The 260,932-nt window shown below is 40.4% G+C and overlaps 1 protein-coding gene and 1 non-coding gene across 3 annotated transcripts; both read right to left on the reverse strand.

Moving 5' to 3' along the window:
* Positions 1–871: 871 nt before the first annotated feature.
* Positions 872–133,633, reverse strand: Cpvl (carboxypeptidase vitellogenic like). 2 transcript variants are annotated; one of them, XM_046426046.2, is made up of 14 exons: positions 133,512–133,633; positions 132,775–132,894; positions 117,159–117,345; positions 109,070–109,188; positions 92,696–92,810; positions 91,705–91,763; positions 89,692–89,771; positions 84,743–84,809; positions 71,656–71,778; positions 71,018–71,149; positions 67,468–67,566; positions 65,778–65,954; positions 35,809–35,991; positions 872–1,106 (listed from the first exon to the last, which is right to left on the reverse strand). In XM_046426046.2, the coding sequence occupies exons 2-14, from the start codon at positions 132,802–132,804 to the stop codon at positions 999–1,001; spliced, it is 1,479 nt and encodes a 492-aa protein (XP_046282002.1). In that variant the 5' UTR covers positions 132,805–132,894; positions 133,512–133,633; the 3' UTR covers positions 872–998. The 2 variants fall into 2 exon arrangements, with proteins under 2 accessions (XP_046282002.1, XP_046282003.1); XM_046426047.2 differs by having other exon boundaries at positions 133,488–133,633.
* Positions 23,481–23,552, reverse strand: Trnaa-agc (transfer RNA alanine (anticodon AGC)). The gene has a single exon. It is a non-coding gene; the product is annotated as a tRNA-Ala (tRNA).
* Positions 133,634–260,932: the final 127,299 nt, after the last annotated feature.

Genomic DNA, 260,932 nt, shown 5'->3' on the forward strand with positions numbered 1-260,932 from the left:
AGGAGGATTGCAAGTTCAAGGCCAGCAATTTAGCGAGGGCTTAACTAACTCAACAAGATCCTCTCTCTAAATAAAATACAAAATAGGGCCAGGGATGTGAGTTAGTGGTTAAGTGCTCCTGGATTCAATCCCTGGGGCGGGGGAGAGAGAGAGAGAGAGAGAGAGAGAGAGAGAGAAAGAGAAAGAAAAGAAAATTTAAGTTGCTCTTTGATAAAAGAATTAAGAGAATTTATAAATCAAATTAAAAATGAATCATCTTATGTGGCCTATAGGCTGCCTGGTAAATGTGTAGTATCCCCTCAAACAAACCACCAAGAAAGAAGGAAGGAAGGGAGGGAGGGAAGAAGAAAGGCTAATTAAGCTGATTAAGTATGTTCTCTGTATAAGATTTCCTGCATATCATGATATCATGAACTTGTCTATCATTCCTTTTCCATCATTCTTTTTATACATAAGGTTTCTATTTCAAATAAATCAAAGCTGACTTTCCTCAAAGACTAGATATTCAAAAATCTCATCACAATTGTTATAACTTCATCCTTTCTTATGGGGTGATAATCAGCTCTTCTTATCCAATAATATTTACCAAACACCTTCAGATGCATCATATGAAAAACTTCTGTTACTTAAAAAACAAGGCGTTACAACTTGATTTCTTTATTGCACTTTTCACTTACTCTTAAAGGGAGTAGAAATTCCTACTTGTGATCCCGGAAGCTCATCATCCCCTGCTGTCAGGATCAATGTCAGAATCCTTTCCCTCCATCCTCTAAGTTAAGTCATGTGATCCTTCCTCTTGCTCACTTCCTTCGTAATAAACCATCTCCCCGCAATTCAGAAACTTGCTTGTTTCAAGGACCATTAATTTTTATTGATGAGAAACATTTTGCAGATATAAAAATATAATTTTATTATTTATAAGACATTTTCAGTTTTTAAGAATTTTCTTTTCACAGATTAAAGCTCCTGACATTCTCGTTTAGGAAAATAGTTGTCTGTCAATCATAAGGATTCCACCCTCTTCCAAAGATGAATCGATTGATCATGTCAAAAGATCTCAGAGGCTGATCCAAGGGTAAAATGTGTCCTCCACCTCGAACAATTACCTTCAAGAAGAAAGACAAGAAAACTTGAAATTTAAAGAAGCAGATATTCTAAGTAAATGAAAAGTTTTAATTTGGATCAGAGTGTTTAAAGTCTCTATAAAATCCAGAAGAGGGCTGGGATGTGGCTTAGTGGTACAGCACTTGCCTTGTACGGGCAAGACCCTGGGTTCAATCCCCAGCACCCCAAAAAGAAATACAAATGTGAGAACATATTCCACCAATCTGAGCCTTTGGATATGCTGATCATCTTATTTCTGATAGTTTTAATAATAATAGGTAACATAAAGGTAGGAAATTTTTTAAATTGTGTAATTATTTGATTTGTATGAAATTGTGTTCATCTTTCATCTGTATAAGATTTGAGGATTACCTCTCTTTTTCCTCTTGGGAGTGATATGCCTGCCCCCAGGTCCCCTCATTTGGAGGTACTTTGCTGTAAATCTCACCTGGTGGGGCCTTGGAGGTGGGGAGTTCCACCCCAGGCCAGCCAGCCTGCAACGGGGTACAATGCCTGCCCAATGCCACCCTCCAGATAGCCAGCCCCACTGGCCCTCACACTGAGTGGCACCTTTCTTTCTAGCTTCTTATCAATCATAAAGGGTGTATTTGGATTCTCTTTAAAAAGTAACAAGAAATCCTTGACACCTGAAAAAAAGTCATTTTTTTTCTTTTTTAGCAGCAGTTAGAACATTATTTTTCCACAATATCATACTAGGAAATTTTAAAATATACAGCAAATTTGAAAATAAAATTTCATATACCCACTACTTAGATTCCCTCATTACTATTAATGTGTTTGTTTTTGTTTGATACCAGGGATTGAACCCAGGGGCACTTAACCACTGAGCCATATCCCTAGCCATTTTTACATTTTTTTTTTTTGAGACAGGATCTCACTGAGTTACTTAGAGCCTCACTAAGTTGCTGAGGGGGGCTTTGAACTTGGGATCCTCCTGCCTCAGCCTCCCAAGCCACTGAGATTACAGGTGTGCACACCCAGCATTACTATTCATTTTATTTCACATGTGGATGCCTCTATCCATCCCACTATGCACCCATTTATCCACCTAATCTTTGGACACATTTCAAAGTAACTCCCCGAAGATTTCAGCATCACATCCTTAACTGGAGCTCAGTGTGTTTAGACGTTTTCTTCTTTTGCATAAAGTCAAGGCATGATGAATGCGCTGTCCTAAGTGTAGGACATTCTTGTTTAGGAAAATAGTTGTCTATTTTCTACAATAGACTCATCAGTTGGACCAGTGTGTGCACCTGTGTCTCCCAAGCCCTCATCAGGCTGTATGAAGCATTCTGCTAGCATTTCTAGTTCAGGTGAGTTCAAGTGGTGCCACCCCTTGAACTGGGCTCTATGTAGACAGAAAGAGTCTTGTTGGTCTCTGCACTAATTGGGCATCCAGTGTGGGTAAATATCTCAAGCAGAGGGCAACAGGAAGCCTCCATGAAGACTGACACTGAGTGTTTGGAGGCCACTTCTGGGAGAGATCAGTATGGCCTGAGTGCTCTGTCACACGTGGGCAATGGAGAGGAGTTCCTAGTGGGTCAAGGGAATATACCTAGGCAATAAGGGGTCATTGCAGAAACTTCTAGTTGTCAAATTATAATCAGCATGTAAAGACCACCTTCACAAGGCCCTTCCCAAGAGTCTGGGTTCTTTTACATGCATCAATATAAGGGATCCGAGGCAGAAAAAAATAGTATATTTATTATATGAAAATATCTCCACCTCTCAACACTTATCTTCTCACAATCTTGCTAAGAGGTAAGTTGGGATCAACGTTATAAGAAAAAAATCTTACCCTGCTGCTCACAGTTATCCATACACAATTGCAGGCAGCACAATTTACAGAAGCGTGGAGGCGGTGTGGCTGTTTGGGGCTTCCGAGATGGTTTGTCAGAGTCACGCACTTGTAATATAACTAGCTACAACCCTGACATCTGATACAAATACCATTGCTTTAAGTCGGATCCCAGTGCCTGCACAATGATTCTTCATGTTCTAACTGAACCCTGCAGCTTAGTCACAGAAGTTCAGTGCCCACTTCCCAACGCCCTCTAATGGAGGCAGATGCCATTTTCAGGTGTGGGATGGGCTGGTCCCTGCTTCTACAAAGGGACAACTTCTGCCATATGCTCCCTAGCCCTGTGGTCATTGATGCCCTACTGCAAGGATCATGGATCCATCCACCATTTGTGTCCATGTTTGCATCTGGAGAACCAATATGTGCCATGTTTCGTCACAGACCAAAAGTAAACATACTTGTGACAAGAAACCCTCAGGTAACTCTAGAGTGAAACCTTTACTTCCCCACAACCCCAGGCTAGAATTTTCTTTCTGCAGATTCTCATCCAAACTTTCAGCCAGGGGAGGAACTGATGAGGGATTTCTGTGTAGTTTCAGCTTCGATGAGGACACTTAATGAGTCATTTGTGTGACAAAATACAGCTGCTTCAACTAGAAATGAGTTTGGCAGCAATGGTCTGGAACAGCAATAAACCAAGGACTCAAGAGCTAAAGGTCATCCTGCCTCAAAAATCAGAGCTATGGCTAATGAGGGATAACACGGTGCTTTATAGCCAGGGCTCAGGAGTCAAGAGTGCAGGAGAGCGACAAGAGGGTACAGCAAGCTGTGTGACCTTGGGCAAGTAACTTAACCTGTCGGAGCCTCCATTTCTTTGTACAATTGGGAAAAGACATATTAATTCTCAGGGTCATTGTGAGTTGTGTAAGCATATAATGGAATAATGTCCATGGAACACTTAGTATAGTGCCTGGCCTTGGTATTAAGCACCTACTAGTTACTGGTATTAGGCTTCCAACAATAATTCATGCTAAAAATCCAGGATCAAAATATCCACATTGATATTCAGTGTTCCATATATTCATCTCAGTAAACTTAACTTAAAGCTGTTATTTTAAATAACAGACTCACACTTAAACCTATATAAAAATACATAGGCTCTCCAATTCCAAAGTTCAGAGAGGGGGCTGAGAACTGCATTCCAACAATTCTGAAGCAATGCTGATGCGGCTGGCCTTAAGACTAGCTGAAGAGAAACCCCAGAGAACTGTTCCTGTTCTGTGGTGAGAGGGGACTCGCTGATCACACCAAGGGAGGAGATAAGCTGAACGTTATCAAGCCTCCTCATGAGGTCCCCTTAGTTCATTCATTCTGCCTGGGTGTCCACTCCTGTCTCGATTCACACCTCCCTGGACGTGTCTGTGATAATCAGGTGGAGAAGGCTGGCTGAAGGAGGGTGGGGTCATCGTGTTTTCCCAGTGGCTTGCCTGCACTAGCTCTGACTGCCATCTGCCATCTGCAAGGACCCAGTGACACTGGAAATGGCCTCATCAGGTCAGAAAGGGGAGCTCTTTTAGGAAGAAAGGCTGTTCACCGCCCCCAATTCCCAAGCACGCATGTTCCCAAGCTGAGACCCGAACAGCATTTTATCAACATTAGCCTCGAAAAAATAAATTTCTGAGTGAGGAACAATAACCCACTCGGTTGTCTATTTCCAAGCCTCACCACTCCCAAACCTTTCGGAGGTGTGTGACAAACGTGGCAGGGTCGCGATTGCGAAATTTAATTGTGACAAGACTCATCTCAAGGCTTTCTGGATGGAAATCCTCTCGTCACCAGAAACTATGCAATGTGGGTGCTGCTAAACTCATGAGTTCCAGATGTTTCTGGGGGTCACAAATGTGTCATGAATCAAAAAAAAAAAAAGGTTATGCAAACACATAAACCTTCAAGCTGTTTCATTTTTTAGAAAACGATAGCTAATTCCCCCAGGATCTAGAGGTGCAGGCCTGGTGTAAAGGCTTCCCAGATGTGCCTTTTAAGATGGAGGATTCGAAGTTCACATTGTCCTTGCTGATGCAGACTTGTCAGGGGGCACTGGCAGGGAGTCTTGGAAGAGAAGGTCCTTGGATGGGTGGGGTAGGGATGGAAGGATGCCCCGCAGAGATGAGGAACCCAGTGCAAACACAGAGGGCGGGATACTGCATGTACAGGCAGCAGGCTGTGAGCATCTGTGTTCTTGAAGGAGTGGAGGGAAAACAGAAGGAGTTGAACCCGCAGACACAGGGGGACCACAGTCACCTCTGTGACAATCAGGGTGGGGGGAGAGCTGATCCCTACAGGCTGTGTGTGTGTGTGTGTATGATAAAAATACACTTAGCATAACATTTTTAACTATATTAAAGTGCACAATCCGGTAGCATTTAGTACATTCACAATGTTGTGCAACATCGCCCCTACCCAGTTACAGAATATTTTCATCAACCCAAAGAAACCTTCCCTGTTAGCAATATCCTCTCTCCCAACTCCCACAACCACTGATCTGCTTTCTGTCTGGATGGATTTTTCTCTTCTGGATCCGAGAGGGTTTTGAGTAGTGCTAACCTCAGATTTGCATTACAGAAGTTACTTACTATGTAATGAGGAGGCTGATTTAGAAGGGAGTGATACTGGGGCAAGACCGAGACCACCAGAACAGGGAGACTCCACCACGTCAATGTTGACAGCAGCTCAATTCATAATAGCTAAGCTATGGAACCAACCTAGGTGCCCTTCAACAGATGAATGGATAAAGAAAATGTGGTACATATACACAATGGAGTATCAGCCATAAAGAAGAATGAAATTATGGTATTTGCCAGTAAATGGATAGATCTGGAGACTATCATGCTAAGTGAAATAAGCCAATCCCCAAAAACCAAAGGCCAAATGTTCTCTCTTATATGTGGATGCTAACACACCATAAGGGCACGCCAACAGGGGGTGGTGGGGTTGGTGGAAGAATAGAAGTTCATTGGATTAGACAAAGGGAATGAAAAGAAGGGAAGGGGTTTAGGAATTGGAAAATCAGACATGACTTTCCTGTGTTCATATATGAATACATGACCAGTGTTACTACACATCACATACAACCACAAGAATGGGAAGCTATACTCCAGGTATATATGTCAAAATACACTCTAGTAACATGTATATCTAAAAAGAACCACAACAATAAAAAAGAACAGAGAGAGGTGATGTAGGCTCCTGACAGAGAGGGAAAGCAGCTGTGGTGGAACTAATAAAATTAGAGATCAATCAGAAATATAGATTTAATGAAAACCCTCTGCTACCTTTCCATCTCAGGCTTCTGACATGAGTAGATTTGCAAAGAGTGTGGTATTAAGCAGAGCAGAAGAAAGACAGCCATGGGAGATACAAGTTCGGGAGGTACAATATATAGATTTATGGTTCCTGATTTCCACTACGGAATGATGTGTAAGCTCAAGAGAATCTTGGTACTTGCACTTTCTGATTTATCCCAAAACTCTTTTTCTGTTTTCATTCCATGCTGCATTTATTTAAACTTGCCTTTTAGCTTTCAGCTTTTAATATGACTAATTGATAGTAGAAATAAATGAATATGCATTGAAATAAAATATATTTTAAAAGAAAGGGTAATTGGAAATGAGAATCAAAAACTAGCCAAAGCTTGTTAGCAGACATCTGTTAAAAAAGAACGAGGCAAAAACAAATCGGAGACCAAGGCAGAATTGCTCCAGCAATGCACAGGGACAACTATCCTGGGGCTTTCCCACCGTGCACTTGTAGCCTAGCTGGTGATTATCAAATAGCAGGCAGAAAGAGGCTTCTAGGTGCTTCAGGAGGCCCAAGTGCTGCCATCCCTGTGGTACGCATTCCTGGTGTAGCCCAGAGAGACTTTCGGTGCTTCTTGATTCAGTCCAAAAGGGCTTCCTGTATGTACCATCTTATTACCAGTTGCAACAGTATTATAATTCAGGATTTCTACTTCTTTATAGTAGCCTGTACCAAACTAACCTCACATTACTGAAAAACAACAGAAGCTGAATTAAAAAGAAAAGAATGCTTTTTAGAGAGCAACCAAGATTTGAGAGGCCAAAATCATGGAGAGAATTGCAGAGAAGTGAACCTTACATCTAGTGCTGCCTTCCCTTTGAGAAATTCACTGATTTCTTTTTTTTTTTTTTTTTTAATTTTTTATTGTTGGCTGTTCAAAACATTACATAGTTCTTGATGTATCATATTTCACAATTTGATTCAAGTGGGTTATGAGCTCCCATTTTTACCCCATATACAGATTGCAGAATCACATCAGTTACACATCCATTGATTTACATATTGCCATACTAGTGTCTGTTGTATTCTGCTGCCTTTCCTATCCTCTACTATCCCCCCTCCCCTCCCCTCCCCTCTTCTCTCTCTGCCCCCTCTACTGACATTCGTTTGTCCCCCTTATATTATTTTTCCCCTTCCCCTCACTTCCTCTTGTATGTACTTTTGTATAACTCTGAGGGTCTCCTTCCATTTCCATGCATTTTCCCTTCTCTCTCCCTTTCCCTCCCACCTCTCATCCCTGTTTAATGTTAATCTTCTTCTCATGCTCTTCGACCCTACTCTGTTCTTAGTTACTCTCCTTATATCAAAGAAGACATTTGGCATTTGTTTTTTAGGGATTGGCTAGCTTCACTTAGCATAATCTGCTCTAATGCCATCCATTTCCCTGTAAATTCTATGATTTTGTCATTTTTTAATGCAGAGTAATACTCCATTGTGTATAAATGCCACATTTTTTTTATCCATTCATCCATTGAAGGGCATCTAGGTTGGTTCCACAGTCTAGCTATTGTGAATTGTGCTGCTATGAACATGGATGTAGCAGTGTCCCTGTAGCATGCTCTTTTTAGGTCTTTAGGGAATAGACCAAGAAGGGGAATAGCTGGGTCAAATGGTGGCTCCATTCCCAGCTTTCCAAGAAATCTCCATACTGCTTTCCAAATTGGCTGCACCAATTTGCAGTCCCACCAGCAATGTACAAGTGTACCCTTTTCCCCACATCCTCGCCAGCACTTGTTGTTGTTTGACTTCATAATGGCTGCCAATCTAACTGGAGTGAGATGGTATCTTAGGGTGGTTTTGATTTGCATTTCTCTGACTGCTAGAGATGGTGAGCATTTTTTCATGTACTTGTTGATTGATTGTATGTCCTCCTCTGAGAAGTGTCTGTTCAGGTCCTTGGCCCATTTGTTGATTGGGTTGTTTGTTCTCATATTGTCTAATTTTTTGAGTTCTTTGTATACTCTGGATATTAGGGCTCTATCTGAAGTGTGAGGAGTAAAGATTTGTTCCCAGGATGTAGGCTCTCTATTTACCTCTCTTATTGTATCTTTTGCTGAGAAAAAACTTTTTAGTTTGAGTAAGTCCCATTTGTTGATTCTAGTTATTAACTTTTGTGCTATGGGTGTCCTATTGAGGAATTTGGAGCCCGACCCCACAGTATGTAGATCGTAGCCAACTTTTTCTTCTATCAGACGGCGTGTCTCTGATTTGATATCAAGCTCCTTGATCCATTTTGAATTAACTTTTGTGCATGGTGAGAGAAAGGGATTCAGTTTCATTTTGTTGCATATGGATTTCCAGTTTTCCCAGCACCATTTGTTGAAGATGCTATCCTTCCTCCATTGCATGCTTTTAGCCCCTTTATCAAATATAAGGTAGTTGTAGTTTTGTGGATTGGTTTCTGTGTCCTCTATTCTGTACCATTGGTCCACCCGCCTGTTTTGGTACCAGTACCATGCTGTTTTTGTTACTATTGCTCTGTAGTATAGTTTGAAGTCTGGTATCGCTATACCGCCTGATTCACACTTCTTGCTTAGCATTGTTTTTGCTATTCTGGGTCTTTTATTTTTCCATATGAATTTCATGATTGCTTTCTCTATTTCTACAAGAAATGCCGTTGGGATTTTGATTGGCATTGCATTAAACCTATGGAGAACTTTTGGTAATATCGCCATTTTGATGATGTTAGTTCTGCCTATCCATGAACAAGGTATATTTTTCCATCTTCTAAGATCTTCTTCTATTTCTCTCTTTAGGGTTCTGTAGTTTTCATTGTATAAGTCTTTCACCTCTTTTGTTAGGTTGATTCCCAAGTATTTTATTTTTTTTGAAGATATTGTGAATGGAGTGGTTGTCCTCATTTCCATTTCAGAGGATTTGTCGCTGATATACAGGAATGCCTTTGATTTATGTGTGTTGATTTTATATCCTGCCACTTTGCTGAATTCATTTATTAGCTCTAATAGTTTCTTTGTAGACCCTTTTGGGTCTGCTAGGTATAGAATCATGTCATCTGCAAATAGTGATAATTTAAGTTCTTCTTTTCCTATTTTGATGCCTTTAATTTCTTTCATCTGTCTAATTGCTCTTGCCAGTGTTTCGAGAACTATGTTGAACAGAAGTGGTGAGAGAGGGCATCCCTGTCTTGTTCCAGATTTTAGAGGGAATGCCTTCAATTTTTCTCCATTCAGAATGATGCTAGCCTGAGGCTTAGCATAGATTGCTTTTATAATATTGAGGTATGTTCCTGTTATCCCTAGTTTTTCTAGAGTTTTGAACATAAAGGGATGCTGTACTTTGTCGAATGCTTTTTCCGCATCTATCGAGATGATCATATGGTTCTTATTTTTAAGTCTATTGATGTGGTGAATAACATTTATTGATTTCCGTATATTGAACCAGCCTTGCATCCCAGGGATGAATCCTACTTGATCATGGTGCACAATTTTTTTGATATGTTTTTGTATCCGAGTGGCCAGAATTTTATTGAGGATTTTTGCATCTAGGTTCATTAGAGATATTGGTCTGTAGTTTTCTTTCTTTGAAGTGTCTGTCTGCTTTAGGTATCAGGGTGATGTTGGCCTCGTAGAATGAATTTGGAAGTTCTCCCTCTTTTTCTATTTCCCGAAGTAGCTTGAAAAGTATTGGTATTAGTTCCTCTTTAAAGGTTTTGTAAAACTCTGCTGTATACCCATCCGGTCCTGGGCTTTTCTTAGTTGGTAGTCTTTTGATGGTTTCTTCTATTTCCTCAATTGATATTGGTCTGTTTATGTTGTCTATATCCTCCTGACTCAATCTGGGCAGATCATATGACTTAAGAAATTTATCTATGCCTTCACTATCTTCTAATTTATTGGAGTATAAGGATTCAAAATAATTTTTGATTATCTTCTGTATTTCTGAAGTGTCTGTTGTGATATTGCCTCTTTCATCCCGTATGTTAGTAATTTGAGTTCTCTCTCTTCTTCTCTTCGCTAGCATGGCTAAGGGTCTGTCGATTTTGTTTATTTTTTCAAAGAACCAACTTTTAGTTTTGTCAATTTTTTCAATTGTTTCTTTTGTTTCGATTTCATTAATTTCAGCTCTGATTTTAATTATTTCTTGCCTTCTACTTCTTTTGCTGTTGTTTTGCTCTTCTTTTTCAAGGATTTTGAGATGAAGTATGAGATCATTTATTTGTTGGTTTTTTCTTTTTTTAAGGAATGAACTCCAAGCAATGAATTTTCCTCTTAGAACTGCTTTCAATGTGTCCCATAGATTCCGATATGTTGTGTCTGTGTTTTCATTAATCTCTAAGAATTTTTTAATTTCCTCCTTGATGTCTTCTATAACCCATTGATCATTCAGTAACCTATTGTTCATTCTCCAAGTGATGTATTCTTTTTCCTTCCTTCTTTTATCGTTGATTTTCAGTTCCATTCCATTATGATCAGATAGGATGCATGGTATTATCTCTACTCCTTTGTATTGTCAAAGAGTTTCCCTGTGACATAATATATGATCTATTTTTGAGAAGGATCCATGTGCTGCTGAGAAAAAAGTGTAACTGCTTGATGTTGGGTGGTATATTCTATATATGTCAATTAAGTCTAGGTTATTAATTGTGTTATTGAGTTCTATAGTTTCCTTATTCAACTTTTGTTTGGAAGATCTGTCCAGTGGTGATAGAGGTGTGTTGAAGTCTCCATTGATTATTGTATGGTGGTCTATTAGACTCTTGAACTTGAGAAGAGTTTGTTTGATGAACATAGCTGCACCATTGTTTGGGGCATATATATTTATGATTGTTATGTCTTGTTGGTGTATGGTTCCCTTGAGCAGTATGTAGTGTCCCTCTTTATCCCTTTTGATTAACTTGGGCTTGAAATCTATTTTATTTGATATGAGTATGGATACTCCTGCTTGTTTCCGAAGTCCATATGAGTGATATGATTTTTCCCAACCTTTCACCTTCAGCCTATGTATGTCTTTTCCTATCAAATGCATCTCCTGTAGGCAGCATATTGTTGGGTCTTGTTTTGTGATCCATTCTACTAGCCTGTGTCTCTTGATTGGTGAGTTTAAGCCATTAACATTTAGGGTTATTATTGAGATATGGGTTGTTCTTCCAGCCATATTTGTTTATTTATGTTACTAAACATGGTTTGTTTTCCTCTTTGATTATTTTCCCCCCTTTAGTGTCCTACCTCCCACTGTTGGTTTTCATTGTTATTTTCCATTTCCTCTTCCTGTAATGTTTTGCCAAGGATGTTTTGAAGAGATGGTTTTCTAGCTGCAAATTCTTTTAACTTGTGTTTATCGTGGAAGGTTTTAATTTCATCTTCCATCCTGAAGCTTAATTTCGCTGGAAACACAATTCTTGGTTGGAACCCATTTTCTTTCAGTGTTTGAAATATGTTATTCCAGGATCTTCTAGCTTTCAGAGTCTGTGTTGAAAGATCAGCTGTTATCCTGATTGGCTTACCCCTAAATGTGATCTGCTTCCTTTCTCTTGTAGCTTTTAAAATTCTCTCCTTATTCTGTATGTTGGGCATCTTCATTATAATGTGTCTAGGTGTGGGTCTCTTATGATTTTGCACATTCGGCGTCCTGTAGGCTTCTAGGATTTGGGGTTCTGTCTCATTCTTCAAGTCTGGGAAGTTTTCTCGTATTATTTCATTGAATAGATTGCTCATTCCTTTGGTTTGAAACTCTGTCCCTTCCTGTATCCCAATGACTCTTAAATTTGGTCTCTTGATGTTATCCCATATTTCTTGGATGTTCTGCTCATGGTTTCTTAACAGTCTTGCTGAGCTGTCTATGTTCTTTTCAAGTTGAAATACTTTATCTTCATTGTCTGATGTTCTGTCTTCTAAGTGTTCTACTCTGCTGGTAGTATTCTCAATTGAGTTTTTAAGTTGGCTTATTGCTTCCTGCATTTCTAGGATTTCTGTTTGTTTGTTTTTTATAACCTCTATTTCCCTGTATAGTTGATCTTTTGCTTCTTGGATTTGTTTATGTAATTCATTGTTGAAGTGATCTTTCATTGTCTGATTTTGCTGTCTGATGTCTTCCTTGAGACTCCAGATCATCTGAAGCATGTATATCCTGAATTCTTTATCTGACATTCCATCTGCTGCAGCTATTACCTCTTCTAACGTTGACTTGACCTGCAATGCTTGTGGTCTTTTCTTTCCTTGTCTCTTCATACTGTTCGCGTTCCTTTCTACTTGGTGAAACTGTTGTGCTATTGAATTTTCCCCCTATATATTTATATTGGTCTTGTATAGTTGCAAAGTCTCCCTCGCAGGCGCGGGCGGCAGCTCTGCCCCTCCTCCAATTGGGGCAATGTGCCTACCACGCCGGCAGGCCGCTGGGCCTGCTCTGCCAGTCGGTAGCAGGTCCGCCGACCTTGCAGGCGCGGGCGGCGGCTCTGTCCCTCTGTGGGCCGCTAGGCTTGTTCTGTCGGTGGTCGCAGTTCTGTCTACTTTGCAGGCGCAGGCAGCGGCACTGCCCCTCTGCAGGCCTCTGGGGCTGTACTGCCAGTGGGTCGCAGCTCCGCCTACCTTGCAGGTGCGGGGGGGGGCGGCTCTACCCTTCCTCAGGCCACTGGGCCTGTTCTGTCTCTCGGTTGCAGGTCTGGCCTGTTCTGATGGTGGTCACAGTTCTGTCTACCTTGCAGGCGCAGGGGGGAGGGGGCGGCTCTGCCTCTCAGCAGGCCGCTGCTCCTCTTCTGCTGGTGGGTCGCAGGCCCGCCTACCTTGCAGGAGTGATTGGAAGCTCTGCCCCTCCGCGGGCCACTGGGCCTTTTCTGTCAGTGGTCACAGTTCCACCTACCTGTCAGGCGCGGTGGGTGGGGGGCGGCTCTGCCCCTCAGCAGGCCGCTGGGCCTGTTCTGTGGGTGGTCACAGTTCCCTCTACCTTGCTGGCGCAGGGGGAGGGGGCGGCTCTGCCTCTCAGCAGGCTGCTGCTCCTCTTCTGCCGGTGGGTCGCAGGCCCGCCTACCTTGCAGGAGTGATTGGAAGCTCTGTCCCACCGCGGGCCACTGGGCCTTTTCTGTCGGTGGTCACAGTTCCACCTACCTGGCAGGCGCGGGGGGTGGGGGGCGGCTCTGCCCCTCAGCAGGCCGCTGGACCTGGGTCACAGTTCCCTCTACCTTGCCGGTGCAGGGGGAGGGGGCGGCTCTGCCTCTCAGCAGGCCGCTGCTCCTCTTCTGCCGGTGGGTCGCAGGCCCGCCTACCTTGCAGGAGTGATTGGAAGCTCTGTCCCGCCGCGGGCCACTGGGCCTTTTCTGTCGGTGGTCACAGTTCCCCTACCTGGCAGGCGTGGGGGGTGGGGGGCGGCTCTCGAGAAATTCACTGATTTCTAAGATTCCTGACCAAGAAGCCAAGCAACAACTGACAGATTAAAGAATAAAATGCTAAGGAGAACTTTCAGCAGCATTATGGTACTTGGGGGACCAAAAAACTAAAACAAAGAAAACCCCCCCAAAAAAGAAAATTTGGACCTGCAGACCTGGGAAGGCCAGCTGACACGGGAAGACACCACAAGCTTTTGTTCAGGTCCATGAGAGCCAACACTTATTTTCCTCCTATTTTTTTTTCCTATTTTGTGGGTTTAAAATTCTTGTCTTCCTACATTTTTTTATCTTTCTACATCTTGTTTATCTTTTTTTCTTTTTAACTTTCTATACTTCTGTCTTTAAAGTTTTTCACTTTTTGATCTTCTTTATCTAAGTATCTTTTATCCTATTATCTTCCCATTTTTTTTTAAGTAATGCCTTTAAGATTAACTAGGCTTCGAATGATGCAATAAAGCAATCTTTTTTCCGCCATGAAGGTATCTCGACCACCTTCAATTTAACCTTTTAATTATCATCTATACTGTACTTTTAAATGTACTTTTTCACCACCTACAACTTCACTCTTTTAAACGAGGCTTAGATTCTGTTTAAATCGCTTCAATGTTAGTTTACATGGCTGCCCTTCAACCAAAGGCTTTTTTTTTTTTAACTCCATTGAGAAACTTTGTCTCAATCTGCCATGTACAAATACTTTTTTTTTTCTTTCTTCCTTTCTCAAGCTTTTAAAGTAAGTCTAGTTTCCTCAAAATATTTTTAAACGGCATTTTACAACTTTTTACTTTACCACACAGAGATTATCTCATCTAGATAACATTTCTTTTTCCTTTAACCTTTTATATTAAAATATATTTCCACATCTTGAATCTTTTTCTCTCTTTTTTAACCGTTAACCCTTTTTATAAATTCACATTTTGAAACAACTCTTATAAAATTTCTGATTTAGACAAATTACTCCACTTTAATAAGATGAAAGACTTTCATGTTTTTTATGATACTATAATACTATAATTGAAACCCAACTGAAAATTTTTTTACTCTTTGTATATAAATTACACATGATAGAATCTTAACACTTAGTAACCTTGTTTCAGCAAAGACACAGACACAAAGCAATATTAAACATTTTTCCATTTACCAATTTATGAAAACACACATAATGTTTAAATATATTACCTTATGGGACTTAATAAGTAAAGAGTACTTGATTTCACATTTAGTGGTTGATATTTTAACACTTCAGCTTTGTAAATTCATTAGATGTCTGTAAAAACAAAGATCTTAGACAAATGTAGTAAACAGAATTAGCCATCTCTTTCTTGTTGAAGAAAAATCCTTCTATAGGATACCATGATGGTCCCATTGATATACTTAATAACTCGTCTTTAAAAAGCCATGTGCTACATTTTTGTATTGTATCAACATATGTCCTAACTGTTCTTGGTCTTACTGGGGTGCCTCTTTCCTCTAACAATTTCTCTTCCTCGGGGGTGAACAACTTCAAACTTTGAGCCAACCATTTTCCCCAGTTTGCCTGAGAAAGTTCTAGGAACAGGCAACTTGAAATAAAAACAAAATAAATCAAAACAATAACACATTGTTTTTTGAATTGGTGACCCATTCTTTCTCTCTTCCTCAAGGGTGAGAAATTTCACTTACCTCTAAGCTTCAGAAGTTCCCCGCACGGGCCGCCAAATGCCACAGTCTGGCTGGGCACAAATGCCGCAGTCTGGCTGGGCACACAATCACGAGCCACCACACAGCTTGTAGATTCAAACAGCAACTCTTTATTCCCGAACTCACACCAGCCATCTACAATCACATTCTGGGGAAATCCACGTTCTCTGCCCAAATCCACGTTCTCTGCCCAAATCCACGTTCTCTGCCCAAATCCACCTCCACTGGGCTTCTATCTCCAAAATATACTGTCTGAATCCCGTGAGAACTCAAGGGGAACTCAGGCAGCAGGATACGCCCTATTCCCAGCAGGAATAATCTTAAACCTTAAACCTGGAACCTAAACTGGGAACGCCCTAAACAAGATTATCTTAAAACCGGGAACACCCTAATCTGCCTTGGTCCTTGAGCAAGGTTAAGTACATTCAATGTCACTGCAACATGGGGTACGCTGGCAAGGAAATTGTCATACTTACTTGGCTAATGGCTCCCAGCAACCAGTGATGGAGAACCAGAAGCAGGTGAGCCTCACAGACTTTAAAACCCAGCACTCAAGATCCTCTCAGGCCCTGCCTGAATGAAGGTGATTTGTCCCTATTCTCACTGCCTTCCAGAAGAAATCAAATTCTCTTCAGGAAGAGATAAGGCCTTTCTTCAGACACTTTGTCCAGCATTCAATAAAATCTAGTATATGTGCCAAAAGACATAATCAAATCAAAGGGTTTTTCCCTTCAGCTACTAGAGTTACCAGGTATAGATTTTTAAATAACTGTGAACAAAACATTCAAGAAGTTAAGGGGGAAAATAGAGAATTCACCAGAGAATTAGAAAATATAAAAAAGAACCAAATGGAAATTCTAGAACCAAAAGGTCATTCATTGCTAACTGAAGTGAAGAACTACATAGAGAGTTTTGCAGTAGATCAGATACAGTAGAAGAAAAAATACGTGAACTGGAAGTTCATATTTTCTAAATCTGACAAAAATATCCAGAAAGAAGCATGGAGAATACAAGAATGAAAAATTCAGAAAAGAGAAGGTAAAACTTGAAACTGCAAAACATCTCACTTACATTGACCTGAAGTCCTAGAATAAAATAAAGTAGCAATGGGGCAAAAGTAGTAGCAACATTTACAAATGCTGACAGAGCAATTTCCAAAATTGTGCAAAGTCATTCGGGAAACTCTGTGAATCCTAAACAGGATAAACAAAAGGAAAACTTACTGCATTTAAACACATAATGGTACATTGCTGAAAGCAAAGACAGCATTTTATAAGCTGTCATGGGAAAAGAAGTTGACTACTCCACAGAAACAAAGAAAATTTGAAGACAGTGAAATGATATTACTGTGTGGGAGGAAGAAATTTGGGCTGGTGCTCCAGAGCATTGATTCAGGATGAAGCAGATTTGGTTTGATTCCATCTCTGGGACTTTGCCATAGTGACATCACTGCTTCTATTTTTCTCATTTGTAAAATGGAGATAAGATTTAAGGTGGCCAGTCGTCTCAATTTGCCCTGGACAAAGGGGTTTCTAGAAATACAAAATTTTTAGTAAAAAAAGAGTTAAAAAAGAACTGCATAATCTGGATTGGTTGGTGACTCTAACAACCAAGGATTCTTCCAGGATTCAAAGAGACAATGCGTATGAAGCATTACATGGTGCTTAGTCCCCAAATATGTACTAACTTTGTGTCATAAGTTAATAGAGGCAAATAGTAAGCATTAAACCTAATCGTCCCTGCACTATTATCTGAGTTTTTATGGTCAAAAGAACGTTTTTTCCTTTAATTAGTGGAGTAAGAGCAGACATTAAAATGGTAATAAATATGACATTCATTACTGTATTTTTTTTCAGGAAAAAACGATTATAATGCATTCTTCAGGAAGGGCAACATTTATCTCCCAGGTTTCTTTGATTTCCATATTGTGAGTCTTTCCTTCCCATGGGAAAGGTCCCAATTAAAGTAGGAAAGCAGCTTGAATGAGATCGAATCTCCATCCATATTCTCAACGTAATTGTACCTACAGAGTTTTACCTTGAGACTTGCCAACAACCATGATCCAGCCCATTCTCTTCCTCACCCTTCTCCCCCTGTCACTACACACAGTGCCAAACGCCCTCTGCTCCCTCACAGAAATGTCAGGCAGGCAAGACCTCACTTGTCTCGCCTCAAGAGCAGAAAGCTGTCCTTTCTTTCTCCCCTTTTAGGAACCCACTTTATAACACAGGATTTGATGCAATTAAAAAGTAATCGAGACTTCCCTTCCTCATTTGGTCATCCTGAGTCCAGGTTTTATACTTGATACCCACAGGAGGATTAAAAAGCACAATTCAGTTCATTATTTACCCTTCCCCCGGTATCTCGCTTTGCAATCTACGCTTGTAGTTTCTTTTGGAGGAGAGAATGAGAGCGGGGGAGGAGAGGGCAGAGGTTACAGCAATCAATTCTCTCTGCCCGGGGTGCTGCAAGGACTTGGCTCCTGGCTCTGAGCCTTTGGGTATCATGGAACAAGAGCCAGCCAACCTGCTGAAGTTGTACTTCCTGCAAACAGCCATGCAGGAAAGTTCTGGCAGGGGTGTGCTGGAGTTCCCTCTCGCAGGATCATAAAGGACGATCGCACACATTGCTGCTTGACTCCACAAAAACTAGTGTCGAAGTGTTAGCTTGAAAATGGTCAAGGTGAGAGTATTTACACCTGAAGCTGACAAACAGTTCAAATCCGTGTCTCTGACAAACAGTACAAATCCTTCAGGCCACTGGTTCTGAAATTTTGTCTCTCCAAAGACAGTCTAAATGTTCTGGCGCTGTTCCTCCTTTTCAAGATAAACCCCAGGGTTATAGTTCGGATATGAAACCTCCCCCAAAGACCCAGGTATTGAAAGCTTGGTAGCCAGCCTGTAGTTCTATTGGGAGTAGTGAAACTTTGGGAAGGTTGGATCTAGTCAAGGAAGACATGCCCTACAAGGAGATAATGGGACCCTAGACCCTTCCTGTCTCTTTCCTTCTGCTTCCCAGCTACCATGAGGTGAGCAGCTTTGCTTCACCATGTACTTCCTGCCATGATGTGCTGCCTCAGCACAGACCCCAAAGCAATAGGCTGACTATGAACAGAAAGCCTGGAAAGTTGGGCCACAGTGAACCTTTCCTCTTGTTAAGTTGATTATCTCAGGTATTTTGTCATAGTGTTGGAAAGCTGCCATTCCACCAAGAAATATCGGTAGAAATGGATAGACTATTGTGGTAGAGCAAAATGGGAACTTAACAATATAAGAGCTGACAGGCTGTGGTTTTGCACACTGACACACAGAAGCTCTGCTTACTGACATTTAACTATAGAGACCTGCAGTGGTTAAAAGGCACCTATAATAGATAACCATGGTAGCAGAAGTAGGAAACAATTTGACAGAGACAGAACAATCCCCCTTTAGGTTTAATGAAGTAAAAGTCCCTAAGCCAAATGAGCTAAGAGTCCCTAGGCTGTTGATAAGTTGTACCCATATAAAGAATGTAAGATGCACACTCTAATAGAATTGCACCAACTCTCTTGCCTTGATGTATCCCAAACTTACTTATGTATAATAGTAAAAGCCCTGTTGTGCTCAGGGCTCAGACTTTGGGAATTATCCCTCTTGGACATGGCACCACTAATAAATTGTTGCTTCCAGATCTCGATGTCCTGACCCTCATTTTCTGCTACACTATAAGGTCCCTAAATTATCTGAAACTGTGGCTCAGGGAATCAGGCCAGATTTCAAATAATGGCTGAAAGGTGAGGAAGGCCTGTCACCTGCTTCCATTCCTGCCTACACCCCATCCCCACCCTGAGTTCTGGTATAATTGGCGATGACAATGTTTCAAGACCATGCCATCTCCTGCAGGAGATCCTTCTATTTGTATCAGAGCATGCTTAGGTGCTCCACAGCTGGTCTGTTCAGGTAAACTCCAGGGGAGACAGGGTATTTGGATTCAACTGTATTACTGACCCATTGCTTAAAGGGCCTCCAAAAACCGCTAAATGTCCCCAGGTCCAGGTATTTAGAATACAGACCAGGCCTAATGGCAAGACATCTTCATGAAGCCAGTTGATGGAATAAAACAGGACACACACTCTTTACTGCCAAACCAAAATCGGTGCCAGCTAACAAAAGGGCGATGTTTGAACACGAGTTTACAACTTTACATTGCTCCTTCCCACCTCCCAGGTCTCTGTTCCACTCCACTCTCTACCTTATTTATTTACTTTTTGGCTCTGTTTAACATTCCCACAAGTGATTTTGTGAGTCTTTGGTTACACTTTCAGACTAAAACAACAAAAAGTTACTGTTTAAAAAGCAAACCCCTGTTCTCTTTGTTCCAAAAATACCATTAATTTTTAAAACCTATTCTCCATGGGTGGATAATTCTTTAAATTTTAGACTTCTTAGCATTTACTCACTTTCCATTTAATGAAATGGTTCTCTTTTAAATTTCAATAGATTATTAAAAACCACTCAACAGCTAAGAGAAAATTATGCATTGTTTCCTAGCTGTTATACTTCAATAAATAGATCTGCTAGCCAATTTATATTTTAAATAATACAATAAATTAGCTCACAGAGTATTAACTAAGTGCATATTTGGGTAGCTTAATTTAGAAGCATTCTTCTTATGCTAATTGGTCTTCTCTAATGAAATAGAACCACATGAACTAAGAAAGACTCCTGGCAAATAATCAGAGTAAAATTTGGAATTGCTATTGTTTATTATTTCCTTTGTTTTCAGGAAGCAAGCTGGGTAAATTTTTTTTTTAAGCAAAGGAAACAAAACAAAACCCAAGAATCCAATTTTTTTTTTTTTAAAGGAGAGGATGCTCCTCAGTTCTGGTAACTTCTACAATCACTTCCATGAATTTGTGTTCCAGAATTGTTCTCGTTTTTTCCCTCCTTTGGAACACAGAAAGGAAATACTCTTTGGTGGATGTAAAAATGCAACCTCTATTTAGAGGGAGGTGTTCTAGCTGCATGTCTATTTTCTCAGCATGTCTATTTCCTAGAACACAGTCTGGTGTGTGCACATGGTGAGTAGCCATGACACAGTTAGATGTAGTACTAACACACACATGTAAGCATGCACACACACACACACACACATACACAGCTTGCATACACGCACTCAGAAGCATAGGATAGTGGCTTCTACTGCAGAAGCCCCTTGGATTTTAATTCCCTGAGCACTGACTTGGAGCCAGGAGCCCTGGAAATAGATGTGTGGCAGAGAAAAATGATACATTGTTCTTGTCCTCAACCAGCTCAGTATCAAATAGCAAGGAATACAGTTAAAGAATTAAATTATGAGCCTGGCATAGCTCAGGAGGCTAAGGCAGGAGGATCGTGGGTTCAAAGCCATCTTCAGCAAAAGCGAGGTGCTAAGCATCTCAGTGAGATCCTGTCTCTAAATAGACTACAAAAAAATAGGGCTGGGAATGAGGCTGAGTGGTCGAGTGCCCCTGAGTTCAATCCCGGGACCCACCCCCTCCAAAGAATTAAATTATGCAGCCCCAGTCATGCAATTGAACCTAGTTAGAGCTGCAGAGAAGATAATCTTGGGGGCAGGAGCATAGTGGGCTTCCCAGAAGGGGTGCTGGGGCTTAGTTTTGAAAGGCAAATGGGTGTCTTCTGAGCAGAAAAAAAAAGACCTTCAGAGGCAAGGGAGGGGAATGGGAGTGAATTGTTGTTTTGGGTAAAAACTTTGTGTGATGGGTAAAAACTGGGGGGGGGGGGGGTTGCCTTTTTCCTTAGGATTCTAATTGGAAAGGAGGGAGAGTAAGAGTTCAGATGGGGAAATGGAGCAGAAGCCAGATCAAATAAATATCTCACTAACCCATGTTCAATTCAAACTTCATGCTGCAGCTGTCAAACCTTTGGAAGAGGCTTTAAACAAGGAAAGACACATGACCAGACTTGCCTTTTGGAAAAAAAAAAAAAACAGAAAGGAGGGTGAATTGAGGAGGAGGGAGGCTAGTGAAGACCCCCTGAAGAGGCTACTGGAAAAGGGAACAAACTAAACAGCAGCGACTTAACATACATATTCAGAATGTTCTTGAACAGCATCTTTCAAAACACCACGAAGCATAAACGATTTCATTTTGGAATTTACAGCATGGGTCAGCCCTCATGTTTTTTTAATGTCCCCAAAATGCTGCACTATGTTTATTGGTTTGTATAAATGCAGTGTTTTTCTTTTTAAGTAGTTCTTTGTGGTTTCTATGAGGAGCATTAGGAAATGAATGAAATCAGGCTGAGGAGAAGGATACTATAAAGCAGATGTGACAAATTCCAGCTGAGGAGCTGGGTGGGAAGTGTTTACCAATGACTATTCTTAATTTTTTAGTGAAACTCATGGCAAAGGAACTGGCGTCACTTTTCTTCCCTGTTTCCATAGATGAGTGATGGAAGTGAGAGATATTCTGCTAGAGAAAGATTCAGATTGTTTTCCCTCTGGTCTGGGGCTTGTCTGCAAATCCAAGGCATACACTGAAATCTGTTGATTGTATTAGTTGCTTCTTATTACTGAGCCAATATTAGCAGAGTTGAATTGCAAAGATGCTACAGGAATACATTTCTGACATTTTATAAAGCTAGATGATTTGGTAGCCAACTTTGGCACCGGACATCCAGAAAGAAAAAAAAAATGCACCTGTACCCACATAGCACCACCAAGATATGGGCATGACATGTCCACACCACCATCACTGTGTGTGGATGCTGGAGCCCTTTGATTTGATGGTATCAGAAAAGAAGACAGGAGAAGTGAGAGAAAGAGAAAGCACACCATGAATGTAAAGATATGGGAAAGGACATTAAGCCTCCTTTCGATTTAACAAGCTCAGGTGCAAGATAACAAGAGACAAGTCAAGTGTTTGCTGAGATCTAGGGATAACCAGAACTCTTAGGCATTCCTGCAAAGATAAAATCAATTTGAAAAACAGACATTATCTAGTGACACTATACCAAGCACAAGGAGATGAGTGCAAGAATGTTTGCAGCCCCACTATTTGCAGTAGCAAGAAGTTAGAGACAACCTACATGTCCATCAGCAGTAGAATGGGTGAATAATATAATCACATCATGAATTACCATGCAGCAATGAGAAAGAACAAAGCCCAATTGAGCTTATCAGTATGGGTGAATCTCACAAAACAGTGTTGAATAGCGTAAGTATGTTATTGCAAAATACATACAAAATAATTCATTTTATATAAAATTAACACAAAAAGTAAAATGCTGCAATATATATGTCATATAACTATTAATATTAGAAAGGGATGGGGAGGAAAAGATGAACTACTGTTAGGTTTTATTTCTTAAACTGGCTGATAATTACAAAGACCTTCATTTATCATTGTTTGACCTTATAACTATTCTTTGTTATGTATTCAATATTTAGTTTAAAAAAAAGAAAAGGAAAGGAAAACTGCCTGTTGGTGCTGCCAAACTCACAAAAATGAGTCTTTAAGAGCTTTAACATGTTCTCTGTCGAGCTTTTTTTTCTTTTCTCCAACATAGATGATGAGACAGGGCCTATGGTTCCAACCAGCAGGTAGGCAGGATGGAGATGCCACTGAACTGAAACAAAGGCAAAGTAGGAAGTCCCCCTGGGCCAGCAGCTCCAGCACAACAGACCTGGTGCCAGAAGCCAGACCCTGGGACCCTGGTTGCTGTGTAAAAAAAAACAAATATCAGGAACAAAAATAAATACTGCATCTCCAAGCCTGACAGCAGAAGAGTGGTAAGTGGCCAGATATTGAGGTCTTTTATTTTGACAGTTTGTTTTTAACGCTCTAAATCTAATCTCTTGTGTTTCTCTTCTTCTCTGTTTCCCTATGTTAGAAGCTCAGTACACACACACACACACACACACACACCACACCAAAAAAAAAAAAACCCACAAAACTTAGAGGCTAGATGCACTTTGTTTACTGGCAACAGGGAAATTTGGGATGACTGTTAAACTAGAAGGGACTCACCGTCATGCAGCAAAATGTGGAACACCTCCCCAGCCCTCCCTATGCCCTCTACTTCTCAGCAAGACTGTTTCCCTGTTGTGGTGAAGTTAAAACTAGGCACAATTACAGTTGCTCCATGCCTACTTGATAAAATGCTACAGGCCTCATTATCCTATTTGAATTTTTAAAAATTTTGGCAGTGCTGGGGATTGAACCCAGGGCCTCTCACATGCTAGGCAAATGCTCTACCACTGAGCCATATCCCCAGCTCTTCATTATTTGAACTTTTAGTAAAAAATGTCTCTTGAGGACTCTGTGAACATAGAGAGACTTTCTTACCCTGTGAAGATAAAACAATGCTAGGAGAGGTCCTCAAAAGCAAGAGGAACAAATATTTATGACACACTATAAGTGCCAGGTAGAGAGGCAAGTGGTTTATAAGCACCATCCCAACTCGTCCTTATAATTGCTCCTCCTGTGAGAGCTGTGAGTGTGGAAGGTACTATTTCCCCATCTACAGGTGACAATGTTCTTGGAGAGTTTAAGTAAGTTGTTGTTATGGTTTGGATGTGAGGTGTCCCCCAATAGCTGATGTGTGAGACAATTCAAGAAGGTTCAGAGGAGAAATGATTGGGTTCTAAGAGCCTTAACCCTATCAGTGAATTAATCCCCAGATGGGATTAACTGAGTGGTAACTGAAGGCAGGTAGGATAAGTATGGCTGGAGGAGGTGGGCACTGGGATCGTGGCTATGGAGTATGTATTTCGTATCTGGCAAGTGGAGTCTCTCTCTATGCTTCCTGATCATCATGGGAGCTGCTTCTATTTACCACACTCTTCCACAGTGATGTTCTGCCTCACCTTTAGCCCCAGGAATGGAGCCAGCTGTCTATGGACTGAGATCTCTGAAACCATGAGCCTCCAAATAAACCTTCCCTCCTCTAAAGTTTTGTCAGATCTTTTAGTCACAGCAGTGAAAAAGCTGACTGAAACAGTTGCTCAAAGTCACACAGTTCATAGGTGGTGGAGCAGGGACCCAAGTGCGGCACAACACAATAGCTATTCTCTCAACCCTACAGTACAATGTCAATAGAATATAGTGATAGTATCACCAGGGTAATAAACTAAGGACAAAATTCAAGTCTACCTGATAGTTTAGCTCATAACTTCTATAGGGGATCACCCAAGATGGTCTGTAGTTTGGGTTGGAGAGAGTCTATAAATTTTTTCAATAATTCAGAGTAGTTTAATGCACTGATTCTGTGTGTGTGTGTGTGCGCGCACACACACGCTATGTTTGTCTGGTGCAGTCTATGGACACTTTCTCATAATAACATTTGAAATCATACAACACACACACACATACACACACACACAGTTGTCTCTCCATCCTTCAGCATTTGCAGGGGATTGGCTAGAGAACCCACCCATGGGTACCAAAATCCAGGGATGCTCAAATCCCTTATATAAAATGGCATGGTATTTGCATATAACTTAAGAACATCCTCCTGTATACTTCAAAACATCTGTAGATTATTTATATGCTTAATACAATATAAATGCTATGTAAATAATCATTAGAGTGTATTGTCTACGGACTAAAAACAAGGGAAAAAAAGTTTGTACATGTTCAATACAGACCATCATGGGTCTCGTACATTTTCAATCTGCAGTAGGTTGAACCCACAGATAGAGAACCTGTGGATAGAAAGGGCTGAATACACGTATATATTAGATTATAAATGAAGCTGTTATTTTGAAACAACCAACACAGTAAAATATAAATCTGTAACACAGCTTGTGTGTGTGTGTGTGTGTGTGTATATACTTCTATAAGAGCAATCAGTAGGTTGATCATCACTATGGTGATGATCATAAAAATTTATTTCAAGATATCTATGACAGCATATGTGACACTGTATTTGATGTAAAAATATCTCTACTTTCTATTGGCAACAAACTCAAAGGTCCAGATGCCACTGTGATTTGTTGCCTACGTTCAACATGGAAGGAAAGGCTATATTTCATAATTCAAAATGGAAGGAAATGCTATTTTGGTAAAAGGTTAGCAAAAATGAAGATGTGAATTTTTCCCCTTGTAAGTTTACTAACCCTTTGAATTCTAACCAGAGAATGCTTACCCCAGATTAAGAACGCTTATTAAATAAGGGACTAAAAACAAGGAAAAAAAGTTTGTACATGTTCAATACAGACCATCATGGGTCTAGTACTTTTTCAATTTTCAGTAGGTTGAAGAATTCAGCTGGGATCTTGGCTGGAGCTAAAGAATTACCAATGGGAATGAAATTTGTTCATGATAAGACTTTACACTGAACTTTTGTTTTTAATTTGACATCAATCCATTTTAGTAGTTGATCAGTAATTGATATCCAGGAATGAGTTTACTGAGGCTGTTGGATGGCACCTTTGCTGAGAACCACCACTCTGGTGGTACTGAAAGCTGACACAACAGAATTGCTCTGTTGGAGGGTGACAGACACACTGATACCTGGTAAGAGCAAATTTTAGTACAGCATGAAACTGCTGAGAAAACAAAGCTAATGCTTTGAATAGACCAAAGAGTTTTTCTACAAGGCTAAGTTACCAGTGGTCTACCAGGGATTTGAGAAAACGAAGACCACTGATAAACTGACCATGGATGGCAGGGACTGAGGTCCACCATTTAGCTTAAGATTTGGGCTGAGGATTTCAGGGATCTGGAGCTGTGGACATCACTTTCTAAATGTGATGCTTCAAGATCAGTGGCTACTCTATTAAGAGCAGAACTATGTTCTCCGTTTCCTGTTGGCTCTGTAAGTAAGTAAAATCAATCAAGATTTTGTGTGGTCTTTAGGAATTTGAATAGAAGTTTATCCACACCACACATAAGCCACATGGGTTTCCTAGAAGATGGAGGCCATGTCAGTGTCAACAGAAGTTCAAAAGACAGCATAGTACAGAGTGTTCAATCTAGCTGCATATTAGAACCCTAAAGAACCTTAAATACCAATGCTCTAGTTGCAGGACAGGAGGCCTGGGAATCCACATCTGCAAGGGTTGAGACACAATGGTTTAGGGAAAAGTAGTGGATTAATGAGGGTTCCAAATTCTTTGCCATTCTTGCCCCCAAGAGGAGTCTGGCCTTACTCTGTGATTTGCTTCGATCAAGACACTGCAATGAAAATAACATTCTGGAGCTTTTGAGTGCAGGCTTAAAAGGGACTGGCATCTTCTGCTTCTCAGTTTGGGAGACCAGCCATCATGCTGTAAAGAAGTCCAGGTCCTCTCATGACATAAGAGACTACAGGGAGAGAGCACTGGAGAAGAGAGGACCAGCACGGATGCCCAGCTCCAGCCAACCTCCAAGCTGAATGCAGTCACCCTTTACGAATCGGAACTACCCAGCTGAGCCCATTCAAGCCACAGAATTGTGAGAAATAATAAACTGTTAATTTCAGGCCACTAAGTTTTTCAGTGGTTTGTTATTCCACAATCAATAAATGGGAAAGGAACATATTTACAGACAATTCTTGGTTCTTTTTCCTGAAAGATAGGAAATTTCTACCTTGTTAAAAATCAAGGCCTTGATCCATCTTTTTAATGCAGTAAGACAGAATCACACTGAATTGCTTGATCTTGTGTCATGTGAAGGAGGATAGATTTCTCACCCGACCTTAGGCATATCACTAGCTCCTGTCTCCCTGCCATCCCTGAGTATATGGATTACATCATCTGTGTGGCCTTCCTGGTAAAAAGACCAGCTCCTGAGATGCAGTGAACAGATAGCCCCCAGCTATCAGCCCCATGCAGGGTAGTCTCAGCTGCAGAGAATGGCCCCTGACATCATTCTGGGACAGCCTTTATTTGGTGACCAAGTGGGTGCATGTGTAAGGCCTGGCTGTGGTGGCCCAAAGTGGGACATTCTATTGGAAGATACTCTTCCCAGAATTCTCCCTGCATCATGATTCTCTCTTTCTCCCCTAGTCCAATCCTAGTTCCCCATTCCTTCCACTGGTGACAATCCCTGATAATCAACCTGCATCCCAAACCTTGCCTCAATGCCTGCTTTTGGAGAACCCTACCGTGAAGCTCTAGTTGGGAGGTGGGGCATGGTTGGATTGTTATGTTCCAGTTCCCTGTTCACTGATTCCCGTCAATGGACAGAAGGAATTTCTCTAGGTCTGGGAGACGGAGATGTGGACAGGGTAAATTAGGATACCTCTCTTCACAGAAAGTGACAGAGCTCGGAGGAGGGAAATGAAGACTGTTTAACAATAGCTGTAACAAAGCCAAACCACTTTTCCAGGGAACTAACTGTATTTGGTGATCATTGTCTCAAATTTCTGTAATAGACACTTTCCTCCATCAGATATTATTTTTATGACTTCTCATCCCTGTGGACCAGGCAAACGCCAGGGTTGCATTTCTTGCTCTTTGCTTCCTCCCATCATGTCAGCACGTTCAAGGGCTTCTGAAGACTTTCCTGGAGCCATTATTTCATGAAGTTTAAAATTTAAAAAAAAAATGAGTTGTTAAAAAGAAATCCAAGACAAGCAGGTGGCTCACTGTCTGTGATGCCCTTCGTGGATTGTCTGTGAGAAAGTTCAAGTCCTGGCCTGACAGTCCCTTCCTCTCAAAGGGCTGTGCTCATTCTTCCCTATGTTTTTGCATTGTGTGTAGTGTAGGGAACACACTGGAGCAAATGTCATTTTAGAAAGCTGTGTCTACCGTCACTCTGTCTGCATATTGTGCTTCTCCCAACTTCTTCCTGTAAGCAGAGCTATTCTTGCCTCTAGAGAACAAAGCAGCCTGTGTGGGCACTGCACCACACACCCCTTCTGCTGGCCACCACTGCCAGGTACTCACCCCAAGGGCAGGTATGTGGCCTAGGCATAGCCAACTGGAGCGTTCTGGCTCCTCCCTCCTTCGCTGCTCTCATAGGTACTTAGAGATACTGTGGTGCAATGGAAGGATCGAGATTTAGATTATCCAGTTATAGATACTATTCCTATTTGACGCCTTAGGCAACTTTCTTAGGTGAACCTTCTTTTTCCTCATTTATAAATTAGTTAATACCATGCCATAAATTACATGGTAGCTATTAGGGTTTCATGAGCTCAACACACACATAGAAGCATGTGGCAGACCACAGCCCAAGGCTTCACAAAGGATGAATAATTGGTAGCTGTCCTTAGCATCTCCTCTGAATCCCTGCCAAGTAACTGTCCTCATTCAGAGTTGACAGAACCAGTAACCAACCCACAGCCAGTAGATGGCAAAATTGAACTCACACTGGGCTCTTTAACCAACTGCCTCCATGACTATTCCCCAGAACAGATAAGCTCCAAGCACACTGTGCTCCTTAGGTTTTTCTAAAAGTAGGTTCTAGCTGAGGGTCGGATTCCTGCAGGAAAACAGCGTCTGGGGAGAAGCCCCTTGGGAAAGGGTGGCAGACCCTAGGTCTGGGGGCCCTATGTGGCAAACTTGGGTCAGGGTCAGGGTCAGGCTGGGGTCAGTGTGTAAGACTTGGTGTAGCACTTGTGCTTTAGGGCCTGGAGGTTCTCACTATGGCTGAGGAGAGGATCAGGGATACCAGCATATGGTTCTCTCCTGGAGGATCCCCAGCTTTTAAGGTGGTACGGATACAGTAAGCACCATCTCTCCAACAGGGAATCCATACTCACAGCTTTGACACTCCAAAGCTACGATCATGTTAGGGTCTGAGAATGCAGCGGATGGACAATCTTCTCCCAGTGAAATTCCTAACCTAACATCCTGTTTCCAGGGTCTCTGGTTCTAAATTTATTCTATTGCTTCCATTGTAAACTTCCCAAACAACAGTTGTGAAAATGTGCTTAAAAAACCTTCTGTAGCTCCCCAGTAGTGACAATGGAACATGCACCCCTGAGGCCACCATCCCTCTGATCCCCACGATCCCTTTCTGGGGTGCTTTTCCAGCTCCCCTAAGCTCCCTGCTGTGAACCAGAGGATGTGCCCTGTCCTGCCCTGTGCTCTCATCCATGACTCCGCCCACCCTCTTCTCTGCTCATTTTGCAATTCCAGCATGCATTCTTTCATTATAGCACAGGTTCTTAGATAAAGCCATAACTCTCTCAGCACCAGATGAGCCTGGCCATACCACCAACTACGCTCTAGCATCTTTTTAAAAAAATCTGATATTCTGTGTCTGTAGTGGGTGGTCACCCAGGATGGGACTCAGAGCTGACCCTGGATATGAAATTTATTACTTCTCATGTCTGATTTAATTGGAGCTGACACATACACAGGCTCCGATTCCACCTGTCCCAGGGTACTGCTGTGATTCTGCCATTCCAGTGGCAGGTATACTTAGGAAGCAGAGAAAGAGGGATAGAGGAATCTCATCTCAGCAGGGACCTGAAATAGGAAGGAGACTTTGAGAAAGTCACTTAACCTCTGGGCCTCAGAGTCCTCACCTGGGAAATGAGATCAGAGATTTGTTCTAACTGTCAAATTCTACCTCACTGAGATAATCCATCCCGTAACTACTGAATAAACCTGAATCAATACTGCCACTGAAAACCTAAAACACAAGTCCCCATGGCTCATCAGGGAAATTGGATTTGTGTTGTTCTTGTGGGGTTTTTTTTTTTTGTTGTTGTTGTTATTTGTTTTGTTTGTTTATTTGTTTTGGCAACTATGCGGACATCCTGGTATGGTTAACAATACAGAGCTGGCATGAGCCAAGAACACAATGCCAACCAGCTGTTGGCTTCTGTTTTCCAGGCCGTGTAAGGCTGGACTAGATAACTAGGAGGCTACTACAGTGGGGGTGGAGGGTTGTAGATTTGTTGTCAATTTATGCAAAACTCCTGATGGCAGAAGCAAGAAGAAGGAAAACTGATCAGTGACTCCAACCCTTATTTCAATAAAAATATTTTCAGTAAAATAAAGACAAAATTGGAAATGACCCTGTTGCTTTCTTTGGGACATTTAGCTTAATAAGGGTTAAGCCAGAAACATGCTTTTAAAGAAATTCATCCAATGTGGCCATAGTACTGATTAAAATGTCTTATTCCTAACTGTGGAGTCAAAATATCTTTGGGGCTGATACAAGGATTCAATGACCTAGGTACAAAAATGGTCTGATTTCTAAAGCAGTGTGAGAACATCGACGCAGACTGGGACATTGAAATTTGGAGAAGGGCACAGGAAAGATTCCAAAAGGAGCAGGTGGGTGGCCTTGACAGTGATGGTCATGGGCTGTGAACAAGGAGAAAGGATCAGATCTCTGGGACCCAGTGATAACATCAGAAAGAGCTCAGAGTCATTGCCAGTGTGGAGGCCACCCATGATCTTGGCTCCGTTAGCCTGAGAGTTGCCTTTCAGATATATCCTCTCTGTGGATAGGAATATAAATAGATACATGTACACATATACGTAAGTGTAGAGGGAATTATGACCTTGCTGAAGACCATTCTACTCTTCCACGTTTCTTGTTAACTGAGCACCTCTGAGCATTCATGAAATAAAAGTTATTAATAAAATAAAAGTTATTAATAAAAGTTTCATTAGAAGTTATTTTAGAGATAATTCAGTCTGAATCCTGCATTTTACAAACAGGCTCAAAGAGTCTTTAGCTCCAGATTACACTACAGGGCAGGCTCTGATTCTTAGAATGGTACCCATTCCAAAGACTCACTACCTTCCAGGCTAGAACCCACAGGTGAAACTAGATTCTTCGGATCTCTGAAGCCTGATTGGAGCTGCACTTGGCCTCCTGGGGCATCGTTCAACTCGAAGAGGTAGGGAAATGGCTCCTGCTCTGGGCCCAGGTTCAACAGCACTCCTTGAAGCGGATGTCTGAGGTAACCATCCAGAGACAAGACTCCTTTCGATTAGATTTTTTAAATTAAGAGCTGTGGTGTTTGGCAGAGCATTCAGTTTATTTCTTGGCAGACACATCCACGTGCTTCTGTTTTGTGTGCTTGATGTTGAAAAGCAAGTCCATGGCTGAGGTCCGTTTTTTTCATTATCAGATGCTTGACATTTGGACAGTGTTCCGGGATCCGAGCCTTACAGAGAATGCCTTTGTTCACACGGGAGCTGTCTCTCCTCCTTCCGTCCTCCCATCACCACGCACCCACCCTGTAGTCCACCACCGCTGAGGCACTACGGGGGAGGGTCTCTGCCAACATTTTAAAATCACCTATATAAAATGCAGAGCCCTTGCTGCGTGGTAAAACACTCCCTATCACAAACATATGTGGGCCCTGCTTCTTTTGTTACCCATTTTTTTGGCAGTCAGAGAAGTGCCATTTCATCTCTAAATGTGTTTTGCATTCACAGAAGAGTCGCCAGGTTTAGTGTGATATTTGCCACTGGTTTCTGACTGGCGGCCAATTCCTTTTCCCACCTCCATGGCTCATGCTGCCCTGAAGCAGCAATCTGGCCTCCCAAACTGGACGTTCTGTGCAAAGAGCCAAGCACGACACGTGTGCAATGCTAGGCACTGGAGTGTGGCGTGAGGCTGATCCGGGACCTAAAATAACAGGTGTCGGTCGCAACCCTCACAGAAGCTTGAGGGGAGCCTGTGTGTTCCAGGGAGCTCCTCATCAGGACCGGGAGGTGACATGTCCATTGGTCCTGGCAGCTCAACATTCATATTTACCCTGAATGGCCTCAATATTAACATTACAACTTGCCCTGATGGTTTGGTTTTAAATAAAATATTTTCCCAGATCATTCATATATATATATATCACTTGTAAGTGATCTAGGGTAAGAAAATAGCAAATTTATTATGTCAGGTAATGTTCTAAACTTATTAACTTAGCTGAATCCTCTCCACAGTTCTGTGCAAATACCATAGACCAGGTGGCCTCAACAAAAGGAACTTATTTTTAATGATTCTGGAGACTGGGAAATCCAAGATCAAGGTGTTAGGCAATGTAGTTCCAGGTGAGGGATCTCTTCCTGGTTCATTGCCTTCTTACTGTGTCCTCATACGGCAGAGAGACTATAAACCAGTAAGCTCTCGGGTATCTTTTCTTGAAAGGACACCAAGGACATTAAGTCAGAACCTCATCCCTGCGACCCCATTTAACCTTAGTTATCACCTGTAAATTTTTAAGTCTATTCATTAGGGGTGAGTCATATTAGGGGTGAGGACATTAGAATGGGGAAAGAGTTATGTACAGAATCCAGTCCACAGCAGGTAGGTTAAATGCATTTTTTAAAATGAATAAATGGGTTAAACCATACCGTAGACATAGCAGTAAGAGAAGAACAGAGATCTAAATGAAAGTTCAATAGAAAGTCTCCAAATTGAAGCATAAAAAGCTATAAGGGATAAAATGAAAAGGTCTAGCATTTGTGTAAACACAGTCTTCAAGAGAAAAGAGTACAGCACAAGAAATATTTGAAGAAATGTATCTGAAGATTTTTCAGACACTAACAGAAGATACCGTTTCAAGAAGTTCAAGAAACGCAAGCAGGATACATATTTATATTCACTCTTTATAAGAACAAACAGGAAAATCTCTGGAAAATGAAAATCTTAATAAATAATCAGGTGGGGAAAAAATCCCCAAACAAAAATAAAACAAAACATGGATCACCATCCAAGGAGCAGCAATAAAATGGATTGCTCACTTCTCATTAGAAACGATGCAAGTCTGAGGATAACAGAGGAATATCTTTCAAGTGTTTCACGAAAGGTGTTGCCAAGCTAAGATACTACTACACGGGAAATGTCCTCCACAATTAAAGGCAACAGAAAGACTTTTTAAGATAAAAAAAAAAAACAGAAAAAAAATGTCAACATAACATTTCTAAAATAAATGCCAATGAGATTTCTATAGGTAATAAATGCAAGAAAAACTGAAGTGCAAATAAAAGGGTAGATTTATGGGTAACTCCCAGGGGCTCCCAGTATCAAGGGCTGCAAACAGCATCTTAGCATATGTAAACTAGATATGGACTTTTCAAAGAATAATACAGAAAGCAGGAGCATTGTAGGGAAGAATCAGTGTTCTGAGATTCCTGAATTTGTCTGGAAAAGTGACAAAATTCTAATTTATATTAGGATGAAACAAGACTAGAATTTACATTGTACTGTCTAGGGTCATCACTAACCAAGATGAAAAGAAACCACAGCTAACAAGCTTATGGATGAGAAAAATGAAATGATGGAAACACTTGAGTTATAAAAGAGAATGTAATAAAGGAAAAGGAAAATACAGAGCAAACAGGACAAACAAAATAATAATAAAACAACAGAATTAGGAACAACTGGTAATTACACTGAATGTGAATGGAATAGTAGAATTAAGAAATAGTGTTAGGATCCATAAAAAAAAAAAAACACCACACCACTCTATGCTGCTTAAAAGAGACTCCCCTAAACAAAAGGTTATAGAAAGATTGAAAGGAAAAAGTTCAAAAAAAGATGTCATGTACATGGTTTCAAAAGAAAGCTCATGTAGTTGTGCTATTATCAACAAATTAGACTTTAAAGACAAGAAGCATCATTATAGATAAAAATTTTTTTTCAAAAGAATAAAGATTTAATACTAATAAAATGTAACACGTCTATAGTTGTATATAATTAATTAACAATATAAAATTAGGGGCTGGGGTTGTGGCTCAGCAGTAGATCAGTTCGATTATCGGTGCCAGGCTCTGGGTTCGATCCTCAGAACCACATAAAAATAAATAAATAAAGGTATTGTGTCCAATTACAACTAAAAATAAATAAATATTTTTAAAAAAACACAACACAAAATAAAGTAAAAATAGATATAAAAGGAGAATAGATATATCTTCAATTATAGTGAGATAGTGAGAATTGTCTTTTGTGTGTGTGTGTGTGTGTGTGTGTGTGGTGCTGGGGATTGACCCCAGGGCCTTGGGCACGAAGCAAGCACTCTACCAACTGAGCTATATCCCCGGCCCCTATAGTGAGAGATTTTTAACAGGACTCTTTGTTAACTAATAGAACAAGGAGAAGAAAAAGGAAAATAAAATCCAAGGTGGGCAGGGTTAAGAATATTAAGAATTGAACAAAAAATTGTTAGAAACTGTCCTAATAGACACATAAAGCAGTATAACCAACAACCACAAAATATACCTTTTTCATAAGTATACAAGGAGCATTTACCAAAAACAACCATCTTAGAGGGCACAAAGTAAATTTAAAATAAACAAAATTATAAGGAATATATTTTCTATATGAATTAAACAGTAATTAAACTATTTAAAAAGAAAAAAAGAATATGTTTTCTGAACAGCGTATGTTTCCTTATGCTTGAAATGAATGCAAAAACAAACAAAATGTTGGGACACTAAGCAATACACTTTAATTAAGCAAGACACCTAGGCCAAAGGAGATAAAACACCACGGAAATTATGACTTTTTAAATACTAATTAATTAGCTAATATTAATGAATGTTAAAATTAATTAACATTTTAATTAAATCATAATAAAACTATGACAAACTTCAGGTGTACTTAAGGCTAGACCTAACAAATTCATCCCATTGAGTGTATACTAGAAATGAAGAAAGGCTTTAAATTCATAAACTAAGTAACTGAAAAAGTTAAAAAAAATAGTAAATCATATATGAGGAAAATTATAGTAAGACGACAACGGGATAAAAGCACAAATTAATAAAACAGAAAGTAAAAATACAATAGAAAAAATCAACAAAGACAAAAATGGTTCCTTGAAAAAATAGTAAATTTGTTTTACCTCAGGCAAGAAAATGGAAAATGTCGCCATACATCTTAAGAGACATGAAGTGATGACATCACAAAAGCAATTTGATGTTAATGAATTTGAAATTTCAGATCAAATACAAAAATTCCTGAAAATATTACAGCCTATGGAAACTGATACAAGAAGAAATAGGAAAACTGATTGCTCCAATATCTATAGAAATTGAATCACTTCCCCTCAAAGAAACCCTCAAGCCCTGATGAATTTTAAGAATTCACCAATGAATTTTCCTGACACTGAAAGATTATGTGAGACACCTGAAAGAGAAGACACTTCCTAATTCATTTGATGATACCAGCAGATCCCTGACTCCAAAATTTAAAGAGGACATTATGAGAAAGGAAAATCACCAGAGTAACATCTGACCCATGACGTGGAGGTCACACAGGGGTACAGCGAGAGAGACTGCCTTAGGGCTCCATATGGAAATATAAAAGTGTGGTCGCATATCTTCCAGGGGAAATTATATTGACCCTTCCTCAAGTGATTTGTCAAGCTCCTCTTTGTTCCCAAATGAACTGTAATTCTTTGGTTAATGATCTGTCACTTTGGGCTAACTATTCTTTTTCACTGCTCCTTTATCTCTTGAGCAGTGCCTAAAGTCTGTCTGCTTCCATGTCAAGTCCTATGTCCTTTGACATGAACTCAGACCCCCCTCCTCTGTGGAAAGCAAGGCCACACCCAGGCCTTATTAGGATTCAGACTTTGTTTTCAGTCCTACTCTCCCATTTCTACAACCTGTATGCTGCCACGCGGTTCCATACCTGATGGAAGTTTTCCACTTGCCGGACGTAACCAGCCACTTCATTATCAGATTTAAAGATCTTCCAGACTACTCTTCTTGACTTCTTGTATTTACGGAATCCTTTCCAGTTCATGGTCATCAAGGAGCGCTCTGTCAGGGAAGCCGCCACAATAATATCCAGTTGGCCATTGTAGAGAAGAACCTGAAATGAGACAGAGCTGTCAGCAAAGGGAATTCAGAAGGTAAGGCTGACAAACTTAGCTAGGTAGACAGAAAGAGCCAGTGAGAGGGAAAAGGCCACTTGAACTTCTTTGATATCGTGCTCCAAGAGTCCAGCCCCACAGATCAGAGGTTATGTCCTTCCAGGTAGGCACACTCCAACCACCTGTAATAAATTCAAGCCCTGTTTCAACCATTGCATCCTTCCAAAAGTTTGATTCTTTATAGAAATCTGCAAAAAGGCCTCACCTGGTTGTAAAAAACATTTGAGCTGTATTAATTACCCAGAAATATATGTTTATTATATGCACACATATTTATACAGATATATATGAATATATATGCACAGAGAGAGACCACGAGTACCTGTGTCTGTATGTGTGTGTATCTGGGCTTCACATGGATGTCCGGTTCAACGACAACGACTGTGATTATGTTTAGTGGAACTAAGGAATACTGCACCCTGGGATTTCACGCGGCCTGTGTTTCATTAATCGCTTTCAGGCACTGCTGGAGCTGCAAACTGGGCTTTTTCTCGGGTGCTGCTGATCAGTGTTGCTCTGTCTTCCTACCTCAATTGAGTCCCTTAGCAACTGTGATTCTTGGAAGCAGACAGAGGTAGGTGCCTCAGCTCTTGTTACTTGCTGGAGGCAGTGATGCCCGCCATGTGGTTTCTCAGACTTCCTCTTGTTAAATAAGATGCCATTTGCCCACAGTGGGGACTGTCCTTTCTTCCTAGAAGGCAATTTCCCCCTGAGCTGATGGACAATATAGGAAAAACAATGCTGAGGCACTGCTACTCTTTTCTTCCCAATTTTTAACTTGTGTGTGAAACTGACTTACAAGTACTGAGACTCTCTGGCCCAGCAATCTCAGTTGTGGAGTGTACTCTATGCAAATAAGCTCAAAGGAATGAATGGAATTTCTATATTCACTGAGTCTTATTATAATCGAGAACTCAAAACACAATCTGAAAGTCCTGTAATTGGTGAAGAGTTAAATACATAGGAGTTCTATGGGATGCTGTAAAGCCATTTAAAACATTTAATGGAGTCACGCCATGATGCAGGAGATGGCTTGTCATATAATGTTAAGTATGAACCCTGAAATTCAAATACAAGGCCTATCACGATTATAAACGTAAAACAGGTGGACACATTCACATACATGGAATGGAAAGTTTGATAATGTTAATACAGTTGGTTAATTTAGATGGTAAAAATCGGAGTCCTTTCCCCCCTTTGTTTCTTATTCTTCTTACGCCATTGACACTCTACTCAACAAAGAGGTTTCCCTCAACTCCATTCAACCTTTGAAGTATCTGGAGGCTTTGGCAGAATCCTCAAATTGGATATCAAATGTTTCACTGCATATGTTTCCATCTCTGCCTTCATGGCACAGGCTTCTTAAAAGGCTTAAGCATAATTAAAAAGCCCAGGACTTTACACACCCCAAATCCTCAAGCAGCGGCGAGACAGGATTCAGGCTAAGATGAAAGAGTCCTGGGCCTCTCCTCCAGGAACTTGGGGCCTTTCATGTTCCTCAGTCACATCACCACCCCCACCCTCCTCCACAGAAACCCAAGGGAAAAAAATCCTGATAGATTTAAATCCTCTTTTAAAAAAATTCAAGTCAACTACAACAATAAAATATTTGCATTGTTTATACAAAGAAAAAGTGGGCCTCAAAGACCTTGAGTCTTTATTTCTGGCCTATGCAAAACCTCTACAGCTGCGTTGGCCAAAAGTATGGAAACAATTACATATGATGGGTACCAGCGAACAAGGCTTAAATACTTCAACATTCTAGGAAGGCCTGTTTATAGCTGATTAACAAAGATAATCCTGTATAAACTAACTCCTCTTCTAGAAATCAATGAAAAGATGCTGATTAACTAGCAAATACACAAGTGCAACTATTTATTTTTGCTCTCCATGGCCCCATATGCAGCTTGCATCTGCTCCCAGAAGTGTTTCTTGCAGCTACCTTTACTATCATCACTTTCTTTCACTCTTTTGGCACAATAGTGAAATCCACAGATTATGGTAAAAATGGGCTTCAATGTACGGTTTATAGCATATGTTTCCTGAACTGGAAACCCAACCTTGAGCAGTTTCCCTTCTTATTCAATACTCCTCATAAATAAGAGCGCAAGTCTGTAGAACAAGGCAGTGAAGAACTGAACTTGTAATCTGGCTTGTGCAATGTGCATAGGGAGGTAAATGGAACTACTGTGGGAGGTAAATGGAACTCCTTCCTTTGCAAAGCAAAGAAAACATTTTTTAACTTCTAAGGAGCACATAAGCCCAATGCAACAGGAAGGAAATCAGATTAATGATTATGATGGCTAATCTTGGTTGCCAACTTGATTGGATGAAAAGATGCCTAGAAAGCTGGTAAAGCACACTTCTGGATGTGTCTGCAAAGGTCCTTCCAGAGGCAGTTGGCGTGTGGGTCAGTGGACTGCGTGGGGAGACCTGTCCTGGAGATGAGGTGCACCATCCAATCGGCTGGGGTCCCAGATGAAACAAAGGAGCAGGAGAGGAAGTGTGCAGGCTCCGCCCTTCTTTGGCAGGTACATTTTGTGGCTGCATCTTCCATGGGCAGCAGACTACATCAGACTCCAGATTCTTCAGCCTTAGAATGGGGAAATTGTGCCACCAGCTCTCCAGGGGGCTTCCAGCCTTCAGCCTCCAGCTGATGCTGCATCACTCATCCCTCTTATTCTGAGGCTTCCAGCCTCTGAGACTCAGCAGCTACTAGTTTCCTAGCTCTTCAATCTACAGCTAGCCATGGTGGGACTATTCAGCCTCTGATCATGTAGGCCAACCTGATAAAGTCCCTTCTATAATCATATATATGCTCTTGGCTCTGTTACCCTGAAGAACCCTGACAAACATAATGATCAAGCAAAATGATTTTAGACCTGGTATTACAAGTGGCCAGCTTTCAATGTAAGATTCCCAGAGCTTTTATTTTATCTTTAAATTCATTTATTTTTTTAGTACTAACCCAGGGCCTGTTTACCATTGAGCCACATCTCCAACTCTTTTTATTTTGAGACAGGGTCTCATAAGTTGCTGAGGGCTTCTCTCACTTGCCTCAGCCTCCCAAGCTGCTGGGAATACAGGCGTGCACCACTGCACCTGGCCCCAGAGCTTTTAATTTTATCTAAGTGTCATATTTACTCCTATATGCCCCCACAGAAATATTCAATTGTGTGCCTCTGGGGTGGAAGAATGGGTGAGATATCCCAGGATCCAGTGCCTCTGAGCTGAAGTGGCATGGCATTGTAGATGTGGTCCTGAAGCCAAGGACCCATGCTGGCAATTCACACCCTGAGTCAGAGAAGGTCCAGGTCAGCACCTAAGCCCAACATGTTGGCCAACCACTAAAGATGGGCACCTCACTCGCACCAACTCTCACAGTTCACCTGGACTGAGGAGTTTCTCAGGATGCAGGACTTTCAGTAGTAAAACTAGAACAATCTGGGGAAAATCTACCCTTGAGGCTTGTTGGAATTTTTAAAAAAATATTTAGGTATAGATGGACACAACACAATGCCTTTATTTTTATGTGGTGCTAAGGATTGAACCCAGGTCCTGCCCGTGCTAGGCGAGCGCTCTACCACTGAGCCACAATCCCACCCCCTTGGCATTTTTAATGACAAGGTCTACAGGCAGAGATGAATACAGCTTTTAGCTACACTTGCCTTACCAGTGGTATCTGAACAACAACAAGAAGCAAGCAAATGAAGGGCTAGTTGGAGGTGTTCCCAGTGACCTACCAGACAGAGTCCTGAATACCCTCTTTCCTCGCTTTCCTTCCTGGTCAGCTCTGGGGATCCAGCCAAGGAGCCAAGGCATTCCTTTGTAAGAACTTTCTTTGTGAGAGGGCTGGGTGCTTAGCCCATTGAAACTGATGGTTATGCAAAAATGCTTATTTTATTAAAAAAACAATGGAAACCTGTGATTCTACTTGTTTGAACTCTATAACTACCACATTTTAAAAAACATTCTTCAAACTTGGGGCGAAATACATCAAAATACTAGCAGTTATGGTATTTAAAGAGTAGTTGATTTGTTTTAGTTTCACTATTGTCTGGGAGTTTTTTTGTTTTGTTTTGTCAATGTGGTTAGGATGCTTTAATAAGGAAAAAAATTGCAAAACCAACAATAACACTAAGAGGTTGGGTGCCTCAGTTTGACAAAATATGAGTCTTAGGGGGGGAATAACATGGAAAAATTCAAAAACTACCAGCTCTCAATTTTTAATAACAATTAGGTAAAAAGCTTGACTTTTATTTATAGACCATCTTAAAAAACTCATCCCAGATCCAAGTATTTATGAGAGATGGCATTAGGTGATTTGGATCACAAGCATCTTTTTTTTCCTTTTATAAAAGGCAGAGATAAGGAAAGAATTTTTATTTTTATTTTTTAACTCTTCAAAGTGCTTTCCTGAACACGTCTTTATTCTCACACTCCTCCACGAGGCAGGGATGAAAGGGACCACAATTGCTACTAAGGAAACTTTGATGCTCTGAGTCCTGGACCCTGGACTTCCAAACTTCCACCTAGAGCTCCTTCAGAAAGAGGCTCCATTCTTTCAAACCAACATGTACTTACTGATTTTCACAACTAAATGTTTATTGCTACCAAAAGCCTCTGGAAACTGAGTTGGCTGAGTATGAGACATGGTTCCTATCTCCAGTTCTGGACTAACCTTGTCTGTTTGTCCAACTCTGCTGACATCTCTCATTTTTCACTTAGGTTCTATGGACAAAGATTATATAAAGGTATTATTCACTCTCTGACTTCACTGGGCCTGTATTTCCACCCAGCAAAATGGGCAGATATTGTACACTAGCTGTCCCCCTTGGACATGGCCCCAGTCTTCCCTAGTGTCCTCACACACCACAGAGTATGCTGCGGTTACCATTTATTCAACATCTGTGCTATTGTTTTTCTTAGAAGAGAAAAATATTTTTTTGTACCCACATCTCTGTCATGGGTAAAAAAAAAAAAAGGAAGATCAATAGGTCTCGATCCAACTCTGTTCATTTATTTTATTTCCTTCCTGGACCTGAAGGCCGTGAGTGTCACTTCCATCTGAAATGCAAGGGAAGCCGCCTTTCATCTGAGTCGGCCAAGAATGCATGCTTGCTTAGGTATGCAGTGTGCTTGTTTATTTGTTTGCTTGTTTAATCAACTCATGGGAAATAAAACAAATATTTATGGATAACCTAGGGACAAAGCCACCAGAGAAGAGATATGAGAAGAAGTGACCTTTGTCTTTCTCAGGCTGCAGATTTTTAAAAAAGAAAAAAAAAACTTTTCTAAACAGTAGAGACTCAGAAGAAAAAAGGAAACTTTGCTTGTTCATTCTTGAAATGTTTCTTAGAAAAAGGACCAAGAAAAGTCACTTTCTATTAAACACTTAGAAAAACCTAGTCATTTTCACAACTCAAACTATAAACATTTCAGGTTCTAGATAGACATAAAACAGCAGTTTATTCATGGATTTAACTCTCTCACCAAGAAAACCTCTCCCTGGAATAGATCTAAGGAGAAGGAGCAGATGAGGATGAGTCAGGGTGTACGCCTCTGAAGGGTCACTGTTTCCAAGGCAGGTAGAGAGCACCCAATAGTGTTGACACAGAGGAGGATCCTGCACACCCACCTAGAGAGACTCTATGCCCACTAAACTTGGATTTTCACTTCAAACAAGTTAAGGAGTGCCACCAGATACTCAAAGGTTAAAAAAAAAAAGGACATGCATGATTTTTAACAAGAGCCTATACAGCCTGGATAAAGGGGTTTGGGACAGGATTGCACATAAATGCATTTTGATATATTTTCATTGTTACCAGTATTAAAACATAAGATTGAAGATAAACCATGTCAGGTCTGCTTACAGATCTAAACTTTACCTATCTTTTTTTGTTGTTGTTAAATGAAACAAAATACAACATGCATTACTGACAGAGAACACAAACTTTTTCTCCTTATGCTCCGAGAATACTCCTCCACTTATTAGGAAAATTACAGAAAGTGCTTCAGGAGGTAGCCTCTGTCTCTCTGTATACACAGGAAAGCAAATTGTGCTTTTGTGAGAAGCCTGAATTTTTGTTGTTGAGTTTTCAGTCGAAAGATTTATGCTTATATTTTGGCCCATTTACAATACATCATAATGCTTTGCAGACAACGTTATGCTCTTTCCCCCATGATCTAGTGACCTTAATCTCTAACATTTTGTGGTTTCCTGTTTGGGGAAATGATTGAACAGCAGCCTAAGCTATTTCAGGCTGCATGGCATTCCCAGTTGGCCTCTATCTGTCTTACTTTTGAATGTTCTCCTGTTCCCTAATCAAAAAAAGAATTTTTTTTAAAAAAGAAACTTTCCCTGCAGATGCTAAATCAATGAAACTCCTACAACACAGTCCTCCACACTTCCTCTGCTGACTGCTTTACTTATCATTCTTCTATTACAAACTCCAATGGAGCCAGGAGATTTTTCTGCTTGAAGCAATTAGCATGACCCACCGGTGCCTTTCCTCTGAACAGAAGAGAATTGATTTCACTAATATTCCACTTCACAAATGATAATTCTCCAGGGTTTCCCAAAAGCTCACTGGCAAAAGAACTTTAAATCAGCTGAATAGAACATTTTAGCAACGTTCCTGACTGAAGGCAGAATTTTGACCCTTCCTTGGACAAGGTCTTCCTTGCCCAAGACTCAAACCTTTGACCTTCCTTCTTCTGGTGATTTGGCAGGGATTTGCAGATGTAGTACTCAGGAAGCCTGAGTCCCCAGGGCTGTTTGGAGAAGACTGGAGTAGAAAAAATTATGCAATGACTACATAAAACAGTAGTTACTTCTGCAACCAAGGTGTTCTTAAAGTGAGATATTTTGCTTCCAAGTTTAAGCAAAAGGGAAGATAAGGCAAGAGGGAAAATGACAGAGAATAAATAACCTCAATGTACCTGCCACATCTCTACCAGGTGGTTGTGCCAACCTGTATGAAGAAAAATGGAAGTACATTAATAAGTTTGAGTGGGCGTCCAGGGATGATACAAATAATGCCTTTTAGCCAAAAGAATTATGGCTACTTTCTTTCTTTTTTTTTTTTTTTGGTACCAGGGATTGAACTCAGGGGTGCTTATCCACCGAGCCACATCCCAGCCATTTTTATACTTTTTATTTTGAGACAGGGTCTCTTTTTGCCTAGGGCCTCTCCCAGTTGCTGAGGCTGGCTTTGAACTTGTGATCTTTCTGCCTCAGCCTCCCAAGATGCTGGGGTTAGAGGCATGTATAACCACACAAGGCTTATTGCTGCTTTCTTGGAACTTTATGCTAAAACAATTTTAGCTGCTTTTAGAGAGAACAAGAAGCCAATTTGAAAAGGATCCAGAAAGCAAGCACTCTAATCTAGGGATCTTTGAAAGAAAAGTTCAACTACCTGGAACAGCACACTTAAAATGACTTTTAATAATGACCGAGGGTAATATTTTCTCTTTAGTTTGAATATAATAGTCTTGGAGGCCCCACTCCAGGGAGTCTTTAACTCTTCTTCATGTTTCAAGGTCTATTCTCATAGCTTCTGTCCCTCTGATCCCCTCAGTTCTTAAGCATCTACTCTGACCATCATCAATAACTGGATTATAATGAATTGACAGTACCCCCTCCCCCCACACACACCAGGCAAACCTATTCAAGACAGTATTGTTCTCCTGGTCAATCAGAGGTCAGCTTCAAGGTCACACTCAAGGATCATCTCCAAAGACTATAGTGTACTTGCCACAATGTTATCACCCCACTAAAAGGCTGGGAGGAACCAATTTATGTCTCTTTTCACATCATTAAGTGTTCTTAATTAACAAGCATACATTTGCACACAACCCAACCACCTCGAACAGCCTTATAGAGCAAGGAACAAAAATGGTCTACCATATACAATCTAGAGTTCCAATTTATACTGTTTGATACAGTGGCTAGTGAGTACTTAAAATGTGTCCAGTCTGAATTAAGATGTGTTATAAATCTAAGATAAACTGATTTGAAGAACTAGTACAAAGTAAGGAATATCAAATACTCCAATAATTTCTTTGTATTGCTTGCAAATTGATGTAATAATATTTTATGTATATAGAATTTAAGGACAATATTAAAAATATTAAATCTTAAAAATATTAAGTATTAAAATTGGTTCTACCTGCTGCTTTTATATTTTTAATAAGCCTCATAGAAATTTCAAAGTCAGGCATGGTAGTGCATGCCTGTAATTCCAGTGGCTCAGGAGGCTGAGGCACAAGGTTTGTGAGTTCAAAGCCAGCCTCGGCAATTTAGTGAGGCCCTAGGCAACTCAGAGAGATCCTGTCTCTAAACAAAATATTAAAAAGGGCTGGGGATATGTCTCAATGTTAAAGCACTCCTAGGTTCAATCCCTGGTACCAAAAAAACCATGAAAATTATATATGTGGCTTGCAATATATTTTTGTTGGACAGCCCTGGTACACCTTGGTATATCCTAGAAAGAATCAGTCTCTTTGTCAACAGTGCCCAAAAGAGAGAGGTAACTTTCAAGGACAGTCACTCTTAGCAGAGCAGTCTGCAGGTCTTGCAGCTGGATTAATGCAACTAGAAAACATGTCACTGTAGAGGAGCAGGAGATGCACCTGTAGCATCTGTCTTACAGGGAAGTAGCCAGGAGCTTTGGGAAATGCCCCTCCCCTTCGCCCTCGCCCTCACCAGCAACTCCCCTTGCCAGCTGTTTGCTCTTATATCACTATCACCATCCCTCAATTTCAAAATATAATAGCAATGCTAGAAATTGAGTGGATTCCCCAAAGATTATTGGAGGGGAGGACAGGAATAATGGCCTGGATGCCTCTTCCCAACTAGAGTTACCCTCAGCACTAGCAAAGAGTAGGGGGCCTTGCTGCAGGAGAACTGCTAAACAACTTGCAAAAGTACATGTAGAAGCTCTCAAAAGGAACAGGGACAGTGGCAGGCAAGGCCCAGAGTGTTCAGTGAGCAGCACATTGGGCAAGGTGCATTCAGTCCACTGTATATCTGGCCCGTGGCATTCCCTTCTCCCATAATGTATTTTCTTTCCAGCTTGAGAAAATACTAGCTGTTTGTGCATGAAGATTACTTTATCTTCCTCTTACAAGAGCACCTGAGAGTGACAGCATGGAGGCACTCATCCAAAGAGCTAGATAAAGCTACACCCAAGAGCCTAATTCCCATCTGTTGTTATCAATCCCAAGACCCCCAGGCAGGTGGGTAGCAGAATTAATGAAAGGTTTCCAATCAGGTCGATTTCATAAAAGAAGGCAGGTGTCTTGTTGCAAAGCTTACTTTTCCTCACCAAATTGAAAAGAGAGAGAAGACTAACTGCTGCTGTGCTCTTTATGTTTTTATCTACACAGGAAAACCTGGTATCAGGTCAGGTGTGATTCTCTGCCTCATTCTCTCAATGACTCCATTCATCAAAGCTTCCCCATTAACTTGCAATTAGGTTTTTTGGTTGTTTGGTTTTTTTCCTTCCCAAAACACAACAACTCCCCCCTGTTTGGAGAATAAAGCATCCTTTTCCCATTTTTTTCCAGTGAATGTCAAATAGGCACAAATGGATGACACAAATCACTGTAACAATTATGGGGACTCTCAGGAGTCTGCAGAAACAGACTGAATACACACAGTGACAAGTGTGCTGGGGGCGGGGCAGGGAAATCAAGACAGAGAGGTGAGGGATACCTACCTAGAGAGCTTTCTGAATGCTTCATTGAAGCTTCCAGCTTTTGTTCAGTTATGTGTCACTCAGCAATCCTATGCAGTTGTGTTGACTGCTCCCCAACAAGACTTGGGAACAATAATCATAACAACAACAGCAACAATAATTATAATAATAAGCAAATAGATGGCACAATCACCTCGTGGAAGGGGTGTGGTGGGACAATTTCTACATTATAGGCCAGTCATATCCAAAGATGAGATACTAGGAAGAGCCTAGAAGTCCTAATCGTAGCTCCCTTAGGCAATTAACTATAGAATGCTGTTTTCTCTTTTTGACCAAGAGATCAGGGCCCATTGCCACGGAATAAGTCATTCATTCTCAGATAGAAGAAGAGGAAACTATCATGAAAAGAACACTGGACTTGGAGTCAGACTAAGAGGCAAATGTTTTAAATGATGATGGTGATGACAATGACTAGGGGCAGGGAGAAGCCTGGCTTTGCATTCTGACTGTCCTGTCTGACTTGTGACCCTCTAACATAAATAGACTAAATCAGCATCCCAGGCCCAATACATACATTAAACATGAGTAAAGTTTGAGTAAAATTTATTATTTCCTTTTTTCAAGAATTATAAGCTAGAATTTTACTTTATCCTTCCATACCCCCAAGATGGTGGTGGGCCCACACTGCTTTGAGACCACTGATTCCCAGTGGTCTAGACCTTTAGAACATTCCTGTGTTCTTTTTGCATCTGATCCAGTTAAACTATGACACAATGAAAAAAGGCCCAGTACAGACTACACTGTGGTGACATTTATTGCATAATAAATTCTACTAAATGTATCCAGGGAGGAACGGTCCCTCCAACCTTTCCCAATTTTTATATTTTCAATGTAAAGTCAACTGATGGAACTGCCTGTGTTTCAAGGCAGTTGGATTTCATAGCAAGTGGATTTAAATATGTATTTCTTAGCTTACTGATTTTTAGTTCTCTGGAATCTCAAAAACAAATGGTATTGTCATTTATTATCTCTCTCTCTCTCCAAACCATCCTTACTCACCCTGCCATACTTGTATGACTCCAGATTAAATTCTACTTTTCCTGCTGTCATAAATCACAGCATACTTTTTAATGTTTTGAGCAGGAGTACTTCAAACAACAAAATAAAGCCCTTGAAATTATAATGGTGTTTACCAAGCAAAACAATGTGAAACAAAATAAGTCGTGGGGTAGAACATCTTATCGAATGGCTTAATGAAAGAAGAGAAGATAAAAATATGCACTGGCTTTCATTTTCAATGTTCCTCGGTATAAATCTGAAAAACAAACAGGAAATCAAACTCCTTCGAAATTTATGGATCTTCTCTTTTTCCTTTATTCATTAAAAGGCTTAAATTTTTTTAAATTTAAAGCCTAGAAGAAGTACGCTTCATAAAAAATAATTAACACTACTGTTGTACTTGAGTTATAACAAAAATAAATAGGAACTCAACAAGGACCTCTACAGTATAAACTGGTTTTCAAATGTACACTATTTTTATTTGCCTGTGAAGCAGCAGCTACTTATCAACAGGCTAAAATGACATAAAACAAATGTCCCAGGTTGAGCTTCCCTGTTCTCAACCATGCTTCATTGGGCACAACTTTCTCCTCCCAGAAGTTTCCCATGGAACAGTACTGGCATTGCCCCCAAGGTCTTCACAGGGCTTGGGGAAAAAGTGTAAGCAAAAGTTCAGGGTCAGTAAAGTCAGACTCTTCCTTTGTGGCTGGGGAGAAGCACGGGTCCAACTAACAGTTGAAGAATTAGTCTCATTTAAGTGTTGAATTATTCTTAGAATGCTAGGCATTTATCAAATTTGGCTTTCTGGCCACTGGTACATTAACATTTTACCATGAGAAGATGTTCATAAGGAAAATGCCACAAGCAATTAGAATGACTGCTAAAATGAGTTGAAATTACTAGAAATATCTGCCTTTCAAACTTCTAAGGCATAGCCATTAATCAAGAAGTTCCCATTCCTAAATGAAGATCTTTTGATAGCCTCGGCTGAGTAAATAAAACTCTAATGACCTGGGTGTTAAGATTTCAGTCTAGTAGTGAAGCTGAGGAACGTTAAGATCCTGAATTCTGAAGATGCAATTAGGTGGAATTTAATGAGCTGTAGAATGATAAGTGACAGGGAAATGTAACTTTATATTTACAATTTCCTGACTACATGAACTTTTAAACACAGCATACTGAGTCCTTTCCCGGGGCCACTGAACCTTTGAAAGCATAAGCATGTGTCAGTAAGAATTAGCATTTGGTGATGGTAGCCTCGAAAACTGCAGTAGCATTCCAGACAACTCTGTAATAGGAGTGACATCAAATCCAAGAGCACTGCATGGCTTTGAATCCAAATGGCTTTTTGGTATATAGCTATGGCTCTTATTTGTTGAAATAATGGTTTCAAACAGGAAATACACACACACACACACACACACAGAATCATGAACACATAGTCTTTGAAAATAAATTCCATATACTTTTTAGGAGACCAAGAACCATGACCAGAAAAAATGGAAGTTGAAAACACGTTCTGCATCTTAAAAAAAAGAAGAAGAAGAAGAACAATAAAACTCTTTTATCACAAAGGACTAAGGGACCAGGGGACCTTACAAAGAGAAATTTCAAAGCCAATAGCTCTTAAGAGTATGGACTGTGTTTTCAAGATTATTAAGATGCTCTTTCCATCCACCACCAAATTTTACTACTTTAAAAATCAAGATATATTATTATGAAGAACAGAAGAGCGTACTTATACTTGATTTTTTAAAATACTGATAAAAAGAAGAAGGAGCATAATATAGAAATAAAAGCAATAGTGATTAAGGAGGTGAATTATGTGCACTTATTATGATTGAATATATTTACTGCAAAGACAGCTTATTGTAGAAATAGACAGGCATTTTATTTATTTCTGTTAGCTCTGTCTTTTCTTTCCCTCTTTTCCTCCCTTCTTTTTCTTTTCTTCCAATTTCACTGTACAGTGCAATATGCTACTTGCTATCCTAGGCAACTCAATCAGCACCTTTGGTGGAAAGGGCCCTAATTAGCTGTCTTTAAAACTCCCTAGGTGCTTCTACTGCAAAAGGAGCCAGAAGAACCACAACTGTGGTGAATTACATTTTCAGTATGACAAGAAAAAGAAGCAAAAGGAAGGAAATCGTATTAAGCAATGTCAATTCTCTGTCAAGGCTTTTATCATTTTATTACAATGCCAAGTCTTCCATTTATTAAAGATTATTGAGTGTCTTCAATGTACCAGATTCTGTGCTAGTCCATTGATACAGAGTGGTGAACAAGACAGGTAAGATAGATGCCCTTGAAATGTTTATGCTTAAGATACATAGAATTTGGGGGATTAGAAAATAAAAGGGAGACTGGGGTTGTGGCTCAGTGGTAGAGCACTCGCTTAGCACATGTGAGGCCTTCGGTTCAATCCTCTGCACCACATAAAAATAAATAAAATAAAAGTATTGTGTCCAACTACAACTAAAATAAATAAATATTTTTTGAAAAGGGAAACTTCAAGTTCCAAATAGATTGATTTCTGATACTGAATGCACTTCAACCCAGCCACCAAGGAGATGTAAAAATATATCATGGGCCAGGTCCATCATGTGGGCATGCCCACCACTAAGCATGAAGAGCCAGACTCAAAAGATTATTTAAGCCCAGTATGGTGGCACATGCCTGTAATCCCAGCGGCTCAGGATGCTGAGACAGGAAGATCTCGAGATCAAAGCCGGCCTCAGCGTCATAGAGGTGCTAAGCAACTCAGGAAGATCCTGTCTCTAAATAAAATACAAAATAGGGATAGGGATGTGGCTCAGTAGTTAAATGCCCCTAAGTTCAATCCCTGATACCAATAATAATAATAATAAAGTTATTTGAGCCATCTGCTATTTTGGATGATGTCATTGTTTTCTATCAGTGAGGAAAAGTGGCAGGATCTGTGAGAGCAGCTCAGTTTCTTTGTCCCCGTCCCCATGCTCACAATTCTTTGTAGGATACTGACAGATGCTCAGGGCATTGCTATATATTAGCAGTCCAAATGCTCACAACAGACCTATGAAATCTCTGTAGATAACCACAACTTGCCTCCTTTAAATTTTTATTATGTATATTTGATGCAGGGAAAAATATATTGTAGCCTATCTGTAAGTTTGGAAGCATAATAATGAATACAGCTGCAAATGTACCACCACCTTAAAAATGGCCTGCTACTAACAGCACTGAACCCACCCAGTGTACTTCTACCCTGTCCCCATGCCAATTGCCACACAGAGGTGACCACTGCCTTAGGTTTAGAATTCCCTTCCTTGTGAAAAAACTTTTTAACATAAATATATGCACCTCATAATGGTATATTACGCATGTGCTAGTTTCCATGCATACTTGTGCTTTGTTCACTCCAGACTATATTTCTAAGAATCTTTGTGTTGTTGCATCTAGTTATAGTTTATTAATTTTCACTGATGAAAACTGAGAGCTAAAACTGTCAAACTCCCAGGAGTAAACACAGAACTAAATCCTTGTTAGCTTGGGTTCAGCACTGGTTTCTTAGGTATGACACCAAAATCATAAGCAATGAATGAAAACACAGACAGATAGGACTTTATCAAAATTAAAAACTTATGGTTCTTGCAGGACACCATCTGAAAATGAAAAGACAATCCGGAGAAAGAGGAAAAATATCTGCAAATTACAGGTAAGGGACTTGAATTTGAAACATGTAAACACAACTCAAGAGTTAAAAGATAAATAACCCAATTAATAAAGGGGCAAAAGATATAAAGATGAACAGTGGAAAGATGCATGACATCATTAGCCATCAGGGGAGTGCAAGTCAAAACTCAGCAGGAGGGCACTTTCCCACTCCAAAGATGGATATAATTAAGATGTCAGACAAAACCAAGAGCTCACAAGGACATGGAGAAATGCAAACTCATCCACTGGTGGAGCTGTAAAATGGTACAGCCAATTTGGAAAACAGTTTGGCAGTTCTTCAAAATGTTAACTATAAAGTTAACATATGACCCCCTAATTCTACCTCAAAGTATCTGAAAACAAATGTTTTGACAAAATCTTGTCCATAAATGTTCATAACAACATTATTCATAACAGCCAGATAGTGGAACCAAACTAAGTGTACTTGAACAGATGAATGCATGAACAGAATGTAGTATGGCCATTGAGAGCCACAGCCAAAGGGGCCCCAGCAAACTTCCAGCTGATTGGCTCACCATGGTCCCAGCAAACTTCCAGCTGCCAGCTGATTGGCTCCTCTGCGGTGAGGAGGAGGAGCCAATCTACAGCTTCTGCAATAGCTATCACTGAACTGCTTGCAGAACTTGCCTGGACTATGTATCACTTGTATGCATTGTGAACTATCTGTTGGTGCAGCGACTTGTGGTAGTGTTGGGGTATTTTTGCTGATGGTGTCATTGGTGGTCCAATTTTTCCAAAAGAAGCCGTCAATTGGCTTGGTGTATCCTCCTCCTTTCTGCTTGTGATGGTCATTCAGCTAAAATTTGGGGGCCAACAGAGGTGAGGCAAAGAACCTCACCCCCCCATGGTACAAAGGCCTATCCACAGGTGTGGCTGTATTCTGGACCAGTAGTCAATGATGGGTAAGATCCAATTGCAATGGTACCAACCTAAGACAGGAGCTGACGCCTTGAGGTCAGCTCCTCCGCTGACGGGTAAGGTATGTAGTATTGGACAACCTAAGGCAGGCACGGTCCCTAAGCCACATGCTTGTTGTTTAAACAGAGAGGGGGAGATGTTGAGAGCCACAGCTGAAGGGGCCCCAGCAAACTTCCAGCTGCCAGCTGATTGGCTCCTCTGCAGTGATGCTCATTGGGCTGTTTCCCCGCCCTTTCAGACCACGGAGCTGCTCATTGGGGGACTCTTTTGGCTCCGCCCACATGACCCAGCCAATCGGCCTCAAGAGCAGGAGGAGTGCGTGGGTTGAGAGGCTCATGGGAAGCCAGTGGTGGCAGTTGGGCTCTGAGGGAATTCCTGAAAAGCTCCTGTGGTGCAGTGTGTGTTCTAAAAATAAAGTTCGTTTCTGCTTGATAAGTGGCTGGTGAATTGTGCCCAGCCAGACTGCGGCACATACTAAGAAATATTATTTGGCAAATATTATTTGTTATCCTGTTTAGTACAAGAGCAGAAAGCTTCTTCTAAGTTTTTGGTAGATTTTTATCAGATCAAGGAAGTCCCATATTGAGGTAGGCTGAATGTGCTTGCCCCCACCAAAGACTTCCCTTCCAAAACCCTAGAACATGTGAATGTTGCCTTATATGGCAAAATAGAATAAAATGAAAGACTTTGAAGATGTGATTGCATTAATGATTTGGAGGTGATGTATTATCCTGGATTATCTAGGAGGGCCCTAAACTACAATCACATGTATCCTTATAAAAGGGAGGTAGAACCTAAAAAAAGAGAAGATAATGTGACCCAAAGGGCAGAGTGGAATGATATGACCGTAAGCTAAGGAATGCCAACAGCCACTGGATACTGCAAATATGAAGAAATGGAACCCCAGGAGGAGACTGGTCCTATCAACACCTTGATTTCAGCTCAAGCAAAATTGATTCTGGATTTCTTATCTCCACAATTTTAAGTTAAAAAAAAATTCTGCTGTTTATCCCAACTTGGTAGTAATTAGTTTTAGTAACTATAGGACATTAATACAGATATTTCTAATTTGTTAAATGCTTATCCAAAAGGGGAACAAATTTTATCAAACACATGTTTTTGTGTCTTTTGAGATAAATGTTTTCTATCTTTTAATAATTTATTGTGGTGAATTACATGATAGACTTTCTCATGGGAAAATATTTTTGCACTTATGGGTTCAACTCAACTTGATCTTTTTTAATCACTAGTAGATTAGGGTTATTAAATAATATGTTTAGGATTTTTACATACATATTCATAAAGAAGATTATTCTAAAGTTTTCTTTTCCGTAACTTTTTTTATCTGTTTTTAATAATAATGTGACATACTCCTCCTGAACAGTTTGAGGCATTCCCCTCCCCACCTCCACCTTATTCTCTGTATAAGATTGGAATAATACATTTTTGGAAAGTTTGGTGGAATTTAATATACAACCATTTTGGTATGATGCTTTCTTTGTAGTAGAATTTTTGGCTATTGATTCAATGGTTAACGACCATTAGAGCTTTTGATTGCTTTTTTTTTTGATTGCTTGAATCACGAATTATAAATTATGTATCAGAGAATTTTGTCCATTTTAGCTATTTGTTGGCATAGTGTCCCTGCATTATCTTTTAGAATTACTGCTGTATATGTAGCAATCTTCCCTTTTTATCATGTTTTGTTTTTGATCTATGAGTTAAACAGAACTACATTTTTATTTGTACTTCTAATGCTTTTATGTTTCTTATTGATTTCTAAGTTAATTGTTTATGATCAGGAAATATGGCATGTATGATGCAAATTCTTTGAAATATTTGAGATTTGCTAATTATGGTACTCAGAGGTACATAAACATTCAATAAATCAAACTAATTATATTGCTCAAATATTTCCTATCTCTACTCATTTTATATGCTTGATTTATTAATAATTAAATGCTGATGTGACATTTATTAAGACCTACTCATTTGTTTTTCTCTATATATTCTGAAGCTATTAAAGTGTACATCAGTTTAGAATTTTTCTATTGCTTAATGAGATGAATGCTTTATTTTTATCATAAAGCTTGTTTTGATATTAATAGAGCTATTCAGTTTTTAACTTTAAAAAAATTGGGGGGCTGGGTGCAGTGGCGCACACTTGTAATCCCAGCAGCCTGGGAGTCTAAAGCAGGAGGATTGCAAGTTCAAAGCCAATCTCAGCAATTTAGCAAGGGCCTAGGACTTAGTGAGACCCTGTCTAAAATTTTAAAAAATGTTAAATAGAGCTGGGAATGTGGTTCAGTGGTTAAGTACCCTTAGGTTTAATTTCTGGTATAAAAAATTATTGTTATTATTATTTTGCCTAACCCTTTACTTTCAATATATTTATATTTCATGCATAGGTCTTTATGTAGTTTTAAATATCTTATCTCTAAAATTTAGTCCATTTATATTTACTGTATAAAGTCTCCACCATCTTACCTTGTACTACTGGTGGCATGATTTTATGGTTTTCATTTTTTACTCCATGTCTTCCATCAAGCTCAGAGCTGCACAATCTATTTCAATTCTTCTAGAGCATAACCATCACATTTAGGTTTTAATACCTAATAATATTCCAATCTGAAGTTAATAAGCATGTTAATCTCTTCATAAACCCTCAATAAACTTTCTGTACTTCAGTTTAAATTCCTGGGCTCTAAACTTACATGCTATTTTTGTTCTCTCTTCTTAAATGGCACATGTTAAGCTTTTGAAAAATGGCTGGCATTCTTTAATGCTAGTTTAAGATTTTGTGTTTTAAAAATCATCAGTTTTTCATGTTAATATTTCTTCTCTGTCTCAGCCCCTCAGGTCTGTGATTATTCCTTTTTCCTGAGATATATTTTCAGAAGTGAAAACTATTGATTCTAAATACACTTAAAATAACTGTTTTTGTTCAATCCAAAATTACTTTTATTCTACCTTATTACTTAAAATGTAGCCTTGACTAATCATAATTCTAGATTATTGCTGTTTTAACTCATGGATGATATTACTTAACTGTTCTGTCTGCCACTATTGACAGGGAATTGTCTTTATCAGTCTAATAGACCTCCTTTTAAAGATGGCCCTTAATTTGTTCAATTTTATTAAACCCAACTTAAGTACTAATATTTTTTTCTCTCCTCTCTCCTGCTGCTTCATGTGCTTGTGCTTCTTGTGCCTGTGGATGAATGATTGTTATCAAGATATGGAAAATTACCAGCAGTTGTTTCTTAAAAATTGCTTTTCTTCTTTCTATTCTTACCTTCAGTGATTCTGCTTACAGAGATATTAAATATCATCTCCTCAATGTCTATTAATCTCCCCCTTTAAATTTAATATCTCTTTTCTTCCTGTGTTCCAATTTGGTTAATTTCTTCATAACAACTTCCTGATTCAATAAATTTATCTTCAGCAATGCCTAATCTGTTTACATACATTGAGTTTTAAATTCAACAACCATTTAATTTTTAACTGCCAATTGATTCACTTCCAAATTGGCCTCGTCATATTTGATAGTTTCTTGTTTAATGCTTATTTTATAATTCAATTTTTTGTCTTAAAGTATTTTGCATATAGTTATTTATATTCTAGACCTCATATTTTCTACATTTTAAGTAACCATGGTCAGGCACATCTGTTTTTAAGTGTTTTTGTTTATTCTCAGTTATGGTAACTTGTTATTTAGGTGTCAGGGAATTTTTTATTACTAACTTACATTTTTGTTGTGAAAAATCTGAGAGACGAAAACACCTCTGGGTTTTTCATATTTGCTTCTGCTGATTGTAAGAGAGCACAGGACCAGGTTAGTCATTCCACTGGTCCCAGGCCTGGTGCTCAGCTCTCAAATCAGCGGCCTTACTTTGCGTGGGTCCACAGCACCATCACCAACTGCAGAGCTGGGGACCTGGTTCTCAGGGCCACCCAGCCTTATTGCTTCTGCTCCACAGGATTTACTTCACTGCCTTTTGTTTTTCTGGTGGCTTTTTGGATTTCCCTTTCTTTTGTTAGAGGCATTACAATTGCATTTGTACTTATTTATCCTGGATTTGGTTGTACTTTGGGGGTCCTGCAGAGTGTCTACCATTCTCCTAGAAGAAGAAATTGAGTTCATCTTTTATCAAACTTACTGACATCTACCTCTTTCACTGGGAAGACAATCAAGTCTTGTTTTACTCAATACATTTTAGTTAAAGCAGTTTTAGATTAAGAGCAAAAGTAATTAGAAGATACAAATTCTCATACACTTTTTTTTTTTTGGTACCACGGATTGGACTCAGAGGCACTCAACCGCTGAGCCACATCCCCAGCCCCATTTTGTATTTTATTTAGAGACAGGGTCTCACTGAGTTGCTTAGTGCCTTGCTTTTGCTGAGGCTGGCTTTGAACTCACACTCCTTCTGCCTAAGCCTCCTGAGCCACTGGGATTACAGGTGTGCACCACTATGCTCCGCATATTCATGTACACTTTGTATCTCATTCTTCCTGAATATTTTCCTTGGCACATTTATTGCAATTGATATGCCAGCATTGAAACATCATCAAATCACCCCAAATCCATATCTTACATTAGAGCTCACTCTTGTTGTAGTCTGTGGGTTTTGATATATGTATAATGACATGTATCTATCACTGTAATATCCTACAGAATATCCTCACTACCTTAAAAATTCTCTGTATTCTCCCCATTCATTCCTTCCCCACATAACCGCTGACATCCATTACTATCTCTGTAGTTTTGCTTTAGCAAAAATGTCCTATATATGGAATTGTGCAGTAGGTCACCTTTTCATATTGGCTTCTTATACTTGACAATATATATTTATGTTTCCTTCAAGTCTTTTTATGCTTTGGTTGCTCATTAATTTCTAGCACTGAATAAAATTCCATTGTCTATCTCATAGTTTATTTTCCCATTCACTCACTGGAGGATATCTTGGTTACTTCCAAAATTTAGCAATTGTGAACAAAGCTTTTATAAACATCAGTGGTTTTGTGTGGACCTAAGTTTACAATACATTCAGGTAAATCCCAAGATGCATGACTGCTGGAATGTATGTAATACATGTTTAGTTTTGAAAGAAACTGCCAAACAGTCTTCTAAAGTGGTTGTACCATTTTGTATTCCCACTAGAACATGAGTTCCTGTAACTATGCACATCCTTGTCAGCATTTGGTGTTGTCAATGTTTGGGGTTTTGACCTTTCAAATAGGATGATAATGGTATCTCATTGTTCTTTTAACTTTCATTACTATAATGACCTATGCTATTAAACATCTTTTCATGTACTTACTTATTATCAGTATATATTCTTTGATGAGTTACCTAGGTCTTTTGCCAATTTTTTTCATTTTTACAGGGTTGAGCTATAAAAGTTATTTGTAAATTCTGGATAATAATATATTATCAGATGTGGGTTTTATTTTCTCCCAATCTGTGGTTTATCTTCTCATTCTCTTAACATTGTCTCTTGTAGAGAGAGTGACTAATTTTAATAAAGTCCACCTTATTAGTTATTTATTTCATGAATTGTACCTTTGGCTCTGTATCAAAAAAGCCACTACAACTGGGCATAGTGGGACATGCCTGTAGTCTCATCTATTCTGGAGGCTGAGGCAGAATGATCACTTCATCCCAGGAGTTCAAGTCAACATAGCAAGACCCTGTCTCAGAAAAAAAAAAAAAAAGAAAAAGAAAAGAAAAAGAAAAAAAAGTCACTGCTAAACCCAACGTCATCTAGGTTTTCTCTTGTTATCTTCTGTTTTACATTTAGATCTATGATCCATTGGAGACCATTTTTTGTGAAGGGTGTGGACATCTTATTCTAAACTCTTTTTTCTTTTCTTTCTTTTATTTTTTTTTCATGTCACTGTCTAGTTGTCCCAGCACCATGCATTGAAAAGATACCATTTGCTCCATTTTATTGCTTTCACTAATTTGTCAAATACCTGCTGCATATAGTCATATGGGTCTATTTTGGGACTTTTGATTCTGTTCCATTAACCAATCTGTTTATTCTTTTGGCAATGTCACAATGTGATAGGTAGCTTTATAGAAAGTCTTGAAGTTAGATGCTGTCAGTCCTCCAACTTCATGCCTCTTCACTATTACATTGGTTATTCTGAGTCTTTGCCTTTCCATGTAAATTGTGGAATTGCTTTGAGCATATCTACAAAATAACTTGCTGAGAGATTTTGATTGGGGCTTGCTGCACTGAACCTATGGATCAAGTGGGGAAGAACTGACATCTTGGCAGTTCTCCTCCTATCCAGGAACATCTGTTCAGTTCTTTGTGATTCTTTGTAATAGTTTTGCAGTTATCTTCATACAGACCTTGTATGTATTTTATTGGATTTGGGGTGCCAATGTAAACAGTACTGTGTTTTAATTTCAAACTCCACTTGTTTATACAGGAACAAGTTATATACCCATATGCTGATATAGAGGAAAGTGATCAACTCTTGTACATTAACCTTACATCCGGAAATCTTATAATTAATTGCTTATTAGTTCCAGAAGGTTTTTTTTTTTCTTGGCCAATTCTTTTGTAATTTCTACATAGATAATCATGTCTTCTTCACTTCCCTTCTTTATGCAGATCCAAAATTTCTGATTTATATTGTTTTCTGTCTCTCTAAAGAACTTATTTTAACATTTTTTGCAAGACAAGTCACAGGTAACAAATTCCTTCAATATTTGTCTTTCTGAGAAAGGCTGGAAGATGATATGCCTGGTTAGTTTTTTGGGAGTTTGTTTGTTTTGACATTTATGCTTCGTTTTCTCTAAGCTTCCTGGGCCTGTGGGTTTGGTGTCTTGACATTAAATTGGGGAAAGTCTCAATCATTATTGCTTCAAATACTGCTTCTATGTCTTTCTTTTCATCCTCCTTTTGGTAGTCACATTATGAATAGGTTACATCTTATTTAGTTGTCCCAGAAACTTAGGTATTCTCTCTCTCTCTCTTTCTCTCTCTTGCTCACCACCCCCTCCCATCCCTCTTATCTGGGGTGGGTGTTCCTTTTGCCTCTCAGTTTTAGAAGTCCTTATTGTCATATCTCAAGCTCAGTGCTTCATTCCTGAGCTATGTCTAATCTATAATAACCCATCAATCAAAGGTGTCTTCATTTTTGTTACAGTGACTTTTTTGAGGGATAGGGTACTCGGGACTGAATTCAGGGGAACTCAACCACTGAGCCATATCCCCAGCCCTATTTTGCCTTTTACTTAGAGACAGAGTCTCACTGAGTTGCTTAGTGGCTCACTTTTGCTAAGGCTGGCTTTGAACTCGCCATCCTCCGGCCTCAGCCTCACAAACTGCTGGGATTATAGGCATGTGCCACCATGCCCAACTTCAGGTTACATATAAACTCTTTCAGACTTTTTTTAGACTTCTGCTAATATTTTTTGAATATTCTTTTTTAAATTAATCAATTCATTTATTTGTTATACATGACAACAGAATGCATTTCAATTCATAGTATACATATGGAACCCAATTTTTCATTTCTTTGGTTATACATAAAGTAGAGTCACATCATTCATGTCTTCATGCATGTACCTAGGGTAATGATGTAATCTTTAATTAATCTGTAATCTCATTCTATCATCTTTTCTAGCCCCATACCACTTCCCTTCCCCTCTCTCCCCTTTGCCCTATCCACAGTTCTTCCATTCCTCCCATGATCCCCTCTCCCCCACTATGGATTCTCAAAGAAAACATTCTGCCTTTTGTTTTGGGGGGATTGGCTAACTTCACTTAGCATGATATTCTCCAACTCCATCCATTTACCTGCAAATGCCATGATTTTATTCTCTTTTAATGCTGAGTAATATTCCATTGTTTTATTATTATTACTAGTTGTTCAAAACATTACAATGCTCTTGACATATCATATTTCATACATTTGATTCAAGTGGGTTATGAACTCCCATTTTTACCATGTATACAGATTGCAGAATCACATCGGTTATACATCCATGTTTATACATACTGCCATACTAGTGTCTGTTGTATTTTGCTGCCTTTCCTATCCCCTACTATCCCCCTTCCCCTCCCCTCCCATCTTCTCTCCTACCCCATCTACTGTAATTCATTTCTCTTTTTCCCCCTTTCCCCTCACCTCCTCTTATATGTAATTTTGTATAACAATGAGGGTCTCCTTCCATTTCCACGCAATTTCCCTTCTCTCTCCCTTTCCCTCCCACCTCTTTTCCCTATTTAATGTTAATCTTCTTCTCTGCTCTTCCTCCCTGCTCTGTTTTGAGGTGCCCTCCTTATATCAAAGAAGACATTCGGCATTTGTTTTTTAGGGATTGGCTAGCTTCACTTAGCATAATCTGCTCTAATGCCATCCATTTCCCTGCAAATGCCATGATTTTGTATTTTTTAGTGCTGAGTAATACTCCATTGTATATAAATGCCACATTTTTTTTATCCATTCATCTATTGAAGGGCATCTAGGTTGGTTCCACAGTCTAGCTATTGTGAATTGTGCTACTATGAATATCGATGTAGCTGTATCCCTATAGTACGCTTTTTTTAGGTCTTTGGGGAATAGTCCAAGAAGGAGAATAGCTGGGTCAAATGGTGGTTCCATTCCCAGCTTTCCAAGGAATCTCCATAATGCTTTCCAAATTGGCTGCACCAATTTGCAGTCCCACCAGCAATGTACAAGTGTACCCTTTTCCCCACATCCTCACCAGCACTTGTTGTTGTTTGACTTCATAATGGCTACCATTCTTACTGGAGTGAGATGGTATCTTAGGGTGGTTTTAATTTGCATTCCTCTGACTGCTAGAGATGGTGTGCATTTTTCCGTTAATTGTATATCCTCCTCTGAGAAGTGTCTGTTCAGGTCCTTGGCCCATTTGTTGATTGGGTTATTTATTTTCTTATTGTTCAATTTTTTGAGTTCTTTGTATACTCTGAATATTAGGGCTCTATCTGAAGTGTGAGGAGTAAAAATTTGTTCCCAGGATGTAGGCTCCCTATTTACCTCTCTTATTGTTTCTCTTGCTGAGAAAAAACTTTTTAGTTTGAGTATGTCCCATTTGTTGATTCTTGTTTTCAACTCTTGTGCTATAGATGTCCTATTAAGGAATTTGGAGCCCGACCCCATGAAATGTAGATTAGAACCAACTTTTTCTTCTATCAGACACAGAGTCTCTGGTTTGATATCAAGCTCCTTGATCCATTTTGAGTTAACTTTTGTGCATGGCAAGAGAAAGGGATTCACTTTCATTTTGTTGCATATGGATTTCCAGTTTTCCCAGCACCATTTGTTGAAGATGCTATCCTTTCTCCATTGCATGCTTTTAGCACCTTTGTCAAATATAAGGTAGTTGTAATTTTGTGGATTGGTCTCTGTGTCCTCCATTCTGTACCATTGGGCCACCCGCCTGTTTTGGTACCAGTACCATGCTGTTTTTGTTAGTATTGCTCTGTAGTATAGTTTGAAGTCTGGTATCGCTATACCACCTGTTTCATTCTTCCTGCTTAGAATTGCTTTTGCTATTCTGGGTCTTTTATTTTTTCAGATGAATTTCATGATTGCTTTATCTATTTCTACAAGAAATGCCATTGGGATTTTGATTGGCATTGCATTAAACCTATAGAGAACTTTTGGTAATATCACCATTTTGATGATGTTAGTTCTGCCTATCCATGAACAGGGTATATTTTTCCATCTTCTAAGATCTTCTTCTATTTCTCTCTTTAGGGTTCTGTAGTTTTCATTGTATAAATCTTTCACCTCTTTTGTTAGGTTGATTCCCAAGTATTTTATATTTTTTGAGGATATTGTGAATGGGGTGGTTGTCCTCATTTCCATTTCAGAAGATTTGTTGCTGATATACAGGAATGCCTTTGATTTATGTGTGTTGATTTTATATCCTGCCACTTTGCTGAATTCATTTACTAGCTCTAGTAGTTTCTTTGTAGAACATTTTGGGTCTGCTAGGTATAGAATCATGTCAACCGCAAATAGTGCCAATTTAAGTTCTTCTTTTCCTATCTTTATGCCTTTAATTTCTTTCGTCTGTCTAATTGCTCTGGCCAGTGTTTCGAGAACTATGTTGAATAGAAGTGGTGAGAGAGGGCATCCCTGTCTTGTTCCAGATTTTAGAGGGAATGGCTTCAATTTTTCTCCATTTAGAATGATGCTAGCCTGAGGCTTAGCATAGATAGCTTTTACAATGTTGAGGTAAGTTCCTGTTATATACATACCACAGTTTATTTACCCATTCATCTATTAAAGAACATCTAGGTTAGTTCCACAATTTAGCTATTGTGAATTATGATGCTATAAACATTAATGTGGCTGCTTCACTGTAGTATCCTGTTTTAAGTCCTTTGGGTATAGACTGAGGAGTGGGATAGCTGGGTCAAATGGTGGTTCCATTCCAACTTTTCTGAGGGATCTCCATACTGTTTTCCAGATTGATTGCACCAATTTGCAGTCCCACCAGCAATTTATAAGTGTACCTTTCCCCCCATATCCTTGCCAATACTTATTGTTGCTTGTATTCTTAATAGCAGCCATTCTAACTGGAGTGAGATGAAATCTTGGAGTAGTTTTGATTGGCATTTCTTTAATTGCTAGAGATGTTGAACAATTTTTTATACATTTGTTGATCAATTGTATATCTTCTTCTGAGAAGTGACTGTTCAGTTCCTTAGTCCATTTATTGATTGGGTTATTTGTGGTTTTAGTGTTAAATTTTTTGAGTTTTTTAATATATCCTGGAGATTAATGCTCTATCTGATGTGTGTGTGTGGTAAAAATTTGCTCCCATTCTTTAGGCTCTCTATTCACCTTACTGATTGTTTATTTTGCTGAGAAGAAGCTTTACAGTTTGAATCCATCCCATTTATTGATTCTTGATTTTATTTCCTGTGCTATAGGAGTCTTGTTAAGGAAACTGGGGCCTAATCTGACATGATGAGGATTTGGGCCTACTTTTTCTTCTATTAGATGCAGGGTCTCTTGTCTAATAGATGTTACTGATAAATACTTCCTAAGCACCAGGCACTTTTTAAAAGTATTTTACAGGAATAATCTCAATGATGTCACAAACACTCATGCATAAATATTATTTCTATTCTCATTTTTAGCTAAATCACAAAGAATCAAGCATCTTCCCCCAAAGGAACACAGTAGCTGAGTGGTAGAACCAGCCCTCAAACTCAAAATGTATGACTCGAGAGCTTGCTGTCAACCACTATGCTCTTGTACAGATCAGCTCTTAAAAGTCCTGATAATATTTTGACCTGATGTAATAAAAAAAAAATTCAGATAGTCAGGGCTGGGGTTGTAGCTCAGTAGTGAAGCATGTGCCTAGCACATGTGAGGCACAGGGTTCAATTCTCAGTACCACATAAAAATAAAGAAATAAAATAAAGGTATTGTGTCCATCTACAACTAAAAAAATTTTTTTACAAAAAGAATTGGGGTAGTCTAACACATTGTTTCTCATTTTAGGTATTTTGGAAACTTGCCGATACAATATTTCCATTTGCCACCTAAACATCTGAAATTACCAAAAAGAAAATGATTTGGACTGTGAACCTCTTGTGTATCATTAGCAGAAGAGAATTTTGTTTTTATGCAGTTTACACAGAAACTACACAAAAATGCACCAGATGCACAGGAGGACATTCCTGGTCTTGTCAGAGATACTATATATTGGCTAAAATGATTCTAGTGCTGGAAAGACTTCTATGTTCCTGAGAACAGAAACAGGCGCACTGCTCTGGATGACAAATTAGAACTGAGTCTTACATAAATAGAACTTTAAGGGTACTAATGTCTTAAGCCAACTTAAGTTGTTCTGGTTCCATTATACACACTTTGAGGTTCACCATCAATAGCAGACAAGCCAAAGATAATTTCTGCCCGCAGGGCTGTGCCAGCTGCCCCAGTGAACACGCTGCCTGTTCTGTAGCAGCCACTTGGGGTCTACATGCAGATCGACTGCATAGTTTGTCTCTTCCTTTATGGAAGTGTGGTTTATCTGCATCACTAAACTTTTCTCTTTTTCTGGAAATGAATTCAGAATTGAAAAGGGTAGAAAATACCCTGGTTTCAGTGGAATTCCTGATGGTAGGTGTTATGGTCTGAATGTGTTCACCCAAAATGATGCGGAGACTTTGGGGTAATTAAATCTGGGGGTGGAACCCTCAGGAATGGAATTAATAGTCTTATAAAACAAACCAGAATGAAGCCTGTCTGCCCTTATAAAAGCTGGTAAAGATGCAGCAAGATGGCACCTTCTATGAAGCAGAGCACAGCCCTTACCAGATGCTACATCTGTGGGCACCTGTCTTGCAATTCCCAGTTTCTTGAACTGTGAATGATAGATTCTTATTGTTTATAAGTGACCAAGTCTAGGGTATTTTTGTTAGAGCAGCCTGAATAGACTAGGATAGTGGGTTTGGGTTACATGGGCAACAAGGACAGAGGTGTAGGATCATCTCTAATCAGTATGTTCTATTTTATCAAATGGCGAACAGTCTGTAGCAATTAGTCAACATTAAGAGAATTTCTGACATCAGCTGAGCTCTATACCACACTTATCCTCACATGGCTGAGAGGGAATCATATTCTAGTTAAATTTATACAGTGAGCCAAGGGCACAAATAATGTACATGGGAAAATTTTTCACTCAACAAAACCACATGGCATTTCTCAATGTTATATTAGATATTTTTTGTCTTAAAACACAAGTGCTAAGCTCTTTTTGGTTAAATAAATTTGTGAACCATAAATACCTCATGGATTATGGACACTCTGTTAGATATATTCTATGTAGCACTAACTTTTCTTTCACTCATTCCCTGGTCATGGACATTGGCTCCTAGCTGGTGCCAGGATGGATGTCAGGCTGAGAGCCCATAATGGCAGGACCGTGTGCCAAGCATAACCATGGAGGAGACCTCAGAGAAGAAGAGAGGCAGCAGTGCTTTGGGGAGTTGTTCAGAGAAGGCTGGAAGCAGGTAAGCACAAAGGGCCGCTGCATTTCCCCAGCAGAACCAAACCCAAGAATGGATGCAATGCTGGCTTGATCCAGTTAGATACTTACTTTCTTTCCTAGAAAGTATTCCATCAAGTTCTGTGGGATTATAATGGGTGTGCAGTCTCTGTGTGCCATTGACCATAGATTATTTTAAACAAGGGTTCCATGTCAAACTCTATATGGAGGCAGGATCAGAAAAGTGGACTTTCCAGGGTTGCCATGATCTGAAACACACTGTACTAAGGATGCATTTGAAGTGATGCCCTGAACAGTAGCACAGCTTGTGCACTGAACCATCCTGAGGCATACTGTTCCTTACAGGCATCATAGAAATGTATATTCCTCATGCAGGCAAATGGTAAAAAAGAGTCAGGTAGTTGGAAATAAAGTGTCTTGAGGATGAATTTTCTTTTCCTGATTCAGAGGTATCTTACAAGCTACTGGCTGCTCTGGTTTTTGTTTATCCCAAGTTCATTAGCCTTGTCTCTGCCATATTAAAAAAGGAAGCCCCGCTGGTTGTCTGTTCTATCATTAGTACACTGGCCCCATAGACCATCCCCATGACAAACAACAGCTGTCCTGGGGGATCAGAGCAGAAGGGGAGACAGGGGATGGGGACAAGATAACTTCTCCTCCTCCCTGGGAGGACACCAAGGGCCCATGCCCCCTCTGCCTGAACCCGCAGGGCCGCTTCCTGTGAGTTCATCTCTTCTCCTGTCTCTAGCAGCTGAGCAGGCAGATCGTCTCCAGGTGGAAACACAGAGCCGGACTCATCAGGCCTCAGAAAAGGACCTTTCTCTTCCGCTATTTCTGCCTGACAGCCGGGCAGAGCATCTGGTTAAAGCAGACACTGAAACAGCTACTACTGAGCAAAGTGAATGCACACGATTATTAGGAAAAATGCATTTTTGGAATAACTAGTTACTGTCCCGTATCCCTGACTTCACTGAGATTCATATGATACGGCAAACACGGAAGGAATTGGCTCAGGTACACAAAGCCAGTCATTTTTTTCTGCTCTGAGAGTCTCTTCCCAAGAAAGAGTGAGAGCTGGCAAGTGCCATAGGGAATTTCATTTTAAGGAATGATTGGAGGCGTGGGTTAATTAAAAGGAAAGAAATCTTTTAATATAAAGAAATCCAACAAACCAGAGATTATTTATGTTTGCAAACAGTATAAATTGTTGTTGTTGTTTAAAGACAGAGGCAAGTTACAAATAATAGAGTCAGCTCTGCTCTGGGAAACCTGAAAAGTTCTTAAGAGACAGTAACTGCAGTCACCTTCTTACCTTGTAGTTGTTATTCATGATCTCCGTGAGCCAGGTCTTGACCGACTTCATCGTGTCCTGTCGCAAGTACTTTTCAACATCAGCTCCATCACTGAAGGTCTGGTTTCCCACGTGGATGGCTCGTCTCACTTCTGAGAGTGACAGAAACTTCCCATAGTAAGTTTGGTCCCCAGGTTCCTGGCAGAGGGTGCATCAGAAAGATATTAGGAAACAGCATGCCGGGAAAAGCTGTGGGCTTCTCATAGCACAGAACACAATAAGTAAGAGAGGACAGGACTTTTAATGTGGCCCCACTCTGGAAATTTTTAAAAAGAAGTTTGTGAGGTGGTTTAAATGAAATCCTCTTACTAAGGACAAATCAGGATGATCTGACACTCTAGGAGCCAATATCCAATTTGCAAGTGTGAGATTTTCCTTTTCAGAAACTAATCTTTTGCAACCTGTGACTCCACTTAGAGGAAGAGATAGGGAGGGCAAAGGGAAGTGGTGAGATGGTCCATATCAACTGCTCCTTGTTGGTGGCTCCATGGAAAGAAGGTGAAGTAGCTCTTGTAGGCCAGAGGGGTGGTAGATTAAAAGCTAAGGATTTCTTTTCTATGGTCTGCTGTTTATTAAAGCCACACAAACAATACCAGCTGAGTACATGGGGAAATACATCAGGTGTAAAAACAGATATTTTATGAGGAAGATGAAAGAAAGTAGTTCATGAGTCTTATTTTTTAAAAATTCCAACACAACACTGCATAAAAGCCTCTGTAATAATAATTATACTGAAAAGAAAAAAAAAAGAATAAGGGCTTTAAAAATACTTCAAGTTACAAAAGGATAAAAATTTGGGGGTTTGAGTGTGCCAATTTTCTGCTTTGTTAGCAATTTTTGTTAACAGTGAATATATTATGTTGTAGAGAAAAATGAAAATCACAAATATTGTTTCTCTCTTCCCCGCCATATGTTTTATTCGTGGTACAATCTAAACCCAAAACCATTGGATAGACAAATTCCACTGAAATTGACTTTATAATTAATAGTTCACAAAATGTGATCATTTTAAAAATAGAACACATTGTCAGACAAAGATTATACAAATCCCAACCCCCATTTGGCTCCCTTTCTCTTAGTTGGCTAATTCTACACAAAAGACATGACTCTGGCCTACTTTTAGGAAAGAAACTACTTCGGTACTTTAAGAAATATTCTACAGGACTTGAAGTAGGGCTGAACTGAATGCACTAAACACCTCAAGTTAAAATGAAGACAAAGCAAATATTTTCATACAGGCTTTGGTAGCTTTGATTATCCAAGCCATCTTAAGTACAGAACAAAGAATGTGGGCATTTTCAAGAGGTTCATAAACAGGCTTGAAACTCTGAGACCTCATACCCAGAGCTGCAATCCCAGCTTCCACCCTTTCCACAAGCTCTTCTGCAAAACAAGCTCTGGAGGGGAAACTGCCCCATCAGGAATTGTTCTGTGTGATATGGGATATCACACATTGTGGATGGTCAGATTATAACACATACAACATTGGTGGGAAACAGACTGCAATCAGTTTAGGAGACCAACTCAGGCACTCCACTTTGGATATCTTTGTCTAGTAGAAAGCCAGCTACCCTATTTTCCAAATCAGAGGAGGTTTGGTTTTGTCAAAAGTTTTAAGCAGACGTGACTACGGTTTGAAAAATGTTATTACCGTGCACTGTAAAATGTTGTAGTAGTTAGAACATCCCGTCACATTCTCGAAGTAAGAAATATCACTTGTCAAGTCGCCATCCAGTAGTCTATCCAGTATCTGGGTTGAGAGGGAGGGAAGAGAGAAGGAAACGTTTGGGTGGGTGAACACACACAGGTATTTGTCATTCAGCTTCTCATTTCCTTTACTGTTTTGTTCCTTGAGCATTTACTACACATCTTCTCTGTGCAAAACGCTGTCCTAGGCACTGGAAAAACTTCAGTGAACAAGACAGACCAAGCTGATATTCAAGGGGAAAACAAAATCTCCAGCATTGTTAGGTGAAATATGCAGTATGTTAGAGTATGCAAACTCTATATGTTAGGGAATGACAAGGAGAGGTGTCATGGGTTTGTGCACACATCCGTAGGGGACCCTAAAGAGAGGGCATCTCTTAGAAGATGGCACTTGATTTAAGATCTATTGGAAGGAAGAAAGCCATACAATTTGGGGAAAAAACATTCTAGACAGAGAAAGGAGCAAGTTCAGAGGCCTCAACTGTAGGAATGAACCTTGTGGGAAGGGATGCCTTAAGATGGATCGTGGACCACTCACCACAGTACTAGGAGAGAGGACAGAGGATGTGGGCATACATGCAGGTGCCTGGAACTGGTAGAAGTTACCTTTGGATGGCTGACATTAAAAACTTGGACGTCAGAGGAGGGCAAGAGCAGTCAGCACAGCTGGGTGCTTTTCTCCAGCCAGGTGCAGCTGCCTGGAACAGGTGTGGGGTGCAGGGAGGTGGATTCAGTCAAGGCTGTGGTTTAGCCAGAGGAGCAGGAGAAAGTGCTAAAGGGGTTCAGGAGTCTGGAAGGTCTAGACCTTGGTATTAAGTTTGGTAATTAGAGAAATGAGGACCAGAGAGGGTTAGTTAGATCATGAAGAGCTAGTTGGGTCAGTGGGTTTAGAGACCATGGGGCTGCAGGACTCCTAGCACTGGCATGTCAGCACAAGTGAGCTGGAAGGGTGGGAGGTCGCAGTTGGAGAAAGCTGTTTAAATTTGAGATTGTAAGAACTCAAAAAACTTAACAACAAAAACAACAACAACAAAAAAAAAACAACCCAATCAGCAAATGGGCAAAGGAACTGAACAGGCAGGCACTTCACAGAAGATGAAATACGAATGGTCAACAAATACATGAAATATGTTCAACCTCTCTAACTATTAGGGAAATGCAAATTAAAATATACTAAGATTTCATCTCACTCCAGTCAAAATGGCAATTATCGAAGATCCAAGTAACAATAAATGTTGGTAAGGACGAGGGGGAAAAAGGCACATTCATATGTTGCTGGTGGGACTGCAAATTGGTGCAACCACTCTGGAAAGCAGTACGGAGATTTCTCAGGAAACTTGGAATGGAACCACCATTTGACCCAGCTATCCCACTCCTCAGCATATACCCAAAGGACTTCAAATCAGCATACTATAGTGACACAGCCATATCAATGTTTATAGCAGCTCAATTTACAATAGCAAAGCTAGTAAACCAACATAGGTGCCCTTCAACAGATGAATGGATAAAGAAAATGTGATTATATATACACAATGGAATATTATTCAACCTTAAAGAAGAATGAAATTATGGCATTTGCTGGTAAATGGATGGAGCTGGAGAATATAATGCTAAGTGAAATAAGACAATCCCAAAAAATCCAAAGGCTAAATGTTCTCTCTGATATGCAGATGCTAAAACACAATAAGGGGAGGGGGGAGAGAATAGAAGTTCATTGTATTAGACAAAAGGGAATGAAGAGAATGGAGGGGATGGTGTGAATAGGAAAGACAGTAGAATAAATCTTAGGTAACTTTCCTATACTCATGTATGAATACACGACCAGTGAAACTCCACATCATGTTCAACCACAAGAATGGGAAGTTATATTCCATGTATGTATAATATTCAAAATACACTCTACTATCATATACATCTAAAGAGAGCAAATAAAAAATTTTTAATTGAGATTGTAGAATGCCTGATGGCTTTTGGTAACAAGGAATGAGCAGCTGAGTAGAATGTGATTGTTGCAAAAGAGGAGGCCAAGGGACTGAGGGATAGAGTATTGAAAGGATCATCTATACAAACACCATGGTCACCAGGAGTCCTGATGAGAGAGTTGCATGATCCTTGTCTCTGAATACAGAGCATACCTGAACTTCCCCCAGGTTCTCTAGCCCTCTGGGTGTCTGAGGCTGTTGGGCCTCAGTCATCTCCCTGCTTTCTTCACACCTTTGGGCCTCTCAAATGTTCTTGCTCTTGACACTGCTGTGTGCTTTCAAATCACACTAAATGTCTCACAGGAAAATTGGTCTTATGCCACATAAAATTAGTATTAATTCTAAATTCTAAAGGTTCCTTTTTGTCCTGTTCAACTACCAACAGTGGAGGGCCTAAAACCAATCTTGAAAATATTGTCACGGTGGGTCGGGGCGTGATCCTACACATCTCCGAGAGAATCCCTCTTCCTTCGCAGTCCTTCCTAAGATACAAAAAATTCTGAATCCACACTTTGCAGCCACATCTGGTCACAGAAGAGGGAGTCCTCAAGCATGGCACTGGATGGCTAGGACTTCTCTATCTCAATCTGTTTGCACAGGTTGCCGCCATCAGAATTCATAACAAGAGTGGTCACTGCCTTGGGTGACTTCAGGTAGTGTCCTAAAGTTTGAATGTCTCCCATTTTGATCTGAACAAGCTGATCTGGAGTATCCAGTAGATTGTTAATATCAGGCTTCTGCCTTAATAACCATAATGAATCCTAAAGTCCTCAAAAATTCAGTCCTTGCCTCATCAAACCAATATGTCAATCAGGATGACTCTATAGGAAACATGACCAAAAGCCCCAGGAGAATTGTTTACACACAGCCTTTGTCTGCAATTGCCCCAAACACCCAACTTCCCATATTGTAATTTAGTGTACTCTTATGTTTTAAATACCAAGAAAAGGCTGAAGAATATAAGCATATTATCAGATTCTCAAGTTTACTTTTAGAGGAGCAACATCATCATAACTACAAATACCAATGGCTCTTTGCAACAGTCTTAGATCCCTACACTTCACAATCTCTTGTTCCCGACACATGGGAACATGTGCTATTTGTCAAGCACTGTGGTCACTTCTCCAGCTGAAACCCTGTCTGTAGACATAAGCCTTCTAAATGGTTTTGCGCACATGTTGAAGTTTATGCATTTACTTCCGAGGTTGCCTTTCTTCTGATTTCCATATGATAGGAGAGGCCTTTAAGACTCACACAGCATTTAAAGAAATCAGAACAGTTAATGAACACACAGCTAGACAAACACTCCAAGATGACCTCAGGCTTAATACAGCCAAAGTAAATTCAAAGAAACACAGACAGTTCGTTTCTGCACGGCGTGCTCACTCATCTCTCCAAGCAGATATTCCTTCTCTCATAAAAAAATGTCTGAGCACCATGGGGCTTCACTGACCCCTCCTCTCCTCAGATGGTTTTAATTGCTTGAGGGCAGCACAGGGCCCCAGAACTCACTTCAAAGGCCCGTAGCCAGTTCTCCTCCTTGATGTATTTTATACACTTATTGCACTGCTTCTGGAAGTACTTTCTCTGCCTCTCATCCAACAAGCCAATTTCGTAGAGGAATGGCGCGTAGCCCTTTATAATCTGAGGACAAAAGAGACACACATAAGTGCCAGACACTGAGAAGGAGAGAAGGCAGGAAGCCCATTTGCTTTGTGAAGTCACACTTCATAATTTTCAGTCTGGTGCTAGAAATAGCCAGATAGGACAACTGTACACACACACACACACACACCTACAAAATACACACGTGCACACATGCAACCCACCCAACACAAACACACAACATACACAACACATACTCCACAAATACACAAAACCCACCCAACACAAACACACAAAATACACAACACACATAACAAACACACAGCACAACACACATAGTACAACACAGCTGGTGTAGGCTGGCAGAGCAAATTGACTGAAACATGGTAAAAAAAAAGGAAGAGTTCAGTCAAAAGGTCCATTGGTATTGCCCTTTATCAAGTTAAGCCTTTAAGGTAAAAGGAGCTCATGCACCTGGGCCTCTGATTAAGAAGAGATCTGATCTCATTAAGTTACAAAAGGGAAACAAACATCATCACACTTACCGATTCAGGGTCAGAATATGCATTTCCAAGAGCAATTCCTTTCAGGTGGATCTTGACCTGCTCCTTGGGGTTGAGGGTGTGGATGTAGTGCGCAAGCGCGGGTACGTACTTCCCTGCGTAAGACTGAGGAGGACAGATATTGAAGGGAACAGTCACAAATCAGGGCTAGTACAGGTACACATGCTTATGCTTATGAAGTAACAATGAAGCTTCGATTAATTCCGTATAAGGTTTACCATGGATTTCTTAACCTCACATTGAAACCCCCAATAGAAAGGAGTGTATTTGCATGCACATATTTTCTTTCTTTCACTCCTTCCTTCCTTCCTTCTTTGCTTCTCTCTCTCTCTCTCTCTCTCTCTCTCTCTCTCTCTCTCTCTCTCTCTCCCCCCCCTCCCTCCTCACCTCTCTTTCTCTCTCTCTCTCTCTCCCCTCCCTCCCTCACTTTTTTGGTCATTACCAAATAGCACCCAAGTGACATGCCAGTCAGGGACAGGTGCATACATACAAAAATTAACAACAAACATGTAATAAGGGAACATTCTAATTTCCTTACGAAATAAAATAATGTGGACCAGTGAACATGATTCTGCCATCAGTCAGGCTTTTCTTACCAGAAAGTTCTATTCAAAGCCTTAATTAAAAGGGAAAAAAAAGTCTCCCATTGAAACTTAAGACTTAAAAGTCTGTATAATGATACAGATTTTGAAATCAACGTGCATTAAAGGAATAGAAGAAGGGGGAAAGGAAAATAATGCTTATTGGCCACTAAAATTTTCACTTAAATATATCTTTATTTCCAACCTTTTCCAGCACAGGGTCTTTTTCCAAAGTCAAAATATCTTGTAGACATCCTTTCACCTAACAAACATAATAGTTCTTCTTTTAGAGTGTGCTGGAAAAGTGCTATGTTGACTCAGTAATATTTTAAAAATAGTTCCTGTGTATTTTCCATTGGGAGTTACATTCCTTAGGGGGGGGCGCAGTACCAGGGATTGAACCTAGGGGTGCTTAACCACTGAACCACATCCCCAGCCCTTTTTTATTCTTATTTTGAGACAGGATCTCACTAAGTTGCTTAGGGCCTCACTAAGTCGCTCAGGCTGGTTTTGAACTCATGATCCTCCTGCCTCAGCCTCCTGAGCCTGATTACAGGTTTGTGCCACTGTGCACAGCCAAAGTGGCCTTCTTAACATCTCCACTTGTTATTAAACTTGCTATGTTCAAAATGAAGCCCAAGTCCCCAAACCTTCCCTTTCTTCCAAGTGCTCAGACCAAAAGTCTTCAGGCATTCTTCATATCTTTTCTTGGTGTACACCCCACCAGAAATCCATCAGCCAAGCTTGTCAACCTTACCTATTCTATCAAAATGTGTCTGGAGTCCATGTCTCCTCACACCCCCACTCCTCACCTTGCTCCTGGTCACCATCATATCATCTCCTGCCTGGATTACTGCACCAACCTCCTCAATGGTCCCCTTCGATCTATTTTTAGACAGTGGACCTGTAAGATCTAAACCAGATCACACCAGTCCTTGGCTCAGATCCTTCAATGACTTCCTCCAACCCAGAGTAAAAGCAACGGGCCTTTTTCTGGGGCATAAAGGCTGGCATGATCTGCTCCCTTCCCCAACCTTCCCCCTATCTTCTTTCTCATTGTTCCCCAGTCCTTCTGGGTTCCACAGTGTTCCTTGTACATGCCGCCCACATGCCAGCCGGGGCCTTCACGTCAGCTGTCCCCTCCACCTGGAAGGCTGTTCCCCCAGGCTCCATCCCTAAGAGAGGCCTTCTGAGCTGCCCTCCCTGGCCACCCTACCTAAAAGTTAGCATCCCTTCTTTTCCATTTATATCCCCCCTCTCTCCTTCCTCTTCATCCTTATCACCATCCAACTTTAATTTTTTATCTTGTATATTGTTGTTTTTCCACCCATACTACAGGATAAGATCCCCAATCTCAGGGGTATAGTCTGTTTGGTTTATTTGTGTCCACTGTGCATTCGTATTGTGAAATGCTGTCCCTTTGTCAGGGTTCAATAAACAGTTGTTGAATGAATGAATTTACATGTATTTGAAAAAGAGTGATGCATGCATGTTCAAAATAGACCAGAAACCTTATGTGGGTACCTGTGTGTCAACAGGTCCTTTACAATATCTCCAAGGCTCTCCAGAGGCAGGGAGCTCCTGAGGGCTTTCCTTTAATCCATAACATAATCACAGGGAGACAACTATTCCCTTTTCAAGATAGGACACCAGGCAGGATTGAGACATTAAATAGTACAGCCAGAATTATACCTGGTCCAACCAGGTATTATAAATTATAAAAACCTCAACTCCTTCCAAGTTATGATAAAAGAACATAATTCAAGTAATCTATGCACTGCCTTCTTACTGATGCAGGCTTCTTCGGCAATAATAATTATTTAGGCAAAAGTATTGAATCATAGTAATTTATTCATAGTAATTCAGTCATGAGTACATTTAGCTGCCTTGTGGTAATATAGAGATGTGTTTTCATGTCAGAAATTCAGTTTATTTTATAACTGTGCTATATTATCATTAGTGGCAATAAGTGAACATTTATCAAATAAAATTTCTGTAAAATGACCAAAAAAAGCACATTTTCTTGAGCGATCATTTTACTGGTAAAGATGTACCAAATACTCTTTATTCAACAGCGGCATGTTGAGCAACTCTGCTGTCAAAGTCATTATATAGATACTTGAACAGACACAAAAATGAGCAGGCACAAGACTTGTCCTTGTAAAATTCACAATTTCTTTTGAAAATACATTCTGAAAACTTTGCCTCCAATGTTCAGAAGGTTTGCCATTTCATGAATTATTATTCTCATAATATATGTATATTGACCGGCATAAAGGAGATACATAAACACATACTTGATAAATGAACAACCTATCTGGCACGACTTCTAAATATTTTTTCCCTCTGGAAACTGGTACAAACGCTTAAAAATATATGTTCTAGTGATATTGTTATTGAAGTTGTCTTATCGTGAGCCTGGTAATAAAACTCCTCTTTTCACCTCTGAGATGGAAGGGCACAGACTTTAAGTTGTTCTATAATGATGACAAATTAAGTCTAAAGCATCCACATTTTTGTGGCACCTTCCCCATGTGACCATCTAGGATATCAGCAGGCAGGAAATTAAGAAGGAACCCGCATTTGACTTTTGAGCATCTACTTATACACCAGGCTATTTCACCTATTGTAATCTGAGTCCATTTACCGTCAACATTATTTTCCTATATTTTACAATGATGAAAATAAGGGTTTGGGTGTCTCAGTCACATGTCTAACTGGAATTCCACCCAGGCATGGCCCCTCCCCCGCTCTCATTCCTATCAAATCCCATTTCAGTCAGTGGCCCTGGAATGCCTGGGTCTCTGGCCCCCATGCTGGGACCCAATCTTGTTTTCATCCTTTCCATGCTTGCTCTGCTGACCATTTGTGAAAAACCTGACAGCAGGATGGGCAGTACTATAATCATTTCCAAAACCAGATTCTTCAATATTCAGTCCACATCTGCTAACCTCACGGGTGATGATGTTTATCTCATTTTTTCTGCTTCTAATGACTATCACACACTTCCTTGCTTTGTGACAGTGTGACAAATCCTTCATTGCCTTTTTCATTAATCATTCCACTGGTTGAGCGACTCAGGCTGTCACACAGTAGACAATTATAGGATTATTCTATGGAAAACAGACACCAAAACATTATAATGAAATTTCAATTATTTTCACCCTCCTTGTTGAGATGTATTTCTTTTTTGTTTGCAAAAGCAGACTTCTTATCCTTGAAACATTTATTTCTCAATTGAACAATTTTCTGACCACCACCAGCACTTCAAAAGACAACCAGACAATAAATCAATTATGTTCTGTTTTACCTAGGTTTTTACTTCCTGTATATATTTTAAAATAGAATAGAAACTCATGTTTAGGGGGAAGCTTTAGATGTGACTGCCTAATGGGCTGTGATCCTGATTCTAAGAACTCTTGCTCCTTTTCTTCTGAGTTCTGCCCATACTTATGACAACAGTAACTGCAACCAGAACTCTTGTCCTGTGGTTTCTCTGACCTGCCCACGGTGCTCAGCAATGTGGGCAGCAGCCAGTCAAGGAAGGCCCCGAAGTCTGCAAATTAACATTAACCTTCTAGCATCAGATCAGAACCTGGCCTCATAAAAGCTCAAAGCAACATCAAAGCAATTATAAGAGGAAAGAGAAAAAAGCACAGCCAGAAACTGTCTGATACGTATTATTTCAGAGTTTGGCAGTGACCTTCAAGTGAGGAACTCAGCCAGATAAACATATATACCTTACACAACAAATAGGACCAGTTTTGCAATTGACACATCTCCCCTTATTATTCCTTTATATATTCCTTTATAGTCTCCCCTTATTATTCCTTTCTGATATTTAAAGGAGCTTTAAGCTGCCAACTCTAGCACTGCTCTTGTTTGGTTAATTTCTCCCAGGGTGACCCTATTTGAACACACCTCCAACAAGAGAACAGAGACACTAGGGTGTGTTTGTACATACTTCTATTTGCTGGAGCTTAGCGAAGCAATAAACTTCCAATTCTCCTACGACATCAGAAGGATCTCAGAATTCAGTTCTCAATTTTTTATTTCTCCCATGAGAATAAGACCTCCACATCATAGCTGAACTGTAGTTTTGACTCTTGGTCTGCAATCATTCTGAGCACTTAAATGATGTTTGGAACAGCCTAATGCAAATCACATGAGGAGCATATTGTACTTGTAAAAATAGTCTAGAGAGAATGTAATGTTTGGTTAATTATCCAGATATTTAAAAGTACAATGAAATTAGACTTAAAGAAACTTGTAATCGTGTGTTCTCAATCTCTCCCTTCGTACATGTTTCAACATTATCCACTGCTGACTTACTGCAACCCTGCAGCCCAGTTACTTGTAAAGGAAGGGAAAAAAAGAGTACATATTTAAAATCCAGTTTCAATCAACTCCTCCAGAAGGAGGGAAAAAAAAAAGAAAAACAGTGTCAGAGAATAATATTATAATGGAAACAATGTTCTCTTACAGAAATTTCACATATGTTCACAGTTACTATTCTTTAAGCTATTCTCAGCCAGCCATATATTTCTTACTGAGGTTTAGTAGAAAAAAAAAAAAGATACAGTTAGACTCCTTCTCTGCCTTGATTCTCCATATACATTTCATGGGAAAACATTCAGAACTTTATAGGTGATAATAAGCAATGGCTTTGGGAAGTGAGGCACACCTCAACCCGGACACAAAGATCCCCCATTCACAGCTCCTAACCTCTGCCTGGCAGAAATAGGCAGGGGGGTGTTGTCAATGTCAGCAATGATGTGTTGAGGATGCTGAGGGACATTCTGAGCCCCTCTGCTCTGTCCCCACTTCCTCAGATGCCTCTCTGAAGAATTCTTAGCTGGATGGTGAGAACTCCTGTCACCTTAAGGAAATGAAGTAGGCTGTCTTCAGGAAGGAGTTGTATACATGCCCTGCCATCCCACCCTTCCCAGCACAGACTATGGAATAGCCACTCCCAATGATGGTGGTAGACCAGAGGGAAGAGGAGAATTGCAATTCCCTGAAGAGAACTGAAGAGAATTTCATACACCCAGAAAAACACACAGAAAGCCACAAAAACTGGTAAGAGCCCTAAGAGCGATAGTGGTAACACCAGGTAGCAGCCAAGGATTAGGCTAGGGCAGCGTTGACTTCATCTAGCCTGAGGGTAGCTAGACTCTCACATCACTCAATACCCTTATTTCCTCTGAGGAGAGAATTGTGTCCTTCGAATGGCCAGTTCAGAAATTTAATGAATGAGGAAAGCTGGAACTTCAGTGTTGTGGTAATCTCTACAACTTCCTAGACATTTCTAGACCATGCGTCATCTAATTTCGAGACCACATTGCTGCAATTAAAAAAAAGCCTTCTAAGAAGAATATGATTTTATCAAAGCAGCTATTTCTCTTGAAAATGAGCTTAAAAAGACTCTTGCAAAATCTACAGGCACAGACACATAGCAAGAAGATTTTGATCTGTAGCCAACTTTTAGTCACATAAACTGAAGCAAAGGTACGTGCTGCCTTCTGAATGATATATTCTCTTTTAGTATTGAGAGGATGCTTCTCTTAAATAAATATTCACCAGGGTCAGATATAGGTGAACAAGATGCACCCTCCCCCCAACTTACTCTGACTTTTTTTTTTTTGGTGCCAATATGGAGAAACCTAGCTTGAAGCCAGGTGATTCAAGGAGATGAATAAACTCTTCTGTTTAAAATGGAGAAGACAGTTAATTTGGCCTTTAAATAAAGAGAAGGAACATTCTGGGCCACAGACAACAAATGGAGACCTTTGTTTGCTCCCTGTAGAGAATTCAGAAGGCTAAAGCTGAATAATAGATGTAACTTAACATTTCCTGTCCCCAACCTGGACATCTCATCCACTCAGGTATTACTGATGTCTCTACACTGCTCAGTCTGTGTAGTAGTTCACTGCAGACAAAGCTTTTCATGATTTCTGATTCCCTTCTCCATGCAACTAAATCAATATGGTAAATACGTATTGATTTGATTTGGATTTGCTCTCCCAAAGCCAGCGGCCCAACTTGCAAACATTTCCATATGTCTTTGTTCAGTTCTTTGGGTTGCAGCTAAACCTTAATTTTTATAATATTAAACTCATTAAATAGTCACAAATCCGTTTTCAATTCTAAAAGAAAATATTGGCAAGTGCAGATGGACATAATTGAAAATAGACATTTGTCATGGGCTCAAGAGTTAAAACAGCTTGAATGCTATCTAATAAAATTCAGCAAGTTCCAAGCCTTGAGAAATAATTGCATTCCAAGGACTTCAGGTCTTTATATCACTTGAAACTTCCACTTAACTCTATAAAACTTTATGATCAAAGCCAAGTCTTTATGATTAAAAGTAAGTCTTGGCCAGAAAGACAGAGACATTCAAAGAGCTAAGGAGCTTCTTTTCTGTTTGTATAAGGTTATAACCCTAGAGATCTGCAGGAAATATGAAAGTGGATGTCTGACTCCCTTCCATGGAAAGAGGATCTGCTCTGCAGGGAGAGGCAGGTCCTGGAGACCAATGTGGTTTTAAGGAGGGGGCCCCAGCTCCATGGAGCATCTCCCCAGGCAGGGCTCAGCCAATTCCTGCAATGCAATTCTCAGGCTCTGGAGTCCAACCTTGCAGGCTTCAATTCTGGCTCCTCCACTTTCTAGCTGGGTTACCTTGGTAAAGCATACCTAACCTCTCTAAGCCTCAGTCACCTCACCTGTAAAATAGGGGAAATAATAATATCATTGATATCATAAGGTGACTGTGGGACTTTAATGAAGTAATACATGAAACCATACTCAGCAAAATGCCCACAATATGATCCATTCTGAATAAATATCTTTTATTTTAATATGAGATTTGCAAATAAAACCTGTGGTTAAGATGTTCTTAAAGCTCTCTTTTATCCACCTAATTCAAGGAACCCAAGCCCAGACTAACAGGATAATGATATAGGCCTTCAGAGCATGATTACTGGCCTATTGCAAGTAGAGATCTCCACTCCACCCCTCTGCTTGCACTCAGTGCTATGAAGTCCCTATTACAAATACCTTTCCATGGGCAGATGCTGTCTTCCATTCAAATGCAGACATGTTGATAGTATACCACATTGGCTTCATTTAACAGATCTTGCTAATGGACAGTGAGCTGATAAGTCAAAGTGGGGACAGATCAAAGAATAATCATAACAAGGATGGAGAAAGCTGGAGAATTAAACCTGAATATAATACAGTCAAGGCAAGCAGGGCTGGGGTAGGAGGCTGGGCATAAAATAGGCCTGGAAAATAAGAGTAGGAAGGAGAGTTCTGAGGGACCAGGACATAGGAGGGCAGGGGGGTATGGTCAATGAGAGGGAGATGAAAAGATGTGGGAGAGAAATAGCATTGATATTTTAATTTTACCTAATGACAACCTTTCATGAAGCCACTCTATATCATTCATTAGTATTGCATGATGCACATTTTTAAAACATGGTTCCCACATACAAGGAGCCAGCTGCCTCAAAGCAACAGACCATTGTGATTTCAATGAAGGTCATCCAACATCATGCTCCCCACAGACCTTCACCCGTGTGGGTGAAGATAAAGCATCCAATTAAGTTCACTAACTACTATATAAATAGCTTTAAAATTCTGCCTGTATTGGCCTCAAATTAAACATGCTTGAAAAACTGCTTGTAGAGAGACTCTGCCCTTCTCTGATGCTGGAGAAGCAATGCCCAGGTTGACCCATCTGCCCTGCCATTTTGGATGGGTTCCCATCCATCCATCCATAACCACTCAGGAGCACAGCCTCTTCCCTGGGAGTGGCTCAAGGAAGCCACATGCTCAGGGATAATGGGCCATCCCTCCGTCTTGCCACCTTTCTCCTCCATGAGGTTGTTCTGCTTTACCATCTAGCTGGGCTTCCAGTGACTGGAGAGGACTCTACAGTGTGCCTATGCTTCAAGAACAAGGGCAGGCTCACTAACAGTTACTGGCTTGGGAAGGATAACACTTAAAGAAAGTTAATTATGGGAATTAAATGGAGCTTGTTTCTTTTTGAAGTACATTTTTTTCATGCCTTGAGGAGGGTGATTTACAGACACATTTGTCTCTCTTTAGAGAAAATTAATTCCAGTTGGTGTTCTGGGCAGGAATAAAGAGAAGGAAAGGGGACAAAGAGGCTTCTTCCATCTCCCTCACACCCACAGCAGGCTCCCTCTGGGGTGCCACGCCTGGTGTATACTACAGGGGCAAGGAGCCTGGGGTGGATCCTGGCACATCTGCTGCTATCCATATGAAAAACAAATAAACCCAACCCTAATATCAACTTCTAAGCTCCGTCTTCATCTTTTAGATGAAGCAAGTTATTTCTTCTAAAAATGATTTCAGCTAGGAATGTAGCTCAGTGGTAGATCATCTGCTCAGAATGTACAATGTCCTGGGTTCAAATTCTAGTGCCACACACACACACCAAAAAATAAATAAATAAATAAATAAATAAATAAATAAAAACATAGAAAAGACATTGCCACGTCCCAACAATAAGAGGCAGAGCGTAACACTCAGCCCCTGTCTACATGCTTTGGGCCATATGCTCTGGAGCCATAATAGATTAATCCAGCTTTTCAACATGGATGGTAATAATAGGCATCAATGTTGGGTGTTTGCCACAGCTGGTCACTAGGCTAAATATCTTAGGAGGATTACCTAATTAAATGCTCAAAACAGTGCTATGAAGTAGGTACTATTATTATTTCCAGACTCCCTTCCACCAAAGTCAGGGCTCTGAACAGCTGCTCCAGACTCTCTGAGCATGACTTCCCCCATTCACACACTCACTGTGCCCCCCCCACCACACACACACACACAGCACACAAGATGAAGGGTTTGGGGTCTGGGGCGTGTGCACAGAAGGCAAAAGACCACTTCTGAATTTATGCATTCATCTTTCAAGGATGATTCTACAAATTGATCAACATTATTTGTTCAGTCCCTCTAAGAGTGTGGGAAAATTAAGAGCTCAGAAAAGAAAGGGTTTTTTTTTTTTTTCTTGAAAAATATGTAATGATTTGTTTTGGCAGGGGGGAGCTGAGAGTGGTGAGAGGAAGGATGGGTAGGCACTATGTTAAAACTGCAATTATATATAGATGCTAGAAGAGTTAAGTGTAGATAACCACAGTTCCACTTTCAATGAAGCAAAATATCCCTAGAAGTGATCTAATTTAAAAACCAACCCCTCTGATTGTAAGATTAAAAGCAGAAGCCCAGAGAAGTTAAAAAGCTTTCCCAGAATCATCCGGTGAGGTCCCAAGTCTCCTAATTATTGATCCAGAATTCCTTCCACATCTTTATTCTGTTTCATGGCCTTAAAACAGATGACAGACCAGATGAAACCAACTGGACTAGAGAAACAGAGCATTATAATAATGATAGACCATCATGGTGTTATCATCTGGTGCTCTTCCTTCTGGACAGAGATGAACCCTCAGGCAGAACAGACCCCACGCCATTCATTGCTACCTGGCAACCTGGAATCTCTACCTCAGGCCTAGCCTGCCCGCTTACATCTTCCTTCATTGACTAGAAGGTACAGGTTCCCTCAAGTGTATTCATCCTGGCAGCAAAGAATGTAAAAAGAAAACTGTCCTTTCCCATACACATTTGGAAATTACATGCATAAAACCACCAGGCAGAAATAAAATAGACAAGTCAAATTTTTCATCCGGGATTTGGCAGCTTTGCTGAGCATTCAACATCATGGTTAAAAACATTGCCATATTACTTGCAAGACAAGGAATTACACATTAAACATCATTAAACATATCGCTCTTCTGTTGCAGAGGGAGAGAGGGCATTTTCCAGGGCTGCTGCCAGATGACAGGAGTGTCACAGCCTGCCCCATCCCCAACCTGCCTCTGAGACTGGTTAAAAAGCAAGAATGAGAGGGAATTATTGGTAGAGGACTAAGTAATCTCAACTGGAGAACTAGCTATAGAAACCCTGAAGCACGGTGTAAAGCAGTCCATATATTCTTTCCAAATGACTTAGAAAGAGAGGAAAGCAGGCTTTAAAAGAAAATGTAGCTAATTATAACTTACCATTCCCTTGGAAAATGGACATTATATTTCTCTCTTTTACTCCCTTAGTGTGCACATTTGCAGATGCTCTTGCTCAGCATCCTTGCTCAGCATCCTCTGGAGCTCAGTCATCCCCTGACTCAAGCTGTAAGCTTCAGAAGGTGAGGACCCCAGCATGATCCTTCCCCTCTCAGGCATTTGGGATCAGCCTTGGGCTCCATGCTAGCCAATCTGCGTATTCCATTCCTCCAACCTAGTTACTGGTTTTCAGATGGACATGGGACCCAAATGCATCACATGTAATTCAGGAATATGGATGGAATTAGTAGGAAACAAAAGTTGAGCTTGCAGGCTATGTGAAGAGAAAAGACGGGGACTTCAAGTGAAAAGAAATTACCTGAGAATGAAATCAGGGAAGTGCAAAGCCAAGTGAAAAGATCAGGAGAGAATGAGAGGCAACGTCCTGATGAAAGAGACTTACAGGTTTCTTGTTGGCCATACTGATATAGGAATTCTGAAGCTATGTTGGGTGTATTGTAGGACTGCAAAAAATGAAGCAAACACGCAATGCTATTGGGAACCATGGTCCGTGGTGTGGGAGAAGGCATACACAAATAAGTAATGGGGAAAAGGAGAAGAGAACTCTGTGGTGGGAAATTAGAATTATGGGTCTTGGTGTGAATTTTACTTTTTACTTTTCTAACTCTGCCCATAGACAAGATACCCCAGTGGCGATGAGCCAGTAGCAATGAGCACAATAAGTGCTCAGGACTTGGCTTTAATAATATCTCTCTGCCACACACACTAAAAGGAACCAGGTTTGAGTAAATGACTGATTCCAGGAGTGTTAGTCAACTTTCTGTCATGTGGAAAAATACTGTATTAGCTCTCTGTCATTGTGACAACAATACCTGACATAAGTAACTTATGAAGAGGAAGTTTTTATTTGGCTCACAGTTTCAGAGGTTTAAGTCCTTGGTCACTTGGCCCTGTGGTAGCACAGTATATCATGCTGGGAGTGCACGGTGGAGGATGCCTATTCACCACATCATGGCCAGAAAGCAAAAAGAGAAGAGGAGGGGTTAGGCCCCAATGTCTCCCTCAAAGGCATCCCCCAGTCATCTAACTTCCTTCCGTTAGGCCCCACCTCCTAAAGGTTCCATGGGCCAGGGACCAAGCCTTCAATACATGAGCCTTTAGAGGACAGGCCATATTCAAACTATAACACAGGGAGAGAGTAAGGAAAGTAGGAGATGCTTCTGGAACACTTATTTGAGCCAAAAACCAAGGAAGTGTTCAAAGACAAAAGAACACTGGAGCCATCTTGTTGGGGCTCTCAGTGAACAAAATTAAAACAATTTAAGCATCAAAACCTACAATGATCACAAAAATTTTTGACAGATCAAATAAAAATAATGATACCTTTAAGTATATAATAGAAAGAGGTTAGGGTAAAGATTGCTACAGAAGGATACCAGAAAAGCAAAATGGTTCCTGATTTCAAATACGAAATCTATTGCCAAAGAGTTAGTTTTGAAAAGTCATTATATTCATGAATAAAATCACCATTTTATAACCCCTAGGTGAAATAACAGATTAAGATAGAGATCATCAATGGATGTTAAAAGTATTGGGAGACAGATTCAGGAGAACAGATGTTCACATGGTCTTGGATTATTTATTAATTACAAACAGAAATAAGTGTATTTACAATGGTGAGATCCAGCAGAGACCACCTTGGCCAAGTGATCAAGTTTAGTATTTCCATAAGGGGACAAATTGACATCCTCTGCCTCCTGATGGCATACCACAGAAAATACCACATCATCTCTGCACTGTTCTTGCTGGTTCTAAGCACAAAGGGCAGAATCCAACAAGTTCAGAATATGGAGTACTCTGCAAGGCACTTGGTCTGAATTCTTCAAAATCACCCTTAATAGCCAGGCACGATAACATAATCCCAGAAGCTTGGGAGGCTGAGACAGAAGGATCGTGAGTTCAGCAACAGTGAGGCGCTAAGCAACTCATTGAGACCCTGTCTCTAAATAAAGTGAAAAATAGGGCTGGGGATGTGGCTGAGAGGTTGAGTACCCCTGAGTTCAATCCCCGGTACACCCCACTCCCTTAATGACAACAACCAAAAGGGCAGATGACTAAGAAATAACAAACCAACACTAAACCTAACACATGAATCTTTATTAAGCCCTGGATTTCAAAATACGTTATGGAGGATCTTTGGAAGATAGTTGGAAAATTTTGAGTATGGGCTTACTCAATCTTTAAATGTACACACACACACATATGGACGTATTTATACATATATGCATTTTTTAGATGAACATACCATCTACCAAAACAGTCATAGTAAATTTCAATCTTGATGATGTTTAAAGCACACAAGAAAACATGACTTTGACTCACCTCCCCAGTGGCATAAAAGTCATTATTTTCATACTCAGGAAACAACTGGAAAAACTGAACTAGTGCACTGCAAAAAGAGGAACAACAAATACACAATTGAAAATGGAATCAGAATCATTTCAGGTGATGCCACCAAAACTAACTCTTTGGCAATAGGTTTCACATTTGAAATCAGGCACCAGTCTGCTTTTCAAAGACTCATGGACATAATAACACTGCATTCTATGTGGATGGTTAGAAAATAAATACGTATGGGCTTACATTGCAATACTAAGAAGTTTGGACAGTGGACATCAAAACTTTGGGCACGTTTCCAAATCTCTGGGTTACCACTTTGGATCACCTGGCTTGAGGGGACCTTGATCCAAGGACATTAGGCTTTCATCTATTACTTAACATTCTTATGCAAACCTTAGGATTCCATTAACTCAGGTTTGAGGAGAGGTATGGGAATCTTAGTTCCTTACAAGCCCCCACTGTGAGAGGCCCTAAATATTTCTAATAGAGCTCCCAGAATTTTCTAGTTTTAATAACCAAAAAATCAGAAAAGCTGTAAAAGGACCATAATTTAAAGGGAAACCAGCAAATGACCACAAGTATCGAAATAAATGAACAGTGGCCTCTGAGCTCAAAAAAAAAGAAAAATCATATTTCCTAAAGAGTGCCAGCAGCCACAGAAATGAACAACATGAAACAGAGTTAAGTCGACTCAAGGAATTATTTCAAAAGAAGCAAGAAAAGGGGAGATGTTTGAATGATTTCCTACTTGACTAAAATCTTCCCCAAAAGGAGGGGAAAACTCGTGACACTCAGATATTTTATGAATGTTCTGACCCAAATTGCAATGCCTGAGATGCTGGGGACAGCTTCTGTCCCAGCTTCCTGAGAGACTGAAAGCCATGAGCCATACAGGGAAAATGAAAGGCAAGGAGACTCTAGGGAGGGAGGAAAGGGAGAGAGTTCGAGGGTTACCGAGGCAAAATTGGGTCATTACAACCACTATGATCTTGGCTATACTTAATTTTCAAAGGCTCCATAAAAATTCAGCATGAGCCACTAGTGCAGAGTTTTGGTGTTATTTCTCTATTTATAATTTATAGTGGCCTCTGTAGCAACTCAATCTGGGAAGCTGCAATTTTATGGCCTCCATGTTAGTACTGACAATAAACTGGCTTTAGAGCAGGGATAAAAATAGGAGTTCATCCTCCACCCTTCCCTCTCCAACCTTCAGGCTAAAAACTGCTTTCCATGCTCTCTTCCTGATTCTTGGAATGGCAACAGACAATGGAACAGAGTAAATCTCAAATAAGCCTTTTGCTTGAGTTGAGAGCTTGCTTCCTTGTGGTGCTGGCTAGAGAGTTGTTAGGATTGCCAGATTTAGCAAGTAAAAAATATAATATGTCCAATTCAATTTGAAGTTCAGATAAATAAAAAAAACAATGTTTCAGTATAATTGTGTTCAAATATTGCCTGGATTATACTTACATGAAAAATTATTCACCACTTACCTGAAATTCAAATTTAACTGGGCATTCTAGGTCTCATCTGGAAATCTCAAGTGAAGGAGCTAATCTCTGAGAGTTTTAATTTCGCCATTAGAAGTTTTTTAATTAACTGCTTTTTTTTTAAGTGAGCCCTTGATAAAGTGAGCCCTTCACTCTTAAGTGGGAGTGAAGAATGGAAAAGGTAGATTTAGTAAAAAGCTATATGCAATTGCTTATTTAACTGTATTTTTACTCAGGGATATTCTTATTACATGGTGAGGGTCTGCTTAAAAATAGATTCTAGAAAATGTCTGTATAAACATACAGATTTGAGAGACAGAAATGCTAAAATATACATAACACACACGTGTGTGTGCATGCACACATGTGCTCCATGCATTTATTCAGGTGGAATTATGTGGCACAGAAAACATGCATCTGCTATGGGATTCCATTTTGCAACCTTACTTGTCTAATAAATAGAATCTTAGCTAAAGGCTATCTGCTGGCAGAAAGATATATTAAAGGACAATAAAGAGAAACAGAGATTGCAAGGAAAGATGACCAGGAGAAAATTACTCCTTTGATAAGTTTTTTGAAAAGGGAAGTTGGTGTATGCAGAGTAGAGAAAGTGAAACGATCAAGCACTATAGACCTAAAGAGAGCGCAGGAATCTGGTCAGTTCTGGTGGAGCCACAGCATAATACATACAAATGACATTCAGAAAGATTGAGGTTCTGATCATCTAAGTGGGAACATCATCCTCACTAAAGCCAAGCAGGAGTTGTGACAGCCACTGACAGTGGACAGAAATCAACTCAGCAAGGAGAATTGTGGCTGTGTAGTGGTGCTGGAGAACACAAGAGCAGCCTCTTCTCATTTATTTTACACCCAGGGTGACCTTGCTGGGATCCTCTCCCTCCTGCATGGATCACAGTGTCTTCTTTCATATATGAAACCTGCTTCATGGCGGCATTGCTGGGAATTTTCGTGTGGCCAATCAGAGCATTTCCCATCAGAAAGCAACATGGTGGGCAGAACAGCAGCAGCACATCCACTTGGCTGCCAAGGTGACTTCAGGCACCCTACTAGACTGCACAACAGGAGGGCAAGGGCTGCTGCTGCATCGCCTGCACCCAGAACAGTGTCCTGCAGACAGTGTGTGCTGCAGACAGTGTGTGTTCCCGGATGGAGAGCAGCATAACACTGGCCACTATATCCAAGTGCAAGTGAGCAAATGTATTACGTTTTGATGATTTTATTTTTTTCTAAGCCAGAGAAGCACTAAGGCTCTCTAGCACATTCCAAATAGTGAAAACAGAGAGAGAGAGAGAGAGAGAGAGAGAGAGAGAGAGAGAGAGAGAGAGAATCCTAACACTTTGTTACTGAAAAAGTTTTATTTGCAAACAAACACACACAAAAGATGCGCAACATCAAAGTGAATAGTAAATACCTCTTTGGGAGGCTACTCCTTCCAGGCACACACTGTTAATAGGAAAAAGGAAAGGGACTTTCAGAAGAAGGAAAGATAGTCTTCAAAGGGAGAGGAAGAAAGGTCTACTCTAAACCCTCAGTAGCCCATTTACAGGTTTCAAAGCGACCTTCTTATTCCCAGTACCCATCTGGAGAGCTGGACAGAAGAATGTAGGCACAAAAGGAAACAAATAGTGTAAACTATAAAGGAAACAGCTGAAATCAGTTTTCTGCACTACTCTTGATTAGCTATTTTCCAGTTCTAAGAGCCTGAAGCAAAAACGAACTAAAACAGCTATAAACAATGGATGCTTTGAAATAGGTTCTCTTTACATGTCATGCAAGTGGAGATGTACCACATGTCAGCAGTAAAGATCCACACGGAGGGTACTGGAAGCTGGGAGCTTCTTCTGGGAAGGGGAGGGAGGGGGATTTTGCAATGCTGTGTCTTCCAAGGGACTGACACATTTCTTTAATACAGAACCTCAGCCCTCAGGGTGTTTGCTAGTTAAACAATTGAGCTTGTTTGGATTTAAGCCAGAAGGGGTTGGAGTGGGGTGGGGGGTGAAGAGTAGGTTCCTATCAGAAGAATGAAAGCTCCAGAGCAGGGCGCTGGAGGAGACTTCTGAGGGCAGGAGGAGAGAGTGTCTGTGGAGGGAGGAGAGAGTTTTCGAACTGGGGTGAGGGAAGGGGGCCATTTGCAAGGACCAGTCACTATGTTCCCAGGATCTACTATACCTGGGAGCAGAGGTGTGGGGACCTAAGAACTCCCGTGGAAATGAGGAAGGGTTAAAATCATAAGATGTGGAAAAGGAAAGTGAAGAAGATGTATTCTTTTCAGGGTCAGCAGAGGAAAAGAAAATTGCCTTTGGGGAAAAGGCCAGGAAGTTTCTTTCTTCCCTCCACTAGCCATCTGCCTTGGGGAGAAAGAAGAGTAAAATGGAAAGGTTTTATCAGAGATCAGAAAACTCTGACTTCTATTAGAGACACTTTCTCTTTGGGAACTGGTGGATTTTGCTCACCAAGTAATTAGCAGCTGGATGGTGGAGGTGGGGTGGGGAAGCACCTAGTGAACTCCCCAGGCCACTAGGGCTCTTTTAATAGATTACCATGATGCAGCAAGTGCTCCCCTAGTGACCTGAAAGGACTCAGAACTTGATCTCAAGGAACAATTTATAGACTGGAAAAATCTGACCAAATAAGAAAGGTCGCTTACAATTTTTTTTAATGTGCTAAAAATAGCTATAATAGATGTGAGTAAGAAAAAGGAAGAAACTCTATGTGCACTGTTTAATCAAGCTAACAACTTTATATTTCCCCTCTCCTCTTTTTAAAGCAAAATAAACATTTTGTAAAAGGAAGGGGAAAAGGAAGAACGAGCTAATAAGCTGTTCAGCCTGAAAAAATCATGAGGGAGAAGCAAGAGAGTAAAAACAAATGTGTATAAAGGAGAGATCCTGGGAAATAAGACCCACCCCCGCAAAAAAAAAAAAAAAAAAAAACAATTCTCGAAGAAGATGCTATTTCCTAGTAAATGCAAAGTTAAAATATAATTTTTGGAAAAAAAACTTTAAGGCATTGGTTGAAAGGTTTAAAAAAAATCTTTGGTTGAAAAATTCTGACTCTTAAAGGATTTTTTTTTAAAGATTGGTATTTATTTTATTCATTTACTTTTATGCAGCGCTGAGAATCAAACACAGTGCCTCATATATGCCAGGCAAGTGCATCATTTCTGAGCTCTTTATGTTCTCTGCTGGCCAATTATGCAATTATCAGTGATGAGGTAAGAACAGAAAAAAAAAGAAAAGACTACAAGTGTGCACATGTGTGTGTGTGTGAGTGTGTGCGGCCCTGGGTAGAAATTCTCCCAATCTTTCAGAAATTGGACAATAAGGACCCATCAATAATAATTCCAGCACTGGAAGGGGTTTTCCTGTTGAGATAGAAAAATGCTTGGTCTGAAGAGGTCCAGAGAAAGCCTACACATCTTACCTGTACAAATTGTGGGCCACATCATCCTCGTTGACAGCATATCCCTGGGAATTATTGGTAAAACTGAAGCCAGTGCCCACCTGAAGAGGGAACAGATCAGCAGGTGAGCAGGCAGACACACACTCCCTTCGGATCTTCAGGTGGAACCTGCGCTGGGGGCAACCTTACTTACTCCACAGGCCAAGCCTCTGACTTCAGGTTTTTGCCATCACCTAAGTATGTTGGCTGTTCTCACAAGGGCACACTGGTTTCACTCATCTCCCACCCCAAACACAACAGCAGCAGGAGCCTTGCCCTGGGGTCCACCCTTGGGGGATGGGCTGTCCCAATTCCTCAGAGGGGACCTGCCCTTCATCTTTCTTTGTCCAGCCACAGTATCAGAAGATCCAAAGCAGTCTCCTTTCCCTGAAGGGTGTGCAGCTCTGTCCTGCCGAGAAGGAGCTCTCTGGCTGGAGAAAGAAGAGAACTGGATGTGTTTTCTTCTTCTTTTCTTAATTTGTGATAAATACGGCCATCACTCCATCTCATTTTCAGTAGGTGAGTTTTAAAATAATTAAGACTAAATCTAAACCAATATTGTCTCTGCCTAAGATTTCATAGACAACTGAGCTATCAATCAAAAGAAGAAGCTACAAGTGAATTTGTGTCAATAATTTGTGTAGGAACACACTCCCCACTAGCTGCAAAGATGTTTTTATTTATCCCGCTGCCCCCAAACACCCAACACATTTAAATCACCTCCTGTTTAAATATGTAATTATAGACTAAGGAAAAGGATGGCTGACAAAGGATCAAGGACAAGTGTGTTGACTTTTATTTTTCTTCCTAATTGTTTTCTCCTTGGACCCTCTGAAAAGAGAGAAATGTTTTGAGATTTTAGTAAGGGGGTAAAGACACTCTGAACCAGAACCAGACCCTGAGCCACTGTCCTATTTTATAGTTTATTGAAACCAATTTCAGAAAACTTCTAAAGAAGAATACCCATTTTTGTCCCCAAATGAGGCATACTGCTTCTCCTGATAAGGGAAGGAGACTAGTTTGGGCTTTATTTATCTAGAACTCTATAGGACAGATTAGGAATTCTGATACTAAACAATAACCTATACAGGAGCATCCTATACCATCCAAAAAAAGACACTAACCCCTGATCCTCAACAGTAAAAACCAGTGAACAAGATGTTTCCTGGGATTCAAAACTAGAAAAGAGAGCAAGAAAAATTCCCCAACTCTGATTATGACAAAACATGCTATAAATCTCAAAATAAATTTCATTTTTATAGATTAAATTCTATTTTATTTATTTATTTATCTTAGTTACAGATGGACACAATATCTTTTATTTTATCTATTTGTTTATCTGGTGCTGAGAATCAAACCCAGTGCCTCACACGTGCTAGGCAAGCACTCAAACACTGAACCACACAACCCCAGCCCTAAATTCTACTTTAAAAAGAAAAAATATCTCTAATGTTTAAAATGACAGTCATGCATTGCTTAATGATGGGGGTACATCCTGAGAAATAATGTATCCTTAGGTGAATTCATTGTTGTGGGAACACCCCAGAGTATACTTACACAAATCTAGAAGTTGTAGCTTACTACACACATGGGCTAAAGGTTGTGTGTATGTGTGTGCACTATACACACGTACATATGTATGTATAAAAACACAAGTGTATATAGTATATATTTATACCACATCCCTTGCTCCTAAACTACAAACCTATATAACATGTTACTGTACTGAATGTGACGGGCAATTATAACATAATGGTCAGAATCTGTGTGTCTAAAAATACCTAAACATGAAAAAGGTAAAAATACTATAGTGGTAGTAATTTTTCAGCTCCGTTAAAATCTGAGGGGACCACTGTCACATATGTGGCCCATTGTTGACTGAAGCACTATTATGCACATGACTAAATTTAATAAAAAGTAAAAAAGACAAGAGAGGCCAGCACAGAGACACTTCATAGACACAGACATTTCATTCACAAGTGGCATTGTACTCACCGGATTATCCATATAAAGCATGGACAAGGTGGTGGTCCAAGGGAAGTTTCTGGGCAGGACTGTTAAAACAGAGGAGGGGTCTGAGTCTGAGTTGCTAACAGAATATACCATGTAAGGCCCTGCTGTGGCCAGGAGTCCAGCACCCCCCTCCCCCAGGAACACTGGGTGTGCCTCTGACACTGTATCACACTCTCACAGTGGGGACCTGGCCCCAGTGCCCTGACCTCCTCTCCTCTCTTTTCTTTTTCTACCTAGAAGGATTCTACATCTAAGACGAAGCTTGAATACAGAACCCGGTACAACTGGGCCATGAGGAAATACCCAGGGACCACCCATGTGATAATTCCCATCTGTCCAGTCCTATAAATCATCCTTAACAGTCCAATCCTCTTGAATTCTCTTCTGCCCACCCAAGACCAGGGAGAACGACAATTTCAACAAGCACAGAAGCTTTTTATGAGTCACAAGTGGGTTCATACTCTGAATTCTGACCCAGGGAAAGTAAACCATCTCTCCAAAATAAGACAATGACCTGGAGATGAGCCTGGGTGACAGATGTTGCTTGTTCTCCATCCTTCCTCCACCACAGCATCCTGCTTCCAAGGTAACAGGTCGTTTAAGTGACTGGAACCATAAGGTGTTCAGTTTGTGTGAATAATCCCCCCATTAGGCCCATGCAAAAGAGCTCTCCCAAACGATAATAAATACCAACTGTTTCTGCAAGCCGAGAATGCTTGAGTCAGCCAGCAGAGCTCTGAGAAAAGAGCTTAGAACCTTTCACCCAAATTTCAAGGGAGAAAGAAGGCCAGTCAGGACACTCACCCCAGTGGCTCCTCCTTGGACAGGCATTGCCAGAGAGCTGTGTTTTTATAATCTGGAGCTGTTAAAACTATTCCAAGTGACTCAGTGTCTACCCTAAGTTAGTTCTGGATTAGATATAAGGCCCTGATGAAGGATTCTCCATGGGAGACACAGTTCAAGCCACACTTACCAGTCATATTACGTGTGATGACATAAGGTCCATGTTCCACAAAGAGTCCAAACATGGATGAGCCTCCCGGCCCGCCCTGCAGCCACAGAACTACTGGAGCAGTCGCTGGTTGTACCTAGAAGGAACGGAGAAGCTGGTGACCACACAGAACACTCACCAAGGCTGCAGAAAGCCTGTGTGTCTTCCACGTCTTGACTACATCCCATTAAATCTTTCCAGACCCCAATGAACACATTTCAGCCATGAACGAGGAACTGGTCATCTCTTGTTTTGCATTAGTACTTGCCACGTATGATGGTATCCTCTTCTCTTGCAAAGAGATAGAAACCACCCTGAATGTGGAGGTCTTGCTGCTAAACACTTAGCACTCTGCCTGGAATCTGGATTTATTTTTGCAGCTGTTTGAGTTGGGGCTAGGCGGGCATTCCATTGGACCTGCATATTCCCAACACAGGCACAGCAAAGAATCCAATCTCGAGGATGGTCTCCCCCATAACTGAAAGCCCAAACTGCCAGGGATTAGAGCAACTTCATCTCAACATGGGAGAAACTGAGGAGCTGTGGACAGGCCAGGAGTCACTCAACCAATGGAAAGAGCAATAACAAACCCCAAGCAAGGAATGGGTTTATTTAGGACGTAAGAGACATGAATTAGAAAGGGCCATGGGCAGAACCTGGATGTTGACCATCAGGAACTGGTAGTGGTGTCGATGCCATCAGCTTCAATGGCAGAGGGATTTTCTATTCTTTGACTCAACATATATTTACTGAGCACCTAATACGGGACAGGGTATAGGAGCTAGGAACCTGATCAAGCAGTGAGTGACAACAGAAGATTCTGCATTCTTTTGGCGCTTACAGTTTTGTGGGGAATGAAGACAGAAAATAAAAAAGGAAAAAAAAATAAATCCCATGATTAAGGATTGTGAAAAGAATATCAGGGTGATATAAAGAGGATCCCTGAGGGCTGGGAAGGACCTGGGCTCAGGGAAGACCTGAGTCCTGGATGGAGACCTGGAGGCGGAGGAGGATCCAACCACAACAGAGCTGGGAGCAGAGCTGCAGCTGGAGAGAGAAGAGGTTGGGGGTGGGGGAGGCTCCCAGTGGAAAAGAACTGGATGCAGAGGGTCACGTGGCCCTAACGTGAGTCCTCCACAGCCTGGGCTCTACAGGGCTCAAGCAGCACCCAAAAGTGGGTCTTTATTTGATGTCCTGGTTCTCTAGATGTTTGGTCCCCAAGGCATGCCAAACAAGGACCCGACTGGAATGAGATAAATCCTGCATCCTCCTATGTAGCCCAGCCCAAACCGACCAAGGCCAGTTCCACTGAATTGGAGCAGGGAGCTCCCTCTGTCTGGAGGATGTGAGGAGGCTTGACTAACTCAGGAGGAGACTGGGATGCCATCCAAGAACCCGGAGGAAGAGCTGATGGGACTGAGTTCTAACTGCAGTGATTGAGGGCACACAGGCACTTCTCCAATCACCAAAAGTGTGATGATGTAGGCTCCTGCAGCGCTCTAGAAAGGGGTCCTGAGGGTCTTGCTGGGACAGAGTGCTGGTTGGCACAGCCATGAGCTGGAGAAGAGCCCCTGGGGCCCACTCCCAAGCACGATGGATTAAGTGACATCATCAAAGCCCTTGGACAATGCCTTAATGTACAGTGAAAGCACAATAAGTGAAAATGATTGTTATAATTAAAGAAACAGGCAGACATAGTAGAAGCTGGAGTCAGCCTGGGACCTCTGACCAGCATAGCTGTAACTACAGGAACCAACTCTATATAACAGATAAATGTGTGCGCTCCTGCCGCAAAATGATTAGATGTCAACCTGGGCTTCACTATCAGCAAGCTGGGTGATTTGGGGTGAGTTGCCTAAGCTCTCTGGATCTCAGTTTCCTCACCTGAAACATGGGGAGTCAATCATAATACTTACAACAAATGCCTGGCTATTGGGAGAATTGAATGAATTCCTTTTCATAAAGCCCTGCAAGTGGCACCAGGCATGTGTTCTATAAATGCTAGCTACTGCTGTGATGGAAAAATACTAGGGATTCAGGAACAGTTTGAACACAAACCATCTATAAATGGAAGAATAGGAAAGTGTGTTGTTTGGTTGGTTTTCCTTGGTCCACATCTTTCCTGGTCAGCAGGAAAAATAACATGAAATACAGCTCTTCATTTTTTTTTTTTAACAGGGAAGCAAAGCGAGCCATGGAATTTGGAGCCAGGCAGATTGTGGCTCTACTTGGCCACACAAGAGCTAAGATATCCTGGCCCTCCGCTTCTTCAGGCCTCAGTTTCCTTATCTGTCAAATGGGCATAGCGCCTACCTCACAGGCTTGCCCAGATGCTCTGATGAGAAGAGGTACGAGCAATGATACCATAAACTCTAATGTGATAAATAAGTAGAATGAGCTCTGCCCCAACGTACCTGAACACCTGCTATGGGTTTTGTTTGAACATGTGGTATCTTTTTCCTCTCAGACCCTCTGTCTTCCTATTTAATAGCTATTTAATATTTAAACTCAGTCCCATCAGCTCTTCCTCCAATACACTCACTGAGACCGACTTCTACTTGTATTCACTCAGTAGGAGTACATTATCTATTTCAAAAGTTAGGTAAAGCATAGGACCTGGAAGGAAGCCGTCCCTGATCTTCCCCAGCCTCCCAGCTATGTTCGATGCTTCAGGTCCACTGATTCCAGGGCATGTCCAGCCTCCACCTTCTTCCTTATGTCCCAGGGAAATCCCAAAGGCCCCAGTAAGCTGGGCCTCACATGAAAATAACTGGGAGAGCTTTTAAGAAATACTTCTGCCTAGACTCAAACCCCAGAGTTTGCAATTCCCTTGGCCAGGAGTGGGGCAGGCACCCTCAGTCTTTCTCAGAAGCCCCCGCAATGGCTCTCAGGGCAGGGCTGAGCATCTGTGAGCTGGATGTGTGCCAGAAACTTCTGGTCTCCACTGGTCCTCTCCTATCCTCCACCCTGTTCTTCCCTGGCTTCCCGTGACCCTTCCTGTGACCTGGCACAATGAAAGGAACCTCTGGACTTTCAGAAAAAATAACCTGACCCTGAGAGGCCACACTACAAAGTCAAGTCAAACACCTCAGTGCCAAACAACTTTCTTATGCAACTGTGAAGCCCAGGACACTGCATTCTTGAAATGCTTAAATAATAAGAGATCTGCACACACCTCCAACCTCAGCTGACCTGGCTCCTCAGTGTACTTTCCTGAAGGAGGTGACTGAGGCTCAACAACCCTTGAAGAAACTGTTTTTAAAGAAAACCTCACACATACATCTTTGAACCAACCAGCCTGTGAATGAATATTGCCCTGACCTGGGATGGAACACAAAAGTCAGATGCCTGAAAATAAAGGTGTACACATTTAATGCCAAATACCCAAGAGTGAGTGGATTCATGCAGACTTTTATAATATAATGTGGCATCATAACATCATGATACATAATATTATGTCCACAGTGATGGCATGGAATTAACATGTGGTAGTCTTTAAAATAAATAAATCCGGTTCTCAATTGTAAGAATGCAGCCCATCTCCCATGCCCTAACCCTTATTCAGGCAAACATAAAAGTAAATGAAGAACAAAACCATATTGCAAAAGTCTGGGATCAAATGAAACAAGAAGTAACTACTTTAATTTGTATCACAGTGATACAAATTCAGAACTTTAAAAATATTCATTATACTGAAGCTATGATTCAGGGTCCATGAAATAAAAGAATGGGTTCATTTATTGTTTTCAAAAGCTTTAAAAGTTTTCCTTAAAAATTTCCATCTTGCAAAAAGAGACCACTTATTTTTTTCTTTTGGTACCAGGGATTGAACCAAGGGGTGCTTTACCACTGAGCCACATCCCAGTCCTATTTAAATTATTTTTCAGGTTTTTTGAACAGGGTCTTGCTAAGTTACTGAGGCTGGCTTTGAACTTGCAATCTTCCTGCCTCGGCCTCCCAAGTGGCTGGGATTACCAGCAGGTGCCACGGTGCCTGGCAAGAGTACTTATTCTTAACTAAAGCTTTTTTTTTTTTTTTCAATTAGGGGTATTTAATCCCCCTCCCCCACCAATCTTACCCACTAAGGATGATCCTGGAGAGGTTTACTCTCCTGGGTATTTCCCTGTGCTCCCCATGCCATTGTATATGTATCTTGTAGCTCTTATATATGCAACATACATAATTTTTTATTGTTTTCAAAAGCTTTAAAAGTTTTCCTTAAAATCTGTCCCTTGCTTCTCGGGGTGGATATGTCTCCCTTGGTTAGGAGGCCTCGTCTTATCCAACATCAGATCCTCTTTCAAAAAAAGGATCAGGCTCTACCTAAACTGGTATATTTCCTGTGTTCACTTAACAACATGCTATGGACATCTCTTCACAGAAGCACACATATTATCAGTTGGCTGACCAGCATCACACTTGATCAATTTACCACAATGTACTAATTCATTTAACATGTAACACCAACAACTCATAGGACATGGTCTAGGGCTGTGAGTGCAGACCAATTCCTACTCACAGTCAGTTAGAATATTTAATGGTTAAGAACATAGATTCTGGAGCCAGACTTCCAGGATTGAAATTCTAACTAAGTTATTTCACAGTTGTGTGTGTGCTTGGGCAAGTTACTTAGCTTCTCTGTGTCTCAGTGTCCTCTGCTTGCAAATATGGATAATAATAATGTCTCTCTCATAAGATGACTATGCATATTTAAACAGTAGTTGTATGCATAGCACTGAGAACAATACTGAGTGCATCTTTTATATGTTATATCTGATTATTTTTTCTGGTGGGGTGGCAGTAACTAACTAGATGGATAGGTGATACGAAAGAGTAATGAGTACTCAAAGAGGGTCTTTGAGAATGAGGTTACATTTGAGCTAAGACTTGAAGGATGCGTGAACCCCCAAAAGTGAACAGTTATATATCATTTAAGAAGAAAATCATCTCTCTATTAATGACTATAGGTTAGAGTACTGTGGCAAGAACTTATGATCAAAAAGAAGGAACAAAGAAATTCTGAGTCTTAAAGAAGGGATAAAGAGACCCTAGGTCTTTAGGTGGAACAACTCTCTAGCAACCTAAGAGGGTGGGCCAGCCAGCAGGGCAAAACTGGACCCTTCCTAGGGAACAAGAAACAGCAGTGGTTTTGCCACCAAAGCCCTTTCAAGTCTCCTGGCGACCCCTGGTGGTCAATTCATGAACCTGGCCACACCTGCCTCAGGGTTTGCTCCAGAATTAACAGCCCTGAAGGAGGCAAATGATTGGGTCTATTAGAACCTCCTGCAGAAGAGAATTTCCCTGCCTCCACGTTAGCAAGTTCTGAAGGACGATAAGAAAATCCACCCTCTGTCTTCATGAACTGTCATTCCAAGGAAGTGATATTCAAAGCAACTGAAGTAGCACCTGTCTATCCCTGGCCTCTCTGGGTAGATATGTCCTCCTTGGCTAGGAGGCCTCATCTTATCCAACATCAGACAGACCCCAGGTCCCACTTTTCCAAGAGAGAAATGGGGAGGCAAAGACAGTGACAGAGAGTAGAGAAAACCTTCTACCCAAAGTGCACACTGTCACTGAAACAGTGAGTTAAGGTATTGCGGTGGGGGCTAAGCACTTGACAACCTCTGTACTTTGAAGTAACACAATTTACACAATAATATGTCACACAGAGGGCCTGATGGGGTGACTTTAGGGAATTGTAGATGCCTCGCCACATGCTAGAGCAATGATTTGGACCAGGAAGTCACTCAAAGCAGATGGGCATTTGTCAGTTCCCAGGGCTGGATGTGCCTGTAAGGACCGACACCTGGTGAGAAGCAACAGCAACTAAACCACTGAGAGACCCAAGTTGAAGTTGCCGCTTAAGATGCACAAGGGCAATTAGTAAATTAATGAGGGCCTTCTTCACACTTCTATATGCAGAGGCTGAACATTTGCTTGGTTTAAGTAACGTGTTCTGTCTTAATTGAAGTCATTAGTACCTCAAGTAAATGTCTTTAAATTCCCCCAAGTATGTTGAAATGGACTCCCACTTTGCCATTCAGATCCCAGTTCTGCTGATACTACGGCTGCCACACACTGATGGTGTTAATCAAGGCAGAGCGTTTATTTAAAGCAATTAGTTTTGTGACTAGAATTGTTAAATAGGTATGTAATGCCATTTTGATTCTACACACATACTCCCAACATATACGAACAACCTGCTTGCTGACGACATCTGTGTTTTTCAAAGGAAACTTACTCGTAGTGTTTGGTGTTGACACTAAGTCTTCCTTCTCTGTGATCATTGCCATTGTCTTATCATATGAAAAATTAACTTTCTCATTTTTTTTTCAGCTGGCTCCTTATGTCATTCCCAAACTCCTGGATTTTCATCAAGCTTTGACCCGTCTCTTCAATTTGAACCAGGTTCCAGCCTGCTGGAATCCTCCCTTCCAACCTCCTCCTGGTTCTCCTACCTGAATCAATCCTTCATGAGGCAGTTACAGGTTCTCTGTGCCTCTCACCAGAAAGATGTGCCTTAGAGGGAATGGTATGGGGTGGGTGGAGAAGAGGTTTTATCTTTGCTTTCTGATGCACAAGAAGAAAATGGCTAAAGAAGTTAGTTACTTTCTTTCTTGTGCTTAATTTTCATTCCCCAAAAGGAATCTGACACACAATGGTTTTTGCAGAGTTCAAATGTACCTATGAATGGAGTGACCTATAACACCATTTGTAGTTATTGTGTTTTGTTTCATATATACTCTGTTCCTCCAGATCCCTGATGCTATAAGAATACAGCAAAGAGAAGATAAATAGGGAAAGCTCTCTAATGGTTTGTTTCATTGCCAAAGGATTTGCAGCCACCTGAGATAGACAAATTTTAAGAAATCTGTCCGAGCCACATTCCATCTTCTAAGAACTGACTCTCCATCAGGGAGAAGGTCCATTAGCCATGTTTATATCACATGACATGGCACCTTAGCTGATAAGTTCAAACTGGGCCCATAACACTGTGCCTCTAGGAGAAGGGCTAGTGAATCCCTGTGGGTTGATTCAAGAACAGGTAAACTGGAAACTGTAGTTTGGCCCATTCAGCCAAATGCCTGGAGAAGCAGAGAAGTTGACCAGCCAAGAGAAGACTGGAGCTCAGATGGGTGATCCTGTGGCTATGGATAAACAGGGCAGAGCCAGAAGTACTGGATGCTCTGGTTCTTGAGGCCTTTCTATTTCCTGGCTCCTTGGGCCGGCCCACTCTGCCCTGGGTGCCACTGAGCAGAAAAGAAAAAATGAGTGGCTAACTCACTTAGGGTCCAATCAGAAGATGGAAACCACATGTAATTTTCACTTTATAATTAAGCATTCATTTTTTTCAGCTGGAAACATCAGCCTTTAATTCTGCTAAGAGTTCCAGTGTTTGCTCTGGTCTCGGTCAGCAGGAGTGTCAGATACCCTGGGGCAAGAGGAGGAGGATCCACCAGCAGTCTTGCTCCTCCTTGAGCCACATCTCAGTGACAGCCAAAGACCAGCATGGAACAGTTCACCATGGAACAGAGGAATTTGACTCTAAAGAAGTATAACTACAGTAGGAAATTAACCATGGGAATGTAAAGAGACCTCTAAAGAATACCCTGGGCTAAGGGGAGAGTGCTCATGGATGGCCATCCCATAAGGAGGGGAGCAGGTTCTTCCCAAGGCTGAGGTCCAGACCTCATTGGAGGAGGCAAGATGCAGCCTAATAAGTAGCTCAGTTCACAGGTCACCTGGCCCAGGGTTGTTCAGGCCTGGTGAGGGGGATGCAGAGAGAGCAGGGCTGTTAGGAGCCTGCTGGCAGGCAGGGCCTGGAGTGCATGTGTCCATGTTGGAAGGGCTACAGCTGGTCAATCACCTAACCAGAACTAGGGCTATCCCCTTGCTGAGGATCTCGGTGGTCTGGGTGCACAGATATAGCAGAGTGTCGCTGGATGTTCCCACACACATACTGCTGCAGACTGGGCAGCCCGGCCAAGAAAAACCAAAACACAGGACTGGGAGGAGGAAGAGAAGCCAACTTCCTCCTGCAGTGTCCCTCCAGCGCCCTCTACTGACAAAGCTTAATATTATATTCAGTGTATAGGGAAAATGGGGAAAATGCTTACAGCTCGGATCTCCTGGAGCAGGTAAGAGGGAGACTTGGAGCCAAGAGGCAAAACAACAACAACACAAACAAGAATGGCCTAGAGTCACCACTCCCAAGGTTCCCATCCCATAGGGGTAGGGAAAAGAGGCTGGCTGCCACAAGATACACCCACAGTCCCAAAGTTCCAGACAAGGGCCTCTATTAGTTATCCAATGCTGCATAATGTCTCTCTAAACCTCAATGTCTTAAGACAAAAATGATGATGTATTATCCCTTATGCTTTCTGTGGCTAAGGTTCTTAGGGATGTCCGGCTGTATGGTTCTGGTTCAGGGTCTCTCATGTGGGCGCAATCAATATATCAGCTTAGGCTGAGGTCATCTGAAAGCTTGACTGGGGCTGGGTGTATCTTTCCCAGTGTTGGGTCTCACTGGGTCTCATTTCTCCTCCATGTAGACTCTTCCAGGTGGCTTCTTTGGTGCCCTCCCATTGTGGTGCTTTGCTTCCCATGGAATGGGATGTAAGAGACCAAGGTACAAACAACACTGCCCTTTATAATATAGCCTGGAAGTCACACACCACCATTTTTGCTGTGCTATAGGAGTCACAAAGTCTAGCCTTGGTTCAATATGGGAGGAGACCACACAAAGGCACATGTACAAAGTATCATTGGGGATGATCTTAGAGGCTGGCAACCACAGAGGCCACAAATCTGAGGCTCGTTCCCTGAAGCCACACTCTGGTTTGGAGTTTTCAGATGTCTTTATGCCTTAGATAGCACACTTAAGTATGTCTCTTAGGCAAGCTCATTTGAACTACGGAGCCATAGAATGTAAGAGATGGGATAGGACCTTAGACTTCAACCAGGTGGAACATCTTAAATGCCCATCCCAAGTTATCCAGCCAGGAATTGCAGACCTGGAATTAGATCTCCGGATCCTAACGTCCCGTTCTCTTTTCCCAGATTCAAGCCCACTGACTAGGTACACTGGACTCACTGTGGGGTGTGTTGGATACACTGATCCCTGGGCCTTCTCTGATCTGCAGCACCAGAATCCCCGATGACAGCAGCTCGGTGAGGGAGTGCTGGCCACTGAGCAGGGACCTATCATGTTTTTCAATCTCCCTATTGTATTTTTCAAGCTCTCAAGGTAGTGTGAATGAGGAGCATTAAATTGGGAATCCCTGTCCTCTACCACGTTGACTGAAGAAGTTCAGACTTCAGAGCAGAGACCACATGACACCACATGGAGGCCCAGCAGGTCCTGAATCCACACCTACCCTCCTGGGACAGGGTGTCCTGCTGGCTCCTGGTGATGGTTTGGAATGTACTCTGCTATCACCAGGAGCATCAGAGCAGTTCCTATGCTCTTCACTGAATTCTTGATTCAAGGTGCTGTGTTGACTTTATCCTGGGCCACCTTGATCTTCCTGGGGTCTGATGAAGCAGGGCTTACCTCCTGATCGGTGGCCCCAGGTGGCTAGCAGCCTCACCAGTCACAGCCCTTTGCAGGCACCAAGCATACCAGGACTGCAGGAACCCTGGCCATTCCTGGGCCAGAGGAGCAAGATGGAGCTTTCAGTAAAGGGGCCTAGGCCTAACTTGGAATGCCTTGAGTTTGGGCTCTGTAACACCTGAGGCAACTAATCTGCCTATCTTGCTTAAATGAGTCCAGATTATCTGTTCCTGTAAGACAAAGTCAAATACTCTCAGGATATCTCTTTCGAAGGAGAAGGATGATAATTTCAATACTAATCTATATGTTTCCTATCTTCTTCTTAGATTTGACAAGTCCCGATTTCACTTAGTAATTTCCTTATCCAGGAGCAATTAATCTACATTTTTGGCTGGTGATCAGGTCCCTCTGATTCAGCATTTCCCTCCATTTCTGTCTTCTTTAACCTCCGAAATTGTTACTGGGTTTAGTTCTACACAGTATTTGTGATAATAACATCCAAATTAATCATAATCATGTTGAAATAACAATAGCAACTCCACTTACCCGTGTATCAGGCACTAGTCCAATGACTTTGCTACATTGAGTCTTCTGTCTGAAAACCACTGCCAAGTAGCTATTTTAATCACCATTTGTGTGTGTGTGTGTGTGTGTGTGTGTGTTAGGTCCTGAACCCAGCACCTCAGGCAGGCGAGGCAAGTGCGCTACCAGCTGAGGTACAGCCCTGTCCTTGATCCTCCATTTTAAATGAAGGAAACCAATGCTGAGCAGCATTAGGAAATGTGTCCAAGGTCCCAGGTGGCATAAGTAAGTGGTGGACCGCAATTTCTACCCAAGCCCGACTAACTCAAGTAGCTTCTGACCACTGTACTCTGGAGCCTCCCATGACTACTTTTATCAGGATCTATGATACATGATGGGCCAGAGCAAAGATTTCTAGGTCAGAGACCAAAGCTTTAAATTCCAGTTCTTCCAGTTTCTGGTTGAGTAACTTGGGGCAAATTATTTGCTCTTTGTCATACTCTTCATTTATAAAATGAGGAAAACAATTCCTTTCTCTTGGGGTTCTTGTGAGAATAAGGAAAAGCAGGGTGCTTAGCGCATCGCTGGTGTTCACTTCACAACAGCCATTCTAGCTGAGGCCTTTTCATTGGCTTCATTATACTTTTAGCCCGTGCAGAAGGCCCAACTGATTTCTCCTGCAGTATTCCCTCTGCACACCAATTTTGAGTTCTGGGATTCATTAGGCCCTGATTTGTATACAATAACAGGAGAATCTCAGCAAAATAACAGGAAAGCAAACCTAATTTGAGAAACAGCATCCGAGAAAATGACTCAGAGGACATGACAAGTGTGGCATCCTTCCTGGATCTCTATTTTCTCTACCTTCAGGTTTTTTTTTAAGGGGTCATTTCTTTCCTGATGAAAATGTCAGCTGCTTCCCCTGCAACAGGCAAGGAACTCATATTTCTGCCAAATGAAAGGTAGTCTCCCCTGTCATGGTGACCAGTGCTTCTCCTTCTCCTCTTATGCTTTATCTGGTCCTGTTCCATAGTTCCAGCTGCAAGTCTCAGGTATCTGACTCCACATGTAGGCTTCCTGGCAGGGAGATCTTGGAACAGTCTAATGCAGTGCCAGGCGGTGACAGCTGTCTGTGTACTGTCCTTTCATCTCTGCACCCTGTCCCTGAAGCCATGTCTATCATTTCTAATAGAAAACTGTGCTTAAAGTCCTCTTTCCTAACTTTCCTAAATAGGAAAGAAGTCATGTCTTCCAGAAACATCTTTCTGGATAGAGAACTGGACCCAAAAGAACATAATTGGGTTAGAGGATACACAGTAAGGTTTTCATTTAGTTAAGGGCGGGGGGACTTATAACCAACTGCTCCACCATTGTTTAATGCAAGGAGTTTCCAGCCTCAGTCTTGCAATTGGCAAAGTATGCAGAACCTGAGCAGCTTCATGGTCCCAGTTCTTTCCCCATATTCTAGACAAAGCCATGCTAGACAAAGCCTGATCAGAGGCAATGGAAGAGAGAGAGAGAGAGAGAGAGAGAGAGAGAGAGAGAGAGAGAGAGAGAGAGAGAAAGGGTTTTTGTTTTGTTTCTGTCTGATCTATTCCTTCACCACAAATTGCTGTTTTTACAAATCTGAATTATTACCAAAGAAGACTTCTCATTCAGAAATCAATAAGTAACTTACTGGTATAAAAACAGGTAGCAAAGCAAAAATGAAAGGAAGGAATCAGGTTTCTTCAGCTGGGGGCAGAGGGGAGGCTGAGACCCAGCCACTCTGGGTGAAATACCAAGCAGGATTAGGAAAGCTGACCCCTAAAGGTTGCACTTGACTCTCCAGATCCCCATTCTAACCTGCACTCCACCTGAGGAGGCAAGGCCCAGCACACCCCTCCATCTGCTCTAGACATTTCCTTCTGGTAGAATGTGGGCCACTTTGGGGCCAGGAGCTACGGGCACAGGGCAGTGGCCAGTGGGCTGGAGCACTGGTTTCACAATGCGTGGTCCACCTGGTAACTCTGAAACTTGCAGGTCTCTCTCAATTTACAAGACAGAATTTCTGGGGGAAGTTAGAAATAACTCTTTTTTTTTTTTTTTAGTTGTAGATACACATGATACCTTTATTTTATTTATTTATTTATTTTTGTGGTGCTGAGGATCAAACACAGTGCCTCACACGTGCTAGGCAAGCACTCTACCACTGAGCCACAATCCCAGCCCCAAAGTAGTTCTTATATAAAATAAAATGTAAGAATCACCAAGAATGAACGTAAGAAGCAGCAATCTAACAAATATGTCAAGTATTCATTATGCACAAAATAACGGCTCCCTGAAGATGTCCATGTCCTGATCACCCGAATCTGTGACTATATAGAAGAAAAGGGAATAAAGGTTGCCAATCAACTGGACTTAAAATGAGATTAGACTGGATCATTTAGGTGTAAACACTAGAGTCTTTAAAAGTAGCAAGAGGCAGAAGACAAATCAGAGAAGTTCAAATGACGAGAGAAAACCCCACAGTGATGCAATGGGAGAGGGATTCAACCTGCCATTACATGCTTGGAGGATGGAGGAAAGACTGCCAGCCAAGGGATGTGAATGGCCTTTAGAAATTGCCAGAAGCAAGGCCCATACCCTTGTCAATACCTTGATCTTATTTCACTGAGACCTGCACCAGACCCATGACCTACCAAACTGAGATCATAAAGTCTGCGTTGTTTTAAGACTATTTGTGGCAATGTTTTATAGCAGCAGTATAAAACCAGTACAAAGAAGTTAATAGTAAACAATTACATTCAAATACATTGATAGATGTGATATAAAAAATGAGCATGTACAGAATTATTTCTGAAATGCATAAGGTTTAAGAGACTTCAAAGAGCACAGGCCCAGGCTGATTCCAAATCTTGGCTAATCTGAGGAGTTGTTATAGTTTGGATCTTGAACGTCCCCGGAGGCCCACTGTGTTGAAGACTTGTTCTCCAGCCCATGGCACTATTGGGAGGTAGTGGAACCATTAGGAGGTGGGGTCTAGCAGAAGGAAGTCAGAGCATTGGGTACATGCTCTTGAAGGGAATATTGGGAAGTCAGTCTATTCTCCCTTCTCTCTTGCCCTCTCTTTTCACTTCTTGGCAGATTTGGGAAAATATTCATCAATGGTTCTAAGTCACAGTTAAGAGAAGTAAGTTCATACATTTCAGTACCTGTAACTTCCTCCACCTCCACAATCAGACACTCTCTCCATGATATCCTGTGCTGCCACAGGCCCAAGACTACAGGGCCAAGCAACTATGGACTGAAACCTTTGAAACTGTGAGCCAAAATAAACCTTTCTTTCTAATAAGTTCATAATCACAGGTATTTTGTTATGATGACATAAAGCTAATCTGAGAGTGCTGCAATAAATATGTAAATGCAGTTATTCTTCAATATACTGATTTCCTTTCCTTTGGATACATACATACCCATTAGTGGGATTGCTAGGTTGTTATAGTTCTATTTTTAACTTTTTGAGAAGCCTCCACACTGTTTCCACAATGGCTATACTAATTTACATTCCCACAAACAGAAGTGGAATCAACCTAAGTGAATATCAACTGATGAATGAATAAAGAAAATGTATATATTAAATACATATATGAATATTATTTGGCCATAAAAAGGGATGAAATCCTATTATCTATGACAACATGGGTGGAACTGGAGTACATTATATAATTACATTGTTATATTTTTGCATAATTGCTATATGCAAATAATATGCAAATACGAACACCACCCTTTATGAGGATAAATTTTTCTTTGATTTCTCTGGCTTCTAAAGCAAATCCCATTTGGAAAATAAAAATAGAAAATTACTCTGTGTTGGGTTAAATTTTGTTCATACATTTCAGTACCTGTAACAATGCTCCCAATGGCACCCCTAAGCTTAAAGTGCCTTGTTCATGCAGAAGAATATTGTGAACTTGAATGAAGTTAGATAGATAGTACTAGTGACATATAAATAAACCAGGCACAGAAAGACAAATAGTGTATGATCCTACTTATTTGTGAAATATAAAAAAATTAACTTATAGAAGTTGATAGCAGAACAGTTGCCAGAAGATGAGAAGAGTAAAGGGTGAGTAGGCAGATTTGGGAAAATATTCATCAATGGTTCTAAGTCACATTTAGGAGAAGTTAAGTTCTGATCAGTTATTGCACACTAGTGTGCCTATTACATAGCAACAATGTACTGTATATGTCAAAAAAGCAAGAAAAAAGATTTTGAATGTTTTTAACCACAAAGAAATGATAAATGTTTGAGGAGATAAAATACATTTACATTATACAATGTATGCACATATTGGAATGTCACATGGTACCCATAAGTATGTCCATTATTTATGTGTCAATTAAAGTAATTTTAAATAAAAGAAAAGAGTAAATATATCTTTTTATTTCCCCAGATAAGTGTGACTTGGGGATTTGTTATATAAATAAAGAGATGAATTAACAATGTGTAAAAAGAAGAGATACTTATAAATGCTGAAGGCAGAAAAAAAGGTGATTCTGAGAATAAAAATTTGCTAGAAATTGGATCTGAGTATAAACATGAGGTCTGAAATAAAACCAAAATTGAAAAAAAAAAATTCCCACCTGTTAGAATGAGATCATATTTCTAGGTCCTGATTTCTATCAAGCCTCCTTATGACAGCTGCACTGATTATTTCCATGTTAGCTTCTGAAGGTCCACTTCCCACCCATCTCCCTGAGGCTCTGTACCTGGTATAGGTTTGTGGATGGCACCACCAACTCCCCTACCTTCATGGAGGCAGCGGAGGCAGCTGGGTTCCACCAGAGGGCAGCACCTGCAGGAGACTGGAAGGCACTCCTGCTAGGGGCTGACCTTGCTCTGGTTCCACCCTGAAAGGGTATCCTTAAATTTTATGCACTAGGCACCTTCCTTGCCTCACTCTACAGTAACACCAAGGAAGAAATAAACTCTATCTAGGATCCAGGAAAATCTTCCAGAGAAAGTGGCAATTTGATGACTACTCTGAGCCCAAAGAGTATCTAAAATTCTCACGTTTTCCACATAACCTATTCCCACCCCACCCCACAATAGACTAGTTTGGATGAATTACATCAAAGTTCACATAGTTAGGAAAGCAAAAATGAAGTCATGAAAATATAACCTGACAGTACTGCTGAAAACAATTTAACTTCAAATGACCCTGGATTAAGCAATTTACATTATTATTATGTATATGCAACATTGTTATTTGCAAATTATATGCAAATATGAATACCACCCTCCATAGGGATAGCTTTTTATTTGATTTCTCTGGCTTCTAAAGCAAATCCAATTTGGAAAATAAAAATAGAAAATTACTCTGTGTTGGGCTAAAATTTGTTTATGCATTTAAATGCCTATAACAATACTTCCAATGGCACCCCTAAGTTAAAAGTGCCTTGTTCATGAAGAAGAATATTATGAACTAAAATTGCACTAAATGGTACTGGTGAACGACAAAGATATTTCCATCTGTGTCTATAGGGACTTGAGCAGGTGAGTAACCCAACCAGCCCATAGGCAAGGGTGGTTATGATAGATTAAATTTATATATGCTTAGACATGAGTTTCCTGTTAATTTTGGTAATTTCTCATGCCTTACCCTCCTTGGGATCTTGAATGCCCTTCTCAACCTCAAATATTTTTATGAAAAATATAATAACAAAAGCATATGAAGAAAACTGTGGCAGAAGAAGGTGGTAACATTAATGTTCCAAATAAGGCTACAAGAAATTCAGAAGTGGAACTTCCTCCACCTCCCCCAGCATTTGTTTCCTGCCCATAAACAGGAATGCCACACAGTGTTGCTTCCACTTATTTTTAGAAAAAAAAAATGTAAAAAGATTTTTAAAAAATAAACCCCATGGATCTGCAAGCTAATGTTTCCACTCTCCAGTGAGCAGCACAGCCAGCTTTGCTTGTTTGTTTTGATTTGTTTTTGTAATGGTACTGGAGATTAAACTCAGGGGTGCTTTTCCACTGAGGTACATCCCCAGCCCTTGTAATTTCTTTTCTTTTCTTTTTCTTTCTTTCTTTCTTTCTTTCTTTTTCTTTTTCTTTTTCTTTTTCTTTTTCTTTTTTTTTTTTTTTTTTTTTTTGAGACAGGCCCTCCCTAAATTACTGAGGCTGGCCTCTAACCTGCAAACCTCCTCTTTCAGCCTCCTGAGTTGCCCATGGTGCCCAGCTAGCTCCTGAGCATCAGTGTTCCTTCTGGTGGCTACCTTCACAGGCCTACCTGAGCCGGGAAGAACCAGAAGAAGAGGTTGCTGTTGTAGGTCTTATTCACAGTGAGGTAGCCAGAGTAACTGTGTATGTTCAGTCCTAGAAAAGCAGTGACCGAACTCAGTTTTCTTCCTAGTGGGGAAAAAGAAAATTTACCCGAAGATTAGAGAAAAATATACAAGGTGAGCTATCTCAGTCTTGGCGAGACTTCACCCAGGTACCAGATTGGGGATGAAGTGAGCAGAGAATTCACAAAGGATTTAGCAGACAGGTACTTAACTCAGCCAATGCCAGCTTCCGCCACCCATCCCATATATTCCACATACACAGTTTAGCAAGTGAAAATTTTGAACCTTTGCAGAGGGAATATTTTGAGTTGTATAAGAAGGAAGAGAAAAGAAACAGCTATTATCACATCATGAGTAAATCAAGGTGTTCACACTGGGCCACATGGAGAGGAGCAGGATAAAGCTACCTGACCCCAAAGAGTCAGATGCAAGAAAAACAATGTGGTCACAAAGGTCTCAGTCCTGGGAGCCCTACGTTCTCCACACTCTGGTTCTCATGAAGGCAAAGATCTGCCATGTCCATTCAAGGGAGCAGATAGAGGCCTACAGGACCAGGGGTGGTTGGAGCTGGAGGGAAGAGGCAGTCAGGGATCCTGGTGGTGACTTATGGCTACTCAGGGAAAGCCAAATAGGACAATGGGGCAGTTGTAGAAGGCAGAGTTCCGGGCTTTAGTACCAAGCAAACAGACAAGGACTGGAACGGGGAAAGAGGGAAGGAAGCTCAGACAGCTGAGGACACCCAGGAGTAAATATTTGGAGGAGTTAAACACTTCTAAGGCAGTGGTACCAACAGCCTTACGTTATGTAGGAGTTTTTTACTAATGAGAAAGACGAAGCACAGAGAGGTTAAATAACTTGCCTGAAGTAACACAGTCAGTGTAGGAGAGCTGGGATTTAGACTTAACTGCAGAGTTTGTTCCTTCCCACGCCCTACTACAGGGCTGCTCAATCAGTTAGTGAGTAGGTGTAAGCAGCAGGGAACAGAGGGGAAGCAGTGATTAGGAAGGGTGTGGAGAAGGAACAGAAAGTGGGTATCAGGGTGTGGAAGGAGGAAGCAGAAAGGGATGTCTGAGTGGAAGATGAGAGTCCTTCAGTGGCGATGTGCAATAAAGATTAACTACTCCAGAAAGGCTACTTAAGTCTGAGACAAGACAAAGAATATGTCCAATAAAAGTCAATGAAAGGCTATTTATATCTGACACATACAAAGTTAGAGGCTGGTTAGGAAGTAAGGAAGCTTTACATGTCACCAACTAAAGGTGGCTTTGGTGGAGGACTAGAGCCCACAGGCTCTGGAATGCTGAGTGCTCGATCCCCACATTCAGCCACATCACTGCCCTGGTGAGAATATTTACACCCAATGGAATGGGTGCTACAAATCAGAACCCTGAGCCCCAGGGCGGCTGTTGACCTTTCACCAGCACAAGTGGCTCTGAGACCGCAAGCTCCTCTTTTACAATGATCACGGCTCCCAAAGAGGAAACTCATCTTGCACACACAGTTCTTTTTCCCTAGTACTTTGCTGTTCCTAGCACTACTATTGGGCCAGTTTTGTGACCCCCTAGAGCAGCCATTTAACCTTCCTGTGCTTCATCTCCTCCTTTATGAAAGATGGGCTCCAGATGGTATAGGAATACAAGATTCCCCATGTGCAAAACCTGTGGGGAGGAGCTGGCATGCAGTGGGCACAGCCAGCATCTGCAAAATACATCTGCTGATGAACAGGAGAACCTGGGAGCAGAGGTCATGGTGGGGACAAGGGAAGTGTCCAGGGGCAGTTGCCCGAGGGTCCTGCTGGGCTGGCACAGAAGAGGAGGATGGGTTTCCAAGTTGGCCACACCTGGGTTTGTGTCCTCACTAGGCCCCTCAGCAAGCTGCTTCATCTTGGAAACTCTTTTCTTTGGTGCAAAATGTGGATAAGCATTCCATGGCCACAAGCTTTCTGTGAGCCTCTGATGGAAAATTTGCATTTACAGGGGCTGGGGTTGTGGCTCAGCGGTAGAGCGCTCGCCTTGCACGTGTGAGACCCTGGGTTGGATCCTCAGCATCACATAAAAATAAATAAGTGAAATAAAGGCATTGTGTTCAATTACAACTAAAAAATAAATATTAAAGAAAAGAAAAATGTACTTACAAATGTGCCCAGCAGGGAGCTGGACACAAAGAAAGTTCTGTTCAATGGGAGGCTGGCTGTCCCTAGCCCATGGACCATCCCAAAATGGCATCTAGAAGTCTGGAAGACCTGCCTTTTCCCAGATCAGCCCAGTTCTCCCAAACTCTATGTTTCACAACATTCTCTTCTCGGTGAGACCTACCCCTCCTGCTGTGGTCTGAATGTTCCCACCAAAACTCATGTGGAAATTTCATCCCTTATTATGAGGTATCAAGAGGGTGGGAATTTTATCTATGTATTTGAAGGTTGTGACTTAGTAGGTGATTATAGGTAAATGAGGCCATAAAGGTGAGGCCCCAATCCAGTGGGACTTTGACTTTAGAAGAACAGAATGAGAGACCTGAGCTAGGACTTTATGTCTCGCCACATGATCCCTGGTACCATTCTGGGACTCTGCAAAAATCTTCACTAGCAAAAATGATCTCACCAGATCCAGCTCCGCACCTTAAGCTTCTCAGCCTTCAGAACTCTGAGCTGAATAAACCTTTATGCTTTGTAAATTACTTAGTCTGCGGTATTTAGTTACAGCAGCAGAAAACAGACTAAGAACAGAAAAAAAATAAAAGAAAAGAAAAAGCCGTGTTGGGGGTAGAGAAGGGCTGTAGGAGAAAGAGATTTCTGGGAACCAGGTATTTGCTGGCCCTCCCTCGACCCCTCTAATCTTCCCCCTAGCTGCCATTACCTTCTCTCCACTGCTTCTACTCTCAATTAATCCAAAGAAAGCTCACCCTCCAGGGTTGGACAGCCTTTAAAATGCTTTTGAAATATTTTTAGCAAAACTATTAATCTCAAAGTCAAACAGAGACACCTCTCCCCCAACCCAAAAAGAAAGTGAGGAAGAGAACAAAGACATAAAAATTGAACATTTGGAAATGGGTGAGATGTGGACCAGAGAGAGCCAAATAGTCAGGAGGGTATTTGAGAAAGAAGACAGAGAAAAATGAGAAGGGTCAAAGTATAATGAGAAAAATAGAAAATATATAATAGAAAAGAGCTGGAGGGAATGGAATATGGGCGAGAGATGATTGAATCAATCTGTCTTGAGGCCAGCACAGCACAGGGTCCACTGGCCTGCTTGGGGAAGGTTCAGAGACTCACCCCTCCCTCCCCTCCTGGGAACACCAAAGTTACTCTCTTGCTACTTTGTCCTTAGGTCCATTTCATGGTTTCCCTCCTCCATTCCAAACTGCCAGAAAGCAGGAAATTCTTCCTATTTCTCTTCATATCCCCTGGGATTTAGCATCCTGATTCACAATCTAAGACACTGAATAAATAAGTCTTAATGAATGCACATTAATGTAGGTGGCTGAATGAGAAAATAAATGCATGAACTATACCAGGCCGCGTGACACCATACTAGGGTTAGTTTACTTCCACCCCTGTAATCCCAGTAGCTCAGGAGGCTTAGGCAGGAGGATCGTGAGTTCAAAGCCAGCCTCAGCAACTCAGCGAGGCCCTAAGCAACTCAGTGAGACTCTTGTCACTAAATAAAATTTTTTAAAAGGCTGGGGATGCAGTTCAGTGGTTAAGTGCCCCTGGGTTCAATTCCTGGTTAAAAAAAAAAAAAATCTAATGAAAGACAACTTCATTAGTATTTGAAGACACTTAGAAGCCTTCCCTGTAGTCTATAAAGATGTGTTTGGCCCCTTTCACATCTTAAATTCCTGTTCACCAAATCACAGTAAAACAATTAAAATTTCTTTCAACCAACGGGAATTTTTGTATTTTCAAAGGTCCCATTCATCCTTCCAGAGTCTATTAATGGAATGTGGAAAACAACCCACCAAGATGGAGGAGTTTTTATCTTTCTGGCACCGTGACTCACCATACAAATGTTTAAAAACAGTTTTTCAAAAAGGAAGAGGTTTTCTTTGAAGTGATTTCACTTCCTCGTTGGTATTTACTGCTGTCACTGTGTTTGTGATATTAACACTTAAGGAAGATCGGAGTGTGGCCAAGGCAGGCTGGATCCAGCTAATCAGGAAGCATGTCCTGTTCACCAACACTCATCACCTCCTAGACGAGATGCGACGAGCCCATAAGGAGTAAGAGGACCCAAGAGCAAAATACCCTTTAGAGTTTGGGAGACGCCCTGTTTGTAAACATGCTAAAATCTGTCTTCTGCATTCATCTTGTTTCAGAGAACAAGGATTTATTCTAGCTTCAGAGAAAGTAAACATGCAATTACAATTACATAAAACTAAGCCAGCTAATTGGGGATTAAAAAAATAAAAATTTTCCTTGTCTTTTTGTGAACTACTGTTTATCTCAAAAATGCTCAGTTGTGATACCAAGACTCATGTTCCTAGGATTCTGACAAACTCGATAAACAAAAGGGATTTAGGGGAGTGATCTGACCATCTGTCCAGAGCTTCCTGAACTTTCAGCAAAGCGGATGAATAAAATTATCCTTAATTATGTTGTCAGGGCTGCATCTGAATACCCAGATGTACCAGCTTTTGGATCAGCCACTTAAAATTCCATGCAAAGATTTTGACTGCATAACATAACTTTAGAAAGTGACATTCCATACAGATTCAGTGTCTTAAACGTTGTCACTCATAGGGTGAAGATCTACCAGGGTTGGTGCAGAAGGACAGAAGACCAAACTATACCCCCTGGATTCTTTCTCCTCTACTGCTTGTACCCAGAACTGTGGAGGGCTCATAGGCAAGAAAATCAGGAACAGGTGAGATGTGGACAACTCGATATTGTTTTCACTTGGTTCTACCAGATTTATGACACAGACACACCAAGGTAATTTTCATTGAATGCCTTTGTTTAAGCTATCTTCCTCATTCAGGGGGCACAGACCTTTCACTATTTACTCAAATTTTCATCCATACCCTCAAGTCTGGAGCTGATCATGCAGCACAGGGTTTCACAGCATGGGGTTCTGGGGTTGGCAGGCACAGGCTCTAATTCCGGTTCTGCCACTAATGAGCTTTATAGCTCTGGACAGGATACTTCATTTCTCTGAGACTCATTTTTCTCATCTACAAAATGGTAACAATAATTATGCATTCTTTTTATTTTTTTGGACCCAGGATTGAACTCAGGGGCACTCAACCACTGAGCCACATCCCCAGCCCTATTTTGTATTATATTTAGAGACAGGGACTCACTGAGTTGCTTAGCTCCTCACTTTTGCTGAGGCTGGCTTTGAACTCGTGATCCTCCTGCCTCAGGCTCCCAAGCTGCTGGGATTATAGGCATGCTCCACCGCACCCAGCTCACATTCTTCATTAAGATTGCTCCAAGGACTAAATAAGCTAATGGATGTAGAAAACAATGCCTGACATGTGGCTGGGACTCAAATTTAAATTTGTGGCCAGGCACGGTGGCACTCACCTATAATCCCAGCCTCTTGGGAGGATGAGGCAGGAGGATGGTGAGTTCAAAGCCAGCCTCAGCAAAAGTGAGGCGTTCAGCAACTCAGTGAGACCCTGTCTCTAAATATAATACAAAATAGGGCTGGGGATGTGGCTCAGTGGCTGAATGCCCCTGAGTTCAATCCCCAGGACAAAAAAAAAAATGTTTTTCAATTTGCAAATATGTACTAAGTGCTTATGACATACAGGTACTATGCTAGGTATTGGGGCTATAATGACTAAATGTTAATTATTTATTATTTTTACTAATATAACTACCATTATCATTTTCTCCCTAGATTATGTCCACCAACAGCTTCCTTCTTCAATTTTCCAGCACACCTAATTCAGATGTGATGCTTCAGTGTGCAGTGCCTTAATTATGTCATGTGTGCACATCTGATCACTTCAGAAAACCCCAAGCTTTTAAACAAAGGAAAATAACTACAGCAGGCAAAACACAGCAGAAGTCAGAAGATTTGGGCACTACATCATCTCTTCTAGCCCGTCTCTATTACCTGTATCCCCTTGGGTAAATCATGTCAGGTATTTGAGTCTCAATTTCCCCATATGTGGATTGGAAGAAATCCTACTAAATTGATTATCATGGTTATTCAAATCCTTTTTTATATATATTTAGTGTAGATGGACACAATAGCTTTATTTTATTTATATTTTTTATGTGGTGCTGAGAATCAAACCCAGTGCCTCACACATGCTGGGCAAGCTCTTTACTGCTGAGCTACAACTCTAGCCCCCAATTCCTCTTAACTTAAGCAGTTTGCTTTGATTTATCATTAGTGAATGTAGCCTAAGTCATCAGTGTCCAGTAATGAAAGGAGCTGAAGTATAGGTATGTGATCCAATTTTGGGCTTGGGTGAGTGATTTGATGCCTGCTCACACACTTCCTAAGGAATCAGCCTCAGGCAACAATCTTGTAGCTTTTCTACATCAGGTGAAAATGAGTCCTTTTTAGAAATATACTGAATACATTGTCAAAGTTTTTCTACCTTTCCTTAGGAAAGAGATGGTGAAACCTGGAGCCAATGTGCATTTCAGAAAGGGACACAGAAGCAGAACTTCAACCCTTAAAATATGAGAACATCTGGATTTTAAAACAAAAAATGATGACATCCTATTGGCTGAAAACATTTCAAGTGAAAAGAAAACTGTTTCCTTTTAAACTTCCTTAGAGAATACTCTGATTTATTTTCAACCTTTAACAGTTTTCCTAAACTTTCCAGCACCATCCGTTCCCATTCCGTCTACCAGCACAGGCACAGACTCAGCCTTAGCCCCTGAGACTAGGGATGAGCATGCTCCACCAAGGTCTCTGCTACTTAACCACAGTCTCCACCAAGGGATTCCTCGTCCCCCTCCCCCAGCTCCTGCTCTCCTCATTTGTGCATATTATCCCTGCCCTCTTCAAGGAGCTTCCTTGACCCCATTGCTTCCACTGACCAACACCCCATCTCTCTGCTTCTCTTTACAAGCAACTCCTCAAAATAGCTGCTTGTAAGCTACTTCAGAGTTCAGGAATCTACTGAGATTAAATCACTCATCTACACCTTGATTTACCTGAGTACAAAGAAAACATAAGGGGAGATGCGGGTCATCAATTTTAGTCTCTGATAACATCAAATGACATCTTTCTTTTTATTAACAATAATACTAGAAAAAGCCACAATCTATAAAATAAATCCATTCGAAAATATTAGTGTTTAGAGGGCAATTTATAAGATCAAAGAGTTTTCAGGTGCTTTTTCTCATTGAATTCTCATAACATCCCTGCAAGTTGGAAGAGTTATTAAATCTCCATCTTATTAATGAGGAAAGGTCTAGGCTGGGTGGGTCACTTGCCAGGTGACAGGGCACAGTCAAGTGGAGGGAATGGAGGTGACACCTCGGTTACCCAGTGTCTATGTGAACTCTGGTAAGTCATTGGAGCTCCTTCTTCTTTAGTTCTCATGTGTACAAAGTAGGAACACCTCCCTGGGTTGCTGAGTTCATGCAGAATGCTTGACGGACAGGTAGTAAGTTGGGTTTTTTTTTTTTAATATTTATTTTTCAGGTGTAGATGGACACAACACAATGCCTTTTTTTTTTTTTTATGTGGTGCTGAGGATCGAACCCGGGTACCTCCCGTGCTAGGCGAGCGCTCCACCACTGAGCCACAATCCCAGCCCCCAGGTAGTAAGTTTTAATGTTAACAGCAGCCTTGTCAAGGGCCCATTGCGGGTCAGGCACCCACTAGTTTTAGAAATGCAAATGCTGCCACTCCACCACATAAATAATCCAGTTCTAACTCTCATTTTAGCTAAAAATTCAGACAATATACAGCATCAAGTCACTAATATTTGACATAAAACAAGTAAAGATATTGGAATGTGTTTTATGTTCTGTGGGATAATTGTTTTAAAAGAAAGGGGGAAAAAAAAACCCTCCCAAACTGTTCAAAGTATACCAGTGGTTTGCTGATTTAAACTCACCTTCCTTGATCTTTCCAGATTCAATATAAGGGGTAAGAAATAATGGCTGTCCTGTATCTCCCCTAGGAGGCTGGAAAACCCGGGCACGTTGGTACAAGGAGCGAAACAGCCCATCACAAGGGCTGAATGTAAGCAGGGCCAACAAAACAATCACTTTCCACATGGTGCAACCTGGTCCTTCTGGGGTCTAGGATGAATGAAAACAGTTACATTCCACAAATGAATCCAGAGAGTAAATATTTACCTAGCTTTTTAACATGCAAGAAAATTCATTTATTCACGTAAAAAGAAAATGCCATTGTGTAGAAAGACCGTAGGCTGAGCAACTTAGACATCACCAATGAATAAGACAGGCCCAGTCCCTGCCCATCCTGCCCTGGCCATTTAGAGGGGAATCCTTCAAGGGATTTACGGTGTAACTGGAGGACAATTTATATTTTTTAAAAAGTTCAAGGGAAAATCAGCTAAAGCATAAAGACAAAGGCTTCATAACTGTCACCAAATAGGGGTAGAGAACGTTATGCCACCACAGAAGGGAAAAGGATTGCAGGCACAGGTGACGTCTTATCAAAATTGACATGAACAAAAGGTGGGTGGAACTCAGAGAGGTGGGACAAATACGGAATTTCACTAGTGCGTGGGACAGCTGAGCAAAGCCCAAACCTTGGCTGTTCAGATGAGCTTTGCAGGAAAACTAAAATAAGCAATGGATTTCTGGTTGTCTCCTCCATCTCAATGAATCCTTGAGTTTTGTATCCAAGAACACAAAAAGTAAGAGAGGGAGGGCCCTGCCATTACATCCAAGTGTCTTCCCTTTTGTTACTTGATATACAAACTCAAGAAGTCAGGCTCCCAAATGTATTAGTCACACAGCTTGCCAAGGATCTTCAAATCTGATATTAGCTTAGAGTACTCACCTGGGCTAGCTATCATAGTATATATACTTAAACTCATACATAAACATGTAAATCATGTTTATAATGGGCTTTCCCTTGTAGTTTTAGCTGATTGAATCTCCTAATAACTCCACCAGGAAATCCAGGATTATTTATTTATTTATTTGGTACTAGAGATTGAACCCAGGGATTCTTAACAACTAAGCCACATTCCCAGAAACACCCCCCTCCTTTTTTTTTTTTCCTTCTCTTGAGACAGGGTCTCACTAATTTGCTGAGTTGCTAAAGCTGGCCTTAAATTTGTGATCCTCCTGGCTCAGACTCTTGAACCACTGGGATTAAAGGCATGTACCACCATGCCCAGCAGAAATCCAGAATTATTATTGCCAATTTTAGATATGGAAAATTGACTCAATTAAGTATCTCATGCAGAGACATGAAAGTACAGAAACCAGGACTTGACCTAGGACAGGGCCAGGATGGGGGGAGAAGGAAGTGAGGTATAGAAGCAGGGTCAGAAAACATCTTTATCTAGAATTTTGGCTTATTTTTTTTTTCTGTCATGGATTTTTTTGGCCTTATATGGATTGTTTTCAAATATTTCAGTAATATTTATATATTTAAATATTTATATTTATATATTTAAATATTTATATTTTAACTATTTATCTTGATTACTGAGCTTTTCTGATACTCTTCATCTTTCCACCAGAGTCAGATTACCCTCTTGTCCCATCCTAATCCCAACCCTGCTGAGTGTATTGTGATAGCTACTCCAGCACCATCACATTACCCTGCTGCTATTTAAGTATGATCCAAATCCTTAGCTCTAAATTCTAAGTAAAGTATTTTAAATGAATAAATACTCCATTCACTCAGCTTTCTGGATGCAAAATAAAATATACAATTATGCAAATACAATGGCTGCTTTTGATTGTTCAGTGCTTTAAAATGCCAAGCCATTTAGAACATCTCAAAAATACAAAATGTGTAAAAAATCTATTAACACATGCTTAACACAATCCAATTTGGCATAATATGAAAATACTAGTTGTTGCAAATTTAAAATGCTTTTCAGCCACATTTTCCCATCAACACAAAAGTTTATAATCATAACTTGATTGAATATACGACCCTTGTCATGTCTCTCAGGGTTAACCTAATAGAATTCCCCACGCTTAATGTAAATAAGTCCAACCCAATATGGTATGGAGTGAAAAAAAATGTTTTTGCATCTTATTGACCATAATAAGGAACAAAATGAATTTAGAAATTGAAATTAAGTTTGCAAGGAGCTCAAGGGTAATGACCACTATGGCACGGTTAAGACATTTTTTAAAAATATGTGAACTTGTTACACTGATATTTTAATAGGATAGCTACTAAATGCCTGAAATCCACTATCCTATTCTGATGGTGGCGGGGGTATGATGCTAAAAAATAATAGAAAACATCTCTTCCAGTAAGAGGTATTTTTCCTGGGGGCAGAAACAAGAAACCAATCCTGCCATCTATTCTCAGTCTTCTAGCTGTAAACCTCCAGTCCCCTGTAATGGAAATTATTAATAATTAAATAACCACAGTAGTCACGGTAAAGCTTCCCTTGCAAGCAGAGGTTGACTCAAAGATGCCAAAATATGATAGAGGTCTTGTTTTAATTGACGTATATCGAAGACATAAAAGTAAGAGTTAGATCAATTTAGCAGGTCTCATTAACATTTAATCAAATAGCTATTTGAGTCATAATTTCCCATGTAGGTGAATTAAAGCAACAACAGACTTCATTTCATGGTTCTCATATAACAGTCACAATTCCTCAATGGTACGTACCTGTTGTCTCTCCTAATGAAAATGAATGCTATTATGAATAGTAGAGTGGGTTTTAAAAAAAAAAAAAAACAAAAACATACCCTTCTCTAATGCTTTTGCTTACCCTAATTAGCCTGAATATTTTTCTTTATTAAACATTTCTTGAGCACTTTATAATTAACAAACCCTGTACATAATAGGCTATCTCCCACAAAAAGTGATAGAAAAAATGTATTAACCATACACATCATCATCTCTGCTTGAAATAATGGGAAAACATTGTGGCTACTCCAAGTTCAAGTTCATCATCTTGAAGGATTCAGTCCAAATGGTCCTCTTAAAAAATATTTAGAAACAGAGTAAAATCTAGATGAACTCCAGCGATACCAGCAGAATCCAATAAAGTTTGAAAGTATCTGACTTGCTAAAATTGTCTTATTAAATCTTAAATGTTAGTTGGAAACCATGTGTCCAATATGCAATTTTAAAATATTTAACCAAGCTATTTATCCCAAAGCTCTTCAGAAAAATACAAACTATCAACAATTTAAACTTTCAGCAATAAGACATGAGACAAGTAAGTTACTATACACCAAAAGGATGGAATTATATACAGCAATTAAAATGACTCTACTGGGAATGCTTTAGAAAATATAATCAACTATTAGGTAAAGAAAATAAGAACACTAGGTTAGATTTGTGGTACTTTCTCCTTATTTAATAGTTTCAAGTATTAAATAAGTTTTCTATAATAATTACTCTTATAACTAGAAAAAAGTTTTTTTCTGATTTTTTGCTTTATCTTAAAGTGAAGCAACTGATAGACATGGCAAAAATGTGCTTGTTCCCTATTCCTATTTTTTTACTACCTGGTTATGACCTCTCGGGTTTCCTAGGAATAAGGTTCTGTTTGCACTTCTAGAACAGGTTGCTCTTTCTCCAACATTCTGTTAAGATGTGTCCTAATCTCCTAAACCCACAGAACCTCAAAGACTCAAGATCATGTTTCTTCTTTGGGAAATTAGAAGGCTCCTGATAAAGGTGAGATGCTGTTACATTAATAATTAATAGTATATTTGTATTTAATTCTGCCTAGAGTTCATAACAAATATGCACGTAAGTGGCACTAAATAAATATTTGTTGAATTCATGGGTCTAAGTAATGAACCACACTATTTTAGGCCTCGATGAGACAATAATGTTCATGTGGTCCAATTCCTTCAAATGATGGACTAGAAAAGTAAAGCCAGAGGAATAGTTGACTTAATCAAGTTGACATCACTGGTGAGTGGCAGGGCCACCCCTCAAAGCCAGGATTTATTTATGGCACTCAATCTAATCTTATTTCCATTGTCCCATCTTTGGTTATTCAAATATTCTGACTCTTACTGACTTATTAAAGAACAGCAGCCTGTAATAATCCCTTTGGTAGACATTGCCAATAAAATAAATAAACAAACAATAAAGAGAAACATAGGTAGACTTTTTCAGAGAAGTTTGATTTTTAGAAACAACTCTATAATAATCCAGGTTCAGTACTTTAACATATTAGTGCACCCTGGCAAAACAGCAACTTGTCTGATCATACTCAGTGTGCTAGAGCCAGCCCAAGAAGAGGGGCCTGCAAAAGTTTCAGGAACTTTGCAAACCAATTAGTCAATACAACCATTGTTAAATATTAAAACATAAAGACTTATCCTGGAATGAGTTGTATTTTTAAATGTGGGTTTAATAAAAGTACTTGAAAAACTCATCACTTTCTGGTAATCTTTGTACATTTTTGCATGACCTATGATCTGGAGTCGTGGTGTTTGCATCTGATTGGCATACAGTTACAAAGAGTTTGCTTATATTACAGTTTGCTTCTGCACATCCTCATTCAACACTGCATCCAGAAGCAATGTTGGTAGATCAACATCTATGATGATGGCAGTATTTACATCACAGAAATCAGCAAACACCATGTGTCAGGGCTTTCCCCCCAGAGATCCAGCTGTTAAACACCTGCCTGCATATATTGGCCTCATGTGCATTATTTGTAAAATGAGCTGCATTCTACTTTCCGTTAGCTCACACTCGGATCCCAACTGGGATGGCCAGAAGGGACATAGGAAAAATCCTGCCCAGTTATCCTCTATGCATGAAGCAAAGGTAAAATACCAGATATGAAGGCCTCAAAAAGAAGCCCGAGTAAGTCACTGGAAAGTGTGCATTCTATCAGTGAAAAAATAATAAGAAACTACAGGACAAGGACAAAGAAACCAAGGGCAAACATTTTAACCAGCTTCTGTTCTCCCCCTTTATCTTCATCTCCAATTTAGACTATAGACTACTCTAATCAAGAGAGTAATGATGTTTCATGCAATAAACATTATAGCTACAATTAAAATAGTTATTTGATTTTCCTTACATTTTTAACTGCTTTAGATCCCACATGATAAAATATTTTAAAAAATAAGCCAACTAGTAATAGACACTTCCATGCATTCTGTAATAAAAAGGCACACAAAAGTAGTTCTTCTATTTTAAAAAAGATGCAGTTCCCCTCTCAAGATTATTCAAGCGCATCCAAATCATTTGAATTCGGCAATAAAGGGCTATTGTGTAACCCTGAATTAAATGCCAGCCCAAATCCCAACTCCAGCTATTTTGTGAAAAGAATTTCCATACAAACAAATGGTAAAAGAATACTTTTATTCTGAAGGATCCACTATTCATCTTCCTGAAGACATCATTTTAATTTCTAAAATTGATATTTGAAGCACTCTTCCCAGAGAGGACATGTCCGTGACACACAAGGTGGAATGCGCTGACACTTACAGGCCTATCTGCTTCTCACAGGCCACACCTCTGGCATGAGACCGTGGTGCCTAATCTCTCTAATGAATTAGTGTCACTGTCTCTGCAGCGGTATTCTTGGGCTTGTGGGCACAGGAGACAAACCAGAGTTATCTGGCAGGCAGAGAATGAGAAGAACCAGGAAGACAAGAAAATCATGTGACCTGGCACTACTGTAAGGAGCTTGGCCTCGACATCTCACACCATCCAGAGGAAATGAATGAGAGTGATGGCAAGTGAAAGCAGACATAGTTCAATATGTTAGTGACAGTTTTGAGCTTAAAAGATCATTCTCATGCCAGGTACAGTGGCTTACACCTGTAAGTCCAGTGGCTTGGGAGGCTGAGGCAGGAGGATCATGAGTTCAAAGTCAGCCTCAGTAACTTAATGAGGCCCTAAGCAACTCAGTGAGACTCTGTTTCTAAATAAAATACCAAATAGGGCTGGGGATGTGGTTCAGTGGTTGAATGCCCCTGAGTTCAATCCTCAGTACTGGAAAAAAAATAAAGATCATGATCAAAGATATCATCACAATAATAACACCAGTAATAACTACCAATTACTGAACACTTTCCATGGACAAAGAACTGTGCTAATTGCTTTCCCTGTTTAATTTCTAACCCTTACCAGGTAGGCACCGTAATCATCCCATTCTGTAGATTTTAGGAAACTGATCCTAGGAGAATGTACATTAATTATCCAAGTTCATATAAGTAGTAAGTGGTAGACCAAAGAATTGAGGCTCAGGGCTCAGAAGGTGACCCCTTAAACTATGGCACCTGGGCACACTGACTACTCTAAGCCAACAGAATTGGTGCAGGAAGGTCTCTGACCTTCTCCCACCCTTCACTCCTGAAAGCTGATCAGAAAAGAATTTCCTGACTCACCTTGCCTGAAAATAGGTCACAAAGACCTTCTTTCCAGACTGGTTCCAGAAGAATGCCACATGGAGAAGCCCAAGGGATCTGGACAGGACTTGCCGACTCCCCCAGCCCCCCAACTCATTGCCATCAGATCCTACCCTTCTGCCCTCCAGTCATACCTCTGCATGACCATCCATAAAAATAAACAGCTTTCCCCAGGTCTCTGGGTCATCATTTTCTGAAGGTTCCTGTGTCACTTAAAACTTTGTTAAATAAATTTTCTGTGCTCTTCTCTTGCTCATCTATTGTTGTTTATATTATAGGGGGTCTCAGCCTTGAACCTTGTGCTGGGCAAGGAAAAGATATGACTTTTTCCTCCCTACAATAGCCAATCCTAATCAGCCTCCAAAGACCTAATGATAGCCCCCAGACCAGGATTTCCCAAAATGTGCTACTGGGGTCAGGTAACTTTGTAATTACTACATATATATCCCCACAGAGTTAAACTACTGTTTTTGGGAAGTCCTACTTAAAGCCCAGTATTTCACAAATCAACAACATTTGACCAGGAAAGTCTTTCCCTATGCATTTTTTTTTTTTTTTTTTTTTTTTTTTTTTGGTACCAGGGATTGAACTCAGGTACCCTCAACCACTGAGTCACATCTCCAGCCATTTTTTTTTAATCTTTTATTTAGAGACAGGTTCTCGCTGAGTTGCTTAGGGCCTCACTTTTGCTGGCTTTGAACTCACCATCCTCCTGCCTCAGCCTCCCGAGCTTCTGGGATTATAGGTATGTGCCACCAAGCCTGGCTCTTGTGCAATCTTAATAACAATTCTGTATCATATACTCTGTGACTTTTATTCCTGCAACACACATGTTGGAGAAACATCTAAATCCTGCACCCTACTCTGTATACTCTCAGAAGAGCATCTGGACTAACAAAGGTCAGGAAATGCGTTTTCTAGTAGATGGCCTGGGAATGGGAAGAACCAGCCTTGAAGAAAGTGTGAAATCCTTCAGGTGCAAACAAGCTTGCTTGATGGCTATTGGGAGCACAGCAAATGGAAGAGGGGGTGCTCATGATAAGGTGGGAGAGAGGGACAGGGCTCAAACTTGTAGGCTTCTCTGTCTGCATAAGGATTAACAATGGGATACGACTGGAGAGTTATAGCAAAAGAGTAATATTGTCTGATGCACTTCATAAAGTGATCAAAGTGGCTGCTATCCGGCAGGGAGATGTTAGAAGAATAAGAATGGAAGTAGGGCACTGACTAGGAGTCCAATGAAATGATTCAGGAGCGATGCAAGAGGGTGGGGCTGCTCCAGGGAGTAGCAATGGAGCTGGTGAGAAATGGTCAGCTGCATTTTCAAGGCACACCCAGCAATATTGGTTAGTAGGTAAGATATAATGACTGAGAGGAAAAACAGAGATAACATCTTTGTCTAACAAAACACCTGATACTGGATTATTTATAATGAAGAGGAATTAATTGGTGACCCTGGAGGCTAGGAGGTCCAAGGGCATGGCAACAGCATCTGGTGGACATCTAGGAAGGGCCCTCTTGCTGCATCACAACTCGGCATGGGACATAGCATGGTCAGACAGAGTGAGCAGGTTGGCTTGGGTCTCCCCTACTCTTCTTTTTTTTAATACCTTTATTTTATTTATTTTTATGTGGTGCTGAGGATCGAACCCAGGGCCTTGCATGTGCTAGGCGAGTGCTCTACCACTGAGCCCCAGCCACAGCCCCTTTCCTACTCTTCTTCTATAAAGCCTTAATGACATCACAGGAGCCCCATGCTCATGACTTCATCTAACCCAACTACCTTCCAAAGCCCCCACCTCCAAAAATCATTCACATGAATTTAGGGATTAAGTCTATGAATTTTTTGAGAGACATTCAAATCATAACACACACAAAAAAAATCTAGTTTCCCCCCGCCCCGCAAAGGGACTGCATCGTTTATGAGTTAAACTGTGTTGTTAGGATGAGGTAATACTGGAGTGGGGTGGAACTTCAATTCAACATGATTCACGTCCTTATAAGAAGCAGCAAGAAATACAGAGAACACCAACAAAAATGGAGTAGCACAGAAGAAGACAACAGCCACATAACAACACAGGCAGAGTCTGGAGAGGTGCATCCACAAGCCAAGGAATGCCAGGGATCACTGCTAAACACCAAAAGGTAAAAGAAGCAGGAAGAGTTTTCCCCTAAGGGTTTCAGAGTGGGTGTACTTGCTGACACATCATGTATGGACTTCTCCATAGTCCAGTATTATGAGGAAAGAAATTTCTATTGTTTCAAGTTGCCTGAATTGTAGTCTTTGGTTAAACCAGCTCTAGGAAACTAATACATGGATGGTAAAGCCACTAATGGAATTTGGGGACACTGTGGATAGAGTTGGAATGGAGGGGGAAGATACAAAGCCCCAAGAGTTCTACTTTAAGCTTCCTGTTAGGCATTTAAGTGAAATTTTTGAGTGGTTAGCAAGAAAATGGAAAAGGGAAGAGAGACTGATTGCTTAAGTAAGATATGTCTGGCCTTGTTGTAAGCCAGGATTTCCCACAAGGTTCTTTATAGAAATCTAGTACAACAAGATAAATGAAAAATGTTTGGGAAATTCTGAATTAAGTAAAATTAAATGGGTTTCAGCAATACAGAGCATCTTAGAACTTTTCATCATATACACAAATGTATCGACTTCAACTACTATATGCAGAATCTTAAGTCTCATATGGGAATGATGAGGAATAGTTGGGCATGGGAAAGGAACTCTAAAGCCAAACCAACCAAAATGTCTACATGTGCATAATCAAAGGGCATACACTTATTGAATCTCCTCACTGAGGATTTTAAAATCTAACATGCAGCTATCCAAGATGGAGACAAGAGAACAAGCCCACAGACTGGTTTGTCTGGTTCTTGAGTCACTGAAATAATTTCTGGTATTGCTCTGTCAGCAGTACCTGAAGAAAATATATATACTTTCACTGTTTCTTGCTGCCTTCTAACAACTGTCCATAATATCTTGCTACAATTTAATGATTGATCATTAATATGATACCCATATTTCCAAATTCAAAACAAACATTTCAGCCTATAATTGATTTTTCTGACATGTTCCCATTGCCCCTTTTATAACTCTATCATTGTCTTGTCTTCTGTAATCTGTGCTTTCATGGGTCTTCTAGAATTTTCTCTTTCATAGTTTCCCCTTTGTCTACCTTGCCTTTAATTATGGAGTCAGGTTTCCATCCCTGTCCACAGCTTATCTCACCCCCACACACTCTCCAGGGTGGTCATCCACTAGGACTGTCTGCTGTTACCACTCAGATCAGCTCTTCTTTAAAACTTCAGGTCCATCAATCTAATCGCCAGCATGACACTTCCACCTGATGTCCTGAGGGTTTATTAAATTCAACACCTTGAAACAGAACCCAATCCTTCTGCTAAAACAGTGAAATAAATGCTCTTATTTATTTCTCTTCCCACATGAAACCTCCCTAAAAATGAGAGTAAAGACATGTTTTAAAAGGTATAAAGCGGGGCAGGGGTGGTGGCTCAATGGTAGAGCGCTTGCCTCACATGCATGGAGCATGGCATTCGATCCTCAGCACCACGTAAATAAATAAAATAAAGGTATCGTGTCCATCTACGACTAAAAATTTAAAAAAAATAATAATAAAAAAGGCACAAAGTCCATGACCCAAGAAAACAGGAGAGACAAGAGTAAATGAGGCAGATGAAACTTTTGTTGTTGTTAGATGGAAAGTGAACAAATGGTTTGCAGAGAACGCAAGCAGAATGTAAATGAAACACAAGCCAGTTCACATTGCAGAACAGTGGAAAGGCTCCAAATGGAAAGTGCTGGACACTGCAGAGTGCTAAGTGAAGCCTGAAGCCAGAAGCAGAGGTGAATGATGTCCCTCAACACTGACAAGTCCTCAGGGCTTCTCCTCCTGCTAACAGAACAGGGGAACAACTTATTCTATAGAAAACTTATTCTTCAGAAAATTGAAACAGAAACAGTCTGGACCTGGGACTGTGAGAAATGGTGAAGAAGAGGCAACCCTCCTGAAAACTAAATCTATACACCAACACCCCCAGCCTTGGAACACAGAGTGCTGACTTGGCAACCACGACCATACACCTCCTCCTCACCCTATGCAGGATTCCTCCCTACAAGAGCTGGATCCTAGAAATGCAGACATGGGGTCCTCTGACGAAATGCGTTGGACTCCAACAACTAACTGCTGACAGGTCCCTTCAACACAATGGAGCTTCCAACCAGCAATTTAGTTTCTCACACTTACATAAACAGATTGCAAGGAACCACAGGAAAACTGCCAACTTGGAAGAAAATGCAAAAGGAACTACATGGGGGAAAAAAAAAAACTCAGAAGTAACAGCAATGCACCAAACAGAATAACTTGGGGGAGAATTACATACATTCTTAAGGAGGTAAGAGAAGTCATTGCATTTAGTAAACAGCAGAATGTCATTTTTAAAAAGCATTTGGAAAAATCCAAAAATAGGCAGTTGTAAAGGGGGTATATTAAAATGTACAAGAAAGGGATTGCAATTATAGTAAGCTACTTGGCTCAGCCATGAACAATATTTGCATAATAAGGTGAGCATTAGATATTGACTTAGCAAAAAAAAGGAAAAAAGAAAAGAAAAATGAAAAGAAAGAAAGAAAGAAAACTCTATAATCTGGGTAAGTTGGAAGATATAGTACATAAAAGTGCTAAGTTCTCACCTTGTTGAATAGGAGGTGAATAGAAAACACTTCAAAGTAACAAAAAGTACAATTTTCTAACAAGAAAACAGGACTAGGCAGGTTACTTAGAAATTGGAGATAAGCTGCATGCATGACTTCGACTAGGGTGGGTAGATGGTGGTACCACCAAGATCTCCAAGTACTAGATTGTGTCATGACTTCAACTAAAAGGATTGTGTTCTGTTTCCTTTTTGCTGTTCTGTAATGTGAATTGGTTTGTGTTTCATTTATGTTCTGCTTGCATTCTCTGCAAACCATTTGCTCACTTTCCATCTAACAACAATGAAAGTGGCTCAGGAGGCTGAGGCAGGAGGATCTTGTGATTCAAAGTCAGCCTCAGCAACTTAGCAAGACCCTAAGCAACTTGGTAAGACTCTGTCTATAAATAAAATACAAAAAAGGGATGGGAATGTGGCCCAGTGGTTATGTGCCCCTGGGTTCAATCCCTAGTACCAAAAAAACAAAAACAGAATTTGAAGATATATATAATGACAGGTAAAAGCACTATAATAGGTGAAAATATAGGAGGAAGTCTCAGAGATAAATGAAGGATGGGTTTATTATGAGAACTATTACTCAGATTTTCACCTATATATATATGTATTGTATTGACAAAGATTAAAAATAATTAAGAACTCAAAAACCAAATGTATTATCTTTTTCCCTGAACTTATCCTTCCTTCTCTGTTTTCTGTCTTGGTTGGAAATAGCTGTATGCTGTCAAATCCTAAAGCTAGGAACTTAGGATTTATTCCTGACTTGTCTATTTACCCTTTGCTGCTTCTTGCAGCAATCACCCACTGAATTTCCTATATGGTTTTCAAACCCCCACCGGCTTCTCTCTATCACTACATCTTCAGACTAATCTAGTCCTTGTCAACTCTTGCTTGGACTTCTGTAAATCTCCAGGCAAGTTTCCAACCTTGGTCTCAACTCCTAGCTAAGTGAATCTCGCCATTCCCCTCATTTGGTGTTATTGCTCTGAATTGCAGAGGTGGGGGAATGGATTTATGCCTTTTAAAAAGGTGTTAGGCAGCAACAGGTAACCAATCAAGAGGCAGGACATAGCACATGGAGGAAATGGAGAAGGAACAGAATAGAACCTAGAGGAGTCAATGGAGGACTGGTCATGCAGAGTCTTGTAAGATGTGCTAAGAAATTTACCTTTTTCCTTAGTGACTAGGAACGGTTGAAGGGCTTGACATTTTGAAAAGAATATCATGGCCATAGAACAAGGACAGGCCTGGACTGGAAAGTTAGCAGGCTTCACCGTGATCCAGAACAAAGATGATGGGAGCTTGAATGAAGGTGGGGAAATGGCAATACCACAGGATGGTCAGGGCTGGTTGGAAAATACCAAGAAGGGAGAACAGGTAGAGCCCCGTGAGTGATGAAAAGGGACAGCTGAAATAGAACAAAGAATCTGCCTGACTTCCATCTGACTTAGACTAGGGTGGGCGAATGATGATACCACCAAGATCTCCAAGTACTAGATTGTGCCATGAGTTTAACTAGCATCTATGGGATCTGGGTGAGTCTGTGTGTGTGTGAGACAGTGAACGAGAGAGACAGATAGACAGACAGAAACAAAGAGAGAGAATAAGATCCCCAAGAAAGTACAAATTGGACTTGCTCCTGATCAGACTGAGATGCTCCTAGCAGAAAACTGCAGTATTTCTACACAATCAAGGTCACACTTATAAAATGACTGGCAATCCTTTCTTCTGAGTTACTGCTGTTTTCTTACCAATGATATTGGTTTGATGGTCCCTCCCACCTCCTGAACGGAGACTGCTGAGAAAGTTAGTTGCCCAACTTCCCAGGCAACTTGTCATCAGCCAATTCCCCCCAATGAATTCCTCCCTCGACTCCCATAGCGCAAGGCCATACCTGGAGGAAGCCTCCTCCTAGCTCCCCAAACCTCAGGGTCTAGGAGCTCCTTTGTTGCAAGGGAACTAAGAAAACCAACTTTATGCCATTACAAGTGTATTCCTAGTGGTCTTTGATCAGTGAACTTTAACATCCCACTTGAAAAGTATACTGAAAAAACCCGAAATATTAAGGGAGGACCATAAAATATACAGAGAAGAGAAAATAAAGTCAGACCATGCAGGGGAACTAAGGCCCTCCATATTGTTCTGAGACACACAAGAAAGCCCTCTGCCACAATTCCTGCCCACACACCAGTTCAATTCCCAGCTGTGACTGTGTCAACAGGTGTATCCTTGGGTCTGTCAATTTGTTCCTCCCTCTGGACTGCAGTTCCTGAATTTGTAAAGAGGTTAGATGGGCAGTATAATTCTCAACATCCTCTCCCAGCTTGGAATTTCTATGATTTAAAACAGCAGCCAAGAAGATCAGATAAAACTGCTGTAGGGTGTGAGTCATAGTGCTGATTTGTGCAGGCCACCCGGATGAGAGAGTGAGCTCCAAAGCTCACTCTGAGGTCTTGAACCCATACACTTGGGTCAGTGTATGTAAAGCCAGGTCCCTAGGAAAGGCTATTTTGGGGTCTGTGCCACAAAACTGGTTCAATTACATATATTTTGAGCACAGATTTTTTTAAAAATCAATCCCTATCAGCAAATTCTCAATCAGTGGCTTCCAGCCAGTTTCCTTTGAAACAAAGTCTAGATTCTTCAGACCCTGACACTTAGGTAAGTGTTTATGGTGAACTGAGGAAGAACTCCTGATGTCACGGCAAGCACTGCCTTCTGCCAGTTCAGGAAGCCCCTGGGTCACAGTGGCACAAGAAGGTCACTGTCTTCCAAGCCAAATAAATTCCACAAATACTCCAACACTGAGAAGGGGAGAAACAAAATAACATGATACAAATTATTTCCAGTTGATTAGCTGCTTGAGAATAATATTCTTCACCAAGAAACTCGGTCAGGAATAGTCTTCACTTTCAGAACTGATTGTGGCTGCCATTTTTCCCTTGTGTCAAATTCAAAACTCATAGAGTCCAGATGTGCCTTTGACTTTCTTCATTTCATGCTGCCTGACTTAGGAGCTAATGGGCTTTTGCCCAGCCAGGTCTTTCCCTGCAACCTTCCTATCTTCCCTCAGCGCTGAACAAAACCATCTCTTGGTCCGTTCAAATAACCAGGCACTTCCATTTTTCGCCATGAAAGTAACTTTGTCTTCTCCAACAGCACTCAGTTCATTAGAGATTCTCTGGACATATCCTACAGGGTGAGGTAATTTGCCAGAATTATGAGAATGAAAAAGAGAGAGCACCTACTTTCAAGGAGCCCTCATTCTAGAAAAGAAGGCAGACATATGCACAAAACCCAGTAACTCCAGGAAGATTGGGTAAGTGCTATAATAGGTCTCCAAGGCTTCTCTCTATAACCCACTACCCATAAACCCTGCTCTCGTTAACTCCTCATTGGATCATGATCCCACTCAAAGTGCAAACCCCATTGCCCACGACACAACTGGCAACCTGTAACTTAGCAAACAAGAATTAAAGAAACAGGTCAATTCTTATGTCTAACAAAGTCTATTGAAGTGACCTTGCTATGGGCCCACATTCTGTCCACTCTCCTTCCAAAATCCTCACATAGAAGGGAAAATAAATAAAAGACGCAACCTTAGATATGTACACACAGAGGATGCCGGGGGGAAAGACATGAGTTTGGCAATAAAAAACAAATGACAGAAATTAATTTTTCTCCATTTCACCCTTCAAACAATGAGGATTGAAGGTATGAGCTTAAGGAAATTAATGAAGTACCTATTATGCTGAGAGAAGGAGGAAGGTTTCATGAACGTATCACTTTTAGGGGGTTGGCATTTCTGAGAGAGGTTAGTCCTTTGGGCAGAGTTTAAGAAATTGGGTGAAAATAATACAGGACAAGAGGACAGACATCCCATAATAAGTAATTATGCAATTTTGCTTTGGGCTTCCTTGTTGAACCATCTCCCAAACCAGGGTAGCCCCAGCAAGGAAACCACACATGCAAACGCCCAACACAGTGCCTGGCACAGAGTTGGGAAGCATTTGGAAAGACAATGCAGGCCTGGCATTTCTGAGAGAGGTTAGTCCTTTGGGCAGTATGAAGGATTGAGAGTGTGCACACACTACTTCAAATGTGTTTTCTGCCACTTAAACCCCTGTATGTTTAGGTAAAGTACTTGCATTCTGAATGGAAGCAAACTGCCTTTCATTGTGATGGTGAGGGATACATGAGATGATACATATATTTTTTTTCTACTACATAGTAACAAAAGATAGTCCCTGCCCTCACCATATACTTGAGATCTTGGAACAATCCTTGGCAACACAACAGATTCTAAATAAATCTAATCTCACTTGTCTTGCAAGTGGTAATTATAATGAGTTTACAGAGCTGAATATTTTTTTTCAACCACACTGCTTGGATTAAAGTGGAAGGGAAGGAGGAATTTAGGTTACTTACTATTTGGACAAAGTCTTGGTGATTGTGCATCTGGAATAAGGGTCACATCTGAGGTTTTCATTTGGAAAATATGGATGCCATCAGTTAGGCTGCTATGATTCCAGATAGAGTGGTCTTTGTCTTGTGAAAAGATAAGACGAATTCATTAAATTACCTGAATTCCTATTTGGAAGTGGTTTTCATGAATAAAGCACTACATACTCTAAAAGTCCTATATTAAAAAAATTAACTTTCTTCCTTCCCCCTCCCTCAGCTTTTTTTCTGCACCTCTTATAAAGGAAAGACTTATTCCCCACCCTATTAGCAGGGAGGTTTTTTTTTTTTTTTTTTTTTGTTAGTGTCTGTTGTAAGTTATTAAGAAGAATTGAACACTGCTGACAGAAGAGTCATTAAAATACTGACAACTGAACACCTGTACTTTTTCTGTTCCAAAAACACCATATAATCAGTTCTTGTCCTTCTTTCCCTCTTTCTAAACATTCTCATACCTGAGCACTAATTGCTAGTCCTTTTGTTTGTTCAGTCTTGACGCTGATGTCCAGCATTTCAGGACAATATTCTTACTCTCAGCTGAAACTTGCACCAAGTTTCAATCCCTGGAATCCCACAGTGTCTATAACTTCCTCCTCTTCTGACTTCTTTATATAGGGACCACACCATAGAGACCCCACTATTACCACAAATGTCCAAGTTCTGACACCAATGGTCCACACCTGAAGTCAGTCCTGAAGTCCCACCTGTGTTCTTTATCTTCTCTCTGCAACCCATTCTGTTCACAACATAACCGCTGCATTTGCAAAGCCTCCTAACATCTCTCAGACTTCAGATCCTCCTAATGCTGACATTCGAATGAGCTTTCTAAAACACATGACATCCTCTTTCTCGAATGCCTTCAATGGCTCCTAACTACAACCGGAAGAACATATAAACTTCCTGTCATGAAATTCAGTGTCCTCCATAGTGAGACTCCAACATAACTTTCCAGAACAAAGTCACATGACCCCTTCACAAATTATGCTTCGGTCCAAATCAAAACCTTCCTCCTCCCCTGACCTCACTCTGCCTTTTACAGCTTTATTAAGCATAATTTTAGACCAGTAGGAGAAACTAATCAGTAGCAGTTGAACGATAATGCAATCTAGGTGGGGTGGAGAGAGTAGATATATACTGTAAAATTCTTTCAACTTTTCTGAATGTTTGAACATTTTCATTATCAAACACTGGGAGAAATATTGGTTAAATGAATAAATGGGTAAGAGAACGAATCTCTCGAGATCAAAGCTACCTCCTCCCCAAAGAACCATACAGTTACAAAATTATGCCAAAAAGTCTTTTTGAAAGATGAGTAATGGAATATGAAGTCTCCAAAAGAAAAGAAAAAGGGATAGCCCCAGAATGCCTAAAAAATTATTTTGACAGTAATCAAACCTTGCCAAGTTAAAGACAACCGCTATCTAGAATTAGTCTACTGTGAAAAGGTTAAGAGATAAGCCCCACCTGTGTTAGAAAGATAAGATGCCAAGAATTTGCTTCTTCATAATATTTATTCTAAGAACATAGTCACTGCCCTCTCCATCATTACTACCCTGTCTTGTCTCCAGGCTTTGAGCTAAAGCAATAAAAGCAAAGCATGTGATTTCACAATCAAGTCTATACCTGCCAATAATTCCCAGGGAAGAGAAATCTCAGTACCCTGGTTTCACTTTTGTTATGTGTAGGAGCCTAAGTTTTATGAAGAAAGGGCCTGATAGCTGTTTAGTGAACTCAGTCAATTATTACTTAAAACTTCAAACTTGCAAATATAGCATAAAACTTCAAAAGCTCAAAAAGGTTCCTGGTTTTGACACTAAGGTACAGCTCTGACTTTCTGCCCAGCTTAACCACTCTCCCAAGTCAACACAGATTTTTGTTTGTTTGTTTTTTGCATTGCTGGAGTATCCAATTCAGAGCCTCACAAATGCTAGGCAAGCTTCAGATAGATAGATAGATATTAATGACTTGTTATTCTAGAGGCACCTTTCTGAGAAACTTCCCCAGGTAAGTTCTTTTCAATGTTCTTAGTTTAGCCCATAAATCCCACATTATAAAACCATTGGGAATAATAATCATGTTTGCATTTTTAAATGAACCATACCTCCTATTAAGAATGAGTCATTAGTGATTTATTTACCTTGGATATTTGCATGCTAATAAAAGGGTACCTGATGCTATCTGAGGCAATACCTAAGCTCTTCCTCTCTAACTTTGTTCTGTGTATATTGGGGTAGCAGATTTTTCTCTAACAAATCATATGCATCTCCAAACAATGACAAATTCATTAACAAAATCCAGTCATACTGGATGAACTCTCCTAAGTCATTCAAACTGTCATTCCAATCCAATCCCACCTACTTTTAGACTATTTAAGCCTAGCTAGACAATTCACAGTAGTCAAGCTATGGAACCAACCTAGGTGCCCTTCAACAGATGAGTGGATAAAGCGAATGTGGTATGTATACTCAGTGGAGTTATTATTCAACCATAAAGAAGAATGAAATTATGGCATTTGCTGGTAAATGGATGGAACTGAAGAATATCATGCTAAGTGAAATAAGCCAGTTCCCCAAAACCAAAGGTCTAATATTTTCTCTGATATGCTGAAGCTAGTCCAAAATAAAAGAGAGAGAGAGAGGAAGGGAAAAAAGGGCAGTGTTGGGGGAATTCCATCAAAATACAAGAAAGACTAGTAGACTAGTTAAAGGGAACTGAGGAGGTGGGAGGAGAGGGACAGGAAAAGGACAGACAGTGTAATGAATCCAGCCTAACTTTCCTATGTACATATGTGAATATACCACAGTGAATCTCACAATCATGTATCTCTGCAAGACACTAAGAACACAAAACAAAACAAAACTGTAAATAAATACCAGAAAGACCAGGGATAGGGTTGTGGCTCAGTGGTAGACTGCTCACTAAGCACAGGGGAGGCACAGGTTCAATCCTCAGCTGTGGGCAGCCAGACTGAATGATTTCGCATTCTTCCCTGAGCAGAGAGGCTCTATCTAGAGGCTACATCTCGTAGTGACCTGGACATTGCCCTGGTCTAGGAAATCTTCAGACAGAGGTGTGTCACAACCATGGGTCGAGCTACGCTCACCTGTTCCTTTGTGATATTACCCCTTTGCCCGGTTTGGAATAGAATGTTCCATGGAAATGCCCTTTGTGTGTCCCCTTCTCTTGCTCTGCCTTTGGGTGTGGCCTTCCTGGATGTCAGTCAACCTGCTGACAGCAGACATCACTAAGCTAGACTCAATCCCCTGAAACCTGACCCCTTGCCTCATTTGAATGGCTTCTCCTCAATAAAAAAGATTCAGCATGTGCTCTCTCGCTCTCTTTTTGCGGATCCTTAAGGTCAGAGGAACCATCATAAGACCCCCAAAGAAAAAGTTATCTCTGTCTCTTGTGTGGTTATTTCATGCAGCCCAGTTTCCCTGGAGTGATCCTGAGTGTTTTTGTTGCAAGGAACGCAACACTCAGAACCACATAAAAATAAATAAAGAATAATAATAGCAGATGGAGTAAAACAATTTTTTTTTAAATAGAAAGATCAGTAGAATAGAGAGAAGGACAGAGGGGAGGGAAGAAGAGAGGGAAAGAGAATTATTGGGCACGGAATTAGAGCAAAATATTTTCCATAGTTTTAAAATTATGTCAAAATGGGGCGGGGTTGTGGCTTAGCGGTAGAGCGCTTGCCTCGCACGCATAAGGCACTGGGTTCGATCCTCAGCACCACCAAAAAATAAATAAACAAAAAAATTATGTCAAAATGAAGTCTGATAGTATGTATAACTAAAAGGAACCACCGCCCCCCTCCACCCCCAAAAAAAGAAAAGAAAACAACTGGGGGAAAAAGGAGCCTAGCTAGAATCCTACTGTAGGGCTGGGGATGCAGCTCAATGGTAGAGACTTTGCCTTGCATGCACCAGGCCCTGGTTTAGATCCCCAGCACTGAAAAAAAAAAAAAAAGTTTTTTGTTTTTTTTTTAAGCAGGATTCACATATATTATAGAGCCAATTATAGCCCTCCCAAACAGTCAACGCCTATTTTTAAAAATGAGTAAAAACAGCTTTTTGCTAAGAACAAACATTGCAGTGTGAATTTCCATTGTACTTCCACTAGCCTGGGTACACAGTACAGTTCAGCAAATCCAGTCAGCTGAAAGATCTTGACAACTGTAGAGACTTTCATATGCTAACAAAAGCCAGTATAGTGCACTTTTCCAAAAGTGTTCCAATTCTCATTTTGAACAACTTTCTTATAAGCTACTTATCATGTTAGTAAAAATACAGTCTCATTGGATTTTTAAAAATATATCTCCTTTTATCTCTATGCTTACTCATTCCACAGGAAAAAAAAAAAGTTAAAACTTGGTCAAATGTTGAAGGGGAAGAGGAAAAGCAAGGAAGAGTACCTCCTTCCTCATTTACTGATGAGAAAATTGAGCCTAGGGAAGAAGTAATGTCCCAATGTCACCCAAGCGATGGGTACTAAAATCAGCATTCCAGCATAGCCTTGACTAGCTCCAAGACCCAAGCACCCTACTGGGACCCACTGAAACTGGAAGGAAAGTAGAGGATGGAGAGGTGACTGCCTGAGAATCATGGGCAACCACAGTCTTTATGTGTCCTGAGTTTGGAAGATTTGTCGTCATTAATTATAAAGCATAAAGAAGACTACCTTTCACTGAAAAGCCAAGCACTGTGCTAAGTAGGCACTTTCTATATGTTATTTCTAATATAACAATTCTGTATGTAAAAAGAAGTGACCATGGTCTCTGCTTTCCAAAGAGACTGAGGCTTGGTAAGCTAAGTTAAATGCCCAAGATCACCAATTAGCGAGGTCTAGAGCTGGGTTCAAATCCACACTTATGCCCAAGCCTGATTTTTTTCCCTCTATGATACCAAGCTGAACTGCAAGGTCCCAAGGACCAAATCCACTTGGCAGGAGCTGCTACTTCTTGTCTCTCCAGGTTTTCTCCTAATCACACATTTCCAGCATAATAGCCTTCCTGATATGTTCTCTTTTCTTTCCTTAAGCTACATCTCCTTGTTTGGGGTACACTGAAATCCAAGGTGCTTTCCACTTCCCCTCTTCCTTAGCATCCAAGAAATCAAACTGCCCACAGAGACACCTTGAGGAAGAGAGGAATGTGTCCCATCCCCTCTGGCCCCCGCATTGGAGGATGGGGGCCTCCGCAGCTTGGCACTCTGTATAAGGGCTCCCAGACTCGAAGTTGCATTCTGGCATGGAAGAATCTTGGCTGCAACTGCCTGGGATTGTGCGTGGAGCCTTCTGGAATGTTCTCCGGCTGGAGGCACAGAGAGCCCTTAAGTCTTCCCCAACTGAAAAATCGGACCTGACCAAGACCTCCCCATTTTTTCTCCCCTCTTGTCGCTGAGGGCTCCTGAGACCTCTGGCCTTGCGCTCCCTGGGTCTGGTGCACCAGAGCTAGGCCCGCAAGGCAAGGGGGGCACCTCTCCCGCCAGCAGGTGGGGGTTGTTCCAAGGTAAGGGGGACACCTCTCTCCCGCAGGCAGGTGGGGGTTGTTCCCTGTGCAGTGGGCACAGACTCCAACTGGCGGGTCTGGGGAGGGCCCTAGGGCGTGAGCATCCCTCTGGTCACCTGTATCCTGTGCAAAGCCCACTCTTAGGAGGAGTGCTCCTCTAGGCTCCTGTGACCTAGACCTATAAGCCAAAGGTGTGTCCCCACCTTCAGGTCCCTAGCCGGGCTGAGTCAGCACTTTCCATACCAAGCACTTTCCGTAACAAGAACCAAGCAGTCCCAGGCTGAAATCTTAAAAATAGTAGAGAAAGCATGGCTGTGGTACAGTGCAGTTTGGTTTGTTCCTTTCTTTGTTTTTGTTTTGTTTAATTTTATCTTCCGCTTTTGGAAAGCTGCTGAGAATTTCACCCCTGTTTTTTAAAAGTATTTCCCAGTCCTTGTAAGGGGTGTGTTTGTCTAGGAACCAAGCATAGTTTGTTCCTGTTTTAGTTAGCTTTTTCACTGCTGTAACTAAAGCACCCCATGAGAACAACTGTAGAGGAGAAATGTTTATTTGTGGGCTTATGGTTCCAGAGATCTCAATCCATAGACAGCTGGCTCCATTCCTCAGGGATCCAGATGAGGCAGGACTTCATGGTGGAACACTATGGTGCAGGAAAGCAGCTCACATGATGATCAGAAGCAGAGAGAGAGGCTCCACCATTCTCCAGATACAAAATATATACCCTAAAGCCGCATCCCCAGTGCCCCAGCTGCCTTCAATCACCCCTCAATTAATCCCATCAGGTGATTAATTCACTGATTGGGTTAAGGCTCTCACAACCCAATAATTTTCTCTCTGAACCCTCTTGCATTGTCTCACATGTGAGCTTTTTGGAGACATCTCACTTCCAAACCATAACGGTTCCCATTATTTTAAAAAATCTGCATGCTTTCATTGATCACGTTAATAGTGAGCAGTGATGACATTACTGCAAGGACTCCTCCTGCTTGACTGCATAGGAACCTTAGAATAACCTGATGTGTTCTGTACCACACTCATATTGAGACTTCTGTTAAGTAATCCATTTAGGGTCACATTGCTTGGGAGTGACCTGAGTAAGTATCATTAACCACCACTAGGAACTGGGTACTAAGCCTGACCACAGGGGAATTTAGAACCTAAAAAGGCAGGAGGTGCAATGGTAAGTAGATAAAAGTAAGTCCAGGAAGGTCTCAGTCCCAGCACCAGCAACACCAACTGGGAGACAAAATAGACCACTGAGGACCTTCTACCTTAGCCCATTCTCCGGCTAAGTGTGGTTGCATGAATGAACCCAGAGGAAACCAGCAATAGAGCAGCCCAGTCGACCCACCAAATAGGAAAAAAAAAATTGTTTCAACCCATTCTCAATGTAGGGTAGTTTGTTATATAACTAAGGCTAACTGAAACACAAGCTTTGTGGCCTGAAACAGATTGCTTAATATCACTGAATCTGAGTTTTCTCCTAAGTACTTATGCTACGGAGTTGTTGTGAGGACTAAAGGAAAAACTCCATGTAAACAATGTAGTCAATGACCACAGCCATCATTTGCCGTCATTCACCATCATAAATAATGCATGAAAGTACTTTTACCCACCAATCCTTTTATAGAAAAAAAAATTATTGGTGGGAAAAGAATTTTCCTTTAAGACCAAGATCTATCCACCTTAAATATTTTCAGGGTCCCGAGCAATAGTACAAAAATAAAGGTTCATAAACCAGTTGCCTAAATATTTAAGTTCCCAACTAAGTTAAAAAACTATTAGGCACCACAGTTTCCATCTTCCAACCTTTGCAGATAATATCTTCCTAATGATGTGAAAGGCCAGGTTCAAACTCCTGGATGCTCTATACTTAAATGTGGGGACAAAGGGAGAGCTGGTTTCCAAATCTGGTCTGTAGCCACCTCCTCCCTTCCCACAGGACTCCAGCCAGTAGGTGAGAGCTCAGTCCAGCTCCCCCCAAAGTATCTCCCTGCCCCCTGCCATTTTCTTGGGCCTTGAAGTACGAAGGCCAGAATAAGTATTGTCCACTCATGCTAGTGTAGTCATTGAGAGGCAACACTCCTGCTGGTACCATTTGGGGAGGGAATATGGGGATCCTGGATACTCAGAACAATATTGGGGGATTATGGACTTTGAGATGAGGGAAGACAATTAATGAATTCCCTTGGACTCCTCACCCTATTGGGAGGAGTACAGCCAGTCAAGACACAGAGAGAAGAGACTTCTAATGGATGAATTCTGGACAAGGGCCCCTTGGGCCTAAGTACCAGGACAGCTACTAGCCCACAAATGCCTGTCCCCAAAATGAAGCCAATTAAATGAAAACCAAACTGGATGTTATAATAAATACAGAACAAACCATTCTTTGGCATTGTTATTTAAAAACAGAAGGATAAACACTGTGGCTTACAAAAACATCAATTGAAAGTTTAGATTGATTTCATGATCACTTGGTTCTGTGACTGTTCAGTAATATCTGGTTTCATTTTAATTTTTATTTTGCTTCCCCTGGATGAAAAAATGACACACATTCACTAAAACAAACAAAAAATACAATTACATTTATTAAGATACAGCCATGTAGTGCATAACAGTGTCAACAATGGACCACATATATAATGGTGGTACTATAAAATTATAATGGAGCTGAAAAATGCCTATCACTAGTGACATCATAAGGTCATAGAAAAGCACATTACTTATGTTGTTTGTGGCAATGCTGTAAATAAACCCACTGTGCTGCCACTGGTATAAAAGTATAACGCAAATAATTATGTACAGTACATCATACTTGATAGTGATGATAAATGACTACTATGGGTTTATGTTAATGGTTTACTAATATTACATTTTTATTATTTAGAGTGTGCTACTTCTATTTTAAAAAGCACATTTTGCCATGTTACACTGGCAGCAGCTTTGTGAACCTTGTCATGCATCTCCTGATTGCATCATTTTCCCTTGCACTTGATTTAGTCTCATATTGTGTTGTTCATCATGGCTCCTAAGCATACGGAATCTGTTACTAATGCCGTCAGGAAGAAGCAATGTCCTGATTGCCATAGAAACAAAATTAAAAGTTATTCCTATAAAGCTGCAAATTCAGTGATGGTCATTGCTCTCCAGTCAGGCATATCCCATTCTGTTATAGCTAAGATTTTGAAGAACAAAGTGACAGAAGATGGTGAAAGATCTGCATCATTGAAATAACAAACTAATAAAACTCAAGAAGGACCTGTATCAAATAACTTCTAATAATCTTGATTGAAGACCAGATGCAGAAGCAAGTCCCTTATAGCACCACAACAATCATAGCCAAGGCCAAAATCATGTTTGTAGTTTGGGAAAAAAAAAAAAAGACTGGACCCAATTGTGAGGTTGAAGCTACTGCTAGCTCTGGTTGACTTAAAGAATTAAAGAATCATTATTCAGACCTGGTTGTGCTGGTACACACTTGAAATCCCAGTGACCAGGAAGGCAGATGCAGAAGGATTGCAAGTTTGGGGTCAGCCTCAACAATTTAGTGAGGCCCTCAGCAACTTATCATGACCTTGTCTTAAAAATTTAAAAAAAAATTAAGAAGAGCTGAGGATATGGCTCAGAGGTTAAAGCAGCCCTGTGTTCAATTCCTGGCACAAAACTAAACAAAACAAAGAAACAAGAATCATTATTCATTACATAATGTGAAAGTGAGTGGTGAGTCTACAGGTGCTGATATGAAGGCAGCTCAAGAATTTTGGGAAACTCAAAATAAGCTGACTGTGGAAGAAAATGACTTGCCAGAACAAATCTTCCATATGGATAAACTTCCCTATTCTGGAAATGGATGCTTGGAAGAATTTTCATCCATAAGGAGACCAAGTCAGTGCCAGGTTTCAGGGCTTTTAAGGACGGAATAACAGTCTTGTGCTGGGGCAGTGTTACGGGCCCTTTGTGATCTGGCACAGCGAGGACCCCCAGTATGAAGTCATGTGTGATCAGCTTCTCTTCCAGTTCTTCCTGAACTGCTGTGCTGGCCACGTAGAGAAGTTCTGTTGGAGAACAGCACACCTTTCCAGAGCGTGTTTATGGTCGACGACTGTCTGCACAGCCTCCTTATATTGGATCTTTATCCCAATATCAACATGGTGTTTTTCCCTCAATGAATCACTTCTTTGATTCAGCCAGTGGATGAAGGCATGACAGCAGCTGTAAAGACCTGCCCCCCCCCCCAGGACCTCTGCTCAGGTTGCTGCTGCAACTGAGGAGGAGACTGTGAAGACATCCTTCCGTTCTGGAAGGATTACACGTCTGTGACTGCATCAAGAGCCTTGCTTGGGCTTGGGGTGATGTCACCGAGGAGTGTCTGAATAGTATCTGGAAGAAGACACTTTGGACATTTGTTCATGGGAATGGACAAAACTCAACAGGCTGAGATTGAGATGAGAAACACCTTTGCCCTGCACGTGGGTGAGGGTATCCTTGAGGAGATCCTGGAGGTGGATCCTGAGGAACTGATTAGTGAGGAACAGGGACAGGGACATGTAGCTGAAGAATAGGCAAGAGAAAGGGAAATTTCAGGAGAAGAAATAGTCAATCCCCCCAAAAAATTCATAGTGAAGGGCAGAACAAAAGCTTTGCAGGCCACAGTAAACTCTAAAGTGTGAAAACATGAACCCCAACTCTGAAAGATTTTCAAATATAGAGAGGAATGATCCTCCCACATTATCTGCTTACAAGCAAATCTATGATAAAAAAAAAGCAAACCCCCATGGACATATTTCTGAAAAGAATAACACCTCAGGCAGGTCCCTCAGGAGGGATCCCAGAAGAAAGTGTTGAGGCCATAAGAAATGACAGCTGTAGGCCTCAGTGGGACAAGATGTGGAGGTGGAAGATGGTGATGTTGATGATCCTGACCCTGTGCAGACCTGGGCCAATGTGTGTTCATGTCTGCATTTTTGACAAAAAAAAAAAACTTTAAAATTGAAAGAATACAATATATTTTTAAATAGGGGAAATACAGAGAAAAGATATAAAGAAAGGAAATAATTTTATGTATCGCACAATGTGGGCTTTAAGCAAGGTGCTGCTACAAGAGTCAAAAAGTTTTTAAAACTTATAAGTTTACAAAGTAAAAACATTATAGTAAGCTGAGATTACTTTATTAATGAAGAATTTACCTAAATAGATTTAGCATAGTCTAAGTGTGCAGTGTTTATAAAGTCTTACAGTAGTTTACAGTGAAGAGCAAGGACTCCCTGTTCATTCTCCACTCACCCACTGGCCCAAAGCATCTTCCAGTTCTGCACGCTCCACTTAAGGTAAACGTCTGAGATAGGCGTACCCCTTTTTATCTTTTATACTCTGTTTACTGTACCCTTTTTCAATATTTGGATATGTTTAGATTTACAAATACTTCACTGTGAAGTTAGATTTGCCTACTGTACCCAGTACAGTAACATGCGCTATGTGGGTAGCCTAGGGGCCATGTACTGTGTGCCAGAGTGTAAGTGTAGAGGGCGATATACCATCTGGATTTGTGAAGTACACTCTAGGATGCTTGCACAATGGCAAAAACAGCCTAAAGACAATTGCTCAGAATGTGTCCCTATCATTAAGTAACCCAAGACTTAGAGTCAAAAGAAGTAAACCTCAATGCAGTTATGTACGTTTGTAGCATTTATATTTCTGAAGTTAATAAAGCTTAAAATTTCACTTGCATGTTTGGGACACACTGTATCTGTGTCTATTGTATGTTAGGTCTGTGCTAGACACATACACACACACACACAAAAAAAAAAAAAAAAAACCAAAAATAGACAAACAGTCTTCTTTAAGAAATTTGCAGTTCAGCAAAGGGAGGAACTTATATTGATCCCACCATATAATATGATAAGTGCTGTATTTGGGGCCCATAAAGGGTGCCTTGGGATCATAGAACAGGGAATGAGTGCCTGCCTGAAGGGCCAGGGGCATGTCACCAAAGGAGGTGACATGAAGCTGGACATTGAAAACTGAAATACCATTGAGGGGAAAGGTAGCAGTTCAAGCCAAGGAGCTGTGTCCTCCAGCTGATGCTGTGTTCTGGGAAGGGTGGACATTTCATGCTAGACATGTCCCAGTGGAGCACGCCATGGCTCTACTACCACTGAACTTAGGAGCTCAGACTGATGTGAGCTTGGAAAGGCCTTTACTGCTGAGCTATGGAGGCTCATTCAAAGCTGATCATTCACAACTAATAGATTGGGAAATGTGTTTTCTTAATGAAATAGAACAGAACAGAGTAATAAAATAAGTGTTAGTTTCCCAGGCGTACTATAATAAAGTACTGAAAACTGGGTGGCTCTAAACAATAGAAATTTATTGTCTTGCAGTTCTGAGGATAGAAGTCTGAAATTAAGATGACAGCAGGGCCATCTTCTCTCTGAAACAGGAGAAGGATGCTTCCCTGCCTCTTTCCACATCTAGTAGCCCCAAGTGTCCTTTGGCTTTTGACAGCATCACTTTCTCTCATTTTTACAAGGTTTCTCCGTACATCTCTCCAGAGCGTCTTTCCTCTGTGTTCCTGTCTCTGTGTCTCAGTTTTCCCTTTTTATAAAGACATTAATCATATAATGACCTCATCTTAACTTGCACCTTCTGAGATATTGGAGACTAGGACTTCAACATGTGTTTTTGTGGGACATAGTTCAACCATGGTAATACAAAAGAAAGTACCAGAGTAAATCGTATTTTGCAAAACTTTGTTTCATTGTGTGTGTGTGTGTTTATGTGTGTGCTGGTCATTGTATACAATATATTTAGTAGCTTAAAACAACACTGGGTCAGAAATCAAAAATCAAGGTGTTGGCCAGACTGTGTTGTTCTGGAGGCTTCCAGGGAGGATCTGATTCCTAGCCTTTTTCTTTTTCTAGAAGCTGCCTATGTTTTTTGGTTCTTGGCCCCTTCCTGCAACACTCCAGTATCTCACCTTCATCCTCACATCTCTTCCCACTCATTGTGATATTCCTGTATCCTTCATAGGAGGGAAACTGGAGTTTCTCTGCTTCTGCTGGCAGATGGGGTCTGTGTAGGCTGCAGGTTCTGCAGCCAAGAAACAGTGTTTCAGCTCTTAATGGAGGACTGTGCCCTCTGGTATTGCCACAGACCCCAGCAGCTCACCACACATTTCTTCTTTCTGGGTTTTTGTCTCTGAATCTGAAGAATGAAACCCACAGACAACAGAAGGCAACAGCGAAAGGAATAGGTTTTATTCAAGGAAACAGAAACAGAATTCTCCCAGAGTGAGAATGAGAGGTGGGCCCAGCAAGAGGGGTCCCAATAGGGGTTGAGTGTGCTGCTCTAGGGATTTATACAGACGTGGGTCAATGGCTATTGGTCCAAACTTCTGCTAATAAGGGTTTGAAAAAAGTATCAGTACTAATTAGAGTTTGGAAAAGTATTTCCACTGGTTAGCTCCTAAGTCCAAACTTCCATTCAGGTCATTTCCATTTTGTGGCTGCTATTTTGTAATCCCAGCTTCCTGGGAGGTTGCTATCAGCAGATCATGCATGCCCAGGGGTCTGGAGCTGTAGTGCTTCATGGACTGGGTGTCAGGGCCTGGTCAGCCAGGGCGGGTTGACAGGTGGCTTGTTGTGCACTGGCTTGCCTCAGCCCTCACCAGTAGTGGGATCTGCTAGCTGCAACCTGTGTGGATGCACAGCACCCAGGACTCCTGCTCTTTTCTCTTTTTTTACCAGGGATTGAACCCAGAGGTGCTTTCCAACTGAGCCACATCCCTAGTCCCTTTTTAATTTTAATTTTTAGACAGGATCTTGCTGAGTTGATTGGACCTCATTAAGTTGCTGAGACTGGCTTTGAACTTGAGATCCTCCTGCCTCAGCCTCCTGAGCCAATGGGATTATAGGTGTGCACCTCTGCACCCAGCAAGACACCCACCCTTGCTTTGAATAAGGGCAGTAGCAGGTAGTCCAGATGCAGCTGGCCCCCGGTGTACTCTAGCCCTCCCAGGCTGTCATTCTGCCTGCTTCTCCACTCTGCTACTCCACTGCTCTGATGCTGCTTCTCAGCAGAGACCAGTGGACAGGCTGCATGGTGGTTGAGGAGGTGTGTCATGAGGACCCTTGTGAGTGCCTGGATAATTTTGTATTATCTCCCCATCTCAAGATCCTTGACTCAATCCATCTGCAAAGTTCCATTTGGTGTGAATCTATTCATAGATTCCAGGGGGGAGGACCTGTACAACTTTTTGAGGGGGGCATTCTTCATACTTTTACAGTCATAATGTAAACTATATTTCTTATCATGAGATATGGTCAAAAATAAATTTAAATAGCTTTAAAGTCTGTACTGGAGCACTTCTGAATTTGTTGACTAAGCTATATTGCTTGTTTTTCTTATTACAAACATAATATATAAGTATTATAGAAATGTGAGGATGTGTCAAAACATCAGATAAAAATTTTATTGCCACTCCTCAGAGATAACTAGAATTATATATTTCTGTCTAATCTTTTATCTATACAAACATTTATTCAAAATTGAAATTGTGAAGTTGTTTATGCTGCTTAAAAGCAGCAACATTTTATTTTCATAAGTTGTTAATTCAAAAACATAATTTTAATGGCTATATAATGTTCAATTCTACAAATACATGATAATTTATTCAACTGTTTCCAATAGTTGGTCATTTGGATTGCTTCCAATGTTTCCTTCTTAGTAATTCACTGAGAAATATTCTCATGTAAAAATTTTATGTGTATCTGATTATTCCCGAAAAAAAAAAATCTAGAAATCAGAATTGCTGAGTCAGAGGGTCTTTGAAAGGTTATCCTGTTTTAAAGGAAAAGTGTGTTGGCAAGTTAAAGCACGGTGCAGGGGTGGGAGGGCACTGAGAGGAGAGTGTAGTCAGAATAATCTCTACCAGCCAGGTGCAGTGGCACATGCCTATAATCCCAGCAGTTTGGGAGGCTGAGTGAGGCAGGAGGATCACGAGTTCAAAGCCAGCCTTAGCAACTTAGTGAGGCCCTAAGCAATTCAGCAAGACCCTGTCTCTAAATAAAATACAAAAAATAAAGGGCTGGGGACATGGCTCAGTGGTTAAGTGCCCCTAAGTTCAATCTCTGGCACTAATAATAATATCATAATCATCATCATCATCATCATCCCTGCCAAAGACTAAAAGACAATGTGGGCTTGGACCAAGTGTGGGGTTGTCCTATGTTAGTGTCCTAGGACTGCCATAACAAATCACTGCAAACCAGGTAGCTAAAAACAATGCAGATACAGTTGTGGAAGCTGCAGTCAGGGTGTTGGCAGGGCACTCTGGAGGCTCTGAGGGAAAAGCTTCCCTCACTGCTTTCCTTGAATCTTAATTCCTAGAATCCTCAACACTCCTTGCCTTGCAGCTGCATCACAGTGATCTCTGCTTCTGTCCTTACTTGGCTGCTCTCTCTGGATGTGTGGCTGCATGTCTTCTCCTTTTCATACAAGGACATCAGCCATTGGATTTAGATCTCATTCTATTCCTGTATTGACCTCTATCTGCAGAGACACTCTTTCCACATAAAATCACCTTCTGAGGTTCTGGGTGGAAATGAATTTTGGAGTGATCCTCTATAACACACTATACTCCTCATGAAAAGGATGATACAACTTGGATATTTGGATGCATTAAGAGAATTTGGAGGCAGCTAAACATGGTGCTAGCCAAAAGGAATGAGTCTTTATTTCCATTAATTCATGAGTGCCCTGTCTTTTATAACATCCATGCTCCAATGAACTGTGGCTTCTGAAGAGACATATCTGGTGATCCTTATAAGAAATCCTGCCTGGAAGCCATAATGCATATAGGAGATCACCTATAGGGCATGCTTCCTGCTGGCCATTCAGGTAAGTTGGGCAGGAGCCTGGGAGTTGGATGATTTGGGTGCAGTCCTTTCCCTAGAGACAAATGAATTCCTTCTTTTACCTGCTAGCATCATTTGGTATAGTTGGCAAATATTTCTAATGGTTTAGAGGGGTACTTCCAAAATATTTGTCCCAAGAGTTGATAACTATAATCAACTTAATAATTGAAGAATCAAATTTATGTAAGCAATACTAACTTTAGCCCCTTTCTTACATTCAGAATACTCAAAAGTGGGCAAAAGGGTGGATTAGCAAAAAGAGATTGTTTAAGTCTTCTTCACTGATTGCCTTTTCTGAAAACAAAAAAATTAAAACAGATTAATCAGTCCAGTTGAAGATTTTAGGGTATCCCCCAAGCGCCTACATATTCCAAGGAGGTTCTGGTTCAGCATGCGTCAAAGTGTGGACCAGATCCAGATTTGAGTCTAGAATCTTCCACTTGGTGACCTCAGTGAAGTTACTTAATCTCAGTTTATCATTGAAGCACGGTGAAAATAATATTAGCTACATTTCAGTGCTATTAAGAGGATCATATGCAGTAGCACATAGAAAATTCATGTATATGAAGGACTCAGTAAATGGTAGCTCTAACAATAATTGTGAGCATGCCAAGTCCAGGCCTGTGACTGCAATGCTTTCAGTTGTCTCGTTTCAATATACTGAATTGTATCTGGATTCCACTCCAAAGCACCTCCACCTCCCTGACCTATGGCCAGTGCTTTGCAGTACTCTTATTCCAATTAAAAAGACACAGGGAATAGCTTGTTTACATGTCTTAAGCAGGTAAATACAATTCCAACTGCCTGGGTGTAGAGGTTGGATTTTGCATTTGTAGCTGCTGCCATCAAGATAAATGTGGTGCCAGAATGAAAACAAGGGGACTTGATTAACCCTGCAGGCAATCATGCCCCTCTTGGAAATGTCTGTGTCTCTCCCTACACTTGTCAAGGCTTCTGCCATTGCTCCTTTTAAGTATCATCACCTATCTTCAAAAGGAGCCTCCTCGCAGCTTGAAAATGCATCTCAGAAGCACACCAAAAAGAGAGGCATCACAGCCTGCACCATGTAGTAACTTGCACAACAAACACTTTGCTTTAGAGAAGTCAGAGGTGTCACCCCACACACTTGAAAAAAGGCATAGTGCTATTAAAAGGGTTGGGGGTAGATCCAGCTGGAGAAGCCCCCACTCCACAGCTGTTCTGCATTTCAGCCATGAACACTCAGGGCTTCATCCCGTGAGAGGTAGAGCAGGTGGCAGTAATGCAGCCCTAAGATGTACATGCCCTGATCAACATATCTAAACACTTTAGTCTCCTCACACTTCCTAAGGAAGGGGTAACTCCTAAGACTAGCCTCAGGCTACAGACGCCAGGGAAGTTGTGGATAATTACATGGTAATTATTTATAATAAGTGCTTCTACTCTCAGCTTGATTATCCTTCCCTGGGTTGCTTGCCTCCTTATGCCTGGTTTATGTAGGGAAACAATGTCCAAATTAATCTACGTCTTTTGTAAGCGAGTCTATACTCCTCTGACATCCAGATGGTTTAGCGCCCTTTGGCAGCAGGTGTTAAGTCTTTTTACAAAAGGCATATTTTCTGATTCCCTTTGGCTATGCGGTAAGCCGGGAAACAAGGCTTTGATGGTTTAAGGATGAATTATAGGATTAATATAGACTTGGCCAATAAGGACAGCAGAGCTAGCCCTGTGTAAAAATGCAAGAAATAATCACAGCAAAACTTTGTAGGGGTTTATGGTTTGCCTAACACTTTTTATATATTCCTCTCTTTTAATTTTCATATCGACCCTACAAGGTATATGCTGATATTATGATGAACGTGCCATTGTGCACAGGTTAATATCTGATTAAAGGTCAGGCCTTAGGAGTAGACTGCTGGGGATTGGAATCCCAACTCAGCCACTCTTTAGCTGTGTGACCTTTGTTGTGTTAATTAACTTCTCTAAGCCCCAGTCTTTTCCTATGTAAAAGGAGGATAACATCAACCCTACAGAGCTGCTCTGGAGTTAATGGAATGGCTAGAGGACCTGTTCACATGATACCTGGCCCATAGCAAGAGGGTTTTTTCATTGACTGAAGAAAAGACATTTACAAATGATAAAAAGAGATCAAAGAAACTACGTAAGTGAAATGGTGTGGCCCACATCTCCCTTGGGCCACAGAAGTAAGGCCACTCTGGTGATCTGGGCTGGCAACGGAAAACAACAACAACAAACAAACATGCAGGGAGGAAGAGCATGAGAAGATTACCATTAAACAGGGACGAGAGGTGGGAGGGAATGGGAGAGAGAAGGGGAATTGCACAGAAGATGGAAGGAGACCCTCATGGTTATACAAAATTACATATAAGATGGTGTGAGGGGGGGAGAAAAAAAAAGAGAGAGAGAAATGTGTTATAGTAGATGGGGTAGACAGAGGTGAGAGGAGGGGAGGGGAGGGGAGGGGAGGGGGGATAGGAAGGGTAGCAGAATACAACAGACACTAGTATGGCAGTATGTATAAACGTAGCTGTATAACCAATGTGATCCTGCAATCTGTACACATGGAAAAATAAGAATTCATACCCCATTTGAATCAAATGTATGATATGTCAAGATCATTGTAATGTTTTGAGCAACTAATAAAAAAACACACACACACAAACACGAAAATACCTTTTTCTCAATTGCAGGAGTCAGGACAGCTCTGTGACCTCAAAGATCAGCTCCCACACTGGAAAGAGGGCAAGGGGAGCAAGAGAGGCAAGCCAGAGAGAGACAGCACAATGAAAGCACCCTATTTATTGGGGAAAAGCCATTCACAGACTATTCCACCCAAATAAGGCAAGGGATTGGGTTTCAAAGGATGGAGTCTTGGTGATACCAGGTTGATTGACATCTTGGAAAGCCACACCCATCTGAGGTGCTGTGTGGGATCACAGGCAGAGCAAAGAAAGGCACACATATGTGGCACAGCCCAATCAGGCAGCAATGTCAGGCTAGTCCCCTCATACACTCAAATGTGCATAGCTCACACACATAGCCCCCATGGATGGCTTGGGACAAAATGGCATTTCATATCTCCTCTTTCTTTTGTTTAGGTTTTCTTTTCTTTTCCTCTAATGCAAATAGTGGTTAAGCCAGGTGTTCTGCAAATTAATAAGATATTGTGCCGCCCATGATTAGTTGCATGATCCAAAGCTGAGTTGATCTAGAAATGTGAGTCTCTGCCTTTTTGGTTCTGTAAACTCTCAAGGGCAGGGAAGAACCCCAAGAACTGAGTAAGGGTCATCAAGCAAAGGAGTACCCATACCATGGGTGAAGGGAAGCTGTGTGCAGGGATGCTTAAGCAATCACATAGAACAAGACATTGATTTTATCCATGGCAGCTGGAATGGAACTGCTCGCACCTCCTGCCTGGCTCATTCCTATGGACTTATAGGACTCTCCCTGGATTTTGAGACAATCCTGCATGGCAGTTGGAAAGAGAGGAGGCTCTAGATGATCAGCCCCCAGGTCTCTTCCTTCTCTGCTCTCTGTCTCTGGCTAGAACTTTTCCTTCAGGCCTGGTTTCCTCATTTGAAAATAAGGGTCCTGTCCACTCATCTCTCCACCCACCCTCACTACCCTCCTCCCCACAGAGGGTGGTGATGACTGATTGAGCTGAGGAGTAGCATAGATGCCCTGGAAAGCCACACAGGTGCTCCATGTGCCATGTGTGAGACTGTGACCCCTCACAGAATATCGACTGCCTGGGCAGAGCATCTCCCCTACACCCCACTCAGGGGTCTGTCAATGAGAAGAACAGAAAAGGAATTGTTCCTTCTTCTCAGAAGAGGGACTCAACACTAACTTCTTAAATTCTGGCCTCCTTTGCCCTGGGTTGGTTGGACGGATTCATAACTCCAGTTGTCCTCTTTCTGTGAACTTATTGTTCATTTCTTTCAGGAAATTTTTGACAGGAAACAAGTAAACAAGCCAAACACAGTCGATCCTCATTGTTCATGGTGTCTCAGTCAGCCTTTGGGTCACTGTGACCAAAATACTTAACAAGAACAACTTAGAAGAGGGAAAGTTTGTTTGGGGCTCATGATTCCAGAGGTCTCAGCCCACAGACAGCCAACTCCATTGCTCTGGGCCCAAGGTGAGGCAGCACATCATGGAGGAAGGGGGTGGTAAAGGGAAGCTGCTTCCCTGTGTAGCAAGGAAACAGAGAAAAAGGGGAGAGGGGAGGGACTGCAGGAAGAACAACCCTTCCAGGGCACAAAGTACCAGTGACCCACCTCCTCCAGCCACATCCCACCTGCCTATAGTTACCACCTAGTCCTTTCAAACTAAGATGGACTGATTAGGTTAAAGCTCTCACAGTCCAACTGTTTCACCTCCAAAGTTCTCTGCATCAACAGGAGATTCCAGGAGAAAGGGGATTCCTCATATCCATATGGAGTCCTCATATCCATCATGGATTCTGTACTTGCAAATTCACCTCCATGGTTTGGAGAACAGGGACCTTCCCTGCTCTGATGTCCATACGCCTGCTGCCAGAGTCTGCATATGTCCGTTAGATTAAATCCTTCACAGGGCTAGCTGTGGAGCTTAGATATGCAGAGTGGGGTGTGCAGAAGCAGAGAGGATGTAAGAGTTGTCCTTCTCCACACCACCATGCTCCAGGGCAGACCTTCCAGAAGTCTCAGAATTCTAAACTCAACCTGGTTTTTCAGGTGGCTTTGAAGGTATATCTTTTAAGGTAAAAGAGTCCAGCACATTTAACAGTTTGTTACCTTGGATTATAAGTTTTAAATATTTAGACATATGGTAAGTGGGTTTCCATTTGTACTCTTGCCCTAGGCCTAGCAAGAGAGAAGATAAATGTTGGCTAATGTAAGCTAATAATACTAATAATACTTGAGGCCTGCTTGTTACCAGATCGTAAGCTAGTTAATTTTGACTGTTACGCTGGGGGAAGAAGGCGGTAGGTCTTTCAGTTGCAGAGCCTCTGAATAGCTACCATCTGGTACAAGAATTTCTGCATAGGTGCCAAGAGAGGCTCTACTCAACAGGGAGTCTCAGGGTCTCTGAGGATGCACCTGTACCCATGTGAGGTCTGTGGGAAGGACCTCTGTAGCCTGCCTGGAGTCAGATACCAACAGACAGATGAGGAGCACCAACTAGCCGCTCCAGTAAGTGAAGGACCAACAAGGCAACAAGAGGCTGTGGGCACAAATATCAGGGCCTTCCCAATTCCTACGCAATGGATGAGGCCCTGTGCATGCGCTCGTGTGCGCTCTCTCTCTCTCTCTCTCTCTCTCTCTCTCTCTCTCTGTGTGTGTGTGTGTGTGTGTGTGTGTGTGATCTAAACTGGAGAAGGAGCTTCCCCAACCTCCTCCTACCCCACCATAGATTTTATACCTCCTTGCCAAACTCAGCAGGTGTGAGCTCTAACTGGATTATTTTTAAAAGATATAAAAAGATATGGCATTTCTTCCACTCCAAGAAGCATGAAACAGTTCACGTCTGACCAATGTATGAAGTATTATTATTATCATCTAAACTTGCTTTAGACCATTTCAGATGAAAAAATATATACTTTAACAGCCTAAGTGAAAAATATTTATATCAATAAATAAATCTCTTTCCAAAGCTACAAGAGAAGACAAGGACCAGGGGAGAGAAAGGAACTAAAAGGTATTGTGTCCTTCCATCAGCCAAAGCCAGCTCAGGCTATCTCACAGTTTACCTCATTGAGACCTCCCCATACCTCTAAGGTTATATCTTATTTTATAATGGAAGTAACTGAAGAACAACAACATCTAATCATTGGTCCAAGGTTAAAGAATTTGTCCGATCTGGAAGTCAAATCTCGTCCCCAGATCCCATTCTGCTCATGTCTTTGTCTAGCAGTCTCCACCTGGAAACTTAAAAGACTTCAGATTATACATCTCATTGCTCCGCCTCCCCAGTTTTCAATCCTGTCCCTTTAGTAAGACCAACCAGATCCAGTCTTTCCATCTCTGAAGGAGTATAGGTTGATTGGAGAAGACCAGTTGACAAATCTCCTCTTTGTGGTGAGTTTCTTCTATAGGATGCAGGGAAGCTGGGGAGGTGAGGGCAGTAGACAAGCTTGAGAGGGCACTTCTTAAATATCCTCTGTCCTTGAAGAGAAACTGGAGCATTTGTCCAGGTCTGACAGCTGGGAGGCGGGTCACGTGCTCCTACAGAACCCATGTACTCTCACCCTTTGACTGTTAGCTAGAAAACTCACTCCCACCATCTCTTGTCTTTGCCCCCTTAAATCTAAGAGGACCAAGGGGTAGAAGAGCAAAGCATGATGAGACAGGGGAAAGTTTAGATTCTACGTGCAAGGTTAGGCCTCAGAGAGGGGCAACTTAAAAAATCATGTGTTGATTTTGAGTTTTTTGACATTGAGCTCTTTTCCATATTCCCTTCCCCCAGTGGATGAGTCCATTCTTTCGTCTGTTTAAAAACATCCCCACGGCATTTCACCTTCCTTGCAAATCTGTGGCAAGGCAAGCAAGTGTCAATAGGAGGTTCTGACAGGGAACAGACAGATGTGAGCGGTGGGAACACAAGATGAAGGGAATCATTCTGTAAAATAGGCCTACTGTGCTGAACCCCTCATGCTTTCACTTTCAAAAAGCAATATACCTGCAGCTCTACCTGGCTTCAGTCCACAGGATACGTTACATTCTTCAGCAAACCATCTGTTCTCTGGAGGAGAAATGCAGGCCCTGAAATGCCAGTAAGGACACAAGTTACCCTGCAGGTGGAGAATTCCGTCACCCTTACCCAGACCAGATCCCAGAACTCAGAGAAGTAAGGATAACCATGAAATCTGTAAGAACAGGTCCCAATTAGAATCTCTCAGCATGGGCCAAAGTGACCTAGAGCTGTCATGGCAGTGACAGCTTGAAAGTCAGATGTCATCCTGCTTTCAGTCAAACATCAAGAGGTGGACCTGGGCAGGACTCTCTGGGAACTTCCCTGTACCCCCAGTAATAATGGAGGGCAGGAGAGGCACAATGTCCCTCTCCTCTCTGAGAGGACCCACTCTCTCCCTTGAGAGTGTCCCCCTTTTCCCTTTCCCATACCGTCTAATAAACTCGTACCTGCTACTCTGAGTGACATGTCTGAAATCTTCCCATCCTGTTGGGAAGAATCAGGGTTAGAAAGGGGGTCTTTGCCCTTCCTCAGTTTCCCAGAAGGCCCCAGTCTGCAACAGCTCCATGTTCTAAAACTGTCAAAACAAATGAATGACTAGGTACTGCAGATTGTTATTTTTCTAAAATTGATAGGAAGGATATAGTTCAATTAGAAATTATAAATCTGGGGCTAGGATTGTAGCTCAGTGGTTGAGTTCTTGCCTTGCATGTGTAGGGCACTGGGTTTGGTCCTTAGCACCACATATAAATAAATAAATAAATAAATAAATAAATAAATAAATAAATAAAATATTGTGTCCATCTACAACTAAAATATTTTAAAAAATAAAAATTATAGATCTAACCCATTGTATCACAAAGCCACCTCCAAAATCCAAAAATCTCTCAAAAGCTCTAACCTTGAAGGTGGGGGGAGTTAAATTCCATTAAGCTTGTTAGATAACCAGCCACATCTCATCTCATTTCTTTTGGGTTGAAATTTTGCCCCAAGGGTAAGTCAGCTATAGCATCTCTGTAAAGGTCATCTTTGAGAGAACCTTTGTTATTTTTTCCTCCCTGTAGATGTCTATAAACTAATTAAATATGCAGTTATTGGTGTGATTTTGACCAGAGAGCTTTTTCATTAGTAGAAGTGACTATTACTATTTGAAATGGCTTGAACAAGTGTGATGCTATATTATCAGACTTTTCTGTTCTAACTACAGATAAAGTCCAGGAAGTTATTGTTCTTTATCAAAACTGACAATTGTTTTATGCAACTGCAAATTTGTCTAGGGAATGCCATCCAGCCTTTTTAGTGTTCAGATCCTATGACTGCCAGTAACCAAGACAGCTAATTTTAACACAAGAAAGGATGTCTGGCAAACATCAAAACAAAAGCTACCCTTTGAGCCTAATTTTCATTTTCACACATTTGTCCACTACCCCCTCTTGGTGTCAGCAGGAAATAATCTCACCTATGGAAATAAAGCCAGCATCCTAACTGTGCTGACAAATTGAAGGGAAATGAAAAGGCTTGGTGATTGCAGAATTTTATCCTTACTTCCAAAAGAATAATGAAGAGCATTCTCTTCTCTCAACTTAGCATCCCGATCCCCACATCCACAGTTTATACAGTAGCCACCCACACCTCTGTATGGGAAGAAGCAAAAGGAATGAGGTTCAACCCTCCTGCTCCTGGCCACACCCACTGGAGCCTTAACCTCCAAATTGCAAACCTCCCACCCCTGTGGGTTTAGGGAGCTACGTAGCTTGTGGTAAACTGCTATCCCTTATTCCTCTATATTTAGAACTTTCGAGAAATGGCATTATCTCAGTTACTAAGCTGTAAGCTGTTTAAAGTTAGCTCTTCACAGTTCTTTTTTTTTTTTTTTTTCAGAGTAGAAATTAGAAGTTTATTAAAGGACAGCAGAAAAGACTTCTCCTGGAGGAAGAAGGGGACCCAAGAGGTGGAATCCCCTTCACAGTTCTTTATTCACAGTTGCATGCACCCTTCATTCACCTTGCTTAAAAAAAAAAGTTGAGATTGATATGCAGCTACAGAAATGCAAACCACTGAAACATCCCCTTACAGAAAATTAACTGTGATTTGCATTGTGCTAATGTTGAGGGAGGTCAAAATGTTATTTCTCTCCTCTCCATAACATTTTCAGTGGAGATAAATTCTACTTCCTTCCACCAGTGAAAAGCCACTCAATGACCTGAATATGATCTGGTGATAGAAAACATATTTTCAGTAATAGTGAACTCATTTTTCTGCCAGAACAAATTAGTCAGTAGCTATCTGGGATGTCACTGAGGTTTTCAAGAGGCACTTAGGATGATGCTGGAAAAAAACAAATCCTCCTGTGTAGATTATTAGAAATGTCATGTGCTAATGTAAAAATTCTCTGGTAATCTTTCTCTTTACTATTCCTTACAAAATTCTCTTTCTTGTTTGCAATTCCACTCCCAAAGAGCTGTCTTTTGAAAATCGTTCTGAAAAGAACCAGAAGGAAAATTTTACAATTTAGCCCAGGAAAGGCAAGATGGAGGGAATATCAGATAAAGGGACAAAGACACAAATAAGCTCATTCTTTCTCTGAGTTTCTATCTCCATCGGAAATTTCTTAAGAGAAGAGTGGGCTGGACTGCAGGAAGGTTTCCTTAAAGTTGAGTATTCTAAAAATAGAAGGAGTTGCTGAATGAATGAATGTGTTCAAGGACTGTCTTTCTTTAATCGTCTTTGGAATTTGGAGGAAAAATCAGTTCACACACACCCCTTACCTCTTGGGACCTCAGGTGTCATCATTGCATTAATGCAGCAAACAATTCCTACTTTTCAGGGCTATTAAGAGGATTAAAAAAAGATGCTGTGAATAAAATATATAATATCTGGCCCATCATCAAAGAAAGCTAGAAGAATGTGTAATGCCAGGATGTGTGTGCATAAGAGTAAGGGTAGCTAAATACTAAAAATGCAGGCAGGAAAACTTAGTTCTTGTTACTCTGTGGCCTGGTCTTTGGTGATAGCACTGCTTCTTAAGTTGGCCAGAGAAGAGAAAGTGTCCCTTTCCCTTTCTCTTCTCTGGCCAACTTATCACTCTTCACAGTATTTGCTTCACATGTGTAGAGTTCATTATACGCTTGGTCATTGGCCCAACTTCCTTTTATGATTCATGTCATTAGTCATGACCATAGAGTTAACAGTAGACTATAAAAGTGTTCTCAGAGATTATTTATATATTTATTTATTTTTGTACAGAAGCGACCTTGTGCGTTCTACCACTGAGCTACACTCCCAGTCCAGTTATAAAATTTTATCTTAAGACAGTGTCTTACTATTTTGCCCAGGCTGGCCTTGAACTTGTGACCCTCCCAGGTAAGCTGGCATTACATGCACTTGTCAACATAACACCGTACCTCCATATCCAGCTATTCCCAGGGATTTTTTTTTTTTTGGCTCTACTCAAACATGAAAAAGATTATTAGTAGTAATATTTTATTTCATCCTCTTTTAAATATTTACAGATGCTTAACTCTTAGATACTTCTGACATTCCAACAGATTTAAAATCTGGGTAAACATTCCTTTGGGGGCTTTTATTTTATTCTCACAGTAAAAACTACCAGAGGAATGTGAGTTAAACCTGATTTCCAAATAAGATATCCTGCAGCAATCTTATGTGCTTATTATCTACTGTAAAGCACACTCTACCCCGGGGAATCTGCTGAAAGAGAAAATTAAAACCTAGCCGCCCATTTTAAAGCCCATTAAGTCATTAGGTGGCTCTTCAGTCTCTGGGAGCCTCGTTTTCCTGATGGGCTGCAGAGCACAGCGCGCCCTCCCTCTACAGCCAGGGAAAGCATCTGCAGACTCCTGCAAGCAGAGATCTTAATCCCCGAGCCAGGGCATTTAGACGCCAGAGGGACCCTGGGTACCATGAGGCTCCTTCAATTTCAGAAGAGAAAACCAAGCCTAGAAGAGATGAGGTGGTCTTCCTAGATTCACAGCTGGTTAGAGACAGAATCAGAATTGAACCCCAAGTTCCTGCAGCTTCCGGAAATCACAGAGCCCACTTCTGAGAGGTGGGCAGATCATCCTAGACCTTATATTTAGGATAGTAAAATAATGAAATTCTCTGGATCTGCTTCAGATGGGAGAAAAACCTATTTTTTCTTTTAAGTAAAGCATTTAAAGGGTGCTGTATCTGTAATGTATTGCACACAGCATTTGCAGTTTCACTGTGTGGAGAGGTCAAAAGGGTCCTAACTCTATAGGAGACCCTAGGAGTGTTTTGTGGCCAACTCCTTCACTGCCTTCAAGAAAACACACGCCCAGTGAAGTTGTGCAACTGCACATGCCTGTAATCCCAACGACTCAGGAGGCTGAGGCAGGAGGATCAGAGTTCAAAGCCAGCCTCAGCAAAAGTGAGGCACTAAGCAATTCAGTGAGACCTGTCTCTAGATATGGCTCAGTGGAGTGCCCCTGAGTTCAATTCCCCATACCTCCCCACCCTCCAAAAAAAGGACATACCACAGTGAATCTCTACATCATGGCCAACCACAAGAATGAGATTCTAATTAGAATAAGGTATACTCCATGTATGTATAATATGTCAAAATAACATAAATTAAGTAAATTTAAAAAATAAAGAGGAAGATATCTTGCTCAAATGTCACTGTGGTGAGGTCCACCTGGGCCACTTTTTTTAACCTATCCCTCAGCCATGAGAGGTCTGCTGATACCTATTCCCCTGCTCCATTTAATCACCTCTGCTAGCTTACTGTGCAGTCCGCCCATTATTATGCTAGAATGTTAAGTGCCAGAGAGCAGGAAGTTTTTTGTCGATTTTGTCAGTGAGGCCTAAAACAGTGCCTGGCATATAACAGACTCTCCGAAAATATGTGTGGATGGCATGAATGGATTGTCCCGAGATGGCATTCTTGGGGCTGTCGTGAGGGTACCCCTTCTTGTCCCCTCCGTGACATTCTCACTGTCGATCCTGTTCCTCTGTGTGGCGCACAATGTTACTTGCTTATCCATTAGTTTCCTCATCCTACGGGCCATCTTAATGAAATCTGGGCCACAGCATGCCCAGGAGATGAGTCCTCTGTGACCTTAGCCATGGTGATCCTTCTAGCCTTTGGCAGTGAGTGGTCTATCTATCCGGAGGGCATTTAAGCCAGTCCTGGACAGTGAAGTAGAATGAGAATTCTGGTGGAAGGCCTGAGAAAGATTTTTCTCCCTGTTAAAATGTTGGGAGAGGGATAAGAGGTGTGGTTCAATGGGAGAGTGCTCTCCTGGCATTCATGAGGCGCTGGTTTGACCCCCAGCACTGGAAAAAAAAAAGGAGGAGGGAGAGTTAAACAATCCTCACTCCCAACCCCAAAACCTTGATTTTCCATTTGGTGGTGTCATGCAACGTCTGGTGCTGTGACAACCATCCTATGACCATGATGAAAACAGCACATGTGAACTAATGACAGCAGAGAGGAAGGACTGAGGAAGCCCAGGCTCGCTCCGGTGGACACTGTTGATCCACAGTCCACCCTGAGACCACTAGCCTCCTGACTTATTTATTCTCATTTGAATGATAATGTCTTTAATCATTAATGTCCGTTCTGTAGTCTTTTCTATTGTTTTATTAAGGAGAAAAAAAATACATAGGTTTTATTTATAAATAGGTCAACCTTGAGATAGTATTAAGAAAAGGCTTCACTTCTTCTCTCATTGAGTTTTTAAAATATATATATATTTTTATATATATTATATATATATATTTAATATATATTTATTTATATACATTATATATATATATTATATATATATATATATATATATATATATATATATTTTTTAGTTGTTGATAGACCTTTATTTTATTTATTTATATGCAGTGCTGAGAATCGAACCCAGTGCCTCACACATACCAGGCAAGTGCACTACCACTGAGCCACAACCCCAGCCCCTCATGGAGTTTTTCAGTTTTTTAACCTTATTTTCTCCCCCTTCTTTTTAACTCTAGAAACTTACTTCTGTACAGTCATACTTAGAAGCTTTCTACCTTCTTACCAAATATTATCTTAAGCTCTTTTCTGCCTGTCTATGATTAACTACTCAAGGGTAGCAGAACGGCTGAAATGTTTTCAACAAAAGCCCTGACTGGACACTCAAGGCTGAACACTTGATGATTTGTACAAGAAAAATCCTGGAAAGAAAGTCAAACAGGAGGAAAGAGGAAAGAACATAATTGCTTTTTCCAGACCACTTGCATATTGCTACAGATGAGTCTTCCTAAACCATGCCTATAATAGCCGTTTCTCCTGTTTAGAAAATCCCAAGGATTCTTCAGCCCAAGTCTAAAGGCAAAAATTCATTTATATTTTACATATACCTTACACATAGCCTGAGGGTAATTTTTTACAATATGCTTAGTACACCTAAATTTTGACTGTGACCCATCACATGAAACCAGGTGTGGAATTTTCCACTTTGGGTGTTACATTGCATTCAAGATGTTTCACATTTTGGAGCATTACAGATTTTGGATTTTTGATTAGGGATATTCAACCTGAACATAAAATTCGCCTAAAATGCTGGTCTTCTTACTGAATTTTAAATTTAATCCACTTTGAATTTTAAAACTTTTGCTCTGTGAAAAACCCTGTTAAGATGAAAAGACAAGCCACTGAATGGGAGAAGATATTTGTAAATCACATACAAAAGATTCATAAGTAGAATATATAAAGAATTCCCCAAGTTCAACAGAGAGACAACAATCTAATTTTAAAATGGGCAAAAGAGTTGAAGGGATTTTTTTTTTTTTACCAAAGATATACATAGTTGGCAAATAAACACATGAAAGATGTTCTGATCATTAGCTATTAGGGAAATGTAAATTAAAATCAGCCAGAGATAGCATCACACACCTATCAAAATAACTGAAACTAAAAGTAACATAGTAGCAAATACTGGCACAGATGCAGGGAAGCTGGATTCTCTTAACATCGCTCTTGGAAATGTAAGATGGTTCAGCCACTCTGGGAAAATGTGAAGTTTCTTAGAAAGTTAAATATACATTTATTATACCATTAAGCAATGGCACTTCTGGACATTTACCCTTGAGAAGTGAAAATGTATGTATATGGAAAAAATTTGTTTATAATAGTCCCAAACTGGAAATGACCCAAACGCTCTTCCATAGTTAAGTGGTTGAACACACATGCCCACAAAAGGACTGAATAATACAAAAAGATCCAAGTGTTGATAACATGAGACAGCTTGGGTGGATCTTAACAACATTATAATGAGTGAAAAATGTTAGTCTCAAAAGATTATATACTCCATGATCCCATTTGTGTAACATCCTTAAAACAAGGGAAATATAGAGATGGAAATAGGTAAGTGGTTGCCAAGGTTTGGAGCAGGGAAGGGAAGCACCAGGATAGCACCACACACCTATCAAAATAACTGAAACTAAGGGAGTTTTCTTGTGCTTATGGACCAGTTCTGGACATTGATTATAATTGTGCTTCTACAATTCAATACATGTGAAAAAAATGTCGTAAAATTTACACAAAGATATACAAACAATGAATATATACAAATAATGCTGGAATAGTATTGGGGTCCAGTTAACTGTATTGTTCAATCAATATCTTGTTTTGAAAATGAAATATATAATTATATAAGATATTATCATTGGGTGATGGGTACATCAGACCTCAGTACTATTTTTACTTCTTATAAATCTTCAACTATTTCAAAATTTTCACATTCCATCTTGTGAAAACGTTTAAGGCTGGATCTGTTTTTTTCAACTGTTAAGTTTTATTGAATCTAAATTGATTATTTTTGGTGAAAAATTTAGTGTATGAATTGATACTTGATAACAAATGTTCTATAATGAATCTTATATAACCCACATACTATAAGTTCTCCAAATTTATTCTCCTTTTCAGTTGTTTTTGACCATACTATGTCTTTTGAATTTCCATAAAAATTTTAGATTCAGTTTGCCAATTTCTAAAAATAAGCCTGCTGTCACTTTTGGGGGATTGCATTTAATCCATAGGTCAATTTGGGAAGAAAGAACATCTTAACAATATTGAGTTCTCTGATATATTAGCATGTATATTTTTCTTTTCATTTATTTAGGTATTTTAAAAAATACATCAACAATGTTTTATAGGTTTGGGTGTAAAGTGTTTGCATAACTTTTTTTTTGAACTAATACCTAAGTCATATTTTCTGCTATTTTAAAAGGCATTTTACTGTGATTTTTATTATCAATTATATACAGTTTGAGTAGTTCTAACCCAAAAATCTGAAATCCAAAATGCTCCAAAATCTAAAACATTTGTTTGTGATGCTATATGTAGGAAATTCCACACCTGACTACATGTGACAGGTTGCAGTCAAAATTCAGGTGCACTAAAAATATTGTACCAAATTATGTTCAGGTTATGTGCATAAAGTACATATGATATATAAATGAATTTTGTGTTTGGACTTTGGTTTCTTCCCCTGTTCCTGCTTTTACAGATTGTTCCAGGGTTTATATGCCAGGGTGGTGACTTCACAGTCCATAATGGCATTGGCAGAAAGTTTAACTACACAGAGAGATCTGACAGTGAGAACACTTCATCCAGAAGCATCTGGATTCTGGCATTTTGTCCATGACAAATGCCGGACTCAACAAGAATAAACTACAGTTTTTTAATTGCAATGTTAAGACTGAATGGCAAGCATGTGTTCTTGGGCAAGGGAAAGAAGGCAAAAATATTGTGGGAACCATGGGACTCTTTGGATGGAGGATCAACAAGAAGTTCCCTAGTGCTGACTGAGGACAACTTCAATAGACTTGACTTGGGTTTTTATTTATTTATTTAGTTAGTTAGTTATTACCAGGAACTGAACCCCGGGGTGCTCTACCACTGAGCCACATCCCCCAGCCCTTTTTATATTTCATTTTGAGACAGAGTCTCACTAAGTTGCTTAGGGGCTCACTAAGTTGCTGAGGCTGGCTTCAAACCTGTGATCCTCCTGCCTCAGCCTCCAGAATCACTGGGATTACAGGCGTATGCCACCACACCCAGCCTTGTGTTTTATCTTAACCACCAGATCGCACCTTCTATAGCTCAGGAGAGCCCCACCTCTGCTCCATTTGCTCACAATATCCTAAAATCTTTGTGCTCTCACTGCTGTTCTTTGCATTTTGTATTTTCCTTATTCCTCTCCAATTCTAGCTGGATTTCAGAGTTAAGTTTATGATCATGAAATTAAACTAAATAATAAAAAAATTGTATATGATCTAACCCTGTTAAACCCACTTATTAGTTCATCTTTTGTGTGATTTCTTAGAATTTTCTACATAATGTTGTCTGAGAAGGGAGACTATTTTATGCCTTTCTTTCCAGTCTGTATGCCTGTGTTAATTCTTTTTCTTGCATTATTAAATTTGCAGTAAACTCTGGCCCAATAATGAAAGGGGGTAAGAGTGGATATCTCTGTTTAGTTCTGCACCTTAGATGGAAAGCGTTCAGTCTTTCCCCAGCAAATGCGGTGTTAACTGCAGGTTCTCATGACTCCTTTTATTTGGCAGAATTTCCTTCTTTTCCTACATTGTGAAACATTTCCATTGTGAACAAATGTTGAATTTTTGTTACGTGCTTATTCTATCTTAAGATTTTTCTTTCCCGGTACATTAATATAGTGAATTACATGGATTGATTTTCAAATATTAACCCATCTTGCATTCTTGAGTTAGATCTTTTATTTAGTAAAATTTGTCAGAATCTTTTACCTCTATGTTCACATGAGAAACAATGTACAGATTTTGCTTTTTTAATGTCTTGGATTTTGGTATCAAGGTAATAAGGTTGACCTACTAGATTGCGTTCCAAGTGTTTTATCTTCTATTTTATCAAAGATTTTGTGTAGAATTTTCTGACTAAAAGTTTGGTAGAATTTACCAGGGAAGTTGTTTTAGCGTGGGGTGTTTTGGGTTTTTTTGTTTTGTTTGTGGAAAAGTTTCTAACGGCACATTCTATTTATTTAATAGCAGTTAATAGCAAGGGAGCTATACAGGTGATCTTTCAGAGACCATTTCTTGAGAAGGATTGGCTCATTTTACCTAAGTTATCAAATATATTGACAAAAGTTGTTCATAATATTTCTTTATTCTTTCAATATCTATAACTCCTTTATTGGTACCCCTCCATAGTTGATAATTTGTATCTTCACTCTTTTTTTATTGATCAGTTTAGTTTAAGGTTGATTGCTCTTCCTGATCTCAATAACCAGATTTTGATTTTCCTGATATTCTCTCTCTTTTTTTTGTCCTCTATTTCCTCTACCTTCTTGGACATATAGAATATATTTTTATTATCTCTTGTCATCTCTTTGATTAGTAATTCTACCCTCTATGTCAATTTTGTTTTATTTCTATTAATTGGTTTTTATCCACAATATGAGTATTTCGATGCCTGTCTCTATGCAGAGATAAGAACACACACCCCCACACTCACAATTTAAAGAATAATAGCCAAATAAACTCATCTTTAAAACTGCTAACAGCCTAACAAAAACAATATTAACACCTTAATTCTGTTCCTCATCATGTCTTTTTCTCAACCCACTCAGAAGTAACCACTACTTTGAGTTTATGTTAAATAAGCTTTTGACAAATTCATTTTGGCTTAGGTAATCCTAAAGCAATATATTAATTTTTTATTATTGTCCTTTATCAAAACACAATATTTTTTTTCAGGATTGTGTCATGCTTTATTTGAGACAGGGATAGTTAAGAAAATTCATTTTTAAGCTTACTTTTTTGGCAGAGAAATATGTTCCTGGTTTAGTAAATATGATTTCAATCAGGATTGGAAAACAATACAATCTATAATTCTTCAATCAGTTGTCTATCATTTCTATATGGGGAACAGAGTTTTATTAGCTCATATATCAGTTAGCTGCATTCACAATTACGCTGCATAACAAACCCTTGTGGCATGTAGCATATATTTCTTGCTCATGTATCTGCAGTTTGCCTTGAGTTCAGCTGATCAAGGCAGGGCTGGGCTTGGCCCCAGGATGCTTCTGGGTTAAAAGTCTGCTCCATGGAGCTTCTAAAACACAATAATTCTTGACTTGCTTTTATTATTCCAAAATAATATTTTTGAAATTCGACCAAATATACGTGTATCTGATATTCATTCATTTTCTACACTAAATGGTATTTCATGAAAAAATGATCTATTGCACTGTTGCAGACAGGATAGTTGGTTGTAGTTTTTGCTTTTGTTGATCTGCTTTTGCTATTACAAACAATGCTGCTTTGACCATAGTTGAATATGTCCTTGTACACATACACAAGTCTCTCTAAGGTAGCTGTATTGCAGGGGTATTGACTGTGAATTTTCAACTCTCCCAAGTAATATTAAATTTTTTTCTAAAGTGGTTATATTAATTTATTCCCCAGTCAATAGTGCATAATTTCTGTTGCTCTACATCTTCATCAATATTTGTTTTTGTCAGATTATATGGTTTTGTCAATCTGATGAAAGAAAACCTTAGTGTCTGTTGAAGTCACTGTTTTTCTCAAACATTTACAGTGGTCTCTGTTCTTATATACGGGGTAGGAGAAATTGCACTTCCTAGCCTTGTGTGGTTGAGTGGGTTCCTGTGACTTTTACTGACCAATGAGTTTTGAAAATGTGTGCCACTTCCAGGATGAAGTGATTAATTTGCTAATGCAAACATGCTCATCACTCTTTTCCCTCTAGCAAGAGATTGCAACACTCAGGAGGTGACTCTTGTATGACCCTGGGAACATGTGATTCCCACATGATCAACAACAGACATCCAGTGTGAACAAAAAGTAAAATCTAGTTGATATGATTTTTTAGTGTTGGTAGTAACAGTAAAACCAAACATATCACCACATATAGAATATCTCATTGTGGTGTTTTGTTTGTTTGTTTGTTTGTTTGTTTGTTTTTGGTACCCAGGGGTGCTTAACCTGAAGCACATCCCCAGCCTTTTAAAAAATATTTTTATTTAGAGACAGGGTCTCACTGAGTTGTTTAGGGCCTTGCTAAGTTGCTGAGGCTGGCTTTGAACTCACGATTCTCTGCCTCAGTCTCCTGAGCTGCTAGGATTACGGGCATGCACCACCACAACAGACTCTCATTATATTTTAATTTTCATTTTCCTGCTTTATAATAAGGCTGAACATCTTCCCCTCTTTTGTTGGCCATTTTTTCTTGCTGTATTTTCTTTTTTAATAAAAATGCCCATTTATAACGTTTATCCCTTGTTTGATTGGAATCTTTGTCTTTCTCCTTATGGACTTAGAGGGGTTATTTAAATGCTTCAGATTCTCATCTTTTGTCAGTTTGGTCTCAAATTGCCTTACACAATTTATGGTTTTTCCTTTAGTCCTCTGGTTCTTAAATAAAACTTTTTTTATCTTAGAGAATTCCAAACATGCCAAAGTAGAGAGAGAGAGTATAATGAGCCTCCACATAGTCATAGTCCAGCTTCAATAACTATTGACACATAATCAATCTTGTTTCATCCCTGCCTAGTCCCCACATCCCTGGATTATTTTGAAGAAAATGCCAAAGAGCATGTAATTTCATCTGTGTATCTCAAAGGATAAAAATTCTTTTACTATCTAGAGGCTCAGCCTTCCGAGAGGATCTCATTTCCAATCTCCCAACCAGCACATTCTGAAGTCTTATCCTCTTTCTCCTCCAACCCAAGCTGTTGGTTTCCAAGGAGAGATTGTGTCTTGGCTAAGCAGATGGCAAAAGACATTTAAAAGCATTTTCCATTATATTATGTTAAAATCACCAGAAATAACTTAGTTCAACATATACCTATATTGCTTATTTACCATTAAATGTGTTGTATGCTTGCATGTTTTTACGTATGTATGTATGTCTACACTCTATTTAAATCTGAAAGCTTCTAAAAGCTATGCGCTATTCTTATGTACCTTCTATGAAATAACACCCAGCCAAATGGGATTCAGAGATAAATGTGTCATAAATTCTATTTGATGGAAATGAAAATCTTGGTGATTGTTACGATATCGTGAAGAGAATAAGCTTAAGTTATGGCTTGATTTTTATAGGTAATTCTAATGGTTATAAGAAGAAATATATCTCATATGGAATAAAATGTGAGAAATTTCCTCTTTTACTCATTTCAGTTTTTTTCCTCTCATACTGTTCTAGCTAGTCCATGCTTTGTATGTTCAGCACTGTTCTTTAAAAGGCATATAACTCAAAATGCACATCAACATTTGCACTACCCTGATATTACCATTGTAGAAGAAGCTGGAAAGAACATTCTGGCATTCAGTCCTCTAATATGTACCATCTTATTGAATTGCTTCTTCTAAGTTATTCAGGTACAATGTACCTTTTCTTTCAGAGTTTGACAATTCCATTTTCACATCTCTTTAAAACTCTAAAACAGTGCACCATTAGTGATTCCTGCCCTATATTGTTTTTATATAAATCTAAATACAATAATGCTCTGCTAATTTAAAAATGAATACAATTATTTTATTGTTGTTGTATTATCTTCACTCAAAATGAGAGTCTGGTGCAGTGGTGCACACCTATAATCCTAGCAGCTCAGGAGACTGAGACAGGAGGATTGTGAGTTCAAAGCTGATTCAGTAACTGGCAGTGGACTGAAGATTGACTGAAACACGTCACATGATCAGCAGCTTTTTCTGCCCACTCTCTTTTGGTTCCTACCCTCCTGTATCCTTCATGTGACTGTGGCTGAGGCAGTTCATTCTTCTGCCCTCAGGGCCTGCTGGACACATTTGATCCAGGAAGCTCCTCCCTTCCTTCTGACGGATGCTTACCCTGCTGCTGTGCCTGTAATTCTTCTTGCCTCTTTTTGATGCCTGTTGGGTAGGAATGAGAGTTGTTTGTCCTTTTGATCCTTGTGTTTGACCTTGACTGACCCAAGGAAAGCCCATTCTCTGGAGTACAACTCCAGAGAATCCTACAAAGTGAGGGCTTCTCTGAGCTCTTGAACCTGGTCCTGATATCTATCCTGGCAACTTTATGTTTAACAATAGGCTTCTGGTGATACTAGTGACGTGCTTCCTTTGTCTTGATATTTGACATATTTCTTCTCAATCTTTATTACCAGAGCAACTCTAGGGACACAGTGAATCTTCAAAGATATGATTTTAATATGTGTTCCTTTAAACCAATGTTCCTTTTATCTGTAACTCTAGTAGAACACTTGTTCTGTGTGATGTCAAAGATCCACCCTTCTTAATCAATTTTGGATACTGTACCTTGTTTTTTTCCCCATCATTCATGTTTTCTCCAGTCATGGGAAGAAATTACTTATGGTGGGGTGGGGGCGGTGCTCGTGTAAGTAATGTATACCTATATTTACTTTAAAATGGTTTTTGTACATTGAATGAATAAATTGAAGAAAAACCAACAATTACATGACAATTGTACATTTTCTAGTATTATTATTCCTGAACCTCATGGAACACTTCTAAGTGACTTTCTGTGATATCTCACCTCAGGCAAAAATGATTCACACTGCTTCATGATGCCACCGATCCATTTCTCTAACGGATACAAACTCAAGTTTCTCTGATTGAAATGACTGTTTATGAAGTGTGTCAATCAAGATGAAAGGGCTGTGCTAAGAAGCTGCTGGTTTTGCTTCCAGCTCTGACTCCTAATTGCAGAGTCTAACGTGACTTAGAGATTCACATTAAATAACGGCTTAGACATCACTGTCTAAGCTTTCTGCCCCACTCCTGGAAGCTCAGAATCTCTTTGAAGCACTCAGGGAATTTCACAGGTCCGCAAAGAACAACCTATTAATTGGGCTTGGCTATCCTGTGGGGATCTAAACTAACATAGTGCATACACCATGGAATAGCACACAGCATTAGCCAGTTGAGCTCATCAGCAGAAAGAGCACCCTTGACCCCATACATACTAAGCTAATCTGGGAACCCAGAATCTTTCTCAGTTCAGCCCTGGATTTCTTGTTGTGTTTTGTTTTGAAACAGGGCTTTCTGTATACAGTTTAAGGTTAGAGACTTAATGTTTCTTTCCCATGTGGACAGAGAAGACAAACACCAAAGCCTTAAGGGATACTCTTTATTCAAATTCCGTGAACTCAGTATCTGCCAAGAGACAATTCAGAATATAGCATTTATTCCGGGCTGAATACAAATACATGACTTGATTAAGAAAATGACCAGTGTCATTTTTCAATGATAAACATCTGCTTATGTCATCCTGCTCACATTAGCTGATTCTGTACTTTTTTATAACTTTATTTTATTTATTTATTTTTATGTGGTGCTGAGGATTGAACCTAGTGTCTCATGCGTGCGAGGCAAGAGCTCTACCACTGAGCCACAACCTCAGGCCCCCCTGACATTGATTTTTGTTTGAATCATTCTTGTTATTAAAGAATGAAGAGCTTTGGGTTCTTAACTGGAGGGGACGCCCCAAGCACTAGTATCAGCAGTTTTCTTCATTCATGAGTCTCTATATCATTTGCTGCACAGTCCTGTGCACTTGGAGACTTCGGATGGATGGGATTTGAATCCCACTCTCACAGTGGGATGAGGTGGAGGGGCTGGGGCATGCCTGAATGTAGAGAGAGCTGGGAAGGGCAGGACAGTTTCTATGGAAGGTCAGGGGACAGGAGAGAGATTGCTACTAGCTTTCACATAGGGCAGGGCTCCTTAGGGGAGGTGGCATTAATTCACTAGGCACACAGTGTAGGCAAATCCAGAAAAGGTAATATTAGTGGGATTTTGATTCATTTTTCCTTGAAAGAATATCTGTAGGTGCATATAATTTTTAAGTGGTAATTAGATTCAGAGGATGATCAGAGCAGACTTTAATTTCAACTTCCAAATCTAAATTTTTTTAAAAAAAATATTTTTTAGTTGTAATTGGACACAATACCTTTATTTTATTCATTTATTTTTATGTGGTGCTGAGATTGAACCCAGTACCTCATACATTCTAGGCGAGTGCTCTACCGATGAGCCACAACCCCAGACCTGATTCTGCACTTTTCAAGCCCTCAAATGCGCTCTCACTCATAGTTGCTACAAATGGAACTTACAAGCTGACTTGGAGGGCAGCCCTCAATTCCTATATCTTTGATTGTAAAGAACAATGAAGCTCTTCTCTGAAAAGATTGTTCCCCTCAATGCCATGCTCAACTTGGGGTGTGGTAAAAAGTACACCAGGGAGTTCGGGGGTGGGTATAAGTTCATGGAAAGATAAAGAAGAAAGTATATAAATATTAGTCAGCCTGGTCATCCAGATCAGATGTACAGTCAGCAGGGTCATATGCACATGCTCCAATTATCTTGCCACCCAAACAGAGCCCAAGAATGAATGAGGCCTCCTTATTTGGGAAGATCACTGCAATTATCCAAGCCTTTAATGGGACGTCTTCCTGTAGATTGTCATAGTGTCCCCTCCACTCCAGGATGCAGCCCACTTGTGGTCTTGGCCGCCTAATTGCTTTAGGTATCTTAGCTGATTTTTACTAGGTGATTGGTTGCACCTGTTAATTGACTTTCTGGTCCAGGCATCCTCTGACTTCTAAATGTAGGCTCACTCTTGATTATAATAGCATCAGTGTCTAACATTTACCTTAGGATGCTATCATCATAATATATTTATCTATCATCAGGTAGCCATTCATTCATCATTTGTCAAAAAAATTTTTTTTTGTTAAAAATAACTAAGCATTTGGATTCAGGAAACCACCAGAATCAATTTGATTTCCCTTGCAGTTAGAAAATGAATTTTAAATTATTCATATTAACACCCTCCAGATAAATTGAACTTTTAGAGTATTTAAGAGTATTTAAGAAAAGCTTAGTAAAGTCAATCTTTTACATTAATGGATTCCATTTTTAAACTATTAATTTTATATTATTAAACATTGCTTTTGACTTATACAGCCATCTGATCAACAATTTCAAGAATCATTCATGTTAATAAGGCAAGAAGTAAGCCATTATAATTTTAACCTTTAGAACATTTTTCAACTTTTGTTTCTGCTATATAACTTACTACATATCAGAAGGAATCTTTTGCCATATATCACCTTAAATGGCTGAATAATATATTTTTAAAGCATATTTTTAAGTGAATGCCTGAGCTTACAGGAAACTAAGAGAACTAAGGCCAAACAACTAAAATAGCAGGAACCCAGAGAAAGAGTACATTTCCTGAAGGTATCTGCCAGGTGCTGGTGGCCTTGAGCTTTGGCTTTACTCTCAGTGCTTGTATAATTTGTCCTCTATGCCAGACTACTTATTAAGGGACACAGGTGGTACTGTTAACAATGCAGTCACAGGTCAGTAATGACATTTCAGTCAATGATGGACTGCATGTACAGCAGTGGTCCCATAGATAAGGCTGAAAGATTCCTACGGCTTAGTGACATCTTAGCCATCACAAGGTCGTAGCACAACTCTCACAGTAGTGGTGATGCTACAGTCAACAAACCCACTTTGCTTTCAGTTATGTAAAAGTATAGCACATATAATTACAAATGCACATAATGCCCAATATGATCATAAATAACCATGTTACTGGTTTAGGTACTTACTATACTATACTTTTTTTTGGTACTGGGAATTGAACTCAGGGGCACTTAACCACTGACCCACATCCCCAGCACCCTTCCCCCCCCCTTTTTTAAAAAATTTGTAGTTACAGATGAACAGAATGTCTTTTTTTGTTTGTTTTATTTTTATATGGTGCTAAGGATCAAACCCAGTGCCTCAGCCATGCTAGGCAAGTGCTCTGCCACTAAACTATAGCCCCAGCCCTTTCTTATCTTTTATTTAGAGACAGGGTCTCACTGAGTTGCATAGGGCTTCACTTTTGCTGAAGCTGGCTTTGAACTCACCATCCTCCTGCCTCAGCCTCCTGAGCCTCTGGGATTCCAGGCATGTAGCACCACACCAAGCTTATAATTTACTTTATGATCATTATTTTAGAGTGTAATCCTTCTAGTTATAACAACAACAACAACAAAAGGTTTGGTGTGAGCAGCATGCCACGTTAGGCTGGCAGCAGCCTCCTGCATCTCGATTTACTGCATCTCTTGATGGTGTCAAGAGGCCACAAGTGACTGGTCTAGACCCTCCAAGTTGAAGAACACTCTACGCTGTTCTGCAAGGAGAGTGCCTAATGCTATATTTCTCACTGCCTGTCCCCACTGTTAAGCAGCCCATGACTGTACATAGGCAGTGGTACTTCTGCTTTGGGTGTGGGAACCCACAAAAGAACATGGCTTAATTCCTAGAAATGATGAATGATGTAAAAAACTGTAACATTTCTTGAACTCCTGAGAGAGTTAAAGTCACAAAGCAACCAGGAAACAGAGTGTTAAAGAGGAAAAAGCAGTCCCAGCAAGATTCTGGATACTGAAGCATTCATTTCACTTTTGGTAGAGACGAGAAGAGGGGCTCCCAAGGCAGAAAGTAGACACAACCTCAAGCTCCTCCCCACGCTCTTCACTAGGTGCCCTTGATAAAGACCAGATGGGTCACAAGGCTGGAGAGAGCCCCCTTTGGTAGCACAGAACGGAGAAAGAGGTCGCAGCCACTGTGCCAAGGTCTTAAGCTGTCAAGAAATTTTCAGGAAATGCTTTGGTCCTTACCTGCTGAGAAAGGGTAGATGCAAAGCCACTTGCCTTTGGGAGGAGGACAGCAAATTCTTCTTCTCATGTTATAGTATTCAAGCAAAGGTCTGATGCTTCTCAGAGGAAGGACAGAAGCAAAAGCCATGTATGTACCTCTAGGGAGAAAATACAACCCTTTTAGGCCAGGATTGCTAACATCAATTGAGAGAAAAAAGAAATCTGCTGCTTGTGGGGAAGGGGCAATGAGCTCATTCAGAGATGGGGACCCACTTGCATAGTCCACCTGACCAATTGCTAGGGCACCCAGCAGCCTGCAGCAGGGGTGGGAGAGGTTTTGAAAGGAGCAAAAAGGCAGAGCCCAGCATGAGATTGAACAGTGAGAAAGAATCAAGAGCAAGATAAAGAAATAATAGGCTGTGAAAAATTATCTGATAGACCTGAAAAAATAACCAAATGAAATTATAGGGATGGAAAAATATTAAAATTATATTCAGTCTAGTTGCTAAGTAGCAGATTCAATTGGTAGAGAACCAGCAGGAGAAAGAATTAGTGTAGTGGAAGATAAATGGCCCACGGTAGAGCTCAGAGAGAGATATAAATTGAGAATATGAAAAGAAGGTGGAAACATTGAAAGAGAAGGTCCACTTTACTGTGGTTTCAAGGGAAAATAGGCAGTGGTCAAAGAGACAATGGCTATTTCCCCAAATTGGAATTAGAGTCAAGAAGGCCAGTGATTCCTGAGCAAATAGTCACAGCTAGACACACTGTAGGAAAATGTGGGATTTCCCAATTGAGAGGGGGGGAGAAACTCCTAAAAGCAATAAAAATGAAAAGATTTCCAAAAAGGAATAATATCTTTAAGGTGCTAAAGGAAATTAACTGTTGACTTGAATTTTGTGCATCTAGTCTTGGTTCCAAATTAAAGACAAAATAAAGACATTTACAGGCAAAAATTGAAAGGGATTACTAAGGGGCTGGGTTGTGGCTCAGTGGTAGAGCGCTTGCTTAGCATGCGTGAGGCACTGGGTTTGATCCTCAGCACCACATAAAAAAGTAAATTAATAAAATAAAGTTATAAAAAATACATATTAGAACAAAAAGAAAGGGATTACTAAGAAATCCTCATAAACAAACCTAAGAAGAACATTCTCTAGGAGGCTGGGAATGTAGGTCAGTGCTGGAACATTACCTAGTGTGAAGTTCTGGGTTCCATCCTCAGAGTCACAAGGAAAAAAAAAATCTTTAGGAAGAAAAAAACCAATATAGAAAGAAGATTTAAATTACACACACAAACATTTTTTTGATAGTAAATAAATAAATGGAACTTCTGTTTAAACCTGAACAATAATAATTAGTAATGTCTAATTTCTGATGTTTCAAAAAAAAGATTAAGCTGAAATATGAGAAGAAAGAGCATATAAATAGGAAGCCAGATAAAGTAAAGGCAAAGCAATGCTCTGTACTTTGACTCTTGGTCAAAAAGGGAAGGATACAGATTGATATTAGGCTTTGTTAAACTGTGTGTATGTTAAAATGTCTGATTTTTAATAAAACAGTTTTTACAAGCTCCCAGTGAATACAGAGAAAAAGCGACAAATAAAATTCATTTAATGGAAAACACAGCAAGAAAGGGAGGAAAGCATGGGAAGGAGAGAGAAATGTAAAATAATTATTTCCTTAAGGTCAAACTATATTTAGTTCAGTGAACATTGTTTTCTAGTGCAGAGATACCAGGATAATATATTCACTGGGAAAAATTCCTGTCCAATATTCAAGTTGCTTAAAGTTATTCATATCCATATAGGACATCTTATTCTTTTTAATTTACTTTCTCTCTCTCCCCTCATTTCCTGTGTCTCTCTGCCTTCACCCATCTATCTATCTATGCAGGTTGAGTATCTCTAATATGAAAATCCAAAGTTCAAAATGCTCCCAAATCCAAAACTTTTCAACAACAACATGAAGTCACAAGAATGGAAAAGTCCATACCTGCACTCATGAGACAGGTCTCAGTCAAGTGCAGGTATACTAGAGATATTGTATAAAATTGCCTTCCAGCTAATGCACTTAAGGTGTATTTGGAAGGCAGCTATGCTCACCACTATACCACCAACACAGATACTTAAGGTGTATTTGAAGCAGCAATAAATTTTGTATTTAGACTTTAGTCCCATCCCCAAGATATCTCATTATGCATATGCAAATATTATAAATTCTGAAACATCTCTGATCCCAAATATTACAGGTGAGGCATACTCAACCAGTATAATCCATCCATCCATCCATCCACCTATCCGTGTGTCCATCCATTTTTCCCTCTATCTTTTCCCAATTTTTTTTCTTCCACACATCTGATCTTGTACCCACCTCTATATCCATTTATTCCTTCATTTATTCATCTTTATAACCAATTCTTTATGCCCAGAGAAGATCTCTTTCAAAGCATCACTACTTGACATCTCCTAGGATATTTAATAGGTATCTCAAGACTGCACACATTCAAAACACAACCTCTGATTACACACCTACATCCGGTCCATACCTTTTCAAGCCTCACCATCATAGCAAATAGTACCACCAACCACTCTACTACTTAGCCAAAAACGTGGGAGTCATCTGATGATTCTTTCTCTTAAACTTCACATTCCAACCATCAATGAATATTCTCAGTTGTGTTAGTCAGTTTTTCATTGCTACAACAAATACCTGAGAAAAACAACATACAGAAGCAAAGTTTTATTTTGGCTCACAGTTTCTCATTATGTATATGGCTCACAGTTTAAGTGGTCTCAGTTTGTGGCTCCTAAGGTGAAGCAGAAAATTATGGCAGAAAAAGAGTGGCAGATGGGCTGGGGTTGTGGCTCAGTGGTAGAGTGTTCGCCTAGCGAGGCCCTAGGTTCCATCCTCAGCACCACATAAAAATAAACAAATAAAATAAAGGTATTGTGTCCAACTACAATTAAAAAAAAGAAAAAAAGAAAGGAGTGGCAGAGGAAATCTGCTCATCTCATGGTAGTCTAGAAAAGTAGGGGAAGGTGAAGAGAGAGAAAAGGGGCCAGAGACAAGATATATAGTCTCCAATAGTACAACACCAGTGGCCTACTTCCTGGAACCATGCCCCACCTGCTTACAGTTGTTACTGAAGTGGCACCCCCTTTCTCCACAGAAAAGACTTAACTGGGCTTCTCTAGAAATCTTCACTCAGACTTATTTTAAGACTGTCAGCAAAAGAGTCTCAGCAAAAGAGTTCAATGTAGATAACTTCCTATTTTCGTGTCGCCCTGTTTTACTTGGCCACTTCACAAAGATACAGAGAAGATACCAGCACTCCAGGTGCTGGACACCCCCTTACTAGTTTTTCACAAACATGCAGTACAGTACTTTGAAGAAATGTACAAACAAGGCCTCCGGCCTTGAGCTGGGGCTTCCCAGAGATGTCTACATTTTTAAGATAAGTTACCAACTGGGCTCCATGGTAACAGCTGGCAGGGGGAGCAAAAACAGGGAAGAAGCTCTCCCCTTCTCAGGTGTTGTCCTTGAAGGGTTAACTTGCTCAAAGAAAAAGTGAAAGAAAAAGCTGCTTCTATGTGAATTTCTGCAGACATTGAACTTCTGAGCCCCTCCCCTTACACACTGGATATAAAATTCTGAAACTCCCTGAGCTCGAGGTTCAGGGGATTAATTGATTACAGCAAAAGCTGTGCCCTCTGAACCTGGCTGCAGCCAAATGAAACTGTTTCCTGCTATCTTCGGTGCCTTGCCTCATTTGTCCCTACAACATTACCACCTCCCAGTAGCCCATTCAGCTAATGGATTATACACTGATAAGGTCAGAGCCTTTGTGATTCAATCACTTCCAAAAGTCCTCACCTCTAAACATGGTTGCATTTGGAACCAAGTCTTCCAACACAGAGTCTTTGGGGATACTTCTTATCCAAACTATAATATAGAGTTCTATCTTCAAATTCGATCTGAAGTCTGTGTTTCACCATCTCCATTGCTGCTGTCCACACCATCAGAGTGGTGTCCTGGCCCCAGAAAGGAAATAACTTCCTCAATGTGCTCTTACCATCCCTTCTCACAGCAGTCAGAATCATCTTTTCAGTATGGATCACAGCATATCAACATCCCATTCCTAAAAGCTCTGTGGTTTCCCATTGTGCCTAGAAATAAATAGAAAATCTCCAGTGTGATCTAGATGGCTGTCAGGATCGAGTGTCTCCTCAGCCCTCTGACCTGATCTTCCTCTACTCATTGGTCCCCTTATTTTGCTCCAGCTCCACTGTCCTTCCTGTTCCTCCAAACATGACCAACTCTGCCAGGCCTGTGGGATTAGCTCATCACTGAAATGTTACCTCCTCAGAAAGATTGCTGAGCACTTTGTTTTATGTTCATCTGAACATTCATTTCTCCACATTTTAACCTTTTTTAGAAGAAAAAGTTAATTGTGTCTTCTATAAATACATTTAATCTCTTGAGGGCAGGAACTTTGTTTGCCAGGGGTCTGTAGATGTGCCCGGTGCATAGCAGGGGTTCGGTTATTATTTGATGAACGGTTGCTTGGCATGAATAGATTCCACAACTTAAGGTGGAATTCCTTTATTTATGATAATCAAATAACCTATCCAGGATGACACCTATCAGAGCTAATGAGAATTTTCACCTCCTGGGTCATGACTTAGGGTCTCCTTAGGGTTGTAGAGGACCCAGATGTTTTTCATGGTATCAGAGAGTAGGACCTGGTCTTCCAATCTTGTGCCGCCATGTTTACAGACCTTGTGGTGCCTTTGAAAGCAGCACTTTCTTTTATTTACTTATTTATTTTTGCTCAGCTTAGGCAGGAGGTTCATTCCAGGTAGGTCACTCTGCCATCCGAGAGAATCCTCAGAAGGGTCTAGGCCCTCCGAGACCACTGTATGAGAATGGGCATGGGTTGCCATTCTGAAGATCCATCTCTTACTCCAGCAATTTGTGAGGAAGTTTGCCCTCTTCATTCTCTACAAAGATCAATTCTGCTTCCTCCCACCCAGGTCAGCCTCCTGCCGTCAGCCCTGATACAGAAAGGAGTGCTTCAAAGGGAAATTTTAGGCTTGGGTTTTGCAGTGTGAGAGTTTTTGTCTACCCTTGGATGCCAAAGGACCCAAGAATCCAGAATCAACACAAAGTCTTTGTGAAGTGGGAAGGAAAAATTCTTCTCAGACTTATCCTATGTCTTTCTCGGTAACAAGAACAAGACAGACATTATAGCTTAACAGACTCCCTTAATATATATTCTTTGTCAAATAGAATTATGATGATGTATTAAATAATCTTCTAAGTAGAGTGTCCACCAACAATTACCCCATATTTATTCTCTAATTATAGAATACTTAATGGTTATTTTATATTATATAAATGCAAAGCACAGTTAAGAACTGGATTTTTGTAGAGGCTGTGTAATGCTCATTATTTTCATTTTTTTAATACTTTGCAAAATGTTCAATGATTTAGTGTCCTTAAAGATTTATTTATTATCCCCAGTAAATTAATGAGGTCTTAGTTACTTAATCTAGTCACTATCTTATTTTGAAAGCATTAAAATAACACATTGCTAAGCAGTGATTGATCTTCTGTTTTTTGTCTTATATTTTCAATTTATAATTTTTTGCTTGCAGATGGTGGAAACACCACTGAAAATTAAGACATCTCTTCATTAATGATATAGATAATTTCATTTCAAGCATTCACAAATTGTTGTTACATGTGTTCTCTTCTGAATAGTCCAGTCTGTTACAAAGGGGTTTATTGTTTTAAAATATCATGATATTTATCATGAATAAACTAAAAATATTTTTTTAAAGTGATAAAGAGCCAATAGCATTAATTTATAAAAAAGCCACATAAACTGATAGAAGAAAAACTTAATCTCTATTTAGCATATTAAGTTAAGGCAAATAATAAGCAAGTAAAGATATTTCTGCCACAAATTTGGCTGACCAAAATAATCATTATTACTATATATATAAAGAGTTTTTATCAACTAATAAGAAGAATACTGATATACTGCTTAGAGTCCATAATTAAGAACTCAGGCTCTAAAATTAGACAAAGCTGGGTTAATTTGTAACCCAGAGACAATAAAAATGACTGCTTACCATGTAACTGAAAAGAGTAAGTAAGAGCATACGTTAACAACTCTTGGTGCAATTACAGGGTTTCAGTACTTATTATTTTGGCAAAAGATATAAATTGGCAATTTGCAAAGAAGAAATAAAAATGATTAATGGATATGAGCAAAAAGTATAATGTTACCAGTTATCACATGTATCCAGATTAATAGAGCAACAGGATCCTATTACGAGGATATTTTTTCCTAGTAAATTTGAATTTAAAAATATATTCTAATTCTCACTTTGATGCATATATGTTGAGACCTAGAATGAATACAAACTGAATCCATTTTTCCAGAAGGCAGTTTGGCAGTTTGAATTTGGCCTCCTGAGAGTATCATTTATGTAGAATACATTGCATTTGGTGCCCTCTAGAGTTGTGCAGTTGGGGCCCTGCCAATGATGGGTTCAGTCTACAGCAATCAAACCCAAGAAAATGAACAGAAAAGCACATGTAGACTTATGTACAAGGATTTTTCTCCCAGTGTAATTCACAAGAAGCAAAAGCTGTGACCGTCTCAAATTTCAATCAATAGAGTAATAATAAAATAAAATATTATAGATTCATATGATGGGATTTTATATAGCCATTAAAATCCTGTTAAGAACACGCAATGGCAGGGGGAAATATTTAAACAAATTCATTCCAAAACAAAAGTAGCTTTATTATCATCTCCAGTTAGAAAAGTAAAATATGCTCACTCGAAAATTTTTACAATGTAAGACAGTTAAATAAAGTAGATGCTAATAATTTTAACACAACAAGACACTCTTGATACAAGTCCTAAAAAAGTTTTTTCTGCGTGAATGATCATATTCCCACAAAATGTGAACTGCCAAAAGCAGACTGCTGAACGGCTAATTCCCACTGGGGAGGAAGACAACAGAAGTGTTAAAGTACCTATTCATGGTAGTGAAAGTACGGATACGTTTTTTTCTTTCACTTATCTCTTTTTTTACCTCTAACATGTCCACAGGAAGCATGAATTACATTATAAGAAAAAAAATTAAATAACAAATGCTGTAAATGATTTTTCTTACTTATGTTGATTTCTTTTAATGCTTTGAAGATGCCATATAAAAATAGACAGTATTCCTTTTGCAAAATGAGAAATAACACTCATTAATCACTTAGCCGTCTCCCTCTTAATGAAGACATACAAATGCATATGCAAATGAACTGAACTTCTATTATAAGGCAGTGACAGGATGCTCTACAAAAGAGAAGGTAATGATAGAGTTTGAAAAATAGGAGGGCAGAGCAAGGTTAGCAGTGGTGGAAGATTTCTGTTCTGAACGCCTTAAAAGAATTATATGAATCCTGTAGTGTTCTGTCTAACAATAATAAAATAAGATCACAAACAGCAGCAAGAAATGAAAGCTAGTCATTGTGGTATGACACATAGAATGTAACAGAATTGGGATATGGAGACCCAGATGAAAATGAAAATGTATAAAGTTGTAATATTATTCAGACTTCTCCGTAAGTCTTGCCAGATCATCATATTCAACTGCTTGACAAGTTTAGTCAATATTACCCACATCTAACCCAAGGGTACTTTTATCCAATATCACACATTTGGATCAAAACTGAAAAAACTCAATTCCACATTCAAAAATTTTGTCTATAAAATCACATACATTCACATGTCTAGAAATACAAATTGAGTAAACTGAACATCCCCCAGGATTATTAGTGCTCAACAGAAAAATCCTTAATGTCACAAGAGGGTATGAAGCATTAAGGTTCTTGAACATAACTGTCCCAAGGAGAATTGGAGTTAGGCTTATAGAAAATTAAATTCATTGGGCAGGGCAGAAGAGAATATCAGACAGCATCCTATTGTGTTAATCCTGTTTCTGCCCTTTGGTGTGGAAAATCAGGACAGCCTGCTGCCTTTAAATGGCTTGCGAAGCCAGAACAAAGACAAACAGTTGCATTCTACAAACATTTTTGGAATTGTGCTATAGGAAAGTTTCTTGGGACAAGCAAGGGAGATTAAAAAAAAACTGTAAAACACCTTTGCTACCCTTCAGATTCTTTCAGCTGCACGAGGAAATCAGAGATTAAAACAACTGCAAAACATGGAAAAATTGATTAAAGTATTGAATTGGTGGCATAAACCCAGGAAGAGGAAATTAAGAGACAGTTCTCTACAAATGGGATGAAGTGGCTATTACAATGATTGTAGACCTTGCCACATGAAACAGGACCCATGGACTAGCAGCTTCAGCATCACCCACCAGCTTATTATGGATGCAGACCCTCACCCCCACCCCCAGTCCTCCTGAGTCAGCAGCTCTGGGGAGGAGGGAGACCTAGGAATCAATGCTAATAGCTCTCCAGGTCATACCAAAGGCTCTAGAGTTTAAGAAGAAGCACTACTCTGAAGTATAAGCATTGCAATATAAAAGGACATGATCTCTTTGTTGTTCATGATAAAGTTTTCACAACACACATCTTAAAGTTAATGATCATATATGCTACTTATAGAAAAATTATAAATGTGGAAGAATAAAAAAGGTGAAAAATATTACACTGATGTATCAATATATTGTTTATGGTTCTCTAGACAGAAGCAATGAGAGATATATAGAAAGAAGATATATGTATAGGATATATAGTGGGGATACCTAGATGTAGATAGGAAATACATGTATAGCAGATATATGCATAAGCCATACACACACACACACACACACACATATATAGAATATATATATATATACACATCCATATATATGTGGTATAGATACAGATATGTAAATAGGACAGGTATATTAGAAGCCACTATCTCACAGGATTACGGAGAGGGGCCTGCTGGAGACCCAGGAGAGATAATGGTTTAGTTCCAGCCTGAAGGCCAGCAGACTCCAACCCCAGCAAGAGTCAGTGATTTAGTTCAAATCCAAAGGTAGAAAAAAATGCCAATGACCCCTTCCAAATGCTACTAGGAAACATTTTATCTTACTCCCAAAGAGAGTCAGCTTTTTTGTTCTCTTAAGACTTTCAGTTGATTGTATGAGGCCTGTCCACATTAAGGAGGACAATCTGCTTTACTCAGGCTGTTGATGTAAATGTTAATCTCATCCAAAAACTACCTAATGAAAGGTACAGAATAATATGTGACCAAACACCTGGTCATCTCATGCCCACTTCATGCTAGCCATCTCTATAGTTTGCATCCCCCATAGATTCATGTGTTAAAGGCTTGGTCCTCGTGGAGCTGACAGGAGGTGGTGGAATCTTCAAGAAGTGAGTCCTAGTGGGAGGTTTTAGGTTACCAAGGGCATGCCTTTGAAGGGGATTGTGAGACCCTAGTATCTTCCTCTATCTCTGCTGCTTTGCCAACATGACATACATGGTTTTTCTCTGTCTCACGCTCCCACAAGATGTGCCACTACAGGCCCCCGAACAATGGGGTCATCTAATCATTGACTAAAACCTCCAAAATTATGGGCCGAAAGAAACCTTTTCTCTTTATAAGTCGATGTCTGAGGTATTTTGTTATACTATCAGAAAGCTGATTAACACACCATCACATATAAATTAACCACGGTAAATATTTTAGTTTTGTTGCCCTTTCAATGTCAGCCCTAAGGGATGGGGACTTACATGAATGATGATAAAATCTTTGAATAGAAAGAGTCAGCTATAATACTTTTTTGCCTTTCTGCAGCTGGTACAATAGAGGATGTGGATTCTGGGTGCATTCACTTGTGATGCTGCCTCTTTTTATCCAAGCGGAGGGTTTTATTTTCATATATTCAGAACACATAAGACATTGAGGGTTTTTTACCCAAAGCAATTTTTCTAGCTGCAGCGTGAAGTATTTCTCTGGCATAAACATCACCCTTCAACCCTATCTGAGCTGAAAATCCCATTTCTAATCTTCTTTCTGATTGAGAAATGATGGAGTGGATTTTCTGGGAAACATCTGCCTCCCCAGCCGCCTGCCTTGTGGGAGTGGTCAAGTAAATGCATATTGTTTATGCTTATTCATCCAGACGTATATTTTAAAAATCATAATGTGGACTAAAATTTGAAGAAGTGTTGCCCCCAGGCTGATTGATAAATATGTGTCCTAATATTATATGCTATTTTCTTACACTATGATGTGTGTGGTTATGTTATGTCATCTCATAGAAGATCTTGACAAGTATTTGATTCCATCTCTTTCCTTTAGGATCAGAGACAGACCTAGCAAAATCATGAAGCAAATTTAGCTTTCACCATATGCAGCCAACCTCTTCAACATTGAAATATGTTCCCTAAATCCTTTCTCTTGCATCAGAGCTTCCAAGCCTTAGCAGCATATTAGAATCACCTGGGAATTTTATATACATATATATTCCCTCCCCCAGAAAATGTTTCCCAGAAAATCTTCTCTCTCAAATACACACACGCACACACACACACAAACTGATGTGTGGTTCCCACCCCAAAAGATTCTGCTTTGATTATTCTGAAGTGTGATCTAGACGTTGGTATTTCTAAAAGCCTTCTGGGTGATTCTAATATATACTCACAGTTGCAAACCATTGCCCTAGAACCCTTATTACTCAAAATGAGGTGACACATTTAGCTTGTTAGAAATGTAGGGAGTGTGGGCTGGCTCTGTAGCTCAGTGGCAGAGAGTTTGCCTACCATGTGTGAGGCAGCGAGTTTCATCCTTAGCACCATATAAAAATAAACAAATAAAGGCATTCTGTCCATTTACAATTATAAAAAAAAATTAAAAAGAAGAAGAAGGAGGAGGAGGAGGAAGAGGAGAAGGAGGAGAAGAAGAAGAAAAAATAATAATGTAGGGTATGGCCAGGCAAGGTGGTACCTGGCTATAGCAGGTACCACCTGGGAGGCTGAGGCAGGAGGATCGAAAGTTCAAAGCCAACTTTAGCAAATTAGTGAGGTCCTAAGCAACTTAGCAAGACCCTGTCTCACTAGATAGATAGATAAATAAATAAAATTAAAAGAACTGAGGATGTGGCTCTGTGGTTAATTATCCATGGGTTCAATCCCTGATACCAAGAAGAAGAAGAAGAAGAAGAAGAAGAAGAAGAAGAAGAAGAAGAAGAAGGAGGAGGAGGAATCTTGGAAGATGGCTGCGAGGGGAGTGCATTGCCCCCGTGTGCCGTGTCACTGTGTGGGAGTATGACGAGTCAGGACTGCTAAAGGCTATCTTGTTAGGAATTTCCAGCAATAGTGGGGTGCTCCGGAACCTGGAGGAAGGATTTCCATCGCACGAGGATCGGCTACGGGGACTCAAACGCGAGAGATTTGTTGCACGGAGGGTAACACTGCTTATTCAGCAAATCGCCCCACTGCTAGAGTCTGCAGCGCGCGCTGGGAAACGAGGAGACAGCGGCGCAGGGATACAGCGCTGCAGTTTCTGCCAGCCGTTCAAGCGCCGTACTCAGTGCTGAATTCTGGGTTCGAGACGGGGGAAGGAAGCGGTCCATCTCGGTTCTCCACACCGGTCAGACCACAGAGGAGGCCAGCGGCCACCATATTGGAGAGCTGACGTCACCATCCCTGTTTTCGACTGACCGCAGCTCATTCAGCCATAGAACAGGTAATTTCAGGCTGCCATTCGCCTGCGGCTTGCAGACAGATTACTCAGGCTCAGTGCCTGAGTGCTTCTTGGAGCCTGCTCTTATCAGAGCATACACCGAGCACGGAGCGGCCGAGTTCCGGCTCCCGGAGCGGCCCTGGCCCAGGGCGAAGGAGCCCGCGGAAACTGCTGCTTGGAGCCTGCTCTTATCAGAGCATACACCGAGCACGGAGCGGCCGAGTTCCGGCTCCCGGAGCTGCTCTGGCCCAGGGCTAAGGAGCCCGCGGAAACTGCTTCTCGGTCCGGGTCCTGCTGAGGACCGGTCAGGAATCACCCGTTGCTTTGGTTACCCGGCAAAGGAAACGAAATGCTGCCATTCGCATAGGATACCAACATGGCAGAGATCTGATGTCATCAGAAAGCGGCAGAGGAGAGAACTTCATCAATACCAGCGGCGACAGAAACAGTTGGTCTCCTGGTAGGGAGGGTGAGGCACAGACACCGGAGTCTCTCTCGATTTGTCGTCGAGCCAGAGGGGAGGAGCCGGGCCGCCGCCCGCGCCCGGAGCAGGCCCAGCGGCTCGCCGGCGTGGTGGTCACGGGACCCCAATTGGAGAGGGGGCGGAGCGGAGCCGCCACCCGCTCCCGCAAGGTGGGCAGACCCGCGAGCCAGTGGTACACAGGCGTGGTAGGAGGGGCAGGGCAGAGCCGCTGCCCGTGCCAGAAAGGTGGGCAGACCTGCGACCGACCGGCGGGACAGGCCCAGTGGCCTGCCGGTGCGACAGACACGTCACCCCATTTGGAGTAGGGGCAGAGCAGAGCCGCCGCCTGTGCCCGCAAGGTACGCAGACCTGCGACTGACCAGTGGAACAGACCCAGCGGCCGGCAGGGGTGGTAGGCACGTCACCCCAATTGGAGTAGGAACAGAACAGAGCCTTCGCCTGCGCCCGGAACAGGCTCAGCGGTCCGCGGGTGTGGTAGACAAGTCACACCAATTGGAGGGGGGGCAGAGCAGAGCCGCCATCCGCGCCTGCAGGGTAGGCAGACCTGCAACCGACTGGCGGATCAGGCCCGGTGGCCTGCCGGCGTGGTACACTCGTCACCCCAATTGGAGTAGGGGCAGAACACAGCCGCCGCCCAAGCCCAGAACAGGCCCAGTGACCTGCCGGCGTGGTAGTCACGACACCCCAATTGGAGTAAGGAGACAGCAGAGCCGCCGCCCGCGCATGCAAGGTAGGCAGACCGCCGCCCGACCCTGCAAGGGAGACTTTTCAACTATACAAGAGCAATATAAATATATAGGGGAAAAAAACATTTCAAAAACACAACAGTTTCACCAAGCAGAAAGAAACGCAAGCAGTATGAAAAGACAAGGAAAGAAAGGACCACAAGCAATGCAGGTCAACGCAACTTTAGAAGAGGTAACAGCTGCAGCAGATGGAATGTCAGATAAAGAATTCAGGATATACATGCTTCAGATGATCTGGAGTATCAAGGAAGACATTAGACAGCAAAATCAGACAATGAAAGATCACTTCGACAATGAATTATGCAAACAAATCCAGGAAGCAAAGGATCAACTATACAGGGAGATAGAGGTTATAAAAAACAAACAAAAAGAAATCCTAGAAATGCGGGAAGCAATAAACCAACTTAAAAACTCAATGGAGAATACTACCAGCAGAGTAGAACACTTAGAAGATAGAACATCAGACAATGAAGACAAAGTATTTCAACTGGAAAAGAACATAGACAGCTCAGCAAGACTGTTAAGAAACCATGAGCAGAACATCCAAGAAATATGGGATAACATTAAGAGACCAAACTTAAGAGTCATTGGGATACAGGAAGGTACAGAGCTCCAAACCAAAGGAATGAGCAGTCTATTCAATGAAATAATATGAGAAAACTTCCCAGACTTGAAGAATGAGACAGAATCCCAAATCCTAGAAGCCTACAGGACGCCGAATGTGCAAAATCATAAGAGATCCACACCTAGACACATTATAATGAAGATGCCCAACATACAGAATAAGGAGAGAATTTTAAAAGCTACAAGAGAAAGGAAGCAGATTACATTTAGGGGTAAGCCAATCAGGATAACAGCTGATCTTTCAACACAGACTCTGAAAGCTAGAAGATCCTGGAATAACATATTTCAAACACTGAAAGAAAATGGGTTCCAACCAAGAATTGTGTATCCAGCGAAATTAAGCTTCAGGATGGAAGATGAAATTAAAACCTTCCACGATAAACAAAAGTTTAAAGAATTTGCAGCTAGAAAACCATCTCTTCAAAACATCCTCGCCAAAGCATTACAGGAAGAGGAAATGGAAAATAACAATGAAAACCAACAGTGGGAGGTAGGACAGTAAAGGGGGAGAAATAATCAAAGAGGAAAACAAACCATGTTTAGTAACATAAATAAACAAATATGGCTGGAAGAACAACCCATATCTCAATAATAACCCTAATTGTTAATGGCTTAAACTCACCAATTAAGAGACACAGGCTAGTAGAATGGATCACAAAACAAGACCCAACAATATGCTGCCTACAGGAGACGCATTTGATAGGAAAAGACATACATAGGCTGAAGGTGAAAGGTTGGGAAAAATCATATCACTCATATGGACTTCGGAAACAAGCAGGAGTGTCCATACTCATATCAAATAAAATAGATTTCAAGCCAAAGTTAATCAAAAGGGATAAAGAGGGACACTACATACTGCTTAAGGGAACCATACACCAACAAGACATAACAATCATAAATATATATGCCCCAAACAATGGTGCAGCTATGTTCATCAAACAAACTCTTCTCAAGTTCAAGAGTCTAATAGACCACCATACAATAATCATGGGAGACTTCAACACACCTCTCTCGCCACTGGACAGATCTTCCAAACAAAAGTTGAATAAGGAAACTATAGAACTCAATAACACTATTAATAACCTAGACCTAATTGACATATATAGAGTATACCACCCAACATCAAGCAGTTACACTTTTTTCTCAGCAGCACATGGATCCTTCTCAAAAATAGATCATATATTATGTCACAGGGCAACTCTTAGACAATATAAAGGAGTAGAGATAATACCATGCATCTTATCTGATCATAATGGAATGAAACTGAAAATCAACGATAAAAGAAGGAAGGAAAAAGCATACATCACTTGGAGAATGAACAATAGGTTACTGAATGATCAATGGGTTATAGAAGACATCAAGGAGGAAATTAAAAAATTCTTAGAGATAAATGAAAACACAGACACAACATATCGGAATCTATGGGACACATTGAAAGCAGTTCTAAGAGGAAAATTCATTGCTTGGAGTTCATTCCTTAAAAAAAGAAAAAACCAACAAATAAATGATCTCATACTTCATCTCAAAATCCTAGAAAAAGAAGAGCAAAACAATAGCAAAAGAAGTAGAAGGCAAGAAATAATTAACATCAGAGCTGAAATTAATGAAATTGAAACAAAAGAAACAATTGAAAAAATTGACAAAACTAAAAGTTGGTTCTTTGAAAAAATAAACAAAATCGACAGACCCTTAGCCATGCTAGCGAAGAGAAGAAGAGAGAGAACTCAAATTACTAGCATACGGGATGAAAAAGGCAATATCACAACAGACACTTCAGAAATACAGAAGATAATAAAAAATTATTTTGAATCCTTATACTCCAATAAATTAGAAGATAGTGAAGGCATAGATAAATTTCTTAAGTCATATGATCTGCCCAGATTGAGTCAGGAGGATATATACAACCTAAACAGACCAATATCAATTGAGGAAATAGAAGAAACCATCAAAAGACTACCAACTAAGAAAAGCCCAGGACCAGATGGGTATACAGGAGAGTTTTACAAAACCTTTAAAGAGGAACTAATACCAATACTTTTCAAGCTGCTTCAGGAAATAGAAAAAGAGGGAGAACTTCCAAATTCATTCTACGAGGCCAACATCACCCTGATACCTAAACCAGACAAAGACACTTCAAAGAAAGTAAACTACAGACCAATATCTCTAATGAACCTAGATGCAAAAATCCTCAATAAAATTCTGGCGAATCGGATACAAAAACATATCAAAAAAATTGTGCACCATGATCAAGTAGGATTCATCCCTGGGATGCAAGGCTGGTTCAATATACGGAAATCAATAAATGTTATTCACCACATCAATAGACTTAAAAATAAGAACCATATGATCATCTCGATAGATGCGGAAAAAGCATTCGACAAAGTACAGCATCCCTTTATGTTCAAAACTCTAGAAAAACTAGGGATAACAGGAACATACCTCAATATTGTAAAAGCAATCTATGCTAAGCCTCAGGCTAGCATCATTCTGAATGGAGAAAAACTGAAGGCATTCCCTCTAAAATCTGGAACAAGACAGGGATGCCCTCTCTCACCACTTCTGTTCAACATAGTTCTCGAAACACTGGCCAGAGCAATTAGACAGACGAAAGAAATTAAAGGCATAAAAATAGGAAAAGAAGAACTTAAATTATCACTATTTGCAGATGACATGATTCTATACCTAGCAGACCCAAAAGGGTCTACAAAGAAACTATTAGAGCTAATAAATGAATTCAGCAAAGTGGCAGGATATAAAATCAACACGCATAAATCAAAGGCATTCCTGTATATCAGCGACAAATCCTCTGAAATGGAAATGAGGACAACCACTCCATTCACAATATCTTCAAAAAAAATAAAATACTTGGGAATCAACCTAACAAAAGAGGTGAAAGACTTATACAATGAAAACTACAGAACCCTAAAGAGAGAAATAGAAGAAGATCTTAGAAGATGGAAAAATATACCCTGTTCATGGATAGGCAGAACTAACATCATCAAAATGGCGATATTACCAAAAGTTCTCTATAGGTTTAATGCAATGCCAATCAAAATCCCAACGGCATTTCTTGTAGAAATAGAGAAAGCAATCATGAAATTCATATGGAAAAATAAAAGACCCAGAATAGCAAAAACAATGCTAAGCAGGAAGTGTGAATCAGGCGGTATAGCGATACCAGACTTCAAACTATACTACAGAGCAATAGTAACAAAAACAGCATGGTACTGGTACCAAAACAGGCGGGTGGACCAATGGTACAGAATAGAGGACACAGAAACCAATCCACAAAACTACAACTATCTTATATTTGATAAAGGGGCTAAAAGCATGCAATGGAGGAAGGATAGCATCTTCAACAAATGGTGCTGGGAAAACTGGAAATCCATATGCAACAAAATGAAACTGAATCCCTTTCTCTCGCCATGCACAAAAGTTAATTCAAAATGGATCAAGGAGCTTGATATCAAATCAGAGACACGCCGTCTGATAGAAGAAAAAGTTGGCTACGATCTACATACTGGTGGGGTCGGGCTCCAAATTCCTCAATAGGACACCCATAGCACAAAAGTTAATAACTAGAATCAACAAATGGGACTTACTCAAACTAAGAAGTTTTTTCTCAGCAAAAGAAACAATAAGAGAGGTAAATAGGGAGCCTACATCCTGGGAACAAATCTTTACTCCTCACACTTCAGATAGAGCCCTAATATCCAGAGTATACAAAGAACTCAAAAAATTAGACAATAAGAGAACAAACAACCCAATCAACAAATGGGCCAAGGACCTGAACAGACACTTCTCAGAGGAGGACATACAGTCAATCAACAAGTACATGAAAAAATGCTCACCATCTCTAGCAGTCAGAGAAATGCAAATCAAAACCACCCTAAGATACCATCTCACTCCAGTTAGATTGGCAGCCAATATGAAGTCAAACAACAACAAGTGCTGGTGAGGATGTGGGGAAAAGGGTACACTTGTACATTGCTGGTGGGACTGCAAATTGGTGCAGCCAATTTGGAAAGCAGTATGGAGATTTCTTGGAAAGCTGGAAATGGAGCCACCATTTGACCCAGCTATTCCCCTTCTCGGTCTATTCCCTAAAGACCTAAAAAGAGCATGCTACAGGGACACTGCTACATCGATGTTCATAGCAGCACAATTCACAATAGCTAGACTGTGGAACCAACCTAGATGCCCTTCAATAGATGAATGGATAAAAAAAATGTGGCATTTATACACAATGGAGTATTACTCTGCATTAAAAAATGACAAAATCATAGAATTTACAGGGAAATGGATGGCATTAGAGCAGATTATGCTAAGTGAAGCTAGCCAATCCCTAAAAAACAAATGCCAAATGTCTTCTTTGATATAAGGAGAGTAACTAAGAACAGAGTAGGGTCGATTAGCATGAGAAGAAGATTAACATTAAACAGGGATGAGAGGTGGGAGGGAAAGGGAGAGAGAAGGGAAATTGCATGGAAATGGAAGGAGACCCTCAGAGTTATACAAAAGTACATACAAGAGGAAGTGAGGGGAAAGGGAAAAATAATACAAGGGGGACAAATGAATGTCAGTAGAGGGGGCAGAGAGAGAAGAGGGGAGGGGAGGGGAGGGGAGGGGGGATAGTAGAGGATAGGAAAGGCAGCAGAACACAACAGACACTAGTATGGCAATATGTAAATCAATGGATGTGTAACTGATGTGATTCTGCAATCTGTATATGGGGTAAAAATGGGAGCTCATAACCCACTTGAATCAAAGTGTGAAATATGATATATCAAGAACTATGTAATGTTTTGAACAGCCAACAATAAAAAATTTAAAAAAAATAAAAAAAAAGAAATTAGTAATGTTTTGAACAACCAACAATAAAAAGTTAAAAAAAAAGAAGAAGAAGAAGGAGGAGGAGGAGGAGGAGGAGGAGAAGGAGAAGAAGAGGAGTCAGAGGAGGAAGAAGAGGAAGAAGAAGGAGGAGGAGGAGGAGGAGGAGGAGGAATACCCAAAACAAAATACACAAACAACAACAACAAAGAAACGTAGTGTGTAGGGCCTGATGCAGGTTTGCTGAATCAGAGTCTTGACTTTAGCAAGAGTCCCTGAACAACCATATTATATAAAGTTTGTACAGCCCCATTCTATGTATGAGCCCTCTTCTTGGAATTGAATTCAGCTTTTGGGGACTAGGGGGATTTATTTATGAAAATAGTTAATTTATTACAAAGATGACCAAATTACAACAGATGTTCACAGCACTGTTGAAGTTTGAGGAGTCAAAGTTCTGATTTTGGAATGTCCACCATCTGCCTGGAAGCTGTAGCATGGAGTTTTGGATTAGGGAATATTCCTGGTTTTTTGCAATACCTGCACTTGGACAAATAGCTTCTTGATTGTCCTAACACTATGCCTGACCCTGCCCAGGCCCTTGCAGCCCAGAGCACAAGTCCCAAGAGTCCCTGGGGCCTGGCCTACCTGGAGGTTTGTGTTTTAGGCAACAAAAACTGATGGTATGTGCTATGTTCAAATGAAAACAAACGAGTACTTAATGCAAGGAGAATGTCTTGTAAAGACTTTATTTCTCACCTGAATAAAGACTATAAAAGGAAAAATATTTATCCAAAAAACTGAAACTTTAAACAAAACTAAGGAGTAAGTTTTCTTTTAATGTATTTTGCAAAGAATCAGCCAAAGCCCAGCTCCAGTTGGTCCCTATACCTGATAAATCATATTCTTTTACTTTTGGTTTTCTTAACTAAATAAGGTAGAGAGATAATACCTACAGCTAGAGTTGTTGTGCATTTTTATTAAGATGTTACATAAATTTTATGGCCTCAGTTTTCCCAGGTGTAAAATGGACATAATAATTCTCACTCCTGGATTGTTGGATGCACACCATATGTATACAAAGCTCTGAGCAGGGGCTTGCACTTAGCAGGTGATGACCTGGTGGGAGGTGGTTTTTCTAATCACTAGTGGCAGAGAATGTGGTGAAAGTGGCAGTAATAATAACAGCAGCAGCAATAGAATTTGTCCCTTCCTATCCTTTTATCTTTGGGCAGAGAGTTTAAGTAATCTGTTTCTTCCCTTTCACTGAAATCCACTTTGAAATTCTACCAGCTTCTCCCTGGTGGAGGATGGGTGGGGAAGTGTCCCAATGTGGAGACATTATCATATTGTGGTGTGTGTGTGTGTGTGTGTGTGTGTGTGAGAGAGAGAGAGAGAGAGAGAGAGAGAGAGAGAGAGAGAGAGAGAGAGAGATTGTGTTTTTCTAAATTATGTATATACCATTCCCCTGGAGATTCTGATAGACTCTTTGTACCACCAACATCCACTCTCTACCCAAGAGTTACAGTTTAAAAGCACCTGCTACATAGCATGTTATTGAGTACCAATAACATGATTGTCAGGCATACATTTCTTAACATAAAGATGAGGTATAGAATTATCTCCATTTAACAAGATGAGGAGATTGAGACTCAGAAAGTTTAAGGCCCTTGTCTGAGACCACCAGACAGAATGTAGCCAAAACAGGAATAGAAATCAGGTTTTTCTTCAAAGCCCAGTCCTGGCTTATGTTTTAATGTACTTTTACACAGGTGACATTGTTGGAGTGGTAGAGATGAAAATTACTTTTGCATCACACAATAATCCTTCCAGACTATTCTATTTCACTATACTTTGTCCTGAGGAGCAAACAACAACTGGTCTTCTATGCTAGACAGTACTTGCATCTATTATTTCGTTTCATGCTCACAAACTCTGTAAAGAGGGATTATTATCCTCATCATAAAGATCAGGAAACTGATCTTAAGTAATTTGCTCAAGGTCATACAGCTAATAAATGACAAACCAGAATTGAAATCAGGTCCGTCCAACTCCACAGATACCTATTAAACGTTCCCAGAATCATTTCTCCCATGCCTTGATTTAAAACAATGTGGGACATTTTAAACAGCTAAAATACATCTTCTGAATCAGAAGATTGACCCAGATATTGTCTGTTAACTTTCCTTCAGTGCCCATTTACTATCCTCCTTAAAAAAAAAAGTTTCTGTTTTGTTGTTGTATCTATAGCTGTTACAGGCAAAGAAATGAAAATATTGATTTAGATTTTCTGGGGGTGAGGGCCAATAACATTCACAGTACAGTCACATACTTGACAATGGGATATGTCTGAGAAATGGATAGCTAGGTGATTTCATTGTTATACGAGCATCTAACATGTGCATACACAAACCTAGATGGCCTAGATCAGTCATTTGATCTGTTCTGTTGATGTGATAAAGAGACACAATCAAAAGAAGATACCATGGCATACTATTTTACAGTACCTTCATCAATAGGAGTATGCTCGGAAATTATGATAAAATTTGGAGTATACTAAATGCATAAACTGGTAATGTAGTCATTTTTTATTACTGTCAGGTATTGTATCTTGTGCATAATTGAATGTGATATGCTATATTTCCTCAGACTGGAAGCTTTGTTTCTACCAGCATCATCACATGCACGTGAGCAATGGTCTGTGCTACACCTTACAAAGGCTATGATGTCACTCAGCGATGTAAAGTTTCAGTTCTATTATCATCTTATGGGATTGCCTTTGTGTATGAGGTCTGTCATCAATAGAAATGTCATTGTGCAACTCAACACCTGTACAATATCTACTTGGTTCTCAGGACTGACACACTAAAACTGTTGTTGGGAAAACATCAGGTATCTAGCAATAGTCTTTGAGATTTGATTTTGGAGATTTTATTTAAAAAAAGAGCAAAACAATGACAAAAAACTGATGAAAAGAAAATTGGATAATAAAAAGTTGGACAAAGAAATCATGAACAATAGCTGTAATGTCATTTTGGAGATCCATTCTGTAGTTGAAAACTCTGTCCCAGTTGAAACCTATGTATCCCAGGAAGAAATGGAGGGCATCCTGCTGTAGGGTCCCCAGGCAGGGCTGCAGTTCCCCTCTCATCTTCATTCCTGGTCCCAGTATACGCTGTGACATGCAGTGAGTGCTTAGTAAACATTTCTGAGTAAATTAACAAATGTATAAATGAACATTTTGTAGAGAATAAACCTGTCGAATGTCTTTCTGGAAACAAATTTTGAGAGTAAAAAGAGTTTAAAACCAGCAGTGAAAGATGTGTGTGTGGGGGGAACCAATCAATAAAAAACACTCATCCCACATTTTTTGCCCAGAGGAGGCTCAGAGCTCTCATCACTTTAGTTTACCCTAGATTTCTCTTAGGACATCGAGGGAAGAAAAGAGTTATGTAATTTTAAATGTCAGAAAACAAAGCCAGAAGGCACAATATGCAGACGAAACCATATTTAATGACTTTCTGAACTCTATGCTTTTTTTTTTTCTTAAGGAAGAAAAGCCCTCATTCCTTTCTCTCAATCTGTGTCTCCCCTTAAAGAGACTGTAGCTGAGCAGCGTGTGCGCGCGTGCGTGTGCATGCATGCATGCAAGCAAGCTAAGTGGCCAAGCAGGAAACTCCAGGCAATGAACCTGGACTCCTCCGCAGCTCAGCCACAAAATGCTAGAATACCTGTGCCTGCAGCTTGTGTCGCCACTAGGGGTCCCCAGCAGCAGGCGATGTGCACTGGCAATTGGGTAGCTCAGGCTGCCGGCCTCCCTTTGTCTGCACCCCAGGTGTGGACTCCTCTTTGTTCAGAGGCAGGGCTGCTACCTGCAGCGTGAGAACTGGCTCCTGGCTAGCCGCACCCGGGCTGCCTGCACACCTGCCTAGGAAACCTACTGCTCCCCAGCTTCTGCCTCTGGTACTCCTGTCCATACCCCCAAGACTCAATGTTTTCTCTCTAACAGAACTAGTATCTTTATATTCAAAAAAGGGCTTGAACTGCAAAAGGAAATAGTTCTCAGAATGACAGAGGGTATATTGATGTTGAGAAATTGATGGCAAAAGGGCCACTGTTCAGGCTACGGTAGAGTATTTGCCATAAAATATTTAAAGCTACTTGACGAATAGCCTCACTGTTCTCTTGTGAATGCTGGTCACTGGATTAATCTTGAAAGTAAGGAATATTTCATTCTGTTTAGCACAGGCAAAGGGAATGACCTTCAGGAGGAAGCACCCCAGAGTGCCTGAAAGGACAGAGCATAGCTCCAACGACGACAGCGAATTCACCCTGCGGTATTTTCTTGTCTGCTTTTATACTTCAAAGGAACACTAAAAGAAAATAAACAGATTATAGTAATGCAAGAGCTACCCCGTAAACAATAAATTACAGGAGTTATAACAGCCAAAGCCATGATGTGGCATGGGATGGGGGCTGCCAAGGTTTGCTCCATCAAAATTTTATTCTTTTGTTTTCATCATTTCAGTTTTTCTTGTTCCTGGCAAAGATGGTGTTCTTACTGCCAATCAACTTCCTTTTGTGATCCAGTGTGTTGCTCAAAGTCCTGTCCTGTTGCTCAGTGGTCACAGCCACTTGGGTGCAAAGTAATTGGTGCACAGGAGAACCATTTATGGATTCATTGATTCCTTTGTGTCCTCATTTATACAGTAAATATCTCCTGAGCACTTATTGTTTGCAAAGAATGGTAGATAATACAAGGGCTAGGCAGATAAGAATCCTGCCTGCAGGAAGCTTTTCATAGACTAGGAAGAGAAAATATGCACCAAAATCACCATTAAAATCGGACAGAGCAGAGATCTGCCAATGGAAGAGGAACTAAAAGGACTGGGGGAATTCAACAGGTGGAGAGCTGGCTTCTGGCTTGGGAATCAGATAAGATTCTTCAGACAAGGTATATTCCTGGTGGACCTTCACCATGGGTTGGATGGGCTGCAGAGGGGCCCTGGGTAGAAACAAGTGCTGTCAGCTCCAAGGGATAGGACACAAGTGAGAAAAGGGCACTTTTGTGAAGGGGACAATAGGAAATAAGCTTCGAAAGGGAAAGGTGGAAGGCTTTGAATGCCAGGTGGAAGCTAAATTAAAACAAAATGGTAACATTAATCCTATGTAGACCAGATTATCCCTATATCACATTTATTCATAGGTACTTTAATGTTTGATTCTTCTAGACAGTACAGCTACCTAAAAACAGAAACACTAAATTGGATTTCAAATAGATCTAAGATCTCAGTAGCACCAATATTCCTTTTTCCGCAGGAAAAGACTTAATGCCATATAGGAATGAATAAAATATATGAACTAATTTTCTCATTGATTCCATTTGGAGAAATACTTTGGAAGCAAGTTCACAAGCAGGTTGCTGAGCCTACTGGTGGAGAAGAAGGTTAGCATTGTGTTTCAGGCCCTGCCTGCTAATTTACTGATATAAAACATTTCATAGGGAGCAGCAGGCTTTTAGGCCTCTGAATTGAAGAAAGATGATAGTGAACAACCATGCATGCTGAGTTTTCTCCATTGGTTATGCTTTAACAGTCCAATTGATCCATCAGCTTTCAGATTTCAGTTCTGAATCTGGAGCTTTGTGTTTATTCTTCAAAATAATGGGCTTCTGAGTTATTGTCCATTTCTTATCAATAGGCTGGGCCTCACTTACTCAGTCACCACCTTTTTCTACTTTTGCACAGCACAGGGTGGCTTGGGGGTGGGCCATTCATAGCAAGTGCTCCTCTGCCCCTTCATCTATCAATCTGGAATAATAAAATAATCTATTTCTCTAACAAACCAAAGTTCTATGAAGGCAATTCTATCATCCAAACAGCATCTGATATTCTTCTGAGACTTCAGAAATGAGTAATGAAACCCATTGCCTACAGCTCAATTTGGGACAAAAATCACATAAGCTTTGGGCTGAAGCTGAGATATTTCTCCAGTAGCCTAAGTCCACTGCTGATTAGTTATATCCCCATGGCAGTGGAGGAAGCAAAATTGTTCAAACCACAGATTCCATCTTTCAAGTAAATAGTTTATAGTCAAAACTACTCCAGGTATACTGTGGCTTCACACATAGCATCCTGTTTAATCTTCACAACATTTCACATTATCAATATTTTCATTGCAGGTGGAAAAACTGAGACTCAGTGATCTAAGTAATTGTTCAAGGCCTCATAGCTAATAAGTGGCAGAACCAGAGTTTGACCCCAGGTCTTGTCATTTTCAAAGTCAGATGGCAACAATCCTGTTAGGTGACGTGGCCAAGTCTACCACCTAAAGATCTGAAGGGAATATGGATTACTAGTCAAACAAACAAATACTGTTTTCCTTCAAAAGAACTCTGGGGAAACAGGAAATCCCATTTGGATAGAGGAGTCTAGGGCATGATGGGCACATGTCCCACAGGGATCTGGCTGAGGCTGTATCAAGGCTGAGGGCACAATAAGAAAACGGAGTGAGGGTGGGGGAATTGGTGGTGTTTGGGTCTCCTTGTACCACAAAGGGCTATTTCAAGGTTCAGGCAGATGAGGCCAGGAAGACATGGTCCAGTGTGAGGAGAGAGTGCTCGTGAGTCCTTCAACTCTTCAGCAATTGAGAGAGAGAGAGAGAGAGAGAGAGAGAGAGAGAGAGAGAGAGAGAGAGAGAGAACACACACACACACACACACACACACAGGGCAGCCTACTGGGATGGTATCCTGGAGGGAAGTTTTAAAAAATAGTTTAAATCAACTAGAAAATGTGACAGGAGTACATATTGTACATATTTAACATTTATTATTCACTGTGTGTTAGGTGCTTGGTTAGTGTGGATACCCCTAGGACCTGGCTGGCTTCCTGTGTCACTCCTGATAATTTTTAAATGGACTATGTCCTTTTAACCATGTTTTTAAAAATTGAACTACCCCCAATGTGAACACTTTCCATTTTGCTATATAATGAGAGTACTTTCATTCCTTTAATGTTTGCTTTTTCCTTTGATCTAACAATTTCTGTTCAAATTTCACAGTTTTCTGTTGCTTCAGGATTGAAAGAACCGATTACCCTGCTGGGAGCGTGAAATAGACTTAAAAAAATCTGCATGATATTTCCTCCCACTGAAATTAATTTAGGTTTAAATACAGGAGGAAGGTATACACCTTGCGCTCCAGTGGCTTTCTCTCACACACCTAAGCAGTTTCTTATCCTGAAAAGGCACAGTCACCTGCAGCCAAGTGCTAGTCTTTTGTGAGGCTCCTTTTGGAGGCACTGTCTCTTTCTCTTTGACACCCGGCTTTGTGTAGGCCTGATGACACGTTTGGAACTCTCTTATTTCTCTAAAGGCCAGCCTCAGAAGTCCAGTGGACCCTAGAGGCCCTGTCTGTGGTCGGGTTTTAAGTGTAGGTGGAGAGAATTCCTGGGTGTTTTAGGAAACGCACCTTCTTGCAGGGCAAGGGCCATCAGCTCCAGAGCAACAAAGGACAATTTGAAGGGGACTGGGAGACGCGCTCCACAGCGTCCCTGGCATCCAGGTCCCCTTCTGCACAGCACCCTGTCCTAAGTGATCCCGCCTTTGCCCTCTGAATCCCCCACCCACTCTGACTCACTGCTCCAGAGCTCCCCCGGGCGCGGCAAGCCTCACCACCTCCCCCAACCCTCGTCCCCTTCAAACCCCAGAAGCAGCGAAGCGCACGGCAACGGGTCTCGGCCCACGTTCCCCAGCACCTCGGGGGTCGCTCCTGTGACCAGTCTCCCCAACGCCCTATAGTCTGCATCCTCCCCCTTCAACCCCCGTCGCAGGAGCTGTCAAGCCCGCGGCAGCTGAACCAGCCCCCGAGCGCCCGCGTCTTCTCTCCTTCCTTTGTGTGCGCGCGAGCGGAGTTGGGGCGGAGGGAGAAGGGGGAGGTCGCTCTGTCTGTCTGTCTCCCGCCGCCTTTGCCCGGTCTGCTCGAAGTGCGGCCGGGAAGGCGGGAGCCCAGGGGAGGGTGCGGGGAGCTGGCGGGGCGGCTCGGGGCCGCCCGGGCGCCCTGGTCCCAACAGCGCACGGGGAAGCGTGGTCGGCAGTGAGACTCCGCTAGAGCCAAGATCAACCGCCCCGGCCGCCCCTCGGCCTCCCTAGGCTCCCATCTAGCCCCCGACACCCGGAGAAAAACGTGCAAAGGCGCAGAGAGGGACGGAAACCACAAATAAATAGCGGCGGCAGCAGCGCGTCATCTGGTGGAGCAGGAAGTGCAGGCAGAGTCCGGAGGCTGGTGCTTTCTGCGCGTCCCCAGGACTTTGCCATGGGCTGGGGGCCGAGGAGGCTGCGAACAGCCGGGCAAGGGCAGCGGCAGTGGCGCCCGCACCGGGGCTGAGCGAGCAGAGACGCGCGGGGCGCGGGGAGATGGCAGCGTCCAGCAACTCTAGCCTGTCTGGCTCCTCGGTATCCTCCGGTGAGTTTCAACTCGTCGGGCGCGGTTGCCGCGCGGGGTCTTGCACCCTGCACCCCAGGGTGGAGAAAGCCTACCTGTGGCCATCCTGCCCTCTCACTGGGAGTCGGGGCAGGCGTCCAGTGTGACACTTGTTTGGTTTGTCAGCAGCTGGGTGCCCATAGCACCTCGGCGCCTGATATCTGACAGCAAAGAGGTGGGAGAGCAGTGGCTCCCTTAGTGTACGGGCGCCGGAGTGTAGGAGCTTGGGGCGCAGCGGGCGAGCGGCAAAAGGAGCAGGGCAGGCTCTCACTTTCTGGCGCCGCTGGAGTGGGGACTGGCGGGGCCGGGAAGGGTTAGGGCGAAACTGGGCGCCCAGACCTGTTTGCGGTGCTGCGCCCGCTACCTTGGATACCCAAATCTGAAGCAGAGGGGAGCAGACCCTCGCTCCTCGCAGACTTGGTTTTCTTTGTTTGTTTCAGAAATTAGCTCCGTGAAGACACTCGCTTGGTGCATGGACTTGAGATAGTAGCAATAAAGAGATTGTGCCTTTCTGGTCCTGATTCAAGTGGGCGAGGGGAAGGGAGGTCCAGCCCAGCCTCTGACTCTTGGCACGTTTACAAGTGTGTGTGTGTGTGTGTGTGTGTGTGTGTAAAAATTTCCTGTGTTACTTCTTAGACATTTTCTCAATCATGCTTTGTAATTGCACTTTCAAGGTGTATCCCAACCCCCTTTTAAGTGTGGCTGGGCAAAGGGAGGGCTTCTTTCAGATTTTCTATGGTTGATCAGCAGGTCTAATTGAAGAGAAAAAATTGCTAATGAATCCGAAGGAGTAGGAATCAATAGAAGCAGTCCCACTGGTTTCTGAGTATGACAGGTTTCTAATCAGAGTGATGCATTAGGCAGAATTCCTCTACCTCTCTGGTCATTGAAAACTTTAATAACAAACCCTAAAGGAATAGCCGATAAGACATTTAGCGTGGTATACGATATTCAAGGGTCAAGATCTCAAAGTCCTATCGGAAATGCTCAATATAGTAATATTGTATATGTCATATTGTATTCCTTTATATTACCCCAAAATTAAACTCTCAGGAAGAAATATCCTTTTTAAAGGTCTTGAGCAGCAGGCCAGGCATAAAGGGAACCACATCCCTAGATGTGTAACTAATTAAATCATAAATGAAAGGTGAGTTTAACTAAGGTGCAATTGTGAGGTGGCACAAGGTGATCTCTAGAAAGCCATCTGCTATCTTTCTTGGCAAGTTCAGTTCCAGGGAAATGGCACTTCCTTTATATATCACTGCCAACTAATATAAAACAGTATTGTTAGGTGTATCATATAGTTCAAGTTTCTGGTAGTAGCAGCCAATGGGGCAGAACAGTCATATCTTATTAAGAGCAGCAACAAGTTGACCGCCTGTGGTTTTAATTCTGAGAACTCAGCAAATGCTACAGCTTATTTTTAGTACCCTCAAACCACTGCTGCTGCTCTTCAATTCATTTTGGTTGACTAACATTGAATTTAAAATACAGTGATGTTGGCTTCCTATTAGCATATGGTTCTCCCTCTCAGAAAGCTGCCCACTCAAAAGTGAACTGGTGGAGGAGAGGTGGCAAAGAGAAAGAAGAATGGAGGAAGGACAAGGAAGATAGTACTATCATCCGATTTACTGGGGGCATAAATTGCAGATGCTGTGGCATCAGAATTTTCAGATCTTTAAATAGCTTAAGAAACCTGATTGAAAATCCTAACCCAGCCCTTGGAAGAATATGTTGATTTAAGGCAATACACTATAAGCTTTGGATGATGGAAATTGCTTTGCAGATAGGGTAGGGATGCTTCGGATGGTTCTTTTTGCTGCTTTTTGTATCACTGTTTTTAATACTAGCAGAAACTAAGAAATTGCATGAAAGATGAAATTCAGAAAAGTGGACATGGATTTGTTATTTGGTGTGAATCAACCTATCCTGTATATTGGCTCATTCACCAATCCATGAGGCACTTTGTCTTGAGAAATACAGAATTATAGTTCTTCTTAAGCACACTTACCATTGTGTGGATCATGAATAATTCAGAGGATGCAAGCAATTCACACCTGTGAGAGGTGTTGGGCAGGAAAGAATAGAGCCTGCTTGTCTCAGCAGCTGTGTTCTCTCGGGCAGAGGCCAGAATCTGAAAAATAAGGCAACTTCATCAACCTATTAATCAGCATATTCCAGGGCCTACTATGTGCCTGGTAGTCCTGTATAATCCTCAGTGTCAAAGAGGTTAAGTGAGGAAGATAATTCTAGGATTCCTTTTAGCTCTGATGTTCTGGAATCAGTGTCTTTGAATTTTGGCTCCACCATTGACCAGCTGGGTATCTTGGTGGTATCTTGTTTGAGCCTCAGTTTTCTCTTCCATAAATGAGGCTAATACTATTAATAGGGCTATTTAACAGGAGATTCAGATAAGGGGGGATTCAGATAAGGAGTGTAGAGTATTTAAGTAGGGGGGTTGGTACTTACTAAGTCCTTGGTGCAAAAAACTCCTGTCTTTTGAGAGATGAAAAGAGGGTGCTCATTGTCTTAGACTTTGGATGCAGAAATGAGTCCAACACACATGAAATCTGCTTCTTCCATCGTAAGCTAAATTTGATCTTGAGTTTTGGGCTCCATTAAACAAGCATTTATTGAGCCTCTTCCAGGTTTCAGGCATAGTTTTGAGTGTTTGTTCTGGAAAGATGAATAAGATTCTTCCCCTTACCATGGGCAACAGAGATGGACAAGCAAAGAACAACCTATGTTCCAGTTCAGTCAAGTCAATTTTGTGGAGCAGAGTACAGGGGAAGGAACTGATTGACTCAGTTTGGAGCAGCCATTGAGGGTGACATATGAAACGGGCCTTGAAGGATGAGTAGGTTTTTCCATACCGATAGAGGGAAAGGCATTTCTGAAGAGGGAAGAGCTTAGGCAAAAGCCTGGATATGGGGAAGTTCATGGCCTTATTCAGGTTTCTTAGGGCTTTGATCCTTTTCCTTTGGAGGGGGGTACTCTTGCCTGGCAGTCATGATGATTGGCCCATAGGCAACAGCATGCACAGAGTTGCTGGATCAGTTAATGTTACTGCTGATGCAGGAGGCTTTCTTTCTGTTCAGGTAGAAGTGAGTTCCATGGAATAGGAAGCCCCAGGACATAGTTGGGCCATGGAGCACTAGAAAAGGAACAGTTGATTCTGTAGTATCCAGCACAGGCCTAGAGGATCTCAACATGGCTAAGCTTTTCTTAGAGAAAAGGCTGCAGGAGCTTTAGGTTTGGTTGTGCTTGTACAAAGAGTAAAGCTCTAATAATTTACTCAGTATTAAGCTCAAAGTCATCTGATTTTGCTGAGGATAGTCTCTCGCTTGCTGTTGTTTAACTACATCACCCAAGTGTGTCGTTTATTCCGCATTACCAACCGAGAGATAACAAATGAAATAATCAGGTTAAAATTAATTTAAAAATATATTTTCTGAGAACTCTTCAGAAATTTTCTTCTGGAATATTCAATTAGATATAAGAGAAATTGCTGTGCTTTTGTTTTAATGATAACTGTTAGTAATTCAATTGCACAATCACCTAGATTGGCAGGAAGGTTTGATTGCTTTCATTATTGCAAAAAAAAAAGAGAGAGAGAGAGAGAGAGAGAAAGAAAAGTCCTTATCCTTAAGCTTTTAATCTTGCCTGTGGTACTTGATTATATTCTGAAATAAACAATGGATGATTTGCAAAACAGTTTTCTTAATAATCATGGGTTACATTTGCTTTTATAATTGAAATAGGAACTTTTGGGGCATTAGTGATGTGATTGTCAAATGGATCATTTCACTGAGTCAAGAAAAAAATGAACCCAAGCAAAGTAATAAGTAAATGAAATATTTCCAGTAACTGAACAAGGTAGAATATTAAATATTAAAAAGGCCCCCAGGATAAGAAGTTAAGATTTTGAAAACACAGGTACACAATATTATAAAAATGAAGTTGATGCAGACTTTTTAAATTAAAATGCAAATGGAAAAAGGTAAAACTCAACATTGTGTGCAAAGTCATCAAAACATTAATTGGGAAAAGAACATTCCTGAATGGATTGAGGTATTTTATTTATTTATATGGATTTATACAGCAGTATTGGGGGCCAGGTAAATAATGCTATTTTCTGTGGTCATACTGGCATTGACCCTAGAAATGATAGGTTGTGACCAGTGACAAGTCTTCCATATTCCTAATGCAGAAGGCAAAACTAAACTATAGTAATTCTGAAAAGACTTGTGTATGTGTAATTCGAAACTCAGTGGGTCCAACACTATAAAACCATATCGCTGAGAAGTTCTCATTTGGGGCTTTGGATTCTCCAGAAGCTTTCTTCTGGAATATTCAACTATGTGTGAAAGAAATTGCTTTACCTTTGTTTTAATGATAACTGTTGGAAACTAAATTTCACAATTGCATAGATTGGCAGGAAGACTTGATTACCTTTTTTAATTTTAAATCATGTGCACAAAAATTCTGATTTAAAGCATTGCAAATAAAATTGCAAAGTTAAAATTAACCCTGGGAGAGAAATCACTCACTCAGATGAGGATCATTGGTCCTTATTTTGCTGGTGGCCTTTCCATACCTCATTTTCGTGCCTTCACTGTCAATTTGTAGTAACTCAGATGAATCCAGGAATACAAAATCTGAGAAGTAAAAATACTTGTTTTAAGTGTATTTGTTATGGTTTGACTCTTTCTTTTAAATTTTTTTTTTTTTAGTTGCAGATGGACCCATAACTTTATTTATTTATTTTTATGTGATACAGAGGATGGAACCCAGTGCTTCACACATGCTAGACAATCTCTCTGCCACTAAGCCCCAGCCCCAGCCTCTATGGTTTGAATCTTAAAGGCCCTCCAAAGGCTACCTGATAAAGGCTTGATCCCTAGGGTGGTGCTATAGGCAGATGACAGAAACTTTAGGAGATGGGGCCTGGAGAAGGAAGTTAAGTCATTGGGGGGTGTGGCTTTGAAGAACCTTGACCCCTTCCTCTCTCTCTTTGCTTCCCCCACCAAGAGGTGAACAGACCTTTTCTGTCACGTGTGGCCCACCATAATGTTCTGCATTACTGTAGGTGCAAAAGCAATGAGGCCAAGTGACTGTGGACTAGAACTTCTGAAATTGGGAGCCAAATTAATTCTTTCCTCCTTTAAGTTGATTTGTTTCAGGTGTTTTGTCACAGTGGTGGAGAGCTAACACAATGTTGCATATTTGCAGTGTTTGACAAGGGGCCCACTGATGTATGTATTTTGCTGAAATGTGGATCCCCCCTACTAATCCTATGAAGTGTATTGGATGAATCTGTCATTTGTTCCACTTTTGAGGGATGCCAACACCAGGTATTTTCCAAGGCCAATCTGTGTATGGTTCATCTGGACATTGTGTTCTGTGGCCTGCTACCTGGGGCCTGGCCTGAGTGTGAGCCCTGCTGAGGGCCGTCTGCTGCTCCGTAGGGTCTCCTGTTTGTGCCCAATAGTGAAAATAAGTGGACATTTGGTTTGGAAAACCTGTACACAAGCAGTATCACATTGGTATGTTTTAGAATAGAGTTTTCTGCCAGAAGATCCAGATTCCTGCCAAGACAGATACGGAGAAAGAAAAACGGACCTAATGCTAGATAGGCTTATGATTAATAGCACCCACCTATCACCTCCTGGTCATTTATCTTTTATGAGTGCATTTGCATCACGTGACTTCTGAAATGTCATTTAATTTTGAAAACAAATGAGTTTCTCTTCACTTTCTTTCTCTATTTCTTTCCTTTCCTCTTTTCTTTCATTTCTTCCTTCAATATCTCTTTCCATTTAATTTTCCTTTTTTTTCTCTTCCCTCTTTCCTTTCCCCTTTCCTTTCTCTCTTCCTTTGCTTCTTCCTCTCCCTCTTTCTTTTCCTCCTTTCTTTTTCCCTACCCCCAAGCTGTTATTTGTCTGTTTTCTGTTTAGGGAATGTTTTCATAAATTTTGCATTTGGTTTACTGTGTTGTGAACATTTCCAAACCCTGGAGCACCCTGCTGTCTCTCCTTCCATTTGGCATGTAGGAAAGGAATTACACATGGATTCAGGTCAGAGGATCAAGATGGGTACCTGTGGCATAAAACACTGACATGTGTCTCAAAGTTACTAATAAGTGCAAAGGTTTATTTAAAGCCTCCATAGCTAGAGTAAACCAGCTTGTATTAGTTATGTGCTGACCCTAGAGGCTGTCAGATCTGCTAGGGACCTCTGTGACTGTCCACTGGGGTCTAAGGCACAAGTCCTGGGATAGGAGCATTTTCACGAGGTGAGAAAACTTCCTGCTGTGCACCTCGGGTAAGCCAGCCACCAGCTGCTTGTGCAAATAACCTGCTTTCTTTCTCATTTATAATTAATCATGCACCTTTGTGGGAGTTTATCTTTGAATACAGTATGGCAGAATTACAGCATCACGTTATTTCTGATATTTGGCTTGCTAACATCACATACTCTCACCCCTTTTGCAGTGTAACATTAACAGCATAAAAGTATTATTTTAAATCAACCAATGTTTAAATTTCCTTCATCCTTAATATAAGCTAGACTGATAGGTCTAGAATGAGGAGGATGTTTTTTTTTTGTTTGTTTGTTTTGTTTTTTTATTTTTTTTTAGTTTTCGGGGGTGACAACATCTTTGTTTGTATGTGGTGCTGAGGATCGAACCCAGGCCGCACGCATGCCAGGCGAGCGCGCTACCGCTTGAGCCACATCCCCAGCCCCTGAGGATGTTGTTTAATAAATTTTAACACTGTGTAAGTAAGATCATGATCCCAGGCACTCAGGACCCTCCAGTGTCTCTCAGCTAGTTGCTGGTGGAGCTAGAGCCAGAGCTGTCATCCGGGTCCCAGGCTCCCATAACATCAGTTCTCCAACCTCCTTCCTGGCTCACCCCAGTGAGTAGCATCATCCTTAGAGAATTTGTTGCAGATTTTTTTCCCCTGTCTGGCTTCATGAAGGCTGTTCTGTTTAATTATTTAATACTTTCTAAAAAGAAGTCATAAAGTGCCTTGTGTTTTAAATGGGTCTTAGATCTTAAAGCTGTTGTGCCTATGGAGACACAGAGATTTAAGTGAGCCAGGCCTGCCCCAACTATAGAGCTCTGTGTCTACAACTAGAGCCACTAGCCACAGGAGGCTACTTACATTTAAATAAAATAAAATAAAATAATCAGTTCTTTCTTTGCACTAAGCACACTGTAAGTGTTCAATAGCATACATGGCCGATGGCTACCATATTGGACTATGCAGATATAGAACATTTTTATCACTGGGAAGAAAATTCTGTGGAACAGCACTGGTGTAGTTTTAAGACAGAGACCTAAGCAAAATGAACAAGCTAAGGATTGATCAAAGGCTCTCTTATTTCAGTGTTTGTTCCTTTTGCTCTTTAGCTTATATTTCATTAATTTCACAAACTGACTTTAAGAAAATATCATTTATTTTATAACTATGAGGGAAACTCTGGAATGACAGCTGGAGAATGATGCTTGGAACAATAATTAAATGTCTGTAAAACTCCTCTAGTCTTGAGGCTTGATTCAAGTTAAAAAAAAAAGGGGGGGTCTGCTGTTTCCCTAATGGTAACTCAATTTCTTCTTGAAATAAACCCAGTGAGTTGTAATTTCACCCTCCAAAAGGAAAAACGTGTCCATGTCCAGAAAAAGTTTGGATCTTACAATTGTATCTCTTCCAAAACATCATAAAGAAAATAGGAAAATTGTGAATGTGTGGACTGAGGTTGCTATGGCACATACAAGCATGTTATTTAAAAGAGATTTTCTACCAACCTGGCCATCAGCGAACAGTTTGGCTAGAAGTATTTTGCTTCGACAAAAGGCCCGCATACAGGGCAAAGTGAATGCATTGGGGTTTTTTTAGAAAATAAAATTGGCTTTTGGAATTTTAAGCTCATTTAATTGGGAGAAAATGTATGCAAATAAGATGCAGGAACATGACAGTTCCTGAGAAAAGGAAGTAGTTCTCCTCCTTGAACTTCTTCTACCATCTTCAAGTACAACAAAGTGTAAAGGTGTAAAGGTGGAAGATATCTTTAAAGTGTCAAACAACTGTCAAGAAAGAGGTGGATGTTGAGGCCACTGGAGTCAGGAAGACTGGCATGTGTGGCTTATTCTTTATTGGCATGAACTCAGATCACAGATGTAGGGCAGTATGAATCACAGAATCACTGGGGTGATAATCTTAGGCAATTCTTTTCTCATCAGAGGTCCAATTCCTACATTTCATCACACCCATCGTTGCCCTCCATGCCCCGATAGTACTGGCTGAGTTTCAAGGAAGGGAAACCTAGCACTTCCTTATTTCACATAAAATGCCACACTTGCAAAGTAAAATGCCTTTTGTTTAATGATTTTGCTTCCAAGGAATAAATCTGAGAGACTATAATGGGACAATAAACAAATAGGAAGCAAGGACATGGCTTTGGGAATAAGTCTTCTGCAGCATTGACCTACAAGGGCCTGATTCTCAAGACCTAAATTTCCCTGTCCAATATGGCAGCCACGTGCGGCTGTTGATCCTTGAAATGTGACCAGTCTAAATTGAGATGTGCTGAAGTGTAAAATACAGGGTTCAAAGATAGTAAAAAAAAAACACAAAGAAATAAAAATATCTTGCTAATAACTTTTTAAGATTTTGAATATATGTTGAAATATTTAGACTAAATGAAATGAATTTTAAAACTAATTTTACTTTATTTAAAATTTAAAAAAAATTGTAGTTGTAAATGTGTAGAATGCCTTTATTTCATTTGTTTATTTTTATATGGTGCTAAGGACTGAACCCAGTGCCTCACATGTGCCAGGCAAGCACTTTGCCCCTGAGCTATAGCTCAGCCCCTATTTTAAAATTTTTGGTACTAGGAATTGAACCCAGGGGCACTGTACAGTGAACAACATTTTCAGCCTTTTTTATTTTATTTTTATTTTGAGAGAGGGTCTTACTGTGTTGTTGGGATTGGCCTTGAGTTTGTGATCCTCCTACCTTAGCCTCTTGAATCACTGGGATTACAGGTGTGCACCACTGCACCAGACTAATTTTATTTTATTTTTATATGTTTAATGTAACTACTAGAATATTTGAAATTACGTGTGGCTCACATTATCTCTGTACTGGACAGCAGTGGTCTGGATGAGTCCAGTGAGGATGCTGTAGCCTTCATTACAGAATCCACCAGACCCAACCTGCTAACTCACTGCCCAGTGGCCCCATGGTTGCAGCCTTGCATACTTTGCAAGCCAGAAACTCATCCTCTGTCCAAAGGCACTTGAGCCTTAATTCTCAGATCCTGAATCTTACATTGATTTTTGAAATGATGTGCCATAGAGAGGGACAGTTTGGGACATTTGTCAGATGTCTGTTTAGACAAATTTTGCTTTTTGTTGTTTTGTTTTTGATTGTTATAACTCCAGACTTTAGATTTATGTACACTACTCCTTCCAGAGAAACCCTGCAATGCTCTGAAGTTGGAAAGGAATTGAGGAAACAAGGGACACATTTTTCTCTCTTCTTGTGTAGAAAACTCTTGTTTGCTAGCCTTTGCACAAGGTGTTCTACTGTAAATCTGTATGTGTGTGCACATGTATGATTATGTCTGTATGTGTGTGTTTCGGTGTATCTATATAAACACAGAGAGTGGAAGTGGATTAGATTTCAAACAAAAGTTATTTCTAACTGAATTTGTATCATATCTACACATTAATATCAAGGGAAATGAAAGTCAGGCCTAGCATTACTTTTAGTAATGAAAGAATCCACTTGGGATTATGTTAATGATGTGTAGATATTAATACACATAATTTGGCTGCCTAATATTGATTTAAGTTGCTCATTTAAATTCACTTTATTATAGGAAAATTAGCCATTTTATTTTACAGTGCTGGTCCCCACAGACAGTGAAAACATTAAACCATGTTTATTAGGTAAATAATACTATCTCCTGGCTTGCATATGCAAAGAGTGCACAATTCTGTCTCCCTCAGTGTGTGCCCTTTGAGTTAGTTTCTGGTTGTTTCCAGCCAGGTGTCTTCTCCGCTATCTCCCTCATAAGCAATATCTGGGGTTGAAAGTACTCAGTGACCAGGGCACAAACATTTTTTTCCCTCTGGAATTATGCCCTAGGACTGAACTTTGGCCACATCGGAGCCCTATGCTGGTTTTCACAGAGTCAAACTAACCCATGTGTCTTTTTTTCTAAATATGAATTCTTCCTCAGAAGGAAAAGCAATTGGTAGGGGCTTTGTAAATACTGCTGAAATAATTAATTCATATTAAGAATGACCACAGCAAATCCTAGGTAAATGCACATGTAAGACACGATTTCAAGTTAGAATGTCATTTGTCCCAAGAACAAAATGATTGCCATAATACCTATTTGGTTTTGTATTCTAACCCCAGTGATAGCAGTAGGGGTATTTTGCAATAATGCATAGCAGCCTTTCAGGGAAGAGATGCCCTACTGAATGTTTCTTTCTTAACTAGCTGTGTGTAAAGCTGCCATTCAGGAGTTCCTGGAGACATGGTCGCATCCATCTGGAGTTTCATCTGTGTGCCTTCTATAGTAACGAGTTCCACCCATTCTCTCCCCATTGAATGGATTGGTATTCCTTTCTATAGCTTTAAATTTACCTCTCTGAAACTTGTTTCTAACATCCACTTTTGGGCTTTGTAAATAAACGTGGTTTCATCTGGACCATGAACTTCAAGAGTGGCATTGAGTGACAAGAATTTGGAAGTCAGAGATCTGGTCCAAGCATTAGTACCAGCTAGCCCTGTTAACCTGGACCTCTCTGAGTTTCCACTTTTTCGTAAGAATCAGATGTGTAAATGTGTGTGAAAGAAACTTGAACATTGAAATATGAAACAAAATACAAAAATATTAGGTTTCAAGTGGTTCACATTCTAAGAAGATGCTTTGTAGATTCCTTTCCTAGGGGATGGTAATCATTCAGAGCTCATGATCTTCTCAGATATGTGAAAAAATTTCCCTCAATACATCACCTTGCTTGCCTATTTATTTATTTATTTTCGGTGCTGATGCTAAGAATCAAACCCAGTGCCTCACACATGCTAGGCAAGCACTCCACCACTGAGCCACAACCCCAGCGCCCCCCCCCCCACACACACACCCTGCTCTTTAATAGCCTTTTAAAATCTTGAAGTGCAATTTCACTAGTTGAGAATTTTTCTGCTCTGTAAGAAGGTGGTATGTGTCTCACAATCCCAGTGATATTTTAGATTAGCCTGGGACACTGCTATTCATACTTTCCCTTCTAGAGGAGTGGCTCTTTTTTAAATTAAAATTTATGTAAATCAATACACATTCTCCTCCATTTATGATGAGATTACTCTCAATAAACTTATTGTAAATTTTAAATATCCTGAGTTGAAAATGCATCAAATACACCTGACCAACCACACATCATAACTTAGCAACATGGCCTCACCAAGTTGCCAGACTGGCCTCAAACTTGTGCTCCTCCTGCCTCAGCTTCCCAAGTCACTGAGATTGCATGGTAAAGTGGCTGACTGAGAGCTGTGGTTCACTGTCTCAGCTCAGCATCACGACAGAGTACCTATTGCCCACTTTTAGCCCAGTGTAAGACTGGAACTCAACATTTGAAGTGCGGTTTCTTCTGAATGCATTATTTTTGCACCATCATAAAGTGAAAAATCATTAAATCAGGGAACTGTCTGAATGTGCAAAAGAATATCCATCATGGACATACAAGTCATAAAGCATAACAAAAAATCACAAGCAAGCTACCACCCAAGTTAGGAAAATTACCTATCCTTGAATTTTCCTCTGTACTCTTCTCCCTTCCTTTCCTCATCTTTTTTTATTTCCTCCCTCCAAAGGTAACCACTCCCTTCAACTTTCTTATTCTCTTGCTTTTCTTTTAAAAATAATTTTGTCACATATCACTAAAACACACACTCCACATGCAGTCAGCACTCCATAACTAGATGCTGGGTGAATGAGTACATCTGTATGCCAAGTGCTGTGTCATAGCAGTGCCACTGTAGCCCCTCCTTTTCCTTTTGTCTGCAAATCAGCTCTGCGAAGACCCCCTCATGGGATCATTTTAGCTACATACCTTCAATGGTTTTCAGAATTTTTTTTTTTTAACAAAGGAAATTCATGTATTTTTTCACTTAGTGGCAATAGACTCCCAACAAAATCACATGATCTTTGCTGTATCAGGACTTCCTAATTTGATTTGCAGCTCACAAGCCCATTTCAGAAGTGAACAGTGGACCCTTAGGAAACTTAGGTAGCCAAAGTAGAGTTCCACACAGAAGACTGCAGAGAAATATTTTACAACTGATGTAATTTACATGCTACAACAGGGATGAACCTGGAAAACATTATGCTAAATGAAAGAACCCAGTCATAAAAGACTTGAGTATTGTGTGCTGTTGCTTATATAAAACCTGTAGGGTAGGCAAATCATGAAAACAGAAAATAGATTAGGTTTCCCCCCACCAGCTGGGGTTAGGAGGATTGAAGAGAAATAGGGAGTGACTGCCAATGGACATGGGTTTCTTTTTGAGTTAATTAAATTGATCTGTTTGTGGTAATGGTTGCACTATTAAAAGTCATCAAATTGTTCACATTTAAACATATGAATTGTGGAGTATATGAATTATATCCCTTTGAAACTTACTTTAAAAAATGCCGGGCTGGGGCTGTAGCTCAGTGGTAGAGTGCTTGTGTTGCACACATGAAGCACTGGGTTTGATCCTCAGCACCACAAAAAAAATAAATAAACAAAATTAAGATATTGTGTCCATCCACAATAAAAAAATATTTTAAAAGAAATGCCAAAAATGGATATAGTAAGAATAAGGCAAAATGATTATAAGACCAGCGGATGGGGGGAAAAAACCCCTTGAGTCGAGTTGGTCCTGGACTGGGTGCCTATAATCAGGAGACATTTCTGTCCTACTCACTGAGAATATCACCAACGTCATCAACACTTCATCTCTGTTCCACCCAGACTGCTTTGCTAGGCTGAAATACTACCCAGGTGTGTCTGTGTCAACTGTTCTGGTCGTGTTTACTTTTATCTTAAGCAAGTAGAGGAAAAATGCACTTCATTGGATCAAATCTAAATATTTCTTCCCATTGTTATTTCCACGTTTATCTTTTTCCTACTGCCAGCTGCCGATCTCCTCTGATGGTCACATAGGGGCACGAAGGGACTTGCTCTCTATGGCTGGTTCCCAAGGTCAGTTCAGCCTTAACTGCACAAGTGTCTCCCTTCCTGCAACCCCCAAGGTCTGTGGCATTCTCTTTCTGATTTAAGAATGAATTAGGATAGCAGGTCTCCTCTGCTGATGCCGGACAAAGCAATTAGTGCATTTCTCATGGCTAGTTAATTGCATTTTTATCCAGCTTTCCAAACCCTGGGTACAACTCTTATGCCCTCATAGTAGAAGAAGAGTCATCCAGAAATCAAGTATTTCCACTATGTCCCTGGTGCTCCTGACTATTAATACAGTGATGCATCTGTTGCTGCCTCCTGATGCCCCCACCAGACGGGTGCCCATGCAGACATCTTCTACTGGCTCTTTTGTTGTTTCTAATCAAAGAGCTGATACACTTTGATCACCCAGATCACAGTACTATGAATACTTTGTTAGAAAGACAAAATACTACACAGGTGAAGCTGTCTCAGATGTTCTGATAGTGTTTACTTTTCTACCTAACAAGTAGAGAAAAATGCACTTGATCAGATCTAAAATATGAATTAGTAAAAATATAAAAATTTGTACACCAACATACAGTATACTCTAATGACTCCAACTAATAAGCTTCTTTTAAACACCTGCTGATTCCAAATGCCAGGTTGCTGGATGTTTCCTCTTCCCCCGTGTTTAGTGACTCTTAGTGCAAGATTGTCTTTCTGTTGGTTGGACAGAGATTGGCTCTGATATGGTGCTAATGGAAGTAAAGACTGGTGTCTTTTGGGGAACAGAGTCCCTGGGAGGCCTCTTTCTTGGACAGGCTTCAATCTTCTGTGGCCTCTCTGTGGCTTACTTTCCTTTATGCTCTTTACCACCTGTCCTCCTTCTTTGTCCCCACAGGACAACTGAGATAGCTTCCCCCACGAAATACAAATAAATGTCCATTCAAAGGTGTGTGAAGAAAAAGCAGGTACTGACATTTCTTCCTTAGTTCTTAATGTCCCATTCAGAGTATTTTCCTGGCATCCAGAGGAGGAATTAAAGTACAGGATACAGCAGATTTGTTGTTCTTTGTCCTCCCTTGGATGAAATCTGACGGTCCCTGGTCTCCAATCACACTCATGGGACAGATATTATGCCCTGTGCTGGCCTCTGTCTTAATCTTCCTAAGACTTTTTTTTTTTTGGTACCAGGGATTGAACTCAGGACACTTGACCACACCCTCAGCCCTATTTTGTATTTTATTTAGAGACAGGGTCTCACCAAGTTGCTTAGTGTCTTGCCATTGCTGAGGCTGGCTTTGAACTAGTGATCCCCCTATCTCAGCGCCCCAAGCTGCTGGGATTACAGGCATGCACCATGGCGCCCTGCTCCTCCTCCTACTTTAATGTCACAGGCTAAACTATCTGTAACAAAAGAATCAGTGTTTCTGGAATCTGTCATCCATTCAAACTTTTTCCTCTGGCTAACAGCAACATGTGTAACTACCTCCCCACTTCCTGAAGAGGCTGCAATTATTCTATGGGTTAGGTTTCAGCTGCAAACACAGAAAACCCTAATTGGAAGTGCCCAGGTAGCATGGTTCTGAGAGCTGGCATCTTGCTCTCTCTGCTTCTCTGCAGTTCTCCCAGCTCTGCTGTCTTGGTGGGTAAACTTTGTCCTCAGCCTCTCCCTCTCCTTATGGTGTCAGGATGGCAACAACAATCCCTGGCATCAAAACTGGAAACAGAAAAGGGATACTCTTTTCCTCCTCTCTCTGTGGAAAATGAGAAAACTCTCAGAAACATCTTCTCTCCAGCAAACCCCCCCTTGCCTCATTGGCTATAGTTTTGTCACATACTTAGATATGAACCAATCACTGGTAAGGAAATAGGATTCCCATGATGCACTTCATGCAGCCATGATCTCTTCCTGGAATGGGGATGGGTCAGCCTCTGGTGAAGGAGTGGGAACTGGACAGAACAGGGTTCTGTTAAGGAGGAGGGAAAAGAGGAACAGAAATGTCTTCCACAGGTAGGTCATGAATGTCCTCAGACCTTGGAATCTCTTAAGGCCATGTTATGGTTTCGATGTGAGGTGACCTGAGACAGTGTGAGAGGGTTCAGAGGGGAAATGATCAGATTGTAGAGCCTTAACCCAATCAGTGAATTAATGCCCTGGTGGGATTAACTGAGCCAAATGGGGTGTGGCTGGAGTAAGAGGGGCATTAGGGATGTGGCTTTGGGGTATATATTTGTATCTGGCAAGTGGAGACACCTTTTTTCTGCTTTCTGATCATCATGTGAGGAGCCACTTCCCTCCGCCATACTCTTCCACCATGATGTCCTGCCTCACTCTGAGCCCCAAGGAATGGAGCCTGTTGTCCATGCACTAAGATCTCTGAAACCTGGAGCCCCCAAATAAATTTTTCCTCCCCTAAAATTGTTCTGGTCGGGTCTTTTAGTCACAGCACTAAAAAAGTTGACTAAAACAGGCCACCACAAAAACAGTTTTAAGACACATCTCTTCTCCCAATCAAAGGACTTGGTATAACTTAGCCAAGGACCAAATGATTATTGCAGCCCTTTCCTTTGTAATAATATCACTCCCTGAAAATGTGAGCTACTTCCCTACCAAATTAAGGCGAATGACAGCTTTTACTGATGTGTTGCTTTCACTTGTTGGTGCTTGATGGTTTGAAGTGCTTTGTGTACGGTTATGGAAAAATATAGGTCCATTAATTAAAAAATGGAAAGACTCTTTAGCCCTAATGAAAAGTGGGACAGTGTGTGTTAAAGGTTTTGATTCTTGACAGACGAACATCCACGGGCCTGACACAAGCTGGAATTGTATTGTTAGAAAGTCAGGGGAAAATAATAGATGATTCAACCCCTTCTGGTTGCTATGGCAAGGAATTTTTAAGGCTTTTATTTAGGAGAAGTAGTGATCATTAGCAGCTCTTTGTTTTTAAAACAGAGATCCCTGCAAACTGTCAAGGCTCCAGTAGAATAGATGATTGGCACCTAACTAGAGAAAATCTTAGATTATTTGCAAAGAGAAGAGAAGAGGCCCCAAACAGCTTTTGGACAGCAGGTTTGTGTTTCTCATTTTTAGGGTAGGCTAAGGGATGTAAAGATTCCTGGGCTAAAAGTCACATGACCCAAGTCTATAATAGTTCTATCTCAGCATTTACTTTCTCTGAGCCCTGGGGCAAATGACATTATCATTTTGTAACTTTGATGCTCATCTGTAGAATTATTAGGTTGGACTAGATCATCTGCAAGGGTTTTTGAAATTTTTCTGATTCTGCCTATTTCCTTTTGCTAATATAAGATACTGTGGTAATTCCCCCAAGGGAGCATAGCTGTCTCCATCTGCATACACACATATTTCAAATAGTGGCTACCCTGGGCATCATTTGCTCCTGGCACCCAGTCTGTAAGATGTAAAGGACTGTTGGGTGCATGCTTTGTATTTGCTCTTCAGCCCACACTCTAAGTAAGCCCAGGGATATTCCAGGCATGCCCTAGGGCAGTGTCATATAAACCTCTTGGAATATGACTCATACTAAGGAATACATTTCATATCACAATCCAAGACACATTCACTCACACAAATGCACAATTCATTCAATGTATATTTAATGAGTATTAACCATTTTCTAGAGGTGATAGATACTACTGCAGTGAATAAAATAGACAAAATTTCTGTGCTTCATGGAGTTTTTAAACAGAGAGATAGTAAATAAAGAAACTATAATAAGAAACTATAGTACGTATATGCATCTTCATATATAATTGTACTGTATATAATTCATTTTGGTATATTAGAAGGTGATAAGTTCTATGGAGAAAAATATGAGAAAGTGAGATAGGAAATATCACAGGCAGGGGGGGGGTCTGAATTTTAAGTTGTGTGGTCAGGGAAGGCTTTACTGAGAAAGTGACATTTGAGAGGGAAGGAACCCTTTTGCCCATATCTGTGAAACAGCATTATAGACAGAGGGAGCAATAGGTGAGAATATACCTGGAATGTCCCAGGAACAGGACCAAGGTCAATGGGGCCAGAATGAGGGAGGTACATGGGACTGAACAGGAAGGAGGCTGGCAAATCATGGTGGGCCTTGCTGGCCCTCATAAGGACTTGGGTTTCTACACTGAGATCGGCATCCCTGGATGGTTCTAGAAGAGAGTGCCATGATCTGAAAGACCCACTCTGGATATTATAATTGAGAGTAAACCAAATACATATTCTGCGTGCATGTGCACGTGTGTGCATGCACACATGGAAACACAAGTTCTACGAACAGCACTTACCCTGTCATACCTGATGCTTCTGATATTGTCTTTTCTATTGTATTTATACTTATTCATTTAAAAATCAGGATAAAGGGGGTGACTCAAAATGAGGTAGGGAGGGAGAGCATGGGTGGAAAATTACCTCTAGATAGGGAATAGGGGTGTGAGGGAATGGGAGGGAGAATGGGAATAGCAAGGATAGTGGAAGGAGACGGTCATCATAATACAAAAGTCATGTATAAAGATGTGAATTTGGTGTCAACATACCTTATATACAAACAGAGATTTGATAAGTTATGGTGTAAAGGTGTATTAAGAATTATAATGCAAAAAATTATGAAGATAATGCACTCCTCTATTGTGATGTATGTAAGAAATTAAAAAAAAAAATCAAGATCCGCAAGTTGGTTTCAGGATCCACTATAGGGCAGTGGCTAGCATTTTGTAAAACAGATTATAAATTGGCCTGGGACCCCAGAGATATGGTAGATTCAGTTTCTTTGTGCCAAACACAGTTGTGGTAGATACAGCATTTGATGTAGTTCTTGTAGTCATATGCTAAAATGATTTTCAAGAAGTTTATTTTTGTTTTTGACTTGCTGCAATGAGAACACTATAATATTGCATGATCATTTATAAATTTTTTCTTCTTCCACATATTCAGTAATTTATTTATTCCCAATTCATACTTCAAATAACTTTTTTATGAAAAATTTTTGTGTGAAAAATTTCAGATATGTTCCATCCTTACTCGGCTTCTTATCACTCAGCTTCAACAGTGATAAAATCATGGCCAGGTGTCACCCCCATCCCTGGGATTATTTTGACACTAATCCCAGGCCTGGCATAATTTCATCTGTAAATATTTCAGTTGGTTTCTCTAAAATATAGGGAATCCTTTTTAAATTTAGAAAATATGCAGTATTACTCTGATGTTGATACATAGTCACACAGTCAGTCTGATTGGCAGTGTCTTTTTTCACTAGTTTGCAAAGGGAAATTCAGGAAACCTTCTTGGAGAGGACCTGTGGTTGTGCATTCTTTCCCCTTTTTCTGTAGATGGTGTTTCTGGATATTTCCAAAGCCCTGATGAAGCAGGTGCCCTTCCATCCTTCAAAACGAGTCAGTTCAATCCTGATTCTTTTTTAATACTTTCACTGATACTGAAATACGGCTTGCTTTTCTGTGGCTCTTGACTAATCAAACAGTAAATACCTTGCATAAGGTCATGGATCTTATTCAACTTTGTACCATCCCAGTGACTTAGGACGGATCCTGGCACACAGCAGCCCTCACATTTTTGTTAATATTTTACTTGTGTTTCTCTATAGAAGTTGGAGTAACTTCTCCCCTAGCCTTAAGCCTGTCACTCCTCTTTTGGATCTGAAATGTTCCCCAGGGTCTCATGTGTTGAAGGCTTTGTCTTCAATGCAGCAGTGTTCAGAGGTAGGGCTTTTGGGAAGTGATTGGGTCATGAAGGCTCTGACCTCATCAATAGATTAGTTCACTGATTTTTTCATCATTTGACTGGACCATTGGGAGGTGGTGGAAACTCTAGGAAGTGGGATCTATTGAAGGGAGTGTTCTTAGGGACTACATCTTTCTCCAGCCCCTTCTCCTCTGCTCTCTCTGCTTCATGGGGCAGCACAAGCTGAGCAGCTTTGCTAGACTCCACCTTCCCTGCCATGACATTCTACCTCACCACAAGCCAGAGTTGGGTCCAAGCAACTACTGACTGGAATCTGTGGAACTGTGAGCCAAAATAAATCTTTCTGTTTCCAAGTTGTTTTTCTCAGGTATTTTGTCACAGTGATGAAAATCTGACAAACACAGGCCATCTGTCGCAACTGTGTTGAAACCCTGACTTTTCTAGAAAGTCTCATCTGTACCAGGATGGAGAGCCTTTCTGAATCAACATCTGCTCTATGGGAGGAACCTTCAAGTTAAGCTCAGTTTTTACAGAATTCTTTATCTCTTCTATTTCACAAACCCATGATCCTTATCAATACTGGAGTGCTCATCTTCTAGTGGTATCTGCCCTCATTTCTATTAACAAATTTTTGACTGCAGACTTATTTGATAAGGGTTACATTTTTGAAAATGTTGTCATTTCTGAATTTAATTTTTTTTTCAGTTTTAGATGGACACAATACCTTTATTTTATTTGTTTATTTTTATGTGGCGCTGAGGATTGAACCCAGTGACTTACACGTAGCAGACAAACACTCTACCACTGAGCCATGACCCCAGCCCCCTGAACATGTTTAATAGTTATAATTTCAGATGATGATAAATAAATATTTTTACATTTGAATACATGGTATATACTAATCTGCTCTTGGCTATCTCTTATTTACTTATTACCCAAATATCTTATCTGTGAAAATTGTCAGGGAGGTGCAATACCCTGGGTCTTATTCTTCTCATCCTTGCTTTCTCCGTCCTTTCCCTCTTTTCTCTGGTTGCTGGGAGCTCTGGTGCTAGGCTCTAGGAACATAAGGAGATGTGAAGCAGCCCTGTTGTAACTTTATTCTGAGTTTGTCTCCAGTGGACTGTTGCTCCATGAATGTAGAGACCCTGAGGTCACTGGCTGCTGGCAGAAGGACTGCCACACACACTTCTTAATTTTTTTTAGATAGATGAATGGAGACAGGTCCCTCACTGTAAAGGAGTTCACAGCCCAAAGTTGGGGAGTAAGTGTGAACTTTGTGAGGCATTGTAGAATTGTGCAGTCATTGTTAGTCATAAATCCTTGTTGTTCACACCCCCTACTTCCATTGCTACCACTTCTGTGTTATTTACACCCTCTCATAGACACCAGCAGAGGTTCTACATGGGAACACTTATGAACAGTGGCTCAGGTCTCCGCCCCTAGACTGAGAACAAGAAGAGTGGGAGGCTGTCACCCATTCACTTTTCCTGGCACGGTAGTTCTGTCTCCATGAAGCACTCCCAGTTTTCCATTTTTTTCTGGTACTATAAATGACACAGTCTTGGGAGACCTTCTGGATATCCTGATTAAGGGTCTTGCTTAGCCTGGAGCCAGGCCTCTAGTCACATAATTTCGTACCAGGAGGAAAGCATTTTCAAACCAGCACGCAAGTCTGAGTCTGTTTTCTGAGGTCTTTTTTTTGTAGTTGAGTTACAATTTTATGTTTATGGTGTTCCAGGAGACATTTACTTCTGGTTAACAACAGGAATTAAAATACTTGTTGCTATGTCATTCCAGGGCAAGGATTTTTTTTCTGGTGGAAAGTATATCCTTAGCATGTGTGTGTGTGTGTGTGTGTGTGTGTGTGTATTTATGTGTGGTCGCATGCATGCATGTGTTTGTGTCTTTGTGTCATAGGCCAATTCAGCTCCCCAGGGAAAGAAAATTTGGAAAGAATCATAACCTATGGGACAAAGTTTTAGCTACTGTCTTTTGGTTTTGAATTTTTTATTCTTCTTCCTCAAGTGATTGATTCTGAATATGAAAGAGTTCTTTTAAAGGGTGGAAATGATGTCATTTAACATTTCAATAGTTATAATTAATTAATCTTATTATGTAAACCAATTTTTTAAAATCTCCAGGTGGAATTTGCAAGAAGCCTAAGTAATTCTCTAGGTGGTGGGATGATTGACAATCCAGAGTCAAAATGTCAGAGAAGCAGCTATTTTTAGGAGGCTGGAACTTCTCTCTTTTTCTAAATATACGTTCTGGTTGCTAAAAGAGTCCTTGTAGATTTCTCTCAAAATTGAAAATGTGAGAAAAGGAGGAAATTACAATTAATAGCCTTAAAATTCCAATTAATCTCTCAAATAGTGATTAATTTCCAGAGACATGGAGACTCCGCAGCATATCTTAGGAAAAGGAAAAGACAATTAGGATTGGGGAAATTGGTAGAGGACACTTGGGTAGGTGGAAATCTCACCAGGATTGAAGACTTCACTAGGATTGAGATAATTGACAAGGCTGGCAGCCTGCCAAAAAATGGCATCTACTGCATTCTCTTCTTAATGGAGCAAATGTGCCCATTTTGAAATCCACTGACCATGTCTCCTATCTCTTGTTTCTTTATGGAAATCTTCAAAGGATTTGTTGTCAAAATACATTGCTTTCTTTGTTGCCCTTTAACTTATTTGGTGAGGAAGTGGCCACTACTCTCTCTTGTGCTTGCAGCCAGTGTGGGCCTTCTCCCTCTCTCCCTTAACAGTCAACATCTCAGTGAGCTAGTTCAAGTCTGTGTTGGCACAAGATAGAGGATGCTTTACATATCTGAGACCACAAGGGCTGATTGATGTATCATTTTTTTTTCTTCTATAGAGACAAATAATTCAATTGCATTTTTGTGTGTGTGTGTGTGTGTACAAATTGGTTAAATTGGGATGAAGGGAAAATTAGCATATTCTCATAGAGCTGGCTATACTTATGAAAATAATACTTACATTACATTGCAAATGCTAAGTTTGCATTATTGGATGGAATGAGTCTTAAGTAGATTGGAGCTTATTTGTATACCTGAAGTTATAATTACATGGTAATGAAGATGTGGTTCAGCTTTTATAGGAGCATGGCTTTTGATCTGCTCCTTCTTTCGAACAGTACTTATTAGGAGGGAAAACCTCCAGAGAATGAGGAGTAAACATTACAGTCCCTTGAACGTCTAAATATATGCAGCATTTTACAGAAGTAACATAAGTGAACTAACCATTCATGGTCAGTTGTAAAACTTAACTTTCAGAGGATTTGTCCAGCTATACTGACCTAGAAACTAAATAAGCAGTTTGGAAAATCTGGTTTGTGTGTGTAATTATTTTTATATTATCTCAGGCTGCAAAGAGAAAACCACAGTAGTTATCTGACCTATTGCTCTACCATGGCCTTTTCTCCAACACAGTAATTATGTAAGACTCAGCAAATTTTTAACCATGTGCATATGGAATGTTTTTTTCCATGTAGATTGTCCTGTCTATCTGGAAACTACTGGGGGCTATTTCTCATCCTTTCAATATGAATGAAAAAGAAACTTTACATTGTGACTAGGGTTAACACTGATGGACTGGGAGGATCATTGAGGAAACGGGAACACTCAGCCCTTTTGTTATCTGAAACCGCATTGAAAGTTGTGAGGTATCAGTGCCTTTTAATTAAAATAGAAAATCAATCTTCAAAATGAAAGAATTCTAACAATGATTTTCCTTTGAATATAAATATTTAGTTGGGATATAGGGTACAGGATGTCTGTAAAGCCCTAAAGTCCTTTGGGTTTACTGTTTTTAATTCTAGCTCTTCCTTTAGTAGCTTGGAGCAAATAGGTGATTTCCTTTAGAGTGCATGCATGCTTGTAAGGTTATCTGAGTGAAAGATACTTATTTGGTAATTTGCCATCTCAGCACCATCCCTTGGGATTCAGGGCAGCAGTCTAATCAGAGTGCCCTGGATGGTTATCATCATGATAAGCCAGCCTCCTAATCAAAGACATTAGCTTTTGTTTTAAACATAAAATTGGTAGAGTTCAGATATTAATAAAACTAGATTTAGCCATAGTTTTAACTCTCTTCATCTTACATTAAAAAAATACTTCAAAGGAAACAATTTATTGGAATTAATTATGAAATTCTACAGGGCCTTGGGTGATTTTAATCTTATTTGGGATTGTGATATCCCCTCCCACTCATCTCCCCAACCCTCAGCCTCCCCCCCACCCCCACTGACAGCATAGCTGCTCCTTCTGCTCTCAGCTGCTCAGCTGGCTCCCTTCCTTTTACGTTTGTGCTGTAGCCATAAATACCAGACTGTGCAGGCCATGCTTAGCGAAGACTGACACGTGGAGTGGCATCATTCAGCATCTATGTTGAAAGGGTGTGTCCTACTGAGATACACTTCTTAAAGCTATGTTTTAATACAGACAGAAATTTAGGCTGTTTTCAGGGTGGGCAGGCTCCGCAGGGCTGACCCAGTGTTTCTTAATCCTGAAGCATTAGAGATGGTTTTCAAAAACACAGTGACTCATGCCACATTCCAGATCTAAAAAATTAGGATATCTTGGAAGTAAGACTAGTGTTCCTCATGTGCAGCCAAGGTAACGGTACATTCAGTGTTTCCCAACCCTGTTTAGGATGCTTAGGGACATTGTTTAGGAAGGGGTAAAATTGCTAATTTAAAGAAGTCTGAACTAAATCAAGGATGTATTTTGTAATCTTTAGGGTAAAAATTGAAATAATAAAAGAAGCTATAACTAAAATGCTAGCAAGGACAAATAATAATAATAATAATAGGCAGTGAAAAAGAAGAAATACAGACAAGAGTGGGATGAATATAAAACAAATTGCAAGATGGTATACTTAAAAGAAATTATGTCAGTAATTAAATATAAGCAGTTTTAGCATTCCAATTAAAATACAAAGATTGACAGACTGGCTGAAAGTAGCCAATTGTAGTAGGTTTAAAATTGAAAGTATTTTACAAAGCTTAAAATTTAAGATGCTTTGTGTGATGACTAGAAGGGTTGAAAGTAAAATGTTAGAGGTATAGATCATGTAAAAATTAACTAAAAGAAATCTTATATCACTATGTTAATATAAAAAGTTAGACTTTAAAGCAAGACTTGTTACGAAAGATACAGAGGGGCATCTCTCATAATAAAACGAAGTTATATCAATCCTAAATCGTAGGTCCTTGCCATGTCTTCAGACTTTATAAAGCAAACAATGGCAAAATTCAAAGGAGAAACAGACAAATCCAAATATCATTGTCAGAAATTTTAGGAAGATAAAAATCAATAAATTGAAAAATATTATTAACCAACAGAATACTATAACAAACAACTGCATTCTTTTTAAATATACATGAGTTCTTCTTTTAAATGCTCATAGAACAAAATCAAACACATGTTGGTCATAAAGTATGCTGCAGTAAACACCAAGGAATTAGAATCATTATATATGTTCTGAAAAATATAAATTATAATTAGGACTCAATAGTACAAAGATACTGTTAGAAATACTAGGGTGCTTCAAGGAATCAAACATGTGCTCAGAGATAGCCGGCAAGGCCAACTTTACTTCTACAGGAGGAAGTGTTGGGAGCAAGCGTACTCAGGTGGGCAGTTCCCCTGTTGTTATCCCTAATGCACCATTGCCCCTTGCTTTGATAGGAGGAGCTTGGGGTTACAATATACACAAGTGGCTAATTTTAAGATTGGGGAGGGCAAAGGGAAGGGCTTCAGTTAAAATGACTACAATTGGATACAGATTGGAAAGCTCAAAATGGCTAATGTTTGGATCTTACATCCCAATTAACATTAAATACTATATTCTGAAAATGGTTTTCTATTTCTCATAATATCTAGGATATCTCCAAATATTTGGCAATTAAACAAAACACTTTTGAATAACTTACTCATGAAGAAATAACAATGTAAATAAGAGGCTATTTTGAAATTAATGATAAAGATCATAAAAATTTAACATATAAAAACATGTGAGATGAAACTATAGTACTACATAGAAGATGTGATAGTTTGGATCTTGAATATCCCACAGTGTCTCTTGTGTAAGTCGCTGTTCTGAGTGCTTTATAGTATTATCTCTTTCCCCTTAAATCCTTTTAAATCAGTAGTGTCAGGTTGGGGTTATAGCTTAGTGTAGAGCACTTGCCTGCACATGTGAGGCACTAGGTTCGATCCTCAGCACCACATAAAATATATAAATAAAAAATATATTGTGTCCCTCTACAATTAAAAACACTTTTAAATAAAATAAATAAATAGGTTGTGTTATCCCTATGTGTTAAACACATAGGGGAAGGCTTGGTCCTCAATGCAGCAGTTTTCAGAGGTGGGACATTAGGGAAGTGAGTGGATCATGAGGGATCAAATGTTATTGGTGTATTAGTTCATTGATACCTGAGTGGACATCTGGGAGGCGCTGGAAACTGTATACACTGGGGCATGTTGCAGGTAGTAGGTGATTGGAAAGGTATTGTTCCCAGCCTCCTCTTCTCTTTCTGCTTCCTGGCCACCATGAGATGAGTAGCTCTGCTCCATCACGCCCTCTCCAACATGACACTCTACCTCACCACAATAGACTTATAGCAATGGAGCCAGCTGACCATGGACTGAAACCCCTAAAACCATGGGCCAAAATAACCTTTTCCTCCTTTAAATTGTTTATGTCAGATATTCTGGTCACAGTAACAAAAAACTAACACAGAAGGAAATGTATACTTTTCATATATATATAAATGTTGCAAAGAACGATTTAAACATTCAATTCAAAAAATTAGGAAATAGCAAATTAAACATATAGGGGAAAGAAGAAAATTTTCAAAATACCAGAAGAAACTAAAGAAATAGGAAATGATATGCAATATTTAAAATTTGGCAAAAATCAGTGTGGAGCTTGGACAAATTAATATAATTGATAAATCCCTAACAGGCCAATCAAGGAGAAAAGAAGAGAAAACACAAGTTAGGAACTTAACGGTGGGAAAAAAAAGGAGTCATCACTACAGATCATAGAGGTACTAAAAGGATAGTAGGAGAATATTATGATCAACTTTATATTAGTAAATTTGACTACTTAGAGAAATTTGACAAATTTCTTCTTAAATACAGTGAACCAAAATGGACATGAGAAGAAATTGAAAATCAAAATAATCTGATACCTACTATTTAAAATGTGTACCATGGATAAATGTCTCCAGAAATTAATTCCAGACTCATAATAAATTATTGCAAACGTTTAAGGAAGAAATTATGCCAATCTTACACAAACACTCCCAGAGAAGAGTAAAAAAATGGAATGATTTTTAACTCATTTTATGAGATCAATCTCATCACAGCTCCACATAATCTAACATATAAGGAAAAGTACCACTCAGTATCTTTTATGAAAACGAAAACAATATTTTAGCAAATCAATTTCAATGACATTAAAAGATAATACAACATGATCAAATAGGATTTATTCTAGGACTCCATGGTTGATTAAACATTTAAAAACAATTAAAGCCTCATTAAAAGAATAAGGCAGGAAATTATTTCAGTAGATGGAGTAATTTGATTTCAGTTGAACATTTGTTATTATAAAATCAACACACTGCCAGTTTAGAGGGATTTTTTTTTTCAATTTGATGGTAGGTAACTTCATACCTGATAATATAATAAATTCTCTATGAGGTTGGGAACAAGACAAGGATGTTTTCTACCATTGCATATATTTAACAATGCACTGGCAATTCTCTCCAATGCAGTAAGGCATGAAAAAAGTTGTCATGAAGATTGAAAATGAAAAAGTTAAATTATTTTCTGCAGATTGCATAATTGTGTGTGTAGAAAATCTAAACAAAGCTATAAAACAACTATTAAAAATAGTAAATGAATTTAATAAGGTTACTGAATACAAATTCAATATCAAAAGTCAAACGTATCTATATTAACAACAAATAATTGGAAAATAAAATTTGAAACTATCATTTATAGTAATGTTAAAAAATCATGTAACTAGCAATACATCTAATGAGAGATGTGCAAATCTTTTGTAATACAAGCTAAAAAAGGTATTAAGCAAAATCAAAGATTGTTTTAAAAATGGAGTGATGTTACCATTACATGTTAGATGATTATAAAGATTACCCACTTTGATTTATAGAGTCAATGCAATTTCAATCTAAAATCAGTCAGCTGCTTTTTGTGAAAATTGTCCAACTTGTCCAAAATCTAAATGGAAATGTGAAGCACCATTAATAACCAACAAATGTTAAAGAAAAAAAGGAAAAAGAGAATTTATAGTGTTAGATATTGATACTTACAATAAAGCCATAACAATTAAAATAGTATGGTCTTAGCTCAAGGACACCTGAATAGAGTGAAGGAAGAACATCCTACAAAATTGTTACAGATATACCTGACAAAGTAGTTGTTTTCAGACTATATAAAGAATCCTATAAACCTATTGAAAAAATATAGTCAATCCAATTAAAAATTGGACAAATCAACATATAATAAGATGTTTGATATCATTCCTCATTAGGGAAACACAAATAATAACAATGGTATGACACTACTTACCCACAAAATTAAAAAAAAAAGACTGACAATATTGAGCTGTAATTACAGACGTTTTGTGATCTAGAGTATAACTATCTACTCTGTAGAATTCTATATGATCAGCTCTTCTAAATTTTGAGAGTAGTAGCCCAAATCATCCCCTATGGGTTTTCTCTTGCCTTTTGCATTCAGTCTTTTTATTCCATTCAGGAGGATGCCAATGTCCTCAGAACTTCCAGTACAATACTGTTTCTCACTACCACCATCCCCAACTTAATCACAGTTCTGACTTTATAACTATAGATTTTGCCTGTTTTTGAATTTTTTGTGCATGGAATCATACAGTATAAACTGTATGGAGATTCATACAGTTTGGAGACTCATCTATATATTGTGTCTACCCATGGCTCATTCTTTTTAATTGTTGTAGAATATTCCAATTCCTATGTATTTAACTCTATCTACTTATTTATTCTGCTATTAATAGACTCTTGGGTTGTTTCCACTTTGGGATTATTACCAAAAATATGCTATTATGATTGTTCTTATAGGGAATTACTAGGCCATGTGGTATGTATATATTCAGCTTTCCAGATTATGTCCAAGATGTCTTCTAAAGCAGCTTAATTAGTTCACTCTTCCATTTAGCAATGTATGAAGATTTGACGTGTGACATATCTATTCCATACCTATGCCCCCTTTCTTATTGACTTAAAACTCTGAAAATTATTTTTACTTGGCTCTCTGAAACCCTTTCAGAAGTAAAATTCAATTCTTTTCTATTTTAAGAACAGGATGCTTTTCTTTTAAAAAAAAATTGTTAGTATATTATAATTATACCTAGTAGTGGGGTTCATTGTTGTGACATATTCACACATGACATAATTTGTTCCATTTCACTCCTCAGTATTTCCTTCCCCTCCTTCCTCCCTCTAATTCCCCTTTCTCCACTGGACTCCCTCCTATTTATTTATTTTTTAATCAGTGAATTATAATTATACATGTAGGTGGTTTTCCTTGTGATATATTCATACATCCACATAGCATAATTTGATCAGTTTTATTTCCAAGTACCTCCCCTTTCCCTCTCCCCCTCACTCCTCCTCAATCCCCTTCCTTTACTGAGGAACAGGAAGATTTTCATCAAGGGAAAGGTAATTACACTTGACCAAGCTGTAGAAAACACCATAGGTGGAGCAGAAGCTAACAAACATGGTGGGAGAGATGGTCTCAACTCCACAGTTGGACCATCCTAAGGCCATTTACCAAAAGAGAAACCATTAGGTGAAATTAATGTCCTTAATTGAGAAGCTCTTACTTCTTAACCATGAATATATTCATTCCCCATAAATTTCCAAACTATGAAAAATTATGAAACAATTTATGATTAAGTGATGTTACATGTGAACATAGTAAGTATAACCATAAGGGACTGACTTTTAGGACATATTCCAATGCTACTAAATTTTAAGTAAGTTACATACATACTTAGTAATATAACTAAGTTATGATAAAAAGAAACCTAAGCCTGGAGATGTAGCTCAGTGGTAAAGTACATGCTCAACACCTGGTAAGGCCCAGCGTTCAATCCCTGGTCCCCTACCCTACCCACCGCCAAAAACCCCAAGCCAAAAAAAAAAAAAAAGAAAGAAATTTTTTTTTTGCTTTTTGTGTTTGATGAATGCACAAACAGGCTTATTTTTAAAATCCTATATTATTTAAGAAGAGATTACAGGAGAAAAAGTCAAATGCTACAGGCTCAGGCACCATTTCTGTTACTAACTGCATGGCCCTATTCAGTGTCTTTGTGTCAGTCTTCAGAATCTACAAAAATGATGGAACATTACACCTTCAGTTTACTGAAAAGGTTATTGTGAGGAACAATTGAAGTGACCCATAATAACTAATCCATATGGGAATTTTAAAGTTAACAAAGCATTTTCTACATATTTTCATTTTTTAAATTTACAATAATCTTGTATTTGGTAAAGTGCAATTCAAAAGTAAGGTATATTTTCTTTTATATGATAAATTACTGGATAGTCTTATTGGTTATATGCCCTTTGCCATAAGTGAAGTCTGGTGCAGGCTGTTTGCAAGTGTATTTTGCCCATTTCTCCTTGGCCTTAGTAGAAAGCAGTGGAGGGAATGACTCATAATAAGTAAAACACATATCATCTCCTGGAGATAGGAAATAAGGATAAAGGCAGATTTCCATTCAGGAGAATTTATTTAGGCTTTGGAAGTAATTTAAAATGGCTCTTCCCTCTGTTGGCAATTTGTAGCCTGCCTGAGTTGACACCTCCATTTTCAATCACAGTGAGATTGCTTTTAGTTGCAGGGAATTACTGAAGTCCTAGCCCTGCAACTCTGAAACCAAGCTCTTTTTCAAACTCTTTATAGATCTAGAGCAGACAGATTAAGAATGCAATCTTCTTTCCTGATTGTCATCGCATGCTTCACAAATTATTTAAATTAATCCATAATTTGTCTAAATTAAGAGGGGGGAAGGATATAGCCTGATAAGAATGTTGCCCTATTAAATCTGGATATGGTGAATTAGTCTGGAAAGATTTGTTTGTTGTCAAATAGGTCAACTTTATTGTAAAGTGGTTATTGGGTTCATCTATACATGTGGGCTAGTCTAAGAAAAAAAATCATATGTGAAGTGATTAAAATCTCAAATCAGTCTACCAAAGCCAAGTATGAGAAGCTGTGTGTGTGTGTTTGTGTGTGTGCACACATGTGCACAGCATGCTTTCTGACTGTCCATGTGTAGGGGGAAGTGTGCATGTATGTTTGGAGCAAAATGTTGATTCTCTTTGTGAGACCGAGTCTGGTATTGGAGCTAGTATTCAGCATCTCTTGTTTTCATATCCTGGTTTTTGCCTTTTGGAAAAATCTAATCCTGGAGTAGAACAAAGTCTTAATCCTTACTACATCTCCAAGGCACAGAGGAGGGGAGCGGATTACCTGCTGTGAGCTCCTTGAGACCCACTTTTAGAAATCACCACTAATTGTATTGGCAAAGGTGACTTACCTCATGCGGGGGAAGTTCGAATTATTGAGCGGATGTTAGAGTCACTGAGCTTTCCTGGAGTTAAGACATTATTCTGAGACATGTCCTACAAGCCGTGGGATTAGGCCTTTATTAATAAAACTCCTGAAATGGTGTTTGCAATGTGTCATTCCACTTTAAAAAATAAATAGGATGGAATTAAATGAACACAGAAAGATTACTTATCTTATAATTAAGAACATTGTATGAGAATGAATTTTGAATTTATAGCAGTTTCTGGGCTGGCTAGAGAGACATATTAAATAACTTTCCTTTTTTAAAAACATCCTTTGAGACATAAATCCTCTGTGGGGAAAAAACATAGAACAATGAGCTGTCTTTTCTCAATTGATTGCCTGTAGCATTCCAAGTGCTTTGAAAAACGAAGGGAAATTTAACATTTTAAAATGATCTTTCAGAAATCTATAATTGTAAGTAAGAAAAAATGAACCAAAGTCCTAAAGTATTTAGACTTTTTGGAAACTTCATGATGTAAGTAAGCTAGGTAAGGCTGGGGATAGATCCATCGAGGATGGAATGAAACATAAACATGAGTCATTAATATTTTTTTTAATGGCCCACTGGAGAGCAGAATGTTTAATGTGATTTAAAAAAAGAAAGAAAGAGGGGTGGGGTTGTGACTCAGCAGTAGAGTGCTTGCCTAGCATGTATGAGGCCCTGGGTTCCATCCTCAGCACCACATAGAAATAAATAAATAAATAAAATAAAATATTGTATTGTGTTCAACTACAACTAAAAAATAAAAAAAAAAAGAAAGAAAATTTCCTGACTGTCTTAGTACCTCCTTAGAAACTTCACAGAACTTTATTTCATTTTTATTTGCAGTGCACAATAACCACTAGCATTAGTCGGGGTCTGTGAGTTTCAAGATCTTGGCTAAAATGTCATATGTTCTTAAATACAGCAATGTGCAGTGTTGAAAATCACCTATTTTCTACATGGAAAAGAAAAATTCATTTATATGGATCAGAATTGAGTTCATACTGATTTGTTTGCCCAATCAATGGCTTTTCAAGTTTTCTCTGGAATTATCCTGATGATCTAAATTTTTCTCAAGGTAGGCTCCAAATAATTAACAGAAAGAAGGTATAATTTTAAGATATTTGGATAACGAATAGATTTTGATAAACTGTTTTTTTTCTTCATTTTCCTTTAAAGTAAGTTTTATTTACTTTTCCTATCTATAAAATGGAGAATGAAAAAGGCTGCTCAAAGCAGTGAGATACATCAAGTACATTTGTGTTTCCAGAAGGAAGTTAAAGTGTGTGTGTGTGTGTGTGCACACACACACACAGCTCCTGTCACTGTTGTACTTATAAAAGGAGTGACAGAGGTGTCTGGACCTCAGGTCATTAGAGCTATGGTGAGACGTGACAGAATATGGTTAGAACATTCCAGGGCGGCACACATCAATGTTGAATTACCATCACTGCAGACTGTAACTGTGTTGGCAGTTAGTGGGTCTTGTTTCCCCAGTGGCTCCCACTTAAACAGCAGTGCAGCCCCCTGACAGCAGGTAGCTTTCAGAGGAAATGTCTCTGTGCCTTGCTAGGCACTGTAGCCCACATCAAATCATCCACTTTCCCATTTTCATATTTTTCTGACTTGGACTCATTTTCCCGGCTCAGTGATCTCCTTTCTGCCATTAGCCAGCTGCACTCCATTAAGTTGCTTTTTGTTTCGCAGCAATGGATGCCCTGAATTCTCAGATCTCTGCTCTTCAGCCTTGCTCCTCCTTCTTGTGGTAAAGCTCCCAGTTTTCTCATGGGGGCCTACTTTTTCCTACCTAAGTCCATCTAGATCTGCAGCTTCTAGGGGTGGCTTTCATTCAGAGACCCTGGAATTGGGCCAGAAAGGGCATATGACCCCATGGGATCCATAGGCCATTTGCTTGTAGTCATGCATCTGGGACCAGAGATAGATCCACTCCTGTGGAAGCACAGTCAGGATGGAGAACAGCATCCTGGTTCTTGTCATCTGAACCTGAATCCAGTAGTGGCTGAACTTCTGCTCATGGCCTTTTGGATCCCCCATTTTTTTTTCTTCCTGTAAAACTAGCTGGGGCTTCTAACTTCTGTTACTTGCAACAGAAATAACAAAAAGTGATATGGGCATAGTATCTGCAGTCCACGTTCAGAAGGACATCAGTCTGTCCTTATTTTATCCCAAGTAATTCCACAATAAATCAAGGTTGCAAAACCTTCATGTATATAGATAGCAGGATTTATCAAGCTGGTGGTTGTCCCTAAAGGCTTTGAGTTGTATGAAAGTCTTCAGCCCTATATATTTTCTAAGTTCTAAACATGATGTCAAATTACTTAAAATAAAGGTGTCTACAAGTCATTTATTTTAATGCACAAAGAAGATACCTTAATTTAAAAAACACATGCACAGAAAGATGGTTCTCTGTGTGTTTGGTTTGTGCACCTGAAGATTCAACCAACCATGGACTGAAAAAATATTCAGAAAAAAAATCGCATCTGTAGTGAACATGTTCAGACCTTTTTCCCTTGTCATTTACATTTCATTTATGTTATTTTAATATTAGTAATCTAGAGGTGATTTAAAGCATACAGGAAGATGTGTGTCAGCTATATTCAAATATAATGTTGTTTATGTAAAATCCATGAGCATCCACAAACCTGGGTATACGCAGGATGTTCCATAAACAATCTCTTAAAGATACTGAATATACATGCACATATATACGTATTTGTACATGAATATGTTTATAGGTTATAGAATACATATTTGTGTGTGTTAAACCTTTGGAATGACTAGGCCAACAAGTGCACTTCACCTATTAGATTAAAAAACAAAAACAAAAACAAAAAAACAAAAACCCTGCAGCCTTCGCACCAGGCAATATCAAGATATAAATGCACAGCAGAGAATTTGATGTGATCAAAGTCCAAGTTGATTTGGCTACAGGCATGGTAATAAAGGGGGGTTGTTTGTCTGCTCTGACCTCAAGGTTTCAAGGAGGTCAATCCGCCCACCTCAAGGCAAGGTGCCAGAGAAATGGGCCTCTGGCACTATACCCCCATCTCCTTCCTGAACTCTCCTTTCACACCCACTCTTCCTACTCTCTTCCAGTTTGGCCTGATTTCCCAGCATAGTGGCATGCACTCCTTTCTGGCCCATGAACTCAAGGATGGAATCAATTTTTGGCTTTAACCCTTAACGCTTCCTAGAATATGGTCTGCCTGGCTCTGGGTCCCTCACCTTGTCTGACCCTCTACTGCCTGCGCTTGACCTCCTACCTGGGCTGTTTTAGTATTCCTTGCAAGAGTAAGGTGGGGTGAGGAAGAAGGTTGAGATGGAAGAGGAACAGCTAGAAAAAGGACAGAGGTAGCATCTTCCCACATGTCTTTACCTTATCTAAAAATACTTCCTGCTGGCAGACAAGATGAAGAAATGGAGCATATGGCATATGCTTCCTAGTGCACCAGATTGTAATATCGTACACTTGGATTACAAAGTCTGGCTATTGCAGCCATAAACATATGTAAACATTTTTATGTTTTGTAAAAAGGAGAAAAAAATCACAAATGATGTATCATCCTAATGAGCTGATTATGAAGATCAATTAATTATATTCTCATGATCTAGATAGGAAGAGTGTCCTTTACTCTGGTGACATTCTACTCAGTGGCAATAGGGAATAATATGGTGGCATTTTTTTGTTTGATTTGATTGTCACCATTTGCTAAAGGTATGTTTTATAGATTAGAATTCTAGAACTGGTAGGAATTTTTAGAAATATCCCCTACCAGCCAAATCCAGCCTGCCACCTATTGTTGTAAATCAAGTTTCACTGGAACCCAGCCAAGCCCCTTCACGTAAGTATTGTTTATGGCAGCTCTCTCATTACATCAGCAGAGCTGAGTATTTCTGACAGTGACCATATGGCTGCAAACCTAAAATAGTTATCATCTGACCCTTTGTAGAAAAATTTGCCAACGTTGCTTTAGAATACTAAAATCACTTGTTCATTTTCTTGAATGTTTGTATTTTATGGCTTCAGAAAAGTGTTTGTCAGTTTATAAAAGATTTCTAGGGTTGAATATTGTATTGTCTCACTGTATCCCAACTTTCACCAGTCAAAATTTCTTTGTAGGAATAACTTACTGACATCTTTTATAATAAAGTGCAAACCCAATTCCTCTTCTTTTGGTTTTAGTTTTGTTGTTCCAGAAGCTCAATGAATGCTTTTCATATATTTAAAGACTGTCAAATAGCCCAATTTTTGTCCCCTTTCCCCCCACAAGATAATATCCTTGTTAATATTCTCAAATCTTGACATGGTTTTTGTGGCTTATCTAGAAAGCATTGCGTTTGCATTCCCTGAAATAACAATTCTTTGTACTTAGAACTGGACTTTGTACTCTGATAATATTTACCTATTGCAGAGTGCATTCAGGTATATCAACAGTTTGCATCCCAAAATACCTTGTGAGGCCAGTAGGTGTTTTTATTATGCCCACTTTGCAAATGAGATCAAGGGTTTTTATTAGGTCCAGTTGGCTGATGAAGCACAGCAAACTTATCTGGTCTATGATCACATAGCCAGGAAGTGATAAGCCTTTTTCCAGCTAACCCCACTACCTAGTGTGTTGTGATGAGTCTGGCAGAAGGACATGTAACAGCTCCAATAAGCTATAGTGCATGTGTCTGGCCCTACACCCTGCTTCCTTTGGGGAAAAATATTCTGCCTTTCATTGTACATCTGCCAGCTTAACTTCAGTTCAAAATTGGTTGCACAGGGGGCCAGTGGGACCTTGGTCCTTGGGGCATTATTAACTATTGTCACTGGTTTTGCAGCCACAGCAAGCAAGTTATGTGTTCGCAGAACTGGAAGAAAGTGTGGTTAAGTTAGCAAAAATGTACCAGCAGCAGGAGAAAAGGTGTGTGCTTGTGGGAAAGGAAAGTGTTCGATGGCATCATCTTTATATTCAAAGAACAATATTCTTGTCTTTTCTGGGAGACTCATTGCCAACCCACCTTATGTTCTGGATTGTGCTGTTTGCATTCCTGTCTTTATCTACGGAACTTAGTAGACTAATTACTCCCAAATTACTCAGATTTTGGAGTCTGTCTTTGAAGAATATTCTATGCTGTCCTGTTTCCTCATCACCTTTTGGTGTTCATGTGAAATTCTTCTCTCAGAGGCATTAGTGAAAATCTTAAGCCACAGAAACAAAATGTTATCTCCTTAATAATAATGTATTATTCTCAGCAAAAAAATGAAGTAGCACAGGGGTACTGCTATGGAAATACTTAAAAAGATGGTACAACCATTTGGGGGAATGGACGTTTTCCAGCTTATTTATTTGAGCTTTTTAGATGTTTCCTTTGGGACCAAATTATAGCTCTGATACTATCATTAGCACTTCAGATTATTGGGCATAGTGTATAAAGAGGCTGCTTCTTGAACATTTTGCATTTTTAGTTAAACAGAACGTTTCCTTTTTTGGTTGTAGCTATTTACTTTTATCATTATGTATGATCGTGATTCTTGCACGAACAGATCATCTTGTTAGTTGAGTGTCTCACTGGGTGTCTTCAGGTTGTTGCAGTTTAAGTATTTATTTTCATTACTAATAATATTAGAGAACTCCTCAATCGTTGGAAGTGTAAACCACCTTTCTTTACAAAAATGGCAGCAACTTTTCCCCCTAGTGTCTTTGTTTCTGAATCATATAATTCCTGAGGGCTTGAGAGTTAGAGAGGGCACTTCGGCTACTGAGACCCCAGGCTGCAGTTGACCGAGGCCAGCAAGGAAATTCATCTTCGGAATTGTAAACAGACTTGTAAACCTAAGGCATTTTATGAGGATATCGTAGGAGACAATAGATTCAGGACCTTGCTGTCATTTTTATCGTTAGAATTTGAGTGAAACGGGACTTTAAAATAGGAATTCCTCTTTTCTTACGCTTTCTTCCTAACTTCCTGTCTATTCTACTTTTAAAAATTTTCCCCCCTGTATTTCCCTGATCTTTTCTTTAGTTTGGTGGCCAGCTCTTACTCACATCTTGTCAGATTTCTTTTCATTCTTTTCTGTCTATAGCCAGGAAGTCTTACTAAATCGCTGTCTTCCAGAATCACAGCTTCTTTCTTTCTTTGAGGAACAATCTTCATTCCTTCTCTCTTACACTCTCTCTTTCATAGAGCTGTAATCAACGGATACAATTTTCATGTCTAGGAAATAGTCTTCCTTATATTTCATAGACTTAATTTCATCCTGGTAGCTTCAAACCTGAAAATGAGATAAGTGATCTGATATTTCTTTCCATCACAGAACAAAGGTGCGTCTTGCTCATGGTGATGGGGTTGGTGGAGGCCATTCCTTTCCCTTTGAGCTGATTGTGTATCCCCTGGGTGTGCACTCACATATTTTAGAGTTGTTGAATGTTCATTGGATGCAGCATGACATTAAATTTTGCAGGCTTCTTTCTAAACTGTTATTTATACTCCCCACGAAAACTTCAGCTATTTTTATGACAGACATTATTTTAAAAGAGCAGTGGTGACAATGACTATTCATTGATTATTTTCATTGAATTGTTCTCATGTGTCTATAATATGGTCCAGTCTTTGAACATCCCTTGTTATGTCTTGTTTGTCTTAATTTCAATTGCCCTTTATAATAGCTTGAAGGTTTGCATTATTTTTACAAAGTTGGTGGAATTTTTGTTTACTCAATTAAGTGCCCTTTTCTTTACTTTTTCCCAGGGTTAAAGTAAAGAAAAAACTAACACGGTTTCAGAGCTCATGCTCCAGAGTGTGAGTATCTGTGTTTCAACCCCACCAAACTAGTTTTATGTACTGGGCAAGAAATTTAGGCTCTTTGTGCCCCATTTCCTTTTCTTTAAAATGGTGGTAATAATAATACCTAACTCCCAAGGTGGATGTGTGATCAAATGAATTAAGTCATATAATTTACTCAAAATGGGCTTGGCATATAGTAAATGTTCAGAAGTCTTTTGAGAGTAAGGACTATGTCAAAACAGCTTATCTTCAAAATGTCTGACAAAATCTCAGAAAAGAAGTGGGTGCTCAAGGAACTTCTTAAGTAATGATGGTAGGCAGAGTCATGGCCCCCAAGATGACCACATCCTAATCTCTGGAAGCTGTGACTGTATTAGATCATGTGGAGAGGGAGAATTAAGGCTGCAAATGCAGTTGAGGGTGGTATCATCTGACTTTGGGAGGGAGAGATTACCCTAGGTCTTCCTGGCAGGCCTGGTGTATTCACAAGGGTCCTGGAAATATGGAAGAGGGAGGCAGAAGAGCCTTTGTCAGGGGCTTCAAAGTGCAAAAGGCTCCATCTCCGTAGACCATTGCTAGCCTTAAAGATGGAAGGGCCTCCTAGTCAAAGACTTCGGACAGCCTCCTGAAGCTAGAAGAAGAAAGAAATGGAGCCTCCAGAAAGAACAAAGCTGTGCCCACACCCATTGAACCTATTTTAGTCTTCCAGCTTCCAGAACTGTCATATATAAAGTTGTGTCATTTGAAGCAATCATGTACTGGTAACTTGTTACAGCAGCAATAGCAAACTAATAGTTAAAGCTCTAGAACCTTATTTTTTATTTCTCAATGTGCTGTAGCAACATCATGCCCCAAGTCACATGACTCTTTTGTCCTCATATCATCCATTTTTAGGAAGAATTTCTTATCACTAGAATAATTGCATTGACATTTTAAAAAGTGATTTGAAAGCTAAGGCATTGTTAGAGAGATGGTGACTTCTGTGAGCTTTTTTTACAAGGTCATCTTGATTTTAGAATAGTCCTGAAAACAGGCTCTTATAGGAAGTGTTAACTTTTAGAGGCAGTAGCTCAGGGAAAGGTGAGTTGTTTACTTGTGTGATTTTATTAATTGATTCAATGAGCATTGGTTCAAGGCCAAAGAAATTCCAGACATGCTGCTGGGAATGATGGATGCTGATGACAAAGAACCTGGTTGTAGTTTTGTCCTTGAGAAGCATTCAGTCTTATCCTAGTCCTAGTTGAAAAGCAAATGCCCTGGGGAGGTATAGTTTTCTCATTGTAAGCATTGTGTACTTGCTAGTGAATGGGTTTATCAGATCTTGTCTTGAAAATAAGCTTTTACTGGAGGAGGAGAAAAGGTCAGGAGTGGGAAAAGAGCCTGAGGGAGAGAGTAGGATTTCTGTGAGATGATAAGAAAGGATGATAAGCAATGCCTCAAGCTGATGAATAATCTTGCCCTCATCTTGGACTTCTCTTTCTGTGGATTCAGGCCATTCTTATTCTGTTTTTATTGTTGTTGTTGTTGTTTTGTTTTTTTGGTCATGGGACCTTGTGCGTGCACTCTACCAACTGAGCTATATCCCCAGCCCCTGAGATTTAGACTATTCTTGACAAATTCCCTTAAAGAGTCCATAAGAGACAGAGAGGATGGTGGGTGGTTGTAGGCCGTCAGGCCAGGCCTGGTTAAAAGCCTCTTTTTATGACTCAGAACATGCAGCAGTTGGGCGAGTGTGTCAGGTGTCTCTTGTGGCCTCTGCAGGGAACACCATGGATGTCTGTAAGATTGCTCCTTTTGCAGACCACTAGGAGCTGCCTGTGTATGAGTTGTGATTTTGTGCACAATTTCAATATCTTACACCTTAGAATACCAAGGGCATTCTCAGACAGGATTTGCTGATGGACTGGATGTGACAGTGAGACAAGAGGGATATATTAGTTTTCCTGTTGCTGCTATATTAAATTACCTGAAATCCAATGGCCCAATACAACACAAATTTACTATCTTGTAGTTCTGGAGGCTTAAAATTCTAAGATGGATCATCGGGGCTGCATTCCTTCTGGAGACTTTAGGGGAATCTGTTTCTTTGCCTGTTCCAGCTTTTAGAAGCTGTTCATGCTCCCGGGCATCACACTGATCTCTGCTTCCCTTATCACATTGCCTTCTCTCTCTGATTCCCAGGCTCTTCCTTCTAAGGACCTTCATGATCATATTAGTCCCACTGGGGTAGTTCAGGATCATCTTTCATCTCAAGATTCTTAACTTAATCTCAGTTGAAAAATTCCCTTTGCCATAGAAGGTGATATATTCAGAGGTTCTAGATCAGGATATGGACATCCTGGGGCCACTATTCTGCCTACTATAGGTGTCAAGATGATGGCTCCAAAATAGTCCTGGGGGTTTCTCTGATAAGGTTTTTGAACTAAGGCCTCCCCCACCCAGGCTTGGAGAAAGATAAAGCTTTATGATCCCCAAATGGCCCATTTTCCATTATCAGATACACAATAGAAAGTGCTCAATGTGATTAGAATTAGCAGTGTCTAATCTCACCCTTGGCTCAGAAGAGAAGGTGGTAGAAGGCAGCAGGTTTCAGGCTGTGCTTTGCCTTTGCAGGTCTATAAATTCCTCAACAGATTCCTGAGTGTTTCAGTAACTCCTTATCCATTGCTTTTTAAAGTGTGCTTCACATTGCATTTTTGGACATACATGATATACTTTTGAAATATGTCTTTGTCTAAAAAAATTCTACTCTGTATTCTCATAGCTAGGAGTAATCGTGCAACTTGATATCTTTTCCCAGATAATTTCAAAATTCTGGTAGAAAAGAGAAAGGAGCAGGGGGTAATCTCTATAGATCAAGAACCTATGCAAAAACTTTCCTGGGATTCTTTCTCCCCAACATCTGCCCTCCAGGCAAACGCAGTGAGAAACTTAGGTTGCCAGACAGAGAATGGAGGCAGGAGATCCACTCTCAGCCAGGAAATTGGGCAATGGGTTTGCAGGTGTCAGGCTCAGACACAGATTCCCAAGCCAGAGGGGTTAAAGATGCAAATAGGAGACAAGTGAGGCCAAGGAGATTTTGAATAGAATGGTACAGAGTGGACAGGTCTCACCCAGTCAAGTTCCAGCTGCAGGATTCTTCCACCAGGCCAGGATGGGATCTAAAAGGATCAGCCCTGACATTTCCTGCTGTGTAGCCTTGTGTTGAATGGTAGTGTGAATTTCAGTCACTGCATCATTTGACTCTTTGTTACATTCACTCACATCAAGTCCATTGAAAAATCAAAACCCTAATACATGTATTGTCCTCCACTTTAATGTTGTCAGGCAAACCGCTTAATCTTCTTTTTCATGGGAATGATTATATTTAAGTGTGATCTTAAATATATAGACTATATAGAGGCTGTTCATTCATTTATTTTATACCTAGTTATTAATCATCAATCATGCGGCAAGGATTCTTCTAGGCACTGAGGACATGGAAGTTAATAAAATACATGAAAATACTGTCTTTGAAGAGTGTATATTCTAGCTGGCAATGAGAGACAATAGACAAAATTAGGTAAAATATGGAGAAGAAAAGAAATAGCACAAGGATGGGAATGTAAAGTATTAGAAGGGTTGAACTTGAGGTAGGAGGATCTGGTAGGGCCTTCCTGAGATGGGGACTTCTTAGTAAAGACCAAAGGGATGGAAGGGGATAGTTAGTGGATGTCTGGGGAAAGAACAGTAGATCAGGGTATACTAAGTTCAAAGACAGCAAAGAAGCCAACGTGGTTAGGGCAGAATTAATATTGCAGGAGTACAATAAGAGATGAATTTGATGTGTGTGAGTAGAGGGGGTTTCCAAGATTGGGGTAGATTTTGAAGACCATAGCAAGGCTCTGTCATTCTAACTGACTGGGAAATTGCTAGAAGGTGAGAATCCAGGCAGGTATGAATTGACTTACTTTCAGAGGATCACTTACCATAATAATGAGAAGTTATACTCTATATATGTAAAATATGTCAAAATACATCCTATTATCATGTATTATAATTAGAACAAGTAAAAAAAATATCTATAGCACAGGAAAAATAAAAGAATAACTACAGGGGTATGGCAGAATTAGGGACTACAGTTAGTAGTTTTTTTTTCAATAATCCAGGAAAGAGGTGACGATCTAGGCCAGAGTGATAGCTCATGAGACATGGTGGAATTTGGGAGTATTTTGAAGTTAGAGCTAGAACTGGATTTGCTGATAGCCCAGCTGTGGGAGTAAGAGAATGTGGATTTAGAATGACATCAAAGTTATGGGCCTGAATAACCGGAATGATGATTGGAAGTGCCATTCACTGGGATGGAAGAGATGGCAGGAGGAGCAGGTTTGTAGACGTGTCAAGTAGGCGGTTGGACATGTGGGTCTGGAATTCAGAAAAGAGATCCTGACTGGAGATACATATTTATATTTATTTTATTTAGATATACATGACAATAGAGTGTACTTTGACATATTCTGCATACATGGAGTATAACTCATTCTCATTAGGATCCCATCCTTGTGGTTATACATATATATAGCAAAACAACCCATCAGTTCTGGCCTTTCCTGGCACACTTCTTAAAAGCTATCACTTCTGGCTTTCCCTTAGCACTACCCTTTGAAGCACCTCCTGACCTTGGCCTAAGAAGCAAAGATATTATATAAAGCTGTTGTTGGGCTGGGGATGTAGCTCAGTGGTACAGTGCAAGCCTAGCATGCAGGAGAGGCCCTAGGTTCAGTCCTCAGGATAGCAAAAAACAAAACAAAACAAAACTCTCTTGGCTCAGGACTTCTTTTTGCATTGTTGTCTAAGTCCTCCAGTTCCCATCATGTCAGTGCTAGAGTTTTCTTGTTGAAAACCCCGGGGATTGCAAACTCAATTGCATAGCACCCAGGCTGGTAGAGTAATTGAGCTGGGTGGGGACTATGGTGAACTGCAGAGCACATCTCCCACCTAAAGAGGGCAGCACTGCTCCCCTCCCTTCAGGAACTCCTCCTGGGAACCCCAGCTCTTGTTGCCAGTGCTTATAAAATTTAAGTCAGAAAGCTGGATTTTTAAATGCAAAATCTCTGACTTTTTAAACATTAACAGCTAATCTGAACACTTTTCAGGATGCTTCGAGCCAAACAAAATATATCTAGGGCCCAAATTCAACCACTGGCAATCAGTCTTTGACCACCAATGACCCTGTTAGATGCACTGACCAGCTGGGCTTTGGGTTTGGCTCCTGGACAATACCTCTGGAATTTTCTACCTTGTTTCCCTCAGTGCAGGCAGAGAACATGAACAATTTTACCCTGGGGATGCTTCTGGAGGACACTGTCTCCTGACCCTGGCTCCCAAAACCCTGCTTCTCTGAAAGGGATGAGGCTCCTATCCCAAGAACTCTGGGGAACATTTGGCATCCTGTTCTGTTTCACCCCCTTCCCTTCCAGAATTGCATCTCACTTCAAAAGCCGAATGAGTATTGATTCCATCTCTTGTGTGAGACAGGTAAGGCTATTGAATCAGCACCTCTGTCTTAAATGCTTGATGGTTCAAAAGATTGCAAGAGAGTAGCTGAGAGACAATCAGAGGGAGAAAGTTAGTTTTCGGGGTGGTAGGAGGAACTATATTTTCCCAACAATTATGTATTGAATATCTGCTAGATGGCAGTTATTTTACTATCTGCTGTGTGTACAGAAAAATGATGAAATGCAGTCTACTCCTCAGAGATTCACAGCCTTATAGAAGAGACGAATATCAACAGCAAATGTAACTGTGCAAAAAGGACAGTGTGGTGTTGATACCATAGAGCAAAAAACTGAGGGTGGGGCCGTGTCCGAAAGGTGGCTGTGGGCTGTGGGAACAGCTCAGTGGTACAGTGTGTGCTTACAGTCCATGGGGCCCAGGATTCCATCTCCAGCAACTAACTAACTAACTAAGAGGTGTTTGGGGGGTTGGTGATGACCCAGCCAAGATTTGAAAAATAAGGAAAATCTACCTGGGGAAAAATTGTTCTGGGAATATGGAGGAATTCAGAAACTCTATAGTCATTGCAAAGACCTTTAGGTGTGAAAGAAAGGGCAAATTGAGCAGACAGGGAGGGACCCAGGGTAGCCAGGAGTGCCACGGACTGGGTTGTAGAGAAGCTTGTTGCAGAGGAGGGGAAAGAAAGGTCTTCATGTTTCCCGATCTGCTATAAAGACCTGCCCAGCAGGCCTAGTCTCCATTTAAGAAGTAAACAAATGGACAAAAACCCACTTATTTCTCCCAAAATGTATCCATCTGAAGCAATATAAAAAGAAAGTTTGATGTAACCTTCATTAATTCCCTGGAGACCTCATGCCATCCACAGGGGACACAGAACATGATAACGATGTCAAACGCTCTGCTGGTGTTCACTATGCGCTGCGTGTTTCCAGGGCTCTGTATTCAGGTGCTTTGAGGGAACTCACTGAGTTGTCACAGCCACCCATGATCATTTAATTCAGTCATTTAATTCTCTAGACATCTGAGTGACTTGCCCTCTTGTCATATAGCTTTTGAGCAGCAAACCCAGCATGGAATCTAGATGGCTGCCTCTATAGTAATCGCCCTGGACAGTTCTTCAACAGTACTCTGTCTGCCATGTCACAGTTCTCACCAAAGGCTTTGGGAGGCTGATTACAAACCTCTAGCAACCTGAGACTGTGCTGTTGTGTTTTTTTTTTTTTTAAACCATCTCTGGCATTATTGGGAGTCAAAATTTTAAGTGCAGATCATCAGAGCACCCACCTTAATTTAAAGGGCAGTGGGAACCACACATTTAACTACAGCCTCCCTCTGCATCCTGCTGAGGTTAATGTTGTTACCTTTTTTTTTTTTTTTTTTTTTTTTAATATAGGAAATGGTGCAGCCCATGGCAGCTTATTCGAAGGCAGTTAGTGATCTGTCTTGGTGGAAACAGCATAGGCCCCTCAGTACTTCAGACTTTCATCCCTAGAACTCCATAAAGCTGGGTTCTAGTGGGTAGACCCTTTAAATAGAATACATATTCATTATGTTCAGAAAGCACTGGGATCTCTCTTTGATGGTTATTTGCTTTAGTTTAGAGCAGTCTTGGATAACGAAAGGTACAGGTTGAAATGTTAAATTCCTAGTGTGAGATTCTTTGATTGTAATTCGGGAAGAAGCTGCAACACTGATTTTCCTTCTGGGGAAAAAAAGTTGACAAGAAAAGTGAAATATTCAGATGATATTTCTATGAGGAAAGCAGTAATTATGGTTCTCAGGGTGAATGTCTTTTTATTTTATGACAATTTTCTATTTTTTCCCACATTTTTATTGATGCATTATAGTTGTACATAATGATGGGATTTGTTGTTACATATTTGTACACGCACACAATGTAACTATATAAACACACACACAAACACACAACTTCCACCTTATCTCCTACTCCTTGGCCCCTTTCCTGTATTGATCTCCCTCTGATTTTCATGAGCTCCAACACCACCTTTCTTTTCCTTTTTCCTGTCTACATTCCACATATGAGAGAAAACATACAACTCTTGACCTTCTGAGTTTGACTTACTACTTAACATGATGGTCTGTAGTTCTACCTATTTTCCTGCAAATGACATAATTTCATTTTTCTTTACGGCTGAGTAAAACTCTATTGAGTATATATATACATTTTCTTTATCCATTCATCTGTTGATGGACACCTCGGCTGGTTCCATAGTTTGGCTATTGTGAATTGTGCTGCTATATGGGTGTGCATGTATCTGCCCGGATCACTGTAGTATGCTGACTTTATTTCTTTAGGATAAATGCTGAGGAGTGGGATTGTTGGGGCATATGGTGGTTCCACACCTGATCTTTTGAGGAACCTCCATACTGATTTCCATAGTGGTTGTACTAATTTCCAGTGTAAAAGTGTTTCTTTTCCTCCACCTCCTCTCCAGCATTTACTATTATTTATATTTTTGATAACGACCATTCTGACTGGTATGAGATGAAATCTAAGTGTAGTTTTGATTTGCATTTCCCTAATTGCTAATCATATTGAACATTTTTTCATATATTTGTTGGCCATTTTATTTCTTCTTTTGAGAAGTATCTGTTTAATTAATTTGCCTATTTATTAATTGGGATTTTTTTTGGTGTTACGTTTTTGAGGTCTTTGTATATTCTGGCCACTAATCCTCTGTCAGAAGACTAGCTAGCAAAAATTTTCTCCCATTCTGTGGGTTCTGTCTTCAGATTCTTAATTATTTCCCTTGCATGCAGAAGTTTTAAAATTTGATGCCATTCCATTTTTTAACTCTTGTCATTATTTCCTGAGCTTTAAGAGTCCTATTGAGAAAGTCATTGCCTGCGCCTGTTTGCTAGAGTGTTGATCCTATGTTTTCTTCTAGGAATTGCATAGTTCTGTTCTAATTCCTAGGTCCTTGATCTGTTTTGCGTTGATTTTTGTGCAGGGTGAGAGATAAGGGTCTAGTTTCATTCTTCGCATATAGATAATCAGTTTCCTCAGAAACATTTGTAAGAGAGATTGTCTTCTCTCCAATGTATGTTTTTGGCACCTTACGACAATTAAAAAAAATTGAAATCTTTCATATGTATTAAAAAATAGTCTCAGGGGGTGGGGCTGTGGCTCAACAGTAGAGCACTTGCCTAGCACATGTGAGGCACTGAGTTGGATTCTTAGCACCACATAAAAATAAACAAATAAAATAAAGGTATTCTGACCACCTACAACTATAGATAGATAGATAGATAGATAGATAGATAGATAGATAGATATAGTCTTACATGTATGGAAACAGATTCATTTTTATTAATGCCTTCATTGAAAATTTATATTATTAATAACACACTTGTAAATAAATATTGCTAAGGGAGATAATTATAAAAAATACAAAATAGACATCTTATGTTTTCTGTGAGGTGACTTAGTTATATGATGAATTCCATTTTATCTAATGAATTAATTACTGAATTTTAACAATAGCATGGGAAGGAGGTGATTTTTCAGAAAATGAGCAACTATGAAGCCACGTTAGAAACAAAAATAAACAACCTTTAAAAAATATGCTCCTTCTGTCCTGATGTCTCATTTTTCATAGAACAAATCCCTTTTGTGGCATTTTCCATCCCATTTTGGGCCATTATTGTCCACATAATGGAGATGCGGTTCATTTGAGGTCTCAGGTGTGATCCTTGAAAAGTTGTAAGCTTGAGTTTTCTAAGTTGAATCATTTGAAATACACACACACATAAAAGGAACCCTTCTTTGAAGGGGACTCTATGGAGAGTCTTTGGAGAAATGAATTAACATTTTATGTGATGGTATCTCAGTTTACCTATTTTTAAAATTTAGATTTTAATATTCCAGTTTACTGTGACTTCATAGGCATTTTTATAAGTATAAGTGACATTTTTACTTTGTGTGTTCTATATAGTTTCTGAATTAGAAAAACCTTAAAATACTTTAGAAATTTGCTTGCAAAACGTGTGCAAGTAGATGTTATCACGGATGTGTGAAAAATTAGATGAGAGGAACAAGATGAACTTAACCAAGCCCCAAAGCTACAGAGGAAAGAGCCCCAAATTCCCACATTTGTTGTTAACTTTCTTGCCAATATATCCTTTCCATCTTGAATTACATAATTTAAATAAGTCTGAAGTTAATTGCAGTTCATCGTGATTGCAGAGCTATTTATAGATGCCTGAGTGCGCCCAAGTCACACTACCACCGTCAGGATCCGGCAGATCTGAACATTCAGTGCTTCTCCTTTTAAAAAGAAATTGCCCTGTGAAATAGCACGCTGGATTGTTCTATTGTTAACACTAAGGAGGGAACTTCCTGATTTTTTTTTCTTCATTTTTATTTAGTGGTTTCTAAACTAAAAAGGAAACATGGAATGGCTTTTAATTTTTAATTTATGGCCTCAAATACTATTTATTTTCTCCACACCTACTTTCCCCTTACCTGTACCATCATCTCAAGTGGTATATTCACTGTATTTATGCTTTCAGACTCTCATTTCCGAGTCTGGGATTTCCTCTTCTCCTTGCAGTTGTAATTGTGAGGTGGAAGAGAGAAAAAAAAAAACAAAAAAACAACTGCTGGAGAGAGAGGTGGCATAAGAGCAGAGGTGGCTGTAGCTAATCACTCTTATTGGCTGGGGTCAGAGGGATGCATTAACCAATGACTGTTGGAAGTGACTGACTCCTCCCTGGTCACTTCTGCTACAATCTGTGAGAATTTCAAAGCACACATTTTTGTATTAAGGCAGCAAGACAGAGGGCAAGAGGGCCAAGTTGGCCTTCTAGGGGCAGCACCACCTTCTGGTGGTGGAGAGACTGGGCTGCTGTGTTGAGGATGGAAAGGCTGGGCCTGGATTCCTGGGAAGAGTGTCCGTATAGGTGAGACACTTCTCCCTTGGGCCAAGGAGAGAGAAGTGGTTTAAATGCCATCTAGCCTCATCTCCTTTATGGAACTTACATATCCTGATTATGTATGATCAGGAAACAAGAATTCATCCCAGTTCCACCCAGAATGAGCTGTGTAACCTTGAGCACGTTAGTCTTGCTTGGTCTGGGGATCCTGGTCTTTTAGAGAGGAGTGAACCTTCCCTCTGTATAACCTTCCAGGTCTCAGGTTCCATCATCCTAGGCCATTTCACTCACTGTCCATGAGTTAAGTACTGGCTCTTCATCTGGACCTTTAGGCCTCTTTCTGTCTAACCCTACACTACTTTTCAGGTCAGGTCTTCAAGTCCCTATACATGATGATGAGGCCAGATTACTCACAGTTCCTAGAATATGCTCCATACTTTCCTGTCCACAGCTAGTGTCTTCTGCCTTCTCTGCTTATCAAAATGCAATCTTCATCATTTTATGACCTATTAAAATTGACTGCATTAGTTTCATTGTCCATATTAGTCTGTAAATTCATTGTAGGCAAGACCTTACCTAAAATTTCTGCATCCACTGCCCATGACTCTTCATTGTCTAATCAAGCTAACAAAGTGTACTAAACATTTATTTAAAGAGAAAAACAAAAAGCTAAAGCAATAAACAAGAAATAAAGTGTCAAGAAGATTCATTTAGGTCAGAAATTTGTTTGCAAAATGTGTGATTTTGATACCTGTTGAGTTTAGGCAAAGTAAAATGGTGGATACTTCAGAGACAAGAATAGGAAGTAGCCACTGTGATCAAGGGACTGTTGACCAGCTAATAATAATAATCAATGATACTATCTTTCTCTTATTTAATGTATATTCCTTTACATGTTCTTTCCCTACATCCTACATTCTTGGAGCAACTCTGCAAGATATATTATCATCTCTTTTGACTAATAATGAAATTAAGGCCCAGAGAGTTTAAGGGACTTACTTAAGGACAAGCAGCTGGTAAGTGGATGTCTGCTTCAGAACCTGAGCTACTTCCAGGATTGGCGTGGCCTCCTTAGTTGGGAGCATGTGATAAGGACTAGCAGTTCACTGAGCATTTTCTCTGCTATCATTTCCAGGCCTTTACTTGGGCTTATTAGGCCACGTAGAACACTCTTCCTCTGCACAATGCTCAGCTTGTGGAAATGCTTCCCAAGCTTCAGGCACATCTCCCCTGTCTCCCTGAAGCCTTTGCTGTCTCCCTCTTGCAGCAGGGACCCTGATAACCATGGGGCTCTGTACACACCTGCAAAATGAACATCACTTCTTTTTCCGTTAGCATGGTTTTAAGGGTGAAGTTAGAACACCTACTGAAAAGTGATAGAAATCTGTTCCATTCAGCGGACATCCATGGAACACTTGGCAAGGCCTGGGTAACATACAGGAACAACTGGGTAACATATAGGAATGACTCTCCTCCCAGCATAGAACAGCTTTTCCCTGTTTTACAGGAGAGGCTGCGGGACACCCAGGATCAGGTCATTGTCTGAATCTTATGTGGAACTGGATTGCTTCTTGCCTTGGACAGAGAGGTTTCCAGAGATCTCTTGTCTTCTTCTTGGTCCTGGTCCCTACAGCCCAGGTGCAGAGAAGGGGGCACTGGCATGGGGTGGACAGAGTCTCAGACAGAACTTATTTTCTAGAGTGCTAAACCAGAATAGGCCTTTGGAAAAGAGGCACAGCTTCTCCCCTCCATGTTTCCAGGGGTGAAGAAGGGTCAAGGTAAGGCCATCATCCACATAGTTTCTCCTCACTGATCTTCCTATTAGTAAGTAGGTGAATTTGGTACATGATCTTAATGCCTTCAGTAGTAGCCATGGAGAAACTGCTTGCAGGTGCTGTAGATTCAAAGATAAATCAAGAACATCCATGGCCGAGTAGTGGCCCACATGTTAAGTGCATGTCATAGCTCTCATTCCAGCTCTGTAACAGAATGCCATAGACTAGGTGGCTTATAAGCAACAGAAACTTATTTCTCACAGCTCAAGACCAAAACATTGACAGATTTGGTGTTGGTGAGGATCTGCTTCCTCATAGATGGCCATCTTCTTACTCTAGCTTCAGATGAGAGAAGAGATGAGGGAACTCTCCAAGGTCCTTTCAGAAGGGCACTAATCCCACTCATGAGGGCTTCAGCCTTGTTACTTAATTATCTCCAAAAGGTCCCTCCTTCTAATACTATCACCTTGGGTGTTAGGATTTGAACACATGATTTTAGGGGGACACAAGCATCAGTCCATAACAGTACAGTGTCTTGTGTCATATGATGGAGGGCATGATGGAAGTATGTGCCTAATGCTATTAAAAATCAGAGAAAGGTAGGTCTGTCATGTCTAGGGATGTCAGAGAATATTTCATAGAAGTGGTGACATTTTTTTTAGTCTTTAAAGGTGAATGGGATTTACCCAGCTAAGAAGGTGAGGGTGGTACTCCAGGAAGAGCCGGTGCAGAGATAAGAGCAGAGAACCGTTTGGCATAACTGGAACACGGCAAGTACAGATCTAATGTCAGAATCACAAATTTTGGATTTTCTGTTTCAAATATTGCTGGTAATTTATGCAATAATACACTCACCCAATGAGGCCAGACAGGCCTCTCCTCCTTCTCCATATGGCACTTGGGCCTGCTGTGGCTGCCTCCTTCCACCCCTCTTCATCATTTATGAGAGTTGCTGCCCAGCATCCTCTGCAAAAGCAAGTGCCCATTTGTCCAGTGAACACATGCAGCCAGAAGGATACAGGCTGCTGGGCTGTGCATCTGTGGGGGCTGCCTTGTACAGAGATCATCCGGGTACCCAGGCACTCCATAGTGTCTGTTCAATGGCCTACAAGGGACTGGAGCGTGTTTGTTCTTCTCCCTTACAAAGATTGTCAGCTCCTGGATTACAGAAAGCAAGACAAAACAAACAAACAAACAAAAAGGCTTACTGTGCCTGATGGTGCATCACAAGACCTGACCTTCTCATAGCCAGCCTTGACCTTCATCGAATCACAGCCTGATCCACTGGGACAGGAGCGTTGACACTGTTGTATTGTTCCCACTGCCAGCTTTCCTTTTCCAGGGTTCTGCTCTCCAGTGAAAAACAATGCAAAGCAAAAGCCAAACAAACCCCAGACACTTTCTACTCTTTATCTTGCCATGGTCAGTGTTACATTTCTTGTTTTTAGGGGAGTTGTTATTTTTGTAGAAAAAGCATTATTGTATTGGAGCCATGTATGCTCTCCTTGTTCAGGTATTGATGCTTGAGAAGGGCCAGTCCACCAAGTCTGAGAGCACAGCAGTAGTAACAGTGTGTTGGTGGGCTGGAAGGTACCTGGAACTTGAAATGTAGACTTTGCCCATCTCAGCAAAGCACTGTCTTTGGATCTGATTTTCTTGCAGGTAATAGAGGAATAATGTCCAGGCAGCTGAAGGGTAAAACCCAGAGGAACTGAGAGAAACTATATAACAGGCAGTGGTCCTAGTGGCTAGAGGTGACATCAGGAAAAACTGACACCTGCTATTGGACCAGATAGCTGGGCTCTCAACTGGATGCCTGGGACTTTGGGCTTCCTACTCAGACCTGCCTTCATCCTGTATCCCCTGCCAATTGCCCCTCTAGTGTGCCTCCAGTTCATTAATCAAGTCTCCACCAGATGTCTGCAGCTTGCCTTCCTTCCTCTGCAGTTCTGCTGCCAGGACTTTCATTCAGGCCCTGCTCTTACCCAGTTAGCTGTTCTGATCATGTTATTCCCCTACTCAGAGATCTCTGGTGGGTCTCACACCCTGAAGCAGCCATCTGCCTGGCCTCTCATGTGCTCTGAATCTTTCCTATAGATTTCACTCTCATCTCTTTGCCCAGTGTTTCCCAAACTTTGAGCCCCTCAGAAGAATCTGCTGGGGAGCTTGTTAAATGTACAATCCTCAGATCCCACTTTGAAGGACACATATTGGGCCATTGGGGGCTGGAATCTGAATGTACCCCATCCCCAGTCCTTTTTATATCGTATTTTGAGACTGGTTTTGCCAAGTTGCTTAGGGCCTGGCTTTGAACTTGTGATCCTCCTGCCTCAGCCCATCAAGCTGCTGGTATAACAGGCCTGCACCTCAACGCCCAGTGAATGAAATGAATTCTTCATGTTTTAAACCCTGGCCATGTGACGTGGATGAGCGAGGATTGGAAATCAGTGCTGTCCTGTGTCCTAGCCTGCCTCTCCTCACTAGAACTCTCCTATTCAGGTTCCATGTCATGTGCTACTTCATCCTCAAGCAGGTCTGTGATTCCAGCAGTCAAAAATGATTTCTCTTTCCACTCACTAGCCTGGCCCCATGGCCTTTCTGCTGTAAGTCTTACATGGTTTCTCTGCTTGATTAAAACCTCGTTGTGTGTCAGGAGAGTATCTTCTTCCTCCACGTGTGTCTTGCAGCATCCAGGAAACCAAGTGCTTTCCAGCCACTCCATTATGAGGGATATTGTGCAATCAGATAAATAGATGCAGATATCACATTACTTGGTGCTATTTTGCACCTATAGGGGAAAGAAAAACAGGAATGCTATCTCAGGAATGGTAGTGACATTAATAATCAATTCCAGTTGTTTTAAATTTAGAAATGTGGCTTTAAGTGAGTAGCACTTTCAGTTGTGAAACTATATATAAGAATGATCCTTTTCTCCAATTTTCCTCCCTGTGAAGAGAGTGCAGGGCTCCTGAAGATATCTGTGTTGCCAAAATCTAACTAACTTAACCTTATTTAGCATAAGGTTTGTGATATTATTGTTCATCTGCAATTATTTTGTCAATTATATTTGCTTTTATTCACCACCAGAGACTCCAGTTAGCTCAGATTTCTGTCAGCAGTTAAAGTGTTATGGCATTCTCTAAGATGAAAGAAAAATATCAGGAGTCAGCAGCTACTTATAGCTTTTACGGCAACACCTTTATTGATATATTCCCATTTTTAATATCCTTTTATCTGCATTACAAAAATGAAATTATGTATCCATTATCAAAATTAGACAGGAGATTTATTGGATCAGAAGTGCTTTCTTTCTAATCCTTAAATGACCAAAAGGTGGTTCTTTGATAATTCTGTGAGAGAATTAAAATTCCTTTTTATCCTAAAATGTTACAGATAGGAGATTAACCTAGTTGGGCTTCACCAATGTAAGGAGGGCCTGTCTTGGCAAAGCAGGCAACACCAACAGAAGTTTCTGCTTCAGGAATGTTCAGAAGACATGAGACTCGCAAGAATTACTGTGTGGGTCGTTAAAGAATGTGAAAGTACAAATAAATAATTGATTATTTTAGATTAGGAACTCTAATTTCCTGTTAAACCTTGAGATGCTTCCTAGTTGTCTATGCCTAATAATATACATATAGCACCAACCACATCTAGCAGGTAGATTTGTTCCTTTTGTGCCTGAGCTTCTTAAAAATTTATAATTATTAATTAATTAATTGCAAGTTATGGGTAAGGATGCCAAAATTGAATAGAAATACTAAAATGAATCAATAGGCATTTATTATGTATTTACTGTGTCAAATACTTTGAAAAGGATTACGATTTAACTTAAGATGCCTTCCTGAGATAAGACCACTTTTTTAAGGATTGTTGTAGGAATGAGATGCTGCAAAGCACCTATGAGGTGAGTACTGAATAAATGCTAGGTGGTATTTTAAAGGTAACTGTGTGGAAGTAACTTACATGCAGAAACTCAGAGAGAAGGGGTTAAGACAATCCAGATATATTAGTAATGTTTGGATAGGCAGAGTTCACTCTCTCCCCAACATGGTGTTCTAATATTCAAATGCAGAGAAATGTGTCAGTACATGTAAACTGTGAATGTTTATTTTCAACTATGAAAGTGAAGCCAAATTTGGAACTGGTAAGGTCTTCATCATAGAAACAGAAGCCTCATACATGCACACATGTGCACACACACATGAACACACACATAATTCAAGACTGGAAGAGGATGCATGGCAATTATTTTAAAGATTAAAACAATTAAAATTAGGGCGACAGAGGTTTGTTGTATTAGTTTTTGAACATGATTTAAATTTTATATTCCATCTCAAAAATCTTACATGCTAAAATACAGAAATAAAATAAACTCATTATCTCTATCCTCTAAACAGTTATAGAAAGGCTCTGAGTTAGGAGAGAAACCTAGGTTTAGGTACAAGCTCTGCTTCTGTGGTGAGCTAAATAACATCCCCCCACCAGGTTCCTGTCCAGCCAGAGCCTCAGAATGAGGTCTTATTTGGAAATCGGGTCTTAGCAGATGTAATTAGTTAAGGTGAGGTCATGCTGAATTAGAGTGGGCCCTAAATCCATTGACAGCAGATCTTATAGGAAAAGGAAAGACATATATAGACACAGGATACAAGGTCATGTGATGATACAGGCAGGGATTGGAATGAAGCTGCCAGAAGTCAACTAGTGCCAGGAGTTGTTGATAACCAAGGGATGCTAGAAGAGGCAAGCAAGAACTCTTCCCTAGAGACTTCAGAAGGAAATTCACTTGCTTGACACCTGGATTGATTTTGGACTTCCAGCCTCCAGAACTGTGAGAGAATAAAGTTCTATTTCTCTAAGACCACCAATTTGTGGTTCCTTGTCATGGCAGTCCAGGAAATTAATACAACTCCCTGTCAGAGGTGCATTGTTATAAACTGGTGCACCATCTTCTGTCCTCAAGTTGATCATAATAAAACTTACCACAGAAGGTTACACAGTACGGTCTACTACAACAAGTATATGGAAATATACAGATTTTTTTTTTACTTACTTTTTAAAATTACATTCTCATGTCTTAAAGTGCTACCCCATATACAGTGGGATTTCTGTTTAGGAAGAAGAAAACTAGTTTCTACCTGACCATACAGCCATGTAAGTGGCATGTCATAGTGCAGTCATTTCCCATCACAGGAGATGTACTGTAATTTTAGTCATCTAGAGTGTTAAGGACAGTGTATCAGCGTGAGATTGCACTTTAGTCTGTGTTATAGAAACTCAGCTGCAGGGGCTTAATCAAATATGGATTCACAGAAAGTTTCTGTAGGGCTGGTAGGGTAGCCCTGTGACGTTGTCAGGGACCTAGAGTCCTTCTTTGTCAGATATTCTATTCTTAAATGTGATTTTAATCCTTGCTACCTGAAGATGGATGCCCTACCTCTAGCCTCACATAGGTGCTCCTTCTAGCTGGAAGAAGAAAGGAAGGGTCAAAGAGCAAGAGGCAGCCCACATGAAGAAAGCAAAACTCTCCCAGAATTCTTCAGCATGATTTTCATTGGCCAGAACTAGGTCACTGTGACCTCTCCAAGAAAACGTGATGGTGACTGGGAAATTTAGTTTTGACCTCCAGTCAGTGCTGCTCTGAACAAAGTAAGTATTCTATTTGCAAGGAAGCAGGGGATCATGGACTTGGGGTAGATTAATTAGAAGTGTCTACCATGAAAGGGATTCTGGAATAGGTGGCAAATTGGACAGAGGAGCCTTCCAACTGTAAGACTCACACTTAATTCATTTCCTAGCCTCAAGGCATTTATAGTTCACATTGGAAGCAGATTCCAGACTCAGCTGTGTGGGTTTGAATTCCAGTATGAATCCTAACTAGATAAAGAAACTTGGTCATGGGTAAGTTACTTACCCTCTGAGCCTTAGTTCCTTCATCTGTAAAACAGGGATGATAATACCTATTATTTTGAGAATTATATGAGTTAAATATTAAAGTGTTAATTATGGTCACCCCTTGCTATCTATGGGGGATTGATTCTAGGATTCTTCCTATCCCTGTAGACATCAAAACTATAGATATCTTTTATATAAAATGGCACAGTATTTGCATATACCTAATGCATATCCTCCTGAATGCTTCAAGTCATTATTAGATGACTTAATATATCTAATATAATTATTTGCTCTGTCAATACTTATTATACTGAGTTGTTCAGACAATAATGTCAAGAAAAAAGTCCTATATGTTCAGTTTGGATGCCTTTTCCCCACTAATATTTTCACTCAGTTGTTGATTGAATCCATGGATGTGGAACCTACTGATGTGGCTGACTGTGTGGTGTTTGGTACTAGTATACACTAAATAAATGTAGCTATTCCTTTTCTGCTAAATGGTCAGCTGCATGTAGGCAGGATGTATGTCTGATATGATCACCATAGCAGTCTCTGTGCTTAGTACAATGTACTTTAACCGACCCTTGTTAATTAGGTAAACAAATGATTGAGACAACTTGACCTTATGCTATCATAAAGCATATTCAAACTAAGATTTGCCAGTTCTCAAGTGAGCCTTGGTACTTGTATCTGAAGCTTCTTCATCAAGCTCTCTGTATTAAGGGAAATGAATGGAGGTATAAGGACAAGAAGTTATTTTGATTGGCATTGTTAGTTGGAGACAACAGAATCTACTCTGACAAGTTTAAACAGAAAAGATCTATTACAGGATATTAGGGACCTTAAAGAACTAGGACTATATCCATCAATAACTCCCTCGACATCACCACTTCGGCTCAGCATTGGTTTTATTTGGGACTGAACATGAGACTCTCTGCTATAGCTATCCTAGACAAATTACACATGCCAGATCTGTAAGAAGAACCAATCTCCCAGTACAGTTATTGCTTAATGCCTCCTTCCAAATTATGAATGTGTCTGCTTATCAGAGCCTCATTCATTTTTAGACCCATCACTGCAAAGGAGACTGGGAAATGTAGTTTTTAGTGTTCCAGCAGGATTGCTAAAAGATTGGTCAAGGAGCTTGGTCAGAGAATGTAGTGGATAGCACAGAATTCATTATGAGCAACTGGGTGCAGTTGTCCCACCGAGACAGCTTGCAGATTGCAGAGGGGTGAGGTCACTAGAAGGAGACACTGAAAGATCAGAGGAACATAGTGAAGAGCTCAGGGCAACATACCCAAGAGCCTGCAGGGCAGGCCCCCAGGGATGGACAGTGGGCTGCCCATGAGGGATGCAGACTGGCAGAGAAGGAGGAGGGGTAGGAGCATGGGTGGATCATGTGTAGAGTTTGTGCATTTCCCTTTGCTTGGTCACTGTCCCAGGTGTTCAGCTTTAGACCAAGGAGTGGTTCCAAACAGGGTCAACAAGCTCCTCTCATAGCCCAGCCAGCCTCATCCTGGCAGAGCAAGGGTGTAAAGGAGGGGTTCACGTGGTAACTGTGCAGTGTGCCTTAGGTGGCCTAGCCTGTGCGACCCTCCATCCTGCGCTGAAACTTTGGACACAAGAAGGAATAATCATGAAGCAAGGGGAAGGAGTGTTTGCCAACCTGAGAACCCTTTGTTCCAACTTCCCCAGCGTGAGATTGGAGGAAGAAGCTGTGTGATCTTCACAAACAGAAGAAAAAAATAAAAACTTGGTTGGGAATATTATTCTCCTTTTTCTCCTTTCCTTTCCTTTTGTCTTTCTCTTCAGTTTCAGTTGGTGTTTTACAGATTGTGAAATGAGCAATTAGTTGGAACAGATCTTGCAGACAGCCAGGATGGCACGCTGGGTAATTCAAGTTCGGAAAGGATCTTTTATACAACAGAACAAATAGCCATAATTTATCCCCAACCCCCTGCCTTTTATAAATCCTTTTCTTGGTAGGCAATCGTGGGGATTGGACTGATTTGCTGACATCACTTCTTTCTTTGCAGGCCGTGTTCAGCCTAGTCCTTTCCTCTGGTGTACCTTGTGGAAGGACAGAATCTAAAAATGCAACTTATGGTATGCAGAAACCATTTTTCTAGAAACTGATTTAGTTTAATGCCATTAAATGCAATCAGAAGTTACCAAGCCTCTTCCTGGAACTCTTTTCCAAATGTAACCTAATCCAATTTTTCCTTTCCTTTGGTATTTAAGTTCCTGACAACCAGTGTGGACATTTTTCAGGCAGAGCCATTTGGCTGGAAACAGGTGCCTTTTCTCTTTCTTCTTCTTTGTTCACTGCATGTTAACATCTTGGTGTGATGTTAAGGTGAGCGGTCACCATTGGCTGATGGTCAGCGCTAGGCACAGCGAGGGACTGTCATGCCATGAACATGATTTTTAGGCCAAGGGTGTGTCAGATGTTTGGGGTTTATGGATGAGACATAGCCCTGCCCTCAAGCCTCAGATGACTTCTCAGTCTATTTCAGAATCATAGAGTCACATGACAGTGTGAGAACACTTTAATAATGCTAGAGTTTAATGACTCATTCCCACTTTCTTTTAAAAAATATTTTTTAGTTGTCAATGGACCTTTATTTTATTTATTTTATTTATATGCAGTGCTGAGAATCGAACCCAGTGCCTCACATATGCTTGACAAGTGCTCTACCACTGAGCCACAACCCCACCCCCCACTTGGTTTTAATGTTTCTTTTTTGATTGAAAATGTTCTTTCTTAAGAAAAAGGTTGCATGTGAATGCTCTTAAGGAGGGAAAAAGTCATTTTATCTTTGTTTCCACTGGAACATGACTACAGTATTTTAACATTCACTATGTGGTTTTGAATTAAGGTTGTGCGGCATACTTGTAGGTGATATAATTATCTCTGATCCCATCTCTCCACATCCCTCCCACCCCACACACATTCAGTGGAAGCTGAGGGGCGGGCAGATATTTTAATTCTCCCGAATCTTCCAGAAGCTGCTCTGCCTGGATACTTGTTCAAGGGATTATTTTAGAGCCCACTTTTTATTCAACATAAATTGTAGCTACATCAGGATGTCTGGCACGGATGCTCTTTGATTGACCATTTGAGGCCTTTGTATGTGAGCTCCAGGGTAGGAATACTCCGGCAATCCAAGGATCCAATTCTGTAGTGTCTGAGAAGGGACACATGTCTGTCTCCACCCAGATCTACTGATCAGATTTTTCATCAGCCAAAGACCTGGAAATAGTAAGGTGCTCTGGCTGCAAATCCCTTTTGTCCTTGGAGAAGCACATCCAAAGCAATGGCCATGGTGCTTTCTTGGAATCCAAGCCAACCAGATAAGCATGGATATTGAAATATCTCCTGGGTCAAAGCAGTTGATCGCCAGAGACTTTGCTGATGAAGACTGGAGCTGTCCTTGTCATTAAAAACCTACTTTGCTTTTCCAAAGTGCCTGCCTGAATCTCTGACCCCCAATCTTGGTTTGTTCATTTGTTGACTTCGTACCCACATATGCTCACTGCACCTCAGCTTGTGGAGTGACCACCGACCCTCTCAGAAATCTCTAAGTGTGGTCCATACCTCCTGTAGTCCCACTGATCTTGTCACACAGCTGTGTTCTCTTATATGTATCTATAAAACACTGCTTCCATGGCCTGCTCTGTGGTCTTGGGGCATGTTTGAAACTGTGCTTTTGGACTCTCACAGTTCAGCCCAGCCGTCTCCACCCCTTCATATTTCAGAGGGGACCTCTGCCCTGCTTGTCCCTCATGCTCAGCCCTTCCGTCTGTCCATTCTTCATCACCATCCCTTTGTCTTTGTCCTCTCACTCTTCCACATATCCCTGCACCTGGACGGGAGCAATAATCTTGTAGATCCTAGAATAATGGAGGTGAAGGTAACCTTCTGTACCCAGATCATCTTCTCTTTACAAATAAGAAAGAAATACAAGCTCCAGTGGGGTTAAAGAAATTGCCCTGTTCTAAACTAGTTGGAGCAGAGTCAGGTCCACCATTCTTTCTCCTGGTGCTACCCTGCTCTGTGATGTCCTAGCCTTCTGTCCCCAGTTCCCTACTTCACCCATTCTGTATACTCAAGTCCTCACATTTATTGTGCTGAAACTTTTAATCTTTTAATCTTTCTCTTTTAATCTTCACTTTTAATCTTTCTCTTTGATTCTGTTGTCCACAGTTTTGGTGGCCCTCTAGGTAGGATGACTGATGATATGATTTATCATCTGCACTGAGTCTCTTGATATTTAACGAGAATGTTAGGGCAACCGAGATACACCAGGACTATCCTGGACAAACCACGGACTTAAGAGCATACTTCATGGAGTCTTGGTGGGGAAGACCAGACTTTCTCCTAGAATTGAAGGTTATGTGCACTACCTTTCTTACCTGCACTAACTTTCTCAGCTCTGTGCTCAAGAATCAACACAATATTTTGCTCTAGTCAATTTGCCCATCCTCCCTGGTGTCCTCTATGTTGATTTTTGTTTGGGAACCTAGCAGTTTTTCTCTGCTTGCTTCTCTGTTTTCTCAAAGGTCTGGTTATAACCCATTTTTCCATAAAATCTTCTAAGTGGGCTTCATCTCCCAACCTGTGCTATCCATTTGACACTGTAAAATGAGGTGTTTTAATATGCTTCATAGTAGTGAGGACAGTCTTATGTCAGTCCCTCTATAAATACATCTGCTCTGACAGTGTGACAACGACACAGTCATACAGATGGAAAACATTAAAATGAACAAAACTTGCCCTTCAATAGACGAATGGATAAAAAAAAATGTGGCATTTATACACAATGGAGTATTACTCTGCATTAAAAAATGACAAAATCATAGAATTTACAGGGAAATGGATGGCATTAGAGCAGATTATGCTAAGTGAAGCTAGCCAATCCCTAAAAAACAAATGCCAAATGTCTTCTTTGATATAAGGAGAGTAACTAAGATCAGAGTAGGGACGAGGAGCGGTGGGGA

Source organism: Marmota monax, unplaced genomic scaffold, assembly GCF_021218885.2.
Source record: "Marmota monax isolate L192 unplaced genomic scaffold, Marmota_monax_Labrador192_F-V1.1 WCK01_AAM20220418_F8-fsc00133, whole genome shotgun sequence".
In the NCBI taxonomy this organism is placed as follows: domain Eukaryota; kingdom Metazoa; phylum Chordata; class Mammalia; order Rodentia; family Sciuridae; genus Marmota; species Marmota monax.

Excerpts from the sequence above, each read along its gene's own strand:
- Cpvl (XM_046426046.2), bottom strand. The coding sequence starts at position 132,804 with ATGCACAATCACCAAGACTTTGTCCAAATA. Across the intron at positions 67,567-71,017 it reads ACTGGCTACGGGCCTTTGAA|ATACTGGATAGACTACTGGA; the intron begins GTGAGTTCTGGG and ends CTCTCAACCCAG. Across the intron at positions 35,992-65,777 it reads TCATGAATAACAACTACAAG|GTTCTTCTCTACAATGGCCA; the intron begins GTAAGAAGGTGA and ends GTCTCATTTCAG.